General features: G+C 39.6%; 10 protein-coding genes and 2 long non-coding RNA genes across 18 annotated transcripts; 10 read left to right on the forward strand and 2 right to left on the reverse strand.

The window, feature by feature from the left end:
- The first annotated feature begins 910 nt into the window (after positions 1-910).
- Positions 911-6,746, forward strand: LOC124148749 (orexin receptor type 2-like). The gene is made up of 2 exons (XM_048388887.1): positions 911-998; positions 4,089-6,746. Exon 2 carries the CDS (start codon positions 4,107-4,109, stop codon positions 5,388-5,390), a length of 1,284 nt encoding a protein of 427 aa, XP_048244844.1. The 5' UTR covers positions 911-998; positions 4,089-4,106; the 3' UTR covers positions 5,391-6,746.
- A 2,339-nt stretch (positions 6,747-9,085) lies between these two features.
- On the forward strand, positions 9,086-14,652 carry LOC124148755 (orexin receptor type 2-like). Of its 2 annotated transcripts, XM_046520035.2 has the most exons (3): positions 9,086-9,166; positions 11,286-11,356; positions 11,973-14,652. In XM_046520035.2, exon 3 carries the CDS (start codon positions 11,991-11,993, stop codon positions 13,296-13,298), a length of 1,308 nt encoding a protein of 435 aa, XP_046375991.2. In that variant the 5' UTR covers positions 9,086-9,166; positions 11,286-11,356; positions 11,973-11,990; the 3' UTR covers positions 13,299-14,652. The 2 variants fall into 2 exon arrangements, with proteins under 2 accessions (XP_046375991.2, XP_046376001.2); XM_046520045.2 differs by lacking the exon at positions 11,286-11,356.
- Positions 14,653-16,784: 2,132 nt separating this feature from the next.
- Positions 16,785-20,114, forward strand: LOC124148769 (protein trapped in endoderm-1-like). Its single transcript, XM_046520063.2, has 2 exons — positions 16,785-16,865; positions 17,921-20,114. Exon 2 carries the CDS (start codon positions 17,936-17,938, stop codon positions 19,097-19,099), a length of 1,164 nt encoding a protein of 387 aa, XP_046376019.2. The 5' UTR covers positions 16,785-16,865; positions 17,921-17,935; the 3' UTR covers positions 19,100-20,114.
- Positions 20,115-33,255: 13,141 nt separating this feature from the next.
- Positions 33,256-43,479, forward strand: LOC124148780 (monocarboxylate transporter 14-like). Of its 3 annotated transcripts, none has more exons than XR_007219325.1 (5): positions 33,256-33,595; positions 37,405-37,613; positions 38,283-38,426; positions 41,513-42,082; positions 42,352-42,482. XR_007219325.1 is itself a non-coding variant. In XM_046520080.2 (5 exons), the coding sequence occupies exons 1-5, from the start codon at positions 33,441-33,443 to the stop codon at positions 43,348-43,350; spliced, it is 867 nt and encodes a 288-aa protein (XP_046376036.2). In that variant the 5' UTR covers positions 33,258-33,440; the 3' UTR covers positions 43,351-43,479. The 3 variants fall into 3 exon arrangements, 2 of the variants coding, with proteins under 2 accessions (XP_046376028.2, XP_046376036.2); XM_046520080.2 differs by lacking the exon at positions 41,513-42,082 and adding an exon at positions 43,199-43,479 and having other exon boundaries at positions 33,258-33,595; positions 42,352-42,558; XM_046520072.2 differs by lacking the exon at positions 42,352-42,482 and having other exon boundaries at positions 41,513-42,187.
- A 1,929-nt stretch (positions 43,480-45,408) lies between these two features.
- On the forward strand, positions 45,409-53,166 carry LOC124148794 (orexin receptor type 2-like). Of its 2 annotated transcripts, none has more exons than XM_046520094.2 (2): positions 45,409-45,589; positions 50,784-53,166. In XM_046520094.2, exon 2 carries the CDS (start codon positions 50,794-50,796, stop codon positions 52,024-52,026), a length of 1,233 nt encoding a protein of 410 aa, XP_046376050.1. In that variant the 5' UTR covers positions 45,409-45,589; positions 50,784-50,793; the 3' UTR covers positions 52,027-53,166. The 2 variants fall into 2 exon arrangements, with proteins under 2 accessions (XP_046376050.1, XP_046376058.1); XM_046520102.2 differs by lacking the exon at positions 45,409-45,589 and adding an exon at positions 48,121-48,179.
- A 9,493-nt stretch (positions 53,167-62,659) lies between these two features.
- Positions 62,660-84,126, forward strand: LOC124148805 (neuroglian-like). Its single transcript, XM_046520115.2, has 12 exons — positions 62,660-62,712; positions 63,473-63,578; positions 63,696-63,856; positions 64,734-64,916; positions 66,514-66,666; positions 67,284-67,374; positions 67,535-67,716; positions 80,744-80,881; positions 81,094-81,228; positions 81,398-81,502; positions 82,025-82,040; positions 82,276-84,126. Exons 1-12 carry the CDS (start codon positions 62,688-62,690, stop codon positions 83,123-83,125), a joined length of 2,145 nt encoding a protein of 714 aa, XP_046376071.2. The 5' UTR covers positions 62,660-62,687; the 3' UTR covers positions 83,126-84,126.
- A 5,514-nt stretch (positions 84,127-89,640) lies between these two features.
- LOC124148813 (cubilin-like) lies at positions 89,641-119,320 on the forward strand. The gene is made up of 26 exons (XM_046520125.2): positions 89,641-89,973; positions 95,192-95,273; positions 96,919-97,043; positions 97,456-97,605; positions 98,747-98,831; positions 99,574-99,701; positions 100,256-100,405; positions 100,887-100,968; positions 101,624-101,751; positions 102,100-102,240; positions 103,029-103,119; positions 103,424-103,545; positions 104,214-104,375; positions 105,241-105,325; positions 105,784-105,914; positions 106,404-106,580; positions 107,187-107,277; positions 107,741-107,877; positions 108,420-108,569; positions 109,240-109,330; positions 110,131-110,255; positions 110,512-110,655; positions 112,617-112,707; positions 112,847-112,971; positions 113,128-113,289; positions 114,266-119,320. Exons 1-26 carry the CDS (start codon positions 89,898-89,900, stop codon positions 114,409-114,411), a joined length of 3,177 nt encoding a protein of 1,058 aa, XP_046376081.2. The 5' UTR covers positions 89,641-89,897; the 3' UTR covers positions 114,412-119,320.
- A 12,663-nt stretch (positions 119,321-131,983) lies between these two features.
- LOC124148825 (cubilin-like) lies at positions 131,984-163,257 on the forward strand. 3 transcript variants are annotated; one of them, XM_046520131.2, is made up of 27 exons: positions 131,984-132,255; positions 135,161-135,239; positions 136,319-136,443; positions 137,712-137,861; positions 138,775-138,859; positions 139,446-139,573; positions 140,235-140,378; positions 140,942-141,023; positions 142,982-143,109; positions 143,643-143,783; positions 144,778-144,862; positions 145,300-145,421; positions 145,678-145,833; positions 146,112-146,193; positions 146,905-147,035; positions 148,207-148,383; positions 149,989-150,079; positions 151,712-151,845; positions 152,376-152,519; positions 154,003-154,084; positions 155,634-155,764; positions 156,471-156,605; positions 158,300-158,390; positions 158,830-158,948; positions 159,246-159,395; positions 160,582-160,714; positions 161,748-163,257. In XM_046520131.2, the coding sequence occupies exons 1-27, from the start codon at positions 132,186-132,188 to the stop codon at positions 161,749-161,751; spliced, it is 3,099 nt and encodes a 1,032-aa protein (XP_046376087.2). In that variant the 5' UTR covers positions 131,984-132,185; the 3' UTR covers positions 161,752-163,257. The 3 variants fall into 3 exon arrangements, with proteins under 3 accessions (XP_046376087.2, XP_046376086.2, XP_046376088.2); XM_046520130.2 differs by having other exon boundaries at positions 160,582-163,257; XM_046520132.2 differs by lacking the exon at positions 160,582-160,714.
- Positions 163,258-170,926: 7,669 nt separating this feature from the next.
- On the forward strand, positions 170,927-173,207 carry LOC125377231. The gene is made up of 3 exons (XR_007219478.1): positions 170,927-171,005; positions 171,963-172,087; positions 173,064-173,207. It is a non-coding gene; the product is annotated as an uncharacterized LOC125377231 (long non-coding RNA).
- Positions 173,208-176,184: 2,977 nt separating this feature from the next.
- On the forward strand, positions 176,185-177,429 carry LOC125377198. The gene is made up of 3 exons (XR_007219452.1): positions 176,185-176,242; positions 176,657-176,784; positions 177,350-177,429. It is a non-coding gene; the product is annotated as an uncharacterized LOC125377198 (long non-coding RNA).
- Positions 177,430-185,031: 7,602 nt separating this feature from the next.
- Positions 185,032-187,792, reverse strand: LOC125383710 (inactive serine protease PAMR1-like). Its single transcript, XM_048402542.1, has 4 exons — positions 187,699-187,792; positions 186,188-186,281; positions 185,675-185,805; positions 185,032-185,333 (listed from the first exon to the last, which is right to left on the reverse strand). The coding sequence occupies exons 1-4, from the start codon at positions 187,751-187,753 to the stop codon at positions 185,032-185,034; spliced, it is 582 nt and encodes a 193-aa protein (XP_048258499.1). The 5' UTR covers positions 187,754-187,792.
- Positions 187,793-191,188: 3,396 nt separating this feature from the next.
- On the reverse strand, positions 191,189-222,392 carry LOC125376920 (cubilin-like). Its single transcript, XM_048389499.1, has 26 exons — positions 222,205-222,392; positions 220,431-220,509; positions 219,404-219,528; positions 217,655-217,804; positions 216,686-216,770; positions 215,969-216,096; positions 215,264-215,407; positions 214,619-214,700; positions 212,507-212,634; positions 211,833-211,973; positions 211,004-211,088; positions 210,468-210,589; positions 210,072-210,227; positions 209,711-209,792; positions 207,896-208,026; positions 205,118-205,294; positions 203,662-203,752; positions 201,919-202,052; positions 201,074-201,217; positions 199,741-199,822; positions 198,008-198,138; positions 196,895-197,029; positions 195,104-195,194; positions 194,546-194,664; positions 194,099-194,248; positions 191,189-192,912 (listed from the first exon to the last, which is right to left on the reverse strand). The coding sequence occupies exons 4-26, from the start codon at positions 217,725-217,727 to the stop codon at positions 192,761-192,763; spliced, it is 2,763 nt and encodes a 920-aa protein (XP_048245456.1). The 5' UTR covers positions 217,728-217,804; positions 219,404-219,528; positions 220,431-220,509; positions 222,205-222,392; the 3' UTR covers positions 191,189-192,760.
- Between the last annotated feature and the right edge of the window lie 7,348 nt (positions 222,393-229,740).

Genomic DNA, 229,740 nt, shown 5'->3' on the forward strand with positions numbered 1-229,740 from the left:
TTTTTTACACCACACATGGGGAAGAGCAAACTATATTTCTAAACTAGATAGTTGGTATTGACAGTAGGTTTATACATATCACGAACGTTTAGAACATGCAGATATATTAACAGTTTCCGTGATCCTTTAAATATAACTAAATGTAATATATTATTTTACATATTGCGGTAAGCTGTCATCTGATATGCTGACTCCAAGTGTATGATAAACATGTTCATATTTGAGAGTTTTTCCGTCGAAACGAGTTGTTATGTCATGAATTTGGATGCAATCCGGAAAGGGTGGGGCATGGAACTTCTTCTACCTTTGCATAATGCAAATACTTGTTCTGGTTCATAACATGAAATCGTGTGGTCGACGTAGAGGTGAGGTGAGGTGAGGTGAGGTGAGGTGAGGTGAGGTGAGGTGAGGTGAGGTGAGGTGAGGTGAGGTGAGGTGAGGCGAGGCGAGGCGAGGCGAGGCGAGGCGAGGCGATGCGATGCGATGCGATGCGATGCGATGCGATGCGATGCGATGCGATGCGATGCGATGCGAGGCGAGGCGATGCGAGGCGTTGCGAAAGGGCGTTTAACGTCGCGTCCAAGATTATTACACTTATAAATCGTTGTGCAATAAAGGACTGATGACGATTAATACTGCTAGCCCACGGAGATAACCTGCCGCAGTTTAACGGGAACACCCAATCAGACACAGTATACTGACTAAGTTGACGGATGTGAAGATTCATGCATGTGATTTAGCCATAACACTCGTTATTCTTCATCAGCAATACAAACCCTAGCTATATGTACGACTGTACGATATTGTGGTTAAATACACAAATCATGCTCTATTCAAATATGATGACGCTTCTTTTGATAACATGTCAAATACAGGGAACACTTCCTGGTTGATAGAAATGTGTTCTTTTCAGTTTACACTGGAAAATATCAACATAACACAGGGAGCATTTAAGCTGGGCATACAACTGCAACGAGAAGGAGTGTCACGACGTACAGGTAAGTACGGTTCTAGAAAACGACATCTTGCGTCCATTGCATCTGAAACAATATTGTAGTGAGTGAGTGAGTGAGTGAGTGAGTTGGGTTTAACGCCGCTTTTAACAGTATTCCAGTTATATCACGGCGTGTCAGCTTAATGTGGGAGGAAAGCCCGAAGTGATGCAGGTCTCTGACATTTACCACTATGGTGAAACCCACGAGCACGGGTTACGTCAACGTCAATACACACCGCAGGCCAATAACTGGCCAACGCGTTACAAGCCGATAGGGCAGATACTGAGATACAACGCAACCTTCTGGCCTTGTGTGACATGACAATGAACAGTTTCCAATGCCTCAACATGTGACTATCCAGCTCCAAAAGTTCATATTTGTATCTATGTTATGAAATTTTATATATGGACTTTATTACGTACGATTAATTTACTAAAAATCTATCTGTGCGTTTCTTTTGTTACAGAGTGTATGTGTTACAACCGTAAAAGGCGACTATGTTTGTCGTAAAAGGCGTTCTGGTGGCCAGTCTCGCTGACTTGGTTGATGCCTGTCATCGTATCCCAAATATGTGGATCGATGCTCATGATGTCAATCACTGGACTATCTGGTCCAGACTCGATTATTTACAGACCGCCGTCATATAGCTGGAATATTGCTGAGTGCGGGGTTAAACAAACTAACAAACAAACAAACAAACAAACAAACAAACATGTGAGTTGGTGTTAAATGGCTCACATCAACACGACTCACACTATCACTGGTGAGTCTTGGTAGATTACTGTTATACGCTTTTGTTACAATACAAAGTTAAGATATATTCCTTTATTAGATAATTTGCAACCGTGTGGTTTTACCAACGTCCGAATCATGCCGGAAAATAACTTTCCATATATGACGAGCGTTTTGTTACGCACATACACATGTTGATATAATAGTTGGTCAGATTACATTTATTCATTTTTCCTGGAGGAAGTATTAAGTATCAATAAATAAACCAACTCATTTATGTCGTGGTAGCCCTGAATATTATTATCAGATTATTCTGAAACCTTTTAGATGCTATTAATATTCTTACTTCACAGCATGGCTGCGCACGAGCCAAGTTAGACGCTCAAATGAATCGATGACAGGTCCCAACATATGCGATTAAAACACCCATATGTAAAATTTAGCTTCGGTTACTTTGATTGATTTGTATGTTTGATAATGTCCCGGAGTTTTAGGGTGGTAATCGCACGCGTGTATAACATTGAAGCAAAAAAGTGCATGCTTAAGACATGTTCACGTACATGAAAATATATAACGCCAAATGACAGAATAATCAGTTTCGAATATCTGCCGAAGTAGTTTTAGTTGGATGTAAAATGCAAAATAGTGATGGACATGGATGGATATGAATGGATAACTGAAAATCAGTAAAGACATGTATCATTAACCCAGACTTCGGATACCTGCAGAGTTTGTTTGTTTGTTTTGTTTCTTTGTTAGTTGCTTTACGCCGCACTCAGCAATATTCCAGCTATATGACGGCGGTCTGTAAATAATGGAGTCTGGACCAGACAATCCAGTGTCCTGCAAAGTAAAGCCAGACACTGAGCTCCAATACGATCCCTCGTATTAACAGTTTTGAGCTCCAGGTATCTGCATAGTAAAATATACTCAAACTAAACATATACAGAAAGAACAGAAGCGGAATGATGCAACATTCATGAGAAACAAAATTATTCTTTCTTATTTTATTCATTTAATTTTTGGAACTATTATATAAAGTAAAGTTTTAAACCGTAGCTGGTTGAAAAAGTCTTGTCAAAGACAACGTTTTCGATTGATTTACCTTGTGGGATAAAGTTATGTACAAAGCATTGCGTCTTGGTGTGATTCGAGCTGATAACTTCGTTTAAGGTTATGAAAAGATATCGTGCCTTGATCAAACAAATTATTGATCGAATGTGTGAAAGGTATACACATTATAGGGGCGTTTACTTATGACACACAGTTGCCATAGTGACCGCAAGATGTTTAGTATAGTTGTTGGACGTATACCTTCCTGGAATTATTTGATTATGAGAATCCCCAAACGACGTGATCGTGTCAGAAGAACTGTAGCTTTAGTACTATATATGTTTGGTAATGCAAGGGCACTATTTCATAGACAAGTATACCTCAGATGATATCCAGATATTATGTATTCCTTATTGTACATTTTCCTTCCTTAGAAAGGGTGAACAGAGGAAGAAATGATAATTTCTAGTATAGTTGTTGGACGTTTACCTTTGTGAAACGGTCGTAAAATATGTCGCTAGGACATCCTAAACAAGGTCGCAGCGATTAGGAGGTCGTAACGCTAAGAGGCTTTCTTGAAACGGCACCCTGGAATTCTTTGATTATGAGAATCCCAAAACGACGTGACCGTGTCAGAAGAACTGTAGCTTTAGTAATATGTGGCTTTAGTAGCTTTAGTAATATGTTTGGTAATCCAAGGGCACTAATTTATAGACAAGTATATGCCCCAGATTATTCCCAGATATTATGCATCTTATTGTACATTTTCCTTCCTTAGAAAGGGTGAACAGAGGAAGAAATAATTAAGATTTGTATCATATTGCGTGTCATGTTGTTTCCCCGAGGATATTACTTGTGCTTCACATGTGTTTTGGTAGTTTGTTGTTTAACACTGCACTCGGTAATAATCCAGCTATATGACGGCGGTATGTAAGTAATCGAAGCTGGACCACACAATCCAGTGATGGAGATCATGAGCATCGATCTACGTGGTCGGGATACGATGACATGCATCAACCATGTCAGCGAGCCTGACAACCAGAACCCGTTAGTCGCATTTTACGACAAACATAGTCGCCTTTTACGACAAACATAGTCGCCTTTTACGGCAATCTTATGTTGCTGAGGACCTATTCTTCCCGTGATCTTCACAGGGGTTCACATATGCATCAGTATATGCTTATCTCATTTGGTCAGACTTCAGATCTCGTTACAAGTACCAATAGTCAGGCTCCAGAGTATCACATTTGAGGCATGTGAAAAACGAAATGTGTCACTACAAACAATCATATTTGCGTATTATTTCAGGTGATCACCAAATCCAATATGGCCTCAAGTTCGCCGGTCATCTTCTCGGATACGACACATTTCGGTGTAGACAACACGACAGCGGAAATGACGTCATCATTAAACATCAGCGATGAGGAGAAGAACCGTTATCTATCCCACCTTGACGACACGACGTTTCCCTTGATGATACCAGCCGTGGTATATCTGGCCATCCTAATGGTTCTGGGTTTTTTCGGAAATATTCTTGTGCTGATCGTGTACATCAAGAAATTCAAACCAAGCCCGACACGTGTGTTTGTGGTGTGTCTGGCTGTGTTTGACCTCATGACATGCGTCATTTCAATTCCAGGGGAAATCCTGGGCATGAGGTACAGTCACACGTTCGACGACCCAGCCGTGTGTAAAATGATACGATTCAACAACACATTCTCCGTGGTGTCCTCAGGATTGACGCTCATAGCTGTTGCTATAGACAGATACAGGAAGATCTGTCGGCCTTTGAACAAACAGATCACCATCAGAGTCGCGCGCATCATGGTAGGAATCGCTATGTCCGTATCACTAGTTCTCACCATCCCGACAGTTATAGTCTACGGTAGGAAAACGGTCAAAACAGACAAAGAGGAAATAACAGGCTTCGAGTGTTCCTTTGACGACGGGTGGCGCGGTACTCTGTTCCCCGTGGTCTATATAGGAGTCCTATTCCTCATCTTTTTCGGTTCTCTGAGTGTCCTAGTGGTTATGTACATCCTCATTGGCAGGACTGTGTTTAATCACCGGAGATTTAAATTCCGTCCGGCAAAGGATAAGAAACATCACTCTTCGAATTACACAACCGAGACGTCATTTAAAGATGGAACTGAGAATGGGATCGCATTACGTAAAATATCGTCACCCACAGCTACTTGCAATGTTTCCAATTCAAACAATGGGACGCTTGATTGTACATGTCTGAATGACACCTCAGCACAACCCAAGACGCGTAAAGAAGACAAATCCTCGAATAGTGTGAGATCCATAAGAAATAATGCTGCAAAACCAAAAGAAAAATCAAGGCCCAGAGCGTTCAAGACAACGCTTATGTTGTTCATCATCACAGTGGTGTTCATCATCAGCTTCTTACCTCATCTGATCCTGATGATAACTCGATTTATCAAATCCGACTTTCTGGACTCTTTACAAGGAGCAGGATTCATGTTGTATAATGTATTCCTACAATCATACTTCATACAGAGTGCAGTTAACTGCATTGTGTACAGTTTCTGCAATGAAAGATTCAGAAGTGAGTGGAGGAAACTACTCGTTTCTTGTTATCGTTGAGGGAAAGCAGCTGATATATAAGACACGAGAGGAAACTTTGGAACATAAATAGAACACTTTGTCATGTGATGGACGCACAACAAACATGTTCAATCATCGGTTTAATGTTTTGCTGTTCATTCCATGCGTTACGGAACGATGACACTTGGATGAATAAATCGTAACAATTTGTTGATAATCACAACTTGACGGATGGATGCCGCCATACAACGATCAATGAAGAGAGACGTGACTTATTGTGACGTTATACATTTATGATATATGCAACAGCGTCAAGAAGCAACAAGGAGACGACTTCAGAACCTGCAACGTTGTCTTCTCTGGACCACCTGAGACTGAGAAATTGTCTGCACTAGATGGGACAACGACAGGAACTGCTATGCCTTGTATTGACACATCCCCATAAAGCCCTATGCTATCTAATTAATTTATCTGTTATCACCTGCTACATCCGCAGTTGACATATTAATAACTTTTAAGGCATACAGCGGCATGATATAATCTTCAGTAATCTCGACTACCAACATGTGCAGTGATGCTATCTCTATATTATACATATATCTCTATATTATACATTTATCTCTATATTATACATATATATATATGACCCTTGGTGCACTTTGTTACATATATCACATGTAAAATAAGCATTGCTGAAACACATGGACTACTAGTAACCAACTGTTCTTCATATGCTGATATTAACACAAGTTGCAGTGGGATCGAAACGATGACTGGAAGGATAGGTTGTTTAGATGTATGTATGTGGAAGACAGCACGGATTGTAAAATTGTACCACTAGTTTACCATTATAACATCGTAACATCAGTTTACCACGAATCTGATGCTAATAAATGTCATTCATTATCATGCCAACATATCAGATTCAACTCATGTCAGAACTCAACAGATGTCACTGTATTCCAAGCATCACTTTACACATACACGTAGAAAAGGATGTTTTGCTATTTAGTATCTCATATAACATGTTTATCACACCGAGAAACCGCAATAAATATTCAAAATCGATATCTTCAGGATCACGAGTAGCACAGCTACAAGTAAATTTGTAAACGTAAGGTCGAGTCTCCCACTCATTTGTCGTTCGACCTAATGTTTTCCAGTAACGACTTCTCGTAAATGCAACATATTGATAGTGATGTCATGTCTATTTTATGCACGGATAATTTGTTATGGATAAGTTGCAAAAGTTTCAGTCGAGTTATATACGTGCATGTCAATATTTTACTGCCTATTGATGTTAAGGTGATCTAAATCTTGTGATTTTCAAATTGAAACATTGTTAGACATATTTCTGCTTCACAATGATATCAGGAAATAAATAAAATCTCACTCTCTTGTCTCTTGTTATCACATACATGTACGTATAAACCAACATCTGTCCATTAAAATAATACACAGACTCGAAACGTTTCTCCTTTCATCGACTCTAGTTTCTATATTTGATATCAAAAGCCACCTTTGTGAGATTATATCTGCGTTGAAGCGTATTAGGGCACGGTGATTTTTTTTGGTCAAAGTATCTCCTACGTAGGACTTATTATCTCCTACGAAGGACTTACTATCTCCTACGTAAGACTAACTATCTCCTACGTAGAACTTAGTATGGACTAGAATAACTCTCTCCTACGTGTGAGATAGTAAGACCTATGTAGGAGATAGTAAGTCCTAGTTAGGAGATACTAAGTCATACGTAGGAGATAGTGATTCTAGGCCATACTAAGTCCTACATGTATGGGGGAGAAAGTAAGTTCTACGTAGGAGATAGTAAGTCATACGTAGGAGATAATAAGTTCTACGTAGAAGATACTAAGTTCTACGTAGGAGATACTTAGACAAAATAAATTTCACCGTGGCCCGACTACGCTTTCGTATATCTGTGTATTCAAAAGCATACTTAGTACTATTAAGGTCGTCATGCCAAGAAACAAAATGTTGATTATACATGTATATTCTTACCCACAAGCAGTGTATGGACTAAACGTCCAATCTTATAACAATTTTTTAAAACTCATAATAAATGTATTAGTCTAAGATGCTTTGCTAAAAGATAAAAGGTGTCGACTGTATTTTATCCTGCAATGAAGTAACAGTTTGAGTTCCACATAATGGACTGACGTTATGGCGCTGTTCAAACAACCTCCCCATGATCTAACGTATCCTTGGTAACATTGTTCTTTCATAACCGTCAAGGAAGATGGCGCTATAATATACTTTACCTACATATATAGTTCAGGGCAAATCTATACTTTATTACACCACACATGGGGAAGAGCAAACTATATTTCTAAACTAGTTGGTATTGACAGTAGGTTTATACCTATCACCAACGTTTAGAACATGCAGATATATTAACAGTTTGCGTGATCCTTTAAATATAACTAAATGTAATATATTATTTTACATATTGCGGTATGCTGTCATCTGATATGACTCCAAGTGTATGAAACGTGTTGTTATGTCATGAATTTGGATGCAATCTGGAAAAAGATGGGGCATGGGTCTTCTTCTACCTTTGCATAATGCGAATACTTGTTCTGGTTCATAACATGAAATCGTGTGGTGGGCGTAGAGTGGCCATTTTATTATTACAAGATTAAACTCTAGATACAATGTACCATGTCTAATTTCATCGATGTATGTACATGGTACCCCCTAGCTCTAATATCGGAGGGGCGGTCGGGTAGCCTAGTGGTTAAAGCGTTCGCTCGTCACGCCGAAGACCCGGGTTCGATTCCCGACATGGGTACAATGTGTGAAGCCCATTTCTGGTGTCCCCCGCCGTTTTGCTGGAATATTGCTAAAAGTGGCGTAAAACCAAACTCACTCACTGACTCTAATATCGGACCGTTATTGTGACGGTGTCTACTAGAAACGTTTTGGAGATCTTTGCATCCCCTACCCCTCCTCACAGAAACATTGGATGTTAGGCTACTTAAATATACCAACACTGACAGCAAACTAGATTTCACTCCCTACATGCGATCGATTTGACCAGAAGCATGGATGTGATGTGATGTGATGTGATTGTGGATGTGATGTGATGTGATGTGATGTGATGTGATGTGATGTGATGTGATGTGATGTGATGTGATGTGATGTGATGTGATGAGATGTGATGTGATGTGATGTGATGTGATGTGATGTGATGTGATGTGATGAGATGTGATGTGATGTGATGTGATGTGATGTGATGTGATGTGATGTGATGTGATGTGATGTGATGTGATGTGATGTGATGTGATGTGATGTGATGCGAAGCGGGGCTAGGCGAGGCGAGGTGAGGAGGGGTGAAATCGGGTTTAACGTCGCGTCCAAGATTATTACACTTAAAAAGTGTCGTGCAGTCACGGACTGATGACGATTAATACTGCTAGCCCACGGAGATAACATGCCGCAGTTAAACACAGTATACTGACTCCAAGTTGACGGATGTGAAGATTCATGCATGTGATTTAGCCGTTAATAACACTCGTTATTCTTCATCAGCAATACAAACTCTAGCTATATGTACGACTCAGCATGCTTGAAACCCAGCTGAACCACGTTAAATACAGATATTTGGGTTAAATACACAAATCTTATTCTATTCCAATATGATGACGCATCTTTTTATGACATGTCAAATACAGGGAACACTTCCTGGTTGATAGAAATGCGTTCTTTTCAGTTTACACTGGAAAATATCAACATAACACAGGGAGCATTTAAGCTGGGCATACAACTGCAAGGAGAAGGAGTGTCACGACGTAGAGGTAAGTACGGTTCTAGAAAACGACATCTTGCGTCCATTGCATCTGAAACAATATTGTAGTGAGTGAGTTCGGTTTAAAGCCGCTTTTAAAAGCGTTCAAGTTATATCGCGGCGTGTCAGCTTAATGTGGGAGGAAAGCCCGAAGTGATGCAGGTCTCAGACGATGACGACTTCGGTGAAACTCACGAGCACGGGTATGGTGCTAACAAACCTAGAAACATAATCGTGGCGAACCAGTATTCGAACCCACAATCATAGGTTTCTGGCGAGCCCAAGGGACGCAGCTCTGCGTCAGCGAATTGCGGCGCCTTAGACGACTGGGCCAACCGTACCCCCGAAACAATGTTATAAATATTTGTCTAATCATAATTGAATAGATTTGGACGAATCATATAAATAGTTTCTTGTATTACAAAATTCGAAAGGATAAAATGAAATGTCTGTTAAAACATGTAATACTGTTTTGGCAACAATGACTACTGTCAAATCATGACTAGTGAATGTAGTGATTAACTTAAAACATCAAAAACAACAAGCATTTTCCTTACCAATCCTCAAAGTGTAGATGAAGACAGCAAATGGATTGATTATGTTATTTAAATTAAGTGACATATATAATTAATGATTAGTATATTTAAAAAGCTTGTACAGTATGCAGTTGTTTTGATATCGCTTCCTTTTGATATTGAGTGCGTGGTGTAACCGCATTCTAGTTACATCAAGGCGTATCATCTTAGCCAACTCTTCAGTGGGAGGAAAGGCGGAATTACCATTACCCACCAGCTGTCATGGCGAATCTAGAGGAAAAAGCACAGTCACTATCATAAATTAAAAAAAATTAAAAGTCGTCGACTGTATTTTATCCTGCAATGAAGTAACAGTTTGAGTTCCACATTATGAAATGACGTTATGGCGCTGTTTAAATTACCTCCCCATGATCTAACTTTTCCTTGGTAACATCGTTCTTTCATGACCGTCAAGGAAGATGGCGCTATAATATACTTTAACTATAATAGTTGAGGGCAGATCTATACTTTATACACCACACATGGGGAAGAGCAAACTATATTTCTTAACTAGATAGTTGGTATTGACAGTAGGTTTATATATAACACCAACGTTTAGAGCATGCAGATATATTAACAGTTTGCGTGATCCTTTAAAATATAACTAAATGTAATATATTATTTTACATATTGCGGTAAGCTGTCATCTGATTTGCTGACTCCAAGTGTATGATATACATGTTCATATTTGAGATGTTTCCTGTTGAAACGTATTGTAATGTCATGAATTTGGATGCAGTCTGGAAAAGGTGGGGCATGGGTCTTCTCTTCTACCTTTGCATAATGTAAATACTTGTTCTGGTTCATAACATGAAATCGTGTGGTCGATGTAGAGTGACCATTTTATAATTACAAGATTAAACTCTAGATACAATATATCATGTCTAATTTCATCGATGTACAATGTATGTACATGGTTTTCCCTAGGCTCTAATATCGGACCGTTATTGGGACTGTGTCTACTAGAAACGTTTTGGAGATCTTTGCATCCCCTCCCCCTCCTCACAGAAACATTGGATGTTAGGCTACTTAAATATACCAACACTGACAGCAAACTAGATTTCACTCCCTACATTCACCTCCCTCGATTTGACCAGAAGCCATGGATGTGATGTGATGTAATGTGATGTGATGTGATGTGATGTGAGCCACGGAGATAACATCCCGCAGTTTAACACCAATACCCCACTCAGACACAGTATACTGACTCCAAGTTGACAAGTCCTTGTTTTAGCCCCTTAATGCCCAGCGCCAGACAGGGTAACAACAAGTACCATATTTTAACGTCTTCTTGTATGACGCGGCCGGGGATCGAATTCCGAACCTTCCGCTCTTCTGGCGGACGCTCTACCGCTAAACCACGGATGCGGTCGCCATGGATGTGAAGATTCATGCATGTGATTAAGCCAACACACTCGTATTCTTCATCAGCAATACAAACCCTGGCTATATGTACGACTAAATCATGCTCTATTCAAATATGAGGACGCTTTTTTTTAACACATGTCAAGTACAGGGAACACTTCCTGGTTGATAGAAATTCGTTCTTTTCAGTTTACACATAACACAGGGAGCATTTAAGCTGGGCATACAACTGCAACGAGAAGGATTGTCACGACGTACAGGTAAGTACGGTTCTAGAAAACGACATCTTGCATCCATTGCATCTGAAACAATATTATAGTGAGTGAGTTCGGTTTAAAGCCGCTTTTAACAGTTCTCCAGTTATATCGCGGCGTGTCAGCTTAATGTAGGAGGAAAGCCCGAAGTGATGCAGGTCTCAGACATTTACCACTTCGGTGAAACCCACAAGCACGGGTATGGTGCTGACAAACCTAGAAACATAATCGTGGCGAACCGGGATCCAGCTGTATGACGGCGGTATGTAAGTAATCGAAGCTGGACCACACAATCCAGTAATTGAGATTATGAGCATCGATCTACCCAGTTGGGATACGATGACATGCATCAACCATGTCAGCGAGCCTGACAACCAGAACCCGTTAGTCGCCTTTTACGACAAACATAGTCGCCTTTTACGGCAATCTTATGTTGCTGAAGACCTATTCTACCCGTCATCTTCACATGGGTTCTCATATGCGTTAGTATATGCTGATCTCAGTTAGTCATACTTCAGATCTCGTTACAAGTACCAATATTACGGGTTCAGAGTATCACATTTGACGCATATGAAAAACGAAATATGTCACTACAAACAATCATATTTGCGTATCATTTCAGGTGATCACCAAATCCAATATGGCCTCAAGTTCGCCGGTCATCTTCTCGGATACGACACATTTCGGTGTAGACAACACGACAGCGGAAGTGACGTCATCATTAAACATCAGCGATGAGGAGAAGAACCGTTATCTATCCCACCTTGACGACTCGATGTTTCCCTTGATGATACCAGCCGTGATATATCTGGCCATCCTAATGGTTCTGGGTATTTTCGGAAATATTCTTGTGCTGATCGTGTACATCAAGAAATTCAAACCAAGCCCGACCCGTGTGTTTGTTGTGTGTCTGGCTGTGTTTGACCTCATGACATGCGTCATTTCAATTCCAGGGGAGATCCTGAGCATGAGGTACAGTCATACGTTCGACTACCCAACCGTGTGTAAAATGATACGATTCAACAGCACATTCTCCGTGGTGTCCTCAGGATTGACGCTCATAGCTGTTGCTATAGACAGATACAGGAAGATCTGTCGGCCTTTGAACAAACAGATCACCATCAGAGTCGCGCGCATCATGGTAGGGATCGCTGTGTCCGTATCACTAGTCCTCACCATCCCGACAGTTATAGTCTACGGTAGGAAAACGGTTGAAACAGACAAAGAGGAAATAACAGGCTTCGAGTGTTCCTTTGACGACGGGTGGCGCGGTACTCTGTTCCCCGTGGTCTATATAGGAGTCCTATTTCTCATGTTCGTCGGTTCTCTGAGTGTCCTGGTGGTTATGTACATCCTCATTGGCAGGACTGTGTTTAAACACCGGAGATTTAAATTCCGCCCGGCAAAGGATAAGAAACATCACTCTTCGAATTACACAACCGAGACGTCATTTAAAGATGGAACTGAGAATGTGATCGCCTTCAGTAACATATCGTCACCCACAGCTCCTTGCAATGTTTCCAATTCAGACAATGGGACGCTTGGTCTTGACGGTTCGTCTGAGACAGGTTGTACATGTCTGAATGATACCTCAGCACAACCAAAGACGCGTAAAGAAGATAAATCCTCGAATAGTGTGAGATCAATAAGAAATAATGCTGCAAAACCAAACGAGAAATCAAGGCCCAGAGCGTTGAAAACAACGCTTATGTTGTTCATCATCACAGCGGTGTTCATCATCAGTTTCTTACCTCATCTGATCCTGTTGATAACTCGATTTATCAAATCCGACTTTCTGGACTCTTTACAAGGAGCAGGATTCATGTTGTATAATGTATTCCTACGCTCATTCTTCATACAGAGTGCAGTTAACTGCATTGTGTACAGTTTATGCAATGAAAGATTCAGAAGTGAGTGGAGGAAACTACTCGTTTCTTGTTATCGTTGAGGGAAAGCAGCTGATATGTAAGACACGAGAGGAAACTTTGGAACATAAATAGAACACTTTGTCATGTGATGGACGCACAACAAACATGTTCAATCATCGGTTAAATGTTTTGCTGTTCATTCCATGCGTTACGGAACGATGACACTTGGATGAATAAATCGTAACAATTTGTTGATAATCACAACTTGACGGATGGCTGCCGCTATACAACGATCAATGAAGAGAGACGTGACTAATTGTGACGTTATACATGTATGATATATGTAACACCGTCAAGAAGGAACAAGGACACGACTTCAGAACCTGCAAAGTTGTCTTCCCTGGACCACCTGAGACTGAGAGATTGTCTGTACTAGATGGGACCACGACAGTTACTTCTATGCCTTGCCCATAAAGCCCTATGCTATCTATTTAATTTATCTGTTATCACCTGCTACATCCGCAGTTGACATATTAATGACTTTTAAGGCATGCAGCGGCCTGATATAATCTTCAGTAATCTCGACTACCAACATGTGCAGTGATGCTACATGTATCTCTATATTATACATATATCTCTATATTATACATACATATATATATATTACCCTTGGTGCACTTCGTTACATATATCACATGTAAAATAAGCATTGCTGAAACACATGGACTACTAGTAACCAACTGTTCTTCATATGCTGATATTAACACATGTTGCAGTGGGATCGAAACGATGACTGGAAGGATAGGCTGTTTAGATGTATGTATGTGGAAGACAGCACGGATTGTAAAATTGTACCACTAGTTTACCATTATAACATCGTAACACCAGTTTACCCCGAATCTGATTCTAATAAATGTCATTCATTATCATGCCAACATATCAGATTCAACTCATGTCAGAACTCAACAGATGTCACTGTATTCCAAACATCACTTTACACATACACGTAGAAAAGGATGTTTTGATATTTAGTATCTCAAATAACATGTTTATCACACCGAGAAACCGCAATAAATATTCAAAATCGATATCTTCAGGATCACGAGTAGCACAGCTACAAGTAAATTTGTAAACGTAAGGTCGAGTCTCCCACTCATTGGTCGCTCGACCTAATGTTTTCCAGTAACGACTCCTCGTAAATGCATTGATCGTATTGATAGTGATGAGATGACTATTTTATGCACGGATAAGTTGTTATGGATAAGTTGCAAAAGTTTCAGTCGAGTTATATACGTGCATGTCAATATTTTACTGTATTTTGCTGTTAAGGTGATCTAATTCTTGTGATTTTCAAATTGCAACATTGTTAGACATACTTATGCTTCACAATGATATCAGGAAATAAATAAAATCTCACTCTCTTGTCTCTTGTTATCACATACGTATAAACCAAGATCTGTCCATTAAAATAATACACAGACTCTAAACATTTCTCCTCCATCGACTCTAGTTTCTATATTTGATATCAAAAGCCACCTTAGTGAGATAATATCTGTACGGAAGCGTAGTAGGGCACGGTGAATTCTTTTGTAAAAGTATCTCCTACGTAGGACTAAGTATGGACTAGAATAACTATCTACTACGTAGGACTTAGTATGGCCTAGAATTACTATCTCCTACGTAGGACTTAGTATGGACTAGAATAACTATCTCCTACGTATGACTTAGTATCTCCTTACTAGGACTTACTATCTCCTACATAGGTCTTACTATCTCCCACGTAGGAGAGAGTTATTCTAGTCCATACTAAGTCCTACGTAGGAGATAGTAAGTCATACGTAGGAGATACTTAGTCATACGTAGGAGATACTACGTCCTACGTAGGACATAGTAAGTCCTACGTAGGAGATACTTAGACAAAACCGTGGCCCTACTACGCTTCCGTATATCTGTGTATTCAAAAGCATACTAAGCACTATTAAGGTCGTCATGCCAAGAAACAAAATGTTGATTATACATGTATATTCTTACCCACAAGCAGTGTATGGACTAAACGTCCAATCTGATAACAATTTTTTTTAAACTCATGATATATGTATTAGTCTAAGATGCTTGGCTAAAAGATAAAAGGTGTCGACTGTATTTTATCCTGCAATGAAGTAACAGTTTGAGTTCCACATAATGGACTGACGTTATGGCGCTGTTCAAACAACCTCCCCAAGATCTAACGTATCCTTGGTAACATTGTTCTTTCATAACCGTCAAGGAAGATGGCGCTATAATATACTTTAACTATATATATATATATATATATATATATATATATATATATATATATATATATATATATATATATATATATATATATATATATATATATATATATATATATATATAGTTCAGGGCAAATCTATACTTTATTACACCACACATGGGGAAGAGCAAACTATATTTCTAAACTAGATAGTTGGTATTGACAGCAGGTTTATACCTATCACAAACGTTTAGAACATGCAGATATATTAACAGTTTGCGTGATCCTTTAAATATAACTAAATGTAATATATTATTTTACATATTGCGGTAAGCTGTCATCTGATATGCTGACTCCAAGTGTATGAAACATGTTGTTATGTCATGAATTTGGATGCAATCTGGAAAAGGTGAGGCATGGGTCTTCTTCTACCTTTGCATAATGCGAATACTTGTTCTGGTTCATAACATGAAATCGTGTGGTCGACGTAGAGTGACCATTTTATTATTACAAGATTAAACTCTAGATACAATATATCATGTCTAATTTCATCGATGTACATGTATGTACATGGTTTTCCCTAGGCTCTAATATCGGACTGTTATCGTGACTGTGTCTACTAGAAACGTTTTGGAGATCTTTGCATCCCCTCCCCCTCCTCACAGAAACATTGGATGTTAGGCTACTTAAATATACCAACACTGATAGCAAATTAGATTTCACTCCCTACATGCGATCGATTTGACCAGAAGCATGGATGTGATGTGATGTGATGTGATTGTGGATGTGATGTGATGTGATGTGATGTGATGTGATGTGATGTGATGTGATGTGATGTGATGTGATGTGATGTGATGTGTGATGCGAAGCGGGGCTAGGCGAGGCGAGGCGAGGCTAGGCGAGGTGAGGTGAGGTGAGGTGAGGAGAGGTGAAATGGGGTTTAACGTCGCGTCCAAGATTATTACACTTAAAAAGTGTCGTGCAGTCACGGACTGATGACAATTAATACTGCTAGCCCACGGAGATAACATGCCACAGTTAAACACAGTATACTGACTCCAAGTTGACGGATGTAAAGATTCATGCATGTGATTTAGCCGTTAATAACACTCGTTATTCTTCATCAGCAATACAAACTCTAGCTATATGTACGACTCAGCATGCTTGAAACCCAGCTGAACCACGTTAAATACAGATATTGGGGTTAAATACACAAATCTTATTCTATTCCAATATGATGACGCATCTTTTTATGACATGTCAAATACAGGGAACACTTCCTGGTTGATAGAAATGCGTTCTTTTCAGTTTACACTGGAAAATATCAACATAACACAGGGAGCATTTAAGCTGGGCATACAACTGCAAGGAGAAGGAGTGTCACGACGTAGAGGTAAGTACGGTTCTAGAAAACGACATCTTGCGTCCATTGCATCTGAAACAATATTGTAGTGAGTGAGTTCGGTTTAAAGCCGCTTTTAACAGTGTTCCAGTTATATCGCGGCGTGTCAGCTTAATGTGGGAGGAAAGCCCGAAGTGATGCAGGTCTCAGACGTTGACGACTTCGGTGAAACCCACGAGCACGGGTATGGTGCTGACAAACCTAGAAACATAATCGGGGCGAACCAGTATTCGAACCCACAATCATAGGTTTCTGGCGTGCCCAAGGGACGCAGCTCTGCGTCAGCGAATTGCGGCGCCTTAGACGACTGGGCCACCCGTACCCCCGAAACAATGTTATAAATATTTGTCTAATCATGATTGAGTACATTTGGACGAATCATATAAATAGTTTCTTGTATTACAAAATTCGAAAGGATAAAATGAAATGTCTGTTAAAACATGTAATACTGTTTTGGCAACCATGACTACTGTCAAATCATGACTAGTGAATGTAGTGATTAACATAAAACATCAAAAACAACAAGCAGTTTCCTTACCAATCCTCAAAGTTTAGATGAAGACAGCAAATGGATTGATAATGTTATCTAAATTAAGTGACATTTATTATTAATGATTAGTATTATTTAAAAAGCTTGTACAGTATGCAGTTGTTTTGATATCGCTTCCTTTTGATATTGAGTGCGTGGTGCAACCGCATTCTAGTTACATCAAGGCGTATAATCTTAGCCAACTCTTTAGTGGGAGGAAAGGCGGAAGCGATGTAGGATTTAGACATTTTAATTACCATTACCCACCAGCTGTCATGGCGAATCTAGAGGATAAAACACAGTCACGATCATAAATTAATTACCACCCCTTAGTTAAGGTAAGCAATACTGTACAGAGAATAGCTGTGCCTTTGCAACCACCCCCCCCACTTAAACTATGTGCTAGCTTTCTACGTGTAGACACAAAGTAAAGTATGACACATAAATATTGTGTTAAATAGTTGTAGGTATTTATTCCGTCTTTTGTTGCATTACTATAGACACTTTTCATATTCAGAATACCGACTCCACGATGGAACAAGACGAGAACAACACCATATACCTACATCAATATGACGACATGTACGCTTTGAAATACCTACCAGCCATAGTGTTTGTAGCTATTTTGATGTTGGTTGGTGTCGTTGGCAACTCACTGGTCTGTTACGTGTATCTGTGCAAGTTCAAACCAAGCACAACAAGGTGTTTCATTGTAACACTAGCACTTCTGGACATTCTGAACTGTTCTCTAAGCATGCCCTTGAAGATCGTACACATGAGACATCATGCCACGTCCGGGTTGTATGGCTGCAGGTTTGCCACGATTAGTCTCACATTCTTTTCGTTGGCATCCGCAGCAGTTCTTTTACCAGTCGCTGTTGACAGATATTTGAAAATCTGCAAACCATTCGCCAGCCAGATGACAATCTTCTACGCAAAGGTAGGATGTGCGGTGGCGTGTACTGTGGCTTTACTTCTAACCATACCCCCTGCCATTATCCATGGCCCTACCATTCATCCACTGCCTCACGCAAACGCCACATTTTGCTACCTTTCTGACGGAGAAAGAGGAACTCTTCCCCACGTGATATACTCTGGTGTTCAGATGCTGTTATTTGTAATGACTGCAGGGGCTCTCATTGTCATGTACACATGTATATGGCATAGGGTGTACAAACAGAAGAAAGCCTTTCGTCAAAGGGCAAGAGCAGGCTCTTCTAACACGATGAGTCCAAACCGTAATTGTACACAAGAATCTACTAGTGAAACGGTTACTTCTAGCCCAAATGAAACTTCAATGATATCCCAAGAAGGCAATCAGAGCCTTGACCCCCAAAAGGATTCCAGCAGCTTGAAGACGGAACATGAACAGTGTGCATTCACGAGCCCTTCAAGGAGTGGACCAATACATGACAAGGGAGTTACTACAACCCTTCACCAGGAATATGTAGTAAGGAGGATGACCCTAATGTTATTCCTCATAAGTCTCATGTTTTTCGTTAGCTTCCTGCCCTACCTCATTATTACGGTGACTGTGTCAAGTAATAAGAGCTTTGCAGAAAGACTGACTGTTATTTCAAGTGCAAGTGTCATCATATTCGAAAGATCCTACTTTATCCAGAGTGCATGCAACCCCTTTATATACAGCTTTTGTAGTGTGAATTTCCGCCGTGAGATGATGAAAGTGTGTCGATGAGCGCCAGATGTCATGCTGACCATGATTCTGTTGAAACTGTTATGTAAATTGTGTGACTGAAGATCTCCTATTGCAAACGAATGCTATACGATAAAAGGGACTTACTTTTTGATATTCATGGGGTATCTGATTTATATTTCGGCCACTGCATCAAAATATAGCAGCATCTCTACTTGTTTCAGGAACAAGTTATTATTTTCTTAATCATCCGAGCCCTCGCCCCCAAATCCCCTGTATATCAAATGGTCCATTTCACATGCAACTATGGTCATCTATATGCAACGAGATGGGATGTTTTGTTCATTGTCAGGTCATATCCATTTCTATAATTTATATATGTGCGAAGTTTTTATGTAATTGCTACATTATTGTGGAAAAGTATTTGACAGTATTTGAAGCCTAGGTTCTTTCTTAACGATGTTTGTGTCACAGACTTAACAGCACTCTGGACAATGCAATGTTAAAGAATTGTAGCTTCTGAACAACATCCCTTTTGTACAGTGTTGAGAACATATCGTTCAGGAAATCTGATGTAATCCATGCGTAACAGCGGTCAGTTGTACAATTGCCTTAGCACATCATTTCACATTATGACATTTGTAGCCTTAATCCATTTTCCCCTGGGCCATGTCTGTAATCAAATCCATAAGCCCCATGTCCAGGGCAACGCCATTGTCTCTTTGTCTGTCTATTGTTGTCCAATAGTGTATATATATGTTAATTACATCTTTACTGTTAGTTAGTCTGGTATTCCAACGGCACCTGTATGTACAGATGCGAGTAGGATACGCCTGCTTGCTGGACTTCACTTGTAGTTGTTGAGTTGGAATCTCCGCTCGACATATTTCCATTATTGATTGTATTTGTTTGTTTTATTGCCGACTAAAAAAGTTTGGACTCAAAGTATTCTTCGTCTTCAATCTGAGCTATTTTCCCCGTCAACATACGCGTTGACAACTGGTGGAGAATCCGGGTATGATGCCCACATGGCCCACATGCAGGCACCGCAGGTCAGAATGCAACAGGTCTTTCGCATTGGGAATAATTATGCTTTTTAATATTATGATAACTGACAATTTCATGTTTATATTTGAACATTTGAATAGCAACTTATCTCGACATGAGGACATGTCTTTCTCAAGAGGGTGACAATTGTCACAGAGTGACTTAACAGCACTCTGGACAACTCAATGTTAAAGAATTGTAGCTTCTGAACAACATCCCTTTGTGTACAGTGTTGAGAACATATGGTTTAGGAAATCTGAATTAATCCATGCATAACAGCGGTCAGTTGTACAATTGCCTTAGCACATCATTTCACATTATGACATTTGTAGCCTTAATCCATTTTCCCCTGGGCCATGTCTGTAATCAAATCCATAAGCCCCATGTCCAGGGCAACGCCATTGTCTCTTTGTCTGTCTATTGTTGTCCAATAGTGTATATATATGTCAATTACATCTTTACTGTTAGTTAGTCTGGTATTCCAACAGCACCTGTATGTACAGATGCGAGTAGGATACGCCTGCTTGCTGGACTTCACTTGTAGTTGTTGAGTTGGAATCTCCGCTCGACATATTTCTATTATTAATTGTACTTGTTTGTTTTATTGCCGACTAAAGAAATTTGGACTCAACGTATTCTTCGTCTTCAATCTGAGCTATTTTCCCCGTCAACATATGCATTGACATTTGTATAAAGTTTAAAAAAGTTGTAAATAAACATGATATAAATTCGATGCAGTAATAAATATATTTTCAGCTTTGAACATTTCTACAAGCTTCTAACGCGTATGTCAATCGACATGATAAGTATAGATGATTATGAACATTTAGGAAACGTCTCTAAAAATGATCCTTTGATATCTCCTGTAGAAACCAGTTCTTCGTGCTTGTCGTATGAGGCGACTCAGTTGTATCGCTTGGTCAGGCGACTTGGTTGAGTGAGTGAGTGAGTGAGTGAGTGAGTGAGTGAGTTGGGTTTAACGCCGCTTTTAACAGTGTTTCAGTTATATCGCGGCGTATCAGCTTAATGTGGGAGGAAAGCCCGAAGTGATGCAGGTCTCAGACGTTTATCGCTTCGTTGAAACCCACGAGCACGGGTATGGTGCTGACAAACCTAGAAACATAATCGTGGCGAACCGGGATTCGAACCCACAATCATAGGTTTCTGGCGTGCCGAAGGGACGCAACTCTGCACAGCGAATCGCGGCGCCTTAGGCGACTGGGCCACCCGTGCCCCGCGACTTGGTTGAAACGCATGTCATCGTTACTCAACGGCGTGGATCGTTGCTAAATATGCATCACCGGTTTGTCTTGACCAGATTCAATGATTTACAGGCTGTACTAGTGCTGATTGTAGTGACAAACAAAGAAACAACAAACAAACAAACAAACCGTCAAACAAACAGAGTATTGGAAAATATTTTTCAGATGCTACAATCATACTGAAATGTCCATAGAATGACAGTATTTACAACAGCACTAACAGATAGTAATGAACACGTGGGGATTCGGCTTAGGGTTGGTCCCGGGCAACCGATGCTGTTCGTAAGAGGCGAGCAAGTGGATAGGGTGGTCAGGATCTGTTGCTTGGTTTACTGTGCTACATCGTACCACGATTGTTGGAGTGGATTTGTGTTCACGATATCAATCACCAGATTGTCTGGTCTGGTATCGACAGGGCGCATCCTTATAGCTGGAACAATAACACTCACGCGCACACGCGCACACGCGCACACACGCACACACGCACACGTGCACATACGCACACTCACACACACACCAGGCTACCCCAAAGCCACAAATAACGGATCTTATGTTTTCATTGAAGTGAGTGCGTGAGCAAATGTTCAGTTGTGTTGCAGCCAGCGCATTCAGGGTGTGTTGTCAATAATAGAACCTGGATCAGAATGTTTGAGAATGAACCACGGGCACGATCAAAGCTGTAGGGATACAGTGTCAAACAGGAATATCATTCTTTGTAAACATCACTCGTTTATATAATTATGCTCTTGGCATGGGTTTCAAGTGGAAACAAGACCGCCTCCGACCCGTGGTCAAGTGGATAGAGCGTCCGCCCGGAGAGCTGAAGGTCGGGGGTTCTGTTCTCTGGCCGCGTCATAACAAAAGACGTTAAAAGATGGTACTTGTTGTTATACTGCCAGGCGTCGACTTTAATGGGATAAAGCAAGGACTTGTGAGTGAATGTGTGAGTTTGGTTGTACGCCGCTTTTAGCAATATTCCAGCAATATCACGGCGGGGGACACCAGAAATGGGCTTCACACATTGTACCCATGTCGGGATTCGAACCTGGGTCTTCGGCGTGACGAGCGAACGTTTTAACCACTAGGCTACCCGACCGCCCCCAAAGACTTGTGAGTATACTGTGTCCGAATGGTGTATTCATGTTAAACTACATGATCTCAGCACACACATACGCACTTACACACACATACACACACACACACACTCCCGCTTTCTTTCACACACACACACGCGCACGGACACACACACTTATATACTAATATTTCACGTCACTGATGGAAATAAGTAACAGAAATGAAATATATTCCTATGAAGATTGCTGACGTACCTTTCTAAAGATGTCACTACTATGTAGTCTCAATGTAAATTTATGGATTTTCATTGATGCTTTGAACTGTGTACAGCGAAAAAACTTCGAGTGATTCAGGAAAACTGAATTATCTCTGTTTGTACTTTTCAAATTGATGAAGGTCTTAATTGGTTACATGGACATCCAGTTATACATCCATCTTCCAATCGATATCCCGTGGTGTAACCAGTAATACATCCGTTACCATCTTCCAATCGATATCCCGTGGGGTAACCAGTAATACATCCGTTACCATCTTCCAATCGACATCCCGTGGTGTAACCAGTAATACATCCGTTACCATCTTCCAATCGATATCCCGTGGTGTAACCAGTTATACATCCGTTACCATCTTCCAATCGACATCCCGTGGTGTAACCAGTTATACATCCGTTACCATCTTCCAATCGATATCCCGTGGTGTAACCAGTTATACATCCGTTACCATCTTCCAATCGACATCCCGTGGTGTAACCAGTTATACATCCGTTACCATCTTCCAATCGACATCCCGTGGTGTAACCAGTTATACATCCGTAACCATCTTCCAATCGACATCCCGTGGTGTAACCAGTTATACATCCGTTACCATCTTCCAATCGATATCCAATTGTGTAACCAGTTAATGTGCCTGAACTCCATTTTATTCTGAAAATATATGATCATTATATATTAGCACGACATGATATGAATTATAGGTACATGTAACAATACCACTGCAATGTGCTTAGTCACCTGAGCAATATGAATGCTAGATTTTAACGTCACTTTGAACAGCAATTTGCGGAGCTTTATATGACTGGTTATCCGTGCCCGCGTCATCTGAGTATGCGAGTAAGTGAATAATTATTTTATGTCAAGGTCAGCAATATTTCCTCATCTTTAAAAATGAAAATTCTAAATTCCAATGCTGGATATCATGAGAGAAATGGAATTGTTGAGCATATCCTTTCTTTGGTAGTAGTTACCAATATAATATTCCGTATCTTACAAAAACCGAACGCCTCGATATTCCCCAGAATATTGAATGCGTCCCTTACTCAAACTTGCTGTGTAAAGACAACTTGAAAAGTCCTGACATGATCACGATTAATGTCCCCACCCCCTCCCAATGACAATCCTAACATCAAGGCTTACTTTGGATTCCACGATTAAAGGTTTCCGCTAGGCAAATGTGCACAACGTTTGACAAAAGTGTTACACGTCACTCAACTGAAATTCTGCTCGAAGCGACACTGCGCGTTGTCACTCTTGCTCCGTGAACCGAGGAATGAACAATGACATTGAAAGTTAGAACTCTTAACTAGATTTATATGGAATTGCATGAAGTATCTAAACTATAAACTCACAGACATTTACTTGGTAACAACTCACGTTTTTTTAACTAACCCTCACGCGCTTCTGACAGTTATTGCAAGGACAAGGGAATGCTGATTTTTTTTAAAAACATTATGAACTTTTCTTTCATGACCGGTGGCGACATCAACATAACCGGAAGTAACGTATATTTTCGCGTCAACCACCCCCTTTCCCCAATCAATAAGCCCGACGTCCCCTAAAACGAAAACAACCAAAAAAACCCAACAAAGAACAACAACAACAAAACCACCCCACTTGGTGACAGAAGCCGCAGAGTTGTCGAAATTGTTCTCAAATCCCCGTGTTCGTACTCCGAACTACGATGGAGTCTGATTCGGGGATGGTACTTTAGGAAAAAAGAAACCAATAAGGATACAGAAATCTTTAAAGTTTTTAGAAAAAGTATGAACCAGGATGTCCAAAGAGATACCCAGACTCACATTTACATTTATAAAGTGAACATGCGTTATAAGCCGCAGGGTTAAAATGAGATAAATGTGTTATGACGTCATAGCATTCCAGCATGTCTCATGTCGCCGGCGGCTCCTTGAACTCAAGTACAAAGATTGCTACGGATAAGGTTGGAATATTGTTTTTGCGTTTGCATTGTCGATCTGAATTGACAATTTCTGATTTTCTATTTTTTCTTGGAGATTTGAAGGGGGAAATGTAACAATTGTTTTCGATGCCCAGACATTTTAACATTTAAAACCTCCGTTCCAAATGATCTGTCTAGGATATGGAAATGTGATTTCTACGTGATCACGTGGGCGCGAGCCCAACCAACAATACACGTGCAAGATGTGTTGTGATGTCATTATTTTCTCACTCAATAAATGAAAAAATCAAATGAATACTACAAGGAATCTGTTTTGTCTTTTCCCCATTTTGACTCCAGCTAGAAACAGGGGTGACATGTAGTAACCATGAAGATTGTTATTGGAACAGTAGTCACAATGGGAAGACACCCTCGCTCTTGTTGGGTAGTCAATACTGTAAAGACAAAACACTTTCATTGTATAGGCCAGGCTGCTGACTTGGCCTTCAGCAACCCATGCTTGTCGTAAGAGACGACAAACCGGTTCGGATGGCCAGGATAGCTGACTTGGCCTTCAGCAACCCATGCGTGTCGTAAGAGACGACAAACCGGTTCGGGTGGCAAGGATCGCTGACTTGGCCTTCAGCAACCCATGCTTGTCGTAAGAGACGACAAACCGGTTCGGGTGGCAAGGATCGCTGACTTGGCCTTCAGCAACCCATGCTTGTCGTAAGAGACGACAAACCGGTTCGGATGGCCAGGATCGCTGACTTGGCCTTCAGCAACCCATGCTTGTCGTAAGAGACGACAAACCGGTTCGGATGGCCAGGATCGCTGACTTGGCTTTCAGCAACCCATGCTTGTCGTAAGAGACGACAAACCGGTTCGGGTGGCCAGGATCGCTGACTTGGCCTTCAGCAACCCATGCTTGTCGTAAGAGACGACAAACCGGTTCGGATGGCCAGGATCGCTGACTTGGCCTTCAGCAACCCATGCTTGTCGTAAGAGACGACAAACCGGTTCGGATGGCCAGGATCGCTGACTTGGCTTTCAGCAACCCATGCTTGTCGTAAGAGACGACAAACCGGTTCGGATGGCCAGGATCGCTGACTTGGCCTTCAGCAACCCATGCTTGTCGTAAGAGACGACAAACCGGTTCGGATGGCCAGGATCGCTGACTTGGCCTTCAGCAACCCATGCTTGTCGTAAGAGACGACAAACCGGTTCGGATGGCCAGGATCGCTGACTTGGCCTTCAGCAACCCATGCTTGTCGTAAGAGACGACAAACCGGTTCGGATGGCCAGGATCGCTGACTTGGCCTTCAGCAACCCATGCTTGTCGTAAGAGACGACAAACCGGTTCGGATGGCCAGGATCGCTGACTTGGCTTTCAGCAACCCATGCTTGTCGTAAGAGACGACAAACCGGTTCGGGTGGCCAGGATCGCTGACTTGGCCTTCAGCAACCCATGCTTGTCGTAAGAGACGACAAACCGGTTCGGATGGCCAGGATCGCTGACTTGGCCTTCAGCAACCCATGCTTGTCGTAAGAGACGACAAACCGGTTCGGATGGCCAGGATCGCTGACTTGGCTTTCAGCAACCCATGCTTGTCGTAAGAGACGACAAACCGGTTCGGATGGCCAGGATCGCTGACTTGGCCTTCAGCAACCCATGCTTGTCGTAAGAGACGACAAACCGGTTCGGATGGCCAGGATCGCTGACTTGGCCTTCAGCAACCCATGCTTGTCGTAAGAGACGACAAACCGGTTCGGATGGCCAGGATCGCTGACTTGGCTTTCAGCAACCCATGCTTGTCGTAAGAGACGACAAACCGGTTCGGATGGCCAGGATCGCTGACTTGGCCTTCAGCAACCCATGCTTGTCGTAAGAGACGACAAACCGGTTCGGATGGCCAGGATCGCTGACTTGGCCTTCAGCAACCCATGCTTGTCGTAAGAGACGACAAACCGGTTCGGATGGCCAGGATCGCTGACTTGGCCTTCAGCAACCCATGCTTGTCGTAAGAGACGACAAACCGGTTCGGATGGCCAGGATCGCTGACTTGGCCTTCAGCAACACATGCTTGTCGTAAGAGACGACAAACCGGTTCGGATGGCCAGGATCGCTGACTTGGCCTTCAGCAACCCATGCTTGTCGTAAGAGACGACAAACCGGTTCGGATGGCCAGGATCGCTGACTTGGCCTTCAGCAACACATGCTTGTCGTAAGAGACGACAAACCGGTTCGGGTGGCCAGGATCGCTGACTTGGCCTTCAGCAACCCATGCTTGTCGTAAGAGACGACAAACCGGTTCGGGTGGCCAAGATCGCTGATTTGATCGATTACTTGCCATCGTATCACAATTGCTTATCACAACTGGATTGTCTTGTCCAGACTCAATTTGTTGCAGACCGCCATTATATAGTTGGAATATTGCGGATTGCGACGTTAAACAATAAGGGAACTAAACTTTGTATTGGCATTAACGGCAACGTCATGGTATCACGCAAAAACCGGGTGTCATCACTATTTGATAATGATAATCATTCATAGATACCAGCTCATGATACTGTCCAAATCGTTAGATGGACTTTGCTTGTAGTACTGTAACAGATTTCTAATGATTGTGGATTATTTATTTAAATGCCTTTTTTGTCGCTTTTATTTATTATACATTGCAAACTGCTTCCGTCAGCCACATAGAATTGTGTCATGGGAAACATATCTATTACAATATATAATAAGTGTACAATAAATATGTAAAAATCGGTGAGTGAGTATGGTTTTACGCCGCTAATAAGCATCATTATCACACCAAAATGAACTTCACACATTGAACCCCTGTGATGAAACCGGACGCGGGCTTTCGGCGTGACGAACGAACGCTTTAACCACTAGGAAACCCCCTCGCCCTCAAAATCAGTACGTCCATGGCAGTGCATGAAGTATCAATACATGGTCATACTTACAGGCTAGTGAATGCACGGACTCAATAAGGGCAGCCAGCAAGAGAAAGAGAAGAAACAGCTTCATCTTGGAGATCATCGTGACGAATGAGATGTCTGGATCAAATGACACAAAATATAATATACAGATATCGCTAAGTGACAATTGACATGTTGGCAACATGTTGCAATCTTATGATAAATCTCATGCCTTTCGGCATTTGCATGTTTGTCGCACGTTTGTTGTTGGTTGGTTGGTTGGTTGGTTGGTTGGTTGTTGTTGGTTGGTTGGTTGGTTGGTTGGTTGTTTTACGCCGCACACAGCAATATTCCAGCTATATGACGGCGGTCTGTAAATAATCGAGTCTGGACCAGACAATCCAGCGATCGATATCATGAGCATCGATCCACGCAATTGGGATCGATGACATGCATTAGCCAAGTCAGCGAGCCTGATCACCCGATCCCGTTAGTCGCCTTTTACGACAAGCATGGGTTGCTGAGGACCTATTCTACCCCGGAATCTTCACGGGTCGTTTGTGTCCGGGACAAAATCTAAATGCGATTGAATCTTAAAATATATATGTTAAATCTTAAACCCTCACTGCGCAGTTTTCGTTTGGGGTCGAGATGCCATTGTTGTTTGTTTGTTTATTTGTTTCTTGTTTTACGGTTGCATTGTCTCTCTGGACGTCGCTCAACAAGCGATGTCACACAGCATTTATAGAATAATACAAACACTCTCGCATTCAGCAGGCATTTTTCCTTCATGTATCCATCCACTCACTGACATGTATAAAAAGTTCATCCAGCTTCACCTGGCTCTCCACATTTTGACCACAAAAACACTTCAGCATGCATTGTTCGTTGTTTGTTTGGGACACTCAGCAATATTTCAGCACTATGAAGGTGGTCTGTAAATAGTCGTGTCTGGACCAGATACTCTTCAAGTGATTGATATCATGATCATCGTTCTGCGCAAATGGGATACGATGACATGCATCAACCAATGTCTGACCACAACATCCCGTTAGTCTTCTAGCAACGACAAGCAAAAACTATGCTATTTGAAGGTACACTACAGAAGTATGTACAATTATGTAACTTTGTCTTGTCTTTTAAATAATTTCAGAATTTTCTGCTGGATCCACACATTCATATTACAATGAATCTGTCGCTCTTTCAAAATAAGGTATAGAATGTACGTACGTTACCCTTTTTTAGATAACACAGACTGCGTTATCCAATCGGATGCTTTTAAACTGTACAAAACAAATGCAAGCAAGGAACACTGGCAATGATTCTAAGGGCACCTGTCACATCCTTCTAGAGCTCCTACTTGCGTCCGGGATTCGAACCCACACTGCCAGTGTGAGGGACCTAATAGCCAGCACACAAAGTCAGCGATCTAACCCACTCAGCCACTGAGGCTTCCACAAAAATGAAAGTCCGTCTAGATCACGTACTATGTGTGTCCCTCTGACAAGTGTTTGATATACGTGTATGTGAATATCACAAACACAGTGTCAGGCAAACAATTACATGGAGATTCCAGGCAGAACACGACCTCAGTACCCGACTTGCGTGGAGGTTACAAATATATTACACATGCTTAGATTAGCAATGTTCTCATTTACCATTAACGACTTTAAATGTGATTCGTCAGTCACTTGATTCTCTGGACCTGTCAAGATCCGGGGTAGAATATGTCTTCAGCAACCCATACTTGCCGTAAAAGGCGCCTATTCTTGTCGTAAGGGGCGACTAACGGGATCGAGTGGTCAGGCTCGCTAATTTGGCTGATGTATGTCAAATCCCTGGAATGTCTGGTCTAGACTCGATTATTTACAGACTGCCGTCATATCGTTGGAATGTTGCTGAGTGGAGCGTTAAGAAACAAACAAACAAAACAAACTTGATTCTCTGGTTTGTTCACAGGTCGCCGTGGCGGTAAGGTGAGATGAGGTGAGGTGTAATGGGGTTTAACGTCGCAGATTATTGCACTTGTATAGCGACGTGCATGTACGTGTGTGTGTTTGTGTGGCTGCTTGTACTAGTCCGGACTGATGCCGGTTTATAGTGCTAGCTCACTGAGATACCATACCGCAGTTTAACATGAATACCCCACTCAGACATAGTATACTGACTCCGAGCCGACCAGCCCTTGTTTTAGCCCCTTAATGCCGAGCGCCAGACAGGGTAACAACAAGTATCATCTTTTAACGTCTTTTGGTATGACGCGGCCGGGGATCGAACCCCAGACCTTCCGCTCTCCGGGCGGACGCTCTACCACTAGACCACGGAGGCGGTCTGGTCGCGGTGGCAGGAGTACTGATGTGCAGCTTCAGGCAACAAAATTTTGATGCAAACTGTGTGAGAAGCTGGTGCTACCGGTAGAGCAGGACCCTTGTCGCGAACACCTGGTGTCATCACCGATCTTTAGTGATCCATTCATATCGTTTTCACAGCTAGTTTGACTTAACGCCCAATGTAAACAGTTGCGGCGGATAATAGAGACTGGAAATGACGATTTATGTATCTATATTTGTCATATTCAAATACAAATGAAGCTGTATCGCAGATGCACGTATTTGAGCGAGTTTGGACAAGAGGAACCAGAGACTTCTACCATGAGAAACGCTAAACATCCTCTCCGTGGGCTAGTGTGGATAGAGCATCTGCCCGGAGAGCGGAAGGTCGGTGGTTCGATCCCCGGCCATGTCATACCAAAAGACGTTGAAAGATACGTGGCACTCGGGGGCCAAAACAAGGAGTTGGTGTAAGGAGTAAAAACGTGCATGCTCGTCGCTAAAGAAGTGAAATAATCTTCCATCTTAATCCCTAAAGGCTCTCAAAATGTGCAAGTGCTTCAAACTACAGTAAACTACGGTTATAACGAACTTAAAGGGACCACTAGTTTTAGTTCGTTTTAACCGTAGTTCGTTATAAGCATATATACAGCATAAGTACAGCAAATAGTCGGGACTAAAAAGTTAGTTCGTTATATCCGTCAGTTCGTTATAAGCGTGTTCGTTATAACCGTAGTTTACTGTACTGGTGAATACAAGAACAATATATCAAAGTGATCACTAGTGTACCCTTGTTGGGAAACATCAATGTTCTTCTAAACATGTGTGTTCATTGCCAGATAGCAAGACTTTAGATATAGGATCCGATCTGTTGATTATGACGTCACGACAGAACTCACTTTCGTTGTCATATGCTCCTAATAAAGCTGCACGTAATCGTTTAAACTTAGTGTCCCTCAATACAGATTAAACATTATTTCCCAATGTTTAATTAACAAAATGATGAAAATTAGTATAAACTTTTCTTTCTTTTTTTCTTTTGTGTTGTTTAACGCCGCACTCGGCAATATTCCAGCTATATGACGGCGGTCTGTAAATAATCGAGTCTGGACCAGACAATCCAGTGATTGATATCATGAGCATCGATCGACGCAATTGGGATCGATGACCGTGCATCAACCAAGTCAGTGAGCCTGACCACCCGATCCCGTTAGTCGCCTTTTACGACAAGCATAGTCGCCTTTTACGACAAGCATGGGTTGCTGAAGACCTGTTCTACCCCGGATCTTCACGGGTCTAGTATCAACAATAACGTTTAAAGTCTTATCTTATTTTATTTTAAGAAACATATTTTGTTGCAGACAGCTGCGGAAGATACTTCCTTAGTAATTGGCTCTGGGGATGTGTAGCTTCGAGCTTTCACTCTTCGGTGGCATTCCCAAGGATATAAATTTCTGTTCATATGTAGAACAAGTGAATTGATGCTTTAAAATTAAGTAACATTCTCAGCCAAAAATCAGTTTCCCTAAATGTACCACAATATTTCAAATGACAGGAACCAACAAGAGGAACGTGCTGCAGAAAGCGGACTTGGCCTCTCATGATGTAGATACTATTACTTGTGGTTTCCAAGATTTATCACACTCCTTCCACCCTGTTAGCAATATAATAAATGGGCAGTTTCTATACTGCTGAAAATAACAACCTCCGTCGGTTATTCAAATCTTGACCAAAACATCGTGAACGGCCTGCTACCAACTGGAATCACAACTTTAAAATCTTTATCAATACTCTCGAAGCATATGCAAAAAAAGAGGAGACGAACCTGCTGAGTTGGTAAGTCAGTATGCGATGTTGCCATTGGCAGAATGCAAAAAGTGCAAAAGAGGACACAGAATTGTATTAAACCCATTGTGTCCTAGACTGTTGTGTTTCAAAATATGAAGTTTTATCCCACTGGCAAGCCAAAATGAACATAACCATTACATGTAAGCGTCTTTACATCAATTGCTATATCACAGAACTTGGTATAAGTGTTATATCAATACCACGTTTAACACCAAGAAGTAAAGTGGGGAAGGAATCGGTACTATGCACTTTTGACTTTCACTCTAACACAAAAAAACCATATCCATTCTTCTTTTGTACTGGATACCAAAGACGAAAAGAAAAGAAATCAAATCCCACGTGAAGTTTACTGAGAAAACAATATTTGAAGTGCAGGGCTTTATAATGTATTACATGTACATGTATGTAAAATTTTGGGATTTGACATGCAGGCAAGAAGTAGGCATCTCCATGGACACCAATTGTGCTTCCCTCCTTACTGATTTGTTTCTTTCCGCTCGGATTGGAAAAATCAAAACAACGTAAATATGGCCAAGAAGTTTAAAATAAGCTTCGGGTATGATCTGATATCGTTCAAGGTCCAACATCGTTGGCAAGCTTGGACTCACATCCTTGATTTTGTGCGGATCCCAGTGGAGCAAAGGGATGCAAATCTGCGCAAACATAATTCTGGTTAATATAGGTTGCAACGGGATATAGTGAGAAGGAATATATATAATATTATATATATGGTGCTCCTATCACACTATAATATCAATGAGTTTAAATGTTATGAAATGTCAAATTACAAAGGGAATTTTGACCAGCTTATTTGGAAGATTTCAACTCGTTTATACTTGGCAATATTTCCTTTCTGCTAATAGGCGAGTCTAAAATATCTAAAGGGCCGCCTCCGTGGTCTAGTGGTAGAGCGTCCGCCCGTTCAGCGTCCGCCTGGAGAGCGGTAGGTCCGGGATTCGATCCCCGGCCGCGTCATACCAAAAGACGTGAAAAGGTGGTACTTGTTGTTACCCTGTCTGACACTCGGCATTAAGGGGCTAAAACAAGGACTGGTCGGCTCAGTATGCTGTGTCTGAGTGGGGTATTCATGTTAAACTGCGGCATGGTATCTCAGTGGGCTAGCACTATGAATCCGCAAGTCAAGTGTATATCTAAACGAACGCGGGAACATATGTGTCCGGACTAGCCACACACACTCATATATCTATACAAGTGCAATAATCTTGGACGCGACGTTAAACCCCTTTCCACCTCAACCTAAAATATCTACAGTGGACTGGTCAGAAACATCACCATTATCACGAGGACATTCAAATTCATTACATTACGTCATTTGTGTAAGCTAGATAATGTTAGATCTTCAATTGTAGTTATGTTCCATTTGTAAATTCAGCAAACAAGTACTAGTATACGATGAAAGTTGGGCGTCATTTGATAACCTCGCATTCCTAAACCACAAAAAAATCTGCCTTTCACTGTATATTCACGCAAGTTCGTAATACAGTCTTAAGTGCGAGGTACATGTACAGTCACACCCACGTGAGATGCACAAGTACAGCCTTAGCGTTATATGACCTGCGATTTAACACAAGGCTGTGCCAAGCCCACCGTGCAATATTGCAAATATACACACGATAAGTACCATACGTGTCCATATAGGTACTGTTGGTGGATAACACCGAATACCATTCTTGACCGATAAAAGCAGTTCACCACAAGCGTGAAATGGCTAGGGAGATTGAGAAAGGACACGGAAAGAGGGAAGAAAAGGGTTGTGAAAATGTGACAGACAAAGATGACCTCAACACTGCGGACAAACAGTTAACTTTATCCTGCGTGGATCTCCGAATCACCACCGCCCAGCACTTAAATGAAACAAGGTTTGTACTATTTTGTGTATTTTTCGTTTGACATGGAAGGTTTTTATAAGGATCTATATGTGTGACTTTGCCTTTGACCTGCACGTATGATACGTGTAGGAGAAACCATGTCTCCGAGGTATTACTAGAGATTGTAAACCCTCACATGAGGGAACGTCCCGAGGGGGCCGTAGGCGTAGGATAAAGTTAACTGTAGGCGTAGGCCCCCTCGGGACGTTCCCTCATGTGAGGGTTTACAATCTCCAGTAATATCGAGGAGACATGGTTTGACCAACTTATAAACCGACTCATCGCATAGACAACGTTTTTAATTAAATAACTGTAGTGTAATAAAAACTCTCAAATGTATAACCTGTATCGGAGATGAAATATCGCCTGCAGTCGTGAACTCGGTTCAATGAAACCGGTGACCTCAGCACATGGGTTTCGAAACGGTGCGAAATCTGCACGTGCGTCTCGCAATGGCGCGAAATCTGCACGTGCGTCTCGCAATGGCGCGAAATCTGCACGTGCGTCTCCTAGGCTGAGACTATAACACGTTTTGCTTTGACTGACGCTCATTCATTGTACAGCCTGTTGCTGGCGTACGGATCTTGAAAAGGACATTCTAAAAAGCAGTGCAGCTTGTCAACACCTCTGTAGCCTTGTGGTACACTCACTGGCTACAGATATGAAGGTTGCGAGTTCGATCCTCGGGAATATAAAAAAAGTACTTATCATTTGATTTTACATTTCATTACATGTTACAATCTGAACGGAAGTTATAATGATTGTAAGCCCTCCTGCGAGGTGTTACAATCGTTGTAATATCTCCTACGAGGTGTTACCACAATTTTAAAAACTCCATATGGAGTTACACAAACGCCAGTAGGTTTATAAGTTAGTTTCTGCTCCAAGTGACCACAACCCGTATGTCGGGTTATCGTAAACAAACATGCTTATTCTGAAATAAGAAGAGCCGGGCCTAAAGCAAGCCTTTCGGTGCGCTTTACATATTGCTAAGCAGAATTACACAGATATGCTACTACAACTACGGAGTCGATGTGCATAACAGTATACCTTTATACATCGATATCAAAGTAACGGTATCGCTAGGATTTCACCCCGGGTCGTCTAATGCTTAGAGCTTCACTATAGTCAGTTGGCCACCAGCAGAAAAGAGGCTTAGTTTAGATTTTCGTTCCCACATTTTCCTGTATTGCATAAAGGAGGTATCTGTACACAATTTTCATTGGGTAGTAAGCTTGCAAGTGTGTGCAGGAATTTTCAGGGGGTCAAAATTGCATAAATTGAAGGAAAAATGCATACTTTGACAAAATTGGCTGTAACATTTTCATTAAGTCATTAAATTATCCAAATTAAGTCTTTGATTACAGGTAATAGGTTCGGTTATCTGAATTTGGCAAACATTTTGTTTCATTTAACTGTTATTCTAATTCTCAGTGGAAACATTGGTAAAAATCATGTTTTTTTACTTCATTTTCAAATCTTGTGAGTAGGTAAAACACTAATTCCATTGAATTGTGACAATAAAACCACTACAACTGGGTATTAAAATCTGCCTTAACCATTGTACTATCCTATACAAAAAACAAAATGAAAATATATTACATAGGGGTTGAGATATTGTATACAATATTACCCCACCCCCCAAAAACCAATTTTGATGAAAATTGCTTATTGAGTTATGGTGGTAGATGATGTTGCTGTAGTGGATGAGTGGGATAATTGCAACAATGCCTAAACACACCAAAATAGTAAACTCAGAAAGAAAAATTATGTTTCAAGTTACTATGTCTGGGTTGTCTCACCATGCATGAGTGGTTTCTCTGCGGCTCAGTATAATTCGTGAAGTCACTGACCTGTATGATCTGTTTTGAGAGAGATTATCAATGGGTATAAGGGTTTTTGGGTAGGTTCCGCATGCCTACTTTGTCTAACTAGCAAAGTCACTCATCCCTGACTATACCTGGGTTGTCTAATAGCTACTGTTCACCTGTTTAAAAAAAAAGACGAAGCGGGTTGATACCATCGCTAGCTCTCCGTAGCACTTGGAGTCATATAACCAATGAATGCAAGGGATGAATACACAAATGGACATAATGTTTCACGTTTTCGAATATTTATTGACGAAAGTTAAACATTTAATAACATATGTTTCTCGAAATGTGTAGACTATGGATTATGTAGGATGTGATAGATGTAATAGGCTGGCCGCGAGGAATTGTGGGAAGTAGAGTGTTCTGCAACGTGATAATGGCTTCATACGACCGAGGCATTTACATTGTAATCTAGACTTTGACAAACACAGGCTTATAATCCAATAAAGCTGGCAATTAGTATTTTGTAACTCATCCGCAAGAAAAAAGCACATTTTGATCAATTTGCCTCTAATGAAAACATGACCGAATCCATTTATTCTGCACAGAGCTTGGGTTGTCGGCATCGCTGTGGGGAGCTCTATTGTCTTCGTTTGAGAATTGAATCGTGCATGTGCTAAAAGTGTGACGTCACATTTAAAAAACACCCAGAAGCGCCGAAGTGCTGGTCCTAGGACTGGTCAGCTCGGACTCAGTATAATATACATGTGTATCTGTGTTGGATATACTCTGGTATCTCTGTGGTTGAGCAGTACAAAACCGGCAGAAGTATGGACGAGTACAAACATCCGCACACACACGCACGCACGCACACGCGCACGCGCAAGCAAGCACACACACGCAAGCAAGCAAGCACACGCACGCACGCACACGCATGCACACACACACGCAAGCACACACACTTCATATTCTTCGCAAAATCAGTGAAATACTAATTTTGAACGCCTTTCACCTCACCGCCAAATGAGCATCAGATTCTTAATTACTCATTAGTCGATTCAACGAAAAGTAATAAAGAAATTGAGTGTGATTACAGAAGGGTATTTTGATATTTTAACATAACCATACTGGTAGTAAAAAGTAAACTTTATTTCTCGAATGTTCCTATGCATATGATAGGGCTATTATAATATTCACTTCGGAACTCCTCGGTTATATTCGTTTGGGAGAAACAGAAATCAGATATGCTGTTTTGAACAAAGTATAAATACAAAGTTATGTAAATATACTACTCAAAAGAAGTTAAGGATCACCTGATTCTTTCATATTACAATAGTTAATCTCTCATGCCATGACAGATTAACATTACTAATATGAAAGAATCGGGTGATCCTTAACTTCTTTTGAGTAGTATATATAAAGAATGGACTCGCACTGCTACAATGAGTGATCTAAATACCACTACATATCAAGATAGTACCTCAATATATAATTTTTTACGCAGGTATGTATGCAAATATGATGCATATATTGTATGCAAATTTGTATGTATATATTGTATAATGTATGTATATATAATGCATATTATATTTTAACTCCAAATTGCTTGTATTGTGCTACATTCGTTGTACAATTGTATTATACTTCGTAATGCATGTTCTCTATGCCACTATTGTGTGTTTTTGAGAATAAACTCTGTTCTGTTCTGTTCTGTTCTGAATGCTTCGCTTACTCGTGCCGAGAATTTTGAAGCCTCGACGCTGATTTGCTATGGAAGGTTTGTCAGATGGTCTCGCGGCGAGTTTGAAGTAAAATATACGATTTTAATGAGACTGAACATATTTTCTGATTACGTGTATATCTTTATTAGCAATTGAATTTTTACTGCACTGTTTAATGTATGTTTACTATGAGTATCATATATACATATAGATAACACGCAGTATGATCTTAATGTAAATGTAAATGTAACAACGCCGTTTGTTTCAGAAAGGCCCCGCCCTCCGCTTTAAAGCATGAAGGCAATAGCAGAATTAAGCTGGTTGTGCTTACAGGTGCCTGCTACAACATATTTGTGGCACTAGGATTTCCGTTCGCTATTGGGGCCCTCTATCTGGAGATACTTGATACATTTAATTCGACGAGAGGAGAGACATCTCTGGTGCCAGCGTTTTGCCTGGGATGCACGTTTGGCGTTGGTAAGTATTTCTGATACAATAGACATAGAAACGCATAAGATATATGCACTGTAGCCCGGTCACATTTCATGGTCCTCGATATGATTATTAACTAAACATTCTTTTATATTCAGAAAAACAGTGAACTGCTTTACCTGTATGTTTCGGTTAGACGTAACCGTCTCCGTGGTCTAAAGGTAGAGCGTCCGCCCGGAGAGCGGAAGGTCCGGGGTTCGATCCCGTCATACCAAACGACGTTAAAAGATGGTACTTGTTGTTACCCTGTCTGGCGCTCGGCATTGAGGGGCTAAAACAAGGACTGGTCGGCTCGGAGTCAGTATACTGTGTCTGAGTGGGGTATTCATGTTAAACTGCGGCATGGTATCTCAGTGAGCTATCGGCATCAGTCCGGACTAGAACACACACACACACACACACACACACACACACACGTCGCTATATAAGTGCAATAATCGCGACGTTAAACCCCATTTCACCTCACCTCACATCGGTTAGACGTTGTCACGTTTGGTCCAGGGCCTCGTTCCACAAAGAGACCTTAGCGCAAAGACGTACCCCGACATAAGGCACTGTAACCTCGTGACATCGTTACAACGCTTGACACGAAGAACGTATAGGTCGAGATATACAGGTTTTCGAGTTCATGATGTTTTTTGTTCATTTTCGTAGGTTTCCTGAGTGGGTTTTTCATTCAGAGATGTGGGATGAAGACCGTGATGGTTGCTGGAGGATTAGTCAGCTCATTGGGTTTATTCACAAGCTGGTTTCCTCAGTCGGTCGTACATCTGATAGTTACTGTTGGGGTTATAAATGGTGAGTCTGCGCTATCATCATAGCTTGTTTAGTATTGACAGACCTGTGGTTTTGATCGGAATATATTTAATGTGTATAGTTGAGAGATTACCGGTGTTACGCAAATGAGCAGGACTGCGTCCGTCGCGCACAGACCACACACGCTACTGTATAAAAATCCTCAATCCAGTAATAAAATACTAACCTTGGATTGGATCTAAGGTCCCCAAAAACGATCCTTGTGATAATAGTGAATATATATCTCTATCCTTGGAAAGGTACATGTGGAGTGACCATATTCCTTCTTAGGAGTACAGTATGGCTGAGTCCCCAAGCTGGTCATATAGACAAAAGGCTTGAGGGATGAGGCTATTGTATTAGTGCACAGGGTGTAACATTCAACAAACCATGCAGTAAGCATGCTTAGTAAGAGGGCTGTGACTGATAGTTTAGCGTTTAGAATAGGCTGACCAATAAAATGACTAAAACTGCATTTAATTATGTACATCATTTAATTATGTACATGTCTACTTAAAAGGTAAGATAAAGAAATATCCAAAATATGTAGCTGCCACATAAATATACGCTGAATGACAGAAAATGACACCAGAAGGTAAATTTGTTGGGAGAAAAGCACAAGTCGTGAATGGACGAGGTGGGCACCATTCATAAAGGGAAATAACTCTCTTGGTGTTAGTGAAGTGATGCTTGCAAATATATCAGCTCTCTGCTGTACCCATTCGTGACCAACTCGTGTTATTCCGGGACAAGCCGAGTAGCGACTCGTGGCCTCTCATGGCCATTTTTGCGACCGGGTTACGTCTTAGCGCAAACGGGCATACCTAAAACAATTGTCAACTCGTTGCGTAATGGTTCACATATATTTCCCCATATATTATAGATATTTCAGATGCAATTAAAAGCAATCAGGGCATGCGGAATTATACAGTATGATTGACCACATTTAACTGTGTCTTGGGTATATTTTTAGATGTAAGACATATGTTAAATCAATAATTGGTTCTGAGGGATTCTTTGACGAAGAACTTGAAGTCATACGCGCATTCTGATTGGTTTGTCGTATTTCGCACATAACATTCATCGATGGGAGACGAGTTTTCTTGCAGGTTACGGAAAGGGGCGAGTGGTGACGAATGTGCTGAACCCTAAGCTATGAGAGGGGCACGAGTCGCTATTCGGCTTGTCCCGGAATAACACGCGTTGGTCACGAATGGCAGACGAGCTTACCACTCTCTGCTGGACCCTGAGCAGACAAGCGTTAATTACGATTATGCCACAGCATCCACCCGCCGAAGACCTGCAGGCTGGATAAATGGTCTCCCTCTGTGAAGCAGGCAACGAGCATTCTAGGGCATTGTAGTCTTTGCCCGACGATATTGATAGTGTCCGCTCAAACCACACCAGCAACATGACATTTATTGAATAATGACAAGCACTGACTCTGAAATGTACATGAACGGAGCAGAAAGCCTGACCACAGGGAGGGTGGGTGGTGATTTGAACAGCGTGTAGCTAACATGGCAGCGGAAGACGAAGACGCCCCAAACGCGTGACGGTTATCGGAGTTAGAATGTAAACACAGACATGTGGCAGAATAAATATTATAAGTTGGAGAATTGGTGTTGGTATGTCAATAACCGCATTTAGCTGTTTAGGGCTAAATGAAATTATTGATATTTTGTGATATTCTATGGGTATGTTTTCAGTGTATCCCCTAACATGAACTAAGCGGCCAAAGAAAGTATGGGTAATTTGTAATTTTCCTAAAAACAGCGATAACTAGTGGAAAGTGGGTATTGGGAATATGACTGCCCAGGAACAGGTACCAAAAAACGCCTAACCCGAACGCGCCACCTTTGACGGCGCTCGTGCAGTGACCCAAAAAATGCTGAAACAGGTTTCCCGCCTATGCAATAAACTGCACGTGCATGTTAGCTGTATAAATGCGTTCGTCTGCAGGGTATAACCACACGCGATGAAAGCACACAAAAGAAATGCCACGACTGTCACAGGAGCAGAGAGAGAGTCCAAATTGCCAGAAGGTTTGGTTGTACACCATTGACAGTAGCCAGGCTGATTCAACGGTACAGGCAGACAGGGAGGACACAGGACAGGCCTAGAACCGGACGACCCCGAGTGACAACACCACTGGAAGACGGTCAGATACGGCTCATTCACCTGCGAAACAGATTCGCAACGGCGAAGGCGACGGCAGCAACAGCGTTGGGACATCCCATTAGCCAACGTACAGTACTACGACGACTTCGTGCTGCTGAAATCCGAGCGTATCGTCCTTTCCGAGGAATGGTACTGACTGCTCAACATCGACGCCTGAGACTGCGATGGGCGAGGCAGGTTCGACAGAGATTTGTCTAGGATTTCAAACTAAGTACCCCCGGCAGACAAAATGTTTTTCGGAATTGTCGTTTTTTCCATTGTCTGTATTTTCTTAAATTCAGATTTTTAAGATTTTATTCAATGCAACAAATGTAAAACTAAACATTAAAGCCTATATCTTGTTTATTTCTCCTGTTGACAGTGAAATGCAAGTCACATCTACAAATGAATAACATTAGTTATTAATTGTATAACTTGACAAATGTTTTATTCCAATTTGGGATTTTTTAATGACAGATACTTCAGATTTGGGGCCAAATATCGGGCCAAGAACAGGTCCAGATAAATCCTTGTAATTGCTTGTTGCTTGTTGTTTAATGCAAAATTCAGCCTCATTCCACTTACATGACGATGGTCTGTAAATACCTCGTAGTTATGTCTGGATCAGACAATTCAGTGACTGATATTGTCATTAGTAAAATTTGTTATTCAAAGGATTACATTTCAATCAGTCTCGAGAATTTTCTGGGGTAGAAGTGCATCGACAATACATGATTGTTTCACTGCATATGCGATTGATCAGTTTTTAGACCACTTCATTGATTAAGTGACTATTGTTGTCTATTCTTTATAAGATCAATAAACAAAATTATTACCTGTGGTTAGCAGGCTATTCCTAAAAACAAATAGTCCATTGCATTGTTGCCTGAATTGCTGCTCCCAATATGCTGCCACGTCATATGTTTCAGGATTTGGAAACAGTTTTATCTTCATTTCTATTACAAAACTGGTGGCAGGCACATTCAACAAGAGCCGAAGTCAAAGTCTTGCACTGGCAGGAATTATGTTCAGTGGTGGAATCGGAACTATTCTATTTCCATACATACTCGCTACACTAAATAGTCTTTACGGATGGCGAGGAACGTTTCTCTTGATCAGTTGCTTTTATCTTCAAACCATCGTTTCAACGTTAGTGATAACATCTAGTTTAGGGAATCCCCAATTTTTTAAAGGACAACGACCAACAGGTCACGTCACAGGAAAGGAGTCCAAATCCAAGTGGAAGCTAATGTTGAAGCCTGTTTTCGTATCCTTCGTTATAACATCCGGTTTAAAACTTTGGAACAGCAAACAACATCGGTGGTATTTTATCGGATTTGGCTAAAAGTAAAGGATTCTCTGAAGAAAGAGGACTGGCACTCATTCTTTACTACAACACAGCTCGTTTAACACAATAGCTCGACTGTTAAGTGGCATTCTGAAGCTTATACCTCGACTCCACAGTATCATCATATTCACGTTGTCTGCGGCTCTTCTTGGTAGGTTCAGAATGAATGAATGAATGAGATGAGTTCAACTTATCTTGGAACAGGAATTTAATCATGTAACGATGAGTCACCTTGATGTGTGATAACAACACACAATGTCGAAGGTCCAGGACGTAAACCACCAGACCAAGAACTCTCCATGCATGTTTGTTGCATATATTACATGTGTACGATCATTTTGTCTTCAACTGATTACTGATAACACAAGTAATATAATGTCATCACAACAAATGCTCACTTTTATCAAATTTTGCTTACAGGAATCTCATTGATGTTTCTTGGAGCATCCACCGAATGGTCGATGTTGACAGTGTTGACATCGACAGCTGGCGCTGGAATTGGAGGGATGACAGCAATGCTTCCTGTTGTCTCACTGGAGGTTCTTTCGCAGGAGATGCTACCTTTCGGACTCGGCTTCTGTGGGATGATAAACGGTGATGTCACTCCTGTTTTGGGGACAGTTATAGGTAGGCTACTTGCATCATAAAATAACTATTTTGGAGTTATTTGTTATTCTGGTAGTATTCGTGTACACTTAATGGCCCCGTTCCAATCTGGATCCCGGCATGGATAAGGGACACAACTCTTCACAATTTATTGCAATGCTCTAGACAACTGGTCCATCCGTGACTCCTATAAGTATGAAGGAGTTTTATATTGGACATACGGAGGACATTTCCAAAGTTGACGCATCAGTGACAAAAATGATGTCCGATGCATTTCCCTGCACTATATGTTTCCGTGACATGCCTTTGTGACGTGGGGCAGGATGCAGACACTTGGTATCATCACCATGACAGTGATTCATACAGACGTGCTCATGATAAGTCGGAATCGTACAATGGGTTTCTTAGGGTTATGGGGGCGGTCGGGTAGCCTGGTGGTTAAAGCGTTCGCTCGTCACGCCGAAGACCCGGGTTCGATTCCCAACATGGGTACAATATGTGAAGCCCATTTCTGGTGTCCCCCGCCGTGATATTGCTGGAATATTGCTAAAAGCGGCGTAAAACCATACTCACTCACTCTTAGGATTACGGGGAAGGTTTTGTCGCTTCTATTTATGTTCATGCATATGTAATATATTACAAGGACATTGTTCTGTTTCAGGCTTGGTGTTTGATAACAGGAAATCGTATGAAGTTCCGCTCTATGTCTTTGGAAGCATAGCCGTTGGAGGGGCTGCGCTGACGATGATGGTGTTTATATCATTGGAATGTCGGTGCAACAAAAAACATGTGCGTTCAATGATAAGACTGTAGGTTACTGTCAAAACATGCTTTGGCAGTTGGCAATTGACAATGACTATTTGAGTCATCTGTAAATGTTTCAATAAACGTACCTTTGTGCCAGGTAATGAGGGCCAGATCTGATTGACTGATTGTGTTTCATCGTGCCCCGACTGATGGATCATACTGTTAACTACTGGTTTGCCATGCATCGACTCGATTATAAACATGACACCGTGATATTGGTGGAATATATTGCGACCTGCGTCGTGATGATCTGCTAGTTTGTCCGTCTGTCTGTAATACTGTCACTTCTGGAGTAAACAACTGGCAATTACTTTTTCAACGATTTATACATAGAGGGTCTGAAAAGGAGACAAAAGAACGGAAATTATTTAAAGGGATATAATAATATGCATAATAAATAATATTTACCTGCACATATTTACAATATTAACTGATTATTAGATGAATCAAAAGTTTCAATATTTGCATTACATGAAAACAACATTACTGAGATGTGACACACAGAGACAATTTACATATCTAAAATGTGCATGAAACTCGTGCGCTAAGATTGACGTAAAGGTGTCTTAGCGAAACAAATCTTAGTTAAGTCTATTCACCAAGCTGTCTTACCACTAAGTTACCTTAAATTTACGACAAAAAGTAAGACAGGGTCGGACCTGCCTTTGGAGTTTCGGCATGCACAATAGCGGCCAAACTACGGCCTGTTGTATGAAAGTATGAAAACGACAGTATGATTTCTGAGCACAAAACTCAGTGTTTTTCAAGTGCATTTACAAAACGCAAACAAGGGATTCCACCTAACACCACTAAAACAATGTATTTACCGATGACTTATGCCTGACTTTGAGTCGATAACAAATGACAGCTAACAATCATTCGGAATCCATACAAAATGTCACGTCTACCTTTTTCGGTTATTTCGCTTGAAAGAGTAGCAGCGTATGCTATCGCAATGGTCGTGACCTTTTCTTGTCAAGGGCAGTTAATTCATATGGATAGTGAGAGTGGTTTCCCTTTGACTACGAGCACAACGTATAGAATTTATAGCATCTAAAGAAATAGCACCTCTTTGATTATGTATAGCAAGATGGCATGCTGTTTCAATGACTGTTCATACAACTGCGACGTGGCTTAGGCATCTCCCCTATAAAGCACAATCGGTGTTGCGACGTGTCGTAGGTATGCGCCTATTTACGCATACTTTTTTTTATCTTATCTTCGTTTTCCTTCGGCATCATCCTTTCGAATTCTATATATTCATCTTCAACACTTGCTGTATCTGTCTATAAAGGATAACAGGGCGGTCGGGTAGCCTCGTGGTTAAAGCGTTCGCTCGTCACGCCGAAGACCCGGGTTCGATTCCCGACATGGGTACAATGTGTGAAGCCCATTTCTGGTGTCCCCCGCCGTGATATTGCTGGAATATTGCTAAAAACGGCGTTAAACCATACTCACTCACTCACTTTAAAGGATAACAGCTTTACGATACTTTCCTCGTTAGAATAAAGAATAATGATACAATTTCAATCCAGAGAATTCCCTGAATGACGTCGTTAAGAAAAACCCAGCTAATTTTACTACCGTCACAAATGAGCTCACTGTCTATTCCGAGACTTGTGTTGTAAGTAAGATAACGTTATGAAAGGTTTAAGACAGCTTTAAGAATAGTTCATAAGGCAGTGGTAATTTTTTACGTTTGTCGCTTAGATTTATCTTAGCTAAGACAGCTTCGTGAATTGGCTGCAGGTATCTAACCTCGGTTTCACTTTGTTTCCCATGGTCAGAAATTACAGAAATTCACTCCACGTGTGGCCATATTCCTAACGATGGTAATCAATACAAAATCCCCGTGATAAACTAGTGTGTCTTATTCAGAATGTTGTTAACACAGATAATGTCGTATTAACATCAAGTTCACACATGTAACTAATACAAATAGAGCAAAGATTTACGGAAAATCAATTGAGAAATATGTCCGGTTGTGGAAGTGATTCACTCATTATAAGGTCGGCTAGCCCGTTTTCATGCTAAAGAATTCTACCACAGACAATACATCCTACAGCCGCGAAATATTTCCGCGTTGAATGCCCCAACAAGCTCTCAGTTTGGATGTGTCTCATTCGAAGTTTACTTGTTGTGTAACTGAGAGGTGATTGTGAACACGGCATATATTTCGGACGTTATTACAATAGGAGTATCTCGTAACACAAGAGCTACCTGCAGCGTCTGTTGTCTGGTGAAGGTAAGTACATGCACCTAAGACAGCGTATTAATTTTTTTCTTGTTTATCATTATTACGTTGGGTCCCTTGATCGTCTACTGACCATTGTTCGATTCGAACTGATTATGATATTTGGTAGATCAGCACTATACCTGTGTGTCTTGGTTGGGCTTTCTTCCTAACCTGACAGGGGCGGTCGGGTAGCCTAGTGGTTAAAGCGTTCGCTCGTCACGCCCATGACCCGGGTTCGATTCCCGACATGGGTACAATGTGTGAAGCCCATTTCTGGTGTCCCCCGCCGTGATATTGCTGGAATATTGCTAAAAGCGGCGTAAAACCATACTCACTCACTCACTCACTCCTAACCTGACACGCCGTTGTGTTTGTAAAATATTATAAAATGCGACTTTAATCCCAACACACTCACTCACTGTATTCAGTGTAGTTGAGCTGGTAGTCAATGACTTATTGCCAATAATTCATCAAGGATCTATTTTTTATCTTTGTAAATACAAACACACACCATGTATCACATTGTCACAGGGCCCGTGAAGATCTGGGATTGAGTAGGTCTTCAGCAACCCATGCTTGCCGTAAAAGGCGACTATGCTTGTCATAAAAGGCGACTAACGGGATCGGGTGTTCAGGCTCGCTGACTTGGTTGATGCATGTCATCGGTCCCAATTGCGTGGATCGATGCTCATGTTGTCAATCACTGGATTGTCTGGTCCAGACTCGATTATTTACAGACCACCGTCATATAATGTAGGTGGAATATTGCTGAGTGCGGCGTTAAACAACAAACAAACAAACAAACATTGTCACAGTCCCACAAGACACAGATTATAAATGCAAATACAAATCGATCCTTCCGACACTGGGAAAACAAAATAACGTTCTAACAAAAAAAAAGGTACTGTAGGAAATGCTGGAAAAAACGCTTTTCATTAAAAAATGATAAGAAAATACACATTCTGTTGCTATTGTAATAGCTAGTAACTACCGATCGACTTACTTGTGGTTGGAAGTATGTCAGTCACAAGGAGTCCTATCGACAAGTTTACAGGAGAAAAATTCGAACGAAAACAGTAACTTCACATTTATTTTACGTCCAGTAATGGCAGTCTAAAACGTACTATAAAAATATGCGCACGTGACTCCGTTATAATGATGATAATGTAATGATAAAATATTTAATCCACACAAAAGAAATGAGATGGAGAAAATTATAGATGTGCATCTTCTAAAATAACAAAATGACGCTGCGTTTGTTTTGTCAACACTGCTCCCGTGATGCATGCTACTTTACACTTGCATAGCCATAGCCGTGGTACTTGACATGGAGTCTGTAATGGGAAAGTTCATAACACTTTGGAGAGATAGAAGGAAAACATTTATTAGTTTAGATAGAGCGAATTACCGAAATGGCCAAGCTATGGGGTTTTCAATTCATACCATCAAGTCTACGGATTGATAAATAAAACATAAAAGTTTAAGGGTGGTCTCAAAAACGAAACCGCGACGTTAGAAGATATACTATACAAGCTTTATGAACAGAAGATACTCCCGACCTAATGTAAAATTCGGGAGGAAATTAAAGATACAATTAATGTTTCCCGGACTGCACTAAATATTGCCCATTTCGATACATTGCGCGTGGCGATGACCGAGCAGTTTTCAGGTGAAAATATTCCATCCTGTCGATGAGGTCGCATTATCTCCGCACCATTCACCGCAGTCAGGGCTTTGTGTAAAAATTATTGTTTTGCACGCCACAACCCGATATCTATAAAGCGCAGTAAAGTTCTAACTCTCAGGCACAATATAGTAATAATTAAATAAGTGCATGAACGACACAATTTGACGTTTTTCACGAGACCGTGTTCTTGAAATGACGTAAACACTGACGGACTACTTCCACATTCCTGGAAAAAGCCCTGGGATTTCCCTAGCACGAAAACATACATAAGCATTATTTCTGATCATTTAGAAACTTTTATCTTGGTCTCAGCCTTTCAGTATTCATTGAGAAACGTAAGAGAGCTTGACTGCATGATTGTTTACGAATTTCCTCGCTACGGCCCATCTTAATGAACAAACGAAAAAAAGGACACATCCAAACTATCGTCAGTATCGACTCGATCTGTGTCTAGGCTGACAGTGACCGTCTCCAGCAATCTACGAATTTACCTTGGTGTCTGTTTGACGCATCTTTAATCAGCTTTCAATAATCGGTCAGTTGATCAATGATGACTAACACATGTAACCGCCACAGGTTCATTAACAACTTCGGAAATCCTCCTTCACGTTTATCGCCTTTTGACGCCTTGTACTTTGTGTAAATGTATTACGACGCGCTGTCTTTGTGACTGACTTACTGAGGTAGTTCTTTACAGACCTTTCTCATATAATGGTGTTATTATTTGAACACATGTGTTGCGTAAGATGTTTCTGAAGAGCAAGTTGTGCATCCATACGCCCATGTCACCTCTCTTTTTGAGGAACTATTTTACTCCGCGATATAGCTGGTTGTTGTATGGCTGTCAGTGTAAACATGAAGTCACACGTACTAAATATTATTGTGTTTAGATCTTGGCCTACATCCTTTGAGGTAAGAAATTGTGATAAAAAAATTATAAGAATTGACTTTCACAAGCTCCGACGTTCATACAGTTTGGCTCTCTCTCTATGAAGGTTCATACTCCAATGAACTCACACAAAGTGAAAGTCAATTCTTAAGTAACATATAGTTACATGACGTCATAACATTTAGGAGAACTAAGACGTCACAATACCAAGGTGACAATGGACAAATAACTTACGCCTTTACATTTAACTTAGGCGCGTATTTATGAATGAAATGTTGCTCTTTTTGAGGTGAGGTGAAATGGGATTTAACGTCGCGTCCAAGATTATTGCACTTATGTAGCGACGTGTGCTCTTTTTGAAACAATGTAGGTTCATGATCAAAGCTTATATAGCAGGAAAACTAAAACGTTGCCGCTTCCACATGTATCTAAATGTTCACTGAGTGGAATCGTGCGGTTGTGTGGCTGCTTTATCTGTGAACCGTTCACAAGTGAGTACCCCGTTTTAAAAGAACAAATTGATACATACATGTAAACTTAGAAATGAGAGTAGACTCCCAACCGTTTGAAACGTCCACATAAAGCCATGAGAAAATGTTTTTATGAGAGGCTCTTGTATGACGCCCTCAGTGACCTAAATACAAAAACATGGAACGTCTTTTTAAGACATCTGTCCTCGTGCATATTAACAATTTTAAGTAAAATGTTATTGTACTTAGAAGTGAGTTAATAATAACTGGATAGATTTCTGTGAAATGCGTACTTAAGAAACTCTACTTGTAACTGCTCAAGCGTCGGGGAGGGAGTTCCGAATTTCATTTCCTTGATCATATGAGCGGGGAAACCAACTTCAACTTTCAGTTTTGGTTCTGGAGCAGCGTGTCAAGGAAACTGATTCGTATGCCGGAAACACTGAGTGCCAGTACGTTCACGACTGAGAACCCATTAATAACGATGCAACACGCACGTTCCTGTTTAATAATAGTCATGATTTGCCGGTGTATTATCGTTGGATTTTACTACTAAATGCAGAGAGATGGAGAGTCAATACTTATATTATATCACATATGTTTTATCGATTTCCATTGCTGATTTGTCAGATGAAGTCACCCACTGTTTATGGCATCACAGATTGATATTACGCCATCTTCACAATAGGTTGCCTTCAGTGTAAGTTTCTCTGTAGTGTAGTGGGCTTACACCATTCATTCACACGGGGCTGATAAACACTTTATTCTTACACTCACAGACACACACACACACACACACACACACACACACACACACACACACACACACACACACATTTGAGGTAACTGGTATCAAACATGTGTGAGATCGAAATCTCGGTTCGTGATTGGCTACTGCATGGTGATGACCTGAGGTCAATTTATGATGGACTACTTTTCTATTTGTAATCTATTATCATCTATGACTTGATAATCCACAGACATGCGATCATGAGTAGAGTAAAAATATGCATCGATGCTAAAATGCTGCGATTTGAGGGTGTGTAAGAAACAGACTAATGCACTCACGCCTGGCATGTACCATGTATCTTATAACTGGGCCCAAAACGTATCCAACACGTTTTGAAACTACTCTTTGTAAACCTGGAACTAGTAAAATGGTATCTGACAACCACATGGGAAGTATTCTCTATTTACTGGGGGCACGAGTGGCCCAATCGTCTAAGGCGCCGCGATTCGCTGTGCAGAGTTGCGTCCCTTGGGCACGCCAGAAACCTATGATTGTGGGTTCGAATCTCAGTTATGTTTCTAGGTTTGTCAGCACCATATCCGTGCTCGTGGGTTTCACCGAATTGGTAAACGTTTGAGGCCTGCATCACTTCGGGCTTTCCTCCCACATTAAGCTGACACGCCGCGATATAACCGGAACACTGTTGAAAGCGGCGTAAAACCCAACTCACTCACTCACTCTATATACTCGTTGTTCGCTGCTTGTGCAGTAAGTAAAATGCTGAATTGGGTATGCCACCTGATTGTGACAGAGATACGAATTCATATGAATCCTCCTGAGGCCCTGAAGTGTGTAATTATCCTGCATATATGTGATAATAAGCCAGGTGAAGGTTGATATAGTCAGGTAATCATACAAACATATATCCACGCATCGAAAAATATGAAAATCGCAAAAACTTCAGGATATCAGTTACTAGTTGACAGAGTATGTTTGTACGAATATTTATCTTAAAGTTACAAATGGCGCAAGCGCCACGAGCTGCATGTGTTTAATATCTCTCTCTCTCTCTCTCTCTCTCTCTCTCTCTCTCTCTCTCTCTCTCTCTCTCTCTCTCTCTCTCTATTTTATATATGTGTTTCATCCGAACTGTTTTCGTTTAAAACCTTTTTTAACAAATATCGATCAAAAAACATTCATACAAACGTACACTCACAAGTAACATGCAGTCATGGAACGCTCCAGACCAGTTCAGTATAACAAAGGCACTAGGGATGTTCTGATAAACTTATCATTTTTTAAGAAGAAACAACTCCTGAGTACATATTTACGTTTTTCAGAAGACTTTTGATGACTTTACATGTAACTTAACATAACCAATGTGAATTACCTTGCTTCATTACAATAAATGTTGTTTTTATTAACAGATTAACCAAGATGTCAGCAATCGCAAACACATCCAACTATGACAAGATCCTATATCACCGAGACGACATATATGCCATCCAGGTTTTACCAGCCGTTTTGATCCTCGCTATCCTGATGTTAGTAGGCGTTATTGGTAACTCACTCGTGTGTTATGTATACCTCGTCAAGCTAAAGCCGAACGTTGTGACATACTTTATAATCTCTCTGGCCCTTCTGGATTTCCTGAACTGCGTCATCAGCATTCCATACGAAATCGCAGTGATGAGATACAATTATACATTTGGCACGTCAAACGCCTGCAGAGCTGTGCCTGTAATGATTTACATTATATCGTTAACGTCTGCATTCGTCCTAGTTGCGGTAGCCGTCGACCGATTTCGGAAGATTTGTAAACCGCTCAAAAAGCAAGTAACTCCATTCATGGCAAAAGTAGCTGTCGGCATCTGCTGTGTTGGGGGCACTGTGGTTTCAGTGCCTGTTATTATTCTCTATGGACCAAGCACCATTACAACACATGATTTTATCAACGGGTCAAGATGCAGTGTTGCTGATGAATACAAAGGAACCACTTTTCAAATAGTCTACCATGGCACAGAGTTCATTATCTTCATCATGTGCACAACTTCTCTAATCGTTCTGTATGCATTGATATGGCGACAGCTTGCACGTCAAATACGGTTCAGGAATGCTATGCATCCAGCAGGACAAGGTAACATCTCTGTAAAGACGACAAGAGATGTTGAGACCACATCAACCACTGGCGAGACGTCGTCATCTTACGAGACTGGAGAAGGAGTAACATCAATGCCAAATGATCAATTAATCACCCAAAAGACTGATACCTTGGTTTCCTCGGGTCATACTCCCGCAGACCAATCTACGAAAGACGACGACGACAAACAACACCCACCAATAGACAAAATGAGTCCTCGTCGCAGGTCAACAGCGTTTCGCAGACGTGATACGATGACATCGCCACAGAGCAAAAGAGCGCGGAAGACGACGATGATGATGTTTCTTATCACACTTGTGTTTATCTTGAGTTTTCTGCCCCATCTAGCAATAATGATAGCCGCAACGAACAACAAACATCTCTACAGTAGTCTGCAGGGAGCGCAGATCGCGGTGTACAATCTGTTTGAAAGATCCTATCTTTTTAATAGCGCCTTCAATCCCATAGTTTACAGCTTTTTCAGTGACAAGTTTAGGAGAGAGCTTAAGATCATATTTGGGAGACACTAAACAATCCCGACGGTGAACCTCTCTTGGTCCTTATGTTGATTAAAAACAAGAATTTGAGTAGACCGAGTGCCCCATTAATTGTAGGAGTGGATATTGATGGTCAGATCGATTAAGAGGACCATTATCGGATGATCGTTGATCCGATGATTGACGATTGTTCATCACATAGTTAACAAGATTGATTTTGGTTGGTTCTGACAACATATGGATGACTTGAAAAGAAATGTCAAATTGTACAGATTGGTGCAAATCGAATTTCCTGTTTCTAAATGCGAAATAAGGAAGTAATAAGTTTTAGAATGCCATTCACGTCGTTTGAAAGCCTATGGTGTCCATAGTCAACCTAATTTAAATATTTAAGGAAAGTAATACGTTTTATGATTTTTGTGTTTTGCTTTTTAACAAATACTCAATTTTATAAATATCGGCACATGATCAGTTTCTTTTGCCTTTGAGTATATATCGTCTATACGCATTTCTGTACACTCATCACGTCAAGTAGGCTTCATCCGGAAATGAGGATACAATTTTGTCGTTGACATCTTTGTTTACATGTAGCTAGTTTCACACACACTAATATGTGAATCAATTGAAATGTCACGTGACACTTCAACAATGCCAACCCTGTCACTGAAACTGCATAAAACAGGCACCTAAATTAACAAAAATGCGTGTTTTTCAACGCCTCACTCAGTTATTCCACCAATATAAGGCGGCCTGTAAATAATCGAGTCAGGACAAGACAGTCATGAGCATCAATCCACAGAATTAGGACACAGTAGCATGCAGTCAAACAAGTCACCGTGTCTCACCATCCTATCCACTGAATCGAATCTTACTTCAAACACAGCTAGCTTGGGACCAAGTATAATCCGAAAGGTCGCTTTCAAGTAGCTTGTAGAATGTTATGTTTGACATTCTATAACTCTAAAGCTGCACATTCAATAAAACAACATTGTGGTGCAAATTCTCAACGAACCCTTGTTGGGGAGAATAGCTTCATGTAGGTCCCTACTTTCTGGGGGCACGGGTGGCCAAGTCGTCTAAGGCGCCGCGATTCGCTGTGCAGAGTTGCGTCCCTTGGGCACGCCAGAAACCTATGATTGTGGGTTCGAATCCCGGTTCGCCCCGATTATGTTTCTAGGCTTGTCAGCACCATACCCGTGCTCGTGGGTTTCACCGAAGTGGTAAACGTCTGAGACCTGCATCACTTCGGGCTTTCCTCCCACATTAAGCTGACACGCCGCGATGTAACTAGAATACTGTTAAAAGCGGCGTTAAACCAAACTCACTCACTCACTCCCTACTTTCTCTTCTTAAAGCCGTAAGGATAGAGTGGTTCTAATATGTCACCGGCTGATTGTATGACGCCAAAGGTGTAGGCGGTTGCCCATGCTGGCAACCACTGGTTTGCCTACTCCTCACTCGAATATCTACAGGCCGTCATGATATAGCTAAATATTGCTGACTGCGTCCTGACACAACATTCACTCACTCTTATGCGTGACTCACTCTTATGTTTTAATAAAGCCATGCTATGTAATAAGTGGATTGTGTTATTGGTTGTATTTCCCGGTAGAGATAATTGCCTTACGTGCATTAATCGGGCAACATATAGAGAATCTCACCCGAGTGTCTTTTGATATCAAATATATCGACACGAGTTGATAAAAGTGGGAAACCTCCGAGGCTTGCCGGGGATTTTTTCCACTTTTATCAACGCGTGTTGATATATTTGATATCAAAAGACACGAGGGTGAGATTTTATTTATCATCCAACATCATTCTTACAAATTGTTTGATAGGTATTACTTAGAAGTTGACGGATGACAAGATAGACACAATTTTTATGGATAACAACTTCTTTAATACTGGGAAAAGCGACGTTTCGGTATAGATCCTTATACCGTTGTCAAGCAAGACTGAATGAGGGACATAGTACAGAATATATATAGTAGGTGGAGGATTAACAGTAGAGGATTGCAATTGCAATTGTTGTTACTGTTAATCCTCTACTGTTAATCCTCCACCTACTATATATATTCTGTACTATGTCCCTCATTCAGTCTTGCTTGACAACGGTATAAGGATCTATACCGAAACGTCGCTTTTCCCAGTATTAAAGAAGTTGTTATCCATAAAAATTGTGTCTATCTTATCATTCTTCCAACTTTTTCAGTTTGTAGAAAGTAATAAGCAGTGTCTTAAGTGTAAAAAGTACTGCCAACAGCTTCAGTAGCAGAGCCTTTAATGATGTCATTTGATTGTGACGTCATGGTAACCAATGAAGTCACAATGGTCTGCAAAGCATTGTGATGTAATTTCATTGCAGCGATGTCTACAGTGTAGATATCGCTTGATCTCACCCAAGCCATATCTCCTGTGGGAGCCAGTTTTGGATGATATACCTGTTGTGATATACTCCTTGACATGGATCGATCCGTCGTATGACAAGTCTTGAGCAGGTTCAAATATTTATTCAGGAATGCTACAGTCGTGCATAGCATTCAAGACAGATGATCCTGGCGAGCACATGTGATATGCCGCACGTGAAGTTTCGTGCACGTGACGAGATACCCAAAAGATTTACCTTTCCTACACCACTACGTGCCTGCATAGTAAATGTACCACAACATGATGCATGTAATATCGTCCATGGTACCTACAAAAAATACATCACCATCGGATAAACATTTTTAGTTTCTAGTCTAGTGGTAGACAATCCGCCCGGAGAGCGGAAGGTCCGGGTTTCGATCTCATAAACAAAAGACGTTAAAAGATGGTACTTGTTGTTACCCTGTCTGGCGCTCGACATTAAGGGGCTAATACAAGGACTGGTCGGCTCGGAGTCAGTATACTGTGTCTGAGTGGGGTATACATGTTAAACTGCGGCATGGTATCTCAGTGGGCTAGCACTATAAATCGGCATCAGTCCGGACTAATACAAGAAGCCACACACACACGCACGCAGGCACGCACGCACGTCGCTATATAAGTACAATAATCTTCGACGCGACGTTAAACCCCATTTCACCTCACCTCATTGAGGCACCAATAAACATGGGCGTATATCTTGCCGTATAGATAAACAGATCTCATAACGACGTATTATGAAACAGGTGTGTCATAACACTTGCATAGAAATTAATTGCACCACTGGTACTATTTTGTTTATCATTCATTCATCTCATATATCTGAGAAATGTAACTACGATGGTTCTCGGACATTATTTCAGTTACTGATGCACAAAAAGTCTGAAATGTCCTCCATTTACATGTATGTCTATAGCTACCATAAAACGTTTTGAGCTTTAATAAGGCCTTCAATGTTGTAATCATGATCAAGCAAAATATCGTATATGATGGCTAAAGCTATGGTAAACACTTCCGAGAGATTTATGGCGTTTCGAATGAGTCTTCTTGTGTACAAACGGTAATGGTAGGTGTCCACTGTCAAAACGTTCCTGTTTGATAAATTAACAATATGTTTTCAATGTGAAGTTCACACAATATACGGCTTTTCCACTGGACGGTCACATGACCTCGAAACTAACGTTTATAAGTGTATGAAAGACACATTTTGACGTTCATACATTTTTCAGGAGATTGTATTCTTGAAATGACGGAGACACCGACGGAACACTTCCACATTCCCAGGAAACCCTATTGCACGTTCAATAATATCCTCCACGACCATCCCAGTGAACAAAACGAAGGAAGAAAGGCACACCCAAACTATTGACGCAAAACGTGTCTAAACCGAAACGTGACTGTCTTCAGCAATCTAAAAAAATACCTTACTTTATCTATTTGACCCAAATATATAATCACCTTTCAATGATGAATAATAATTAACAGTTTTAATCAGTAATCACCACATGTTCATTAAAAGCTTTCTCTCCCGTCACGTTTATCGTGTTAGCCATTTTGACGTCATGTACTTGAGGTAAATGTATTTCGACGCGCTGTCTGGTTGACTGAGGTAGTTCTTAAAATACCGTTTTCATCTAATGATGATCTTATCTGAATCTATTTCTTGTAACCAGACCACATACGGATTTCCTGTAGAGCAAGTTGAGCATGCATATTACGCTCAAGTCCCTTCTACTTTTGATGAACTATTTCTCTCCGAGTTACAGTTTGGTTGTTCTATGGTTGTCAGTCGCACGAGCAAAATGAAATTGTGTTATGAATCTCTCTAGGGATAAAATAGTAACATATAAAAAAATATTGAGACATCGTATCACCTTCCTGGTCAACTCACCTATAATCATATTCTTCCGTAAACTGTTTTCTATTGTTTTGAATTGATTCAATTCAAAAGAATAATAATAATCATATTTTCATTTTCCCGAATAAGAAGAAGCTGAAAATGATTTATATATTTCAAATTACGTCGCGACAGACTGAAAATTCAAAAGTTGAAATGAATCTAGCGTGGCACTCATTTGTTGATACCGTATAGGCTGTTACAAAAGTTTTCTAAATATCATTACTTGAATAAAGGCTGAGGAATGACAAGGACTTACTGTCATTAATAAAAAAAGAGAGAAACACTATAACTTTTTTCATAAATGTTCAAATAACATTTTGCCTTCTTTTTTTTGCACTTTTTGGATGTTCAACATCATGCAGAGAGTTATGGCTTAAATTCCCTTTACAAAGTTCAACTAATATCTTAAAAGTAAGTTTTGAAGTGTGATAGCTATATCACACATATTTGATTGGAACCTGGGCCGTAGAAATCATTAGTTAAAAGCATAATTTTATCTATGACACCCTTCTGAGGACACGCAGTAAGCCGGATCATACAGTGTAGCCGCCCAAATGACGACCAGAATAAGGTCGTTTGGACCTTTACCGCTCAGGAAGAGCCAGCTGAATTAACCTATCGCCACCCGTACATTAAACAACATGATTGACCAGTCAGATTGGTTGATCCATGACATGCATCAACCAAGTCAGTGAGCCTGACCACCCGATCCCGTTAGTCTGATTGACGGGGTTGATGCATGTCATCGATCCCAATTGAGTGGATCGATGCTCATGATATTAATCACTGGATTGTCTGGTGCAGACTCGATTATTTACAGACCGCCGTCATGTAGCTCAGAAATTGAGGCGTAAGTGAATCGAACATTTTGCCCGACAGCTGCAAATCTAAAAGTGGTTAGTAGCTTGTATTTCTGCAAATGTGGTTAATGAGTCAGAGTTTCAAAATATGTACTAAAAATAGTGTCAATCAACACTCACAGGAATTTGTTTTACTTTCGAGTCTGTGCCGTGTCATTTGTACAGTTTATGTTTTCCCTGAACGATATCTTTTCGGTGACACGATGGCGCAGCACGTTGTGACAGCTCTCATAATGATCATGTTGTGCGGACTAAGGAAAGCAGGTATATTTCTTTTGTAATACTTGTGTGTCCTGAAAAATGGCCTTCATTCCTTATTAACACCTATTTTGATTTTACGCCCAGTAGAATCTGCTTCGGCAGATAATAGAGACGATTATTGTCTTGCGCTGACGTTATACACGTTAGAATGGATTTTCAGCATGCAATAACGAGGAGAGTAAATGGATCGGACGGTGTGGTTGCTTGGTTGTCTACATGCCATCGTATTCCAACGGCGTGGATCAGAATCACTTATTTGCAGACCGCCGTCTATCAACTAAACAAACCCGTTATAAGAATGTACGTACAGGTACATTCCTAGCCATAAGCTGATAAGATGGCATAACATAACGAAATGGCTTGTATTTCAGTACAACATCTGACATATATACTTGAGCTACGTCCTTAAGCACCTTGAACAGTAGAACCAGTACTTTGTATTGGATTCTTTTGTCGGAATGGAAGCCAGTGCAATTCCTCAAGAACAGGTGTTATGTGTTTATACATTTCTTGAACTCACGCTGGATGTTAAAGTTCCTCTTTAGCTGGTTCAGCGGACATCCTGGAGGTACGCACTACAAAGCACAACAGCAGGTTAATCTTGGGGTCACATATTCCTGTGAAATTACATCACAGATATATTCAGATAGTTGTTTGTCGACCCGATCAAGCTACACCCATCCTAAACACAACTGGAAGACGAACAGACAGATGTTTGTTTCATTTATGACTGTGGACAGAATGGTCAACGAATCTTGCGAAAACAGAGGAGACAATTTGAAGAGTTGCAGGAACTTTGCAGAAAGATCTAAAGAAGCTCAAAATGGGGAGAGTCGAAAACAAATCAAGATTGACATAGCAGGATGCGCACACAGCAGTGGAACACATGAGGAAAATACACAGGAATACAAACCTCGGGCAGACGGTCAGTGAAAAGTAGAGAAACGCGACAATGAAGCTCGTCCGACCAAAGGGCAAGAGGAAAAGACTCAGGCAGACGGCCTACTCGTGGTGAAGAAAGCAATCATGAATCGTGTGCGGGAAAAGACCAAGAAGAGAAACCCCGGTTTGACAATGTTGAGAATGGAGGTGACGCGCCAGTATCAAGAATTGTTCAAAATCTCCACTTAGGCCAAGATGCAACCTTGATGCAACCTTGATCAGAAAAGAGATTTTGCGTCTGTGGTCAGACTTTGAAATGCGACCTGACGAAAATAATTCCTGGACAAGATACCTCAGAATGATATTATGTCAATACAGGTTAAGGTTGGTATTCTTTTATCGAATATATATATATATCCCACATACCAAAAGGGGATTGGCAGCCTCGTCAATGAATGCAGTGTGATCCTTTAAAAGAAGGAATGCTTTGCCTTTGAACATGGTGTTTGCCTTCGTGTGATCGGGATTGTATGACGTTTCATACAATACTGGGTCATGTGAAAATCATGATCAATTAAATGTGATGAATCGCTTCTTTTTGTATACATGTATTTATCTGTACTTTCGATAAACATGTATATAGGGTCTGAACGTTTGCTTTGAGTCACAGATTGTATATGAATAACACGTGTTTGTTTCACTTTTACATCTTCTCTAGGGCAGCTTCCCTGTTTGTTTGTTTCTTTCTTTCTTTGCCTAAATGCCCTTCTTCTCATGTTGACTTTTTTGATGAAGTATATCTAGGCAAGCGTTACACTGTTGTGTTTTCTCGTGTGAATAACAGCTGTTTACTTTACGTTGTTGTTTGTTTTATTGTGTTCTGGGTTCTGGATATATTATTATTGTTATCCTTAGAACATATTCTTTTCATTTTATCAACAAATGTATGAAACGGTAACGTGTCATTCGTCACCACTCGCCCCTTTCCGTAACCTGCACGAAGACTCATCCCCCTATCGATGAATGTTATGTGCGAATATACGACAAACCAATCAGAATGCGCGTATGATTTCAAGTTCTTGGTAAAAGAATCCCTCAAAAATAATGTTTGATTTTTACATATGTCGTGCATCTAAAAATGTATCCAATACACAGTTTAATGTGTTCAATCATACTGTATAATTTCACATGTCCAGATGTGCTTTAAATTGCATCTGAAATATGTATAATATATGCGGAAATATATGTGCACCATTACGCAACGAGTTGACAATTGTCTTAGGTATGCCCGTTTGCGCCCGGACCCGGGCATTATCACTTGCAAACGCCCTCAGTCTTTCAACTGCCCTCCTTCGTTGCGCAGGCAATGGACCTTGGACTGGTATAAATTGAAATGTTTTGCAAAAAGTGAGTGAGAATGGTTTTACACTGCTTTTAGCAATAGTCGAACACCATCCCGGTAGGAGACCAACGAATGGAATTTTTGGCGTGAGGACCGAACACTTTAACCACTAGACTAGCAGAACGAAAAGCTGACATCCAAAGTGCTACCCGAGTGAGTGAGTGAGCATGGACCAGACACGATACGACGCACAATCAAGCATATGACTTTTCTCCTCAATCTAGTCGACTCTTTGCATGAGGTATGAAGACCGATTGAGACCGAGAATCTCACAGGGCCAGAGTCTATTTGAGGTTGTTATTGCTGTTATACATTCATTAACTTTTATTGTAAAATCATATTTTGCTTTGCTGCAAAAAAAATACATGAGCATAATGTTGTGTCAAGAAATGAATGTAAATCCCTGTCGACAACGTTTGTTTGCCTATTATGCCTACTGTGTGTGAGTGAATACAAAATGCATGTCGACAGTAAAGGCATAACGGTTATGTGACGCGGGGACAAGTAGACATAATATAATTCAAGGGAACTAACTCTGTAAGCTTAATAGTAACAGTCCTGAGGGCTCACAAAGCCACCCAATGCATTCTGGTGCTATAATAGGCCACACGCGTTAGACTTTGCACACTACGTGGACTATGTTATTTTCCCTGTCAAAAGAATTCTAATTTGCATTCTCATGATCAGTCCCCTTGGCTAAAACAACAATAACAACCATTAAACTTCCATAGAACTACTACTACAACAATAACCACAACTACAACAACTGCATCTATTACTACTACGACACTTCATCCTTGGTGTAGTGGGTTCAGTGTCTACCCGGAGAGTGAAAGGTCGTCGGTTCCATTCCCTGGAGAAATTGAAAGATGGTAAACATTGTTACCCTGACTGGCGCTCGACAATCAGTGGATAAAGAAACGGATTGGTCGGCTCGGGGTTAGAGAAATGTGTCTGAGTGGGGTATTCATGTTAAACTGCAGCAAATGGTTCTTGGATCGTCAGCACCATACCCATGCTCTTGGGTTTCATCAAAGATGTAAACGTCAACGGCCTACATCACCTCGATCATCGGCTGTTCCTCATCCAAATCGAAGTGCATGTATTATCCGTGTTAGTGAGGTAAATAAAATGACAGCAATACCAGTGACTCTGTCATTCAGAATAGTGCCTTGACTTGCAAAACCATAGCGAGAATAAGCCATCGGACAAGAACACGCTGGTCAGAGCGTGCACTCCGTTGACACAATCTGCCGCCAGCAGGCCTATCAGCAAAGAGAGGCGCAGCGGACCACCAAGAGTGACCAACCCTCGCCTCACCTGGACCGACACATTCATCGCCAACACTGACAGAACCGGTTCCGAATATCTTTATTCATATTGCTTTCATAAATTGTTTTAGAAAGTTTTGAATTGATTCAATTTCAAAGAATAATAAATAAGTCACATTTTCATTTGCCGGATAATGTTCTATAAAGAGGAAGCTGAAACTGATACATATATTTCAATTAACTTCGACACAGGCAGAAAATTGAAAAGTTTAAATAAGTCCATATTTGCTGTTTTTAATAGGCCATACGTTCATGTCCAAGATAATATTTGACTAAGAGGAAGCTGAAACTGATGAATATATTTCAATTTAAACACGGACTGAATATTAAACAGTTGAAATACTTCCAGCATGTTACTGATTTGCGGTAACAGTTACCGGTCAGGATAATATACACGTTCTCGGATTATCATTTATTTAAACAAATGGCTGAGGAATGATAAGGAAGGAAACACTAAAAACAATAGAAATGTTCAAATAACATTTTGCCTTCATTTGATTTCAAATTTGTGGCTGTCAACATCAAACAAAGAGGTATGGCTAGCATGCGTTCTTTTTATGACGATCCACGCTTTGTATTATTTTGAGACAAAGTTGGTTTTAGAAATATTACAGCAGTGTCACATAAATCATTGGAATCTGGGTTGTATAAATCATTAGTTAATAGCATGAATATCTCTCTATGACACCCTTCTGAGGATACCTAGTTAGCTAGTTAGCTGGATCATACAGTGTACCCACCAGAATGACGACCAGAATTTGGTTGTATAGACCTATACCACTCAGGACGTTCCACGATGAGGTGAGCATGTTGTATGAACCTATTGCCTCCTGTACTTCAAACAACATTGCCAGTCAGAAAGGCAATCGGACATTTTGTCCGACAACTTCATGTCTATATGGCCTTTGTCAATGTGATGGTATCATAAACTATATTTTATTCAGAGGGCTATAATATATGTAGTTAAGAAAAAGGCGAGCAAAACGTGGCAGATGAAAGACAAACATGGAAATAAAAAAATGTATCCAAAACTACTGAAACATACATGTTCATGTTAAATAAAACAGCAGGTTGTTTTCAACTCATGTGGAGAACATGTTTTTGTGTGTTTGTTTGATGTTTAACGGCGCACTCAGTAATATTACAACTAAACTGAAGTTGGTCTGTAAACAATCGAGTCTGAACCAGACAACCCAGTGATTGACATAATAAGCATCGATCTACGCAATTAATGACATGCATCAATCAAGTCCGCGTACCTGACCATCCGATCACGTTAGTCGCCTCTTGCGACAAGCATGGGTTGCTGAAAACCAATTCTAACCCGGATCCTCACGGGACTGGAGAACATGTGCTACACGTCCTATCATGAAGTGGCGTGAGGCTGTAGGTGTAAAAAACCTAAACGTTAATTTACAAAAGTATGTCATCACAAACAAAAGAACTTGCTTTCAGGTTGGTTCCTTATATTTGAAAACTGTGTCTTATGAATCATACTTTCAAAATAAGCTTACTGAAAATAATGTATTAATGGACGAATCACGAAGTTGTTTCGGTTTCTAATCAGCGTTGTGTTATGTACAGGTTATGATTTCCTTAAACGTTATTTTTTCAGTGACACGATGCATCACGTACTGACAGCTCTGGTATTGATGTTGGGGGGACTAAGGAAAGCAGGTAGATTTCATTTTTGCTTGTGTGTTGTAACATTTGTCCTCAATTCCTTCCTCATATGAGACTATCTGTGACAATTCCAGAACTAGCCCCAAGCAACCTATGATTGTCGTACTAGGCAACTAAACTGATCAGATGGTCAGGCGACGTGGTTGATTGCGTGCCATCATATCCTGATGGCGTGAATCTTTACTCATTATCAATCACTAGTTTGTCTGATCAAGATTCTATTATTTACGGATTGCCGTTTTATAGGTGAAATACTGCTTAGTGCTTAATAAAATATATTTGAGAACTACGTGTAGGTACAGTTTTGGCTATGAGCTTGTCAGATGAACTGAGATGACGTTATTGTTGGTACTTCAGATACACTGGAACTGCGTTGTTATATACCTACACGGTGGAACCAGTATGTTGCATTGGATCCTTTAACGGGTTGGAGGCTAGTGCAATTCTTTCAGAACGGGTGTCATGTGTAACGGTTCATACTTTCTTATAATTGCTTTGGCTGTTGAATTTTGGAATACCTGGAGTTTGTTCAGTGGATATTCTGGAAGCCCGTAGAACAAAGCAAATCAGTGGGCTATTCTGGTGGTCACACGTACTTGAACCAAAGTTGCTGCAGTTTGTTGAAATACTTCCTCATATGATAGTATGCACCTTTACAGATAGTATTTATGTTTAATGCTGTACATGACCCCGAAATGTGTATCTTACCGCATACCTATATTTCTTTGAAGTATCAAAATGATTATGTTTTCAGATTCTTTTCCAATCATATTTGAACCCCACATTAGAAGCACGCAGTACATTCGTCGGGGGCAAGATGTTGTCCTGAACTGCTCAGCTGAAGGCAACCAAGTATTGAGGTATTTCAAATTTCAAAACTGGATTAAACACGCTTGTATTTTTTGGGACAAAATAGTTCCGCTTTCGTTCGAAATTCTGTGCTAAACATCGTCAACGTAGATAATCCTGTATTTCAGGTACAGTTGGATGGTATATGGACAACGAATACAGTCAAATGGGCAATATGGAGCACTGACCATAAAGGAATTTACACTTCGTAACCAGAGTCACTACACATGTCGGGTGGACGATAATGAGGGCTATGACGTCTCCCCGGTGGTGTCTCTGGTCCTAGCGCGTGAGAGCTTTGATTATGATATGTTATTGACCTTTTTCACCTACCCTGGAACAAGGGTATTGTGTTGTGTTGTCTTGTGTTTGTTACAATCGAGCCCCTTAGTCCAGGAATGTAGTTCCGACTTTCACGGATGACATCAGCTCCACTTTCAGGGCGTTCAACTCAGTTTAGTGCATTTGAGAATGATACACTGACTTTAACAACAAATATATGTTTACAAAAATGCCAAAGTTTTGTATTCGAAAGTTCAAGCTTTCGAAAATATATTCAACAGCCACATAAAAAGCAATGTAAAAAAATTAACTGTACACTGATTTGCCATCGCAAGGAAGCTAAACCATTAAATGTATTGAGATTAGATTGAGCGTTGTGTGGAAACAAGTGAAACAGGACAGTTTATGCATGTATTTCCGAGAAATGTGTATTTCTCGTTGTGACGTTGAAGTTAAACAGCCTCACTGGTAGTTTTTCAAGGTGTGATATTAAACATGTCTAAAATATTCAATCGACATTCACTTTATCAGATTATACTTAAACAACAAACAACATATTAATTTGTTCTGGAATAGTGTTCAAAGGCTTTGACCATGTGAGGCCGTTTTATTGTAGATAGTCATTTTGGAGACATAAATGCGAGCGAAGTCCACTCGCATTCTTTCGCATTTAATTTCGCAAAATTTACAGTATATGATAGAACTGCCATTGCCTACACATAGATTTCCATATCTAAACGTAAAATATAAAACGTCTAGAATTATGTAACACGTCAAGGTCATTCGCATCTATGTAGTGTCTGAAAAACTATATTATATTCTTCATGGTCACATCATCACAATAATGTAAGCGAATGCATTGTTGCACTACATGTACATTTTAGGACTGGAGCAGAAATGGAATGTTCCGGTGAGAAACGTGACGAAGCCTGAGATGCGTCCTATGTCACTAACCTGTAATCATCCCCCCTTCTGTGCTCCCCCAGGGAAGTTCAATTGGTTTAAAATTGAAGGAAAGACACCAAGCCAGGTCATGATCAACAAGAGGATTATGATTGACAATAACGGTATTTCACTTGAAATGAATGTGTTTTTCGCACCCACAGTTAATGTATCGACATGAGCGCGTAATATGAAATAATCATAACTTTCCATTTATGTCTTCATTTTATTATATCGAAATAACAGGCATAAATCAAATATTTATTAAGTATGTAATCCAACGGGAAATGTTTTCTAAACTTCCCAGGCCAAAATCGCATATTGGGAAAGGTGGGTCACTCAAATTACAAAGTGGAGCTAACTTGTTGTTGCCAAAACAGCCGTTAGTCACGCTGCCCGTTTCGGGAAGGAATAATAAAGTTCTGCTGTAGTTTCTACACATTTGTACATTCCAATGGAACTAAAACGCAGGAAACATACTTTATCTTGACAAAATAGTAATTGATTATACAGTTTTAGTTTCGAATGTGGGCCCACCTTGCACTTTCGATTAGACAAGCACAGTTAGCTTCCTTCGCGATCCACAGATAAAGCGGTGTCGGTCTACCATATGACACATGACAGAGATAAATGTGAGAGCGAAAATGCTAAAGAAATACATTTGTTGTGATTGCAAGTACCTGATCATCGTGCTCAATCATTATCATCTGATTTGGGAAATGCAACCTGAACGCGGTGGTAGGATAGTGATGTAAGGGAGGTAACTCTAAACCTGGAAGTATTTCTATAAATAGAACACAATGTTAACGGAGTTTGGAATGGTTGTGCGAGTGTTGTGATGATGTCATCATAGTTATACCGTTGTGTTGTCAGTTATGGTTTTGATCTGAACAAGTAAACATCGTTTGAGTTTACCGGCGACTTGAGTCTTCTTTCAATTATAGATATCCAATTTGATACACATGTATATGATTGATCATGAGGATTCGACTTCTACCAGATACAGTTTGATTTTCGACACTTAATCAGATTCACTTTATCGGATAATTGAGACTGGTGATTTTCCGGCGTTGACGTTTTATATGATCTTTGAAATAAAGGGATAGTTTATTTTTGTATATGCACAATTCAATCTTTTGGTCTTTCGTGTCTCGAGTTATACATGAAGCTAACATCTAATAAGCCTATCAGCATTGAGGCTTCTAAATTGTGAGTAGCATTGAGCTAAGCATTCAGAGCAACTTATCCGATTCTGTATCTTGAAAACCAACACGGGAAGTTCCGATTGGAGCATAGTAACGACCGCTCAACATTTTTCGCCCTTGTTTCAGTCGTATCTTTCAATCAGTTAGTCTAATTCTCCGCCCCAAAACATTAGGGGCCCATCAAATTTGCAAAATTACATTGCTGCAAAGTTTTTTCAGAAACAAAATATTTTGGCTCAATAAAGCTGATATCTGAGTGACTATTATACCTGAGTATGGTTCACATTGATTGGGAGCACGCGACCTTCTATGCACTTTTTGAAAAAAAATCTTCATGGGGAGAATTGTGTCGAATTGGAATGAGAGATCTGATTGAATTAGATTGGTAGTACGCGTTTGTTCCACTTATCGTAGGTGGTATTGGACCCAGGACCACATAATGAATGAATAAACAACAAAACGCCCGTCATCTTAACTAACAAGTTACTAAGATTGGCCATGATTTGTTCTATTCCAGGAACACTTCATTTTGCATTTGTTGAAGAAAAGGATGATGGTATATATCGGTGTGGCATCCACAATACCGTTATGGATAAAACCAAATTAGGAAGCCAAGTGAATGTCACCGTCCGAGCACGTCCAGATGTTCGAGAGATTATAAATCTGACTGGTAGGTAGTGACTTCTTTTCTTACTCTACACATGCAAAGGAGGAAATATTTGCAGTTATAATTACACACATTGTACGATTCCGACTACATGCTCAAGTGTACCTCACACGTTGTGGCATGAAGATACGAAGGGCTTGAGCTGCAGGAATATTGCTCGACATAGAGGGAAAGTTGACTATTGGACAGTTGAAGTCATCCCTTCTGTCGTACAGTCTTGCGTAGAGTGTTTTGTCACTCTGAAAAGGAATAAAATATGAAACTCACAGTCTCACGGGTCTCCTCTAATTCTTATGCTGGTGCGAAAATGAAGTGGAGGGTCATTGGCCCTTAAATGGTTTTTGAACGATACCAGATCATCGATATACCTGAAGCTTAAGTCAAACTTCTTGGCCAAATAACCATATTTTGACTTTGCCAATCCGAGCAGAAATTCTGATTCATATGCATAAAGAAACAGAGAGCAAGAATGGGGGGGGGGGGGGGGGGGGGGGGCGCATTTGTGCCCATAGTAGGCTCGAAGCTGAAGAGTAAATGTTAAGTGTATAGTGGAATCATCAGTGCTATTATTTAAGAGAATGTAAGAGGAATTATTTACATGTATTCATCATTTTGTTTAGGTGGAATCTCACCAAGAGTCATCTCGTACAGCGCCACGACGACTGTTGTATTAGGATCAGAAGCCAAGTTGGAATGCATTTTCGGCGGGAAGTGAGTAACGAAGACAGGAACAATGCCCCCCCCCCCCCCCCCCCCCCCTAATATATAACCAGTATCTAGTATATGATAATTGCAAAATTTAATCACACTCGGCTAATAATCTCTATAATATATCACGACTGTACTCATACTTTCTGTCATGTATATTCAGGCCCATTCCTACGGTAACGTGGACTCGTAATGGACAAAACACCAAAGAGTATCTGAAAACCCAGCTCAATGGTGGAGCTCTGACAATACAGAGGGTGCGTGAAAGCGATGGAGGGAATTACACGTGTTCAGGCATTAATTCCAAAGGAAAAACGTCCAAATCAATTCAAGTAAACGTTGTTTGTGAGTACTGTTGCGATACATTGTTATTAACGATGATGCTATACCACTGTCCGTCATATTTTGATTTCCATTAAAACTACAAGCTCTTTACTTTGCAAAGAGGCATCCATCACTGAAATTGTTTTTCATTCAAATGAAACATGCAAAAGGTATGGTCAAAGTCTGCTTGTAAAACATCACGCTCGTATGTATGTATATTTATACAGTGATAGTTGTTTCAGTAAACTGCAATACGCAGAATATGAACATGTCATTCATCGGTATTCATGTACATGCAACCGGGTTTGTGGGGCGGAAATAGAAACTCCAACACAGGCTATGGGTGTAACTCTGTATTGCCATGGAGGATATACTAGTATATTGACACACTGTAATGCACAAAATAGTATCATCATAACAACATACATGTACATATTCATACGGGAAATCAGATTCTGAATCAATGAAGTATAAACTCATTGTCATCATTACGTAAGTAAATAAACAATTCAAGGGAGGAGACTCGATCCCAATATTAAATATAGGTAATACCATGAACATAGTCCAGATTGACTGGTACATTATATATATTTTAAATACACTTAACACTTCATGGTAATTATTAAAATAATTACAGTAACTAATAATACTCTTGTCACGATACATTGGTTACATTATATATAAAAAGACATAGCAAACATGTAAATTAACCGTATACCGTGGGTGGCACTACTGTGATACTCCTATAAAGGCAGCCGCCCTCCAATAGTTGTTTCCGTGTGCGACAGACGCCAAAGTTAATTATATACACGCAGAAAGTGCACGTTATATCTCCAAATATAGATGGATAGAAAGTTGTTGCTCTCCACAGCATTTGGCGTGGACACCCCACCTGACGTATCCTCCCAAGCGCGCGCACACCATGAGAGGCTTCAGCGTACCGGGTTGGGGATTTCTCCCTCCAGATTTCTTACAGCTCTGAGACCTCCACACTCTCACCATCGTCTTTCATCAGAATGAGGCCTCTGGACAAAGCCCCGGCTAAGTCCAAGCCTAAGGAGAAACCGTCTCCTTCTGCTCCACGCCCGGCGCAGAAAGCTCAACAGAAGAAGAGCTCGAGTAAGACCGTTAAACAGAAGAGCTCGAGGAAGACAACTTCAGTCTCGAGGTAACCCTTCCTCTAACCCCCAGCCCCCAGTCGCAGCAAAGGAACTCGCCCCCCTCGAATCCAGAGGGGAGGCGCCCTTTCGTTCGCCTGAGGGCACCGGCCATGGGAGAAAGAAGAGGAAGAGGAGAGAGATCTCATCTCCCGAAGCTTTCTCTCCCCCGACCCCGACCCCGACCAAGTCCACTGAATTGGAGACCGCCACACCAACAGGACCGCTTCTCAGCGACATCACCACCCAGACCACGCCCGTCGAGGACCCAGCTGAGATGTAGGATCCCCGTACCGACTTGACCCGGATTGCTGACCAGATCAAAACAAGCCCTGCGTATATCTCCAACACAGACGCCCAGCAGACCAGCGACGAGGAAGAGTGCACAGCCAGGAAGCTCCTGGCCGGCTTACTCGTCTAAGTCACTCCCAAGGCTTCTGTTCTACACACGCTCGCCAGCTGACGCCGTGCCATCAACCGCTTGACCCCACCCCCACCAACCCAAGCTCACTAAACCAAGCCCACGTTTTCCCATTTTATCATATGTTTCTATTACACCCCCTCCGCACCCGTCCCAAACCCCACCAATCTAGCTTTTTTAGATTAATCCCGTAAATTACTTTATATTTGTTTGGGTCAGCACTTCTTATCGTATTCTTTACGCTTTTTTTTCACCCAGTAATATACATGTGGTGCAACCCCTTTGCGAAATACGCAGTGATGTAACCCTTCATCACCAGAATGCTGAAAGCACATGTTAAATCTCTAATTTACTTACTTACTTACGTTGTAGCTACAGAGCTCGCAGCTGCACCTATAATTATATACACAGACCGAGAAACAAATACATGGCATAAGATAAAAGTAGGGGTTTTACTACTATGCAATAATTGACATTGATAAAACAGGAATAACATGACAGTAGAACATTATTACCATGCCGTAATTGACATTGATAAAAATCTGGTATTAACACAATTACTAAATATAAACACGTCCCATTTTAATTCTGGAAACCCAAAAGTCCAGAAACTCGCCCATGGGCGAGAATATTTTCCATTAAACAAAACTTATGTGTTTGTTTCGCAAATATATTTTAATGCATTCCTTTACGTATCATGACACAAAATTTAACTCATTTTAACTTAATTCAACGATTTTACAAAGCGATATTGAAATATTTCGCCCATGGGCGAGAAAAGTCTTGGCCCATGGGCGAGAATATTTTCCTTAACACAAAAATCATGTTTTTGTTTCGCCAATACTTAACTTGTATTCAATCAAGTATCATGACACAAAATTTAACTCATTTCAACGATTTAATTCAACGATTTTATTGTGATATTGAAATATTTCGCCCATGGGCGAGAAAATGGTTTGGCCCATGGGCGAGCATATTTTCCTTTGCTCAACAGTTTTAGTTTCGCAAGTACATTAAGGGATTATAAGCATGACACAAGATTCAACTCATTTTAACTTAATTCAACTAATTTTTGGCGTTATTAAAAATATTTAGCCCATGTTTTCGTCAGTCCCTTTAAAGAATTAACTAATTGTTTTCAAAGTATATTGTATCATGTGAAACACACTTTGTATCATTACATTACTATTTTAAAAGGGCCTTTGGTTGGATGTTTCCCCTGCAGAAGTTTTACAAATTTCACCTTTTTTACATATTGCAACGATCTTTAATGAACCCGGCCTTATCTCTCAAAACATTTTGACAGTTTATCATACAAATCCATGCGCGTGTACACCAATTTATTGGCATTATTTTTCAACAAATTAAAGTTTAGTTTGTTTCTTTTTCACTTCCCATTTTATGTCTCGTTAGTACATCACATTGGGAAATTAAGTGACAATAGACATACAATATACAGGTACACGTGCGCGTATTTTAATGGGGGAAAACCCGATTCGTCTTTCATTGCATAACGTCTAGCTGAATATCTCACATTCTAACTAAATCTCGAAATAATTATTTCATTATATGCGGTGCGATGTTTACAGGCGATTGAGTGAATATTATGACACTAAAGCAACTTTTAAATGCATTGTCACTTTTGGTATGAAAATGGTAACAGTTCAGAAAAAAACAGCCTTCTTATGATAATTCTCATATTCTCATTAGTACGTTGTATCTAATTACAGTGTCGGCATTATTCACAGGTGATTCTACAATACCTGCTCTCGGTCAATTACGATCTACCACACCACGCGCGAATAAACAGTTATGCAGGTGTTGCTGTGGGCAAATACCTAGCCTTTATATGTATATTTTTTTTTTCGATACATGTATTACATATTTTCGTTGATATGTGGATACATTAAGCACAAAGACTAAAAAAACGGTTTATGAAAGATGAATTAGTGCCTTGATATATTCAACGAGATGTGTATCATCGTTTTAGGGGTCATTCAATAAAAGTATGTTTGGAGGAGATATCAAAGGAGCCGCCCAATATACACAGTGTCGTCCGGTGTACTACCACCCCACCCTGTCCGTAAGAGTTATGTAATCGGTACACAAATTTGATGCGGTGTCAGTGTGGAAGGAGTTTGAATTACGTCCGCCGCTGGCCACAGAGTTAATCCTTGATAAAAAAAAGTAAATACGTCAACTGGGAATTCAACTGGATGTTACCTTCCTTATATCAGGTAACCGTCCTGGGCAACAATGCAGTTTACCGGGCGCAGCCCGAGCTCTACCATCCGCTCAATTACCGCGCTATAGTGCGACCGCTGTCTCGTTATACCGTTACCGTGTCCCACGCTCTGGTGACTCTCGCTTCACGATCCAACACCCCTTTTCGGTCTTAGGGAAACTTACACATCTTTACGATCAATCACCCGTTCTCGATCTTAGGGAAACTTACACGTCTGGTAGAGCGTCGGCTAATTAACGCATTAATTAGCAGACCGGTGAGCCGGCGAAGCGCGTTCGAGGCCCCACAGCGCTAATTGGATCTGAAAAAGTGCGCCCGGTAAAGTGCGCTACTCCCCTTGACTACAGGAGATCTACAACATGTAGCGGATCTAACTGCAATTCTTGTTTTAATCAAGCCCGGGTTTGACATTCCAGTAACTGGATTCAGGTTGATTGCAAGATATGCATACCTCGTCATAGTGATTGTTGTGAATTCGTCAAAGTTTTGTTTGTTTGTTAGTTGTTTAACGCCGCACTTAGCAATATTTCAGCTATTTTACGGCGGTCTGTAAATAATCGAGTCTGGCCCAGACAATCCAGTGATTGACATCAAGTGCATCGATCCACGCAATTGGGATACGGTGACATGCATCAACCAGGTCAGCGAACCTGACCACCCGATCACGGTAGTAGCCTCTTACGACAAGCGCTGTCGCCCTTTACGCCAAGAATGGTTTTTTGAAGATCTGTTCTACCCCGGATCGTCACGGGTCCATTGACGCAGGGATTTGCGTAAAGTCATTCCGACAGCATACAATGCCTATTCGAGAGAGAATTAGGAGATTTTACGACCGCTTCAGCCGTCGGCTATTTCGCAGTCGGGGAAGGTGGGGAAGAAATAATAAATATAACAATAAAGTTAAACACCATTCCCAAAAAACTATAAAGGAGGGGTATAAGACCTAGTAAGAGGGGGGTAAAGAGAGAGAGTTATACTTAGCAGCTAAAGTAGTCCTAGTTTGTACAGCATATGGTGATAAAAGTTACAGTTAAGCTGTAATTTAGAGATAAGGGGTTGTATAAATAAAGAAAAATGGGATAAAGCCTAAGGTAAGTCTAGAATAGCTGGGGTAGGGGAGGGGGGGTGGAGAGAGAGCTTGGTCGGTGTTGTGCATCTCGCTGGGCTTGGGTATAGGAGTTGTATGGATAACTGGTAAGAAACTTATATAGGCTGGTTGAAAGGGTTTGAACGCGCGGACGTCGTAGAAGACGACCGCGCTGGAAATTTCGATCCCGATCCGAATTTGAAGAGTTTGTTTACCTTTGGAGACAGTTTATTTAGTTTTGTTGGGGAAGGTCTAAATAATGAAATATGGAAGTATAGCCACATGGTTATTAGTGGATGGGGTTAGGACGTGGTAGCGGACATGGTTGACGAGAAGGTCTAGGTGTCAGGGACTAGTAGGCCTTTGAGCAGGTGTTTTGCCCAGCTGTAGTCCTGGGTTGAGAGGGGGTGGTATGATTTTATAATGAAATGGGCAGCACTGTTTTTAATGAATTGAGGGGTGAGTTGTATGCCCTGGTCCTGAATATCTGTTAGAAACGAGTTAAGGTCCTGGATGTTGAGAATTTGATGTTCAAAGCGCTCCTTGTCTAAATATTGAATCATAGTAAAATGGGGATGTTCTTGTGAGCTTTTATAGACGCGTATTCCAGGGGCTTGTAGTGTTAGTGGAGAAGGTAGGAGATAGTGTTCTGATATAATTTTTTCAGCATTTTGAGAAAGATCCGTGGTGAGCTGGTGTTCTGTGTAGGTGTTTTGTTGGATTGGGTCAGTCTGGGTGGAAGTTTCAGAGAGACCTGGGGGGCCCATAGGGGAGGTGTAGGCATCCTTAGTGGAAGTTTTTGGCGGGGGCGGGGGGGGGGGGGGGGGGGGGGGGGGGAGGATGTTGTGATTTCAAGGGTTTGGGTGGTATTGTCTAAACTGGGGATTGGGATAGGGGAGCTTAGCTTAGTTTGGGTGGCGTGATCGGAGACGGATGGGTGTGAGGGGGTGCTGACTCGTTTCCTTTTTTTCTCCTGTGTGGGAGCTGCGGGAGGGGTAGAAGTGGTTGGGGAGGAGGGGGTTTGGGATGGGGGTGGAGGGTGAGTTTGGGGGGGGGGACTGGTGTGACAGGGTAAGTTTGGGCTAGTAATAAGGTTGTTGTTAGCCACGAGTGTGGGGGTTGGAGCAGTTTCCATGGTTACTTGATAAGTGTCCTGACTTGTGGCTTGGGCTTGGGGTCTGAGTGGCTGTTGGGCTGGGATTTGTCCAGGGTAAAGGTGAGGCCGAGTTGAGGGGGGTTGAGTTCTAGGCCTTTTTGGTTGGTTCATGTTAAAAGTTATGTTAATAGTTTTAGTAGCTGCCGCCATATCGGCGTGAAGGGCAAAGTATGAGACCCTGTAGTTAAGTAGGGGTAGGATGACTCCTACTATGTCCCGGGGGAGTGACTTGTTGATGGATCTATCCATTTTAGACATGGGGTAGACAAACCAAGAGAGCAGGGTAGTCCAGGTGGTTGGTAAGAGTAATCCAGGAGTAATCCAGGAGTACCGGGGTAGAATCCGTATAGGAATCAGGACGACGAGGAGAAAACAAGACACACAAGAGGCCACGTGATACAGTGGACAGTGGTGACAATATGTACACCGTGGAAGTAATCCGAAGGGGTAATCCGGGGAATTCCGTTGGTGATGTGATGTAGATCCGAGAAGGAACAGGTATGTAGATCCGACTAGGAGCTGAATATATAGATCCGTATAGGAACGACGACTGACGACTGAGGAACGACGACTGACGACTGACGACGACGATGCCTATTCAATGTCTCCCCAAAGTAATATAGTACGGTACTTAGAGTACATATGAGATTATACTCAGGTTAGGGAGATGTTTAATCTATATAACGTGTTATTATTCTACTTAACAATTTATTTAATGAAATTAATGCAAAACAAACTCAACGGTTGAAAGGTTTCATTGAAAAAACTACCCCTGGTCTTGCCTAATAAAACAACTGCAACCCGACACAGATCAAACGCAACTTACAAACACAATCATAATCTGGTTAATCTCTATCACTCAACGAGTTGGAGCAGCTTATTCTGCCCACAGTATGACAGTATTGGGCAGCTCAGTAATTAGGAGGTAAGACCAGGCAGGTACACTGGTCACACTTGACTGGTCTGTCCGATGATTAGGTGCTGGAAGACAAGTTATACATGAAGAAGAAGAAGAAGAAGAAGAAGAAGAAAATTATTTTATTTTCGTGTCACACACTGTACAGCAGTGACAATAAAAATACACAAATAGTGTGTACAGTGTCCGGCCATTATGGCCTACGAGACATGCAGGACGTCACATACATATGAGTAAAATGAGAAATATCACAGTACATACATGTACATAAAAATGAGTTATCACCGGTTATCACCAGTTATCAGAACATTCTGATACTAAGATACATGTAACTAGGTTGGTAGAGACGAAAGACACAGTTGTCTTCGCTCATACATGTGGCGAAGAAGCGCGGCTAGGGGTCTGACCACCTTATTGTTCCGCATAAAGTACACGGTCTGATCGGCAGCGGACATCTGTATAAAGTTTGGATTTGATTGAGAAGCTAAATTCCATAAATCATAGCGTAAATCTGTATAGAGAGAACATTCAGCAGAAAAGTGTATTTCATCCTCAACAGCATTGCAATTACAGAATTTACACATACGTTCAATGAGCGGTGTTTTCGGGCGGGTGAATCTTCCCAATTCTATTTCTAATGGCAGTGAGCCGCAGCGAAACTTACTTAATTTACTGCGCTGACATCTGTTCATCAATAAACTGACATAGGGTTCTACTGATAAAGAATCTTTAAATAATCTGTATGTACGTAACTTATTACCATTTACATGGCACGTATCGTTCCAGAGTCCATGTAACTAATCAGAATGGTCTAAGGATAACAGACATACTTTAGACAAATTAAACTCTTCAGTAGAAATATTATTTAGATCATAAATTGGTAAATGTAAACTGACAAAGTAGTTGAAAACTGTATTATTCCAGGATCTACGGAATTTTACTGACCATCTGCAAATAATACTCAGCATTCGGGATTGATCTGCAGCATGCAAACTGCGCCAGAACCGAAGAATTTCAATCTTTTGTTTTGTAAATGAGGATGTCCAGCCCATTTCACCACGGACAGCCAAATTTGGAGTCTTTCTACCGACTGCTAAGAAAAATCTACACGCTCGGTTTTGGACAGCATTTATACAGCTAAATTCCTTAGTTCCCCAAATTGCCGATCCATAAGATAAGATAGGCTGGACCAAGTTATTGTACAAAGTTGTAAAAATGTTATAAGCTAAACCACCAACTGCTTTGAATTTACAAATTATAACACCAAGTGCCCTATTTGCAGATTTAGCTATTTCTTTAACTGTAAAATTCAAATCAAGATGTTCCTGTAGCCAAACACCTAGGTATTTATTAGCGTGAGTACTTTCAACCTGGTCAGACCCAATTGTAAAAACAAAATCGGACATTTTAGTGTAACGGGGACGATAGTGCACAACTTTAGTTTTCTTGATGTTGACAAGTGAGCGCCAACGTGCGCACCAGTTTGCTACACAGTCTAACATCCTTACATGTACATCCCATATGGTGACTGTTTTTCGCTATTGATATTCTAAATTCATTCATAATACCACAACATTTAAGTACGCCTTGAAACTTTACAATCACTTCAATATGTACGATAGATTAAACGAGAACAAATGATATATTGCAGATTATTAAGTCATTGTCTCTTTTATCAGCCGCTACGTTTCTATCGTTTGCAATGTACAAAGAAATATTTCGTCTATCCTTTTGCAGATTTAGCCCCAGAATGTACTCATTCGAATTAGGAATGAATTGCTTATCATGAGTATATATGATACAGTTAAAAGTTACTTGTACACTGTAGATGTATTCACTTTAAAGTCGTATACGACCTTCGCGAGCGAGTTATATGATCTAGGGTAATTGGAACGAAGTCTAGAAAGGGTTATAAAGTTTTGTTTTTGGTAATGTGTAGGTTTGTTAAATATGATTTGTTTAATCACTTCTATTCAAATTGTAAAAAAATAATTATGCGCTGAAAAATAGAACTGACTTGATGGGAGATATGGCGTTAGCCACCTGAGATTGTCTTGTGGACACGGTTTAACCTTACTGTGCCCTCACCCTGGTTGTTGTTGTCGTTGTTATAAGGGATTGAGAGCTACAGCTCATTGTATTTTTGGTTACAGTCTGTCTCACTAAAGTGGACATGTGCAGGTGAACTCTGTTCAATTAGTATATGGCATGCCAGGTCATTACCATCATCTAATACACAAGAGATGATACCAAGACATATTTAATTCGGTTTATGATCCATGCGGTCTTACAATTGATTTTATTAGTCTATAAATCTTATGTCTAGTACATATTTTCGCAAACAGGGCTGTCAGCTGATATAAGGACGGTAACATCCAGTTGAATTCCCAGTTGACGTATTTTACTTTTTTTTAATATCAAATATGAGGATTGTATAGGACATACGTTAATCTCTCAACGACGTTTTTACAATTAATATTTTGAATAAGCCGTTGACATGCCAGTTGTGACAGGGATGATGGTATGGTAGCTGTAGCAGACAGATTGACAGTCGTTGTTACGTGCGTCACTAGGTAATTAGTACGGCATTGATCTTGTTTATTGTTACATGACTTTGAGGATTACCTCTGTGGCCAGTGGCGGACGTAATTCAAACTCCTTCCACACTGACACCGCATCAAATATAGTTGTGTACCGATTACATAACTCTTACGGACAGGGTGGGGTGGTAGTTCACCGGACGACACTGTGTATATTGGGCGGCTCCTTTGATATCTCCTCCAAACATACTTTTATTGAATGACCCATTAAACGATGATACACATCTCGTTGAATATATCAAGGCACTAATTCATCTTTCATAAACTTTTTTTGTCTTCTTGCTTAATATATCCACATATCAACGAAAATATAATATGTAATACATGTATCGACAAAAAACAACAACATATAAAGGCTAGGTATTTGCCCACAGCAACACCTGCATAACTGTTTATTCGCGCGTGGTGTGGTAGATCGTAATTGATTGAGAGCAGGTATTGTAGAATCACCTGTGAATAATGCCGACACTGTAATTAGATACAACGTACTAATGAGAATATGAGAATTATCATAAGAAGGCTGTTTTTTTCTGAACTGTTACCATTTTCATACCAAAAGTGACAAATGCATTTATAAGTTGTTTTTAGTGTCATAATATTCACTCAATCGCCTGTAAACATCGCACCGCAAATAATGAAATAATTATTTCGAGATTTAGTTAGAATGCGAGATATTCAGCTAGACGTTATGCAATGAAAGACGAATCGGTTTTTTCCCCATTAAAATACGCACACGTGTACCTGTATATTGTATGTCTATTGTCACTTAATTTCCCAATGTGATGTACTAACGAGACATAAAATGGGTAGTGAAAAAGAAACAAACTAAACTTTAATTTGTTGAAAAATAATGCCAATAAATTGGTGTACACGCGCATGGATTTGTATGATAAACTGTCAAAATGTTTTGAGAGATAAGGCCGGGTTCATTAAAGATCGTTGCAATATGTAAAAAAGGTGAAATTTGAAAAACTTCTGCAGGGGAAACATCCAACCAAAGGCCCTTTTAAAATAGTAATGTAATGATATAATACAAAGTGTGTTTCACATGATACAATATACTTTGTAAACAATTAGTTAATTCTTTAAAGGGAATGACGAAAACATGGGCGAAATATTTTAATAACGCCAAAAATTAGTTGAATTAAGTTAAAATGAGTTGAATCATGTGTCATGCTTATAATCCCTTAATGTACTTGCGAAACTAAAACAGTTGAGCAAAGGAAAATATGCTCGCCCATGGGCGAAATATTTCAATATCCCTATAAAATCGTTGAATTAAATCGTTGAAATGAGTTAAATTTTGCGCATGATACTTGATTGAATACAAGTTAAGTATTGGCGAAACAAAAACATGAGTTTTGTGTAAAGGAAAATATTCTCGCCCATGGGCCAAGCCTTTTTCTCGCCCATGGGCGAAATATTTCAATATCGCTTTAAAATCGTTGAATTAAGTTAAAATGAGTTAAATTTTGTGTCATGATACGTAAAGGAATGCGTTAAAATATATTTGCGAAACAAACACATAAATTTTGTGTAATGGAAAATATGCTCGCCCATGGGCCAAACCTTTTTCTCGCCCATGGGCGAACTATTTCAATATCGCTATAAAATCGTTGAATTAAGTTAAATGAGTGAGATTTTGTGTCTTGATACTTGATGGAATACAAGTTAAGTATTTGCGAAACAAAAACGTGAGTTTTGTGTAAATAGAAAATATTCTCGCCCATGGGCCTGCCCATGGGCGAGATGGTGTGAATATTGAGTTTTTAAACTTTTTTTTTTCATTTTTTCTTCCTTAGTATGTTCCCATGAAAACAGCATGCTTATTTTTGTAAATACCTTTGACCGAGACTGGGAAAAGAGCGTAGAGTTTCTGGACTTTTGGGTTTCCAGAATTAAAATGGGACGTGTTTATATTATCTGAAAGCCTAGTGAAAGAGAAAAGTTGCTTATCTTACAGCGTAAGCTTGATTATAGGGAGATCAAAATTGTTGTGAGTTCGGGTTCGATGCGTACGTTCAAGATCCGGGGTAGAATAGGTCTTCAGCAGCCCATGCTTGCCGTAAAAAACGACTATGCTTGTAACAGGCGACTAACGAGATCGGGTGGTCAGGCTCGCTGACTTGGTTGAAGCATCTAATCCAAAATGCGTGGACCGATGCTCATGATGTCAATCACTGGATTGTCTGGTTCAGACTCGATTATTTACAGACCGACGTCATATAGCTGGAATATTGCTGAGTGCGGCGTTAAACAACAACAAATAAAGAAACAATTCCAGTTTCGATCTGTCTGTTGTGTCAGGTTTGGCGGGTAAGTTAATCACATGCCTCGATCACATCCGGAAACGCCCGAACAACACCCGATGATTTACCCGATGTTACCCGACGTATGAGTGCGGATACACCAACCGCTACAAACTCTACACATTCACTCAATAAACATTCACACACGGAAAAATGGAAGAGAAGATGATTTAGCACCATGGCGACATGATCATCATACGAAAGATAAATACTTTGAAGATACTGTTACAGTGTATATCATTAAACGTAACTTAGAATACATAAGTTATATTATTTTGCAAATACATGCATAGCAATTCTTTTAATTACTAACCTTAACAATCGAATTATTTCTCCAAAGATACGTCTGCCCGAAATATTATTTCTTATTGCATACCCACATGTACCATAAAACCACTGTAACTCAAAGTCCTTCACATGTATATCGCTTAAGACGATGTAACGTTATCGTCCCAGTAGAATAGCCAGCGGTACTATGATATTATAACATCTCACTTGTCTTGAACTACTGTACCTCGACATATGTCTCGAATTAACGAAGATACGCCGTATCGACCAACCCTTACTACACATGTATCTCGAATTTGCAGTTAAGGTTCAACGCCCTGATGTGTGTTGAAGATCTGGTAAATAAATTTCCACACGATTATCTTCAGACTTAGTCTGCATGACTTAGCGTTTCCTCACACATTCGTAGGTATGCAAGTATCATATACTAACTAACATATGTCTAAGTGTGACGTTGAAGAAGATTAACTTGTACATGTACTTCATATTACCGTAATCGACGTAATAAGCGCCCATGGCGATATTTGCTAATTTATTGGCTCGTGAACAATCCCAATTAGCACCCTTTCTGATTGATCAATGTACACAATACGTATTTATTCGCGTATAATATGCACTCTTGTATTACATGCACCCTTAATTATGGGCAATTAAATTTTGGAAAAATATATCTCTGGTATATAAACATTTCAGGCTGTCAGCATAAACCACGAATTTTATCTTTCAACTCTTTTCTTTTTTCGACAAAATAATATTCTAATAAGAGCCCCCTATTTCCAATTTTGAGAGCGCCCTGGGCGCTTGTTACGTCGAATACGGTAAGTGGGTTGTAAAATAATAGTTTTGCAATTCTGCTGCACGTATTGTAGCGGGTCCAATTTGGAAGAAGATGCCAACTACAAAGGATGTTTCGGAAGGACAGGATGTAACGTTTGTATGTACAGCTAGAGCCATTGGCCCCACATCCCCCATGATGACCCAATGGATTCATGACAAGGGAATTAACAGTAAGACCTGGGGATTTATTGACTTATTCATGCAATGGGCACGGCAGTTTTTTGAACAATGTCAGCATGCAATACATGTGAAAAATAAACCATTTGATATGATGCACAGTCCATATATAAAGTTTCATTGTGACATACAAATGTGTGTTTATGCCATTTTCCTGTATCTGCATTGACCTTGTTCAATTTTGTTTATGTAATTTGTCCTCCAGGGAGAGGTATCGCTTTAAGCCGCGACAAGTCAGAGTTGACTTTCCACAACGTCAATGGAGGTACTGAATGCATCCGGTGTAACGTCAGCAACAACATCGACTTTATCACAAAAACAGCTTGCTACAAAGTTATCAGTAAGGACATGAAACTCAAATATCATCATGTATCTAAAGCATTCATCCATGGCATAAACCTAACAGCATCTATGTACATATGTACTTAAAAACATTGAGTATCACAGCGTTGCCAAGTGCCGCATAAACAGTGTAATTAAGTTGATAGATGCTCTTTCTACCATTTCAGAATCAAGTCCAACACTACTAATTATAGTGACTGGCTGTTCGACATTGGCCATAATTCTACTAATTATGGTTGTGATGTTCTTTGTGATTTACAAGAAACTAAAAGGTAGAGAAACAAGCCGCAAATTGTCACTGAATTAGAGCATTACATGCAATAAATGTCATACTTCAAGTATAAACAAACATTTGTTGTGCAAAGGTGCATCCCTTAGGCATGCCAGGAATCATATGAAAGTGACTTCTTTAGGTATTTGCAGGTATTCTTAGTTCTTAATTGATATAGGTATATTTAACTGTCATCTTCTCTTTGCGTCACCGTCTCACTATCAGTTCAAATTGTATCATTCTAAAGAGCGCAATATATAATTCCGACATTAGCCATTAATGCATTTCTTGAAGATTAGGGAACAACAGAATACAATGTATTTCAAGATAATGATACCGTTTAAGGCACGTTTATTTTGTTGTTTATCGTATTCAGCTAGTTCCTGTCAATTTTATTTAGGGTTTCATCATATAACGTGCCTACGATCCTTCATGGGTCTGAATCTCGTTAACATTAGAAGAAAAGAAATCAACGTTCCTTGATGAACTTTTTATTGATAATGTATCTATAATTACTTTTCAGATTTAGGGACCGCAAGGTAAATTAAACATTGCAATACATTTTCAATAACATTTAATTTGGCTACTTCAGAAGGTTATAAAGTTCCAGGAGAAAGACCCCTCTGTGTCACAATTACATTAATTCATGATTAAAATCAAATGCTTTTGTATTGACGTCCTCTAAGATTACATATTCGATTGTATTTGATGATAGTTACTATAGCCTTAGCCCTACGTTTGTTTTGTGCAACTGGACAGTGCTGTTAGTTACAGGTTCCGCCTCCCGTCCATGTCATCCAGACAAAGGAGAAACACAGGAGGAACGACAACGGTAGGAAATACCACAGCAGGAAAAAGTACAGGTTATTTGGAAATTCAGGACATGCCCAGTGCAAACTCAAAGTATAGACTTTCAGATATTTTTAAGCAAGAGTTGAGGGGCGTTCCTTTTTACCAGGTCCGTAATCATACATCTGATGACTTCCTTCACGACAAAACTCGAACAGATATGAATGAATCCGATTTTCGACCGATTACAAGACACAACTCAGATAGTTGTTTGTCGACCCGATCAAGCTACATCCATCCTAAACACAACTGGAAGACGAACAGACACATGTTTGGTTCATTTATGACTGTTGACAGAATGGTCAACGCATCTGGTGACAACAGAGGAGACGAGGGTTGCAGGAACTTTGCAGAAAGATCTAAAGAAGCTCAAAACGGGGAGAGTCGAAAACAAATCAAGATGGACATAGCAGGATGCGCACACAGCAGTGGAACACATGAGGAAAATACACAGGAATACAAACCTCGGTCAGACGGTCAGTGGAACGTAGAGAAACGCGACAACGAAGCTCGTCCGACCAAAGGGCAAGAGGCAAGGACTCGGGCAGATAGGCTTACCCGTGGAAAAGAACGCAACCATGAACCGCGTGCGGTAAAAGACCAAAGAGAAAAAAACCGGTTTGACAGGGAGCCGCATGTTGAGAATGTAGGTGAAGCGCCAGTATCAAGAATTCTACAAAATCCCCACTTCGGCCAAGATGCAACCTTGATAGAAAAAGAGATGTTGCGTCTATGTTCAGACTTTGAAATGTGTCCTGATGAAAATAGTCCCTGAACAGGATACTTCAGAATGAAGAAATATCCAAGGTTAATATTGATATTATTGTACCTGCCTCAATATCATATATATGTTCCGAATAAACATATCGGTCCATGTCGTATTTCTGTCAGAAAACGCCCCAAATAAACTGCTTTACTTGAAGTTTGTATATATGGTGTTGATGGTAATTATATGTAACAGACAGACATACAGATTTATTTCGTACATGTGGCCATGAGGCCAATAGTACAATGACATTTTGTCGTAGGAACATTCGTGATGGAGCACCACTTCAATATTAATTGGATCTGAACAGAGGTGCACTTTTGGGTTTTATTAATATTCAGTGTATCATCTTCTTACAAAAAACTGCAAACTGAGAAGAATATGGAAATTTTTGCTGTTCATTAACTTACAAATTTTCTCTCTCTCTGTTACATGTAATAGTAGTTAAGCAGGTGTTTGATTGTATTTTCTTCATTACACTGGACATTTTAATAACACATGATATTCATCTTCTTGGTAATTTTGGCAGAAAGGACAAACTGATGTTAAAACATCATTATCTTTGGAATGCCTGTATAATTGTATATTGAGGGTATGTATAACGCACCTGAACTTCGTTAAACATCTGCGTAAACATAGATCGAAAAGTTGTTAAATACATTTCTGGTATTATTTCTATGTTAAAAAATGGAATAGGCATGACCAGCCTCACCAATACATATCTTCACATTGTTGTACATTTTTATAGGTAACAAACTGCTTCTGTTTCATAGATCTGCAATTTTAATATAATGTAAACACGAGTTGAAGGGGCTGACTGGCACGTGTTTGTTACACTTTTACATCTTGTTCAAGTTTGGAGCTTTCCTGTTTGTTTTTTGTTTGTAGGTTGGTTTAACTACCCTTCTTCCATGTTGGCGGAATTGAAGACCAATGTCGAATGACGTCACGCTACCTCATTGACGTAATCCATTGTTGGTTACGTGTTTCACACTGACCTCTATTGTGTTCTTCTGGTGAATAACAGCTGCTTAATCTACTACGTTGTTGTTTGTTTTATTGGGTTTTGTTTGGGATATGATCATCCTTAAAACAAAAAGCTTTTAGGGAATATTCATTTGCAGACGGCCCTCCTTCGTCGAGCAGAACAGGGGTAAATTTTGTTGCTACAACTTAAGATGTCCTAAACAAAATTGAGTGAGTATGATTTTACGCCGAACTTAGCAGTATTCCAAGAAAATCCCGACGGCAAACACCAGAATTGGGCATTTGATTGTAAAACAAGTAGGTTAGAGCTTTTTTATCAACCCCTTTCTTTGCGTAAATCAGTACTGACAACTTTTGACTTGACTTCCTCTTTTGTACTGGATTCCAAAGATCCATAAGAATCCGTACAAAGAGTGATGTATTGCTGGGTCCAGCAAATGTACCACCAAATCCCTGTCTCAAAGACGAACCATAATCTTTAATACAATCAAGGAAGGACATTCTTTATATTCATAAAACGTATTTGAGACAAATGGAATTAATACCATGAGGATTCTCAAAAAGTCAAAAGCGTTTGCTTGACATTTTGCAATCTCAGAAAAGAACCAAGTTCCGTTCTGTCAAAACATTTGATTTTTCAACTTTGTACACCACTATTCCTTACCACAAATGTAAGGAGAAACTTCATTCCTTGATCCATGGGGATTTTGTTACAAAACGTGGTGAACGCAGAGACAGTTACGTATCTATATAATCTACATAAATAATATCTACATATATATTCTGAGGTTCAGGACAATTTGTGAAAAATGAAAGCAAATGCCATCTGAAGTTTACTGAGAAAACAATATGTGAAAAGATGGACTTTCTCATTGATAACATCCACGTAATATTTGGGGGTAAGACATTTAGGCAAGAAGTAGGCAGTCCCATGGGCACCAATTGTAGATCTGTTTCTTTATGCATATGAATCGGAATTTCTGTTCGAATTGGCAAAGTCAAAACAAGGCCAAATAGTTTAACTTAAGCTTCAGGAAAATCGATGATATGATGTCGTTCAACAACAATCAAACAGCCAATTCCCTTCCATTGATTTAAGACCTGTCCCTTCCACTGATTGACACAGCTGTCCCTTCCACTGATTTACCCAGCTGTCCCTTCCACTGATTTACCCAGCTGTCCCTTCCACTGATTTACTTAGCTGTCCCTTCCACTGATTTACTCAGCTGCCCCTTCCGCTTATCTACCCAGCTGCCCCTTCCACTGATTTACCTAGCTGTCTCTTCCACTGATTTACTTAGCTGTCCCTTCCACTGATTTACCCAGCTGTCCCTTCCACTGATTTACTTAGCTGTCCCTTCCACTGATTTACCCAGCTGTCCCTTCCACTGATCTACCCAGCTGTCCCTTCCGCTAATTTACCCAGCTGACCCTTCCACTGATTTACCCAGCTGTCCCTTCCACTGATTTACTTAGCTGTCCCTTCCACTGATTTACTTAGCTGTCCCTTCCACTGATTTACCCAGCTGTCCCATCCACTGATTTACCCAGCTGACCCTTCCACTGATTTACCCAGCTGTCCCTTCCACTGATTTACCCAGCTGTCCCTCCCGCTGATCTACCCAGCTGTCCCTTCAACTGATTTACTCAGCTGTCCCTTCCACTGATCTACCCAGCTGTCCCTTCCGCTGATCTACCCAGCTGTCCCTTCCGCTGATTTACTTAGCTGTCCCATCCACTGATTTACTCACCTGTCCCTTCCACTGATTTACTCAGCTGTCCCTTCCACTGATTTACCCAGCTGTCCCTTCCACTGATTTACCCAGCTGTCCCTTCCACTGATCTACCCAGCTGTCCCTCCCTCATATTCCCACCTGTCCCATCCGCTGATTTACCCACCTGTCCCATCCACTGATTTACCCACCTGTCCCTCCCGCTGATCTACCCAGCTGTCCCTTCCACTGATTTACCTACCTGTCTGAACTAGAAATGAAGGAGACCAGTGAGACCGCCTCATCTGTTTCATACTTAGATCTATGCATAAAGATTCAGAGTGACAAAAGACTGTATGACAAGTGGGATGACTTCAAGTTTCCTAAAGTCAATTTTCCCTTCATGTCGAGCAATATTCCTGCAGCTCTAGCTTTTGGTATTATGGAGTTAGATTTTGGCTAGACTAACGAGTCTATGCATAGTCCAATCAAAATCGCGCACCGAAATCAAAATCCGGTTCGTAAAGTGTCATGCAGATTTCGGTCGACTGCAGGATTTGCAAAGCATGTGCACTGCTAACTCGTTGTCAACAGATATTTTCTAAATCTGTTCATGCTTTTAATCAAGGTGCTCACGTGATTTGATGCACTTCGCGATGTAAGACTCGTTTTATCACAATATAGATCTTGATTATCAATCAGATCGTCTTGACTGGGCGCCACCGTTTTGTTTGAATCAAATGCAAGTGATACGAGAGGTTGAATCTGATTGGTCAATAGGAGAGGCATAGAAAGGACATAACTCGTAATAGCCACTGGTGGCGCTACGATCGAGCCCAGGAATTCCAGCCTAGTTCGGCAAGGGTGGAAACTGGACTTTTAAAGTCAGTTAACTCTCTTGCCTCGGGAAGATGTATGTTCCCGTGCTTTTTCAGGTGAACAATGGACTTGACTTTGCATATGTTTGCGACGGGTGCCACCGGTGGGCCAGGATACGCTCACCTTTTCGCGTACACCTGGTATCATTACTATTTGATAGTGATTCATAAACACATGCTCATGACATAGTCGGAATCGTACAATCGATATTTGTATTGGATATGGAAAGGGTTTTGTAGCCTTTTTTTATCCAATCTAGATTTATTCATGTGTTTTAACCACTTATGTCTGGAGTTCGACGCTCTATAAAGATGACAATAAGTGCATATATCCATAAAGCTACATGTGCCCGAGTGAGTGAGTGAGTGATTCTAAAATTGTCTGTGACGTTATCTGGTAGTATGGTAATGTGTCTGTAATTAACGTTGATGCATCTTTTTCAATGGTATTGCAGTATTATGTCTTAAATACCCACTCAGTCAGTATATTCTGTTCAATGGAAATTATTTTGTATATTAAAGGCAATGCAAATATTAAATATGGGATTAAATCACTTTTCAGACAGTAAAACAAATATTTTTTCTAAGGTCAATATAAGCAATCAAAAAACGTTAAAAACCTACTCCGGAAATTACAGAGAGTTTATGTCATCATGTGATAGTGGACAGGACCCGTAAAGATCCGTGATAGGACAAGTCTTCAGCAACCCATGCTTGTCGTAAAAGGCGACTATGCTTTCCGTAAGAAGCGAGTAACGGGATCCGGTGGCCAGACTTGGTTGATGCATGTCATCGTATCCTAATTGCGTGGATCGATGCTCTTGATGTCAACCATTGGATAGTCTGACCCAGACTCTATTATTTACAGACAGCCGTCATATAGCTGGAATATTGATTATTTCGGCGTAAAACAACAAACAAACAAACAATCATCGTGGACAACTCACTTGAAGACGATCACTGTTTCTGTAAAGTGTTCGCCATGGCATTACCTGACAATGTCTCGGATGAAAATGTTCAATTTTCGTTCAATGACCACACACATATTCGTCCATGTCAGTATGAGCCCGTGGTCAGTCTAAAACGTCTGGACAGTAGCGTGGGAAGCCAGATAGACCTATCGAGTGAAGAGGATCAATCAAATGTCAGCACGGAAAGACCAGAAACTCAAACTGGAAAGTTTCAAATTTGCAACGTGTAAAAATCATTTAGATATTGGCTAGAAAACCCTGTCTGTGTGGTCAATAATCAGTGAGAAAAATATTTTGTCAATCCTCACGTTTCTAAATAAATTGAATGTTTATCTAATTATTTTTTTTTCGTGAGACAGTTATTCTTGTTATAAAAAGCATGCCAGGTGTAGCTTGACGCTTACCATTGTCAAAATATTGTTCATTGTGTTGTCTTTACACCAAACAATTAGCATAGGGCTATGATTTCCCGAAACATACACACCACATTCACACGTGGCTATCCCCCAAACACTTTTTGTTCACAGAATAAACCGTTTGAAAAACCATGGATCCGTCTCTGACTGATCTTTAATTGTCGATAATATACGTACATGTATATCCAATAAAACACATATGTCAAATAAAACTGACAAACACTTATTTGCACTTTGTCTATTACCTGAAAAAGCATTCTAAAGGCAAAAACATATCCATGATATATTTTTTTTTAATCAATTTCTAACACATCTTCTAACGCAACACAATACCCCATTTCGCGTCTTTAATACACCAAGAGTAACCGAAACATCACCTAAATGTCATGTAGATTAGACCCGTGAAGACCCGGGGTAGAATATGTCTTAAGCAACCCATGCTTGTTGTAAAAGGCGACTATGCTTGTCGTAAAAAGCGACTAACGGGATCGGGTGTTCTGGCTTGCTATATTTCAATATACACACGTACTGGTAGTTGGACCAGGGCACTTGTTTGTTTCCTTTTAGATAACAATGAAATAACATATGGCTTTTTCGTTTAAATATGCACATTATGTGACTATTTAACATGTTTTAAAATCTGTTGATTCAATAGATCTCCTTTAAAACACATGTGACTTAATTCACTAATTCAATGAACTTAAATTATCTCCAGCAATAATACAAGTGCCCTCTAATATATGTGTGTAAAACTCACTGTACTGTATTTTCAACATTAACACGTAGATGTCTAAAAGAATTAGTGAACAAAAAATATGTTTCTATGAATTTAATATATAGTGCCCTATTTGCGATAACATTTATAAATATAATGTGACACACTTGTGGACAAATGTACCTGTGTTTTTGGTATAATTTTCTATTCAGAATAAAGTTGTTTTTCAGCAAAAAAATTATTTTGAATTGAAATGTCAATACTGATTTGAGTTTTATTGTTTTTCAAATGATTGTGTAACGTATGTTACACGGCACAAAAGGGGTAAAACATTTGCAGTGTATCATGTTTAAACAAATGGCACATGTAAGACGCAGCCATATCATACATGTATATATCTCAACCGGTGATGTTTGTCAATGAACCAGCTGAAGCAGAACTATAAAACCCATGTAATATGCACACGTAGTGGAGAATGAACCTTATAGCTATCCGAGGAATACATTTTTTCTCATTTTGTATTCTTGTATAAATGGTAATCGTCTGGTGATATTAACCGACCAATATCATATGAATATTCTGATCGGAACTGAGGGTGTCAGAAACGGAGCTTGTGTACATTTTTTAATCAGATCGCTAGATGTGATCTTCAAGTACTGTTTCTAACACTGTCGTTTAACGCGCACAAGCTATTGCGAAATATGTCAATGAATGTTTAAACACCGCCCGTGGGGTTATAAAGTGAAGTGTGTTGCGGTTCGAGTATGTCGCCTCCATTTGGATTTTTTCAATTCTTCATGACAGAGAAACGAACGTGTAATACCTAAGGTCGTTAAACATTGACTATTCTACAAATGTAATGTTCGCGTGAAATCTCACACATTTAGGTTCTCAGTAAAACCAATACAAACAGGTCGTGTGATACCGGTTCGGTTATATTTGCATATACTGTTTCAGCGAGCGCGCATTCAGTCCTTATAGCGACAAACTGACGTCACCACAGCGCTCACCTGCAATAAAAGATTTCGAAAGCAGAGGAGGACAATAAATAACGCATGTGTCACAGATCTAGTATCGAGCCAGGATATACACATATGTCGCCATGGACTGGAGTTACTGGATGTGTAGCATCACCTGTCTGATGGTACAAGTATATATCAGCCTCCACGCTACCGCAGGTAGGACAATCCTCTTGTTATATGTCTTACTGCGCCACCTTGTGTTTACAGCTGGTAACAGGTAAAGTACACAGCTATGCTTAACGTATACCGGTCGTCACTCATGCTTGGTGTGACCCAGAATGTTAATGTTATGTCACGGTGACAACACCAATATACCCTTGTGTTTACAGCAAAACACATGTAGTGTTCACAGCTGTGCTAAATGTACTCCGGTCGTCATACATGCCTTGTTTGATCCAGAATGTTAATGTCATGTGACGAAAAAGACAACCCCATTATGTGGGATAAATGTTTGATATATGCAGACAAAACACACGTTGCTAGGAGAGTGATAAAGATTTTCTCGGCGTTTCTTCTACCTGAGACCACTGGCTATTTTTAGTCTGAGGCAATTTTATAGGTCAGCCTTCGTCTCACTTTGAATGATATGATCAAAAGGGTCTCGACGGGTAATTGTATCTCCGTGTCATGAATAATCTCGTTGGTGTATAATGTTGATCGGTGATACAAACAAGCAATCAATACAAATTCAGTTCGGGATATTCTTAACTTGAATCGTTATTTCTTATCTTTGGTGGCAGTGCTGTACATAAATAATTAACTATTTCTACCTGTGCCCACCCACGAGGATATCAGTGTAACAGCTTCCGGTTACCTGAATTAGGGTGAGGTGAGGTGAAGGTCGCTTCACGCACGCGGGTGTGTATCAGTCTGTCTGCTTGTACTAGTCTGGATCAATGACGGTTTTATAGCGCTTAACCACTGAGATACAATGCTGTGCAAGGAGTCCACAAAGGGTGTTTTAGCAAGAGTGACAGAAAATCCAATTATAGATACACCGAAACCATGTGATTCATCGCACTTCCTCTGCACCTGTGACAAAAAACATGTTTATACAATTCAATTGTGTCGATACACTATATAAAACACATTCTTGTTTGTTTTAAATCTGAGATATATATTGAGCCACACCTGATCAAATATAGAGATATGAGCGAGAATCTTCATGTACTCATCTTATACTAAAACTGCACTGCACTATATAAGTTTTGCCATCTGCGAAATGTTGACAATTGATCACGTCTTGTTAGAAAGTGAAATCACAGGGTGTGACGTGGCTGTTCTTCAAACCCACTTTGCATACATCTAAATTCGCCTCCACTCACTCTGCTCACAACCTATTTCGTCAACACTCACCCTGGTTGCAACTCATTTCGCCTACACTCACTCTGCCTGCAACTCAATTCGCCTACACTCACTCTGCCTACAACCCATTTCGCCTACACTCACTCTGCCTACAACCAATTTCGCCTACACTCACTCTGCCTACAACCCATTTCGCCTACACTCACTCTGCCTACAACCCATTTCGCCTACACTCACTCTGCCTACAACCCATTTCGCCAACACTCACTCTGCCTACAAGTCATTTCGCCTACACTCACTCTGCCTGCAACTCAATTCGCCTACACTCACTCTGCCTACGACCCATTTCGCCTACACTCACTCTGCCTACAACCCATTTCGCCTACACTCACTCTGCCTACAACCCATTTCGCCTACTCACCCTGGCTGTAACTCAATTCGACTACACTCACTCTGCCTACACCTCATTTCGCCTACACTCACTCTGTCTACAACTCATTTCGCCTACACTCACTCTGCCTGCAACTCAATTCGCCTACAGTTCTTTTCGCCTACAGTCACTCTACCTACAACTCATTTCGCCTACTTATCCTGGCGGTAACTAAATCGCCTACACTCACTCTGCCTGCAACTCAATTCGCCTGCTCACCCTGGCTGTAACTCAGTCGCCTACACTCAGTCTGCCTACCGTTCTTTTCGCCTACACTCACTCTGCCTGCAACTCAATTCGCCTACACTCACTCTGCCTACAACCCATTTCGCCTACACTCACTCTGCCTACAACCCATTTCGCCTACACTCACTCTGCCTGCAACTCAATTCGCCTACAGTTCTTTTCGCCTACAGTCACTCTACCTACAACTCATTTAGCCTACTTATCCTGGCGGTAACTAAATCGCCTACACTCACTCTGCCTACAACCCATTTCGCCTACACTCACTCTGCCTACAGCCCATTCCGCCTACACTCACTCTGCCTACAGCCCATTTCGCCTACACTCACTCTGCCTGCAACTCAATTCGCCTGCTCACCCCGGCTGTAACTCAGTCGCCTACACTCAGTCTGCCTACAGTTCTTTTCGCCTACACTCACTCTGCCTGCAACTCAATTCGCCTACACTTACTCTGCCTACAACCCATTTCGCCTACACTCACTCTGCCTACAACCCATTTCGCCTACACTCACTCTGCCTACAACCCATTTCGCCTACACTCACTCTGCCTACAAGTCATTTCGCCTACACTCACTCTGCCTACAACTCATTTCACCCCCACTCACTCTGCTCACAGCCCATTTCGCCTACTCACCCTGGCTGTAACTCAATTCGACTACACTCACTCTGCCTACAACCCATTTCGCCTACACTCACTCTGCCTACAAGTCATTTCGCCTACACTCACTCTGCCTACAACTCATTTCACCCCCACTCACTCTGCTCACAGCCCATTTCGCCTACTCACCCTGGCTGTAACTCAATTCGACTACACTCACTCTGCCTACACCTCATTTCGCCTACACTCACTCTGCCTGCAACTCAATTCGCCTACAGTCACTCTACCTACAACTCATTTCGCCTACTTATCCTGGCGGTAACTAAATCGCCTACACTCACTCTGCCCACAACCCATTTCGCCTACACTCACTCTGCCTACAGTTCTTTTCGCCTACACAACTCCGACTGCAACTCATTTCACCTACACTCACACTGCCTGCAACTCAATTCGCCTACAGTTCTTTTCGCCTACAGTCACTCTGCCTACAACTCATTTCGCCTACTTATCCTGGCGGTAACTCAATCGCCTACACTCACTCTGCCTTCAGCTCATTTCGCCAACACTCTTTGCCTACAACTCATGTTGCCTACACTCACTCTACCTACATCTTATTTCGCCTACACTCACTCTGCCTTTTTTATTGTAGATACTTCCGACTTTAATTTAACGAAAATAATAATTGTGTTGGGCTATTAAAACCATGTGACTTATGCCTGGGTGGTGTGGAGATTTAATAATGATAGTTTTCACAAACAAATTTGGATCCCTCTGGATCCGCGAATGATCATTATGGAAAAGTTTACATTTAAGCTTCTTTCCCTTGGACTAAAAGCATGTGAGTGACAAGGAGATCGAATAACGATTCGTGACTCTTAATTACGGTTAAAAGCAATGCATGTTTATCAAACTGAGTTAATCAATGCAGTCTCTTCCCTAATGAAATCATCGCCAAGCAAACAAGGAAGTGTAGCCATAGTCAACAAAGTCTGATATTGTTCGTGCCAGACAGCAAAGTCGATGGATTTATCATTATTGCGGTGAACCGTGAATGGATACCTCAATATCCAAACGCTTGACAAAGCCTTGCAGTTGTCCCTGTATTGTATCACGGGGACAATGGCCTCTATGTGTGCATCTCAAAATTCGAGTCTGTATGTTAAGGATAGTTCACGCAACAAGAACCAGTTACCATATCCAGAAAATACATGCACCTGAAAGGTGTACAGGAAATAATGACCTGAACTTCGACAGGAGCTGCATCACAAACTCCGTGAAACGCTCAACCGTCAGAATTATAAACTATAAACATTAGCTGTGAATGGCATACTATCTGACGACAGTGACTGTTGGATCAAGCATATCGTGTATTGTAAGCGATACAATAAGTGAAGAAAAGTATGACGATAGTGGCTAGAAAGTGACACCATTCCAGCAGGCATCCTAAATGCATGTCTGTTACACAATAACGTATCCTAAAGCTTTCATTTCGACATGGTCTATTGCACAAACTTTTAACTTTCAAGAATGTAGCTTCAGGGATTATACATGAATATGTTCAACATATGATTATTGTGTCTGGGGAATGTCAGATCGTGGCTAGAAATCATTTATACTGGCGGGTAATAGAAAGTATGCACCCATATTTGATGGTGGCTTATAATGAAACAAACAATGAGTGAGTGAGTTGGGTTTAACGCCGTTTTTAACAGTATTCCAGTCATATCACGGCGTGTCAGCTTAATATGGGAGGAAAGCCCGAAGTGATGCAGGTCTCAGACGTTTACCACTCCGGTGAAACCCACGAGCACGGGTATGGTGCTGACAAACCTAGACACATAATCGGGGCGAACCGGGATTCGAACCCACAATCATAGGTTTCTGGCGTGCCCAAGGGACGCAACTCTGCACGGCGCCTTAGACGACTGGGCCACCCGTGCCCCCCTAAAAAGAAACAAACAGGAAACGGGTATTTGATGGTGATGTATTTTGATACGGGTATCATGGTTTGCAGTATTTTGTCCACTGTTTTCAGCGATTAGATGACGTTTGTAATTGATATTTTCAATGTATACATTCTTTCGCCAGAGAGTTTTATTTCCCATTATGGATAAATTATTCTATGCAATTGTTGTAATACCCAACGCCAGGGTAATATCTTTCAACGCCATTTATTGCGACGCGGTCAGGGGATCAAACCACCCCCCTTCCACTCCCCAGACAGACGCTCTATCCACTAGACCAGCCCAACACTCTACAACTTTGAACATAATTCAAGACAACAAACACATATAATACAGTTTGTTTGTTTGTTGTTTTACGCCGCACTCAGCAATATTCCAGCTATATGACGGTGGTCTGTAAATAATCGAGTCTGGGCCAGACAATCTGGTGATTGTTATCATGAGCATCGATCCACGTTATTGGGATCAACATATGATAAAGCAATGTTGCAGTATTTTACAGTTTATTTAACACGTTTTCTTACGAATATTTAAATAATGTCTTTGTTGGTCTAGTGTATTAAGTGCGACAGGTAACGTAGGTATCAATTTGCTTATTTAGCATTTCGCCATGATATACTACAATTGATCTCAGTGTCATTGTGTTTAATCTGTATCTAGACAATTTATTAGAAACATTTAATTGTGTACAAAAGATGTTATGTCTTTCCGACGTTCATGTAGACATCAAATGCACCTCATTAGTGAGAATGGGTGATTGTAAGACATTTTGAACTGACATAAAAATTAATCACTATGTCTACCTTGCTACATATCATATATTTCACATTACAGCTACACAGTGTAATCAGAATCTAACCGCAGTGGTTGACAAGCAGCTTCTAACCTCACCAGGCTATCCTATCAAATATGACAAGTAAGTATATACGTAGGACTAAGATCTGTGGCGAGACTCTAATCCGTGGCTGATTCTCATTGTTATGTGATATCATGTTTGCAATGATGTCTTATCCGTGAATTAACAACAAGTTCCATTGTTATGTGACGTCATGCTTAAGAAGACGTCATGTAAGTATGACGTCCATTACCGATAGACACAGCGATCAGTCGAACCCGGGCACCTAGAAAATGAAGGTTTTCTTTTGGCGGATTTATTTCGGCAGAGGAAGAAACCAGTATCGAAACACACTTTTGCCGAATCATTTTAAAATGATTTATTTACAAATCCAAGGACTTCTTCGTGTAAAGGCTCTGAATCCGAAGATGGGAAGTGTGAAGATATTCAGGAAGTTGATCAATTCCGGTAAATGAGAGGATGGTGCGGAAGGTCTTTGAAAATTATTTTTTACGATGAAACGGGGAACATGATTAGAGAAGTGCCGATGTGCAAGTCCAGCACCGACGATGCTGTTCCAAAGGGAAAAATGATAAAACTATTCCAGAGAAATCACACTATTGCTCATCGAAAGTCTGCCTCTATACACGAATATATACAACGTTAGCGCTACAGAAAGTGTTATTATTGTATGATAATTTAATATTGTGTGATAATCTGCCATAGATCTGAGTATGTGACAATATCTGCCCCACGAGTGGAATCTGCCATTGATCCGAGAATCCGCCATGAATCAGAGTCCTACATATATAGATTAATTTCAGTTGAATCTATATACATGCAGTTGAATCAATACAAATGTATACTTATTTTGTTCCAGATTATATAACCATGCATGCATGGAGAGAAACGAGTATTTGATGCTTCTGATAGATGTTGCTGGAGAATATTCTGATAACACTGCCAATTTGATCATGTTTGTCCCAGTAAATTTCGAGTTCCAAAATGTTGCCTGAAGCGGCATATCTTTTTCGTTTCTTATTTTATATTGATTAAAAATTGAACACCCATAAGGCTTTGGCCTTTTCTTGTTTTTGAATGCACTTACGTTGTCGCCATATATACATCACGTGTATGAAGCGATGGTGACATTTCTGCAATGAATACAATGGGAAACCACAACATGTCGTCAAGTGAAATAATGCCAAGTGTTATGTGAGTGAGTGATTGAGTGAATGAGTTTTTTTATTAACGCCATGTTCAACAGTATTTCAGATACAATAGGGCGTGTCAGCTCTGTGGAAAGATATGCTCATGTAAGTGATGCAGATCTTCCACGTTTCCTTCGGTGAAACCCACGGTAATGGTGCTCAAAACAGATACAATGGGGCGTGTCATCTTTGTGGAAAGCTATGCTCATGTAAGTGATGCAGATCTTCCACGTTTCCTTCGGTGAAACCCACGGTAATGGTGCTTAAAACAGATACAATGTGGCGTGTCATCTTTGTGGAAAGCTATGCTCATGTAAGGGATGCAGATCTTCCACGTTTCCTTCGGTGAAACCCACGGTAATGGTGCTCAAAAGGAAACAGAATCAGAGAGAAAGAGGAATTAGAACCCCATGAACAAAGGTTTGTAACACGCCCTGAGAGACGCAGCTGGACACAGTGATTTATATGTCGGGTGCACATTCAATCTGAGGAACGTGTGAGTTATTTTGATTTAGATCACTGACCTGCTGGTGGCGTCTCAGTTCATCCAACTCTACCCAGAATGTCATCCTGGAAACAGTGGACTTGATGATACAACCGTCCAGCGGCTGTGTTGACGATTCCCTTATCATCTATGACGGTAATGCCATCGTTTACTAGTATATAGAACTACAGTAGCTTTCCACAGTTAGGACAATGTTACAGACAATACAATCTCAACAAATATCTTATGCATATGTACATTGAACTGCCAATAATAAATCCAGGTCAATCTAAATTAACGTCTGTGTAAGTCATGAATGAACTGCAACAGAAATCTAGCATCAGACAGACGCACATGTAAAACATACATGGTGTCTTTGTATCGTTTACCCAAGTTATTAAATGCATTTACATTTTCAGTTTTGAGCTATGTCAATAATGCTATTTATATTTTCTGTTACATTTTTTTGCATTTTCTTCGTGAACACCTGGTCTAACCACTGATTTTCAGTGATCCATTCATATTATCAAGGCTGGTTATTCTCCTGCATTGTCATTTATATTTCCAGGTGACTCCAACTCTGCCAACAAGCTACACACGTTATGTGGAGACAGTCGTGTGTTTGTGACCTCATCTGGACGGAACATGTACCTTGAATTTCGTTCCAACAGTATTCTGGAGACAAGAGGCTTCCAGTTCCGATACTACCATGGAGACAGTATGTAGCACCTTAGTTGTTGAGAAAATACGAACTACACAGCTGTTAAAAATATGTTGCTCTAATGTTCAGAAATTCATGCATTGTCCTCATTACACAATGTTTAGATAAACAGTCGAATCTAGCTGTCTCGAACTCGTATGTGTCGAATTCCCGTTTGTGTCGAACAGTAAACTTAAAGCAAAGAACAAAGTTTAGTCTCACTATATATATTTATAGTTTAACCTGTAGGTGTCTAATTGGATGTATCGAATTTTCGGGTAAATAGATTATATCTCTGTCCTCAGGAGTATCCTACTCAAATGTGGAAAAGATCACGTTTGGCTTATTTCTAATGCTTGTACTAATGGTACAGTCGCCTTAGGCTCCTGAATACGCTGTGCAGTGTTGTGTCCCTTCTTGTCGGACCAGGATTCCATGGTATTGGGTTCTAATCCCAGATTGCATTACTCGACGATTTCGTCAGTTGTTTTTACCATTCGTGACCAACTCGTGTTATTCCGGGAATCTTCTTGAAGGTTACGGAAAGGGGCGAGTGGTGACGAATGTGTGTTTACCTCTTACTTAAGGCTGATATCTCGGGACATTCCCCGTGAGAAATCGTGTTGAAAGCGGAAATCAAAACTCAATTGCTTACATTCACCCTTACACGTTAAATTAAATATACCCTACAGTACATGTATATTTGTTCATGTATTTGCAAGACCGCCTCCGTGGTCTAGTGGAAGAGCGTCCGCCCGGAAGCCCGCGTCATACCTAAAGACGTTAAAAGATGGTACTTGTTGTTACCCTGTCTGACGCTCGGCATTAAGGGGCTAAAACAAGGACTGGTCGGCTCGGAGTCAGTATACTGTGTCTGAGTGGGGTATTCATATTAAACTGCAGCATGGTATCTCAGTGTGCTAGCACTATAAATCGGACTATAAGTCCGGACTAGTACAAGCAGCCACACACACGTGCATGCACGTCGCTATATAAGTGCAATAATCTTGAATGCGACGTTTAACCCCATTTCACCTCACCTCATGTATTTGCAGTTAATGACAAGAACACTTGCGTTCTATTAACTAAACTGTGTCTTTACTTCTTCAATATGTAAAACATATTTGCGTCATGATCAAATGATCCTATCACTTTTCAGAAGCATCACCATGCACGTTTACGTACACCGCAACACGTGATAAGCAGGTTTTCAACACACCTGGATACCCCGATTCCTATTTCAAGTAGGTATTATTACTATTGTGTTGTGAGTCGAAGTAAACATGTGATTCATATTTTATAGTTGACATTCAACCCATCGCAACTCAGTTAACCACAGCACATTTGTTTGTTTGTTTGTTGTTTAACGCCGCTCTCAGCAATGTTCCAGCTATGTGCCGTAGGTCTGTGAATAATCGAGTGTGACCAGACAATCCCGTGATTGATATCACGAGCATCGATCCACGCAATTGGGATCGATGACATGCATCAACCAAGTCATTGAGCCTGACCACCCGATCCCTTGAGTCGCCTCTTACGACAAGCATAGTCGCCTTTTACGGCAAGCATGGGTTACTGAAGACCTAGTCTACCCCGGATCTTCACGGGTTTCCAATCTACGCAATTGGGATACGATGACATGTATCAATCAAGTTACCGAGCATGACCACCCGACCAATATTCATACCCGGAATCTCCAAATTAAACAAGAAAAAATACACACACCATAATCATGATGTGTACACTTTGCTTATAAAAGTATAAGTGTATTCATATGATCAGTAATGTTTAAACATTTCTTTACTCAGTCTCTTACTCTTACAACATAACTACAGTTTCTATGGAAGGCATCTTATCTGTGTAAGTAAAATATATATTTTATGTACGTAATATTTTTTTTTATCAATTATACCATTGTTTGTCGATGTGAACAAAATGGTATCATTATTACAAGGTAAAACTGTGAATGTAATGTGTTTGTTTCAGTGCTTTATCATGTGAATACTCAATTCAAGCCTGGGATGCGAATCACAGACTGCAGGTGGACTTTACAGACACGGACATTCAGTCATCACAAACATGTGGCTATGATAAAGTAACCGTAGCGGATATAGGTAAATATATATCGAATCTCACCCGAGTGTCTTTTGGTGATTTTATTTATCATCCAAAATCATTCTTCCAACTTTTTCAGTTTGTAGACAGTAATAAGCAGTTACTTTTGTGTAAAAAGTACTGCTTACAGCTTCAGTAGCAGAGCAATTAGTGATGTCATTTGATTGTGACGTCATGGTAACAAATGACGTCACAATGGTCTACATGCAATTGTGATGCAATTTGCAGCGATATCTACAGTGTAGACATCGCTTGATCTCACCCAAGCGATATCTTCTGTGGGAGCCAGTTTTGGAAGGTAAATGAAAACGTCGTACAATGGAGTTATCATGGTGTTGAATGTGTTACAGGTTTGATACGGATCACAATAAAGAACCTACCTTCATGAAAGCGAACAATAATAACTTGTGTTGATAATATAAAAACTGATATTCTCTTCACTACTGTCAGTTGCTTGTATTCCTTAGCATACTACATGTACATGTGCGTACAGTCACACACAGTTTAGGGTCTTCCCGCTTCTTTCTTTTCATTAGGATAATCCCCTTTTCAGCTTCAGGAGGCGCAGTTCAAACACTATCTACGATCTGTGGCAGGCGGACTTCCAGCTATCAAAGTGGAGGCAGCAGCATGAAGATCACATTCACCTCGGATGCGTCGAAGGTCAATAAAGGATTTTCCGCTCAATACAAGAGTGTGCCGAGTAAGCTGTCTTGGTATTTATATCCTGAAGAATAATGTTTTATTGTGGATGTTTGCGTAATTTTACATCAGTAGTAGCTGTGCCATCACTAATGCAATACAATGTATAGTTGTACCTTGTTATACTCTCGACAATGGACCATTTTGCTTGTAATCCCTATATGATTTACAAAAAACACCATTCCACTACAACGTTTCGTAAATCCCGAAATCAGCAGGACGATTGACGTGGAACTTTATGTGCAAATTAACCAGTTTTCAACGTTTGGTGCATGTGCTAAATTTTCGTGCCGCATGTAATTTTCTTACACACACACATCGGGAGATCCATGGATATATGCACCTCAATAATAGTTGTTCCTGCAAGGTGACCCCATTACCATATTTTTCGGATCGTGACACCAAATTCACAGGACTGGTTTATCACATCCATAACACTTTACATCATATGCAACACTTAATAACACTACATTTGTTTACAGGGGAAGACTGTTTACTAAGTCTACTGGCGACGGATATGGATTCATATATTCTGTCACCAGGGTACCCGACTCAATACTATAGGTAAACACGAGTAATTTGGAATCCTTGTCATTTAAGTGTTTCGTCCTGGTAATATGGATGAGTTGCTGGAATGATAACATGGATACACTGTAGATTGACGAATGGAATAGTAAGTAAGATATAAGAATATATTAAAGGATCAATTGAGAAACGATTGATCCACCCATCCACCTATCCATCCATCCATCTATCTAAAATGTATTCATTATATGGAATATAGAATGAACCAATACTATGGAATAAGTTTAAATTTGTATTAATGAAGTGATGAGTTTAATGATTACTCATGTGAAATAATGTATAGCCTATTCAGAGGATGAATGAAGGATTACATAAACTACACCGGGCAAATGAAAGTATACACTTGAAATGGGATTTGAACAATTACAAACGTTACCACAACGTTACTATGTTGAAAACAGTCGCCTAAACATGCAAACCTAAGGCCGAAAACACAACTATGAAACCCGTATCAAACTATTGCTTGTTTGTTCCATTTTTAACCACCACCATACATGGGTGTATACTTTGCCCGGTAGCTCAGATAAGCGGATAGATGTGATCTATTCTTTTACATGTGCAACCTCTGTTAACTGCAAGCTCCCAGCAAGCTTGTGTATCTTCCCTTATGTAACTTTCATCTTTGTCCCTCCAGGAACCTGAACTGCAGATGGAATATCTTTGCTGCGGATAACGATGCTGTGATCGAACTGGTTACTATGACCTCCAACATATCCGACACTTCCCCATCTTGCAGCGGTGACAGAGTGTCTGTGACGAACTGTAAGTCATTGTGTATTCCACATCTGTCTGCGCAACAGTGGACCTAAAGAGTGACGAGAATTGCTACTTTGAATTAAAGTTTAGATATCATACTTGCAATATATTATAATACTATACCAACCTCCGTTAAAAGTTACATTTGCGCAAATTGTTGTTCGGGTGATCCATTAATAACTTAACTATTCACAGAAGTTAATTGTAGCGATACAATCGTCTCAAAAATGCCTTCAGCTATCGATTTGATTTACGATCACAGAATTATGACATTATGTAATTGTTCCATTAGTTATCTGGGAAAGATCAAATGTGGTATAAACTATTGCATTTTTTTTACATATTTTCAATCAGCTAATAAGACAGAACTTGGGACATTCTGTGGAACAAACACACCTAGGTTTGAGAGTACAGGACCAAACATGACTGTTGTTTTCACGACTGATGGCACCAATGAAGCACAAGGGTTTCTTTTGAAATACAAGCAAAAATCTGGTATGTCACGTTTCCATGGTTTTACAATAAGAAGTCATCTTTGAAATAATTAAATTTAGATAAGCCAAATATGTGTTGATCTGACTTACGTACCATATAGCACAATGAAATATCTTTTGCGTGTCTAATGAAGACAATATAGGTCTTTTTCAGATATGCTACTATTAATGTTAATATTTACTGATAAAACACATTCCTTCGTCCCCAGTTGACAATAAGGTCTGGTGTATTATCTTTTTGTAAACAGTCTATTACTGTGTATTAATAATTCATCACGTGAAACTGTTATGAATATAATTAAATTGGCATGTAATATAATATGCCTGGTGTGTGGCTAAGCATTGAACAATGAATTGCACAACTTTTATATAACAGCTGTTTAAGGAACTAATACATAAAGTGAATGGTTACATATTAATGACAGATAAACTACTACTACTACTACTACTACTACTACTACTACTACTACTACTACTACTACTACTACTTCTACTACTACTACTACTACTACACAAATTCGATTTATATATTGTGATTCATGTTTCAGTGCCTACATTCTTACTTTTTCCTGTGGTAGCAAATAAACGAGTAGTAGTGGTTTATGAATACAAACTATTTTTATGTTTCACTGCCGATTGTTTTGTGGTTTTGGCACTTACTTGGATGTTTTGCGTAATGACAGAACGAACGACGAACAACGACAATATTGGTGAAAGTTAATACCAATACAGAATACAAAACCAGTAATTCTGTAGTAGCGAACTTATGCAATACAATGTTTGGTGCAGGTTCCATACCAACCACATGTGGAGGATCGCTGACGGCGATTGGTAAAAACAAGTATCTGGGGTCCCCAGGATACCCCAAAGAAAATTTGGGGTATTTCTTTTTATTTTCTCACAGTGCATTTACTAAGTTTGACACATATTGAAACTTCGATCTAGGCCAACGCTTGTTCGGCAAAAACCACGGAATAACGTTCTTATTAGAGTCTTACTTATAATACATTTCTCACAGTATAGACATGGGACAAGTTTCAGTTTAGGAACTATGAACTATGAATAAACGATATCTAAATATTTCGTTAATGCAAATGCATATTTTATTATTTTTAAGCAACATTATGTTGAAGCTTTAAAGGAAACAACCGTTAATACAAACGCATCTATCTGGATTTTTGCAGGGCATCATCATGCAGTTGGACTATTACAGCAGACAATGAAGCATTTGTCCAAATCAACCTTCTTGATTTAGATGTAGAGTTTGGCGGCGACAATCTACCGGACACTCTCAAGATATATAACGGTATGAACATTTACATTAACCCTTTCGACGTAAGGGTGATCTACTAAAACAATTGAAACAAACTGGATATAGGTAGGTAACACCAACTTCAGACTTATCAGCAGCAAACACATCCCTGTATGAAACATTTAGCACCTGCCAAATTGCATTGAGGGACAGGTTCAAATAGAAAGGCACATGATTCAAGTTTACGAGTGAAGTTTAACATAAAGAAAAATAGCTGACCAGCACAATTAGGTATACTGATCCTGGATTATGTCCGAAACGCAATTTGACCCTTAGCAGGTTTAAGTTATTGGAACGTTGTTGTATTTCCTTATTTCACAATTTATACAACTTCTTACTGCACTCAATCCCTAATGAGTCGCATGTATCGTAATAAAATATTTGTAAAACTTTGTCCACTTTCCCCATGTTAATCCAACAATAGACGACCTGAATTAGTGTCTCAACTTGAGTCAAATAGTAACTTACAGGCAATTCAGAATTTCGAATTATCTGTCTACGTGTGAATTGGTGTTGAAAGTTCCACGCCAAGGCTAGGAACTTACAGTTATTAGCACTGGACGCAGATAATTCGATAATTACGTAATTGTTTGTAGATCGTAGGTTATTCTTAAAATGCAACGTGAGCTCTCATATTCTGTATTAGCTGTGTTATGTAACAGGAGCTTCTACTGCAAGTCCTCTTCTTGCAACATGGCGTGGCCAAATGAACGGTTACTGTTTACAAAGCTCTGGAAATGTGATGCATATTGTCTACCGAACTGATGACTCCAACAACGGAAGAGGTTTCAACATCAGCTACAGACAACCTTCAGACGTAAACGGTAAAGTTGTTAGTTGAAATGAAGACATTTGCCTTCAACCTACGATGATTTCAACGGCATATCGAAGGGAATATTATTGAAAGCTTGACTTTATTAATAAACTGTATTCTACATGTAGACTGTAATATTTTGTTTATAAGATATCATTCCTTATAACCAGCGAACATCCTAAACAAAAGATACATTTATCAAAGAACATAAGATACATATTTCCAGGAACATAAACTGCATATATCCAGGAGCTTTATGTGAACTATTTTCCTGAGTCACCAGCCACATATTCGTTGAAAGTGAAGGTTAATCGCACACTCCGGCGCAGTGGTGACTCAGCATAACACCACTGCCACAGGCTAATTTGCATATCACATGACCGGACTTTTCTCTTGTTTGTAAACAAACGCGCTTTTTTTCAGAAATCAGAATAGAACTGACTAATGCAAGCATTTGGGGGCGCTTTGTGTTGCATAACTTTATAAATATGCTACTACAATTGCGACAGTGAGTTGCATGACAATACATATTCACACATCAAAGTGACCGTATCGCTAGCTCTCCGTAGGGCTTCGATGACAGAACGTGGAACCGTACAAACAATGTAAACATAGGATAGCTACGCAAATGGAAATAGTTTTTCACGATTAAGGATATTTTCTCAATGAAAGTTAACCATTCTGTGACATATCTTATCTAGATATGTAGACTTGTCAAAAACGAAACAGATGAAAAACATATGCAATGGACTGTGTAAGATGTGACGAATGATCACATGGCGCTGGCCTGTGGCAGAGGTACTATGCTGGTCGCATGGAACTCTGGGTAGGAGAGTGGGTTAATCGTATCAAGGTAATTTAACGTTTCATTGCAGATGGAGACTGCTTAAGCTATGATTTAGACGCTGCGTCTACTTATTCCTACATCACATCGCCGAGAAACCCGCTTTCTTACCCGGGGTATGAATTTTGTTTTTCACGCTATATACGCTTTAGGGATTTCCTATTGGAGAATCGCTGACGGCGATTGGTAAAAACAAGTATCTGGGGTCCCCAGGATACCCCAAAGAAAATTTGAGGTATTTCTTTTTATTTTCTCACAGCGCAGTTACTATGAGGTGCATTGAATTCTTGTGCTGCTTGTGTAATGTTTGTAAAATGTATTACTTGTAATAAACTGCAAACACATTTCGTACATTCATCACTCTACTGTTTGGCATGAGGTGTGATTGAACTTCAAACATTGTATCCACAGACGTTAATTAAAATGCACTCCTTTAATACGAACTAAAACAACGATAACCGCACCAATTGTTCATTTACCCTAGTGCAATGATAATCCAAGGTGATAATGCAAAACGGCTATTGTCTAACTATCAAACTGATAAGTAGCATGGATTTTCCCCCATCTCTTGCAGCAATTCTGACCGCCCAACATACCATCTTTCCACTAACCATCCCTATCGAATCAAACTCGAGGTACTGGTATCAGATCTCCCCGAAGCAGTAAATGGCGAATGTACACGAGACTACGTAACAGTGTATGACGGTGAGCTCATATAACCACTTTACAATATAAGTGACCTTCAAGCAAGCATCATCTTTTTAACATGATTTAAAGGGATATTTGCGCATGTGTCACAACGATGTCTGCAAATAATTCACGATGCAATAAAGGTTTCCAGAATTATAAGCTCATCTAGCGTGTCTAGGAAGCTTTTAAGTACAATAATATAATATTTATTCTGCATTAGATGGTACTGGCACATTCAAGTTTATAGCCATGCATATTGCGCTGTGTACTCCATCATAAGATAGGGATCCCTAACTGCACATCAAATTGCGGTTAGACTTTAAAAATCATGTGCCTGCTGGAACACCTTCCATGATTGCTAAATTTTCATTTACCCGTGATGTGGGAAGACCACAATAACTCTTACGCCCGAATTGAAATTCTCAAATCAGTGATTCATCCTGTTGCCATACATGTTCTTCATTACAAAAATGATATTATCTTACTGCTTCGTGTCATATACAGGGTTTCAAGCAACCTCGATGCCACTAAAGTCCATTAATACCCAGAAATCCCAGTTCTGTGGTAAGGATGTGCCGACGTTTGTTAGCACCAGCTACGTGATGTTAGTTGTATTTCACACAGCAGCGACACCAACAAACACTGGCTTTCAGATGAGATACAAGAAAGGGCACTTTACCGGTAATGTAGCTCACATACTTTTATTTTGTCATCCAATGAATGCTATACATGTACATCTAGTTACTCTCGTTTTATGGTCGAGTATAAACATGTTGGTTGTAAATCTCCGTCAACTTGACGGTGCTGTATTTCATCCTTTTAAAGGTTAACTCTCATTACTCAGCAATCGTTTATGATGGCTGAATGAATAGATAAATAACTTGCTTACCTTCTGGGACGTCACCAGATCCCAAAGTGCTAAATAACCCCTACTGGAAGGCAATACGCCGGTTTCTTATATGCGTTGATGACAATGTACTTTACAACAGTAATAATAAATGTCGGTTCGGTAGAGACCGGTTCAGGTTGGATACCCCTATTAGGACAAAGTATGAATAACGTGTGCATGACCTCCCACGATGATGTGAAAACACCAATCCCGGTCTACAATACCGAAACCCGGGAAAGTAAATCTCCTCTGTGTGTGTACATGTTTTATACTGCATACATGCATGTGCGGCTGATGTATAAGGGAAAATACGTTCATTTCCAGAATATGTTTTGTATTGTCACGAGTGTTAACCGATGAATGAGGGTCATACAAATGTCGATGTTTCTGTAATTCAGACGAATATGTGCCTCCATGTGGTGGGTCTCTGACTGCTACGGATGCTGCCAAAAACGTTACATCTCCAAACTACCCAAACAGTTACGACGGGTAAGGCACAGCTTAACTCCCAAGCTGACATGAATTCATGTGTCTAAATAATGTCGTTTCTTCATAATATAATTATAGTTTAAATTGCGTCCGTTACCAATCACCGTTACCATCTGTTGTTTCCATTCAGATATAGCTAGAAATATAGATCATGCTCATCTTTTTTCTCTTTATCCCGAATACCCATAGTGATCACGATTAGGATAGGTACCCAGCTTGTCACTGTAATTTGACACAACTGACTTGAATGATGATTGGGTGGTGGCTTATTGTGTCATTGCACCCTGACTAATTAATTACAGTTGCGAGAATATCGCTAAGTGCGGCGTAAAACATCATTCATCCATTCACGTAGACTGTCCCTTCAACTAAATCGACTTAAAAATAACCGTAATTTGAGACAGTAAAATGAAAAATAACACGTGATGTGTGGCTGGCAACTCACAAATATCTTTGTCACTAGGGAAATCCGTTGTCCTTGGACCATAACAGCGTCAGATAGCACCAAAAATGTACGCCTCACTGGGACTGACTTTCAACTGCATGCCACCCTCGATGTTCAATGTCAATACCAGCCTAGTAATCTGAGAATTAGTGACGGTGAGTTATGGCGTCGATAGCAGCATGCATTGTGTGTTAATTATTGGACATGTATGAGGGAATTCTATTTATGAATGCACTATGTCTGTACTACCTAACAAGGGGACAACGATGTGGCGGACGACGGAATGTTTTGGTATTGGTGATCATGAGGTGAAGTAAAAAAGGTTTTAAAGTCGCGTTCATTATTATTTAACTTAAATGCGACGTGTGTGTTTATGTCGGTTTTATAGTGCGAGCTTTCTGATATGCAATACCACAGTTTAACATGGATACCCCACTATGACACACATAATGACTTCGAGCCGGCCAGTCCCAGCGCCAGGCAAGGTAATAAAAAAAATCCACATTTTAACGTGTGGTAAAACATATTTCAAACACAATTCTAGAGTTCACCAAAATAATTGCTTGAACCAAAGCTTATACATATGTTAGATTAATTGTTTAAGCTCATTTATGTAATAAAACGGATGGGCGGAGGTTATTGTGGCCAATTTGTGTTAACTTTATGTTCAATCTCGTTACGCCTATCTCTGTCCCAGGAACAACTGATGAGTCACCCAGTGCGTGGGAATGTGGAAACCAGACCCTGATACAACGTCAGAGTACAAGACACGTCATGACGCTATTGTTAAGGGCCGATAGTACTTCAAGGTTCAGAGGATTCAATCTGCAATACTTCCAAACAAGAGGTGACATATTTGAATAATACAACTGGTCCTCCCAATTGCTTTTCGCGAACACCTAGTATCATATGTACATATGGCATTTGCATGGACACGTACTAATTATGTAGTGGGAAATCGTTCTGTCTTTTAGCACATGGGTTTGGAAAGGGTTTAGGCACTTTTATTTAAGTTTCTCCGGATATAACGAGATTGAATGTATCGAATAGTTGCATTTCACGAATCCAATAATTCATAAGGAGTGATTTTACATGACAATTGTCAAGTATATACAATACAGTTTGTATTTTGAGGGCCACGTGGTATCATATTGCGAATGTGTGACTTTGGTTTTACGCCGTTTATAGCAATATTACAGGTAAATTACCACTAGAAACTGGTTTAAAACATTGTACCCTTGTGGGGAATCGAACCAAGATTTGCGGCATCACGAGCAACGCTTGGGCTTCTAGGCTATCCCATGTCCACGTTATATGCCAAGGGTTTTTACAAGTATGATATTGTTTTACAAGTTCCTTCATCAGGGCGACTGGGTAATAAACGGGTTTATTACCCACATGGTGAAGCGACAGCCGCTTTTATGTCATTTTGTCATAGAATGGCTCATATAAGTTTTTCACATGCATTGGATCCATACTATATATTCAAATATATAACAAGCTCTGTATTCCTTCAGAACCACTGCCTTGTGATTTTACAATCGGCATCACAGACATAACCAGATCCGGCAAAATCGTATTTCCAGGGAATGTGGAGGGCTCCACTCAGTGAGTTAAAAGAAAGATATGAAATATTGCACATGTGTCAAATATACGTATGTATTACTTATACGTACAATTTGCATTCTAGTGTAACACATAACGTGTTTAGATATTCATGATGCTAATGTACGTATCCACCTGCGGTCTTAAACAGTCTATTCGACAAATTACATACTTTTATCATCAGTTTCATATTTGAAAAGTCTACACAATCAGACACACATGTGTTAGAAAGAAAGTCTTGTCATGTCTATAAGAAAATACCCTAAAATACCAATGCACTTCACCATATGTACATGTAAGAAGACCGGTGAAGATCCGGGATAGAATAGCTCTTCAGCAACCCATTCTTGCCGTAAAGGTGACTATAATTGTCGCAAGTGGCGACTAACGAGATCGAGTGGTCAGTCATCGTGTTCCAATTCCGTGTATCGATGCTCATGGTGTCAATCACTGGATTGACTGGTCCAGAATCGATTATTTACAGGCCGCACCATATAGCTGGAATATTGCTGAGTGCAGCGTTAAACATCAACGAAACAAACAGAAACGTGAAGGCATATTGTGTTAATGTGATCATGATGTCAACGTGCCTGCCAGCCAGTCCAAACAGGCAGACATAGACAAAACACACTCAAGATGCTTCGTGGCTATGCTTAACATCCCTTGTTGTGGCACCTGTTTGTGTGACCTCATTTCATCTGTCAAAACTATCCTTTTTGCATGTCACTTATTGTATGTGCAATATAGATATAAACTGATGATAGATGCCAAACTAAAGCAGAAACCTCCGTCTTATGTTTCAGGAGCCGTTCCTGTTCGTGGTTGTTGAGAAGGGAGAATGTCACGAAGGTGCTTGACATACGTGTTAGAAAGGCTGACATAATTGCATCATCCAGCTGTACAGATGACCAAATAATGGTTTATGATGGTGCGATCCTATTAACTTAATATTATTTTAATCCATCCCCAGTTTGCTCTCACACGTTTGGGCTTAGACACCAGTTTTCACAGATACTTATTTTGGAGTTTTAAAACCTAACGTCTGGAAGCCCTTTGTCACAATGAAATAATCGGGTTTGTAGACGACTGGCACTATTGGATCTAGGAACTAGTACTGGAATGTACACCTGTTAACGCATATTTGAATATCTAGTATAAATGTCCAAATAACATCTTTTTTTCAGGTAATTCTAGATCAAGTCCCCTCATTTGGCGTTTTTGTGGTATCGGCTTGCCAAGTTTTAGGATGTCGGGAAGAGATGTCCTCATCACATTCGTGGCTACATCACAGCCGGTTACACGTACTTTTGAACTCTCGTATCGAGAAGGTTAGTAGTACGATGCACGAGTGTGTTTAAATCGTACATGTTAATACATACTAGTATGTAAGGTATATAATCTCTGTGTAACACAATTTATAGCGAAAGAAGATAACCTATAATTATGAGGTAGGATATCGAAAAGCTACTCTCTTAAAAAAAAAGAAACGCATAGTTAAAAAATAAGGATATTTACTAAGCGGATGTAAATGTATCTGCACAGAATATGCGTAAACACAATCAAATGAAATTAGACACAGTGATCGACAAAAGCATTGTCGTCATTGTCAACATCAATTCAGTTCAGTCATCGCACATGTGTAGCCACAAGGAGGCGTCATGGTCAGTACCTGGTCACACCACCTCTTGCAGCCGTCACTGCTCGACACCTCCTTGGCACAAGTCTTCGGATTTATTCGTGGGGAATTCTTCGCCATTCCTCCTGTAAGGCGTTGGCGAGTTGTGCCAGTGTGTGGGGACGCTGGTGACGTTGACGGACGCGTTGATCAAGTTCGTCCCACAAATGTTCAATCGGGTTGAGATCAGGCGATTTGGACGGCCATGGAAGGACATTGATGTTCTCATTAACAACGAAATTAACTGTTGCACGTGCTGTGTGGGGCCGAGCGTTGTCATGTTGGAACAGCTCCCTCTGGCGGTCCAAAGTTGGGAGGAGGTGAGGACGCAGAATTTGGTCTATGTATCGGTTTGCGTTAAGATTGCCCTGGGCAACCACTAACTGTGATCTACCCGTGTGGGCTATGGCTCCCCACACCATGACACTCCCTCCACCAAATCGATCCACCTGTCGAACGCAGTTCGGCGCAAAACGTTCATGTCGACGTCGGTATACACGTTGTCTTCCATCCCGTCGTTGAAGAAGAAAACGTGACTCATCGCTGGACCAAACGCGTCGCCAGTTCCTGAGATCCCAGGCCTGTACTCTGTTGCAGCACCGGACACGTCGTTGACGGTGTAGACGTCGCAAGACAGATCCAACTTTTGGCCGTCTCACAATTTCTGATGGTTTGGTCGGAAATTCTTCGCATACCAGGCACTTGCCCTACAGTGTCCGTTGCTGTAGCAAATCGATTCTGAAGGTGATGTAACCGGATGTACCGATCCTGAGCAGGGGTGGTCACTCTTGGTTTTCCACTTCTAAGATGATCTTGAGTCGAATTAGTGCGGGTATATCGATCCCATATTCGAGATATGGTGCTTTGGTGAACGTTGAAGTGTCTTGTAACAGCAGACTGGGACTCCCCTGCTTCCAAACGTTTAATATTTCGATATTTCGGTCAGCTGCAGTTAATCTTGGCATTTTTCGATCTCAGTTCACGTCAGAAAATTCGTAATGAACTGATGAATTTTGTACGGTCTTTTATAGTCAGTATCTCTACTCTTGTTTCCATCATTTTGCACGTGCATTGTGCTGAACACTTTTTCTGAAAGCAATTTCCTTGCATCCTTTGCATTTTTGCTGATAAACGTTTACAAAAAAACATTTTGAGATGTGTTTTGCGCGCAATGCACAACAAACATGACATGATTAACGGGAATCAAACATAAGATTTGTCCTTAAAAATCTAATTGGAATACTCAAAACACCTATGCGTTTGTTTTTTTGAAGAGTGTATATGGCCGAATATGAAGGCGATGTGACGTTAGACATTACTTAAAGTTAATATATCGAAGTTATTATGTTGTTTTACAAAATTACAGTGTCATACAGTGTCATATCTGACTCACTGTTATAGTGATGTACATATGACGAGGGTACTTGTATATTATGCCTATCAAAATAAAAATGAATGGTATTGTGATATGCATATCAAAATACCGCCATTAAATACTTTATATACACAATTATTTTGTGAAATAGAGAAATTGAGAAATAAGCTTATAATAGATTCCATGTCTACTCAGTCATATGTCGCCGACAAAACCAACAAGTTTACATTGATTTTCAGATGACCTCTCTTTCTGGACTCGTAAGACCGCATATGCTGTGAGGAAGGAAAGCACCCTTACCTCTCCAAACTACCCATTGAACTATCAACGGTAACTTTGGTTTATCTTAGAGTAATCAAATGTACGTTTCGCATCTGTTGTGTACATTTCTTTTACAGTCCATTTGTGTGATATACACATTATGTTTCAGGGTTATATTTTAATTGACATTTTTCCTATGATTCTTAAGGAAAGCGGAATATTCCTGGGATCTATACACAGTCGACACTGGTAAAAACATTGTCATAAAAGTGGTGACGTCAGATATTGAGATGTCAGAAGGTTGCGTCAACGACAGAGTTCAGGTGCATGACGGTAGGCATACTATCATAGTCATTAATCATTAACTCCTTGTTAAAAAATATTGTTGTATAGACAAAACAGTGCAATCATTAAACAGTCACAAATATACAACATTACCGTCCTTGTGCTTTTATCTCGCATACCGCAATAACACGCGTATCGTTTCAGGTGCCTCTAAGAACGCCAAACTTCTTGGAAAGTGGTGTGGAACCGACACACCGACATATCGAAGTTCAAGGCAACACATTGGCATCTATTTAATCAGCAACGACAACGAAATCGCCGGCAAAGGATTCGAAATCCAATACTTTACACATGAAAAAGAAGATGGTGAGTCACTTTAAGCTCTTTCCAATTGGCATTATTCTCTAGTGTTGAGGTTTCACGTTTACCAATTGCTCATCGCCGTTAACAATCCCCAGTTATACGTTTTATAATATATCAAACAGACTTATGCTTAAACTCTGAAAATATAAAACTTTGTTACAAACAATCAACTCCCTTCGAATTGAAAAGGAGCCACCATGAGATGGGAGATAGAGAAATATCTAGACTCAGACATTTAGGGCTATACCATTACAGTAATGGCTTGGCTGAAGGAGAGATATTATGGTTTGGAGGACTTTGAGACAGACTGTATATCATACTACCACTATATGTTGTGAAATGTTTGTCTTTTTAATTTTTGTTATATTATTGTTACAAAGCATAATAATTCAGCTGATTCTACAATATATAAGCAATAACTCTGACACTAGAATATGATTGCATACCATATGCAGTATTCAAATGTCTATATGCCTTTAAAATAATACTAACTAATAAGATTCATGTATGAAAATCAGGTTGCCGAACTGAAACATTTAATCCACAAAGTAGCTACATCAATTTTACACCTCATCGGGCAGGATAGGCCAGCGTTGATTCCCATAGGCGTGTCAGAATTCTGTAATCGTGGTTTCGAAACACAGATTCGTCCCGATTATCATTTGAGGTTTGTCAGCATAATATCCCGCTCGTGGTTTTCAGTTGTAAATGTCTGAGGCGTGTCACTCCTGATTAAGCTGTTCATGACACGCCGTGATATGGTCACTCACTTTCTTCTGATGTTTAATATATACACTGGCTACATATGCTGGTGTGCTGGAATCTTGGTCTTCTGGTGGTACAATATGCAGAACATGTACCAGCAATGGTACACATTTGAAAAACTTGCCACAAGGAGTTCAATTGCTAATATCAAGAGCTACGTATGATACAAACGGTAACAATACAAGTCACAGTTTTAATTCATATTTTATTTCAGACTCAAATGTTGGAGCAATCGTTGGAGGAGTGATTGGTGCTTTGTTGGCTGTTTGCCTGATTGGAGCTATTGCATTCATCATAATTAAAAAGCCCTTTTCAAGAGGAGTCAGAAGGAACCCCAAAGCATCTTATGGTGTAAAATGAAATGAGTTTATAGCGTTAATCGCGAAAAAATGTCAAGGCATGTGAAATCATTTAGATATTTTACCTATGAGCGCAACATAAGAAGTTATTAAATAACAACATATATGTTATATGTTCGTGAAATACAAAAATATGTCCATATACATAAAAATAGTAACTATCTTGTCCCAATCATTACATGACTAAACATTCTTCTGCTGTCCATGATCGAATGACATCCCCTGGTGCCAATGATGGGGTCGATGAATAATTGTACATAATTTGCTTGGATGGTTATTTTTCCATTCACATGTATATATTAGTATAACAGTATGGAATCAAAGATTGGGTTTAATCATTTCTTTTCAATCTGGTTAGTTGGTTTGTTTGTTGTTTAACGCCGCACTCAGCAATATTCCAGCTATATGACGGCGGACTGTAAATAATCGAGTCTGGACCAGACAATCCAGTGATTGACATCATGAGCATCGATCCACGTAATTGGGATCGATGACGTGCATCAACCAAATCATTGAGCCTGACCACCTGATCCTGTTAGTCACCTCTCTCAAAGTTGAAATTGTTAAATAGCTGTATTATGAAGTTAAGGGATATGGAAGCTCTGTATATAATAAAACTCATTTAAATATATAACTGAAGTCGATGTAGATAATTTTCGAAATGAAGTGAGTAAGCGAAGTAAATAGTCGAGTCTGGGCCAGGCAAGCTTGTGTTGGATAACATGATCAGTGATCCAATATGTCAAATTTGTCTGTTAGTTGATGCAGAACATATTGTATTCAGATGCTGACAGCAACGTATCTTAAATAGCAATTCTTTTTCGCATTTCATACTGTTAATTATATATCCATGTGAACTACGGCGTCGTTGCACTATTCCATGTAAACCGCCGGCCAAGAGAAAGTATGCACCCATTTTTAATGGTGGCTTAACAAGAAATGGTTATTCAATGGTGATGTACATGTATTTAATACGGATGTCAAAGTTGTGTTTTGGACCTTACGTTTGCAGTGTATCGGGCGACTGTTTTCAGCCTAGTAACATTTTGATAACGTTTGTAATTTTGGTCAAAACAAATTTTCAAGTGTATACTTTCTTTTGCCCGTCAGTTTAGCTGCAACGTTCATTGTATATTTCCATTTGCTGACTGGAAATGCGACGAATGACCTTATATGATCATGAATGCCCTTTCTCATGCAACATACATTGTAACCAAATGATATTGCAACAGCTGATCTTCAGACATCCGTTTGCATATATATATGTCAAGGGATTACCTTGTTTTTATGATCATTTTTACGTGTTTGAATGTATATTTACATATTATAAGTGATTTAAATAACACCATGCCATATTTTTTATTTGCAATTGTGTTGTACACATGCCATGCTTTTATGATAAATATTTAATGTCAATATAGTATTTAGTAGTTTATGCAACAATAACATTCCTACTGCATCTATACTTTCGTATTTGCCATATTATCTTTCTTACTTTCAACCACATGTGTCACATAGAGTTACGTCCCTTCTTTACCTCATTCCGTCGGGTCTTTACCTCATTCCGTCGGGCACTAAACTTGTTTGTTTATACATTGCAGCTAGAGTTTCTTTTTTTTATTTACCTTCATGCCACATGCAACATGTACATTACAATTCACTATGGCCTAATATTTCTTGGATTCCTGTCTCTATTAATAAATGCTTACACTGGAACATTGTCCCATAATGCACAGCATTTCCGCCCAGCCTCGTCTTCACATTCCATTGTTGTTTCACATCGCCATCTTGTCTATACGTACGCTGCTAACACTTGAAAAAACCGTGACACATGACTGAACATTTTCTCGGTGATCGTTATCAGGCCATCAATCTAACTGCCCCACAGCTGACGCAAGCTGTCGGACGTACCAGCTAGTGCATTCCGGCTACGAGCGAAGTCTGCTTAGTCTGCATGACCTCGTTTTTTAGGTCACCATGGAAGGGTCGTCAGGTCGGAGAGGCAAAACCCGCTCAACACGAAACAGCAGACAGAGGAATGCGCCTACACATCAAGACCGACAGGTCGACGTTTGGGATACCGACCGACCAGAAAACTGGACAGCTGCCCAGTTGAAGGATAAATTGAAAGAACTTAGAGTATGTGTTCCTGACAACATGACTAAAAAGTTACTGTTACAAATGTATGTGCTCAACCAGCCAAATCCAAGTGATAGCCAAACACGAACCCCTCCACAACAACGAATCCCGCAACGTGTAAGCAGACGACAACCAACAGCTACCATTTCCAGAGCAGAATCTGATAACCAACAGGGGGAAGGAGGTGTGACTCCACAACGCATATCAGGAGATACTCAGCATGCTGACCTGAGTCTCAACAACTCGGACTATGTGGTACACTCCATGCCAACGCCTGGGACTTCTTCCAACATTACCCCGCCTAACAGCCTACATGATGGCCCTAACTACACGATCAGTGAGGTAGTCAATGAGATGAGACAACTCAGACAGATGGTACAGAGCCTACAACCTTCTCCACCAGGTAATAATATACCCGCATCGGCTAGCAATCCACCTGATTTCTACAGAAACTCGAATGCTCCGATACAGGGCCAGCCTGTAGCATCAGACACTTTACCCCACATTGACAGTGTCAGCCCAGCCCTACGACGTCAAATTGTGGAAGGTAAAGCCATTAACCTAGCCTTGCTCCTGCGACCATCGGCCGAAACAGGAGAATATCGAACTACACAAATTGCAAGTGCAACAGGCGAGGACGACAGTGTGTCTATTAGAGACGACCTACGACACAGGAGTCTATCCTTAGGTGAATTTATTAAGGCTTTTGGAATTTATAAAGCAATCTTCTGTGAAGCCTATCCTCAACGCAGAGAAGAAATGGACAGGTATGAGAGATTACTAGTTGACATGGCATCACACTATCGAGGAACTCTCTTCTACGAGTATCATAGAATGTTCGCAGCTAGATCAGCAGCCTATGTGTGCAAAGGTACTATCATCGACTGGAGTATCTTGGACACTCGAATTTACACCACTGTTACTTCAGGGCGTCGCACAAGGGCATGTGGTATATGCCATAGTTTGTCTCATTCTACTGACACTTGCTTCATGGCCGTTTCTCGTCCAGCAGAACGTGGACAAAGGTACACTCCTTACCAATCAGATCGTCCTAGATACCATAGAGATCCGAACACCGATTCCCATGGCAGAAATAGAGTGGTTTACAACGGTGTCGAGGTCTGCAACAATTACAACGACCGAGGCTGTAGCCGAGACCCGTGCCTTTTTGCCCACCAGTGTATCATCTGTCGCCAAAGAGGACATGGCAAACAAGAGTGTCCCAGAGACAAGGAGAGCCGGAAAAAACGTGACACATGACTATCACCATCCACACCCATTGACACCTGTAGATTGGCAACAGACCTAACAGGCCATCAGGACAAACAGTTTGTTCACTCTCTAATCACCGGACTGACAGAGGGGTTCAATCCTCTATTTGACCCTGTACCTCGCACCTCCTTCGAATGTGTTAACAAATTTAGTGCCAGAAAACAACCGGACATCGTCACAGATCTAATCGCAAAAGAGGTGGATAAGGGGTATGTTACCGGGCCATGGTCTAAACCACCCTTTTCCTTGTTTAGAGTCAGCCCCCTTGGTGTAGCTGAGGGGAAATATAGCAAGAAGCAAAGACTTATATTGGATTTGTCAGCTCCACATAATGCAGAACAGCCTAGCATCAACCAATTAATAGACAAAGATTCATGTTCTTTAACATATGTGACTATTGACCACGCCATAAATATCATCAAGAAATGTGGACAAGGTGCATGGTTATGCAAAGTGGACATTTCCGATGCCTTCAAACAAATCCCAATCAATCAAGACTTTTGGAAGTTTTTCGGCTTCAAATGGAAGAAAAAATACTACTTTTACACAAGATTAGCATTCGGTTGTAGGTCCAGTCCTTGCCTATTCGATATGTTATCTACAGCGTTAGCTTGGATAGCTGAACACAAATATGGCATCAAACACATACTGTGGCTGTTGGATGATTTCTTAACCATAGACCCTGTGGACTTTGAGGCAGAGCGTACCATGGCACTATTGTCACTTCTGTTCAACAGTCTGAAGGTACCGCTGGCTACGCACAAAACGGTCGGCCCTGTCCACGAACTGGAGTATCTCGGCATCATTTTGGATACGGTGAGAATGGAGGCTCGATTACCCGTCAACAACATACACCGCATATGTGAATTTATCACAGGATTCTTGAAAAAATCTGCTTGCAAAAAACGAGAACTGCTTTCGTTATTGGGACACCTAAATTTTGCATGCAAAGTGATAGTGCCAGGACGCTCTTTCGTGGCTTTCTTGATTCAACAATCAAAGAAGGCATCTGAGCTACATCTAACATCTACGCTGCTAACACTTGAAAACCCACCCACCTCCCTTACAACTTTACACTTTTGCTACACATGGCTCATGTACCAGACGCCGACAGCAATCAAACCTTACAACTCTCATTTTCCCTCTATGCATCTACTACTTGCCATCCTCCTCCATCCAACTTTCAACTACTTAATTTGGGCACTCATGGCAGCAGCCAGCACCATCCATCTTATTGATTAATCATTTCACATTTTTCTTGTAACTACCTTTTACTTCGGGACTGTATGCAGATATGGGCCTCAAAACATTCTCCCCTGGAGAAACTGTTTTGGCCCCCCAAAATTCACAAGTACCCGGCGCGCTACAGGGTAACCCTAGGACACAGTCCGGCGCGTTACCACTTGGCCCCAGGGTACCATCTCACTTTTCCTGCATACAGCCCCCCATGTATGCCAAACTCGTATATATGTACATCTTAATAAATCATAATTATTTTACATCTTGTTGTGTTATTGTTGCATAAATATAGATATAAGTATATCTTTCGTTGTTATTTACGACAGTTGCCTTCTAGTGTGACTTTTGTTTTAAAACATTATGCTTACTGTATCTGCATGAAGACAAGAAGGACATGATACAAAATGAGAGCATAACAATTAACCATATCGTTTAAGGGAGCTAACTCTATAAACGCTAGAAATAATCAAATATTCATGTAGGTACAATATTACCATGTGTACCACAACAACAACAACTAGTACTGCTATCACCACCACCACTCCTGCTGCTACTTTTACTACTGCTTACTACAAAAGCGTTTATTTATGTGGTATCATTTCAGTAAGGCCACGGGGCGGTCAGGTAGCCTAGTGGTTATAGCGTTCGCTCGTCACGCCGAAGACCCGGGTTCGAATCCCGACATGGGTACAATGTGTGGAGCCCATTTCTGGTGTCCCCCACCGTGATATTGCTGGAATATTGCTAAAAGCGGCGTAAAACCATACTCACTCACTCACTCAGTAAGGCCACGGACCGTTTGGACAGAATGAACATGATATAGAAGCGGTTGTAGAGGTTAGAATGATAATTTCTTTACAATTTAATTTAAATCTAATGACACAGCATATTACATTGTTTATGCTACATGACATTAATGAAGTAAATTTATCTTTATTTGAAAGTATATAATATGTGTACATGTATTTTCTTATTTCTTTATATTTTCAGCAAACTAACAAAACAAGATACTCAACCTCATTAAACAAAAATACATAATCTTAAATTATTATGCCAACTTTAACCATTAATCTATGCGCTATGCATCTGAACTGCTATAATACACAATCACAGTTGTCGTGTTTTTGAACCCACATCAGAGTCTGAAGTTCTTGCAGAGTCCAACGAAATCCTGCCCATATGATCCCATGCCAAAGAGAGTCTGAGTGAAACCGTTTTATCACTACAAATGTACATGCGACTCTCGTACCTGATACTGTGAAGAATGCGCTAGTTTCACCTAAGGATGTGTGGTATTAACGGTATATCGGTAAATTGAGGTTCATTTTTTCCACGATACGTATAACAATATCACTTTTTCATGTTCGATATATCAGGTGATTTCAAATTGATGTTTTTACCATGTATTTAATGTTATATCCTTGCAAAATGCCTTCACTGCCCAGGCGCGAGCATCCGGGGCCCCAAGATGGCTGCGTATTTTTTGAATGAAACATTATGTTGTTCCAGCATTTTGTTTTGTTCCATTTATGAACATAAGTTCATACCTAATGTATCAGATTGCTTACCAATTCAAAATTTAGAATTATACAATATATCGCGATACATGTACGTATCGCAATATGTCCTTGTGCTTTGCAAAATATTGTGATACATTTTTAAACCTCCAATACTCATCCCTAACTGCTAGTAGTATTACCACTACCATCATCACTGTGTTGGCGTAGTCTATTTTTCACGTAAATATTATTGCTAATGCAAGTGCACAAACAGTCTAGACCATCCGTGAAACAGATTTCATATAGTTGTGAAAATGATATGAATCGACCACTGAAACTCAGTGATGACACCAGGTGTTCGCGAAAAGGGTACGCGGGTCCTGCCCTACAGGTAGCACACGCTATTCACACAATTTGCATAAAAAAGTATTTATAGACATAGACATAGTTTATTAAAGTGTCACATGGCATGAAACAATAACAATACATCATATTTAATTTATCATACCATCCAGCCTAGCTAGGCTTATGAGACACTATTTTAAAACAGATATACACTAGTAAGATCATACCTAATAGAAAAATAAAAAAAATTAAAATGTATTAAAATATACAGATATCAATCGACTAAGACATATATTATGTAAAACGCTGTCTCCTGTTAAACATTTCATTAATAGTTGATACTAAAAGTTTGATTAACGAGGCGTCAGAGCTTGACATGACGTCAGTTAACACAGTAAAAGTCTTATCAGTTAACATAGTAAAAGTCTTATCAGATGATTTAAAATTTAAAAGATTAACAAGTTCAAACCTAAGATCATCATAAAAGCTACAATAGAAAAGAAAATGAACTTCAGATTCTAGATGATTACAAAAAGGGCACAGTCTCTCATTAAGTGGCGTGGGAGGTTTGTTATAGCGACATAAAAAGTATTTATGTATTGCGTGACTGCTTCACAAGCAGTACTCAAGCCATGCAACGGCAAACTGTAAACAAACCAGAGTAAACAAACCAGACAATCAGTTGATCGATGAGCCAGAAAATCCAATGACACGATAATGCAATTACTGGTTTTGTTGAAACTGATATAAACGATATGTTAATTTGGAATTACGGCTGCTGTGTACATATCCAGAGACTCTGCTGCTTATCAGTAAAGAAAAACGTTTCAGAAATATATTCGTTTTACATAGTCGGGAACAGTTTTAATGTCTCGGCACAAACATTTCTTTTGTAGTTGACTCAGCATAGATAAATACTATTGAGCTTATGGTGACACTCGGGACGTTAGTCCACAAATAGAAACAACGACCCAGTTTAAGTAAGTCAATTATCAACGTAAGAATTGTTATAGGGTCAACATAAGGCATATATGTTTAACATAAATAATATTAATATAAGTCTACCATTTAAACTAAAATTACAAGTTAACAAATACACACATTGAAAACGATGTTGGCTGCACAGATATATCTTCAGTCAAGTTATGACGAAATGTCTCAAACTATATTGAAACATACTTTATGTTCATACCTTACCACTGGACCCGTGAAGATCCGGGGTAGAATAGGCCTTCAGCAACCCATGCTTGCCGTAAAAGGTGACTAACGGGATCGGGTGGTCAGGCTGACTGACCTGGTTGATGCATGTCATCGATTCCAATTTCGTGGATTGATGCTCATGATATTAATCACTGGATTGTCTGGTCCAGACTCGATTATTTACAGACCGCCGTCATATAGCTGGAATATTGCCGAGTGTGGCGTTAAACAACAAACCAACCAACCAACTACCACTGCAGTTTTACAATGAGTCATGTGTGTAGGGTTTTGAACCGACCGCCTCCATGTTGCTTTCACTATTAGTCATATTGTTTTCAGAGATAGAAGTACTGAAACCTAAAGACTTTACAATATAATGACAATGTCTCATACATTTAAGGAAGATTCAATGCCATAGATATATGGTTTTCCGTACGGTTATATTATCTGACTTGTTTCAGCGAACACGAATTCAGCCTCTATTGCGACATGGTGACGTTAGTAGCTAGGCGAATCGGTGTCAGAAGCAGCTGTGTATAATAATACAATGTGAATAGCATATGCACAAATGTCAACACATGCCGATCAATAAGCTGTGACAAAGTCCTAAGAATTGATTTTGATTGACGCTTAGGCCTAGGTGCATGGTCCATGTGTAATAATTGATGGTCGGAATGACTGAAATCTTTCACGTTCGACAAAATAGTAATGACACTTCCAGTGAAGTGATGCTGGTCTTAGACCGTTTGCCATATTGGTGAAACCCACAAGCACGGGACGGTAGTCACAGGCCTATAGACATATCCAGGGCGAACAGGGATTCGAACCTAAATGTCACATGTTTTGGGGCATTGATAAGGGACACAACTAAACACATCTAAAATGGTGCTAACTTGACATCCTGTATTATTCTGTTTACAATGTTTCGCAGTGTGTTAATAATTCAATATATCAATCTGTCGGGTGCTGAATGGCTGCTAGGTAACGACAGTACATGCACACAGCTCCTGTTTGCACAGATACGTGCAGATGTTCTGGAGTGACAGATCATGATCAAATACTTAGGATCGTTAAATATGCCTGCTGTAGCAGCTTGCACAATACTTCTGAACGAAATGCCTTATACCCACTGAGTCACAAAGAATGGCGGCACCATTGTGTTGATGTTCACATGTTCAACACAAATCATATGATGTGGGGGCACGGATGGCCCAGTCGTCTAAGGCGCCGCGATTCGCTGTGCAGAGTTGCGTCCCTTGGGCACGCCAGAAACCTATGATTGTGGGTTCGAATCCCGGTTCGCCCCGATTATGTTTCCAGGTTTGTCAGCACCATACCCTTGCTCGTGGGTTTCACCGAAGTGGTAAACGTCTGAGACCTGCATCACTTCGGGCTTTCCTCCCACATTAAGCTGACACGACGTGATATAACTGGAATAATGTTAAAAGCGGCGTTAAACCCAACTCACTCACTCATTCATATGATGTAAAACAAAATATGACTAAATGTGCGTTTCATATTTCACCCTCTGTATCGAAATGGCTGCCGTATTCATTACTGAGCCATCAGCATTAGCGTTCAAAATTTCTTGTGTTTTGCGTTAAACTAAACTCGTTTCCAGGAATCATATGCGTATTGTATTAATGCAGGTGCATATGTAGGTACCTACATGATGGTGAGATATATTTTGATATCACATCATCCATGGATAACTTATGATGACTCTTATAGCAGGCCGTTATAATCATTCGTTACCGTCAGTTGTTCCAATCTTCAGGGCTCTGGGGTAGCCTAGTGGTCAAAGTGTTCGCTCGTCACGCCGAAAGCACAGGTTTGATTCCACCCATGGGAAAATATGTGAAGCCCATTTCTTGTGTCCCCCGCCTTGATATTGCTGGAATATTGCTTAAAGCGACGTAATACCATGCTCACTCACTAACTGACTATACCAATCTTCATCCATAGACAGTCATCTGACATTTCGAAATATGATTATGATCTAAACTCACGGATATTGTGCTTCTCATGTTGACATTTATCTCTTTATTTTCTCTGACCGCCTCCGTGGTCTGGTGGTAGACCGTCCACCCGGAGAGCGGAAGGTCCGGGCTTCGATTTCATACCAAAAGACGTTAAAAGATGGTACTTGTTGTTACCCTGCCTGGCGCTCGGCATTAAGGGGCTAAAAGAAGGACTGGTCGGCTCGGAGTCAGTATACTGTGTCTAAGTGGGGTATCCATGTTAAACTGCGGCATGGTATCTCAGTGTGCTAGCACTATAAATCGGCATCAGTCCGGACTAGTACAAGCAGCCACACACACGTGCATGCACGTCGCTATATAAGTGCAATAATCTTGGTCGCGACGTTAAACCCCATTTTCACCTCACCTCACCTTTATTTTCTCTATCAATGGGAATCCCGGTCAGCGCAGGCCTCCGGCACACCTCGAGTCAGACCCGACTAAAATGAGGATCGGGCGGTCACAATGTGTATTGGCCGAGTGTAAGTCATCGTACCCCGATCAATTAATTGTTGTTCATGCTGTCAGCCCCAGTACAGAGCAGCACCAGATCATAGAAACTGATGCTACCATTACGTTATACGTAATGAACTCTGAATGTAAAAAGTGTTGCAAAAGTGTACACAGATCAGCGGGAGTGTTTGAAATAGGTTCATGTTAACAACGAACTTCGAATATAACGATGTTATTTTAAGGTTCCTTTGAACTTCATTATACTCATACATAATTTCAGGCTTTTTGCTGTATAATTGTGTTCATATGTCGGGAGATTGTACAATAAATATGTAGATCTTAGTATATTATATACTGAATTATATTTTTATGTTTTTGTATGTATGATTTTTTGTTCAAATAGATCACAAGACATGCATTCTTTCAGATCAAGTTCTTTTTGTGATTTTACGGACCAAAAGATACAGGGTAAAATCGAATATTCATGAAAGGTGAAAGGCTTCAGTCAGTGAGTGAAGTCAAATAACAATATCTTAAATATTTAATTTGTGAAAATGACAGATATTTAGATACAAGATATGCACATGTTAAGGTTGCACATGTTGTTACATGTTGTACAACACCATGTGTTAAGACAGTCATCGTGATTCTGTGTTACTGCCAAGACAAGGTGACATAGACATGATCGACTTATGTGTTGTCGCCAACTACTTGCATAATACCACGGCTATTGTTGGAACTAGCATACACAAACATAGCGTGAAATAAAATGCACAAAGCAAATATTGATTTTGTGATTTTACATATGGAAATAGGGAGTGGACATAATCGCCTTAGTGTACACATTAGAATCTCGTTTAACCGGGCAGGACCGATCCCAGTGACATCATCAGGATTAAATCAAAGTGACATTAGGGGAGGGTGATAAGCTCTAAGTATCGCGTGTGCCCACCATTAGCATCAAGCACTGCTTGGGATATCAGAGAGTACGGAACACGCGCTGGGGAATACTAGCCTAGTTGGCCTGTAACGCATGCGTATGTTGTTGTAGTGTCAGCTATTAAACTCGTCCCATACACAAACGCGTAGGTGTTCTCTCATTTTAAATCTGGCGAATTTGAGGGCCACTTTGGGTATTGATGTAAGATGAGTGTGTGGTACCGTGTCTGAGGTGGGATCACGGGAGGTGGGGTGGGGTGGATAGACATGTATGTATGGTTCCTCTTTAAGTGGCATTTAGAAGTTGGTGTGATGAAGTAAGACAAGTTCTATGGATGAACAACTTCTTTATTACAATTGGTGCGACGTTTCGGTGTAGATCCTAAGACCTTCATCACTTGCTTTATTAAGGTGTTAGGATCTACACCGAAACGTCGCACCAATTGTAATAAAGAAGTTGTTCATCCATAGACTTGTCTTATTTCATCTATGTATGGTGTTTTGTGTTGGAGGTGTGGGTGTGTGGGGTTTATGTGTAGGTGGGGGAGGGATATGTGTACATATGTATTTAATTTAGTATTAGGGAATTATAAGTGTGTTTGGAAGGAAAGGGGGTTATGTTGTGAGTGATTGAGAGGATGGTGGTGGTGGTTGGGGAGTATGGTTGGTGTAGAGTATGTACTTTATGAAATATGATTGAGTCATCCTAGCTTGTACGTTATATATAGTCTGTTGTGTATGTTTGATTAGTTTTATGTTACCTAAATATGTGAATCGAATATACTTGTGTGTTAGTTAAATGGTTTATGTGATCTTCTGTTTAATAACATTTCATATTGTGTTTTAATGAGAATTGATTTCCCATAGCCCAACGAGGCTGGGTGCTGTCGATCCACTGCAAAGAAACTGTATATGATTGTAACTGAACAGCACGTGACATCTTAATGAATTAATTTCCTTCTTCTTGATGTGACGTTAAGTCGGTTATCGTGTCACTTTTGACTGTATGTGCAAACAGTGGCACAGAGCAGCTAGCATACTGTCATCGTGCGAAATCTTGCTTAATAATTCATATCAAATATAAAAATAATATTCAAAATGTATAAAATACACAAACGCATCTTTGCAGTCAAACCTCGGACATCTCATATTTGACAGCAACTCACTTCGGTTGTAAACATAAGCCGCGAGACATAAATTCGACAATAGATGCCTGTTCGCATTACAGTCACCGGCTGCGTGTCAATTCCAGAGCGGAGCTCCAGCTCAACCTCTTGACGTTTCCTACGAGCGGAACATCCTGCCCGATGTCGTCCCTACACCAGCACTCGGCATACCAAGATGACTAACAGTGTAATAACTTGTTTGATATACATTACTAAGACGTTTACGGGTGACAAGGTATGGATAACAACTTCTTTAATACTGTAAAAAGCGACGTTTGAGTATCGATACTTATACTGTTGCCAAGCAAGATTTTCCTGTTCCTTGAAAAAGGAATGGGATCGGTGAACAGGTTCAACCTATTTAAACACCCCTCCCTACAAGGGACATTTAACAATTAATGAGAGTAAATTGTACATAAGATAATAGATTAAGATTAATTGTACCTACTGTTGCAAATATTATGATGATATACAAGTCACTCACAAATACATAAATGCACACATACATATATCGGTACATAAACAAACAGCATACCAGCGTATCACACATACAAACAACTATTAGATCGATGTAATCGTTTAGAAGACATATTAAGATTTTTAATCTTTTAGATTTTGCAATGAACAAATGGACAGATTGTACAATAGCAAGGTTAGTATCAGTAGATGTTGTAGCATTTCCATATAAAACTGAATCCAAGTCATATCCCTTTATATAGTAGTACATATTGTTCCGAAGATTGCAGTAGTTGCGACATGAAAAGAAGTAATGTGTAGGATCCTCATAATGATATCCACAGGAGCAGGTAGTAGAATCATGAATATGTCTATGATATGTGTGTGCATTTAAATCACTGCATCCTAATCTGAGGCTGCAATGGATAATTTGACAGAAACGGGTACCATAGTTTAAGTTAAAGCTAAATATCTTAGGATTTTCTGTCGTGGTGATACATTTAGTGAAGTCATTTACAGTATATTTTGACTGAACATTTTCCAGTAATTCATTCCACATTTGCACTGTGTCGGGTAAAAATGATTTGTGATAGTTAACTGTTCTAGCATTTACAGTCTGTAGCTGTGAAGAAGTTCTTAAATTGTAACGTGCGCCCGCTGAGACATTAGGAGGAACAAGATTACATAGATATTCAGGGGCCAACTTGTTAACCATTTTGTAAAATGTTTTTAATTTATGAGATTGCCGTCTTTTGGATAAGGATGTAAGGTTAGTTTCAGAGTATAGAGACTCGTGGTTGGTACCACGAGTAGCTCTACATATTGTTCTCAGTGCGTCAAAATTTAGCCTTTCCAATACCAATATATATTCTATAACGTTTTCCTGGACAGGCGGTATTTGAAAGTTCTAAAGCAGTTAATCATTACTTTATCTACCATATTATCTATATGATTTGACCAAGTAGCCATCTTGCAGTAAAATTAGCCCTAGGTGTTTGTGCGATGAGACCTCTGTTATTGGAGTATCTTTCATTTTAAGAACAGGTTTGTGACTCGGGTTAATTTTTCTTGAAAACATTATGGTTTCAGTTTTGTGTTGATTAAACGGGACTTGCCATTTATTCGCCCATACGGATATCCTTCCTAGATCAACATTTAAATTAATCGCTGCTGTGTTAGGATCATCGACAATAATATAAAGTGACGTATCAACCAGGTCATTTATAGAGATAAAATATAAAAATGGCCCTAGGACCGATCCCTGTCGAATACCTGCCGTGATAGATTTTAACCTTGATTCTTTACCATTAATAACCACTTTTTGTATTCTGTTTGATAGATAGCTGTCAAACAATTTCAACAATTTTCCTCGAATTCCACATGAAGATAACTTATAAAGTAATCCTTCATGCTTAACTTTATCAAAGGCCTTGCTAATGTCACAAAACACTGCCCTTACTTCTGTTCCATTGTCTAGAGCCTTTGAAATAAATTATACAGATCTTATAATTGGTAGCTTGTGGAATCGCCTGGTATAAAGCCTGACTGGAGATTGCTCAGAATACTGTTGTCATTGAAGAAGTTAAACACATGTTCATGGATACATTTTTCAAATACTTCTGCCAAACAACTTGTTCGTGCGATTGGTCTAAAATAACCCAATGTGGGTTCGAAGAGCTTCCTCACCCTCCTTACTCGCCAGACCTGGCACCAAGTGACTTCCACCTGTTTCATGAACTGAAAGAACACCTTCGTGGAATGCGCTGTAACGACGTGGAGGACAATTCCAAATTTGACGCATCAGTGACAAACATTATGTCCAATGCAATTCCCTATTCTGACTTGTACCATGTGTTCCCGTGTGTTTTTTTCAGGTGAACAATTGACTTACCTTTGCATTTGTTTTTGACGGGATATATATAGTTGGATCCTACATCATATAACCTTCTTCTGAGAATATGGGATTTTTTTAAAGATCTTTAAAATAAAAATATTAATGCTTTAAAATATTACATTCGTGCCACAATGTTCCCTCAAGTGTTCATTAATCGTTGGAATATCACATCACATTTGTCTTGTATACACTATACGTATATACCAAATGTCAGAACAATCAAACCTGGTTCATTAATTAACACAAACAAACAATATTTACTAGCACATTTAACTTTTATCAGTATATGTTATTTTCGCTTCAGAGTTGTTCACATCATACATGTATATTGTGTTATTTTTGCCACACTGAACTGATCATTCTAAACATAATGTAGAAACTGTGTGTCATGCTGTTTTTTGTTTCATAAACACTGCGTTATTACGTATGCCAGCAATATATCGACAGAATACGTCTACATTTAGATGCACCAGATTACACGTTTACATTGTACTCATATGGGACATGAAATCCAATTTAGCGCGACAGAATAATGCTTCAACTACCGCCCCACACATTCACAAAAGCATTCAATATCTAGAGAAAACGCAAAGTTTATTTGTCTAACCCTTGTTTACAGTTTAATAGACAATATGTGAAATATGTTATGTGACATGTGTGACTGAGTATAATAACCTGATCCTGGTATCATACTAAACAGGGCAAAACGGGGAAAATCGTGAAAGATGTATTTGCATAATCAAAACATATCACAATACAGGTAGCTAAGTCATCAGTTATAACATTGTGGCCACGTGACCAAACATGCAGTGAAAAGGGTATGTCAAGGTGTAGGAAACCATGGATGCATTGAAGATAATTAATTACATTACACCTTAATTTCCAACGATTACAAGATATTTAGCTGTCTTCATGTCTTGATTGTAATACCCCGTACAGAATGCGAAAAACGTGTTTGACTTCTAATATTTGAGGATCTACTAACACAAGGTGTCACCCACGGAAAGACCCATATTTAATAGTAGGTTTTCATATACACTACACTGGAATTGAGGACATATGTGCAGATGCGTATGTAATAATCAGTTTTGTAGTAGTAATGCACTTCAAATTGTTGTCGACTTTAACCGCGTGGCCACACTTATAAGGGCGTCGCTCCATACATGTATGTGTTGTGAACCAAGTACAATATGCCATTTGATATGATCGACCAGTGTCAAGTGACATTTATCAAACCACTGCATAAGTATATGCATGAGCATATAAGTAGATTTATTCAGATACGAGACACCACGCAAATTAATAATAAATCCATCTTTCATAGCTTCTTTGACAGGCATTTAGAAGTTGAAGTACAAAGTAAGGATAAGAATTTATGGATGAACAACTTCTTAATTACAATTAAGAGCGACGTTTCGGTGTAGGTTCTAACACCGTTATCAAGCAAGTGAAACGTCGCTTTTAATTGTAACAAAGAAGTTGTTCATCCATAAATTCTTATCCTTACTTCCAACTTTCATGTAAATTTTTTTTATTTAATGAGAGGATTATTATAGCAGGAATATTTTACCAACAGGTGTTTACATGTATTTATCAAACATTACAATTTATCAATTCCTTCACAGTGTAGTATTATAGTAAAGATTGGACATTTACATGTATGAAGAGTATGGCCGCGGTGTTATAGTTCCATAAAACCTTTAATTAGTACCACAGAACAACAAAATAGTTTTAGTAGGAATCCGAGAACATCCGAACTTATCCGCTGATTATTCGCAGTTTTACTGCAGAACACGATAACAAACTTGTACGTTGTTGTGTAATGTCGGCGCTTTGATATCTTTGCAAAGCATTTATACGGTGTCACAAAGCCTTCACGATAGTGTGTGTAAGGCCTCTATTTATTGTGGAGGGTTGTTATAGGCTGCGTTCAAACTTATAGTAGGGTTCCCTACTTCATAGCAGGATCAAATTAAACCCACACTCGCGTCACTGCGAATGCCTGGGTGGATGCCCGACAGCAGGCAATGTCAAAAGGGTTACACAACTTTACAATTGCTTACTGATTTGGGCGAATTGAGTTGTCGGGTAGACGTTGCTGTATTCTTTCGTTGATTTATATGCTCGTCTAGTATCATCATCATTAAAGGGGTATAACCTGCTGTAAAATATCTGGGTTTTCAGTGATCCATTCATATTTATTTAATCACGATTTTACCTTTCACTTAATTTTTTTTGCGTCAGATACTCGAGACGTTGATGTTATAGATTTACATACATACAGTGTAAAATATGATCTTTGCACCATTTTATAAACATTCCCCGCAACGTCGCCATTTGAAGTAATTTAAAGTGAACATATTGTCAGTAAATGCTCTATCGTGTGACTGGATTGTCTGGTTAAGACTTCCCATAGCAAGGTAGTCCGGCGAAAAAACCTCTATCACCCAAACCCTCTTTGCTGCATTTTGTTTTTAATCTTTAAATAATAAAAATAATAAAAATAATAAAAATAATAATAATAAAATAAAATAAATAATTATAATAATAATAATGGGATGCATATAGGCTGTGAAAGCTGGGTAGGGTGTGAATATGAAACCCGGGTGCCTGTTTTGATACTGTATATATGACCTGGGGTCTGTATGAAAGACAAGGTCATCAGTCAAATCCCAGCTCCCATGCAAATGTATAAGAACGCCACCCACATATCTATTCCAAGATGGCGGACTCAATATGTTCACTGAGAGAGTCTATATATAGACTCCCTGGTTTGCTGTAGACAATTCCCAGTCTTAGTGGTCCCAAGTGCTGTGTTAAAGACGTAGGCTGTTAATAGATAGCCACGCCAATATCTATCCGTATGTTTACACACTGCATTAATTAAATCCTCAATAAAATTATGATAATGATTGGGCCCCGCCTCGCTCTACACCTGATTGTACAAGCCGGATCGCGCCAGGGTACAATAAAGGACTGGTGCAAGGCAGACATTGAACGTTATCAGCTCAGGCGTTTATGAAAAAGGACCAAAAGGCCTAAAGCAACACGCCTATCCCGTATTTACAAAGCAAATTTCGCAAGACGTCCTGGCTAAAAGCAAACGCGCAGCCCACGTGATACAGAATACTGCTGGACCCACACCTGTCACCATGGGCCGAGATTACTGGCGGTTCGTGTTCACCTGTGTGCTGGGTTTCCTCAACCTTCCATTAACGTCAGGTAATCTCATACGTATTATCACCATCTGCCTTCCAGGACAACCGGTGTAATATTTACCGGCATGTAACCGTCTGACCGCCCATGGCAGGTTAGGTACGAGGTTTACTGGATGTACAGTCTTCGACAAACGAATAGTGAGACTGTGGGATATTTATAAATATGTCGGTCAGGCGTAGGAGTGATGATCAATGGATGATGTGATGCGTACAACTATGGCCTATTTTTTATGTAGGGATCTGCCAAGTGAGCGACTATACTGGATTATAGTATATAGTGTGTACCGTAGTTGATGCAATTTATCCCTCTTCTACTCTAAAGCTTACAATGTATAGAATATAGTAAGGTTTTTTTTATGTATATATGATATGTCTAAGCTGTTAACTTTTATAATTTTTCATTCTTTCAAAATCATGTGGGTAATATATTGTACGCTTTAGCGTTATTTAAAGTAGCGTATACATCAGTGTATAAATTTGTTAAGGGGCATTTTATATTCAGTGATGGAAAACGGGGAGATGAGGAGAGGGGATGAAGATTTTTTGTTGGAGTCTTTATTTATTTGCTTCAAAACATCCAGTTAATTTTTTACAACCCATTTTTTCAACTCTATAGTTGTTGGCAAAAATATATAATAGAAATGCCCATAAATTATATATAAAGATCGCTCTTAAATACATACATACATACATACATACATACATACATACATACATACATACATACATACATACATACATACATACATAATAATTAGTAATAATAAGTAATAATTTCAATATGAAACCTAACACATCCTATTGTACAATATTCCTGCAGAAATAAAACATGCGTCCATTTTCCTACTGTGGTGAAACCTACAACATAGATTAGTTGTTAAATACCACTGTCAAGGCGATGTTCCCCTTCGTGTACGCCCGAACGCCTTCTTACTCAAATACTTGACTGTACATATGCTTGTGACGAGTTGAAACGTTCATCCTCACGCGAGCATATTGTCATGCTTATAACAGAGTCGAAATCGTACAATGGACCCCCCTTTTGGCAATGATTGTAGAATAGTTTTGTCGCTTTTATTCCCTATGTGTGAGCAGACAAAGGTTCGGTATGCAACTTATAACAATCATCTTGTTATATTTAATGCAATGATTTGGGATTCCTGATTGGAAGAAGGTGCCAGGTTCGTCGCGAATGATGACTTTCATTTATTTAATATATACATGCCACCTAGCGAAATTTAACTCTGCTTATTCATTCAAATTACATATACTTATATGTATACTTATGTATCTCCAGAAAAGCTTATGTTGCTTTAAAATATTAAATTCCTTCGAAATTAAGATACTATTTTTCAAAGTATTACATACAGGAATGGGATAATTAATTATATGAACTAAATAACTTTACAGTAAACTAATAATTTCCCCCTTAATTAAACGTGAATGTGATTGTTATGCCCTTTAGCTATCTTACGCTTTAAGTCAGTTTGTGGGAATTTATTTAACAGTTTATTCCTCGATTGATATCTATCACTTGATGTGAACAGGTAAATTGGATAACTTGATCCGTTAATTAATTGTAGCCGGTGTAACTGATAGGGAAGGGCATGCTTAAACTTTTCGCGAACAACTGGTATCATCACTGCTTCAAAGATCCATTCAATATTTACCACTATTCTGCCTTTTCCTCCCAATGGAATGTGTTTTGTCCGATAATCGAGACTGTTTATTCTCTTCCTTTGACGTTCTATATTCATATTGTGGGACCGCGGACATGGTAGAGGATTTCATTATTGTCACAATAATATGTTTTCACAATCTGTTACCCATGTAATCAGAAACAAGAGAGAATTTATTATTGAATAGGTAAACTAGGCTACATGCCACGTCAACTCAACGCTAGAGAATAATCAGTCTCGATAATCTACCGAAACAGATTCCACTGGGCGTAAGGTGAGGTGAGGTGAAATTGGGTTTAACGTCGCGTCCAAGATTATTGCACTTATATAGCGACGTGCATGCACGTGTATGTGTGTGTGTGGCTGCTTGTACTAGTCCGGACTGATGCCGATTTATAGTGCTAGCTCACTGAGATACCATGCCGCAGTTTAACATGAATACCCCACTCAGACACAGTATACTGACTCCGAGCCGACCAGTCCTTGTTTTAGCCCCTTAATGCCGAGCGCCAGACAGGGTAACAACAAGTACAATCTTTTAACGTCTTTTTGTATGACGCGGCCCGGGATCGAACCCTGGACCTTCCGCTCTCCGGGCGGACGCTCTACCACAAGACCACGGAGGCGGTCCACTGGGCGTAAGAGGAAAAATAGTGGTGAAATTTATATGTATGAGTCACTTGAAATCAAAACACCTTCATGGAGAAGACGCTGACAATACGGTGATGAAACCGCGATGACAAATAAACAAGTCTATTCTACATACCGTCATAATGTTTATAGCAATATTTGTAATCGGGCCATATTTTATTCGGTTCGAGAGGGGTGCTGTGATTAATGTTAGAGACAGGATATCGATTCGGTCACTTCTCGAAACATACAATGTTCTCTCTGAAGTGGGAGCCAAAGAAATTTCTTTTCTTCGTTGCTTTTTGTAATTGACACGGGTATTGATAAATACTGTAACGGTTAAGAGACTGTGAATATAGGTTTTTGTGATAACCTGATTTCTTATAAAAAGTAAGCTGATTTGAGCTCACTGCAGCATCATTGTCAATCAAAACGTAAAAAACATGGTTGCTATGTTCACAAGTAAAATTGTGGCATATCTAATTCTCAACTTTTGGTTGACTGTTATCGTTTTTTACTATGTAAATGATAGGTAGTCTTATGATATGGGTAGTTTTATTTACATCAGCACTTTTATCTTCTTTTGTATTTACATAACAGCTACACCATGCGGTGTGCTAACTGCAACGACTGAAAAGAAGCTCCTTACCTCAGAAGGGTATCCTATCAAATATGAACCGTAAGTATTTTTTAAATGAATGAATTTACACATTGAAAAACTATAGAATCCAAGAAGAGACATCGCCCTTTATATCCAACAGAACCATGTTGTGTGTTATATGGAAGACACTGCCTTGTGTTCGTGCCTTTACAATGTTACGAGACAACTACTGCTGTCTGCAAGCTAATTGTATAATAAATTACACAGGATATCTTCACGTCGATACGTATTTTTGGGACAATGAGATTAATCAAGGAAGCGTATGTTCATGTGGTATGGTGAAGAACCACGTTATCAATTCACAAATATACTCAACAACAAAAGTTCCCGTGACACCAATATTTTGGTGTATTTTTCAAACAAGTAAAGTTTGGTTTTCAATATTGTAGTATATGTATGGAATCAAGTCACACAAACGCAACTGCTACCGAAAAGCATGCCTTCCATGCAAAAGTTTACTTTTATGCAAGCCCAATGCATTTCACTACCAAAGAATGGGTATAAAAAAACTTGTGCGTTAACGGGATTCCATATGCATTGTTTAGCATTACGCAATTATTCAACATTACGAAATGCCACGCCTGTCCGAAAATGAGCGCCTGCGAGCCATTGGTATGCTTGAAGCAGGATCGAGTCAACGTGTTGTTACAAGACAATTTAACGTCCACAGAAACACCATTTTTTTTATGGTAGACATGTGGAGGAGGACATTTTCAAATTTGACGTATCAATGGCCAAAAGAACGCCAAATGCAATTCCCTATTCTTATGCATATAATGACACATATACTTGTAAATAGCTACAGTGCCCCTAACTAAATATCCGTTGATGAATGTGCATTTCAAATTCAGACTGGTTGCGAATTAAGCGAACTTTACACTACACAGCATATGGACAATCATTTGCACCGTAGAGTAATAACTAAGCATGCAGGAAATAAAATATACATAATTACAAAATTATTTTAGTCACACTATCTATAAGCAAATATTCAATAAATATCGACAACATGGTAATTCAAATGGGTCATACACAAAAGTCGCCACAATATGCTTCATTGAAAAGTCTATTCCACTAACTAATAGTTACAATTTCAGTTCACAAACATGCTCGTGGAGTCTCCAGGCATCTAACGCTTCCAAGAATGTAATTCTAGAAACAGTGGACATGATGATACAACCCTCAACTGCTTGTGTTGATGATTCAGTCAGCATATATGACGGTAAGATCAGTATACCCCGTGGGGATCCAGGGATCCTACATGTAGTATGCTGCTCGTAAGAGGCGACCAAATGGATCGGGTGGTTAGGCTCGGTGTCCTCGTACCATGACGGCGTGGTTTACGGGTCACGATATCGATTACTGGGTTATCTGGTCCAGACTCGCAACTTAACAGACCACCGTCAGACAGCTGGAAATTACTACACTCATATGTCTTCTATATTAGATGTCTCGTATGTATCTAAACATGAGCGTAAAAACACAATGAGTATGTGCCAGAAACTGACGTCATTACCTTTCGCTAAATTGACAAATTGACTGATAAAATTGAGCATTATGCTAAAATTAACTATTGTGTCTTTGGACCATTACCCAAGTACAGTGAATGAGTTAGCGATTGTTGATCAACACTATTACCGTCATTATACGTCGGTTTTAAACAATGATGTTTTCATCATTTTATGTGAAGACAAGAAAGGATTATATACAGTGAGTGTTAACAAAGTGTTATATAACGAGGCAGTCAGTAATATAACAGCTATATTCTTGTTACATGTACAAATGTCTTCACATTACAAGCTCTAACTGTAACGCATATACATTGTTTGTAGTTCTTATATGCTCTGCAATAGAGAAATCACTCACCGCGTGTGATTCCGAAACGACGACATAAAATTAAAGCATTTATAATAATCAATAAAAAATTATGTTTTAATTGGACATCGTCGTATATTTCAGCATTATTATTAATAAATCATTGAGTACTTTGTTCTCAATTTTATTTTTTAAAATTTTATTATTGTGGTAGCTTATATTTATGTATTCCCCCTGTGCTTCCATGTGTTATGCGTTGAAAGTAACATTATTGATTTTGAAATATGTATTATATAATTTCACTACATGTACAGGTGACTCCAACTCTGCCACTAAGCTACACACGTTATGTGGAGTGGATAGCCTTGTGACAATAATGAATGAAGCGTGTTTACAAAATCGTATCGAAAGTACTTATTTTTAAATGTTCAAAAGAAGACAAACGACGACATAAAATAAAAGCATTCAATATTATAATGATGTTTTAACTGGACATCGTCGTATATTTCAACATTATTATAATCATTGTTTACTAATTTCTCACTTTTATTTTCAAAATGTTAGTATGGTTGCAGCTTGTATTTATGTATTCCCCCGATACTTCCATGTGTTATGCGTTGAAAGTAACATTATTGATATTTAAATGTACATATTATAATTATAATTTCACTACAGGTGACTCCAACTCTAGCACTAAGCTACACACGTTATGTGGAGACAGTCGTGTGTTTTTGACCTCATCTGGACGAAACATGTACCTTGAATTTCGTTCCAACAGCATTCTTGAGACGAGAGGCTTCCAGTTCCGATACTACCAGGGAGACAGTATGTAATTCCAAAGTCATTATCAGCCATTAAATATACGCTGCTCAAATGTTCAGAATACCATGTCAGGTCTTATGGCAAACGTTCACCCATAGGTGCAGACAGTTAACTCTTGACGAATATATATTGCGTCGACTGTTGCGATCCACATTTGAACCCTTGAACAATTTATGTTATTGTTCATGACATGGGAATCACACAATGTATGATTAAATGCCTATTTCATTGATAGGTTAATGTTCCTTGACGATATAGTATTGATTCAATATAATCATTACGCCAATACTTCTCTGCTCATGTAGAGAAATATAAAGGTTTTTTCATAATCACAAAACCCCTTTTGGATGTAAATGAGAACTTCGGTCCCGAACAGTCTATATTTTCATTTTATCCCATTGTGATTGATTCTAAACATAAAACTCTAAATGTACCCTATTTTTCGTTGAAGCTTCAATAGTTCTGATGTTTAATATGGTTGAAAATCCCAAACAGGCTTTCTAAATATTTTTTAAAAATCTTAATTTAAAGAAATTAACAATTTCACAATCAAATCAATTGTTCTTCACGCAGTAAAATGAATGGTCATTTTCATTAACCATAAAAGATGAAATGCTGTTTGAAAGTGAAGGAAAATTTAACTTTGAACTGATAACCCATCATCACTGCACCAAGATACACGGGTCTTGACAACTGGTTTGTTGTACGTGTACACCAGTTTGAATATTGATTACTTTTTAGTCCAAGTATTACAGTCAAATTATGAATAAATTGTTAATATCACAGTACCTGTAACAGTAGTTGTTGAATATATATGACTTACCTTGTTTTGAATTATAATATTGGCATCAGTAGAGTTAATATAAGGAAAGTACAAGTCTATAAATGCTTGAAGATGAATTGTTATTTTCCTCAGAGGCAACGCCTTGCACGTTCACGTTTACTGCTACTGGGGATGTAAAGACCTTCAACTCACCTGGCTACCCCATTGCATACTTCAAGTAGGTTGTACTGTCCGAAGAACAAGCATGATCCATGCTTACTTTTATTGCAATTGTATATATTCATACATTAACTTTGTGCCTTCAATGATATACTTGTAAATGTTCTGTAAAGTAAATTTTGTTTTCTATTTTGATAATTATATGTCTCAAATTACATCCCTGTTCTGATCAATATAACCTAGCTTTATGACACGTTGCTAGGCAACAACAGGTCAAGTCAACACACACTCAATCCACAATGATGTTTTCGCATGGTAGATAATCAATTATCAATGAAATAACTCTTATGACGTTGTGAACTGATACCAAGGGCACACAATGTACAATCACTCAACATACATAGAATGAAAATGTGTTGGTAATGGAAATGTGTAAAACATGAACACAATTGAATAGTTAGGTATACTGAATGAGTGATTTAATGAAGTGTTACATCGCACAACATATTGAGTTAATTCTTTGAACATTTAAACTCACCTAACCTAACGTTGAATTATTATACATTCGTTTAGATTCGAGCTTTGTCATGGCTTTGCAATTTGGTTAATTTATATTTCAGAATATCATGTGATTTATTTTACAGCGATGTATCCTGTGAATATTCAATTCAAGCGGCCGATGCGTCAGATATTCTGCAATTGAGGTTTACAGACGTTGATGTTCAATCATCTCAAACTTGTCGTTACGACAACATCAGCGTGGCAAATATAAGTAATGCATTCAAACATTTCCGGAACTGAACTTTTTCCTGGTACAGAACTACATGTAGTCTAACCCTCCTAATTCAGTGTAGAGATACGTGTGTCTAATTGTGTCAGGTCCCGCTGGTTACTGACTGATTCGCCCTGATTGTGATCCTAATTTGTCGGCACCATCGAGGTTTTTACTTGCCTTTGTCACGGGTGCCGCCGGTGAGACAGGATACCTATTCGCAAAACCTGTATCATCACCACTTGACGTACAATGGATTCTGCGTTTAAGCAGATATTTCTTCTATGTGGTTCGTCGCTTGCCCCAACGTACAATCCCTACGCCATTGAATAACTGAAACATTGTCAAAGTTCCAAGTGTCAACAAAGGAGACCTCATTAAAGTTGCTCATTTACTATATCAGAATATAGCACTTATGTAATCTGAAACACAATCAACGCAACCCCAATACTTATGTTTGCCTGCAACGTGCAGGCAATTGCAGCTATAAATATATTAGCTGTGTAACAACTGAGACACAAAGCACACTATCCGACATATGCATAAGTCTATGTTGACTCTGTGAAGCCCATTTCTGGTGTCCCCCGCCGTGATATTGCTGGAATATTGCTAAAAGCGGCGTAAAACCATACTCACTCACTCACTCACTATGTTGACTCAGTTTCAGGTGGAGATGACCCAGTTGCCACAATCTGTGGTATGCCGACCTCGTCTTACCAAGGAAGAAACAAAATGAAGGTCACATTCACCTCAGATGGGTCGAAGGTCAATAAAGGATTTTCAGTTAAATATCGGAGCGTCCCGAGTGAGACATTTATAATTTATTAAAGTAAATCAAAGTAATCATGTTTTTAAACGACACTTATGAGTGTTTTTATTATATATGAACATTGTGCAAAGGTCTTATCATTGTAATAACTTAAAATCATTAATTCTTATAAAACAATAGTGTTTATTCATTATGTTTCTTCTTGTTTATTTACTTGTTTTTCTTTTCTATATATTCTATTACCTGTTTCAAGTCAAGTACGTACACTTATCCCTGCATGGCCACGTGATGTGGGATGGTCTTTGACATACATTGGAAGAAAAAGCAACATTTCCAAAATTGGAAAGAACATGTATAAACTGACCTTTCTTACATTCCGTCAGGGAAAAACTGATCTGTGCAAACTTCCAAAAGTAAAACTTGGAAATATCACCTTTCCGAGCTTTTGAATAGGGTACTTTCGTTTAGAAATCCCTTATTTCCAAAGGAGGAAATGTTTGGAAAGAGAGCTATTAATTCCAGTGATGTTGCAGGGGGTGTTAACATAGTATGTAGCGATGGAAATCTATTAGACATCTCGTTTATTTTATATCTTTCAGAGGAAGAATGTTCAATACACGCCCAGGCCACAGATATGGACGCGTTTATCCTGTCTCCAGTGTACCCGACTCAGAACTACAGGTAAATTTGTACAGTAACATTATTTGCTATGATCGTTTCTAGTCATGTTACCTTCTTTGTAACACATATATACAAGCGTGGGGAATAATAATTACATTTACCTTTCGTGGTTCAGTTTATAAGTGAAAGAACATATGAATATTGTTTAATGCCGCAGTCACATTAGTATTCCAGCTATGTCGCGGCGGCATGTCATTAAAGATGTCTGGGCCAACCCAGTTAGTCCCAGAACCTCCGGGTCCTCTTTAATTGACTCTCTGTTTAATGATAATAAAGCAAGTCCTTGTGATAAACAGTCTTAGATAGTGCATTGTATACATGTTAGGCTGATAAATGATAGATGAATGGATTCAAGAGTACTTACATTATTATCAAAGACAGGGACATGTGTACGCAAAAGAAACTGAATGAATGAATAACTTCTATTATAGACTGAATGGCCTTACATATTGCATTGCTATCCCTGTACATTGAAAAACACTTGCCAAGATCAATACAGATTAATACCGATTCAATTAAAATCGTCTCTCCCTTTCAAACTTCTGTCTACACCTTAAATACAAATGCCCCTGGGTTTCACAACAATTTGTGTAAACAACACAAAATCTTTAGAAAAGAGCCCATCTTTTAAAATCAATAAAACAAAAGAACATAATACATCTCACAAAAACGAAATGATGTGCTTCAAGAAAAATCCCAAGTTGATGAATACGAACATGGTCCCAGTTACTCTTGCCTTTGGTTACAGCTAAATAATAGTCTTTGTACCTTAAACTTAATGGGTTTCACAATGGTGCAGATGTTATGGTCAAGGGGAGATAATTCCCCAAGTGCATCCACATAGAAAAGGTCAGTCAGAAATACCCCTCTGTTGGGACAGGAAAAGAAATCATACGTAATCCTTTTGGGTAAGATGCACACTTAAACTAAGTCCCACATTGCGACTATATGATACCTATTTAAGCAACAAACTTATTCTGGACGGATTATATACACATAGATCAGTGGATTATTTACGCGTTGGATGAAGAATAACATGGGTATGTGGCGATACACCTTGATTCAATGAGTAGGATTCAAATGTTTCTATTGATATTAACGTTTATGAAGGTCATATGCTAAATGGATAAAGGATTGTATAGCGGATAAATGTGGTGGTATCATTTGCCTCTTCCTTGCAATGTAACTTATATTCCATTGTGTAAATGTATGACACTATGCATACACAATGCCATTTAGAAAGTGGTCAGAATTAACAAATGTTCTATTTGGGATAACACTTTCTTAGTAAAGTACCGATTCTCGTACATTTGTTGCATTTGACCACTTTCTAAATGACATTGTGTATTCATAGCTTTCGGCCATGGGAGCCGTGCCAATTTACACCTGTCAGAGGGGTACTCAAAGTACGTGATCTAGGCTACCATTTTCATTTTTGAGGAAGCCTCGGTGGCTGAGTGGGTTAGATGACTGACTTTGTGTGCTGGCGATTAGGTGCCTCACTCTGGCAAGTGTGGGCTAAAATCCCGGACGGGACTCAACCCCCCAAAAGTACGAGAATCTGTACTTTACTAATTTGGGATTTGTTATTCCAAATATAACATTTGTTACAATATATGACACGTTTAAATACAAGCAAGAATTACATTTTGAACTTCATGGCGAACGATAGTCCTAGAACGTAATAGTCCAGCCAATGGGAGGTCAATATTGAGAACTAAATGAGATTCCACCATTACCTGACGTCGATTTTCATAGTTTAGGCAATGCAGTAGACACTGAGCCATATTGTGAAGCTGATTACAAACTGTACGATTTGCAGAAATATCGGGGTATGCACCAAGACCACAATGTCCGAGACGAAGTCTTCTCTTTGATTGTTTCGAGATATTTGTAATTTATTAATAAAAAGCTCGACGCCATAGAGATATTGTGTAAATAAAGCTTTGCTCTTCCAGCAACCTGAACTGCCGCTGGACCATCGTGGCGACGAATAACGATGCTACGGTCGAACTGGCTGCTGTCTTCTCCGACATTGCCGACACTTCCCCATCTTGCAGCAGTGACAGAGTGTCTGTGACGGACTGTACGTTTCTATGTTAATGATGTTAATGGATAATTACATTTGATAAATTTAAATTTAAAACAATATTCACGAAAATGTCACGTAGTTGGTGATATGATCATAAGAACAGTATCTATTCAACGATGTCACTCAGTGATTGGATGGGCACTTGCCGCGTTTTCGGGATTTCGTAATCTTTGGTTAACTGTTAAAAAACAAATGCAGGAAGTATAAGGACGAGAGTAAAGAGGGATCTCGCAGTTTCATTCTTTACACACATACACATATTTATTATATACCGGATTTTATGAATGATAAAAAGAGGAAATGTGAAATGTGTTGAAATATGGTCGAAGGTTGGCACGTGTACATGTAACATTGTCGCCCCATACCTCGGCTGATGGACCGTGGGGGCATTTGGTTGAAACATTTTGGTCATGTCGAAATTTGTGACACACATATACGTGAATACACGTTCCACCGGATTTCGTGAATGAAAAAGGTCAAATGTGTGAAATGTGTTAAACAGGTTTTTATTTTATTACCATCTTCAGCTGATATGACAGAACTAGGGACATTCTGTGGAACGAACAAACCTACATATAATAGTACAGGACCAAACATGACTGTTGTCTTCACGACTGATGGCACCAATCAGGCAACAGGATTTCGTCTGAAATACAAGCAGAAACGAGGTGCGTCATGTTTCATGGAATATGTCACATTATAATAAGTTTTGTTTGTAAAAGAATTAAGGAAAGAATACGTAACACGTGTCATCACGGACACTGCATATATCCACTGTATTTCATCTGTTGAGGGATTCTTATGTATCATGTAAAAACAAGACTTGTCAATAATTTTTCACAGTGACAATTTAGAGCCCTTATGTGGATTAAGAAGCCTCAATCAGATACATTTGTAGGATGCTTTAATTTATAAGTTTCAAATGTATTTATTAAAACAATTTATAAAGTAATTAAAATTCAATTCATCGTTACCTGTACATTTGGAACATGATGAAGGAGTAAGCATATACTCCGAAACGTTGTGTTCCTCACAATATATATAGATATAATTCTCTTCCTGGTGTACCAATTTGTCAAATGCACGACTGGTTTCGCGTTATTATACAGAAATAGATATAATAAGATATTGGTTTAAATGTCAGAGCTATTTTAAGTGTAAATGTAAACCAACAGAACGCAGCAGTATTAGGGGCCCAGATGCGTAGTGTGACTATAGTAATCGTACAACAATACAGATTGTCAGACACATTAACACCTTTTCGTTTAGTTTTTTTCATTCCTTACTGTTTTAAAGTTATTTGCTGTGCATCTCTAAATCTAAGAAACCCAACAAATTAACGTCTTCTCCCAAATTATCAGCATCCCATTCTGGTCCGGTGTAGTTATAGATTATGTGGGGACACAGATGGACTGTTACGTACCTTGGGGGTACGAGAAACCGATTGCCATGGATTCGAGTACAATATTCTCCCTGGTTATATTACTAGGTTTATCACCACCAGAGCCGTGCCCTTGTGTTTAGCCATATAGATTACACTACTGATTTCACTAAGTTTATTCCCTTTGCACGTGACGCAACCCGTGTCCTCAGTGACGTTGTACTTCGTGTTACTTCTTGCGATTGACCAAATTTAATTATACCGCACTATGATGTTTGCAGCCGCACCGGCAACGTGTGGAGGGACATTAACAGCTTCAAGTCCTGAGGAACTGCTTTCGCCAGGCTACCCAAGAGCATATTTGAGGTATGTTACAAGAGGTCAGTCAGGTATTCCTGTGTTGAATTGATCAGCAAATGCTGATAATTGAACGCTTTGGTAGATTATGTAATTTCAATTAATATTAATTCACAGGTGTTTGTTTGTGTGGGAAAGCTAGATTTAACGCCGTCTTAGCGCTGGAATCGTTTTATGTTGAAGGAAAGCTCAAAATAACACGCATTTGTTTACCTCTATGGAAAACCAATGAGCAGGAGTTTGGATCTGCCAGCGGGAATCTTGGCTTTGAACCTCCTATCATAGTATTCCGACACGATCAAGGGACGCAACACTGCTAAACTAATTTGCATTGGTATGTTTAACCGTCGACGGTTTTTTTCTATGTCGAGACTTGTATGTGAACAAAATGAACAAACAATTGTCCAGTAGAAGTTACTTGTCTCAATATGATCTTCGTGTTACAGGTCATGGACATGCACATGGACAATTACGGCCTATAATGAAAGCTTCGTCAATCTCAAGCTTGTTGACATTGATGTAGAAGTTAGTGATCAGTGTCAGCCGGATAGCCTCAAAATATATGACGGTAACCATTTGCATGACTTTGCATTCTATATACTCCAAGGCAATAGTAACTGTAATACTTTAACCTTTTTTTTACTTTAACATATTTTCATTAACAATGGCTTTGCCTTAATGGCTTTTTATATTATCAATGGTCTGTGTACAAGGCAAATCACTTCACGAAGAAGTGTGGAAAGAACAACTCCAGTCATCGCAACATGACTTACGTACAAAACAAAAATGTAAGTTATAGTTAGGTACTTCTAAATTGTTAACAGGGGGCAATTCTGCAAGTCCTCTTCTGGGAACTTGGTGTGGGCAAATGAACGGTTACAGGTTACAAAGCACAGGGAATGTGATGACTCTTGTCTTCAACACTGACGACTCCAATAACGGAAGAGGATTCAACGTCAGCTATAAACAAGACTCAACTCGTAAGTTTGTTTATTTGAAAACAATCTGAGTAAATTTTACGTATGAGTTCGACAGTTCGCCAAATGTTTACGTAGCAAACATTGTGTTCATAAACAGCAATTCGAATAATTGTTACAAATTCCTATTCCAAATTAGTGTTAAAAAGATACAGTTCTCTCTTTTTGCAAATGTATAAATGTCATAGAAATTAATGTAACAGTTACTTTCTTTCAATACCGGTCATTTCATGGCTGTGCGAGTCCACAAATATAATTTAGTTTTGTTGTCTTTCAAACAGGTATGGGATGCATCGATAGCTTTGAAGCTACAGACACATATTCCTACATCACCTCGCCGAACTACCCGAATTCTTTCCCAGGGTTTGTAGTTTTAATCTAGAAAAAAAGACTTTACAAAGGTACTGATGTTCATTGAAACTCCGTTAGTCCGTACCCCGTTCATCCACCCGTGAAGATCCAGGGTAGAATAGGTCTTCGGCAACCCTTGCTTGCCGTAAAAGGCGATTATGCTTGTCGTAAAAGGCGACTAACGGGATCGGGTTCGGGGTAAAACTATGTGAGAACTATGCCATCTTAATAAAAATATATCTTAGTGGTATCTGAGCCGGCTGTAATGCTAGATATGGACATTGCATGCTGGACATTTGAAACGGAAGAGCCTTCCCGTGTTTTATCCCCTTTTTTATCCCATGAATGCCGAGCCCCGGGTAACATAAAGTACCATCTTATCACGATTTTTTGGTATGACGCGACCGGGGATCGAACCATTGACTGCCTTGAGTGAAATATTGATCTTTCCAAAATGTCCATAAGTAAACTTTAAGCAATCTTTCCAATTCTTTGGATAAGATATTATCCTTTGGAAATAACTTTTATTTCATATTCCAAGGTAATCATGAAAAAGCTTTATATAAAGTAACATTAAATCCTACTTTGACTTTGCTTGACCAATAGTGTAAGCTTAGAACCAGCAATGAAAAGTAATACTTGACAATACATGATTACGAGTTATTTATTCTATATGGATCCAGGACAAGACCGAACTAATGATGTAAAATCTTTTAATTTCAGTGTTTCTAGCTGTACGTCGTACAAAATAACTCCCGACCTTGATACCAGAATCAAGCTCGAAGTGCTGGAGTTAAATCTCCCTGAACGAGTAAGTGGCGAGTGTACGAGTGACTACATAACAGTACATGACGGTGAGTGGATTTCCTTACTTCATTTTAACCACTTCTGGTGGATCCTTTAACTCGCAATATAACGTATGATCGTGTTATAGATTCCCGCTACTGTTTTATGCAAGGAATGTATCATATTGTTGTATTTGGCGGATTTATCTTCGTTTGACATTGTGTTGTGTGATGTATCCTACAGTAGAACTCGGATATAACGAACACGGATAGAACGAACAAACGGATACCACGAACAGTTACAAAATCCCCGATTTATCTCCTGTATATTATCATATAAAATTTACTTACATAACGAACTCTCTACCGCGGACTAACGTATATAGCATTAAATTCACACTGTCTGTCTGTCTTAGAGATCGTCCACAATCTGGCGTCTATATTTCTCATCTGTGAAGCTTAAGGTACATACAACTATAAACACGTAGGGAATCAGTTGGTGAATGAGTTGGGTTTGCGGCTTGAACAGTATTCAAGGTATATCACGGCGTGTCAGTTAGATGCAGGTGGAAAGGCCGAAGTGAAGGCCACAGACGTTTACCACTGACGTAAAACCCATGAGTGAGTGAGTGAGTCAAGTTTAACGCCGCTTTTAACAGTATTCCAGTTATATCGCGTGTCAGCTTAATGTGGGAAGACAGCCCGAAGTGATGCAGGTCTCAGACGTTTACCACTTCGGTGAAACCCACGAGCACGGGTATGGTGCCCATTCACCTGGAAACGTAATTGGGGTGAACCTGGACTCGAACCCACAATCATAGGTTTCTCTGCACAGCGACTCGCGGCGCCTTAGACGACTGGGCCACCCGTGTCCCCGGTAAAACCCATGACTGGGCTATAGGTTATGACGTCACATGACTAATTAATGTTGTAAGCGGTTAATTGTTCCACTGAAAACTCAACTTTGTTGTTTGCCTCTCTTGATGATATACAATACAATGTAGTGCAACATGTACGAATTTGAATGTATCTACCGGAATCACAATATGATGTTATTATTTAAAAAACAACGTTTTTCTTTAAGGTAACAAATTGTTAATAATAATAATAATAAAATAATAATAATAATAATGATAATACTTAATAAATTTATTTGTCTGATGATCCTCTTGTATATATATATATATATCACTCACTCTATACAGATGGATATCTTGCATGATTGCCTTGTGTTTTATAGGGTGGTTCAACACATCCATACCACTCAAGTCCATCAACACCCAAAATTTCCGGTTCTGTGGTAAGGAACTGCCGACGTTCGTGAGCCCCAGGTTCTTAATGTTTGTCCAATTCCACAGTACACAAGCAACAACAACCAGCAGCTTCCGGATGAGATATTTGAAAGGAATATTTGCGGGTAATGTAAAACCTTTCCTTGCTTCAATGACTCTAACACCGAGTCAACAACTATAGAGTATGTATTCACAGGCGATGGAAGAACGTAGTGTTCACAAACCCGTGGAATATTGACGATGAATGTAACACTATCCATTTTGTGGGTCAATGGGAATAATTATTCCATTTGGGTGTGCCTGGGATAGTATACAAGAAGGGCCACATGCATGTCGTACAATAAACTGTGACTAACAGGGCAAGGGATTAACTGACTATAATAAGGCCAGTATCCACCCTTGCCGAACTAGGCTGGAAATTATGGAGTTACATATTAGCTGGACTAACGAGTCTATCCATAGTCCAATCATAAACGAAATCGACATCCGGTTCTTAAACTGCCGCGGAGATTTCGGTCAATTGCAAGAGTTGCTAAATATGTGTATCGCCAACTAGGCGTCAGCAGATATTTTCCAAATATTTTCATGTTTTTAATCAAGGTGCTCACGTGATTTGATGCACATTACGAAGTAAGACCCGTTTTACGTGCCTGCCATATTGTTTGAAGCAAATGCAAGTGATATGAGAAGTGGAATCTGATTGGCCAATAGGAGGGACATAGAAGGGACATAACTCGTAATAGCCACTGGTGGTGCTACGATCGTGCCCAGAAATTCCAGGCTAGTTCGGCAAGGGTGGAAACTGGACTTTAAGTAACTCCAGTGCCTCGGGAAGATGATATTGTTGACCTGGCTGATTTTATGGTATTGTAGTCCGACAGCTTTCCTAATGCAGCAAGTCACCACTTTGCTGCGTCTCAATCACTTACAGGTAGTTTTGTCGACGTATACATGTAGCTTAAAAATGTTGCTGATTGCGGTGTAAAACAGTATTCACTCACTTGTTCACTTACTCACTCAGACCAGGAATAAGAGGTCACATAAAGAAATAATGCTCCTCTGATTAACAAAGGCAATGGCCCAGACAAAACCTTCCTATCACATTGTATTTATTGCGTCTACGTTTGAAAACGTTTGAAAAGTTAAAACTACATCTGATGACATATTGTTACCGGGTCTATTAATATAACATACCAAAATTTACTGTTTTAAAGTACTGTTGTTCTAAAGCTTTTGTATCATATATGAAATATCAGTGACCGAGGAAATGAAAACTGAACGAGATCGAATCACAGCATCACGTCAGCCCGAAAGTGGACATATGTATTAGTATACATGTATTATAATAACGTATTCAAATACGTTTCTTTTATCAGTTGGGAGCATTTCGATCGACGATAATTTCTAGTCACCAATTAGTGACTTTCCTTCAGCAGGGTCATTGCAATTGGCTATGTGTAATGTGGGTATTGCTCAGGTGATCAGTGAATGTATATGATACATTTTGAATTTACAGTGACCAAACGGGGATTTGAAAATGTTTAATCATATAGGATGGGACAGAAAATTGGACCACTCCAGTCTCCGTTTAAACGATATATTTAAGATATAATTGTTCATATATCTGCAGATTCTGTATTTATGCTATACACATATAACTGCAGCAGAAGAGTTATAAGTTTTATGTTAAAGTTATGCATACTTTACTAACTATTTGTTTTGTAATTCAGATGAATTTGTGTCTCCCTGTGGCGGGTCACTGATTGCGACTGATGAAGTTCAGAACATTACATCACCAAGTTATCCAAACAATTATACAGGGTAGGCCTCTAATATATTTTTTTAATTATTTAAACTTCACTTGTTCCTATTGCCTTTTGGTATCTAAAGTTATAGTTTCAACTCACCAGAATGCCAAGCCTGCTTACACTCGTCGCACATTTACTGCAATGTAAACAAATCAAGTATGGTGATTATACTTTGGTACAAAACTGTAACATACTCTCCATTAGAGGTACGGGATCATGAAATATAAATGTTGTGATTGTCGTCAGAAGAAAGATCAGCTTTGAAAAATGACTGCTAGTGATAAAACGGTTTTGGAACCAGCACTTACGGTCCAACATACCCAAAACATTGCACATGGACTATGCAATTCTCCCTGGTCATTTTTGATTTTGACACTTCAGTGGAAGGTGGTCAAATCGCTCTGAGCCATTAGTATTGCAAGTTTTCGTTAGTTCGTCGACTACAACGTGAAGAACTCCAAAGGAATATTGACATTCTTCAAACTGGCATAACTCAGCAAGAGGTAGCCAATACGTTCAATGTGTCTCCGTCTGTGAATAGGTTCCTGCGGACACAAAATGTTCCTAATCGGTCCCGCATATGGCTTCCTAGGCCAACAACACAGGTCCATGATCGATTAATCAGAAATCAGGCGATACGAAATCGAGCCCAAACAGACAATCAAAACTCAGTTCAGTGGCGCAAGGCCACCGGAGATCAAGCTACCTATTTGTACGATGCATGCTGCTAATCTGCAGGTTCGGCCACCACGTGTTGTAACACCGATAACAAATTGAAAAATAATAGCCAGACGCCAATGGTGTTTAGAGCGTGGAAATCAGGGGAATCGCCGGTGGTCTCGTGTAATGCATTCGGATGAGTCAAGATTCACTCTGGACGTTATGGAAAGGCGAGGGCGTGTTTGGATGCGTCCTTACGAACGTCAGTCGAACGTCAACATAAGGAAACATGAAAGTAAGGGGGTGGGTCTGTAATAATATAGGCGGGATCACTCTGACTGCCAGAACGCATTGGAGAGTATTGCCGATACTGACGCCAATAGTTGTTCCGTTTACGCGCCATGCTGGGCGACCTTTCGTCTCTCAAGACGATAACGCACGTGCCCACCGTACACGTATTATAACTAACTACCTCCAGCAGCAAAACATTACCAGAATGCAATGGCCAAACATGAGTCCTGACATTTACCCCAGAGATCACGCCTGGGACATGTACGCCAAAATCTAAGGCCGACGTCGAAGGACAGAAGCGCTGCAAGAGAACAAGACTCCATCAAATTGTTTTTGGGGAGATTGATTCGGACCATGCCACGCCGTATAAACGGCGAGTCAAGTCATAATCATTTTGCAACAATGTATATTTTGCGGCAGACAATTTCAACTTATTTTAAAGTCCTGTAGAATCTCAGTCGCGCCGCCGATCTATCCATTGTTACATATCTAGTAAAATGTACTTTCTGTCAGTTGGTCCTCTTTCTTTCACGGTCCGAAGGCTGACAGCAACTTGACGTATGAACTGTTAAATAACTACCTATTCCGATGAGCTACATGTACTGTGTCGCGCCACTATTATTATGTTATAACTGCATGTTACAAGGACGTATGTAATTTTTCATGTCTAATGTTGAATGACTTTTTTCACCAGGTTCTTAAATTGTTCATGGACCATTACAGCAACAGATAGTACCAAGATGGTACGGCTCATCACAACTGACTTTCAACTGCTTGACCGTCCTTATCCTAATAGTTGTGGTCTTACTTACTTGAGAATATACGACGGTGAGTAGACTTATATTTATGTGATATGTACTAGATAGATACGAGCACGACATACTTCGGTGAGTGAGCATGGTTTTACGCCGCTTTTAAAAATAGTCCAGGAATATCACGGCGGTGGACATCTGAAACGGGTTTCACACATTGTATCCATGTGGCAAACCAAAATCTGGCCCATCAGCGTGTCGAGCAAATGCTTCAACCGCCGGCCACCCCACCGGCTCTTGCACGACCAAATATGTTAATTTAATGAACAAATATAGTGAGTTTGGGTGAGATGTCCATCGAAGAGCATACCCAAAAAATCACAAACACTTTCTGTATACCATTTTAAATTTTACTCTATGAAACAAATCAACATGTTATAATGGTAAGCAATGCGCATACAAAATATCATCAGATGTAAAGCATCCACAGACCTCCACAGACAGTCTAAGATTATCAAATGGTCGGACCAAATTGAAATGTTTATCTTAGCATTTGTTCATATTGCTTTTACACAAGTATTGTGTTCATTTAGCCGCTTGTTCCAGGTGATGACAACGACAGTAACTACGTCGATGAATGTAGTAAACAGGCTTTGATGCAACACCAGAGCACCAAAAACAAAATGACAGTGGTACTGGAAGCGTTTAATAAAGCCAATGCATTCAGTCTTCAGTACACTCAAACAGCAGGTAACTACACAAAATAATTGTTTATCATTTATTAAAGATTAAAGATAATTCAATGCATGCGTGTTCACGCAGCAATATCGGAGCTACATGCATTAACCACGGCTGAATAAACGCGTAAGTGTGGCCCACTTGACGTCGTGCCAGAACCATCCCGTAATGAATCCAAGATCATCTTCCCGAGGCAAGGGAGTTAACTGAAAGTCAATTTTCCACCCTTGCCGAACTAATGGTCCTATTGACCAATCAGATTCCACTTCTTATATCACTTGCATTTTGCTTCAAACAAAACGGTGCCGCCAAGTCAAGACGATCTGATCGATAAGCAAAATCTATATTGTAATATAACGGGTCTTACTTCGCAATGTGCATCACATCACGTGAGCACTTTGATTAAAAACATGAACATTTTTGGAAAATATCTGTTGACGCCGAGTTGGCGATTCACATGCTTTGCAAATACTGTAATGGACCGAAATCTGCTAGGCAGTTTAAGAACCGGACATCGATTTCGTTCCGAAATTATGATTGGATTATAATACAAGGCTGGCAACTGGTTTTATAAGGTCAGTTAACTTCTTTGCCTTGGGAAGATGTCCAATATCCTTGCTTGGTCTGTCAAGTGTCGAGGCCATACCTTGTAGGTTCATCATAAAAACTTTTCTCTGTGCAAAGTGATACAACAACAGTAATTGTTTTATCAACTCATTCAGTAATAATACATTACATGTACATGTACATACTCTGTGTCTCTTTACATGTACACCTTTTGAAGTATCCTGACCATCAACATAACGCCAGATTCTACATATGCCATTGATTTAGTTTTTAATTGTTGTAAGACGTTGTATGTTCTTCTAAAATGATCGGGTCACTTCATTTTATACCAAGAGTGAGTGAGTTGGATTTAACGCCGCTTCGAACAGTATTCCAGTTACGATCATGGCGTGTCAGCTTAATGGGGGAGGATAGCCCGAAATAATGCAAGTCTTAGTCGTTTACCGCTTTGGGGAAACTCACGAGCACGGGTATGGTGCTGACAAACCTAGAAACATCATCGGGCCGAACCATAGGTTTCTGTCGTGCCCAAGGGATGCAACTCTTAGCGGAGCCTTAGACCACTGGGCCACCGTGCCCCCTAAATATGCAAAGGACTTTTGGTGAAGGAACGTTGTGAACGTTACGAATAATCGTAGGTCCTGGGTCACTTTATTTTACACAAAGAAGACGAGGAAGCAGCTGAATGAATACGTTACTTAAATAACTACTGCAATGGAACAGCATCAAAATGTTTCACAATATAATCACTTTCGGTTTCTGTATTCCAGTAAGACGATGTCACTTTGTGAATAAAAATACATGTGTTTCGTCGAGAATTATTATTAATAAATAACGTGTTAGTCTGAACTTCTTTTCGTTTGTATATGTATGAGTTGATGTCTTCTAGAAAAGATGATGACTACTAGCGATACACATATTTTTTCAGATCGGTTGTCATGTGATCATATAAAGGACATCGGCAATTACGGTTCAATTAAGTTTCCTGGAAGTGTGGAGGGACCAGTGCAGTAAGTATAATCTGGATAAACCGTGTTCACATCTGGGAACATAATTCCACTTCGAATATCAGTCTAATAATTGTTTGTTCATTGTAATTCCTGAAAACTGATTTGTTGAATGGATCACAATCTTGTCATGTATTTCCCAATTGAATGAGCGAAAAACAATACGCAGCACACACCAAAAAGGACTATTCTCACCACAGTGGATTATCGGGTTATCCCAATGCAAGTTGAGTGAATTCTACTGCTGCCCCACTGTATCCTATGAGCCATAGGCCAGTACCCGTGTACAACGCTTGGTATACCACACAGTTTACTTTTTTCTTGTCCGACATATGTCACAATGTCAAATGTAGTAAATAGAAAATATCTACCGAAACAAATTCCTTTGGGTGTTAGAGGACAAAATAAAGATGAAAGATTATTTGCTGAATAATGAATGGATCACTGACAATCAAGATGTGTTATCGCAAGATATGCCCTGTTGAGGGTGATACAAGACCAGGACATACATCCACGAAAGAAAAGTGTATTGTCGAGGTCGTGGTGATACTAGCTATTGTGAAGTGTCTATTGTGGGCTGCACATAGTGAGCTCAAATACATTGCAGTGTTCATGCAAAAAGATCTAATGTGTGGTGATTATGATATATTAAACTCATGATAGTACAATGTCATATGTCAGAGCCTCGTTTAGAGGATTGACAATGTGCCAGTGGCTATCAATGGTGCCGCCCTGGTCAGTTCTCTCTCTGAAGAAAAATTAAAGTCGTTGTTTCACTCTAACCGGCATCATATTGTCAATAGACCTAAGGGTATCTTATAACATTATAAACACCATAACAATTTGCCGAAACAGATCCAGTCATGCACCACCCTCTGCCTTCGAGCCACATCTGGGGGCATGGCAGAACTGCGTCTCTTTGACACGCCAGAAACCTATGATTGTGGGTTCGAATCCCGGTTCACCCCGATTATGTTTCTAGGTTTGTCAGCACCATCCCCGAGCTCGTGGGTTTTATGAAAGTGGTAAACGTCTGAGACTGGCATCACTTACGACGTTTCTCTAACAACAAGATGACATGCTGTGATATAACATGAACACTGTTCACAGTAGCGTTAACCCCATTTTACTCACTCACTCACATTTATCGAAGCTACAAGTGATGGCTTCGAGACTAGGTAAACAGTGATATTCATGTAAGGTTACACAAATGAATATTCTGTACGTAGCTGCAGTCGTCATGCAGCACATTCGCAGAAGCAGAATTTGCGAGACGTTGTCGTTGTCATTATGTTTGTTTCCATCAATAGCATTATTTCTTGCGTATCTTTTGTCAGGTCGATTTCCAAAACATTGCTTCGTCAGCTAAATGAGTTATGAACACATGTGACATAAACTAGCCAATGACTTGCACGTGAAAACCGATTTCTCAGTTCCCCAAGAAAACATTCTGCAACCGTTTTGCGACAGTTTATCCATATATTTTTTGACAGACTTACCGTAGTAGGAGTTAACTAATTAATATGTTTCTTCACATTCAAACAATTTCCAGAGGCCGTTTCTGCTCATGGTTGTTGAGAAGAACATCTATGGAGGACGACAGATATCTTGAACTGACGATTAATTCGACTGCTTTAATTCAAAGCCCGAATTGTACAAAGGATTACATTAGGGTATACGATGGTATGTTATATATATTGAACAATAATATTATACTTGAGTGAGAAGGAGGGAGAAAGAGAGAGAGTGTTTGACGCCTGAATATTCCATCCAGCTGTATCCCTGCTACATGGGAGACAAGCCTATCAATAATGAGCAACGCCAGGGTACATCTTCCCGAGGCAAAGGAGTTGACTGAAAGTTTGGCTTGATCCTAGCGCCACCAGTGGCTATTACGAGTTATGTCCCTTCTATGTCCCTCCTATTGACCAATCATATTCTCATATTACTCGCATTTGCTTCGAACAAAATGGCGGCGCCCAGTCAAGACGATTTGATCGATAATCAAGATCTATTTTGTAACAAAACGGGTCTTACTTAAGGTTTGCAATGTGCATCAAATCACGTGACCACCTTGTTTAAAAACATGTAAGGATTTGGAAAATATATGTTGACGCCGAGTTGGTGTTACACATGCTTTGCAAATCGTGCAATCGATCAAAAAGTGAGAAAGTTCGAGAGAGTGTTGATGTGGAGACAGAGAGGTCGTTGATGCTGAGAGAACGAAACAGATAAACAGGGACAGACAGATTGAGAAACAACGAGGCTTTCCATACAAACGCACAGGGTCATACATGGAAACAAATGTAACATGTTTTGGATAATCTCAATATAATAGGTTTCTTTCAGCAAAGTGGATATTTAAGGTTTGTGTAATTTGTGTTTTCAGGTCAATCATCATCAAGCCCTTTAATTGGACGCTTTTGTGGTGGGAAAGTATCAGAGCTTTCTTTTTTCGGAAACAATGTCTTTATCACTTCAGCCTTGTCAAGTCAAGGATCTTTCGAAATTGACTACAGTCCAGGTTGGTTAATAAAAATATGCTTTTGTGATGACCCCTTCTATTTTTGTCATGTGATAGAAAGTAATCAGAGAAAATTGAAAGAATGTTGCTGAAGTTGATTATGTCTATTTAACCATCACCCTCTCCTTTAACAGTTTGGAAAAGTTATCTGTGGCGGGGTAATTTTGTGTAAAAATAAATTAGTTCAGTGAATACTGGGGTAAGAAATGAATTTGCAACCACATGACCCCACCATGTTTTGTGCCAATTTTCATAGATAAGATGTCTGAGGTACCCATCAGCAGTTGTGTATTAGGCGATATTTTTAGAATTTAAACAAACAAAATTTTTAATATTAAAACAAATTATATCTTGAGGACAATGTAGAAGTATTCTTTTGGTGCTGACTAATCGGCAGTACAGTTCATTTTTTCTTATAATATAGCTTACGTAAGATATTTCCAACTGAACATCAAACATGATAAAATCAATTAAGTTTCCTTTGCTCCTCATTTCATATGGCAATTGAGAGATCACTTTGATGATCTGATTTAACAATGTAAATGTTAAATCGAGAGATTATGATTCTTCTGCATGTCAGTCATATGACATGCATGAGCGTCATATAACTGAAAAACTGTTCAAAGCACGCACTCATTTCATGGGTAAAGATTTGATATATTCATCACATAAATGTATTTAGTATTTCTGGCCTCGTGAACAATAGCGCCAAAAAGATATTATAGTGTGCTCGGTAATTCCTTTAGACAACATGGATTTAGCATTCGTCATATACAGTATAATATATATATCATATCGGTAACTTTTTTTCAAATATAAACCAAGACCTCAAATATGTCGAGCATTATATGTTGGTAATAACTGACAAAGCCTTTCTCTGGAAAGGTAGACATACCCGTGCGGTTTTACGACTATCTTGATAATGTGTGTACGTGTGCGTGTTCGTGTTTGCGTGCTTGTGCTTTTGCACGTACTAGTCCGGACTAATGCCGGTTTCATACTGCTAGACTACTGAGATACCATGCTGCACTTCTACATGCCCCTGACGTAGTATCCTGACTCCCGGCGGACCGGTTCTTGTTTTATCCCCTTAATGCGAAGCGCCAGCGAGGGAAAACAATAAGTACCATATTTAAAAGTCTTTTGATGTGACGCGGCCGGGATCGAACCGCCGACCTTCCGCTCTCCGGGCAAACGCTCTCTCCACTAGGCCACGGAGGTGGTCTATAGACGAGTCATAACGGCTTTTTTTAATTATCAGCTAATGTGATAAGGAACGAAACTGACATTTAATTTTTACAAGATCGTTTTTATGTGTGAAACTGTACATCATGACACCGTTGTACAAATTGCCAAATAAATAATGTACAGGGCCAAACTTTTTGGAAGTCCAATACGTTGATCCGTGTTGCGTCCCTAAGGCGTGCCAGAAACCCATGGTCGTGGGTTCGAATCCCAGTTCGTCCTGATTATGTTGGTTTGTCAGCACTCTACCCTCGCTCGCGGGCTTCCCCAAATTTGTGAACGTTTAAGACCTGCATCATTTCGGGCTTTCTCCAATATCAAGCTTAAATTTTGTTCAATGCAGCGGTAAAGAAACGCACGTTGTCCTTCATACACTCCACCAATGGTAAACATATACGCCTAAAAAAGAATGTAACCTATACAAATAACAGATGTTGATTTATTTTCAGGTTTTACCAGTTTCTTGGGTCGAGATGAGTACCTTTATTCCGACAGGAAAAGCATCCTAACATCTCCAAATTACCCCTTAAATTATCCACGGTACTTACATTGTCACTCAGACTGATCTAAATTCGTTTTCTCATTCAAAATTGTTTGTAAGGTTTGAATTCTTAATGTTCAAACTGTTTCATTATTACATGATAAAATACTTAACTTTCCGTGGGAATTCAGTGTTTCGTTGATTTGGTTTTGATCACTCACTGGTTTGCCTGGTCCAGACTCGATGTACATTCCGCCATCATGTAGACGGAATATTGAGTGCGGCGTTAAAAAATAGTGTAATTACTTCAAATATATACGTCAACGCCAGAGAATACTTAGTCTCAATTATCTGCCAAAACAGGTTCTATTGGGCATAAGAAGCAAAATAGTGGTGAAAACTATATGAATTGATCTCTGAAAAGCACTGATATCGCCAGGTGCACCCGCCACTCACACACAATTTGCACAAACAAGTAAGTGTTTGTTTGTTTTTCAGGAATGCTGAATTCTCTTGGACACTAAACGCATACGGAGAAAAAATTGTCGTTGAAGTGATGTCGTCACAGATAGAGATGTCAGAAGGCTGCGTCAACGACAGAGCTGAAGCATACGATGGTAAGCACTATCTAATTATCCTTCAGGCAAATGAAGTAATGAGTAATGAGTAACGAATGAAATAAAAGCGACAAATCTTCAGAGCTACCAGTTGCAAATGAGGCTGCATCGTGATTAAACGGCGTGACCTGGATCAAATTCAATGATCACATGACTTTGGTCATCGTATCAACCACTGGTGTGTTCGACCCATTTACTTGAGTGGCTATGCCAAAGCTGGAATAAATGCTAATTGTGGTGTAAAAAAAGCATTCACTCTCTCACACATAAATAAGAGCAGCAATATACTTGTTCCAGGTGCGTCAAAGAAAGACAAACTTCTTGGAAAGTGGTGTGGCACAGAGACGCCATCATTTGAAAGTTCTGGAGGAAAACTGACCATCGTACTGTTTAGCAACGACAACGAAATCGCTGGCAAGGGGTTTCAAATCAAGTACTACGAGAAAGGTATTTTTACTAAGTAGAAAAGGCGATGATGGGTAGTTGGGATCTCGGCACAATCTGTGAAGTCTCTGAAATGGGGATTTATGCATAGAATTGATTACAAGTATCCTATGCTTGTCGAAAGAACAACTTGAAAGTTCAGTGGCGGTGATCATAATATAAACCACTGTCTTGTCTGATACAGACTCAATTATTTACAGTCGTAAATAGCGTGGAAATTAATCGGTGTGAAATGTAAGTAGCAAAGAAACAAGGTGATGGACACCGAATGTAGGCCTTTATATATTATCGTTTTTATTTTGTGTTGGTGTTGCTTTTCACGTGATGGAGAAACACAAATTATTTTTTAAACAGTAGAGCGTTTGTATCACCGTGAAAACAGAATATGGAAGTAATATTTATTGAAATATATAACACATATGGGGAAAAGAGAGGTCTTCTCTTTGTCATATTGGCAGAATTTGTTTCATGACAGTTGACCTCTCGTACCAGAGTTACACATTAATGGGCACAAGAAGCCTCCTTATGACCAATTACTACTACTACTTTTCACATAACCCTTACCCAATCACGCTATTTAACACGGTCATGCATCGTCAGGTCTCTGAGAGGGATGCTTTCCGGGATACTATGTTTCCAGGATATAATGATAAATAACCTGGACCCATTTTTTCCTCATTCGACTTGATATATCGAGAACTCGCTTTCAGAAGAGTAATTTTGATTGGTTGTTGATATCAAGCGCATGCGCAAGAGAAAGTATACGCTTAGATGATAGAGGAGAGATAGAGAATGTGACGTAACTTCCAAAACGAAGCTATGTGACAAATAGGTCCAGGGTATTTAACATAATAGAATGGAGATATACTACACTGGATAATCGTGGGTGCTTTAAGGCCTTAACCCCGAACCCCTTTCAGACATTAACGTTTGGATAGACGAAGGGCGGTCGGTAGCCTAGTGGTTAAAGCGTTCGCTGGTCACGCCGAAGACCCAGGTTCGATTCCCGACATGGGTACAACGTGGGAAGCCCATTTCTGGTGTCCCCCGCCGTAGTAATGCTGAAATATTGCTGAAAGCGGCGTAAAACCATATTCACTCACTTTGATAGACGACCTGAGGGGATAACAAATACGACGAAAACACGCCATGGTATGAGTACTACTTGTATTTCATTTGGATATTTCAGAATCATATCTTGGATACATCATTGGAGGTGTAGTTGGCGGTGTACTGGTGATTTTAGTGATTGGAGCAGCTGTATTCATCAGTGTTAAAAGACCGTTTAAATCTCGAAATAACAACGCGAATGTTCAAGCAAAGTATGTGAACAAACATTGAGTAACTAATAAGGTACATGTCATTCAGATATGACCAATGCGAGAGAATACGGAGAACAGTTTAAATCTTAAAGCACAATGTGCATACGTTTACATCTTGTTTAATATTGAAATAATAGAGACAGAAATTGTAAATTGAAGGACATCTTCCGAGGCAAGGACGTTTCCACCCTTGCCGAAATAGGCCAGAATTCCGGAGTTAATTTGGCTGGACTAACGGCTCATAGTCTGATCAAAATCGCGAACTAGACATCCGGTTCGTAAACCACATGGATTTCAAAGTGCAGACTGTCGATTGCATTATTTGAAAAGCATGTGTACCGCCAAACGGGCGTCGACAGATATTTAGCAAACCTTCTCATGTTCTTAATGGAGGTGCTCAAGTGATGTGATGCACTTCGCGGGGTAAGATTCGTTTTATAATAATATAGATCTAGATTATCAATCAGATCGTCTTGACTGAGCGCCATTTTGTTTGACGCAAATGCAAGTGATATGAGACGGACCTAGAAGGGACATAACTCACTGGTGGCGCTGCGATCGAGCCTTAGTGGACGTAACACGAACGTTCTGAGAACATCCCATTACAGGTCTCGTCTCGTGACCTTTCGCGAACCAACCAAAGAAATGACTAACACTAAGTCGACAGTAGCCAATCAGAAAGCAGCTCTCTTGATCTTAAGGCGCTAGTTTCGACATGGCGATTTCCATTTCAGACCACATCCTGAAAGATATTTCCACAAAGTTCTCAATTCAAAATTTGAAAACTGAACAACAGAATATTGTGGAATGTCTAATTGGGGGCCGCGATTGTACGGCAGTACATCCCGCGGGTGGTGGAAAGTTTTGTCCGTTGCAGCCCGTAACTGTCGTACTGAATGTCCATGTTACCTTTTTTGAGGTTGCATGACGAGACCTTTAATGAGACGTCTTTTAAATTGTATAGCGGCTGCGCTGACTTAGATCTGATTTTAATGAGTTTGGTATTTTAGACAGGTACATTATTCCATTGCAGGTGAAATCATAGACTATTAGTGTGAAGTCGTGGACGGTCACAGCAACATTTTGTTTTGAGATGGATCGTGCTGAAAGACTCACACCAATAAGTAGATTACACATTTTCATCGTTGTCGAACAGGAACAGTTCGGGACCATTAATAGATAATATGGTAAGGGGCGTATTGATTTCAAATGGTATATATGGAAGGGAATCCAGTGCTGAATTTGTCAGGAGAGACGTGAACATCAGATGCGACACTTGTCTGTAAAGATGTGGACACCTACAGCTACATTTGTCTGTGGAAACGTGAACACCTGATGCTACACTTGTCTGTAGTAGCGTGAACACATGATGCTACACTTGTCTGTAAAAACGTGGACACCTACAGCTACATTTGTCTGTGGAAACGTGAACACCTGGTGCTACACTTGTCGAACGAGACGTGAACTCCTGATGCCAGATGTGTGTGGAGAGACGTGAACACCTGGTGCTACACTTGTCCGCGAAGACGTGAACACCTGATGCTACACTTGTCTGTAGTAGCGTGAACACCTGATGCTACACTTGTCTGTGGTAGCGTGAACAACTGGTGCTACACTTGTCTGTAAAGTCGCGGACACCTACAGCTACATTTGTCTGTAGTAGCGTGAACACCTGGTGCTACACTTGTCTATGAAGACGTGAACACCAGATACTACACTTGTCTGTAAAGTCGTGGACACCTACAGCTACATTTGTCTGTAGTAGCGTGAACACCTGGTGCTACACTTGTCTATGAAGACGTGAACACCAGATACTACACTTGTCTGTGAAGACGTGAACACCAGATGTTAATCTTGTCTGTAAAGACGTGGACACCAACAACTACATTTGTCTGTAGAAACGAGAACACCTGGTGCTACACTTGTCGAACGAGACCAGAGACTTGTATTTTCGCTATTTAGAGAGATCGATTTATCAAAATGTATATGTATGTCAAAGAACAATATCTGATTTCAAGATTTTGTTACGTCCATTTGATGTATTTGAAGAAGTCGATCATTATAACTTCTGAAATATATTTACCTTTGTTATGTTCTGCGATTGACTGTGAATTTTTAGATGCTGGTAGATCTCTCTTACTGTCCACCAGCTGTCGGGCATAAAGGTGTTTTGAATGTCAACACACATTTACGCGTATGAGTGAGTCATCATTCATGACGCCCTCAACATGTTCAATGGACTAATGATTTACAGCTTGAGACAGGTTGAAATGTAAGTGATCAAAGAAAGAATTTGTTTGAGGGGAACTGCAATCGCTTGTTTTGAAAATGGATCGACTGAAATTATAACAGACCTCCAGGTAATATACGTATTTGCGTAAGCTGTGCACAACACTTCACCATAACCAAATTAAAGTACGCAAAGTAAAGTAAAAACAATGGTATAACGACACAGTGTAATTACCCAATGTAGTCTTTTTAACTTGGGTACCTGTATGTATTTGCAAATATATTATAATATATACTTTTAAATCTTGCAACAATGTATTTCGTTTTTATTTCAACAGTCTGGAGCATAGTTATTTCATTACAGGCAATTTCTGCAAAAACATTTTTTTTCGAAAAAATCCCAGGTCCCCGTCCCATTCTTTTCAACTCAGCCGGTACATAATCAAGTCTGGAGTAGACAAACCAATGGTTGACATATGTGCAACGTTCCACGCCGTCGGAACACGATAAAACACGCATGTCATCGAACCTGGGCACAAGATCCAATTATTTGTTGTCTCTTTACGAAATTACGTCCTAGAGTTATAGAATATAGGGTTCGAACTCGCGACCAAGAAATAATATTTAAAGGAAATGGGATTCGAATTCACGTCCATGAATTATAAAAAAAAAGAATGGGAATCGAACTCACGACCAAGAAGTATATTCAAAATTAATATTGGATTCGAACTCACGACCAAGAATTAAGATTAAAAGGATATGGGATTCGATCTCACGACAATTGGGAAGCGGCGCCTTACGTATAGAAAGAGCACTGGGCCACACAGCATGGAAGAAAACAGACATTTCTTAATTAATCCCATTATGCATCCCTCTCACATAGCTGACGATTAAATTCCTTGTGTTTTAATTAGGATAATGCACACATATACTTTGGGAGGTTATCCTCTGTGAAAATGACATGCTTACATACTGGGTAAGTGTGAGTGAGTGAGTATGGTTTTACGCCGCTTGAAGCAATATTTCAGCAATATCAAGGCGGGGGACACCAGAAATGGGCTTCACACATTGTACCCATGTCGGGAATCGAACCCGGGTCTTCGGCGTGACGAGCGAACGCTTTAACCACTAGGCTACCCGACCGCCCTTTCTGGGTAAGTAAGTGAGTTTGAATCTGTGATGACATCAGCTGTTAGTGAAAAGTGTCAGCATGTCCTGGTCAACCGGAAGCACCCGTCCACGCGTATGCAGTGGTGTCGTGCTGACGAACACCAAAACAACATTATCGGGTGATCTGGGATCATAGGTTTCTGACACGCACAAGGGACGCAACTTTACACATTGCATTGCGGCGACAACGAGGCCCTCAGACCCTGAGCCTTATGTGGATTCTCAAAACCCCAAAGAATGTGCTTGACTGTTTGCAATCTCAGAAAAAACAAGTTCAATTCTCTAAAAATATTTAATTTTCATCTTTTTAAACACTATCCCATACAACAAACTTCAGGAGAAACATCCTTCCTTCATCCACGCTATTAGTTACTGAACGTGGTGACAATAGGTATAGTTACATCTCTATTTTCTGAGGTTCGTGCCAATTTGTCAAAGAAGAAAGCAAATGTCACCTGAAGCTGGAATTCCTAATCTATAATTAACATATATATGAAATTTGGCGGTAAGACATCAGAGAGTGAGTGAGTGAGTTAATTGTGTTTAACTCCGTTTTAACAGTATTCCAGTTATATCACGGCGTTCATCAGCAATAAATAAATAGGGATCCTAATGGACACTAACTGTATTTCCCTCCTTGTAGGTCTGTTTCCTTTTGACTATTATTCAGAATTTCTTCTCGGATTGGCAAAGTCAAAACAAGAAAATTTGGGCAAAGATGTTTAACTTTAGCTTGAGGTATATCGATTATCGTACGTTGTTCATAAGGGTCTGATTAACACTGATTTACGCACCTGAACTAAAAGAATATAGGAGACCAGTGAGCCCGCCTCATATTTAAACCTATGCATAAAAGTTAATTTTCAGTGACAAAAAACTCTACCCAAGACGTATGTTTGACAAGAGCGATGACTTCAGCTGTTCAGTATTCAACGTTAACGTTATGTTGAGCAAACTCCTAGCAGTTCCAGTTTACATTTCACAATTTGTCAGGTGCAACCGAGCATACTTTCGACGAATATTTCAAAGAGCGTCATACGACTCTCGATCCAAAGTTGTGTTGCATAACTGACAAAACTTGGTGTCGAATGCTATTCCCTATTTTGACCTGTGCCACATGTTCCTGGTGAACAATTGACCTCCATTTGCAAGTGTTTGTGACGGGTGGATACATTCACCTTTTCGCGAGCACCTGGTATCATCCCTATTTGATAATGATTCATAAACACCTGCTTATGACATAGCCAGAATCGAACAATTGGCTCTGCTTTCAGTAGGATAAGGATAAGGATAAGTTTTATTCCATACTGAAAGGCCTCAGGCACATGGTTCAATTCTGTTTTCGGGAGTGGTTACAGATCCGTCAAACAGGTCATATTCTAATTAACATAGCATGATAAGTGAACATTGATAGATTTTTTAGTGTCTCTATCAGTTGTTGACACGATCGAGATAATTGTTTGTAGAGTGGGATGTACATAAAAAGGCAGATCAATATATTTTCTTCTTAGGTGGTCGTATTTTTGGACAAATTAACAGAAAATGAAACTCATCTTCAATCACAGCTCCTGCTTCTTTATCATCGTCCATTGCCTAAGCTATGAAATAATATAATTTGATACACGTTAGAATCACCAAGTGTACATCACTATTGCAAAGATGTAATTATGACATAATGTAAGTGAGTGAGTGAGTGAGTATGTTTTTTCGCCGCTTTTAGCTGTATCACTATATCCAGCAATATCACGGCGGGAGACAGCAGAAATTGGCTTCACACAAGGTGACGAGCGAACGCTTTAACCACTGGGCTACAGATAAATGACAGCCGCTACGTGCATCAAATGGTTATTTGAACGGCAGTGGGGGCACGGGTGGCCCAGTCGTCTAAGGCGCCGCGATTCGCTGTGCAGAGTTGCTTCCCTTGGGCACGCCAGAAACCTATGATTGTGGGTTCGAATTCCGGCTCGCCCCGATTATGTTTCTAGGTTTGTCAGCACCATACCCGTGCAGTTCACGCGAAACGGATATCACTGTCTATTGACTAATATATGCTACAAAAATAAATATTCAGACTAGCTATTGGCCCCTGCAACACCTGCATAACTGTTCATTCGCGCTTGGTGTGGAAGATTGAATTGAAAATTATGATAGAGAGAGCCTTCATTGTAGTTTCACCTGTAAATTATGCCGATTTTGCAATAAGACACAGCCCTTTCTTGTGTGGTGCATTGTGTAAACAAGAGTAAACTGACCTAATTATAATATGAAGAGATTTTACTCCCATATGAAGAGAGACAGTGACAATGAATTGCGACTACTAACATCAACAAATTACAAAACTCGTTAACAAAATTAAGAAAGAAACCATACATAATGCTGTGTGAGAGAGTAAGTATGGTTTTTCGCCGCCTTTAGCAATATTCCAGTAATATCACGGCGGGGACACCAGAAATGGTCTTCACACCTTTCTTCTGGCTCGTACCAAATGTTCCCGGTTTTTTTCCCAGATGAACAATTGATTTGCCTTTGCATGTGTTTGTAACGGGGATATATAGTTGGATTAATTATATACACCATACAACCTACAACTGAGAATACGGTAATTATTAAAAGGTCTTTAAAATATCAATACTAGTGCACTACAATATTGCATTCGTGCCACATTTTTCACTCAAGTTTTTATTAATTAGCAGAATATCACATCATCCATTTTCAAGCATTCCCAGCACCCAAATATTGCCGATGTACATCGAATATGCCTTCAATGTAAATGTACATTTGAAAAACCCTCAAAACCTTTGGGTACATGTTGTTTGAGTTTTGTATCGCCTGTGACTGTGACTCGGTTACATATTATTACATACTCCTCACAAAAAGTTAAGCAACAAGTATTATTTTCCGTGCAACATTCTCATCAGTGTTGAATGCCATCCATTGAGAACAAATTCAGGCAGGAGAATTACCTACGAATACTCGACTTAAAGCCTTTTCCATGTAGATTTTCCTGAAAACACTGATAACATCGCCTGAACACAGCCACCCTCAAAACACACATGCAAAATGCACGACATGCATATTTTACACACTTCACCCATGTACCCTGATTGCTTAAAAACTGCCAGCAAGGGCAATTTGTCGACATTAACACTTTAGACACGACTAGGCGTCACTTAACGCCAACTGAGGTTGCTCAGATTGTTGGAATGGTACAGGGGGGTCTCACCCAAACTCCTGTTGCCAATCATTTTAATGTTTACCGCAGTGTCATCTCAAGAGCGATAACTCGATACCATCAAACTGGACTGATGACAGAGAGACCACGCACAGGTCGTCCAAGGGAGACAACTCCTCGTGAGGACCGGTATTTAGCCACCCTAGCCCGGAGAAACAGGTTTACTACGGCCAGATCTCTCCAGAATGACCTTCAGAGAGTTGCAGGAAACAGAGTCTCAACACAGACAGTAAGAAACAGACTTTACGGTCAGGATCTGAGGTCCAGACGACCAGTACGACGTACTGCTTGGGCAATTCAACGCCGTAACTGGAGGGTCAATCGCTGGCGTAACGTTCTCTTCACAGACGAGTCAAGATTCTGCCTTGACTTCAACGATGGTAGGGCACGTGTGTTGAGAAACCGTAATGAACGATACGCCAACTGTACAATTGCTGAACACGACCAGTACGGAGGTGGAAGTTTGATGATCTGGGCTGGCATCAGGGTTGGACACAGAACGGATCTTGTGGTCATCAGACATGGTACCATGACTGGAGTACGGTACAGGGACGAGATTGTCACACCTGTGATCATTACCCTGGCACAACAAGTAGGTCCTAACTTAATTTTTATGGATGATAATGCTCGTCCACATCGAGCAAGAGTTGCCACTGATCTTCTTCAGACCAACAACATCACGCATATGGACTGCCCTGCAAGGTCTCCGGATCTTAATCCGATTGAACATGCATGGGACATTCTTGGAAGGCGTGTTTATGGTCTTCATGTTTGTCCTCAGAATCTTGATCAACTTGAACAGGAGAATGGCAGAACATTCTACAACAGACACTTGATAGGCTTATCTGGTCAATGCCAAGACGTGTAGAAGCTTGCATTCAAGCCAATGGTGGACATACACTTTACTGAACATTGGATCATTGTTTCAAAATGACTTAAACTCAAATTTAAAGATTTTCATCTTTCAGTGCGGCACATTTTGCACGACTGTTTTCATGATACTGTTTTTGATCATTTGTAAACCTGTTAGGCATACACGCTTTTCAGTTCCCTTTGAGGGCAATGTGTGTTTGTGCTCTTTCTTTGTATTGCTTTAGTCAGTTTTTAGATATTGGAATATATGAGTGAGTGAGTGAGTGAGTGAGTTCGGTTTTACGCCGCTTTTAGCAATATTCCAGCAATATCACGGCGGGGGACACCAGAAATGGGCTTCACACATTGTACCCATGTCGGGAATCGAACCCGGATTTTCGGCGTGACGAGCGAACGCTTTAACCACTAGGCTACCCGACCGCCCCTGGAATATATGAACTTGGACTGACACATAATATATTTTTTGCTTAACTTTTTGTGAGGAGTATAGTACAACTTTCCCAGCAGATTGAAACATGGATGGTGTGAGGTGAGGTGAAATTGGGTTTAACGTCGCGTCCAAGATTATTGCACTTATATAGCGACGTGCATGCACGTGTATGTGTGTGTGTGGCTGCTTGTACTAGTCCGGACTGATGCCGATTTATAGTGCTAGCTCACTGAGATACCATGCCGCAGTTTAACATGAATACCCCACTCAGACACAGTATACTGACTCCGAGCCGACCAGTCCTTGTTTTAGCCCCTTAATGCCGAGCGCCAGACAGGGTAACAACAAGTACAATCTTTTAACGTCTTTTTGTATGACGCGGCCCGGGATCGAACCCTGGACCTTCCGCTCTCCGGGCGGACGCTCTACCACAAGACCACGGAGGCGGTCGAAACATGGATGGAAATCAAATGGGAGTTTTTGATAACTGAATCACAAAACAACTTCAATGGCGTATCCGAACTCGAAATATGAATGAGGGGATTGCGAACGTTTAGATTTGTTACTTGAGTGTAATCACTACATGTATTTTCTGTATACACTATATGCAAATGCCAGTTGCCAATTAAACTTGTAGGTATTGCCAAGGGTAACAGCATAAACATAAGAATTAGCATAGTACAAGATGGTAACGTTTCTTAATTGAGTGAATAAACAGTCGATAAACTGACGATAAAGTTGTTTTTGTGAACTTTAGTGGCCGCTATCTATTCGAACTTATCCACGGATTATCCGCGTATTATTCGCAATAATACTGCAGAACACGACAACAATTTTTTACGTTGCAGTGAAATGTCAGCCCTTTGATATCTTTGCAAAGCATTTTCAGAAAGCCTTCACCTTAGTGTGTGTCACTGTAAGGCCTTTATTTATTGTCGTTGGTTGTTAAGGCCTGCGTTCAAACTTATAGTTGGGTTCCCGACTTCACTGCAGAAACAAATCAAACCCACACTCGCGTCACTGGTCCACACGGTAACAACACTTGCCCATTGCTTACTGATGTGGGCAAATTGAGTTGCCGAGTAGACGTAGCTGTATTCTCTCGTGGATTTATTTGCTCGTTTTGTATCACCATCATAAAGGTCAGTCGTAGGAGTGATGATCAGTGCATGATGTGATGCGTACAACTATAGCATCTTTTTATGAAGGAACCTGACAAGAGAGCCGCTCCAAGTGTATCATAGTATACCGTAGTGGATATTGTGCTTTCTGTAGTTGATGCAATTTATCTTTCTTCTACTCCATTGCTCACAATATATAGATAATACACAAAGTAACTTCAGCATACATTTTAATTCTTTCAAAAAGGATATGAGTAGTATATTATACGTTTGTATTTGAAGTAGTATATGCATTAGTGTATACATTTGTTAAGGGATATTTAATATGCAGTGATGGGGAACGGGAAGCGGAGGAGAGGGGATGATAATTTTTTGTTGGAGTCTTAATTTAACTGCTTCAAAACAACTAGTTTTGTGGAAGCCAAACAACTTGTTTTCACCATATATTTTTCCAGGACATCTAGCATGTTCAGCGAACTTTTTAGTTGTTGGCAAAATATATACAATTTCCATAAATTATATGTCAAGATCAAATGCTCATACATACATACATACATACATACATACATACATACATACATACATACATACATACATACATACATACATACATACATACATACATACATACATACATACATACATACATACATACATACATACAAGTCTATTCTACATAGCAGCATTATATTTAGAGCGATATTTATAAAGGGGCCATATATTATTCGGTTCGGGAGGGGATCTGTGATTAATGTTAGAGACAGGATATCTATTCGGCCACTCCTCGAAACATACAATGTTCTTTCTGAAGTGGAAGACAAAGACATTTCTTTTTCTCGTTGCTTTTTTTAATTGACACGGGTATGGATAAATAACTTAACGTTTAGGAGAATGTGCATATATGTTTCTATGAACGCGGGGGAATCCAGATTTCTTATGGAACAAAAGCTGATTTGAGCTCACTGTAGCATCATTGTCAATCAAAACGTAAAAACATGTATGTGGTTGCTATGTTCACAAGTAAAATTGTCGCATATCTAATTATCAACTTTTGGTTGATTGTTATCGTTATTTACAATGTAAATGATGGTAATCCTATGATAAAGGTAATTTTATTTACATCAGCACTTTTATCGTCTTTTGTATTGACATAACAGCTATACAATGCGGTGGGCTAACTGCAACGACTGAAAAGAAGCTCCTTACCTCAGAAGGGTATCCTATCAAATATGAACCGTAAGTATATTTTTTTAATGAATCAGTTTGCACACTGTATAGCTATGGAATACTAGAAGGGACATTTTGCGTTTACGCCTTTACAAAACCAAGCAAATAATGACCCACTTAACCAAAGCGTGACATCGCAATAACGAGACAGCGCTTTCATTTGAGCAATTGCATACTATGAATAACACAGTTATTTAACCAAAACACTCTCTAATAAATTACTAGTTCGAAATACAAAAGGGGTTAATATTTGTGTCCTCAGACTAAATTGGTTAGTTACTTAATCAGAGCATGATTATATACTGTAGTATCTTCAAGGAGATGTTCTAACACCCTTAAAACTTAGGAAGATAGTATGGCTATCCTCGAGCTCATGACTGTAGAGTTTCAAGCGACTCTTGCTACTGTTTGATCAAAATTACAACAGTAAAGGCCTCAGTAAAGCTATGGCTGTTGTGGTAGGCACGAGGAGCACATTTCCAAATTTACGTATCAATGACCAAAATTATGTCCAATGCAATTTCCTATGTTGCCTTTTACGCAATATATAAACTCAATAAATAATATTCAATACATGTACGTTCATTAAAGTGATTCTCTGTATTGCTGCCCACCTCTCGTTGGCGGCATGGTCATTTCATAACACACATACATGTAAACAGTGGATGTGTAATTCAAATTCGGATTGGTTGCGAAAAATGCGAACTTCACACGACAAACATAATAACAATCTTTTGCATCGCAGATTACTAACTAAGCATGTAGGAAATATAATATCCATAATTATGTATTAGTTGCATACTATACAAATACAAGTTTTTTCAACCAAGCTATCAATATTCAATAAATATTGACTTTATGGCAATTCAAATGGGTCGCACACAGAAGACGTCACACTATATTCCATTTATTTGTCTATTCCACTTGTTTGTGAGTACTAACTAATACTGGTAGTTAATATTTCAGTTCACAAACATGCTCGTGGAGTCTTCAGGCATCTGACTCTTCCAAGAATGTAATTCTAGAAACAGTGGACATGATGATATAACCCTCAACTGGTTGTGTTGATGATTCAGTCAGCATATATGACGGTAAGATCAGTATACCCCTTGGAGATCCCGGGATCCTATATATAGTATGCTGGTCGTAAGATGCGACCAAATGGATAGGGTGGTTAGGCTCGGTGTCCTCGTACCATGATGGCGTGGTTTGTGGCTCACAATATCGACCACTGGCTTGTCTGGTCATGACCCGACTATCTACATACCGCCGTCAGACAGCTGGAGATTACTACACACATATGTCTTAAATATTAGATGTCTCGTATATATCTAAACACGAGCGTAAATGACACAATTAGTATGTGCCAGAAACTGACGCCGGTACATTTCGCTAAATTGACAAACTGACTGATAAAATTGTACATTATACATAAATTAACTGTTGTGTCTTTGTACCATTACCCAAGTACAGTGAATGACTCAGCGATTGTTTATCAACAATTTAACCTTCATATTACGTCGGCTGTAAACAATGATATTTTAATTATTTTATGTGTGTATGGGTAAGTCAAAATCATAGAAGACAACAACGGATTATATACAGTGAGTGTTTAAGAAGTGTTATTATATAACTAGGCAATCAGTAGTATAAATGCTATATCCCTATAACATGTTCAAATGCCTTTACGCTACAAGCTCTAACTGTAGCCAATATACATTCTTTACAGTTCTTATATGCTCATTGGATAAATCACTCGCCTCTGTTGATTCCGGAAGTTTGAAACCAATAACCATTGCAGATTCTACTTCCTGAATCATCAGATTCGAGTGATATATCTGATATTTAATTTCTTTATAATTCTGTATAATAACCTACAGTTGCGTCAGTTTTACTTGCACAAACTGCACGCTCAAAATGGCCAGTGAATTCCTTGTCAAGAACAATCTGCAACAACAATAGCGTGGCATCATTGTATTTATGTATTCCCCCTATGCTTCCATGTGTTATGCGTTGAAAGTAACATTATTGATATTTATATATACATATTATATAATTTCACTACAGGTGACTCAAACTCTGCCACTAAGCTACACACGTTATGTCGAGACACTCGTGTGTTTGTGACCTCATCTGGACGGAACATGTACCTTGAATTTCGTTCCAACAGTATTCTGGAGACAAGAGGCTTCCAGTTTCGATACTACCAGGGAGACAGTGTGTAACACCAAAGTCATTATCAGCCATTAAATATACGCTACTCAAATGTTCAGAATACCATGTCAGGTCTTATGGTAAACGTTCACCCATGGGTGCAGACAGTTAACTCTGCACATATTACACAGTATCGACTATAGCGATCAAAATTTGAATCCTTGAACAAAATATGTTATTGTTCGTGACTTGGGAATCACGAAATATATGGTTAAGTGCATATTTTATTAATAGGTACCTATCGTTCCATTGACGATCCTTGGGGATTATTCAATCAGATTATTACGCTAGTACTTCTTTGTACCTGTAGAGAAATATGAAGATGTTTTTATGATCACAAAACCCCTTGTGGATTTAAGTGAGATTTCAGATCCCCAACTACCCATGTGTTCATTCATCCAATTGTAATTGATTCGAAACATACAACTCCAAAAGAGCCCTATTTATGGTTCAAGCTTCAAGAGCTCTAGTGTTTATTAGTGTTGAAAATCCCAAATAGGCTTTCCAAAGATTTTAACGCAATGTGATTGTTCTTCTCGAAGTAAAGTGAATGGTCATTAAAATGGTCAGTCAGTTTTGCAGTCCATTTATGAATAAAGTTGGTAATACCACAGTAGCTGTAACAGTTTAATTGTTATATATCTAATATACCATATGTACTTATGCGTATATATTGAATTATAATCTCGTCATCAGTAGAGTTAATATAAGGAAAGTACAAGTCGATAAATGCGTCGTGAAGGTGAATTGTCATTTTCCTCAGAAGCTACGCCTTGCACGTTCACGTTTACTGCTACTCGGGATGTGAAGACCTTCAACTCACCTGGCTACCCCATTGCATACTTCAAGTAGGTTGTACTGTCCGAGGACCAAGCATGATTCATACTTGCTTTTATTGCAGTTGCATTCGTCCATTCATTAGCTTGGTGCCTTCAATGATACACTTGTTAATGTTCTGTTCTGTTATATATTTTGATAATTATATGTCTCCAATTACTTCCTCGTTCTGATCAATATAACCTAGTTTGTATGACACGTTGCTAGGCAACAACAGGTGAATTCAACACTCATTTCTGAGCAAAAAGATGTTTTTGCTTGGTAGATAACCAATTTATCAATGAACTAACTCTTATGACGCTGTGAAATGATACCAATGGCACAAAATGTACAATCACTCAACGTACATAGAATGAGAATGTGTACAACGTGAACACAATTGAATAGTTACGTATACTGAATGAGTGATTTAATGTAGTGTTACGCCGCACAACATACATTGACGTGATCATTTATACTAACCTAACGTTGATTTGTTATACACCCATTTAGATTTGAACTTTGTCATGGCTTTGCAAATAAATTTATTTTTCAGAATATCATGTGATTTATTTTACAGCGGTTTATCCTGTGAATATTCAATTCAAGCGGCCGATGCATCAGATAGTCTGCAATTGGAGTTTACAGACGTTGATGTTCAATCATCTCAAAGTTGTCGTGACGACAACAACAGCGTGGCAAATATAAATAATGCATTACAATATTTCCGGAACTAAACTTTTTCGGAGCACAGTAATATATGTAGTCTAACCCGCCTAATTCAGTGTGGAGATACGTGTGTCTAATTGTGTAAGGACCCGCTGGTTACTGACTGATTCGCCCTGATTGTGATCCGTGGTTTGTCGGCACCATCGAGGTTTTTACTTGCCTTTGTCACGGGTGCCGCCGGTGAAAAAGGATAAACTTACCTAGTCGTGAACACCTGTATCATCACCACCTGACGTACAATGGATTCTGCGTTTAGCAGATATTTCTTCTATGTGGTTCGTCGTTTTCCCCATCGTACATCTCCCACGCCATTGAATAACTGAAATATTGTCAAAGTTCCAAGTGGCAACAAAGGAGAGGTCATTAAAGTCGCTCATTGTATATATCATTAAAGTCGCTCAGAATATATCACTTATGTAATCTGGAACACTTATAGTATACAATCAAAGCAAACCCGATACATATGTTTGACTACAATGTGCCGACAATTGCAGCTATATATATATTGGCTGTGTAACAACTGAGACACAAAGCACACTATCCGACATATGCATAAGTCTATGTTGACTCAGTTTCAGGTGGAGATGACCCAGTTGCCACAATCTGTGGTATGCCGAACTCAACCTACCAAGGAGGAAACAACATGAAGGTCACATATACCTCAGATGGGTCAAGGGTCAATAAAGGATTTTCAGTTGGATATCGAAGCGTCTCGAGTGAGACATTTTTAATTCATGAAAGTAAATCATAGTAATCATGTTTTTTAAACGACACTTATGAGGGTTTTTTATATTAAAAAATGTGCCGTAAAAATGTCTTATCATTGCCATACCATAAAATCATTAATTCTTATGAAACATTAGTTTTAAACACTTACAAATTTTATTCATTATGCATTTTCTTTGAACACACTATGTCATTTAGAATGTGGTCTTATGTAACAAATGTTATTGGTGGCGTGAAACCTTCTGAGAAAAGTAACAATTATGTTACTTCCGTCCTCGATTCGAACCCATACTGCCAGACCGAGGCACCTAATCGCGGGCACACAAAGTCAGCGATGCTTTTTCTTGTTTATTTACTTGTTTTCCTTTTCTATAAATTACATTACATAAAGTACATGTTACCTGGTAAGTCTTTGGCATGGTACACCTGAAGAAAAAGAAACATTTCCAAAATCGGAAAGAACATGGACAAACTGACCTTTCCAACATTCCATCTGTGAAAATGTGTGCAAACTTCCAAAAGTAAAATTTAGAAATATCACCTTTCCGAGCTTTTGAAAAGGGTCTTTTCCCTTATTACAATAGGAGGAAATGTTTGGAAAGAGATGTTACAGAAGGTGTTAACATTGTACATAGCGATGGAAATCTATAATACATCTCGTTTATTTTATATGCTTCAGAGGAAGAATGTTCAATACACGTGGAGGCCACAGATATGGATTCGTTTATCATGTCTCCAGGGTACCCGACTCAGTACTTCAGGTAAATATTGTACAGGAACATTATTTGCCATGATCGTTTCTTGTCATGTTACCTTCTTTATAACACCTTCATACAAGCGTGGGGAATTATAATAAAACTTACATTTCGTGGTTCATCTTATAAGTGAAGGAACGTACGAATATTGTTTAACACCGCAATCACATTAGCATTCCAGCTATGTCGCGGCGGCATGTCATAAATGGAGTCTGGACCAACCCAATTAGTGCCAGAACCACCGGGCCCTCTTTAATTGATTCAAAACAACTTGTGTAACGACCACAAACACTGTTAAGAATAATTTGTGAAGCTGATTACAAACTGTACGATTTGCAGAAATGTCGAGGTATGCACCATTAATTAATAAAAAGCTCGATGCCATAGAGATATTGTGTAAATGAAGCTTTGCTCCTCCAGCAACATGAACTGCCGCTGGACCATCGTGGCGACGGATAACGATGCTACGGTCGAACTGGTTGCTGTCATCTCCGACATTGCCGACACTTCCCCATCTTGCAGCAGTGACAGAGTGTCTGTTACGGACTGTAAGCTTCTATGTTAATGACGTTAATGGATAATTAGATTTGATAAATTTAAATTTAAAACAATATTCAAGAAAATGTCAGTTCCGTAGGTGGTGATATGAACATAAGAACATAAGATCAGTATCGGTTTTTTTATTCAACGATGTCACTCAATGGTTGGCTGGGTACTTGCCGCGTTCTCAGGATTTCGTAATCTTTGGCTAACTGTGACAAAACAAATGCAGGATGCATAAAGACGAGAGAAACGAGGGATCTCGCAGTTTCATTCTTCACACACATACACATATTCATTATATACCGGATTTTGTGAATGCTAAAAAGAAGAAATGTGAAATGTGTTGAACTATGTTGAAAGCTTGGCACATGTACATGTGGCATTGTCTTCCTATGAACAGTTCAGCTGATGAACACTGGGGTCATTTGGTTGAAACATTTTGGTCATGTCGAAAATTGTGACACACATATACGTGTAAACACGTTCCACCGGATTTCATGAATGAAAAAAGTGCAACTGTCAAATGTGTGAAATGTATTAAACAAGTTTTTATTGAATTACCATCTTCAGCTGATATGACAGAACTGGGGATATTCTGTGGAACGAACAAACCTACATATAATAGTACAGGACCAAACATGACTGTTGTCTTCACGACTGATGGCACCAATCAGGCACCAGGATTTCGTCTGAAATACAAGCAGAAACGAGGTAAGTCGTTTTTCATGGGTTACACCACATTATTATAAGGTCTACACCGTTCTGTTAGTGAGAAGAACAAGGAAAGAATGAGTAGAACGTGTTCAAGTTATCACAGACTGTATACATCCACTGCATTTCATCTGTTGAGAGATTGTTATGTATGTGAAAACAAGACACGATGGACAGCGCAAGTGCTCTATGAAATCTCAATCAGATATGTTTGTAGAATGCTTTTGCAAGGTTCAAATGTATTTACTAAAACAATTTATAAAGTAATTAAGATTCCAATCATCGTTGCCTGCATATTCGGACAATGGTGTACTCTTGCGATATTGTAAAGGAAAAACGAGTGCAGCAATGTGTCAAATGCAGGACTGGTTTCGCGTTATTTAATTTATATATTTGTATTAGAAATATAATACGATTTTGGTTTAAATGTCAGATTATTTCTTGTGCAAATGTGAACCAAGAGAACGTAGCTGCTAGTAGAAGGGGTGGAGATGCGTACAGTGACTATGGTCCGTTTACAGCAATACAGATTGTCAGACACACCTTTTCGTACAGCTTTTTCACTCCTTACGTTTTTAAAGTTATTTGCTGTGCATCTTCTAAATTTAAGAAACCCAACAAATTAACCTCTTCTCCCAAATTATTAACACCCCATTCTGGTCCATTGTAGTTATATATTATACGCGGAGCTGGATGGACTGTTGCGTACCTTTGGGGTACGAGAAACCGATTGCCGTTGATTTTGGTACGATATTCTCCCTGATTATGTTACTAGGTTTGTCATAACCAGAGTCGTGCCAGTGTGTTTAGCCATACAGATTACACTACTGATCCAACGTATGTCGGAGAGAACCAACTTTTGACACTCTGTTGACCCATGTTTAGCTGATAGAGGAGGTAGTGATTGCTGTATTCCTGAAACGAATGGCATCAGGTGTATTTGCTGATGCCTGCCTTTTAGATGAGATGTAGTGTATTTGGTGCTATTTGGTTTTGACATTTGCTTCAATAACATAAGGTTAGGTGACAGCTCAGTGACGTGGTGCTTCGTGTTACATCTTGCGATTGATCAAACTTAATCATACCTTACTATGATGTTTGCAGCCACACTGTCAACGTGTGGAGGGGCATTAACAGCTTGAGGTCCTGAGGAACTGCTTTCACCAGGCTACCCAAGAGCATATTTGAGGTCTGTTACAAAAGGTCAGGTATTGCTGTGTTTAATTGATCAGCAAATGCTGATATGTGAACGGTTTGGGAGATTAGGTAATGTCAATTAATATTTATTCACAGGTATTTGTTTGTATGGGCAAGCTATATTTAACGCCGTCTTAGCACTGGAATCGTTTTATGGTGAAGGGAAGCTCAAAATAACATGCAAATATTTACCTCTATGGAAGCATAGGTTTGGACCTGCCAGCGTTAATCTTGGCTTTGAACCTCCGTGCAAAGTATCTTAGCATGATCAAGGGACGCAGTCTAGTCTGTTTGGCCGTCGACGGTTTTTTTTCTATGACGAGATTTGTATGTGAACAAAATGAACAAGCAATTGCAATTGTCCAGTGGAAGTTGCTTGTGTCATATCAATGTGTTACAGATCACAAACATGCATATGGACAATTACAGCCTATAATGAAAGCTTCGTCAATCTCAAGCTTGTTGACATTGATGTTGAAGTTAATGATCGCTGTCAGCCGGATAGCCTCAAGATATATGACGGTAATCATTTGCATGACTTTGGATTATATATACTCCAATAGTAACTGTAATACTATGGCATCAATGTTATCATTAAGAGTGACTTTGCATTAATGGCTTTGTATATCATCAATGATCTGTGTACAAGGAAAATCACTTCATGCAGAAGTGTGGACTAAACAACTCCAGGCATTACAACATGACTTCTTCATTATTAACAGGGGACAGTTCTGCAAGTCCTCTTCTGGGAACTTGGTGTGGACAAATGAACGGTTACAGGTTACAAAGCACAGGGAATGTGATGACTCTTATCTTTAACACTGACGACTCCAATAACGGAAGAGGATTCAAAGTCAGATATACACAAGAATCAACTAGTAAGTTTGTTTATTTGAGTAAATCTTGCGTATAATTTCGACAGTTCACCAAATGTTGACGTAGCAAACCTTGTGTTACAAATTCTAATTCCTAAGTATTGTCATAAAGATCGAATACAGTTCTCTCTTTTAGCAAATGTATAAAAGTTATAGAAATTAATGTAACATGGCTATATAAGTAGACAGATATAACGTAGTTTTATTGTCTTTCAAACAGGTATGGTATGCGCCGAAAGATTTGAAGCTACAGACACATATTCCTACATAACCTCGCCGAACTACCCGAATTCTTTCCCAGGGTTTGTAGTTTTAATCTAGAAACAAGACATAATTACAAAGGTACTGGTGTTCATTGAGACCGTGTTTGTCCGTACCCAGTTCATCCATCTTTCAGGGTGTGACTGCTGGTTCCGCGTGCATACATACATAGTGACATTACGCTAGAAACATGATTCATTATTCCGGACATTCATTAAACCAGACGATTTCAGTGGGAACGCTGGCGTCCAAATTAACCGGATTTCATTGTTTTCGTTTTATAATTGTTGTGTAGTATTGCGTATTTGTAGTAACAGTGTAGTTAAAATGTTGGTTGGTCTTAAAAGGCAACTGAAGCATCAATCGGGACAGCATTGTTGCTGAATTCTGAAAGTCAATGCGGTGAACATGCTTTCACTGATTCAGTTTCGAATACAATTTAGAGGTATCACATTTTGATCTCCATTTTACCATGACAAAAATCTGCTATCTATTTCGTGATACAGAAAAATAAAAGTAAGCAACATTGGATAAATAATATTTGTTTTGATTCAGTGACCGATGACAAGAAATAATAATCCGCATATTTTTTCAATAATATCATAATCTTATATAATACTCAAATCACCCAAAATAATTTGTAATTTGTTCTTTAAATAGAACATCCTATAACAATTTGAGGCTACCACTGAAAAGTTAAATAATCAAATACACATCACCAGCATGATGTCATAATGTACAGACATGACGTCAAATATGTGAAACTTAAGTATGACGTCACATTATCTAGACTAACAAGCGATAAATTTCAGGTTCTCTGATTATCCTTTTTCAAAGCGTGCATCACTCTTGTTCTTCTACAAGGGTATCAGGGTTTTGCGTCTTAAATATTTTGCAACACTTAGCGTTATCTAGCAACCACCACGTGTGTGGTTATCAGTGAAATCAGTGTTTGAAATTGAAGAAATACGTAAAGATGTCATTACAGTAAACTACTGTTATAACGAACTCAATGGGACTACTAATTTTAGTTCGTTATAACCGTAGTTCGTTATAAGCATATATACAGCATAACTACAGCAAATAGTCGGGACCAAAAAGTTCGTTATATCCGTCAGTTCGTTATAAGCTTGTTCGTTTTAACCGTAGTCTACTGTATATCTATACTCAAACCCTGAAGTGAATGAGATCATATACATCTATTGATAACTCTGAATGATGCATACATGTAGATTGACATTTAAAAAAAGGAATTGTCAGAATAGCCATGTGACAGATCTAAAGCCAAATGTGACAGCAGTACACTTTACATCGTTAAAGAATGTGAAAGGAAGTTTGTGTTGTCTGCTTCAAACTAATCACAAATATGATAAATATGATTACCTTTTTAGTATATGATCTAGTTATGTAGTCTTTGGAAGAACTTTCCCAACATTAACCCAAGCTTTGAAAGAGCAAGGGAAAACTTAAAAACGTCCCATTTTAATTCTGGAAACCCGTTTGTCCAGAAGCTCTCAACACGATATTTTCATATGTACTAAGGAAGAAAACACTGAAACCAAAATGTTTCGAAAACACTGTCGACTTACGCGCGACACGCCGAAGACCCGGGTTCGATTCTCCATATGGGTACAATGTGTGAAGCTAATTTCTGGTGTCCGCCGAGGTGATATTGCTGGAATATTGCTAAAAGCGGTGTAAAATCAAACTCACTCACTCACTCACCTTGCCTGGTTAATGTTGAAAAATCATTCTAAATTCGTGTTCTTCAGTTTGAAACTTTTCAATCCTGACCGGTAATTAGAGGGCGCTCCGCTAACCTATGTAAACTGCTTGGGCGGTCTGCGCGCGCAATTCGGTTGTCAACACAATATCCGGCGTTATGCAACTGAAGGGAACTATATTGGTACAGGTCCTGCCCTGAACTGACCAGCGTCACAGTAGCTTGACCACACCACCTCCCCAGCAACGGCGATGTGGATGGTGAACCTTAGCAACAAAAGAAACAGTTTGATGTTGGACTAATATCAGGGTTACCCAGACAGTTAAACCCGTAAATAAGTTATATTCCGTGCTCTTTCAGCTTATAATATCACTTGGTGTATATCAGTAATGGATAATATCAGTGACTGAGGGTTTACTCCGCTTTAAGCAGAACTCGAGCAATATATGGGGAACCAGAGGAAAGGACTTTACATATGATTATACTAATTTGAGGAACAGAAGCTGGTCTTTGGCGTTAGGAACGAACACTTTAACCAATAGAATACCCCACCAATGGTTGTGGGTTGTAGACTGAGAGTGAGTGAATGTTGTTTTGCCCTGCAGTAAGCACTTTTTCAATATTATAACGACGGGTTGGCTGCATGGAAGAAACTCTATGTTGTCGGGTATGATGACTTACAACAATCCAAACTGACGTTGTAATCACTCTATCACGCGACTCATTCTGAGGACTGAATGAGAGGACTCATTCTGCTCCAGTATACCCACGGGGCCGTTCTATTGTGACATACCCTGCAATCGTTCATCAGGATAGTTTCGTTCAGAACACACCCCGGTGCTGGAATGACGTAGCATTTAACCACAACCATAGGCTCAACTTGCACATCATGTGATCGGACTTTTCTCTTGTTTGTAGACAGACGTTCTAATTCCAAAACCAGAACAGACGGGCCTTATGCAAGCCTTTCAGTGCGCTTAACATGTTGTTCGACGGTGAGATACATGGCAATTATCTTTATTCATCAAGTGGCCGTATCGCCAGATCTCGACTGTGCTTCGACGACAGCACGTGGAGCCGCACAACCAATGTAAACAAAGGATAACTACGTTTTATGACATTTTCTCAATGAAAGTTAAACACTCTATGACATATGTTAATCTAAATGTAGAGGCTCGTCAAAAATGAAACAGAAGAAAAACGTATGCAATATATTGAGTGGGCTGTGTAAGATGTGACGAATCGAAGGAGAGAAGTTTCAGAAATCAGATCACATCTATGTCTCCATATTATTCCTTTTATTAACCTTAGAAAGAATATACCTTTTCTGAATGCGAATTCAAAGTCCCTTGCAATATACAGTCGAACCAACTCACTGCTATAAATGATTCATTTTCTGGAAGTGATAGTTCCATAAGTGGTAAGACAAGGAAGTCCTTATGGTAAAAGGAGTTCCAATGGCGTTTTTTTTAAACGACATGCAACGAGGTGAGTCGAGTAAAGTGATACCGCAGCTTGTTTCATTCCTGAAAGATTAATGTAAGTGGATGCCCTTGTACAAAACAATCGTAACGCTACGAACTGTCGTAAGTCTATGTTAAGATGTGGGAATTCCGAGCACCCAGGTCGGCTCTTTTTGACGTCGTGTCGTTCGAACCGGATTCAAAGAGAAACTATGGTGGCGAATGTGTCCAGGGTACTTAGCATCATAGAATACAGTGAGTGAGTGAGTATGGTTTTATGCCGCTTTTAGCAATATTCCAGCAATATCACGGCGGGGGACACCAGAAATGGGCTTCACCCATTGTAACCATGTCGGGAATCGATCCCGGGTCTTCGACGTGACGAGCTAACGCTTTAACCACTAGGCTACCCGACGGCCCCTTCATAGAATACAGATATAATGCCCCGGGTTATCAAGATTGGTGATTACAAAAAGTCATCTTGTGCTGTACTGTGCTGTGCTCATACTATAGAAATACCATGTACTCACCATCAAATACCTGAAGATAGCCATCCTTGCACGGATACTGACGTTTATCATCATTTCCAGACACAATGTTAACATGCACCTTAAAATTGGAATCGTTTAGCGCTTGGGTCGTCAGTCGCCAGAAACACTGGATGTTCCTTAAAATAATCAAAACGTTCGAAATCAATGTACACTTTATCAAAAATGAAATAATCTATACACGCATATTTATTGTAAAATGGTCTTTTGGTTCTATCCCAGATATATATGCTTAACAAATGGACAGATTAACTTTAGTTTAAAACTTTAGGACAGCTATTCCACATGTATACAAGAGGCAGTATACAATCAATGAGACGTAGTGGATATACATTCAATTATAGCCAGTGGATATGGAATCAGTTAGAGCCAATGGATATCAGTCAGATGGAGTCAGTGGATATCAGTCACTGGTAGCCAGTGGATATACAGTCAGATGGAGTCAGTGGATATCAGTCACTGGTAGCCAGTGAATATACAGTCAGTTGGAGTCAGTGGATATCAGTCACTGGTAGCCAGTGGATATACAGTCAGTTGGAGTCAGTGGATATCAGTCACTGGTAGGCAGTGGATATACAGTCAGTTGGAGTCAGTGGATATACAGTGGATATACAGTGGATATCAGTCACTGGTAGCCAGTGGATATACAGTCAGTTGGAGTCAGTGGATATACAACCAATGTTAGCCGGTGGATACAATCAGTTAGAGACAGTTCATATAAAGCCTATCAGAGCCAGTGGATATACATCAGTCAATCAGTTAAACTGATACGCACAGTTGACCAGAGGGGCAAGGAAGGATTTGCTCCTGTTCTGTGACAGCGACAGTCACTGGGGCAGGACTACAAGCCGACGTCTCCTCTGAAACAACCATGTACTTTAATCTTTGACTGATGTTGTAGAGTAAATTTAAGTTGGATATTGAGAACATGATTCCCAGTCTCTTGCTTGGTAAAGGTACCAGAATATATTTGTATGCTGTTGAAGACCATTCTCAGCAGCATCCAAACTATATGATGGCGTCTTTAAATAACCGAATCTGGATCAGACAAACCAGTGGGGCATGATGGCACGCTGTCAATCAAGTCACCGAGCCTGTCCTCCCGACTCGTTAGGTCTCACGACTCGCACAGGGCGCTGGAGACGTATTCGAACCCGGAATCTCACAGGGCAGAGTAACCGAAAGCCGCATCAAATCTTGGTAATTCTGGGTAAATATCAGTGGGACGAAGCAACCTTGTCGTAAGAGACGCCTACTAGATCGGGCGATCGGGTTCAACGTTATAAAGCAAACAAACAAACGAAAATCGCATCAAAATAATGAAAGAAGTTTAAATCCATAACAGAATACTTAACCACTTTGGAGTAAACTGATTATTACATAAAGGTTCACACAACAGAATGCTATTGATGTTATGATCTCTATCATTAAACCTCTTTTTGTTTTGAACTCAATTCTTGTAAGAGGAATGTTTCTATTTTAGTACTGGGAAGACGAGGATCAACCAACCTTTGTTAGAAGGGGTCGTGGCAACTGTTTGCATTGGAGGCCGTGATTTTGGAGATTTCCATGCAGTTTTGCGAACATGGGTTGCCGGCAAAAGGGACCTTATCCTCCCTGAGTTGTCTGATATTTGCTTGTAGCGGATAGAAAAACCAAAATCACTGTCGATAATAACAGAGTTGAACTTTATGGTCAGAGTCGAGCCGGACGATTGAAACGCAGGAGTCTGCTGACCACACCAGGATCCGAGAAGGTTCCGCCACACAAGAGTGCCTTTAAGAAAGCTACTTTGTAATTGCATGCTTTTAATATACAGAGAATATTACTCAGAATGTTATGATTTCATAAACAGAGAAAACAATCGAATTTACATTATCATGATACAATACAGGGGGGTAGAAATCAGATAAATTTTGCTTTTTTATTACGGTAAGTGAGTATGATTGCAATTTGTTTCACGCCGTTTTTAACAATATTTCACTTTTTACACGGCTTGTCAGATTCATGTGGGAGGTAATCCCGAAGTGATGCAGGTCTTTGAGCAGCGTTGACAAAACAGCCAAACATAGATATTAAGAACATCGTACACTTGGTCACTCTCTACGTATGCATACCCTCGTTTACGCTTATGTTGTAAACGGAGTCCCATCTTGAAGGAAGAGACGATTCCACAACCTCCATCAGCACTCTGTATCCAGGCCTGGCATAGATCTTCCATTCGCAAACACCACTGCTGGCTACAATGCTAATCATCATTCTGTATCACCTTAAATGTTCCACACAACAGTGAAGATATAATAATTATTTCATAACTACATGGCCAGATTACTGCTATTCCGAATCAACTCACCTGTAAAAAGGAATATTATTTTGCGCTATAATCAGCGATATTACAGCTAATTATGGCGACATGGTGGTTGATAGCATGAACACCGATATACGCAGTCATTCATACACAATTACAGATTTTTTTAACCATCGGTCCTAAGTACCAGTAATCGGATATTACGAAGAATCTAAGCCCCAAGAGGATTAACATACAATTCGTTTGTTGCACATTATATATCAAATAGACATTTACATAACATTACGTCTGTGAAAGTAGAATATTTGGCTGTACACCATACCTCAGAAACAGCGGGCCATGATGCGTTGACATTGTGTTGAACTTCGAGGCGGCAAACACAACGGCATCACAATGGGACCAATGGATGGAGGCAACTGGACATAGGTTTTACGATTTATTTGTAACAGACATTTATTCTGTAGTGTGCATGAGAGTAAAACAAGATTAAGTACAAAACCCCTACCACAAATTAAGAATTCATGGATGTTATTTGTATAAAACATGGGAATGTTATGAATAGTTGTATTGTTATTATCAATATTGTTGCCCAAAACAAGCACACTATTTCGAACACGAAATAGTGATCCCAAATTTTGTAAAATTATATGTGGAAATGCAGTGGACACTGGTGCAACTGTAAACCTTCCTTTAGTTCACGGAATTCCATGTAAAAGGACATTATGCATATGAGTATAAAACAAGCTCATACTATTCGTCAGTACATAATGAGTACAGAAATCAACATTAAAATGCCATGTATATCGACAGAACAGTCAGAAGGGGCCATGGGTGTGATGCGGTTGTTTGTACTCGTGTAACAATCACCAGGTTCCTGTCACGCTGTCGACAGACATGGCAGATAGTGGACAGACCCAGGACATGCAGGCAGGCCCAATGTCCTTGTCCTCGTCGGTCCTGCATTTCCGCTTCCAGTGCATTTAAACTGTATAATTAAGTGTTGTGTTTTTGCATATTCACTGATTATAAACGTTACATTTGAAAAATCTTCTTGTCAAGCCTAATATATAGCTTGTAAATGTAAAGGTCCTATAGTGTCACTGATCATGAAATCCCTGCCAATATATTATATGGGGGTTATTTTGCCATATATCTAACAATGGGAAACTTCCAATGTATAATAGCAACACTACACCTTGCTCTTGATTGGTAAAAATAATTGTACTGAAGACATAAATAAGGGAATTAGAAATAAGTAAAACTATAATCATGTCGTAGTGTGTTAATAAACAATTACAGGCTTTATGGACAGAAGTTTATTTTAATATAATTCCGGAATTCCCTTATGGCTCATGAATAAGCCAAACGTGTTTATCGTTTGGCGTGCATTCAATTGCTTGACATAATATTAATATTTAGATTTAAAACTGTCACCCGGGCTTGCTAATATGCTGCTGTAGAGGGTAATGTGACAATTCTAATAGACCATTTATCCATATTAATGAGTAAGTCAGTTAAAGTTGTGTTCAGGTGGGCAGTATTTCAGCCATATTGTTCAATTATTGTACAATATGAACATGTCGACGACGGACAGTTTAACATCCTTCTAGCTGTAATCCATTATAAGATTAGTCGTCAGTTAAAATATACCAATATTCTGCGAATACAACTTATAATAAAATAATATAATAATATGAACATACTTTGCATAATGTTACCTTACAGTATACATCCACATTAATTAATAAGTACCAAATCCCCATTTCAGACAGATATAAAATTAAAAGATGATGTCATTTAAAAATGTATGATGAGTTTCCGAAATGAAGTTACCTGTATCAATGCAGAGACCCAACAGGAAGGCAAGGCAAATCCTTGTCAGTGGCATGATGCTAACACTTGCATGACCCAGCGACCACGTCGAGTACCTGAGATTATCTGTCATCAGTGTGACTGTGCAGGTGTCTTTCTCTCTGTGTTCATTATGATGAATGTTTTCCTTTGTAGAACTTCTTATTGCAGAAACCCATTGAAAGTTCGATATGACTAAAGTATACATGTGTGTTTTTTGGCGAGTACAGATATGTGCCTGCAGCTACAAGAACGTGTTATTTCTTCAAAGGAAACCTCACATACAGTAATTGTAACAGTATTTCAATGTTAATAGATCAGGGGGGTACTTTTGCAAAAATCTTTTCAAATGAATTATTGACACGGTTATATTGAAATATGTCCAAACATCGTAATAAAACCAACTCTTTGACAACTTATGTGCAAATAAATCAAAGATGTCAAATATTTTAGTCAAATGACGTCAGGAAAATCTTCATTGGTTTCTAACGTACATGAAGCAATATTGTTTAAATTCTCATAATTATACATGACTGTCACGTGAATGCAGCGCGCATTCATCATTTTGTTAATTGCATCCGTTGAGGACATTATCATCTATCAAAGGAGAAAAATAAAATGAAATCTGCTTTATTGTGATGAATGACAAAATGATTGACTATACTTGTTTTCGAGATGCTGTCAAATCGTCATGTTGCCACTTGGTATTAAAACATGTAAACTACATCTATCTTCAACTGTAAGGAGATATTTGTTTATCATTAAAAGAAAGCGACCAAAACATTTCCATGGTAATCAGAAAGCTCTCTTAAAAGCAGAGTTCATTGTACGATTCTGGCAGCATGCTCGCTTGCACCTAAAAAATGTGAAATGTAGACTGGAGGATCTAGGATATTGCTCGACACCTGCATATGGAACAGGTGAAGTCATCGCTCGTGCCATACAGTCTTGTGGAGAGTTTTTTGTCACTAAAAAATAATCTACGTGCATAGGTCTGAATATGAGGCGGGTTCACTGGTCTCTTTTCTTTTAGTTCAGGTGCGTAAATCAGTGGAACAGACTTTGTTATTCGACCGTTATTGAACTATATATGATAATCGATATACCTGAAGCTCAAGTTAAATTTCGTGGCCAAATTCCCATGAACATCCGAGAAGAAACTCTAAATCAATAAGCATAAAGAAACTGACCAACAAGCAGGGAAATACAATTGGTGTCCATGGGAATGCCTAGTACTTAATTAGGCATCGTCCCATAAAACCTATGATCCAAGATTCGCCCTGTTGATGCTGTTTTGATGTTCGTCAGCACGGCACCACTGCGTACTCGTAGACGGGTGATTCCTGTAGAACAGGACATGCTAACCCTTTTCGTTAAAAGCTGGTTTCATTACAGATTCAAACTCACCTACAAGCCCTGTCTTAAAGAATATCAATTTCACAGTGGGTAACCCCTCAAACTTAACTTGCACATTATCCCAATTAAAACACCAGGCATTTAAACGTGACCCTTGTGAGAGGGATGCATAATGAGATTAATTGAGAAATGTCTGTATATTTCTATGCTGTGTTGCCCAGTGGTCTGTCTATGTTTAAGGCGCCGCTTCTCAGTTGTCGTGAGTTCCAATCCCATATTTCTTTTAATTACAATTCTTGGCCCGGAGTTTGAATCCCACATTAGTTTTGAATATATTTCTTGGGTGTCAGTTCGAATCTCTTTTTTTATTATAATTCTTGGACATGAGTTCGAACCCCATATTCTATGACTCTAGGACGTGGCCTCATCGATGACTCATCGTATCCCGACGGGTGGAATGTTCTACATAAATCAGTCACTGGTTTGTCTAGTCCAGCATGAAGTATGTACTGGTCGCATTGAATCATTGGTGCGGGGACCTGGGATTATATAAAAATTAAACTATTCCAGAAATTGTCTGAAATAAATAAATATGCTACAGGTTGTTGGACAAAAAACAAACAAATTGTGTACAGTAGCAAAAAAACACATTGTTGCAAGAAGTTTACAAAATTTATCAAAACCCGTATTTGCAGCAGAAGGTGGAAGATATCCAGACTCTACACAAACTCCTCAACCTGACCCAGCCCCACCCCACTTCAACCCCGTCACTCCCCCTCCTCCGAGTACCAAGTGATGCCTCCATGTGGTGCTCCAAGTGTGTGACTGATCACTTTAGCTCACAACAGCCGTACAAGCAACAATAAACGAGACACATGGTGATGTGTTGTGCATAGCGTACACAAATACGCAGCTTGTATTATCTGGAGGTATGCTATAATTTCTTCCCCGCAGTACGAGTGAACAGTCGATCCATTATCAACACAAGCGATTGCTGTTCCCCTCATACAAATCACTTACAGTCCTTAATCACTTACACTTCCGCCTGTCTCAAGCTGTAAATCTTTAGTCCATTGACTGTCCCGAGGGCGTCGTGAATGATGACTCACTCATACGCTCAAAAAACGTGTGTTGACATATAAAAGATCTTTATGTCCGTCTGCTAGTGCAAAAGGCGAAAATAAGAGATAGTTGCCGGCATCTAAAAATTCACCGTCAATCGCAGAACATAACAAAGATAAATTACATAATATATTTATTTAATAAAAAAATAAATACGATATTCCAGATTATTTAATAAATATATTTCAGAAAATACAATGATCGACTTCTACAAGTGCATCAAATGGACGTAACAAAACCTTGAAATGGTTGGATCAGATATTTTATTTTGACATACATATACATTATGATTGATCGATTTAATCTCAAATAATAGCTAAAATACATATACAACAGCAACGTCTAGACAAGTTTCACGTCAAGTATTCACGCCTCTACAGACAGATGTAGTACAAGGTGTTCAAGTCTTTACAGACAATTCAACACCAGGTGTTCACGTCTCTACACATACATCTGGCATCGGGAGTTCACGTCTCGTTCGACAAGTGTAGCACCAGGTGTTTCTACACGTTTCTACAGACAAATGTAGCTGTAGGTGTCCACGTCTTTGCAGACAAGTGTAGCACCAGGTGTACACGTTTTTACAGACAAATGTAGCTGTAGGTGTCCACGTCTTTGCAGACAAGTGTAGCACCAGGTGTACACGTTTTTACAGACAAAAGTAGCTGTAGGTGTCCACGTCTCTACAGACAAGTGTCGCATCTGATGTTCACGTCTCTCCAGACACATGCAGCACTGGATGCCCATTCCATTTAAGACAAGAGTGCTCTGAGAGCACAACATCCCCCGCATGAATTTTTTTAACGAGTTTATATTTTCTTTGTATTTTTCATGAAGCTCCGTAAAACAGGGGCAGTAACTCTGTCAAAATTAGTCGAAATGAAACGGGACTGCGATATGCGTATAATCAACATGTCGACATCTTGTGAGTAGAGTGTCAGGGATATTCTCTGGAAACTGTAGGAGGAGTTGATTTCACAAGCTTAGTACCCTCTGTGGGACGGACAGACGGATAGAGGGAGGGAGGGAGGGACTGACGGACTGCGCCACGACATAATCCCCCTTCGGCCATTCTGGCCAGGCGGTGGATAAAAAGCGTAGGGATCGTGTGAATAATATGCTACTCAGTAGAAGCACACAGGTCAAAGTATTACCATATACCATTGGAAATCAATACGCCCCTTGTCATATCATCTATTGATGGTCCCGATCTGATACCGCTCCACAATACTTCAAATTGTATAACGAGAATCTACATGTAAGTGTGAGCCTTTCAGCACGATTCATCTCAAAACAAACTCATTAAAATCAGATCTTAGTCCATGCAGGCGTATACAATTTAAAATACATCTCATTACAGTTCTCGTCATGCAACCTCGAAAACGTAAAGTGGACACTCAGAACGACGGTTACGGGCTGTAACATACTCAGAATGCTAGATTATCATCCATCTCTCGCTTCATTGGGATACACATTTAAAACGTTAGAGACTTTCCATAGCCCGCGGGAAGTACTGCCGTTCAATCACGGCCACCAATTAGACATTCCAAAATGTTCTATTGTTCAGTTTTCACATTTTGAATTGAGAACTTAGTCGAAATATCTTTCAGAACGTAGTCTGAAACGAAAGCAGCTACGTCGATATAAGCGCCGTAAGTTCGAGAGAACTGCTTTCTGATTGGCGCATGTCGACTTACTGGTAGTCATCTTTGGGGGGCTTGTTTCGCGAAAGGCCGCGTAACAAGACACGTAATGGGATGTTCTCAAAACTTTCGTAAAACTTTCGTGTTGCGTCCACTAAGATCTGTTTTTAATGAGATTATCTAATTAACCTGACAAATCTGTGCATACAAAGTAAAAAAATGAAACTGGTTCGGGGGGTTTGGCCCCTCTTCCTGTAACCATCTTCCCGAGACAAGGGTGTTAACTGACTACAAAAGTCCAGTTTCCGACCTTGCCGAACTAGGTTTGAATTTCAAAGCTCGCCAGTAGCGCCAACAGTGAATTATCTCCCTTCTATGTCCCTCCTATTGACCAATCAGATTCCATCTCTCATATCACTTGCAATTGCTTCCATCAAAATGGCGGCGCTCAGTCAAGACTATCTGATTGATAATCAAGATCTATATTGTAATAAAACGAGTCTTACCTCGCGAAGTGCATCACATCACTTGAGCACCTCCATTAAAACATGAAAAGGTTTGCCCGGCTGACGGTACACATGCTTTTCAAATAATGCAATCGACCGAAGTCTGCACTTTGAAATCTGTGTTGTTAACTAACCGGATGTCTAGTTCGCGATTTTGATTGGACTATGCATACGAATCGTTAGTCCCGCCAAATTAACTCCGGATTTCAGGCCTAGTACGGCAAGGGTGGAAACTGGACTTTTATAGTCAGTTAACTCACTTGCCTCGGAAGATGTCTTTCAATTTACAATTGCTGTCTCTATTATTTCAATATTAAACAAGATGCAAACGTATGTACATTGTGCTTTAAGATTTAAACTGTTCTCCGTATTCTCTCGCATTGGTCATATCTGAATGGCATGTACCTTATTAGTAACTCAATGTTTGTTCACACACTTTGCTTGAACATTCCCGTTGTTATATCGAGATTTACACGGTCTTTTAACACGGATGAATACAGATGCTCCAATCACTAAAATCACCAGTACACCGCCAACTACACCTCCAATGATGTATCCAAGATATGATTCTGAAATATCCAAATGAAATACAAGTAGTACTCATATCATGGCGTGTTTTCGTCGTATTTGTTATCCCCTCAAGTCGTCTATCAAAGTGAGTGAGTATGGTTTTACGCCGCTTTTAGCAATATTCCAGTATTACTACGGCGGGGGACACCAGAAATGGGCGTCACACGTTGTACGCATGTCGGGAATCGAACCTGGGTCTTCGGCGTGACCAGCGAACGCTTTAACCATTAGGCTACCGACCGCCCTTCGTCTATCCAAACGTTAATGTCTGAAAGGGGTTTGGGGTTAAGGCCTTAAGCACCCACGATTATCCAGTGTAGTATATCTCCATGCTATTATGTTAAATACCCTGGACCTATTTGTCACATAGCTTCGTTTTGGAAGTTACGTCACATTCTCTATCTCTCCTCTATCATCTTAGCGCATACTTGCTCTTGCGCATGCGCTTGAAATCAACAACCAATCAAAATTACTCTTCTGAAAGCGAGTTCTCGATATATCCAGTCGAATGAGGAAAAAAATGGGTCCGAGTTATTTATCATTATATCCTAGAAACATAGTATCCCGGAAAGCATCCCTCTCAGAGACCTGACGATGCATGACCGTGTTAAATAGCGTGATTGGGTAAGGGTTATGTGAAAAGTAGTAGTAGTAATTGGTCATAAGGAGGCTTCTTGTGCCCATTAATGTGTAACTCTGGTACGAGAGGTCAACTGTCATGAAACAAATTCTGCCAATATGACAAAGAGAAGACCTCTCTTTTCCCCATATGTGTCATATATTTCAATAAATATTACTTCCATATTCTGTTTTCACGGTGATACAAACGCTCTACTGTTGAAAAACAATTTGTGTTTCTCCATCACGTGAAAAGCAACACCAACACAAAATAAAAGCGATAATATATAAAGGCCTACATTCGGTGTCCATCACCTTCTTTCTTTGCTTTATTATATTTCACACCGATTAATTTTCACGCTATTTACGACTGTAAATAATTGAGTCTGTATCAGACAAGACAGTGGTTTATATTATGATCACCGCCACTGAACTTTCAAGTTGTTCTTTCGACAAGCCTAGGATACTTGTAATCAATTCTATGCATGAATCCCCATTTCAGAGACTTCACAGATTGTGTCGAGATCCCAACTACCCATCATCGCCTTTTCTACTTAGTAAAAATACCTTTCTCGTAGAACTTGATTTGAAACCCCTTGCCAGCGATTTCGTTGTCGTTGCTAATCAGTACGATGGTCAGTTCTCCTCCAGAACTTTCAAATGATGGCGTCTCTGTGCCACACCACTTTCCAAGAAGTTTGTCTTTCTTTGACGCACCTGGAACAAGTATATTGCTGCTCTTATTTATGTGTGAGAGAGTGAATGCTTTTTTTACACCACAATTAGCATTTATTCCAGCTTTGTCATAGCCACTCAAGTAAATGGGTCGAACACACCAGTGGTTGATACGATGACCAAAGTCATGTGATCATTGAATATGATCCAGGTCACGCCGTTTAATCACGATACAGCCTCATTTGCAACTGGTAGCTCTGAAGATTTGTCGCTTTTATTTCATTCGTTACTCATTACTCATTACTTCAATTGCCTGAAGGATAATTAGATAGTGCTTACCATCGTATGCTTCAGCTCTGTCGTTGACGCAGCCTTCTGACATCTCTATCTGTGACGACATCACTTCAACGACAACTTTGTCTACGTATGTCGTTAGTGTCCAAGAGAATTCAGCATTCCTGAAAAACAAACAAACACTTACTTGTTTGTGCAAATTGTGTGTGAGTGGCGGGAGCACCTGGCGATATCAGTGCTTTTCAGAGATCCATTCATATAGTTTTCACCACTATTTTGCTTCTTATGCCCAATAAAACCCGTTTTGGCAGATAATTGAGACTAAGTATTCTCTGGCGTTGGCGTATATATTTGAAGTAATTACACTATTTTTTAACGCCGCACTCAATATTCCGTCTACATGATGGCGGAATGTACATCGAGTCTGGACCAGGCAAACCAGTGAGTGATTAAAACCAAATCAACGAAACACTGAATTCCCACAGAAAGTTAAGTATTTTATCATGTAATAATGAAACAGTTTAAACAATAAGAATTCAAACCTTACAAACAATTTTGAATGAGTAAGCGAATTTAGATCAGTCTGAGTGACAATGTAAGTACCGTGGGTAATTTAAGGGGTAATTTGGAGATGTTAGGATGCTTTTCCTGTCGGAATAAAGGTACCTCTCTTGACCCAAGAAACTGGTAAAACCTGAAAATAAATCAACATCTGTTATTTGTATAGGTTACATTCATATTTAGGCGTATATGTTTACCATTGGTGGAGTGTATGAAGGACAAAGTGCGTTTCCTTACCGCTGCATTGAACAAAATTTAAGCTTGATATTGGAGAAAGCCCGAAATGATGCAGGTCTTAAACGTTCACAAATTTGGGGAAGCCCGCGAGCGAGGGTAGAGTGCTGACAAACCAACATAATCAGGACGAACTGGGATTCGAACCCACGACCATGGGTTTCTGGCACGCCTTAGGGACGCAACACGGATCAACGTATTGGACTTCCCAAAAGTTTGGCCCTGTGCATTATTTATTTGGCAATTTGTACAACGGTGTCATGATGTACAGTTTCACACATAAAAACGATCTTGTAAAAATTAAATGTCAGTTTCGTTCCTTATCACATTAGCTGATAATTAAAAAAAGCCGTTATGACTCATCTATAGACCACCTCCGTGGCCTAGTGGAGAGAGCGTTTGCCCGGAGAGCGGAAGGTCGGCGGTTCGATCCCGACCGCGTCACATCAAAAGACATTTAAATATGGTACTTATTGTTTTCCCTCGCTGGCGCTTCGCATTAAGGGGATAAAACAAGAACCGGTCCGCCGGGAGTCAGTATACTACGTCAGGGGCATGTAGAAGTGCAGCATGGTATCTCAGTAGTCTAGCACTATGAAACTGGCATTAGTCCGGACTAGTACGAGCAAAAGCACAAGCACACAAACACGAAGACGCACACGTACACACATTATCAAGATAGTCGTTAAACCTTTATTGACCCGCACGGGTATGTCTACCTTTCCAGAGAAAGGCTTTGTCAGTTATAACCAACACATAATGCTCGACATATTTGAGGTCTTGGTTTATATTTGAAAAAAGTTACCGATATGATATTTATATTATACTGTATATGACGTATGGTAAATCCATGTTGTCTAAAGGAATTGCCGAGCACACTATTATATCTCTTTGGCGCTATTGTTCACGAGGCCAGAAATACTAAATACATTTATGTGATGAATATATATCAAATCTTTACCCATGAAATGAGTGCGTGCTTTGAACAGTATTTCAGTTATATGACGCTAATGCACGTCATATGACTGACATGCAAAAGAATCATAATCTCTCGATTTAACATTTACATTGTTAAATCAGATCATCAAAGTTACAAGTGATCTCTCAATTGCCACATAAAATGTGGAGCAAAGGAAACTTAATTGATTTTATCATGTTTGATGTTCAGTTGGAAATATCTTACGTAAGCTATATTATAAGAAAAAATGAACTGTACTGCCGCTTAGTCAGCACTAAAAGAATACTTCTACATTGTCCTCAAGATATAATTTGTTTTAAAATTAAAAAAAATTGTTTGTTTTTAAAAATATCGCCTAATAGATAGCTGCTGATGGGTACCTCAGACATCTTATCTATGAAAATTGGCACAAAACATGGTGGGGTCATGTGGTTGCAAATTCATTTCTTACCCCAGTATTCACTGCACTTATTTATTTTTACACAAAATTACCCCGCCACAGATAACTTTTACAAACTGTTACAGGAGAGGGTGATGGTTAAATAGACATAATCATCTTCAGCAACATTCTTTCAATTTACTTTCTATCACATGACAAAAATAGCAGGGGTCATCACAAAAGCATATTTTTATTAACCAACCTGGACTGTAGTCAATATCGAAAGATCCTTGACCTGACAAGACTGAAGTGATAAAGACATTGTTTCCGAAAATAGAAAGCTCTGATACTTTCCCACCACAAAAGCGTCCAATTAAAGGGCTTGATGATGATTGACCTGAAAACACAAATTACACAAACCTTAAATATCCACTCTGCTGAAAGAAACCTATTTTATTGAGATTATCCAAAACATGTTACATTTGTTTCCATGTATGACCCTGTGCGTTCGTATGGAAAGCCTCGTTGTTTCTCAATCTGCCTCTCTCTGTCTATCTGTTTCGTTCTCTCAGCATCAACGACCTCTCTGTCTCCACATCAACACTCTCTCGAACTTTCTCACTTTTTGATCGATGACCATGAGATATTGCGATGGCTTGGTGATGGCGTGCTGGCGTACCCTGACATCTTCCCGAGGCAAGTCAGTTAACTGACTATATAAGGCCAGTTTCCACCCCTGTCAAACTGGGCTGGAATTATGGAGTTATATAATGGCTGGACTAACGAGTCTGTCCAAAGTCAATTCAAAATAGCATAACGAGATCGACATCCGGTTCATAAACTGCCGTGCAGCTTTCGGTCGATTGCACGATTTGCAAAGCATGTGTACCACCAACTCGGCGTCAACATATATGTTCCAAATCCTTACATGTTTTTAAACAAGGTGGTCACGTGATTTGATGCACATTGCAAAGTAAGACCCGTTTTGTTACAAAATAGATCTTGATTATCGATCAAATCGTCTTGACTGAGCGCCGCCATTTTGTTCGAAGCAAATGCGAGTAATATGAGAATATGATTGGTCAATAGGAGGGATATAGAAGGGACATAACTCGTAATAGCCACTGGTGGCGATAGGATCAAGCCCAGAATTTCCACCCAAGTTCGGCAAGGGTGGGTGTAAATTGGACTTTCAGTCAACTCCTTTGCCTCGTGAAGATGTACCCTGTCGTTGCTCATTATCGATGACTGGATAGGCTGGTCTCCAATGTAGCAGGGATACAGCTGGATGGAATATTCAGGCGTCAAACACTCTCTCTCTTTCTCCCTCCCTCTCACTCAAGTATAACATTATTGTTCAATATATAAAACATACCATCGTATACCCTAATGTAATCCTTTGTACAATTCGGGCTTTGAATTAAAGCAGTCGAATTAATCGTCAGTGTGAGATATCTGACGCCCACCATCCATGTTCTTCTCAACAACCATGAGCAGGAACGGCCTCTGGAAATGTATTGAATGTGAAGAAGCATTTTAATTAGTTAACTCCTACTAAGGTAAATCTGTTAAAAAAATAAACAGTAGAAAAGACACACAGCTTATCGATAAACTGTCGCAAAACGATTGCATGCTTGTTTTCTTGCAAAACTGAGAAATCGGTTTTCACGTGCAAGTCATTGGCTAGTTTATGACACATGTGTTCATAACTAATTTAGCTGATGAAGCAATGTTTTGGAAATCGACCTGACAAAAGATACGCGAGAAATAATGCTATTGATGGAAACAAACATAATGACAACGACAACGTCTCGCAAATTCTGCTTCTGCGAATGTGCTGCATGACGACTGCAGCTACGTACAGAATATTCATTTTTGTAACCTTACATGAATAGCATTGTTTACCTAGTCTCGAAGCCATCACTTGTAGCTTCGATAAATGTGAGTGAGTGAGTAAAATGTGGTTAACGCTACTGTGAACAGTGTTCATGTTAATCACAGCATGTCATCTTGTTGTTGGAGAAAAGTCGTAAGTGGTGTCAGTCTCAGACGTTTACCACTATCGTAAATCCCACGTGCTCGGGAATGGTGCTGACAAACCTGGAAACATAATCGGGGTGAACCGGGATTCGAACCCACAATCATAGGTTTCTGGCGTGTCAAAGAGACGCAATTCTGTCATGGCCCCAGATGTGGCACGAAGGCAGAGGGTGGTGCATGACTGGATCTGTTTCGGCAAATTGTTATGGTGTTTATAATGTTATAAGATACCCTTAGGTCTATTGACAATATGATGCCGGTTAGAGTGAAACAACTACTTTAATTTTTCTTCAGAGAGAGAACTGACCAGGGCGGCACCATTGATAGCCACTGGCACATTGTCAATCCTCTAAACGAGGCTCTGACATATGACATTGTACTATCATGAGTTTAATATATCATAGCCACCACACATTAGATCTTTTTGCATGAACACTGCAATGTATTTGAGCTCACTCTGTGCAGCCCACAATAGACACTTCACAATAGCTAGTATCACCACGACCTCGACAATACACTTTTCTCTCGTGGATGTATGTCCTGGTCTTGTATCACCCTCAACAGGGCATATCTTGCGATAACACATCTTGATTGTCAGTGATCCATTCATTATTCAGCAAATAATCTTTCATCTTTATTTTGTCCTCTAGCACCCAAAGGAATTTGTTTCGGTAGATACTCTGACTGAATATTTTCTATCGCTGATGTTTTCTATTTTCTACATTTGACATTGTGACATATGTCGGACAAGAAAAAAGTGAACTGTGTGGTATACCAAGCGTTGTACACGGGTACTGGCCTATGGCTCATATGATACAGTGGGGCAGCAGTAGAATTCCCCCAACTTGCATTGGGATAACCCGATAATCCACTGTGGTGAGAATAGTCCTTTTTGGTGTGTGCTGCGTATTGTTTTTCGCTCATTCAATTGGGAAATACATGACAAGATTGTGATCCATTCAACAAATCAGTTTTCAGGAATTACAATGAACAAACAATTATTAGACTGATATTCGAAGTGGAATTATGTTCCCAGATGTGAACACGGTTTATCCAGATTATACTTACTGCACTGGTCCCTCCACACTTCCAGGAAACTTAATTGAACCGTAATCGCCGATGTCCTTTATATGATCACATGACAACAGATCTGAAAAAATATGTGTATCGCTAGTAGTCATCATCTTTTCTAGAAGACATCAACTCATACATATACAAACGAAAAGAAGTTCAGACTAACACGGTATTTATTAATAATAATTCTCGACGAAACACATGTATTTTTATTCACAAAGTGACATCGTCTTACTGGAATACAGAAACCGAAAGTGATTATATTGTGAAACATTTTGATGCTGTTCCATTGCAGTAGTTATTTAAGTAACGTATTCATTCAGCTGCTTCCTCGGCTTCTTTGTGTAAAATAAAGTGACCCAGGACCTACGATTATTCGTAACGTTCACAAGACCTGCATTATTTCGGGCTATCCTCCCCCATTAAGCTGACACGCCATGATCGTAACTGGAATACTGTTCGAAGCGGCGTTAAATCCAACTCACTCACTCTTGGTATAAAATGAAGTGACCCGATCATTTTAGAGGAACATACAACGTCTAACAACAATTAAAAACTAAATCAATAGCTTATGTAAAATCTGGCGTTATGTTGATGGTCAGGATACTTCAAAAAGTGTACATGTAAAGAGACACAGAGTATGTACATGTACATGTAATGTATTATTACTGAGTGAGTTGATAAAACAATTACTGTTGTTGTATCACTTGGCACAGAGAAAAGTTTTTTTATGATGAACCTACAAGGTATGGCCTCGACACTTGACAGACCAAGTAAGGATCTTGGACATCTTCCCAAGGCAAAAAAGTTAACTGACTTTATAAAACCAGTGGCCAGCCTTGGCTGGAATTATGGTGTAATACATAGGCTGGACTAACGAGTCCAGCCATAATCCAATCATAATTTCGGAACGAAATCGATGTCCGGTTCTTAAACTGCCAAGCAGATTTCGGTCCATTACAGGATTTGCAAAGCATGTGAATCGCCAACTCGGCGTCAACGGATATTTTCCAAAAATGTTCACGTTTTTAATCAAGGTGCTTATGGCGGCACCATTTTGTTTGAAGCAAAATGCAAGTGATATGAGAAGTGGAATCTGATTTGTCAATAGGACCATTATTTCGGCAAGGGTGGAAACTCCCTTGCCTCGGGAAGATGATCTTGGATTCATTACGGGATGGTTCTGGCACGACTTCAAGTGGGCCACACTTACGCGTTTATTCAGCCGTGGTTAATGCATGTAGCTCCGATATTGCTGCGTGAACACGCATGCATTGAATTATCTTTAATCTTTAATAAATGATAAACAATTATTTTGTGTAGTTACCTGCTGTTTGGGTGTACTGAAGACTGAATGCATTGGCCGCACGAAACGCTTCTAGTACCACTGTCATTTTGTTTTGGGTGCTCTGGTGTTGCATCAACGGCTGTTTTTCACATTCTGAGACGTAGTTAGTGCCGTTGCCGTCACCTGGAACAAGCGGCTAAATGAACACAATACTTGTGTAAAAGCAATATGAACAAATGCGAAGATAAACATTTCCATTTGGTCCGACCATTTGATAATCTTAGACTGTCATGGGAGTTTTGTTTTACAAAGGTGTTCTCTAAAATAAAAAAAAACTACTTTGCTCACAGGTTGTAAAAAACAAAATGGTAAAATGGTCATCTAAGTTACTCCTATAAATGCCAAATGAAGCACTGATTGCACAGCGGTGGATCCAGAGGGTGTGGCGTGGGGTGGGGTGGGGTGGGTGGTCTGTGGGTGCTTTACATCTGATGATATTTTATATGCGCATTGCTTACCATTATAACATGTTGATTTGTTTCATAGAGTAAAATTTAAAATGGTATACAGAAAGTGTTTGTGATTTTGTGGGTACGTTCTTGGATGGGCATCTCGACCAAACTCACAATATTTGTTCATAAATTAACATATTTAGTCGTGTAAGAGACGGTGGGGTAGCCGGCGGTTGAAGCGTTTGCTCGACACGCTGATGGGCCAGATTTTGGTTTGCCACATGGATACAATGTTTGAAACCCGTTTCAGATTTCCACCGCCGTTATATTCCTTGAATATTTTTAAAAGCAGCGTAAAACCATGCTCACTCACCGAAGTATGTCGTGCTCGTATCTATCTAGTACATATCAAATAAATATATGTCTACTCACCGTCGTATATTCTCAAGTAAGTAATACGACAACCATAAGTATAAGGACTTTCAAGCAGTTGAAAGTCAGTTGTGATGAGCCGTACCATCTTGGTACTATCTGTTGCTGTAATGGTCCATGAACAATTTAAGAACCTGGTGAAAAAGTCATTCAACATTAGACATGAAAAATTACATACGTCCTTGTAACATGCAGTTATAACATAATAATAGTGGCGCGACACAGTACATGTAGCTCATCGGAATAGGTAGTTATTTAACAGTTCAAAAGTCAAGTTGCTGTCAGCCTTCGGACCGTGAAAGAAAGAGGACCAACTGACAGAAAATACATTTTACTAGATATGTAACAATGGATAGATCGGCGGCGCGACGGAGTGGCGACTGAGATTCTATAGGACTTTAAAAAAAGCCGAAATTGTCTGCCGCAAAATATACATTGTTGCAAAATGATTATGACTTGACTCGCCGTTTATACGGCGTGGCATGGTCCGAATCAATCTCCCCAAAAACAATTTGATGGAGTCTTGTTCTCTTGCAGCGCTGCTGTCCTTCGACGTCGGCCTTAGATTTTGGCGTACATGTCCCAGGCGTGATCTCTGGGGTAAATGTCAGGACTCATGTTTGGCCATTGCATTCTGGTAATGTTTTGCTGCTGGAGGTAGTTAGTTATATTACGTGCACGGTGGGCACGTGCGTTATTGTCTTGAGAGACGAAAGGTCGCCCAGCATGGCGCGTAAACGGAATAACTATTGGCGTCAGTATCGGCAATACTCTCAAATGCGTTCTGGCAGTCAGAGTGATCCCGCCTATATTATTACAGACCCACCCCCTTACTTTCATGTTTCCTTATGTTGATGTTCGAATGACGTTCGTAAGGACGCATCCAAACACGCCCTCGCCGTTCCATAACGTCCAGAGTGAATCTTGGCTCATCCGAATACATTACACGAGACCTATGATTTCCACGCTCTAAACACCATTGACGTCTGGCTATTATTTGTCAATTTGTTAACGGTGGTACAACACGTGGTGGCGGAACCTGCAGATTAGCAGCATGCATCGTATGGACAGTAACTTGTTCTCCGGTGGCCTTGCGCCACTGAACTGAGTTTTGATTGTCTGTTTGGGCTCGATTTCGTATCGCCTGATTTCTGATTAATCGATCATGGACCTGTGTTGTTGGCCTAGGAAGCCATATGCGGGACCGATTAGGGACATTTTGTGTCCGCAGGAACCTATTCACAGACGGAGACACATTGAACGTATTTCCTACCTCTTGCTGAGTTATGCCAGTTTGAAGAATTTCAATATCCCTTTGGAGTTCTTCATGTTGTAGACGACGAACTAACGAAAACTAGCAATACTAATGGCTCAGAGCGATTTGACCACCTTTCACTGAAGAGTCAAACTCAAGAATGACCAGGGGGAATTGCATAATCCATGTGCAATGTTTTGGGTGTGTTTGGTTCCAAAACCGTTTTATCACTAGCAGTCAATTTTCAAAGCTGATCTTTCTTCTGACGACAATCACAACATTTATATTTCATGATCCCGTACTTCTAATGGAGAGTATGTAACAGTGTTGTACCAAAGTATAATCACGATTCTTGATTTGTTTACATTGCAGTAAATGTGCGACGAGCGTAAGCAGGCTTGGCATTCTGGTGAGATGAAACTATAACTTTAGATGCCAAAAGGCAATAGGAACAAGTGAAGTTTAGATAATTAAAAAAAGAGGCCTACCCTCTATAATTGTTTGGATAATTTGGTGATGTAATGTTCTGAACTTCATCAGTCGCAATCAGTGACCCGCCACAGGGAGACACAAATTCATCTGAATTACAAAACAAATAGTTATTAAAGTATGCATAACTTTAACATAAAACTTATAACTCTTCTGCTGCAGTTATATGTGTATAGCATAAATACAGAATATGCAGATATATGAACAATTATATATTAAATATATCGTTTAAACGGAGACTGGAGTGGTCCAATTTTCTGTCCCATCCTATATGATTAAACATTTTCAAATCCCCGTGTGGTCACTGTAAATTCAAAATGTATCATATACATTCACTGATCACCTGAGCAATACCCACATTACACATAGCCAATTGCAATGACCCTGTTTGAGGCAAGTCACTAATTTGTGACTAGAAATTATCGTCGATCGAAATGCTCCCAACTGATAAAAGAAACGTATTTGAATACGTTATTATAATACATGTATACTAATACATATGTCCACTTTCGGGCTAACATAATGCTGTGATTCGATTTCGTTCAGTTTTCATTTCCTCGGTCACTGATATTTCAAATATGATACAAAAGCTTTAGAACAACAGTAGTTTAAAACAGTAAATTTTAGTATGTTATATTAATAGACCCGGTAACAATATGTTATCAGATGTAGTTTTAACTTTTCAAACGTTTGTGAGGAACGTAGACGCAATAAATACAATGTGATAGGAAGGTTTTGTCTGGGCCATTGCCTTTGTTAATCAGAGGAGCATTCATTTCTTTGTGTGACCACTTATTCCTGGTCTGAACAAGTGAGTGAATGCTGTTTTACACCGCAATCAGCCACATGTTTAAGCTACATGTATAAGACGACAAGACGACCTGTAAGTGATTGAGACGCAGCAAAGTGGTGACTTGCTGCATTAGGAAAGCTGTCGGACTACATTACCATAAAATCAGCCAGGTCAAACAATATCATCTTCCCGAGGCACTGGAGTTAACTTTAAGTCCAGTTTCCACCCTTCCCGAACTAGGCTGGAATTTCTGAGCACGATCGTAGCACCACCAGTGGGTATTACTCCTATTGACTTATCAGATTCCACTTCTCATCGATTTCGTTACGCGATTATGATTGGACTATGGATAGACTCGTTAGTCCAGTTAATATGTAACTCCATAATTTCCAGCCTAGTCAGTTAATCCCTTGCCTTGAGTGATTAATATAACCACCCTGTAAGTCAAAGTTTATTTGTACGACATGCATGTGGGCCCTTCTTGTATACTACCCCAAATGGAATAATTATTCCCATTGACCCACCAAATGGATAGTGTTACAATTATCGTCAATATTCCAATACGTTCAACAACACTACGTTCTTCCATCGCCTGTGAATACATACTCTGTAGAGCTGGACTCGGTGTTAGAGTCATTGAAGCAATGAAAGGTTTACATTACCCGCAAATATTCCTTTCGAATATCTCATCCGGAAGCTGCTGTTTGTTGTTGCTTGTGTACTGTGGAATTGGACAAACATTAGGAACCTGGGGCTCACGAACGTCGGCAGTTCCTTACCACAGAACCGGAAATGTTGAGTGTTGATGGACTTGAGTGGTATGGATAGGTTGGACCACCCTATAAAACACAGACAATCATGCAAGATATCCATCTGTATAGAGTGAGTAATATATTGTGTTTTCAGTAACATTCACGTTGCAATGTGCATCATGCAGCCTGTACGTAATCTAGTCAGGCAAATAAATGCTTGAGAGCATGAGTCAGCGTCAGCGGAGTAAGATCTCCGAGATCTGATGGCGTGTCCGTGCAATTCTACTCCGCGATAAGCTCCTACTCGGTATCCCATCATACAGGCTCAATTCTTATACTTCTCCTTCGTACCAATACGCTGTTCACTATGGATCTCTCTACCTCAAAACAGCTCCTACTCTGTCATGTTCAAGTCAAGACTAAAGACACATATCCTTGAACGTTACAAGTTAATATCCATTCACGTATTTCTCTCATGTATTTTCAGATTAAAATAAATAAAAGCAGCAAAGAGGGTTTGGGTGATCCTGGCACAACATGGCTGTATGTTCATTATCAGCTCCTCGCCCATGCCCCCTCTACACGCAGCCCAGAGGGCTAATGGGACTTGCTTGCTCAGTCGAACCCACCGAGAACTTTTCGGAGAATGTGAAAACTCCCCAACATTGCAGCCTTCTGTATTACCCAGATTGACAAAAGGGCTGTATTCCTGGCAGCAAACCTGGGTACTCTCCCAATGCAGTCAACAGATTCAGTGATATATTTTTTTTATTTCATTGGATTTATCTAAAAGGACCAGATCGGGTTTGTTGGCCTCGACACGTCTGACGTTGTATACGGGCCTGTTCCAAAGAATTTTGTATTTATCATTTTCCATGACGCCCTCTGCATAATCCGGGTCGTACTATGGGTGGACCTGTGTGTCAAAACCACATGCATGGCGAAGAAGGTAATAAAATGATCGAGCTACACCATCATGTCGCTTAAGTTACTGTGTTTGTGCCAAAGCTGGACATCCACTGACAATGTGTTGGACAGTCTCATTAAATTCATTGCAGAATCTACATTTCACATTTACATTTTGATGCAAAATCACACATTGACGGTTTCGAGTGGAAAGTGACTGGTCCTGAGCAGAAAACAGAAAGACTTCGGTTTCTCTTTTCAGGCCAGCCGACTTCATTCAAGCGAAGGACTCTGCAGGGTTCCTGATCATCTCAACACACTGCACATAAAATCGATGCAGTGGTCGTTCAGATAGCCTCTCCTGGAGTCTGGGCCGATTTGATATGGCACTTCGCTGGTCGATACACATTTCTGTACCGTCCAGCAGTACAGAACTATCACGAAAATCAACACTGACATTGAGATTATGTCCCACATCCTTGGCTCGTTTAAGAAAACTGTGGAATGCCTTGTTTTCATCATGAGTCTTGATATGCTTCACAAGAGGATCATCAGACAAATAAATATATTAAGTATTATCATTATTATTATTTTATTATTATTATTCTTATTAACAATTTGTTACCCTAAGGAAAAACGTTGTTTTTTAAAATAATAACATCATATTGTGATTCCGGTAGATACATTCAAATTCGTACTTGTTGCACTACATTGTATTGTATATCATCAAGAGAGGCAAACAACAAAGTTGAGTTTTCAGTGGAACAATTAACCGCTTACAACATTAATTAGTCATGTGACGTCATAACCTATAGCCCAGTCATGGGTTTTACCGGGGACACGGGTGGCCCAGTCGTCTAAGGCGCCGCGAGTCGCTCTTCAGAGTTGCGTCCCTTGGGCACGCCAGAAACCTATGATTGTGGGTTCGAGTCCAGGTTCACCCCAATTACGTACCAGGTTTATGAGCACCATACCCGTGCTCGTGGGTTTCACCGAAGTGGAAAACGTCTGAGACCTGCATCACTTCGGGCTGTCTTCCCACATTAAGCTGACACGCGATATAACTGGAATACTGTTAAAAGCGGCGTTAAACTTAACTCACTCACTCACTCGCTCACTCATGGGTTTTACGTCAGTGGTAAACGTCTGTGGCCTTCACTTTGGCCTTTCCACCTGCATCTAACTGACACGCCGTGATATACCTTGAATACAGTTCAAAGCCGCAAACCCAACTCATTCACCTACGTGTTTATAGTTGTATGTACCTTAAGCTTCACAGATGAAAAATATAGACGCCAGATTGTGGACGTTGTAGTAGATCTCTAAGACAGACAGACAGTGTGAATGTAATGCTATATACGTTAGTCCGCGGTAGAGAGTTCGTTATGTAAGTAAATTTTATATGATAATATATAGGAGATAAATCGGGGATTATGTAACTGTTCGTGGTATCCGTTTGTTCGTTCTTTCCGTGTTCGTTATATCCGAGTTCTACTGTAGGATACATCACACAACACAATGTCAAACGAAGATAAATCCGTCAAATACAACAATATGATACATTCCTTGCATAAAACAGTGTAGCGGGAATCTATAACACGATCATACGTTATATTCATTCACTTTATTCAGATGTATTGTAGGCCATAGGCCCATGATACAATGGTTACAGTGTGGTAATGGGAGTTGGAGATCCCAACAGACTTTGCCTTAGATTACGTTATATTGCGAGTTAAAGGATCCACCAGAAGTGGTTAAAATGAAGTAAGGAAATCCACTCACCGTCATGTACTGTTATGTAGTCACTCGTACACTCGCCACTTACTCGTTCAGGGAGATTTAACTCCAGCACTTCGAGCTTGTTTCTGGTATCAATGTCTGCACTTATTTTGTACGACGTACAGCTAGAAACACTGAAATTAAAAGATTTTACATCATGAGTTCGGTCTTGTCCTGGATCCATATGGAATAAATAACTCGTAATCATGTATTGTCAAGTATTACTTTTCATTGCTGGTTCTAAGCTTACACTATTGGTCAAGCAAAGTCAAAGTAGGATTTAATGTTACTTTATATAAAGCTTTTTCATGATTACCTTGGAATGTGAAATAAAAGTTATTTCCAAAGGATAATATCTTATCCAAAGAATTGGAAAGATTGCTTAAAGTTTACTTATGGACATTTTGGAATGATTAATATTTCACTCAAGGCAGTCAATGGTTCGATCCCCGGTCGCGTCATACCAAAAAATCGTTATAAGATGGTACTTTATGTTACCCGGGGCTCGGCATTCATGGGATAAAAAAAGCGGATAAAACACGGGTTGGTCGGTTCAGGGTTAGTATACTATACTTTGTCTGAGTGGGGTGTCTGTGTGGGCAAACATGATGAAACTCGCACCGTCCGTTTGTTTTCCAAACATACATAGGTGTACATACAAGTATAATGACAAATGATTCAGCTTATTTTTGGTACACTTAAACTAATTTGTAGGGTTAATAAACATTTGGTCAAAAGTGTAACTACTATTTTCATCAGAGATTATTCAACTTTACAAATTTACTATAATTGGAACTTAATAGTGCAGTCAGAAGACACGTTTTACAAACGAAACTAAATAATTATACACCAGTATGATCCCATAAAAGCCGGCATACTTAACAACGCCTCACGTTTACTAATGGAGCGTGGTGAGTGGTTATTCGGTACGTAAGGGACCAACAATTTGCTATTCGGAGAGGGAGGTGGGGCGTCAGGGAGGATTTTATTGAAACAAATAATAAAAAACAAAACTGAATAAAAGAATTTTGCTTCAGACTTTGGAAAAAAGGAAATTGCTTGGCACAACAATTACATTGTTCAAGGTGTTTCTTCCACAACAAAACATTCAGGCTCAAAATTATAAATACAAAATATATATGGTTTTGCATTTTTCGCGACAGATATCCTGAACATTGATTTCTATTTATATTTGGTTAACTTATATATCACAGGAATGTATCCACATCGTCTTTCATCTTTACTCTTGCCATTTTGTTCTTCTAGCAGTAATTACTCAAAATATCAATAACATTCTCAAATTGGATAATTTCCATGTATACATCTGAATAAATTACATGAACTATTTAATTGAGATGGCATCAGGAAGTCGACAGCTTTCACGGGCTTCACGGTCGTAGTTTCAAAGTGGCGACTTCCACTTCAGACTGTGCCTTGTAAATATCTTGACTTCACAAAGGAAATGTAAAGTGTAATATGTGGCTGAGATAGTATGGCAGTATCTTCCACTATGGGAAGGCTCTTCCGTTTCAAATGTCCAGCATGCCATGTCCATATCTAGCATCACAGCCCGCTCAGATACCACTAAGATATATTTTTATTGAGATGGCATAGTTTCTCACATAGTTTTACCCCGAACCCGATCCCGTTAGTCGCCTTTTACGACAAGCATAATCGCCTTTTACGGCAAGCAAGGGTTGCTGAAGACCTATTCTACCCTGGATCTTCACGGGTGGATGAACGGGGTAAGGACTAACGGAGTTTCAATGAACATCAGTACCTTTGTAAAGTCTTTTTTTCTAGATTAAAACTACAAACCCTGGGAAAGAATTCGGGTAGTTCGGCGAGGTGATGTAGGAATATGTGTCTGTAGCTTCAAAGCTATCGATGCATCCCATACCTGTTTGAAAGACAAGAAAACTAAATTATATTTGTGGACTCGCACAACCATGAAATGACCGGTATTGAAAGAAAGTAACTGTGACATTAATTTCTATGACATTTATCCATTTGCAAAAAGGAGAGAACTGTATCATTTTAACACTAATTTGGAATAGGAATTTGTAATAATTATTCGAATTGCTGTTTATGAACACAATGTTTGCTACGTAAACATTTGGCGAACTGTCGAACTCATACGTACAATTTACTAAGATTGATTTCAAATAAACAAACTTACGAGTTGAGTCTTTTTTATATCTGACGTTGAATCCTCTTCCGTTATTGGAGTCATCAGTGTTGAAGACAAGAGTCATCACATTCCCTGTGCTTTGTAACCTGTAACCGTTCATTTGCCCACACCAAGTTCCGAGAAGAGGACTTGTAGAATTGCCCCCTGTTAACAATTAAGAAGTACCTGCCTATAACTTACATTTTTGTTTTGTACGTAAGTCATATTGCGATGACTGGAGTTGTTCATTCCATACTTCTGCATGAAGGGATTTGCCTTGTACACAGACCATTGATAATATAAAAAGTCATTAAGGCAAAGCCATTGTTAATGAAAATAATGTTAAAGTATTACAGTTACTCTTGCCTTGGAGTATATAGAATGCAAAGTCATGCAAATGGTTACCGTCATATATTTTGAGGCTATCCGGCTGACACTGATCACTAACTTCTACATCAATGTCAACAAGCTTGAGATTGACGAAGCTTTCATTATAGGCCGTAATTGTCCATGTGCATGTTTGTGACCTGTAACACGAAGATCATATTGAGACAAGTAACTTCTACTGGTTCATTTTGTTCACATACAAGTCTCGACATAGAAAAAACCCGTCGACGGTTAAACATACCAATGCAAATTAGTTTAGCAGTGTTGCGTCCCTTGATCGTGTCGGGATACTATGATAGGAGGTTCAAAGCTTTCAGCTCCAAACCCCTGCTCATTGGTTTTCCATAGAGGTAAACAATTGCGTGTTATTTTGAGCTTCTCTTCACCATAAAACGATTCCAGTGCTAAGACGGCGTTAAATCTAGCTTTCCCACACAAACAAACACCTGTGAATTAATATTAATTGAAATTACATAATCTCCCAAAGCGTTCATTTATCAGCATTTGCTGATCAATTCAACACAGGAATACCTGACTGACCTCTTGTAACATACCTCAAATATGCTCTTGGGTAGCCTGGCGAAAGCAGTTCCTCGGGACCTGAAGCTGTTAATGCCCCTCCACACGTTGACGGTGCGGCTGCAAACATCATAGTACGGTATGATTAAATTTGGTCAATCGCAAGATGTAACACGAAGTACAACGTCACTGAGGACACGGGTTGCGTCACGTGCAAAGGGAATAACCTTAGTGAAATCAGTAATGTAATCTATATGGCTAAACACACGGGCACGGCTCTGGTGGTGATAAACCTAGTAACATAAGCAGGGAGAACATTGTACTCGAATCCATGGCAATCGGCAATACTGCTGCGTTCTGTTGGTTTACATTTACACTTAAAATAGCTCTGACATTTAAACAAAAATCTTATTATATCTATTTCTGTATAATAACGCGAAACCAGTCGTGCATTTGACAAATTGGTACACCAGGAAGATAGTTATATTGATATATATTGTGAGGAACACAACGTTTCGGAGTATATGCTTACTCCTTCATCATGTTCCAAATGTACAGGTAACGATGAATTGAATTTTAATTACTTTATAAATTGTTTTAATAAATACATTTGTAACTTATAAATTAAAGCATCCTACAAATGTATCTGATTGAGGCTTCTTAATCAACATAAGGGCTCTAAATTGTCACTGTGAAAAATTATTGACAAGTCTTGTTTTTACATGATACATAAGAATCCCTCAACAGATGAAATACAGTGGATATATGCAGTGTCCGTGATGGCACGTGTTACGTATTCTTTCCTTATTTCTTTTACAAACAAAACTTATTATAATGTGACATATTCCATGAAACATGACGCACCTCGTTTCTGCTTGTATTTCAGACGAAATCCTGTTGCCTGATTGGTGCCATCAGTCGTGAAGACAACAGTCATGTTTGGTCCTGTACTAGTATATGTAGGTTTGTTTGTTCCACAGAATGTCCCCAGTTCTGTCATATCAGCTGAAGATGGTAATTCAATAAAAACCTGTTTAACACATTTCACACATTTGACCTTTTTCATTCACGAAATCCGGTCTAACGTGTATACACGTATATGTGTGTCACAATTTTCGACATGACCAAAATGTTTCAACCAAATGCCCCCACGGTCCATCAGCCGAGGTATGGGGTGACAATGTTACATGTACACGTGCCAACCTTCGACCATATTTCAACACATTTCACATTTCCTCTTTTTAGCATTCATAAAATCCGGTATATAATAAATATGTGTATGTGTGTAAAGAATCAAACTGCGAGATCCCTCTTTACTCTCGTCCTTATACTTCCTGCATTTGTTTTTTAACAGTTAACCAAAGATTACGAAATCCCGAAAACGCGGCAAGTGCCCAGCCAATCACTGAGTGACATCGTTGAATAGATACTGTTCTTATGATCATATCACCACCTACGTGACATTTTCGTGAATATTGTTTTAAATTTAAATTTATCAAATGTAATTATCCATTAACGTCATTAACATAGAAACGTACAGTCCACCACAGACACTTTGTCACTGCTGCAAGATGGGGAAGTGTCGGCAGTGTCGGAGATGACAGCAACCAGTTCGACCGTAGCATCGTTATCCATCGCCACGATGGTCCAGCGGCAGTTCAGGTTGCTGGAAGAGCAAAGCTTTTATTTACGCAATATCTCTATGGCATCGAGCTTTTTATTAATAAATTACAAATATCTCGAAACAATCAAAGAGAAGACTTCGTCTCGGACATTGTGGTCTTGGTGCATACCCCGACATTTCTGCAAATTGTAAAGTTTGTAATCAGCTTCACAATATGGCTCAGTGTCTACTGCGTTGCCTAAACTATGAAAATCGACGTCAGGTAATGGTGGAATCTCATTTAGTTCTCAATATTGACCTCCCATTGGCTGGACTATTACGTTCTAGGACTATCGTTCGCCATGAAGTTCAAAATCTTATTCTTGCTTGTATTGAAACGTGTCATATATTGTAACAAATGTTAAATTTGGAATAACAAATCCAAAATTAGTAAAGTACAGATTCTCGTCCTTTTGGGGGGTTGAGTCCCGTCCGGGATTGGAACCCACACTTGCCAGAGTGAGGCTACTAATCGCCAGCACACCAAGTCAGTGATCTAACCCACTCAGCCACCGAGACTTCCACAAAAATGAAAATGGTAGCCTAGATCACGTACTTTGAGTACCCCTCAGACAAGTGTAAATTGGCACGGCTCCCATGGCCGAAAGCTATGAATACACAATGTCATTTAGAAAGTGGTCAAATGCAACAAATGAACGAGAATCGGTACTTTACTAAGAAAGTGTTATCCCAAATAGGACATTTGTTAATTCTGACCACTTTCTAAATGGCATTGTGTATTCATAGTGTCATATATTTACACAATGGAACATAAGTTACATTGCAAGGAAGAGGCAAATGATACCACCACATTTATCCGCTATACAATCCTTTTATCCAGCTAGCATATGACCTTCATAAACGTTAATATCAATAGAAACATTGGAATCCTACTCATTGAATCAAGGTGTATCGCCACATATCCATGTTATTCTTCATCCATCGCGTAAATAATCCACTGATCTATGTGTATATAATCCGTCCAGAATACATTTTGTCCCTCGGTACCTCAAGTTTGTTGCTTAAATAGGTATCATATAGTCGCAATGTGGGACTTAGTTTAAGTGTGCAGCTTACCCTAAAGGATTACGTATGATTTCTTTTCCTGTCCCAACAGAGGGGTATTTCTGACTGACCTTTTCTATGTGGATGCACTTGGGGAATTATCTCCCCTTGACCATAGCATCTGCACCATTATGAAACCCGTTAAGTTTAAGGTACAAAGACTATTATTTAGCTGTTACCAAAGGCAAGAGTAACTGTGACCATGTTCGTATTCATCAACTTGGGATTTCTCTTGAAGCACATCATTTCGTTTTTGTGAGATGAATTATGTTCTTTTGTTTTATTGATTTTAAAAGATGGGCTCTTTTCTAAAGATTTTGTGTTGTTTACACAAATTGTTGTGAAACCCAGGGGTATTTGTATTTAAAGTGTAGACAGAAGTTTGAAAGGGAGAGACGATTTTAATTGAATCGGTATTAATCTATATTGATCTAGGCAAGTGTTTTTCAATGTACAGGGATAGGTATGCAATATGTAAGGCCATTCAGTCTATAATAGAAGTTATTCATTCATTCACATTTTCTTTTGCGTACACATGTCCCTGTCTTTGATAATAATGTAAGTACCCTTGAATCCATTCATCTATCATTTATCAGCCTAACATGTATACAATGCACTATCTAAGACTGTTTATCACAAGGACTTGCTTTATTATCATTAAACAGAGAGTCAATTAAAAAGGGCCCGGTGGTTCTGGGACTAACTGGATTGGCCCAGACTTCTTTAATGACATGCCGCCGCGACATAGCTGCAATACTAATGTGACTGCGGCATTAAACAATATTCATATGTTCTTTCACTTATAAACTGAACCACGAAAGGTAAATGTAATTATTATTCCCCACGCTTGTATATATGTGTTACAAAGAAGGTAACATGACTAGAAACGATCATAGCAAATAATGTTACTGTACAAATTTACCTGTAGTACTGAGTCGGGTACCCTGGAGACATGATAAACGTGTCCATATCTGTGGCCTGGACGTGTATTGAACATTCTTCCTCTGAAAGATATAAAATAAACGAGATGTCTAATAGATTTCCATCGCTACATACTATGTTAACACCCCCTGCAACATCACTGGAATTAATAGCTCTCTTTCTATACATTTCCTCCTTTGGAAATAAGGGATTTCTAAACGAAAGTACCCTATTCAAAAGCTTGGAAAGGTGATATTTCCAAGTTTTACTTTTGGAAGTTTGCACAGATCAGTTTTTCCCTGACGGAATGTAAGAAAGGTCACTTTATACATGTTCTTTCCAATTTTGGAAATGTTGCTTTTTCTTCCAATGTATGTCAAAGACCATCCCACATCACGTGGCCATGCAGGGATAAGTGCACGTACTTGACGGGAAACAGGTAATAGAATATATAGAAAAGGAAAACAAGTAAATAAACAAGAAGAAACATAATGAATAAACACTATTGTTTTATAAGAATTAATGATTTTAAGTTATTACAATGATAAGACCTTTGCACAATGTTCATATATAATAAAAACACTCATAAGTGTCGTTTAAAAACATGATTACTTTGATTTACTTTAATGAATTATAAATGTCTCACTCGGGACGCTCTGATATCCAACTGAAAATCCTTTATTGACCCTCGACCCATCTGAGGTGAATGTGACCTTCATGTTGTTTCCTCCTTGGTAGGTTGAGTTCGGCATACCACAGATTGTGGCAACTGGGTTATCTCCACCTGAAACTGAGTCAACATAGACTTATGCATATGTCGGATAGTGTGCTTTGTGTCTCAGTTGTTACACAGCTAATATATTTATAGCTGCAATTGCCTGCACGTTGCAGGCAAACATAAGTATTGAGATTGCGTTGATTGTGTTTCATATTACATAAGTGCTATATTCTGATATAGTAAATGAGCAACTTTAATGAGGTCTCCTTTGTTGACACTTGGAACTTTGACAATGTTTCAGTTATTCAATGGCATAGGGATTGTATGTTGGGGCAAGCGAGGAACCCCATTTCAGAAATATCTGCTTAAACGCAGAATCCATTGTACGTCAAGTGATGATGATACAGGTTTTGCGAATAGGTATCCTTTCTCACCGGCGGCAAGTGACAAAGGCAAGTAAAAACCTCGATGGTGCCGACAAACCAAGGATCACAATCAGGGCGAATCAATCGGTAACCAGCGGGACCTGACACAATTAGACACACGTATCTCTACACTGAATTAGGAGGGTTAGACTACATGTAGTTCTGTACCAGGAAAAAGTTAAGTTCAGGAAATGTTTGAATGCATTACTTATATTTGCCACGCTGATGTTGTCGTAACGACAAGTTTGAGATGATTGAACATCAACGTCTGTAAACCTCAATTGCAGACTATCTGACGCATCGGTCGCTTGAATTGAATATTCACAGGATACATCGCTGTAAAATAAATCACATGATATTCCGAAATATAAATTAACCAAATTGCAAAGCCATGACAAAGCTCGAATCTAAACGAAAGTATAATAATTCAACGTTAGGTTAGGTGAGTTTAAATGTTCAAACAATTAACTCAATGTATGTTGTGCTACGTAACACTTCATTAAATCACTCATTCAGTATACCTAACTATTCAATTGTGTTCATGTTTTACACATTTCCATTACCAACACATTTTCATTCTATGTATGTTGAGTGATTGTACATTGTGTGCCCTTGGTATCAGTTCACAACGTCATAAGAGTTATTTCATTGATAAATTGATTATCTACCATGCGAAAACATCATTGTTGACTGAGTGTGTGTTGACTTGACCTGTTGTTGCCTAGCAACGTATCATCAAGCTAGGTTATATTGATCAGAACAGGGATGTAATTTGTGACATATAATTATCAAAATAGAAAACAAAATTTACTTTACAGAACATTTACGAGTATATCATTGAAGGCACAAAGTAAATGTATGAATAAATACAATTGCAATAAAAGTAAGCATGAATCATGCTTGGTCATCGGACAGTACAACCTACTTGAAGTATGCAATGGGGTAGCCAGGTGAGTTGAAGGTCTTCACATCCCGTGTAGCAGTGAACGTGAACGTGCATGGCGTTGCCTCTGAGGAAAATGACAATTCATCTTCAAGCATTTATAGACTTGTACTTTCCTTATATTAACTCTACTGATACCAATATTACAATTCAAAACAAGGTAAATCAGATATATTCAACAACTACTGTTACAGGTACTGTGATATTAACAATTTACTTGACTGTAATACTTGGACTAAAAAGTAATCAATATTCAAACTGTTGTACACATACAACAAACCACTTGTCAAGACCCGGGTATCTTGGTGCCGTGTTGATGGGTTATCAGGTGAAACAAGGTCAAAGTTCAAATTTTCCTTCACTTTCAAACTGCATTTCATCTTTTATGGTTAATGAAAATCCTCATTCATTTTACTTCATGAAGAACAATTGATTTGATTGTGAAATTGTGAATTTCTTTAAATTAAGATTTTTGAAAAATCTTAGAAAGCCTGTTTGGGACTTTCAACCATATTAAACATCAGAACTATTGAAGCTTCAACGAAAAATAGGGTACATTTAGAGTTTGATGTTTAGAATCAATCACAATGGGATAAAATGAAAATATAGACTGTTCGGGACCGAAGTTCTCATTTACATCCAAAAGGGGTTTTGTGATTATGAAAAAATCTTTATATTTCTCTACATGAGCAGAGAAGTATTGGCGTAATGATTAACCTATCAATGAATTTGGCATTTTAATCATACATTGCTTGATTCCCATGTCATGAACAATAACATTATATTGTTCAAGGGTTCAAATGTTGATCGCAACAGTCGACGCAATATATATTCGTAAAGAGTTAACTGTCTGCACCCATGGGTGAACGTTTGCCATAAGACCTGACGTGGTATTCTGAACATTTGAGAAGCGTGTGTTTAATGGCTGATAATGACTTTGGAGTTACATACTGTCTCCCTGGTAGTATCGGAACTGGAAGCCTCTTGTCTCCAGAATACTGTTGGAACGAAATTCAAGGTACATGTTCCGACCAGATGAGGTCACAAACACACGACTGTCTCCACATAACGTCTATAGCTTAGTGCTAGAGTTGGAGTCACCTGTAGTGAAATTATAATTATAATATGTATATATAAATATCAATAATGTTACTTTCAACGCATAACACATGGAAGTATCAGGGGAATACATAAATACAAGCTGCAACCATACTAACATTTTGAAAATAAAAGTGAGAAATTAGTAAACAATGATTTTAATAATGCTGAAATATACGACGATGTCCAGTTAAAACATCACTATAATATTGAATGCTTTTATTTTATGTCGTCGTTTGTCTTCTTTTGAACATTTAAAAATAAGTACTTTCGATACGATTTTGTAAACACGCTTCATTCATTATTGTCACAAGGCTATCCACTCCACATAACGTGTGTAGCTTAGTGGCAGATTTGAAGTCACCTGTAGTGAAATTTTATACCGTATTCGACGTAATAAGCGCCCAGGGTGCTCTCAAAATTAGAAATAGGGGGCTATTATTAGAATATTATTTTGGTTAAAAATACAGAGTTGAAAGATAAATTTCGTGGTTTATGTTGACAGCCTGAAATGTCTATGTACGACAGATATATATTTCTAGAATTTAATTGCCCATAATTAAGGGTGCATATAACACACGAGTACGTATTGTACGCGAATAATTAAGTCTTGTGAACATTGATCAATCGGAAGGGGTGCCAGTTGGGATTGTTCACTAGCCAATATCGAAGCAAATACCGCCGTGGGCGCTTATTAGAGCGGGGCGCTTATGACGTCGAATACGGTAATACATATTTCAAAATCAATAATGTTACTTTCAACGCATAACACATGGAAGCACAAGGGGAATACAAAAATATAAGCTACCACAATAATAAAAATTTAAAAAATAATATTGAGAACTAAGTACTCAATGATTTATTAATAATAATGCTGAAATATACGACGATGTCCAATTAAAACATACTTATAATATTGATTATTATAAATGCTTTAATTTTATGTCGTCGTTTCGGAATCACACGCGGGGAGTGATTTCTCTATTGCAGAGCATATAAGAACTGTAAACAATGTATATGCGCTACAGTTAGAGCTTGTAGTGTAAAGACATTTGTACATGTAACAAGAATATAGCTGTTATATTACTGACTGCCTCGTTATATAACACTTCGTTAACATGATTTTGACTTTTCCATTCATCACATAAAATGATGGAAACATCATTGTTTAAAGCCGACGTATAATGACGGTAATATTGTTGATAAACAATCGCTAACTCATTCACTGTACTTGGGTAATGGTACAAAGACACAATACTTAATTCATGCATAATGCTCAATTTTGTCAGTCAATTTGTCAATTTAGCGAAAGGTAATGACGTCAGTTTCTGGCACATACTAATTGTGTCTTCACGCTCATGTTTAGATACATACGAGACATATAATATAGAAGATGAGTGTAGTAATTATCAGCTGTCTGACGGTGGTCTGTTAAGTTGCGAGTCTGGACCAGATAATCCAGTAATCGATATTGTGAGCCACAAACCACGCCGTCATGGTACGAGGACACCGAGCCTAACCACCCGATCCATTTGGTCACCTCTTACGACCAGCGTACTACTTGTAGGATCCCGGGATCCCCAAGGGGTATACTGATCTTACCGTCATATATGCTGACTGAATCATCAACACAACCAGTTGAGGGTTGTATCATCATGTCCACTGTTTCTAGAATTACATTCTTGGAAGCGTCAGATGCCTGAAGAGTCCACGAGCATGTTTGTGAACTGAAATTGTAACTATTAGTTAGTGGAATAGACTTTTCAATGAAGCATATTGTGGCGACTTTTGTGCATGACCCATTTGAATTACCATATTGTCGATATTTATTGAATATTTGCTTATAGATAGTGTGACTGAAATAATTTTGCATTTATGTATATTTTATTTCCTGCATGCTTAGTTATTACTCTACGGTGCAAATGATTGTCCATATGCTGTGTAGTGTAAAAATCGCATAATTCGCAACTGAATTTGAAATGCACATTCATCAACGGATATTTAGTTAGGGACACTGTAGCTATTTACAAGTATATGTGTTATGATATGCATAAGAATAGGGAATTGTATTTGGCGTTCTTTTGGCCATTGATACGTCAAATTTGGAAATGTCCTCCTCCACATGTCTACCATAAAAAAATGGTGTTTCTGTGGACGTTAAATTGTCTTGTAACAACACGTTGACTCGATCCTGCTTCAAGCATACCAATACCTCGCAGGCGCTCATTTTCGGACAGGCGTGGCATTTCGTAATGTTGAATAATTGCGTAATGCTAAACAATGCATATGGAATCCCGTTAACGCACTTGTTTTTATACCCATTCTTTTGTTGTTGAGTATATTTGTGAATTGATAACGTGGTTCTTGACCATACCACATGAACATACACTTCCTTGATTAATCTCATTGTCCCAAAAATACGTATCGACGTGAAGATATCCTATTTATTTTCTTATTCAATAAGCTTGCAGACAGCTGTATTTGTCTCGTAACATTGTAAAGGCACGAACACAAGACAGTGTCTTCCTTATAACAAACAACATGGTTCTGTTGGATCTAAAGGGCGATGTCCTTTCTAGGATTCTATAGTTATTCAATGTCCAAATTGATTCATTTAAAAAATACTTACGGTTCATATTTGATAGGATACCCTTCTGAGGTAAGGAGCTTCTTTTCAGTCGTTGCAGTTAGCCCACCGCATTGTGTAGCTGTTATGTAAATACAAAAGAAGATAAAAGAGCTGATGTAAATAACATACCCTTATCATAGGACTACGTATCATTTACATTGTAAAAAAACCGGTAACAGTAAACCAAAAGTTGATAATTAGATATGCGACAATTTTACTTGTGAACAAAGCAACCATGTTTTTACGTTTTGATTGACAATGATGCTGCAGTGAGCGCAAATCAGCTTACTTTTTATAAGAAATCAGGTTATCACAAAAACCTATATTCACAGTCTCTTAAGCAACGAGGAAAAGAAATTTCTTTGGCTCCCACTTCAGAGAGAACATTGTATGTTTCGAGAAGTGACCGAATAGATATCCTGTCTCTAACATTAATCACAGATCCCCTCTCGAACCGAATAAAATATTGCCCCATTACATATATTGCTATAAACATAATGATGGTATGTAGAAAAGACTTGTTTATTTGTCATCGCGGTGTCATCACCGTATTGTCAGCGTCGCCTCCATGAAGGTGTTTTGATTTCCAGTAACTGATACATATGTCCGCTGCCGATCAGACCGTGTTCTTTATGCGGAACAATAAGGTGGTCAGACTATAAATTGTTTGAATATTTTGAAATATATATTTCTCGATTATGTGTTGCAGTTGTGTATCACTTTGTACTTGATTGTGTAATTAAGGGGGAAATAATTATTTTTCTGTAAAGTTATTTAGTTCATATAATTAATTACCCCTTTCCTGTATGTAATACTTTGAAAAATAGTATCTTAATATTGAAGGAATTTAATATTTAAAAGCAACATCCGCTTTTATGGAGATATTTACATATAAGTATAATCTAAGTTGAATGAATAAGCAGAGTTAAATATCGCTAAGTGGCATGTTTATATTAAAAAACTGCAAGTCATCATTGCACCTTCTTCCATTCAGGAATCCCAAACCATTGCATTAAATATAACCAGATGATTGTTATAATTTGCATACCGAACCTTTGTCTGCTCACACATAGGGAATAAAAGCGACAAAACTATTCTACAATCATTGCCAAAAGGGGGTTCCATTGAACGATTTCGACTCTGTTATAAGCATGACAATATGCTCGTGTGAGGATGAACGTTTCAACTCGTCACAAGCATATGTACAGTCAAGTATTTGAGTAAGAAGGCGTTCGGGCGTACACGAAGGGGAACATCGCCTTGACAGTGGTATTTAACAACTAATCTATGTTGTAGGTTTCATCACAGTAGGAAAATGGTCGCATGTTGTATTTCTGCAGGAATATTGTACAATATGATGTGTTTGATTTCATATTGAAATTATTACTTTCAGTGAATGGGACGTGAACATTATAATATGGAACGTAACAATACTTCATATTGACGATAGTTGTGAGAGAATTTACTCAATTTAAAAAATCCAAAATGTTTGGCCACAGCGAGGCACCACAACATATTGTGCTAGGCACGGTACAACTGGAATGAGGGAGGGCCGTATTCCTCCTTGTGGGTGACCTGCTTGGCAATTTCGGACGGGAAAACTGCAGAGTGTGAGAGCACAGTTGTGTGTGTGTGTGTGTGTGTGTGTGTGTGTGTGTGTGTGTGTGTGTGTGTGTGTGTGTGTGTGTGTGTGTGTGTGTGTGTGTGTGTGTGTGTGTGTGTGTGTGTGTGTGTGTGTGTGTGTGTGTGTGTGTGATAATACATATGAGATTACCTGACGTTAATGGGAGGTTGAGGAAACCCAGCATAGAGGTGAACACGAACCGCCAGTAATCTCGGCCCATGGTAACAGGTGTGGGTCCAGCAGTATTCTGTATCAAGTGGGCTGCGCGTTTGCTTTTAGCCAGGACGTCTTGCGAAATTCGCTTTGTAAATGCGGGATAGGCGTGTTGCTTTAGGCCTTTAGGTCTTTTTTTTCATAAACACCTGAGCTGATAACGTTCAATGTCTGCCTTGCACCAGTCCTTGTACCCTGACGCGATCCTGCTTGTACAATCAGGTGTAGAGCGAGGCGGGGCCTAATTTTCATTATCATAAAATATTTATTGAGGATTTAATGAATGCAGTGTGTAAACATACGGATAGATATTGGTGTGGCTATCTATTGACAGCCTACGTCTTTAACACGGCACTTGGAACCACTAAGACTGGGAATTGTCTACAGCAAACCAGGGAGTCTATATATAGACTCTATCAGTGAACATATTGAGTCCGCCATCTTGGAATAGATATGTGGGTGGCGTTCTTATACATTTGCATAGGAGCTGGAATTTGACTGATGACCTTGTCTTTCTTACAGACCCCAGGTCATATATACAGTATCAAAACAGGCACCCGGATATCATATTCACAACCTACCCAGCTTTCACAGCCTATACACATCCCATTATTATTATTATTATTATTATTATTTTAAGATTAAAAACAAAATGCAGCAAAGAGGGTTTGGGTGATAGAGGTTTTTTCGCCGGACTACCTTGCTATAGGAAGTCTTAACCAGACAATCCAGTCACACGATAAAGCATTTACTGACAATATGTTCACTTTAAATTACTTCAAATGGCGACGTTGCAGGGAATGTTTATAAAATGGTGCAAAGATGGTGCGTGGTGTCTCGTATCTGAATAAATCTACTTATATGCTCATGCATATACTTATGTAGTGGTTTGATAAATGTCACTTGACACTGGTCGATCATATCAAATGGCATATTGTACTTTGTTCACAACACATACATGTATGGAGCGACGCCCTGATAAGTGTGGCCACGCGGTTAAAGTCGATAACAATTTGAAGTGCATTACTACTACAAAACTGATTATGACATACGCATTTGCACATATGTCTCAATTCCCGTGTAGTGTATATGAAAACCTACTATTAAATATGGGTCTTTCCGTGGGTGACATGTGCTAAGTGATATAACAGTAGAACCTCAAATATTAGAAGTCAAACACGTTTTACGAATTCTGTACGGGGTATTACAATCAGACAGACGGCCATGAAGACAGCTAAATATCTTGTAATTGTTGGAAATTAATGTGTAATGTAATTAATTGTCGTCAGTGCATCCAAGTTTCCGACACCTTGACATACCCTTTTAACTGCATGTTTGGTCACGTGGCCACAATGTTATAACTGATGACTTAGCTACCTGTATTGTGATATGTTTTGATTATGCAAATATATCTTTGCCGATTTTCCCAGTTTTGCCCTGTTTAGTATGATACCAGGATCAGGTTATTATACTCAGTCACACATGTCACATAACATATTTCACATATTGTCTATTAAACTGTAAACAAGGTTTAGACAAATAAACTTTGCGTTTTCTCTAGATATTTAATGCTTTTATGAATGTGTGGGGCGGTAGTTGAAGCATTATTCTGTCGCGCTAAATTGGATTTCATGTCCCATATGAGTACAATGTAAACGTGTAATCTGGTGCATCTACATGTAGACGTATTCTGTCGATATATTGCTGGCATACGTAATAACGCAGTGTTTATCCATGTCATGACAATGAAACAAAACACAGCATGACACACAGTTTCTACATTATGTTTAGAATGATCAGTTCAGTGTGGCAAAAATAACACAATATACATGTATGATGTGAACAACTCTGAAGCGAAAATAACATATACTGATAAAAGTTAAATGTGCTAGTAAATATTGTCAGTTTGTGTTAATTAATGAACCAGGTTTGATTGTTCTGACATTTGGTATATACGTATAGTGTATACAACACACACACACACACACACACACACACACACACGCACGCACGCACGCACGCACGCACGCACGCACGCACGCACGCACACACACACACACACACACACACACACATGTAACAGAGTCACAGACACAGGCGATAACAAACTCCCACAACATGGAGAGAGGAATTTTGAGGGGCTTTCTAATGTACCACCTTACCTTGAAGCATTGTTTGGGTGCAGGGAATGCTCGAAAATGGGTGATGTGATTTTCCAACGATTAATGAACACTTGAGGGAACATTGTGGCACGAATGTAATATTTTAAAGCCTTAATATTTTTATTTTAAATATCTTTAAAAAAATCCCATATTCTCACAAGAAGGTTATATGATGTAGGATCCAACTATATATACCCCGTCAAAAACAAATGCAAAGGTAAGTCAATTGTTCACCTGAAAAAAACCCACGGGAACACATGGTACAAGTCAGAATAAGGAATTGCATTGGACATAATGTTTGTCACTGATGCGTCAAATTGTCCTCCAGGTCGTTACAGCGCATTCCACGAAGGTGTTCTTTCAGTTCATGAAACAGGTGGAAGTCACTTGGTCCAGGTCTGGCGAGTAAGGAGGGTGAGGAAGCTCTTCGAACCCACACTGGGTTATTTTAGACCAATCGCACGAACAAGTTGTTTGGCAGAAGTATTTGAAAAATGTATCCATGAACATGTGTTTAACTTCTTCAATGACAACAGAATTCTGAGCAATCTCCAGTCAGGCTTTATACCAGGCGATTCCACAAGCTACCAATTATAAGATCTGTATAATTTATTTCAAAGGCTCTAGACAATGGAACAGAAGTAAGGGCAGTGTTTTGTGACATTAGCAAGGCCTTTGATAAAGTTTGGCATGAAGGATTACTTTATAAGTTATCTTCATGTGGAATTCGAGGAAAATTGTTGAAATGGTGTGACAGTTATCTATCAAACAGAATACAAAAAGTGGTTATTAATGGTAAAGAATCAAGGTTAAAATCTATCACGGCAGGTATTCGACAGGGATCAGTCCGAGGACCATTATTATTTTTTATCTCTATAAATGACCTGGTTGATACGTCACTTTATATTATTGTCGATGATCCTAACACAGCAGCGATTAATTTAAATGTTGATCTAGGAAGGATATCCGTATGGGCGAATAAATGGCAAGTCACGTTTAATCAACACAAAACTGAAACCATAATGTTTTCAAGAAGAATTAATTCGAATAAAACCTGTTCTCAAAATGAAAGATACTCCAATAACAGAGGTCTCATCGCACAAACACCTAGGGCTAAATTTACAGCAAGATGGCTACTGGTCAAATCATATAGATAATATGGTAGATAAAGTAATGATTAACTGCTTTAGAACTTTCAAATACCGCCTGTCCAGGAAAACGTTATAGAATATATATTGGTATTGGAAAGGCTAAATGTTGACGCACTGAGAACAATATGTAGAGCTACTCGTGGTACCAACCACGAGTCTCTATACTCTGAAACTAACCTTACACCCTTATCCAAAAGACGGCAATCTCATAAATTAAAAACATTTTACAAAATGGTTAAGAAGTTGGCCCCTGAATATCTATGTAATCTTGTGCCTCCTAATGTCTCAGCGGGCGCACGTTACAATTTAAGAACTTCTTCACAGCTACAGACTGTAAATGCTAGAACAGTTAACTATCACAAATCATTTTTACCCGACACAGTGCAAATGTGGAATGAATTACTGGAAAATGTTCAGTCAAAATATACTGTAAATGACTTCACTAAATGTATCACCACGACAGAAAATCCTAAGATATTTAGTTTTAACTTAGACTATGGTACCCGTTTCTGTCAAATTATCCATTGCAGCCTCAGATTAGGATGCAGTGATTTAAATGCACACAAATATCATAGACATATTCATGATTCTACTACCTGCTTCTGTGGATATCATTATGAGGATCCTACACATTACTTCTTTTCATGTCGCAACTACTGCAATCTTCGGAACAATATGTACTACTATATAAAGGGATATGACTTGGATTCAGTTTTATATGGAAATGCTACAACATCTACTGATACTAACCTTGCTATTGTACAATCTGTCCATTTGTTCATTGCAAAATCTAAAAGATTAAAAATCTTAATATGTCTTCTAAACGATTACATCGATCTAATAGTTGTTTGTATGTGTGATACGCTGGTATGCTGTTTGTTTATGTACCGATATATGTATGTGTGCATTTATGTATTTGTGAGTGACTTGTATATCATCATAATATTTGCAACAGTAGGTACAATTAATCTAAATCTATTATCTTATGTACAATTTACTCTCATTAATTGTTAAATGTCCCTTGTAGGGAGGGGTGTTTAAATAGGTTGAACCTGTTCACCGATCCCATTCCTTTTTCATGGAACAGGACAATCTTAAAGAAGTAAAAAGCGACGTTTCGGTATCGATACTTATACTGTTGCCAAGCAAGATTGTCCTGTTCCATGAAAAAGGAATGGGATACATTTTTCAAATACTTCTCCCAAACAACTTGTTCGTGCGATTGGTCTAAAATAACCCAATGTGGGTTCGAGAGCTTCCTCACCCTCCTTACTCGCCAGACCTGGCACCAAGTGACTTCCACCTGTTTCATGAACTGAAAGAACACCTTCGTGGAATGCGCTGTAACGACGTGGAGGACAATTCCAAATTTGACGCATCAGTGACAAACATTATGTCCAATGCAATTCCCTATTCTGACTTGTACCATGTGTTCCCGTGGTTTTTTTTCAGGTGAACAATTGACTTACCTTTGCATTTGTTTTTGACGGGATGTATATAGTTGGATCCTACATCATATAATCTTCTTGTGAGAATATGGGATTTTTTTAAAGATATTTAAAATAAAAATATTAATGCTTTAAAATATTACATTCGTGCCACAATGTTCCCTCAAGTGTTCATTAATCGTTGGAATATCACATCACCCATTTTCGAGCATTCCCTGCACCCAAACAATGCTTCAAGGTAAGGTGGTACATTAGAAAGCCCCTCAAAATTCCTCTCTCCATGTTGTGGGAGTTTGTTATCGCCTGTGTCTGTGACTCTGTGTGTGTGAGTGAGTGAGTGAGTGAGTGAGTGAGTGAGTGAGTGAGTGAGTGAGTGAGTGTGAGTGAGTGAGTGAGTGAGTGAGTGAGTGAGTGAGTGAGTGAGTGAGTGAGTGAGTGAGTGAGTGAGTGAGTGAGTGTGTGTGTGTGTGTGTGTGTGTGTGTGTGTGTGTGTGTGGTGTGGTGTGGTGTGGTGTGGTGTGGTGTGGTGTGGTGTGGTGTGGTGTGGTGTGGTGTGGTGTGGTGTGTGTGTGTGTGTGTGTGTGTGTGTGTGTGTGTGTGTTGTATACACTATACGTATATACCAAATGTCAGAACAAGCAAACCTGGTTCTTTAATTAACACAAACTGACAATATTTACTAGCACATTTAACTTTTATCAGTATATGTTATTTTCGCTTCAGAGTTGTTCACATCATACATGTATATTGTGTTATTTTTGCCACACTGAACTGATCATTCTAAACATAATGTAGAAACTGTGTGTCATGCTGTGATTTGTTTCATTGTCATGATATGGATAAACACTGCGTTATTACGTATGCCAGCAATATATCGACAGAATACGTCTACATGTAGATGCACCAGATTACACGTTTACATTGTACTGATATGGGACATAAAATCCAATTTAGCGCGACAGAATAATGCTTCAACTACCGCCCCACACATTCATAAAAGCATTCAATATCTAGAGAAAACGCAAAGTTTATTTGTCTAACCCTTGTTTACAGTTTAATAGACAATATGTGAAATATGTTATGTGAGATGTGTGACTGAGTATAATAACCTGATCCTGGTATCATACTAACAGGGCAAAACGGGGAAAATCGTATTTGCATAATCAAAACATATCACAATACAGGTAGCTAAGTCATCAGTTATAACATTGTGGCCACGTGACCAAACATGCAGTTAAAAGGGTATGTCAAGGTGTAGGAAACCATGGATGCATTGACGATAATTAATTACATTACACATTAATTTCCAACGATTACAAGCTGTCTTCATGGCCGTCTGTCTGATTGTAATACCCCGTACAGAATGCGAAAAACGTGTTTGACTTCTAATATTTGAGGATCTACTAACACAAGGTGTCACCCACGGAAAGACCCATATTTAATAGTAGGTTTTCATATACACTACACGGGAATTGAGGACATATGTGCAGATGCGTATGTAATAATCAGTTTTGTAGTAGTAATGCACTTCAAATTGTTGTCGACTTTAACCGCGTGGCCACACTTATCAGGGTGTCGCTCCATACATGTGTGTGTTGTGAACAAAGTACAATATGCCATTTGATATGATCGACCAGTGTCAAGTGACATTTATCAAACCACTGCATAAGTATATGCAAGAGCATATAAGTAGATTTATTCAAGACACGAGACACCACGCAAATTAATAATAAATCCAACTTTCATAACTCCTTTGACAGGCATTTAGAAGTTGAAGTACAAAGTAAGGATAAGAATTTATGGATGAACAACTTCTTAATTACAATTAAGAGCGACGTTTCGGTGTAGGTTCGTCGTAGGTGTAGTGAAACGTCGCTCTTAATTGTAAATAAATAAAGAAGTTGTTCATCCATAAATTCTTTTCCTTACTTCCAACTTTCATGTAAAAAAAGAATATTTAATGAGAGGATTATTGCAGCAGGAATATTTTACCAACAGGTGTTTACATGTATTTATCAAACATTACAATTTATCAATTCCTTCACACTGTAGCATTACAGTAAAGATTGTACATTTACATGTATGAAGAGTATGGCCGCGGTGTTATAGTTCCATAAAACCTTTAATTAGTACCACAGAACAACAAAATAGTTTTAGTAGGAATCCGCGAACTTATCCGCTGATTATTCGCAGTTTTACTGCAGAACACGATAACAAACTTGTACGTTGTTGTGTAATGTCGGCGCTTTGATATCTTTGCAAAGCATTTTAGACGGTGTCACACGATAGTGTGTGTTAGGCCTCTATTTATTGTGGAGGGTTGTTATAGGCTGCGTTCAAACTTATAGTAGGGCTCCCTACTTCATTGCAAGAACAAATTAAACCCGACAGCAGGCAATGTCAAAAGGGTTACACAACTTTACAATTGCTTACTGATTTGGGCGAATTGAGTTGTCGGGTAGACGTTGCTGTATTCTTTCGTTGATTTATATGCTCGTCTAGTAACATCGTCATTAAAGGGGTATAACCTGCTGTAAAATATCAGGATTTTCAGTGATCCATTCATATTTATTTAATCACGATTTTACCTTTCACTTAATTTTTGTGTGTCAGATACTCGAGACGTTGATGTTATAGATTTACATACATACAGTGTAAAATATGATCTTTGCACCATTTTATAAACATTCCCCGCAACGTCGCCATTTGAAG

This window comes from Haliotis rufescens, unplaced genomic scaffold (assembly GCF_023055435.1).
Source record: "Haliotis rufescens isolate VD_foot unplaced genomic scaffold, xgHalRufe1.0.p SCAF_1, whole genome shotgun sequence".
In the NCBI taxonomy this organism is placed as follows: Eukaryota; Metazoa; Mollusca; class Gastropoda; order Lepetellida; family Haliotidae; genus Haliotis; species Haliotis rufescens.

Excerpts from the sequence above, each read along its gene's own strand:
- LOC124148794 (XM_046520094.2), top strand. The coding sequence starts at position 50,794 with ATGTCAGCAATCGCAAACACATCCAACTATGACAAGATCCTATATCAC.
- LOC124148769 (XM_046520063.2), top strand. The coding sequence starts at position 17,936 with ATGGAACAAGACGAGAACAACACCATATACCTACATCAATATGACGAC.
- LOC124148749 (XM_048388887.1), top strand. The coding sequence starts at position 4,107 with ATGGCCTCAAGTTCGCCGGTCATCTTCTCGGATACGACACATTTCGGT.
- LOC124148780 (XM_046520072.2), top strand. The coding sequence starts at position 33,441 with ATGGCTAGGGAGATTGAGAAAGGACACGGAAAGAGGGAAGAAAAGGGT. Across the intron at positions 37,614-38,282 it reads GGGATGCACGTTTGGCGTTG|GTTTCCTGAGTGGGTTTTTC; the intron begins GTAAGTATTTCT and ends TCATTTTCGTAG. Across the intron at positions 38,427-41,512 it reads TACTGTTGGGGTTATAAATG|GATTTGGAAACAGTTTTATC; the intron begins GTGAGTCTGCGC and ends CATATGTTTCAG.
- LOC124148825 (XM_046520130.2), top strand. The coding sequence starts at position 132,186 with ATGGGCCGAGATTACTGGCGGTTCGTGTTCACCTGTGTGCTGGGTTTC. Across the intron at positions 140,379-140,941 it reads TAAATATCGGAGCGTCCCGA|AGGAAGAATGTTCAATACAC; the intron begins GTGAGACATTTA and ends TATATCTTTCAG. Across the intron at positions 156,606-158,299 it reads CGAAATTGACTACAGTCCAG|GTTTTACCAGTTTCTTGGGT; the intron begins GTTGGTTAATAA and ends ATTTATTTTCAG.
- LOC125383710 (XM_048402542.1), bottom strand. The coding sequence starts at position 187,753 with ATGCCACTGACAAGGATTTGCCTTGCCTTCCTGTTGGGTCTCTGCATT. Across the intron at positions 185,806-186,187 it reads CATGGCCCGCTGTTTCTGAG|CATTGTAGCCAGCAGTGGTG; the intron begins GTATGGTGTACA and ends AATGATGATTAG. Across the intron at positions 185,334-185,674 it reads CAACATAAGCGTAAACGAGG|GCACTCTTGTGTGGCGGAAC; the intron begins GTATGCATACGT and ends GCTTTCTTAAAG.
- LOC124148805 (XM_046520115.2), top strand. The coding sequence starts at position 62,688 with ATGTTGGGGGGACTAAGGAAAGCAG. Across the intron at positions 63,857-64,733 it reads GGTGTCTCTGGTCCTAGCGC|GACTGGAGCAGAAATGGAAT; the intron begins GTGAGAGCTTTG and ends TGTACATTTTAG. Across the intron at positions 67,717-80,743 it reads AATTCAAGTAAACGTTGTTT|CGGGTCCAATTTGGAAGAAG; the intron begins GTGAGTACTGTT and ends CACGTATTGTAG.
- LOC124148755 (XM_046520035.2), top strand. The coding sequence starts at position 11,991 with ATGGCCTCAAGTTCGCCGGTCATCTTCTCGGATACGACACATTTCGGT.
- LOC125376920 (XM_048389499.1), bottom strand. The coding sequence starts at position 217,727 with ATGTACCTTGAATTTCGTTCCAACAGTATTCTGGAGACAAGAGGCTTC. Across the intron at positions 215,408-215,968 it reads CATCAGCGTGGCAAATATAA|TTTCAGGTGGAGATAACCCA; the intron begins GTAATGCATTCA and ends ATGTTGACTCAG. Across the intron at positions 198,139-199,740 it reads AGTGTGGAGGGACCAGTGCA|AGGCCGTTCCTGCTCATGGT; the intron begins GTAAGTATAATC and ends ATACATTTCCAG.
- LOC124148813 (XM_046520125.2), top strand. The coding sequence starts at position 89,898 with ATGGACTGGAGTTACTGGATGTGTAGCATCACCTGTCTGATGGTACAA. Across the intron at positions 97,606-98,746 it reads CCGATACTACCATGGAGACA|AAGCATCACCATGCACGTTT; the intron begins GTATGTAGCACC and ends ATCACTTTTCAG. Across the intron at positions 107,278-107,740 it reads TACCCAAACAGTTACGACGG|GGAAATCCGTTGTCCTTGGA; the intron begins GTAAGGCACAGC and ends CTTTGTCACTAG.